The sequence below is a fragment of the Suncus etruscus genome, chromosome 4, assembly GCF_024139225.1.
Source record: "Suncus etruscus isolate mSunEtr1 chromosome 4, mSunEtr1.pri.cur, whole genome shotgun sequence".
NCBI classification, from domain to species: domain Eukaryota; kingdom Metazoa; phylum Chordata; class Mammalia; order Eulipotyphla; family Soricidae; genus Suncus; species Suncus etruscus.
In genome coordinates this window covers 42576038-42864395 of record NC_064851.1, presented here as the reverse complement: position 1 = coordinate 42864395, position 288358 = coordinate 42576038, and the positions used below count along the sequence as shown (strand labels likewise).

Here is a 288358-nt window from a genome sequence, read left to right as displayed (position 1 = left end):
CCTTTTAGATACTAGCTATGCTTTCTGAGAAGCCAGACAAGTTGAAAAGATTTATGGTGATCTTTTTATGATAATATTACCCATAGAATATATAATAGTTTATAAATCCCTTTCACGAATATGTTATTCTCTCTTAAGTCTCACCACAACCAGATGACATAGATTTTATGATCATGATCAAGACTGATGATAAAAGAAATAAGTATTGACTGTTTAAGTAAATCAAGCATGCAAAGGCATTGGGACTCAGTCTGAGTATAAGCCCCCCCAAAACTATGTGGTTCTCAAATAGTGGAGTGTGCCCCCAGGGAGGGTGCGAGGCTCCATAAAGAGGGGTGCATTTGACCTTGGCAAACACTGTCATAACAAACTAAGCCCCATGTTTATGTCTCTATGTCTCTGGAGCTGAGAATTGCTGTGTCCTGCTTCAAACCCCACTTCAAAAAGCTATGCATTGCAAAACTTGCTCGTTGTAGTCATTAATCCAGACATCACCTCTGATTAAAAAATCAGCTCAAATTATTTTATGTTTTTATTTTGCAGGTTAAAGCAATTTTTTTTTTTTTGGTTTTTGGGCCACACCCGGCATTGCTCAGGGGTTACTCCTGGCTGTCTGCTCAGAAATAGCTCCTGGCAGGCACGGGGGACCATATGGGACACCGGGATTCGAACCAACCACCTTTGGTCCTGGATCGGCTGCTTGCAAGGCAAACGCCACTGTGCTATCTCTCCGGGCCCGAAAGCAATTTTTTAAAATAAAAATACTATTTACAGTTGCGTGGGGTGCGGGGGCTGGGAAAATGTTTTCTTCTTCCTAGGGGGGCATGACAGAAAATAATTGAGAAGCACTGGTGTAATCAAACCTTTGTTTCTAATGTGAAGTGTTCAGGCCATATACCCCTTTGTAAGGAATGTTGTAGATTAATGTCTGTGCTTTAGAGACTACTGCACAGATGTGGGCACCGAGATTCAAGCAGCTTCGTCCATCAGCTGGCTCACAGCTCATGCAAATGCTATGGGTAAAGATCTTTACTCAAAGTGGGCAATGCCAAAGAGAAATGTCATTTTCACTAGTTCTCTCTGACCGTTAGATTCAGATACTAACCTGTTAATAAAATAATGAAAATTGATAAAATATACCACAGAAGGAAGGCAGGGAGATGGTAAAGACTATGAGACAGAGAGAGAAAGAGCCAGTCCTTTAGCTATTTCACCCCTGGTTTCATTTTGTAAATCCATGGTTGATCCTTTCTTTGGCTATAGTGTTTTTCTACTCCTTGAAAGCCAGGGAGTTTTTCCATACCAACTTCTTATCCCAAAGCAAAGGACCTTGGCCCCACATTGAAAGGCGATATGGTGCAAGGGCATCTCTTAGATGCTGTGGGAATTGGACTATCTTGGTTCAAGATTTTTATTGTTCTCTTTTTTCCCCTTCTCATAAAGTGGAGAATCTGGCCAAGCTATAAAGCTCCGTTCATTTCAGTCTCCTCAGTCCAAAGTCTTGAAGAACTTGCCATGTGACAATTCTGATTCTTTGATGACCAACGTTACAAACAAAAATGTCTCTGTAAGAGAAGGTAAACAGGAAGCTTTGGTTTACAACCTTTTCTTACAAACAAAAGGACACATCTTTTTCCCAGTAAGAAAACACTTTTGAAATTATACTGCAATGCAATGTGATTACCTTAAAAAAATCTCTTTGGAAAATACCTCTCTGTGACTAAAAGATATAATATTCAGAGGAAGAAAGACCTTAGGACTTGATATTTTACTCATCTAGATCTTCACAAAAGGGTGTGTACAGTCTGGCACAGCTTGAACACCCTTGTCTTTATTTTCTCTTCATGTTTTTTTTTCTTTCATTTTTCCCTTCAGCTATCATTTTTCAGAGTGATCAGTCTCATTTTCATTTTTATTGTGTTAGACATTTGGAGCAAGCAGCCACTCCCAGTTACTTCTTACCTGTTTTAACATGAAGTGCTAGAATACAAGAGCTCCTGGTGTTTTTTAATTCAGGCACTGCCAAGGGTATCGGTCTCTCCTACCCTGAGGACAATGGTTTAAGTAAATATGATTCAACTCGAGTTGGTGGTAACACCTCGAGCTTTTTAACCAAGGTACACTGAGGAATATTTAAAGTTCTACAGTCCTTCAACACTGAAATTATAATTGTCCAAATTCCTTGTTGTTGTCATGGTGATAGAGTAATGGAAGACTAAAATAAAAAGGTGTTCGATAGCAAATGAAAATAAGAGGGGAGAAACAGATTAGGAGATTCCTAGCCTTTCTGAAGAGTTAACTCAGGGCAGAAGCGGGCATATATGCGAAGGTAATCCAAACCTTTCCTGGGGATCAACACCTTTGAGAAGTGGCTATTTCCACCATGGGCTTCTGTCCTATTCCTAAGCTTAAATGCAAGGCAAGAAGGTGCAGGAGGGCATGAGGAAGGCAATGGAATGTGAGGGCCAGGTAAATCCGTCACTTTAAAATGAAGTCTTTCCTGAAAATGCAGCCAGTAGTATCTGCTTATTAGTAAATCTTAGTCACAGGATCAACTAACTATTATGCCAGCAAAGATATTTAGGTAAGTAAAGCCCCAAAGACTGTCAGAGAGATGAAGCGAGAAGAGGTAGTTTCCTAACAGCATTTACAGAGAATGGGGGCTCCATACCCCATCAAAGGCAAAGGTCCTATTCCAGAAGCAGCACTGAGAACTCTGGGTGGGCCGGAGTTTTCCCCTTAGCTACTTGCTATACTCAAGGAGACAGTAGCCTTTAGGGAGATTCCAGAGGGATGGTCACTGACTGAACTGGAGGGGGCCTATTGACTGTTAAACGCTCTGTTAAAAGTTCTGATTGCCTAACTACTCTCTGAATTTGCCACTTTCTAAGGGTGTAGCAACTCCTCCAAAAGGCCTGCCTTCTTCCCTTCCCATTTTGATGTTGTTGCTGTTGTTATCGTCATCATGATTACTAGGGGTTGCACATGTTTGGTTTCAGTACTTGCACATTTAATTGTGTACTGGACAGAAATCATGCACATTTTTCTGTAGAGCAAGGGATCACAAATGGAAGAGTCACAGGATTTTGACAAACACACGTGGGGAGGTGCTGGGCATCCAACTTGTGGCTTCAGCTTTGCCACTGAGCTATCTCCAGATGCACCACATTAATTTTCTATACTAGATGATTAAATATTCCCAGGACACCTTGAAGCTAATCTACTAGCTACTTTCTCACTTGGAAGCCTCAGTATCTTTTTTTCCCACTAGATAGGAAAATTCTATTTAGAGTCCCTATCTGTCATACTGATATTTTCCGAGCAGAAAGAATATCTAGCATATGTAGATGCTCAGTAACTTTTTACTGAAAGGCCTTAAAATCATAAACTTCTATAAATATGTTCTGTTATTTTATGTTTTATATTTATAATCATATAGTTATTTTTGTGATGTTTAAAATTTGTTTCACATAGATACACACACACTTCACTCTACAAGAGAAGAAAGTAATTAGTGTGAGTCACTGATGTTTCTCTAGTAATATTCATATTGCCTGCCACATGGGTAGGAATATATATGGTCCATATAGGTGGTTAATAATATATAAACTTTCATTACAGCACTACTTACAATAGTGCAAAGATGGGGTAAAACCAAGAGTAAATCTATAAACAAACCAAGTGTCCAAGAAGAGATGACAATAAATAAACTATGATATATAAATATGTATAACTACATAATTGAATGCTACTTGGCAACAAGAAAAAAATGAAAGTTCATGCAGTTCTGCTACATGAATGAATTTGGGGAGTATCATCCTAAATGAAGTTAGTCAGGAGACAGACAGACACAGAATGATCCCTCTTATTTATGACACATAAAGAGACAATACAGGAATAATAAATGCCCAAAGGTAGCAGAAACAGAGAAATTATCTTTAACAGGAAGTGTAGGGAGGGAGATGTGAGGAGAATAGAATGGGGGAGGACACTGGTATAATAATAGTAGAGGGAAGTAGAGCATAGAAGCTCTGGTAGAGGGTGTAGAAAAAGAATGATTTATAAATTTATAAAGAATGATTTATAAAAAAAAAAAACACCACCATCTAACAACAAAATCTACCACAGTGCCTAAAGAAAAAATGAGAATATCTTAACTTTGGTAAAGACAAAAACCTTGGTCATCTTTACTTTCTTAAACTGCATTAATTATCACCTAAATTAGCATGATGACTAAATGTGGTAAATGAGAAAAACACAATAAATAGTCATTCTCTTGCTCCTAGTCCTGAATTCATAGAATGAAGCACTGGGATTTGTCATAATGAAAAGAACAGATGATGGGCTTTGGCCCTAGGAGTTTTTGTCCACAAAATGTGTATAAGGAAAGGTCTTTTCTAGGATTGCCCCAAACAGCAGAAATTGACTTATCACATTTGGGGATATCATATCCAAGATTCAGGAATTAAGACTTGTGTTTTCTTCAGAGGCTTCTCTCCTCAGTTTGTATCTGTCCCCTTCCCAATCTCACCCTCCAGTCTTCTCTGGTCCTTCCTCCAAGCATGTATGTGTCCTAATCTTTTCCTGTAAGAATATAGACTAAGTCTTATCTGGTAAACTTTGTTTTACTTCTTTAGAGACTTTATTTCCCCAGAAAGTCACATTCTAAAACACTAGAAAGGCATTCAAGTTTCTACATTTTAGGAGGATGCCATTCAGCTCATAATGCAGATAGCATTGGAAAAAATCTGCTCCCATAATCTCTACAGCTAAAATATATATATATATATATATATATATATATATATATATATATACAATTCATTGGTGGAAGTTAATAAGTGTTAAAATGCAGACAGGCTGCTCCATGGGTAGTCTATTGGACACTCACACCTTAATATGAACTGCTTCTTGAGCAGGAGACTTCCTATTCCTCATTGGAAATCAATGACACTGGAGAGAAAAGAAAATTAAAAATAAGTCACTTGACTCAAAAGTTACTGCGGGAAAGGACAGAGACAGTATGGTCTATAAACTATAAATGAAATGCATTAAATGAGAAAGTTAACACACATTATGGTGACTATTGTTAATAAGACTGTATTTGAAAATTACTAAGAGTAGATCTTAAAAGTTCTTAATACAAAGCCTGGGAGATGGTTCTATGACAAAAAGCACCAGCCTTGCAAGCATGAGGTTGCAAGTTTGGGCAACACCTTACTTTTGTTCACCCTACAGCATGTTTTTTTGGTAGTTTTGTTATTTGAGATCCCTGAGGCTGCAAAAAAACAAAGCCAAAACCATGTGCAAGGGGGCCAAAGCAGTAGCACAAGCATTAGGGCCGTTTACCTTGCTTGCACTAACCTAGGACCTACCGCAATTTGATCCCCTGGTGTCCCATATGGTCCCCCAAGTAAGGAGCGATTTTGTTTTGTTTTGTTTGTTTTGTTTTTCGGCCACACCCTGTGATGCTCAGGGGTTACTCTTGGCTATGCACTCAGAAATAGCTCCTGGCTTGGGGGATCATATGGGACACTGGGGAATAGAACCGAGGTCCGTCCTAGGCTAGCATGCACAAAGCAGACACCTTACTGCCTGTGCCACTGCTCCGGTCTGTCCAGGAGCGATTTCTGAGCACATAGCCAGGAGTAACCCCTAAGCATCACCGGGTGTGGCCCAAAAACCAAAAACTAAAAATAAATAAATAAATAAATAAATAAAACATGTGCAAGGCTGGAGACATAGTAAAGGAGATAAGGCACTTGCCATGTATACAGCCAACCCTGCTTTGATCCCCAGCCCCTACAGCTAGTCCTTGGAGCACCACTAAGGAATCACTGCTGAATACAGAGAAGTAGGAATTTCCCTCAAGTTGTTGGGTATGACTACCAAACTAGCAAACAAATGGTGCTATCTCAGATCTACCCAGCAGGTATGTGCAAATTTTACAACTGAAGTATGTGTGCCAAAGGGTGGAAAAAATCACAGCCAAGAGTGCAAGCACCACGCAACCAGGTATTTGTGTGACATTCAGTCATCACAACAATGAGTAGAAGGGAAAGGTGTTGGTGACAATGTTTTCACCAGAGAAAAAAATTGTAGCTGGATGGTGATGGATGTTATCTAGACATGTGATCATTTTATGATATTCACAAAAGTCAAATAGGTAGGTATGTTGTATACACAAAAACAGCAAATAATGTCTATTATAGCACAATAGAAAAGGCTTGGACTTGTATTGAATGATATACTAAGAATAAGTCACAGCTGTGTCGCCACATATTCATTCTCTGATATAGATATAATACCCTCCTCATGTATAGTGAAGGAAAACATGGCACAGAATGGTTAAGCAGAGTATGAATCTGAGCCAAACCTGAATTCATCAATCTTCTGGACTCTTTGGAGACAATTTCTTTGTTTTTTTGTTTTTTGTTTTTGTTTTTGTTTTTGCGGGAGTGGGGGTTTGGTTTTTGGGTCACACCTGGCAGTGCTCAGAGGTTACTCCTGGCTCTATGTTCAGAAATCGCTCCTGGCAGACTCGGGGGACCATATGAGATGCCGGGATTCGAACCACCGTCCTTCTGTATGCGAGACAAATGTCTACCTCCATGCTATCTCTCTGGCCCCGACAATTTCTTGTTTTTGTATTGTCAGGGCTTTCTCCTGGTTCTGTAATCAGGGATCGCTCCTGGCAGGGCTTATGGGACCCCATGTAGTGCTGAGGAGCAAACTAGAGAATCTAAATGCCTTACCTGCTGTGCTGTCTCATGAGTCCTGGAGAAATTTTACAGAGGAAAGCCTGAGAAAAAAGTGACAAATGAAAGTGAAAAGGCACCCAAACCAACTTCTGATCTGCAGTTAGGGAAAAATAAAGAAGAAATCAAGCTTTAGATGTGGCTTGAGTGGATGAGCACAAGTATGGACTGTTCGATTTCCTGGTTTCTGTCTATGAACCCAAGTTCTCCCACTCTCCTTCCAACACTATCAGGAGTAGTTCCCACAATTATATATTTTTTAACAAAGAAAAGGAAAAAAAAAACAAATTTTTTTTTTTTTTTTGGTTTTTGGGCCACACCCAGTAACGCTCAGGGGTTACTCCTGGCTATGTGCTCAGAAGTTGCTCCTGGCTTGGGGGACCATATGGGACACCGGGGGATCGAACCGCGGTCCGTCCAAGGCTAGCGCAGGCAAGGCAGGCACCTTACCTTTAGCGCCACCGCCCGGCCCCCCAAAAAAAAAAATTTTAACAAAGAAAAAGAAAAAAAAAATCCCCAAATTAAAACAAATCTACTGGAGACTGCCAGTAGAGATGTCAAATGCCTAATGATTTACCTCTTGTTCCCCTCATTTTCCTCCTTTCACAATCCATCTCCCCTATGCAGAAACAGTTGTCTTAAGCCTAGGTATTTCCCAAAGGGGCACAGCTGGTAAAATGTTCCTTTTCCCAAACTACTGTGTGAGTCAGCATTTCTCTAGGAGAGTACTACTCCCCTATTAATGTTTTCTTCTTAGACAAGCATATATATTGGTTTTTGGGCCACATCCAGCGGTGCTCAGGGGTTACTCCTGGCTGTCTGCTCAGAAATAGCTCCTGGCAGGTACGGGGGACCATATGGGACACCGGGATTAGAACCAACCACCTTTGGTCCTGGATCGGCTGCTTGCAAGGCAACCGCTGCTGTGTTATCTCTCCGGGCCCTAGACAAGCATTTCATAAAACCTTCTTCATAATCATAGAATTCAATTCTTAGAAAATATAGCCTCTCCAGAGCTGGGCCTGGAGAAGCTGCACGCCAGTAGTTTGGTCCCTTGCACTGGCATGTGGTGAGCACTGGGCTGGACAGCTAGCCAAAAAACCCCCAGACTGCCAGTCAGTCCAGGGGCCCAGATTCCCCCACGCCAGAGGGGCTTTATGGCCTGATCTGATAACCTGGGCCTTGGGGGATGGGATGGGTGGAGCAAAACTCCGCCCCATCCATTCATTCGCAAGCAACAGAGGCAGAGCTGGACCTGGAGAAGCTGCACTCCAGGAGTTTGGTCCCTTGCACTGGCATGTGGTGAGCACTGGGCTGGACAGCTAGCCAAAGCAGATTTATCTCAACCTTTTTTAAAAGAGCGCGGGCGCAAATGCGCCCGCATGACATATACCCTTTTTAACATAGTCCAAAAATATTCTTATTCTTGACTTTTTTTTTTGGTTTTTGGGCCACACCCGGCTTTGCTCAGGGGTTACTCCTGGCTGTCTGCTCAGAAATAGCTCCTGGCAGGCACGGGGGACCATATGGGACACCGGGATTCGAACCAACCACCTTTGGTCCTGGATCAGCTGCTTGCAAGGCAAACGCCGCTGTGCTATCTCTCCGGGCCCTATTCTTGACTATTTGTAGGTAAGGAAATGGAATATACTATGTATGGAGAATAGCATTCAAATAGATTTCTGAAGTCAGTGTCTAAGTAAACATTACTTTCTATACAGTTGTCCTATCTGACTACAGAGCCTTAGCCTTAAACATTTTATGTATACAATGTATAAAGCCCTTCTTCTCTATTGCCTTACCACACCCAGAGACCTCTCTACCCCTCCCCCCCCCATATCCCAACCTGGATTTATTATCTCCTCCTTATTTAACCCGTTTACCCTCAGTTTTTAACTCGTTAGGCACCAAGACCGACCTCCTTCCCAACAGACCACCATCCAGCTCTTCAATGAAAGACACCCTCTTGATCCCTCATCTGTTGTCTCAGCAAGAAACCTAAACCAATAAGCCTCCTGTTTCAAGCTTGTGACCCCTCTCACCCTCTTCAAATCGTGGGTTGTTGCATGATACCGGATTCAGCTGCAGCAAAACCCTTAGCTCAAGGACTCTATAGGACTCTGAAATGCTGCAAATCATATATTAAACTCTAGACCAAAGTCTGTGATATGAAAAAGTACCTTGGCTTTCGCTCCCCACAAGAATATGTAAGAAGACCTAATTGGGAGGCTATATTGCCTATGTTAACTTAATACCTTTGTAAAAATGTATATTAAGATATGTATTCCTAAACATACAAATAGCCTCCCCAATCACTTTCTTCTTTCAAATACCTTTTCTCCCTTTTTCTTTCTCAATTTCCTTTTTTTATATATATATCAATTTTATCTTTATAATCTATTTTTATATATACATATTATCTCTACCCTCACCAATTTTGGTGCTGCTTGGTCAAAAACCAAGGAAACATCTGGCCTGGGATAAAAGCTCAGACCACACTACAGATACTGTACGTGTGGTCTGTCATCCTTACCTGGAATAGCACCAGCAATACAAAAGGACACCACACATTTTGTATAGGCACAGTAAATAAGGGGAAATCATGGACTCAGACACAATATCTTATCTTCTAGGATAAGAACTCACACTTTTTATACAAGGGTGCCTCCCATCCTGGACATATGTCATGTGGATACAACTCAGTCTCCATGAGATTGGACAGTGTTAGTTCATTCTCAAATCCCAGATCCCAGACGTAGAACTGAAACAAACTTATGCAACAACACCAGGAACTAAGCTGTGTTGGGAGATATACTTGTGCCAGTGTTAATATGACAACGAGGACAGCGAGGAAATGAAAACTTGACCTAAGACCAGGAGATCCTATCACATCACCTAACACTATGTGGAAATTAGAAGTATCGTCCTTTGAACTATGAAAAATAAGAGCACTAACTACAGAAACCTGACTTTGACAACTGTGACTGAACAGAACCTACCTAGAGACCATTAAGGAAAACCCTACCCTAGGCTATAGCCCAGGTCTTTTACAAAAATCAAGACTTCTTAGTACAGAGGCCAAATTCTGACAACAGAGACTGAGCAGAACCATTGGAACCATAATTTCCTAGACTTCAGCTTAGGGAACGAGCAAAAACATGGAGCACATGACACAGAAAACTAGACACACCAACAATGGTGGAACAGTACCTCTAGAACCTTAAAGACTCTATCCTAGGCCCTGTCCTAGGACCTGTGCAAATACCAAGATTGCTTGCTATAGTGGCCTTATTTTCTCATCCACAACAGAGAAGAAAGGTTCCTGACACCACAAAAACAAAAATCAACAACAAAGCAAACAAACAAACAAACAAAAAACAACCCTGGGATATGGCAATGAGAAAGTATGGAGCCAGTGGTTGTTCCCATGACAATATGCTTCAAAAGTGGAGAAACCCTGAATCTCTTAGGCCACAGGAATTTCCTTCCTTCCCCAATACTTGCTGTGCCTATACAAAAAAAAAAAAAAAAAGGTGGGGTAACACAAACCCTGCCACTGCAGCACCTTTTCTGGTGTTGTTTTGTTTTATTTTTTGTTTGTTTTTTGATATTATCTTCTTTTCCTTAACCTTTTAACCTCCAACAGAATAGCATAATTTGAATCATTCAGCCTCATAAATTGGGAGGGGGAATGATACCAGGACCAGTCATATGAACATGTAGTGTAAATAAAAAAATGACCAGAGTGGAACACCAAACAGAATAGATACCCAACCTATAACAAGCTGTAAGGCAGCAAACATTTGCAGTAGGATTCTGGGGGGTAAAGGAGTGAGATGTGGGAGACATGCTGGGAACAAGTGGAGGGAGGATAACATTGGTGGTGGGAATGCCCTTCATTCATTGTCACTATGTATCATAAATAATTCTATGTAAATGAACTTCAGTTACAATAAAAAATTGTCTATCAAAAAATAAATAATAAACAAACAAAAAAGAAAATATAGCCTCTCTGCACAGTTTTTAGAAGAGAAGTAACGACCTGGAGTGCCTAACAAGTCTTATTGTGCCATGGGACTCCTGGATTTTCTTGGACTTGGGGTTTTCAACATTAAAGCCTTCATCGTGATAGGTAGTAGAAGTAATAAAAAAAAAAGACAAGTAATGAAAAATAAACTAACATCAATTAGAATTATTTCTAATATATTGTGTTAGAAGACAGAATGAAGTATGTTTGCAATGACATATTAAGAAATAATAAGACTATCAGAACAAGAAACAAGAACAAGGAGGAGATATCCTAGAATAAAGTGTAGTGTTTAGAAAGTATTAACAGAGATGTAGCTCAACTGTGAAACACATACACTGCAGGTGTGAGGCTTCAAGTTTGGTCTCTTCCCACATGCTAAGTTCCCCAGTAGTCTATCAAAAAGTGTTTGGTCTTGTGGTGTTTGCTTTACAATTAGCCAACTCGGGATTGATATGCAATACCTCAAATGGTACCTCAAATCTGCCAGGAGTGATCCCTGAGTACAAACAGGATCCGCTGCTTGCAAGGCAAACGCCGCTCTGCTATCTCTCCGGACCCCACATTTTTATAAAGTTCTAAATTAACCAGGTTCTGATCTTTCTGTCTGTTTAGCTGGTGAAAATATTACTAAATGTTCTTCACCCCAAGCAATTCTTATTATTGAATTGAATTTTAAAATTCCAATCAGTAGGGTATCTTATGGTTTTAATTGGAGTGGCCACAGATCCCAACTTTAAGAATGCGATCCAGGACCAAAGGTGGTTGGTTTGAATCCCGGTGTCCCATATGGTCCCCCTTGCCTGCCAGGAGCTATTTCTGAGCAGATAGCCAGGAGGAACCCCTGAGCACCGCCGGGTGTGGCCCAAAAACCAAAAAAAAAAAAAAAAAAAAAAAAAGAATGCAAACCACAAACACCATGTACTTCAAGCTCTAACTACAAGTTCCCAGGTTACCCTTAACAGCCTTAACTGTAAATCAGAGGTTACCAGAATCTCTCTTTGGATATTAGTCCCACAGAATTCATAGAAACATTTACTTTTTTTTTTAATACAGTAGAGGTTACAATTATGTCACAGGTGAATAAGCAGATGGAAAGATATGTAGGAAGACACACAGTAGTACAAGGAATTCTCAGAGCATTCTACCATACCTTGCATTTCCCCAGATTCACCAGTCCTGAAGCTCTCCAACTTCTCAACATTGGGGACTTAGAAAAAGGCTTCATTATATAGACAAGATCAATCATTAACTCCATCTCCAGTCTCTCTTCTCTTCTTAGAGGTCGATCCTGGATGTAACTGAAAATGTCAAGATTTTAATTATGGTCTGGCGACCAGCTCCCATCTAGTGGTCAGTTCCCAAGAATCCACCAAAAATCACCTCGATATAATGACACTCTTCTTTAGAAAATACAGGGTCTCAGAAAATACTGATCAAATGAGTCAGCTGTTATGATTAATCAATAATGTAAATATGAACTCTATGCAGTTGAACTTCTAGAACTTGCTGCCTTCTTATAAGATCTTCCTATGTAGCCTCTGGTATCTCCTGTGTAAATCGTTGGTATCAGATAAGACAAGAAAAAGAGGGACTCATCATAGCATGGACAGATAAGACCAAACCACAGCAAATCCGCCCACAATCCTGCCAAGGTACTATTCACCTAATTAGACCTGAAGACTCATGATTAGTCTATCATTATTATTCTCGTTGATATCTGAGCACTAAATCATAAATGAAACAAAGAACTGAAGTCCAGGTCTATGAGCTCAGTACCTGATCGCCAGAAAGTTTTTGTGGGTGGGGAATGTTATTAAAATGTTGCCAGGGAAATGCAAAAATGCTCATTTACAGACCCTTTCTCAAACTGTTCTATTTGCCTTTGAGAAACTGTGTAGGACTCATTGGTGTACGGATGACTTTGATATCCTGATGAAATTTATGGATCAAAATATATTGGATTTGGGGCCGGAGCGGTGGTGCAGCAGTAGGGCTTTTTGCCTTGCATGCAGCTGACCTAGGACAGACACAATTTGATCCCCGGCATCCCATATGGTCCCCTAAGCCAGGAGCGATTTCTTTCTTTTTTCTTTTCTTTTCTTTTTTCCTTTCTTCTTTCTTTCTTTTTTCTTTCTTCTTTTTTCCTTTCTTCTTCCTTCCTTCTTTCTTTCTTTCCCTCTCCCTCCCCCTCCCCCTCACTCTCCTTTCTTTCTTTCTTTCTTTCTTTCTTTCTTTCTTTCTTTCTTTCTTTCTTTCTTTCTTTCTTTCTTTCTTTCTTTCTTTCTTTCTTTCTTTCTTTCTTTCTTTCTTTCTTTCTTTCTTTCTTTCTTTCTTTCTTTCTTTCTTTCTTTCTTTCTTTCTTTCTTTCTCTCTCTTTCGATTTTTGGGTCACACCCGGCAGCACTCAGGGGTTACTCCTGGCTCTACGCTCAGAAATTGCGCCTGGCAGGCTCGGGGAACCATATGGGATGCCAGGATTTGAACCACTGTCTTTCTGCATGCAAGGCAAATATCCTACCTCCATGCTATCTCTCCGGCCCCAATTTCTGAGCACATAGCCAGGAGTAACCCCTGAGTGTCACCGGGTGTGGCCCAAAAACCAAAACTAAAACAAAACAAAACATCCCATACTCGGCATGCTAGCAGAGGATGGAATCTAAGTGATCAGATACAGCTCATCTCACCGAAATTAGCCTGAGGACCATGGGTTCTTTGTTCATATAGTGCTTGGACTTCTTTTTTTTGGGGGGGGGGTTGGGTCACACCCAGCAGCACTCAGGGGTTACTCCTTGTTCTGCACTCAGATATCGCTTCTGACAGGCTGGGGAGACCATATGGGATGCCGGGAATCAAACCGAGGTCCATCCAGGGTTGGCCATGTGCAAGGCAAATGCCCTACTGCTGTGCTCTCAATCTGTCCCCTAGTGCTTGGACTTCTGAGACACAAGATCTTTGGAGATACCAAAGGCCAGTTCATGCAGGAAAATATTCAACCAAATAAGTTCAGGCTATATTGATCCTCTCCAACTTCATTTTATATTTGCCCTTTAAGAATTAATATTCGGGCCCAGAGAGATAGCACAGCGGCGATTGCCCTGCGGGCAGCCGATCCAGGACCAAAGGTGGTTGGTTCGAATCCCGGTGTCCCATATGGTCCCCCGTGCCTGCCAGGAGCTATTTCTGAGCAGGCGGTCAGGAGTAACCCCTGAACACTGCCGGGTGTGGCCCAAAAACCAAAAAAAAAAAAATTAATATTCAAGTAATCTCTTTGTGTAAAGGGGCACCAGAAAATGCAAGGAGTCTGGCATTAGCTGAATTGCGGCTTGAACTTCACCCACTTTTTTGTTCCCTAAGACCTACACAATTTACACAACCTGCCTGTGCTTTAGTTTCCACGTTTCAAATAGAAGCAGCGATATATCTGCTGCAGGATTCATATAAGGACTAAATCAAACTGCAATGTGTAGAGAAAGACTAGCATACCTTTCAGGGGCTGTATGCCAAGTATTTATTTCCTCAACATTATGTGGGAAGGTGACAATTACCTCTAAGTGGAGGAAGGAGGTGAGGGAAAGCTTCCCACAGCTCGAGTTCTTAGAGAAAAATAGAAAAAGCAGAGATGAAGAGGAGGATACAAGAGTGACTAATGCAGGACAAGGTCACAGCCGAGTTACCTATCAAGTAGGCTAAAATTACCTTAGTTCATTATCAGTAATAGGAGATCCCAGTAGAGCAGAGTGAATCTGCTTGAGTTTTGTATTCAGAAAAATTGGCTTCCTGTTCCAACTCTGCTACTCACCAGTAAGCAAGAGCAAGTCAGTTCAGTTCTCAGATTTGATATAGGCAGAAAGGGATTGAAAAATACCTGCCTTTCAAGTTTATTGTGAACATGTATTGAGATGTAGGATAGAAGTTTGCAGCAAGGCTATAATACGTTATAGGTCTTTTTTTTTTAACCAGCTGGAAGCTTCTAAGTTTGAGAGCTGTGAATTCAGCATTTGAAATGGCAGAACTGAAGGGCTTGTGCTTCCAATAAACAACTTATTAATATAATTATACATTCCCTAATAAAGGGGGATGTATGTGATAAACATAACAGTAGACAGCTTTATCCCTTTGCAAACCTTATAAAATGTAAACACACAGATGTAAATGGCAGATCCTACTGCACAATGATATTAAACTATGCAGCTTTCAGGCCACCCATAATATACAGGACTGTCACTGAGCAGAATTCTGTTCAGTGAAGCATGACTGTGTTTCAGCCAGCTGCTAGAGTAAGCGACTAGAAATGATAACATTTCAAGATGAATTTAAAGATTCATCTTGAATTTGGAGATTTCTTTCTTTGTTCACCCTACTCTACCATGGAAATGCTAGAAATTCTCTTATAACATCACTGTCATCCTCTCTTAAAACCCTCACTCAAAACCTTGGGCAAGAACACTGTTAGTTACCATGACTGGAAATAGATGAGCTGATGCTTCCTGACTGTTGGAGCTTCACATATCATTGGACAAAAGCAGTCACATGGGAATATCACACGTGGGAGGGAAAGCACAATCCACCATATGTCAAGAAAGAGAGGGAACAAGGGTATTTGTGAACAGTTCTAATGACTACCACAGTTAGGAAGCAAAGACTTCAGAAAGATTTAATTACCTCTTTTCCCAGAGAAAGACTTGCTAGGAGTCTGTGTGTTAAGAATTGGCACATTCCCAAGGATATGTTTTTCTTTTCATGATGAAAATAAATTATTAGCAAATAGTCTTGCTGAGTTGTTGTACTTTTTGCATACTTTCTGTTGCTAAGCACACTACTGAGAATTTTCTTGTCTGTTCTAGTTGGGAAATTGCCTCTTTCTCCCCTGCCAGGGATCAGTCCCTTACTCCCATGTAATCACAGTATCTTTGCTTTAGACTTCTGATGACCTTTGAGAAGTCCATGTTTCTAGCAGCACTATGCAACACTCTAGCATATGGGTCTGAAAAGCCACCAGCAATTCCTCACTTCACCAAAGACAGGACATGGGCAAGTGCCAAATAATATTCGTGAATCACATGGAGCACTGCATCTAGTGAGGTTGTGTGTGAGCACCACAACTACATGTACAGTACATGTACATGTACAGTCCTCAGTAAGCAAGATAACCAGAATGTGCCATTTAGTCATCTGTATTTCTCCTCTGAGGAAGTGTCTGTTTGTTTCTTCTCTCCATTTATTGATGAGTTAGATGTTCTTTTCTTGTTAAGTTCTGTCATTACCTTGTTTATCTTAGATATTAGTCCCTTATCTGATGGGTATTGGGTGAATAGTTTCTCCCATTTCGTGGGTGGCTTTGTATCCTAGTCATTGTTTCCTTTGAGGTACAGAAGCTTCTCAGTTTAAATAATCCCATTTGTTTATGTCTGCTTCCACTTACTTGGCCAATGGTGTTTCCTCTTTGAAGGTGCCTTTAGTCTCAATGTCATGGAGTGTTTTACCTAAGTGCTCTTCTATATACCATATGGTTCTGAGTCTGATATCAAGGTCTTAAAGCGATTTGATTTGACCTTAGTGCATGGTGTTAGATGGAGGTCTGAATTTGCTTTTTGCATGTGGCTGACCAGTGGTCCCAAAACCACTTGTTGTTGTTGTTGTTGCTGTTGTTGTTTGGCCCACACTAGGCAGTGCCAGGGGTTACTCCTGGCTTTGCACTCAGAAATCACTCCATGTGAGGTCCGCTCTCCCCACTGATGTATGTTAATATCACCTGGATGGTCAGACCCTCCCACACCTGGTAGGGGTCAGTAATTTAGAATAAAGAATATAAGGTGTTTCCGCGGGAGAAGGGAAGGCAGAAAAAAGAAGGCAGCAAGGAAGCATGAAGATCAGCAGGAAGAGAGAGACAGAGACAGAGACAGAGAGAGACAGAGAGAGTTCCTGAAAGAAAGAGATGAGTTAGGTAGAAATGACACAGAGTCTACACATGGTGGATAAGATTATGAAATAAATTGAGCTGACTCCGATGAAACTTTAACTGACTGCCTGTGAAATTATTTTGCCACTACTACCCTTCTCCAGACCAGCCGGTAGAAGGGGTGCTGTGATGAGAAAAAACTCACTCCAACATTAGGACTTTATATATATATATATATTAGTTTTTGGGCCACATCCGGGGTCATTCAGGGGTTACTCCTGGCTATGTGCTCAGAAATCGCTCCTGGCTTGGGGAACTATATGGAACGCTAGGGATCAAACCGAGGTCCGTCCTGGGTCAGCTGCGTGCAAGGCAAATGCCATACCACTGCATTGTTGCTTTGGCCCCTAGACTTTATATTTTATAATGAAAACAACAGCTCCAGGCTCAGGGGCCATATAGGATGCTGGAGATCAAACCCCAAGTACAACCAGGGTGGGTCACATGCAAGGCAAATATCTACCACTGTGCTATTGCTCCAGCTCATCCAACACCACTTGTTGAAGAGGCTTTCATTGCTCTAATTTGTGTTTCCTACCTCTTTATTAAAGATTAATTGACTGCATAACTGGGGAACATTCTCTAAATATTCAAGTCTATCCCATTGATCTGAGGGTCTGTCTTTATTCGAATACCATGCTCCACATCACTCATCATCAGGGAGATGCAAATCAAGACAACAATGAGATACCATCTCACACCACAGAAACTGGCACACATCTAAATAAAACCAAAACCAATAAATGCTGGAGGGGATATGAGGAGAATGGAACTTCATTCACTGATAGTGGGAATGCTGTCTAGTCTAGTCTTTCTGGAAAAAATATGGAGATTCTTCAAAAAATTGGAAATCGAGGGGCTGGCACGATAGCAAAGCGGTAAGGCATTTTCCTTGCACACGGCCAATACAGGATGGACCCAGGTTTGAATTCTGACATCCCATATGGTCCCCTGAGCCTGCCAGGAGTGACTTCTGAGCACTGCCGGTTGTGACCCCAAAACAAACAAAAACAGGCAAACAAACAAACAAACAAAAAAAACCCTGGAAATTGAGCTCCCATATAATCCAGCTAGGGATTTACCCTAGGAACACAAAAACACAATACAAAAATGCCTTCTGTATACCTATGTACATTGCAGTGCATTATAATAGCCAGAATCTGGAAACAATCCAGATACCCAATAACAGATGAGTGGCTAAAGAAACTGTGGTATGGGGCCGGGCGGTGGCGCTAAAGGTAAGGTGCCTGCCTTGCCTGCGCTAGCCTTGGACGGACTGCGGTTCGATCCCCCGGTGTCCCATATGGTCCCCCAAGCCAGGAGCAACTTCTGAGCACATAGCCAGGAGTAACCCCTGAGCATTACCGGGTGTGGCCCAAAAAACAAAAAAAAAACAAAAAAAAAAAAAAAAAGGAAAGAAGAAACTGTGGTACATAGGGGCCAGAGCAATAGCACAGTGGTAGGGCATTTACCTTGCATGTAGCTAACCTAGGATGAACCTGGGTTCGAGCCCCAGCATTCCATATGCCAACTATTGAGCCACGAGTGATTTCTGAGTGCATAGCCAGGAGTAACCCCTGAACTTCACCAGATGTGGCCCCAAAAATGGATAAAAAAAGAAAAAGGAAAAGAAACTATAGTACATACACACAATAGAATACTATGCAACTGTCAGGAAAAATAAAGTCATGAAATTTTTCTAAACAGGAAACTATTATGCTGAATAAAATGAGTCCAAGAGTGAGAGATAAACACAGAATAGTCTCTCTATTTGTGGGATTTAAGAAAAATAAAAGATAGTATGGTAATAATGCCTAGAGAAATAGAGATGAGGTTTGAAAGGACCAACTCATGATATGAAGCTTACCACAAAGATTGGTGAGTAGAGTTAGAGAAATAACTACACCAACAACTATTATGATAATGGTAGTGAGTGAGAAAAAATAGAATGCCTGTCTCAAAAACAGGCAGGGGGTTGGGGAGGAGAAAGAGGGGGGCAGTGGTGGTGGGAAGGTTGCACTGCTTGTGAAGGGAGGTTATAACTTTTAATGACTGAAACCCAATTACAAACATGTTTGTAATCATGGTGCTTAAATAAATATATTAATAAAAATTAAACAGGATGAATAGTAAAAAAATTTAAAGATAGCTAGAATGTGTTTGAGCACCACAGTTGATAGGTCCATGCAGATAGATGAGTGGTTCTTTTTTTTTTTTTTACCAACTTTATTACATACATGATTGTATTTGGGTTTCTGTCATGTAAAGAACACCACCCATCACCAGTGCAAGATGAGTGGTTCTTGACAGTCAACACATTCAAACATGAGTGTGACCTCCTCTACCCAGTCGTCTACCCAGCAACAACAATGAAAGGGAAGGGAAAGGTAGTTGGGACAAGATACTCTGTTTTTATTGGCTGAATTAATTTTTGGAACCAATTCGTTACAGGAATTCATAAAAGGACATACATTTTCATTTTCTTTCTTTCTTTTTTTGTTTTTTTTTTTGTTTGTTTGTTTGTTTGGGCCGCACCCATTTGATGCTCAGGGGTTATTCCTGGCTACGCGCTCAGAAATTGCCCCTGGCTTGGGGGGGACCATATGGGACGCCAGGGGATCGAACCATGGTCCTTTCCTTGGCTAGTGCTTGCAAGACAGACACCTTACCTCTAGCACCACCTCACCGGCCCCATACATTTTTATTTTCATGGTGTTTACGTAGAAGTAAATATGGCAACTGTATATTTACTCTTTTCAGAAACTGCCAAACTATTTTCAAAGTTTTTTTTTATATTTTATACACCATAAGCAATTGTTTTATTTTATGACCAATTTAGGGTGTCCCATATGGTCCTCCAAACCAGGAGCAATTTCTGAGGGTATAGCCAGAAATAACCCTTGAGCATCACCAGGTGTGGCCTAAAAAGCAAAGCAAAAAAAATTCCTCTTGATTATAGCCATCCTAGTGAGTGTAACATTTTTTTTTCTTTCTGTAAATATTATTTTATTGAAACCATTGTGATCTACAAAGCCCTTCATAGTTGAATTTTAGAGATACAGTGAGTTAGGTCGACCTCTCTTCACCAATTAACCTAGAGTGCATCCTATACCACCACCCTTTGCCCCCTGGCCTGCCAGTATAACAGGCCCATTTAAGTTTTTGTGTTCCTAGGGTACATCCCTAGGAGTGGTAGAGCTATATAATATGGGAGCTCAATTTCCAGGTTCTTTTTTTTTTTAAATATATTTTTTATTTAAGTAACATGATCATAGTTGGGTTACAGTCACAAACAGAACACCCCCTTCATCAGTGTAACATTCCTCCCTCCCCCTTCCCATTCCCTGCCAGTATTCAAGACAGGCATTTTACAATTATTTGTTTTTAAATTGTTTTCAGTAAATTGTATTTTTTTCCTTAAAGAATAAGAGTAAAAAAATATAGTAAAGGTGTGATAGTGGCAATCACCGTTGTTTGCATAGGTCCAGAAAAATGGGGAAAATGGAAAAAAATCCTTGACCTGATTACAAAAAGGCCTCACCCCAGAAGTTTATTGGCATAAGACCGACTCTGGGTTCCAGGCATACCAGTCTGTCCAACCCGAGTCATTCTCCGTGGTCCCGGTGAAACTTTTTCACACTTTATTGTTTCACACACTATTGTTGGTATCAGGTTCTTATATTTAAAGATTCTGGATTCTGTGCATTTCTTTCATCAATGTCAGGCTGATGTGGAGCAACTTCTAGTTTCAGCATACCATTAAATGCGGAGCGATCTGCCCTACAAGCAGGCTGTTGCTGAGTCGTCTGGGTGTTGAGAGCATTCTTTGGAGTAAGTCAGTACCAAAGCAGTCTTAGCCAGTTTTTTTTTTTTAAATAATCTCCATATTGTTTTCCAGAAAGGCTGAACTAGACAGCATTCCCACCAGCAGTGAATGTCCTCATATCTTTGACCCCATATCCCTGCCAGCACTGACTGTTCTTGTTCTTTGTGGTGAATATAAGAGGATTTTTTTGTTTCATTTTTGTTTATCTATGATGAGGCCATAGGTGACTGTGTCCAGGACTTACTCCTGGCTCTGTGCCCAGGAATCACTTCTGGGAGGATTTGGGGGACCACTAAACCTGGGTCACTGCATATAAGGCAAGTGCTCTACCCACTGTATTAGCTCTCTGGTCCTATTTATATAGCTTAGATAACAGCACTGATACATGGATTGCAAAAATGCCCTCTTAAGTAGCAAAAATTGAAGCAAAAATTTTAATAGTTATGATGTTCTGCTTACCTAATTTTTATTGTTGTTGGTTGTACATTTGGAGCTATACTCTTGTGCTGTTTTTGAAAGCTATTATTCCTCAAGCTTTCTCTTCAAGTTTAGGAAAACAATTTTGACATTTCCTGCCCCCAAATAACTTAGAATAGTAGAGGCTAATGTTGACTGAACACTCATTATGTGCTAGACTCTTGGGGAACAAGCCTAGTTCTCCAGGCTTGGAGAGACCCATCCAGCCTCCAAAAGGCTCTCACACACACCCAAATTACTGTCCAGATCCTGTGTCTTCCTCATCTCACTTTTGCAAGAGGCAGATGGTATCTGTGCTGTTGGTGTTGGCCACATTACTTTTCATGTTCTTTGTTGCCTTCCCTTCCCTTCCCTGAGGTGAGTCCTCTGCCCCACCCTCCTAGCACTGCCAGAACCTACAAAACCTCCAACACATTCAGGAATTCATCCAAAAGAGTCAAACAACACCCTCCTTCAGAACTCAGTATAAGACAGCCCCAGTACCATAACTATGCTCTCTCTGACCTGAGCCCCACCCTCAGTGGGCAGCGCTTTTGAGTCCGGTTGTGTCTGGTTGTCTTCTTAAGTTTGATATATGTGAGGATGGGCACGAAGGGGGTGACAAGCAATGCTCGAGATCCTGGGGATTTTAGTCAGTGATTCTGCTAGGAGTCAGCTAGAGCTAGAGCCAGCCCTGGCATGCCAGATTGGGGCTTTCTATAGTGTTGGGGATCTAATTCAGGTCCTATCTCAAGCAAAGCATGTGCTCCTGCCCCCTGAACTAGCACCCCAGCCTCATCAGAACAAACTTGGAAACTCCTTGTTAAAAGTGAATTGCACTCAGAAGTTTGCCTTGGAACCCACATGAAAAACTCCCAAGTTTAAAAGAGTTCAACTGCCAGTTCAAACAAGACAAGTCATGGGGCACAGGAAACGACAGAACCAAGGCAGAGCAGTTGCTTTCCTAATATTGATGGTCAAACTTCTGCTCCTATTATAAGATAAGTGAAGTCAGAAGGAACCCCAGAACTCTTTTCTCTTGTACTTCTTTCTCTGCTGGATCCAACTGCCACTCAAATCTGCTGGAAGCAATGTCAGATATATCACCTCAACCCAATTTGTCTCTCTTTATATCCTTCCCACCAATGAACTGATAAAACCAGTAGGACACAATTTGCAGTCCTGTTTTAATCTAATTGAACTGAAAGGAATAATCTCTTCATGGCTATCTTCCTTGGTTGACTTGGAGGACTTAGGTCAGAGAGCAAAAATAATTCATTTTCCTAGAAATCTGTACAGGGTTTGCCATATAAAGACATTTTGTTAGCATTTATTGAAGGAGCACTCAGAATCAGTACCCAATTATCTACAACTTCTTAAAAAATAATTTTGCAATTGCTTCTTGGCCTTTTGGCTAAGATCAGGTGTAAGAAATAATTTTGTAGAGTATGAGCAGCAATACAGTAAACAAGGTATTTGTATTTCATGTGGTTTCAACTTGGGCGACCTGAGTTTGATTTCCAACACCACATAGTTTCTGCCAGGTCTAAGACCTGAGCACTCTTTGGTGTGGTCCCAAAGCAAAAACAAAAAGGATTTTATAATAGTAATGAAAAAATGCCACATAAAGTTGGTGTGCTTAGTGCCTCTTCTGTACTGTTTTGTGCATGGACTTTGCTAGTTGTTGGGCCTGGAATAAAATGGAGTGAGGAATCAAGGCTGTTGGCCTATCATGATTGGGAGCCATCAACTGGCCTGGCCTGTGGACTTCATCTAGGAGTGTCTCACCTCTGTTGCTAAGACCATCCTGAAAATGAACAGGCATTAAAGACTTTATCTTCCTCATCACTTATACATGTCTTAAATTTATATCTCTTCCTTGCTCTATGCTCTCTTATTCTGTCCTGAGAAATGTTCTCATGCTCTGTGGAACCAAATCCAGCTCTGGATGGGGTTGGACTCTTGGGTTAATCAGGCAAAAGGACTCCTTTCTCTCTTGGAGAAAACTCAACAACAGACCCTATGGAAGTGCTGTAGGCAGCTTCTGTCCTACAGCCATTAGTGAGATTTCGGTGAATCCACTTTAGGGAGAGTGGGCTGCATGGATGGCAAAATATGAAATATAAAATAAAACCACACACAGAGATTGTGGGGTCAACAAGTTTCTGGCAGGAGTGTGACAAGTTTAATTTTTTGAGCAGGGAAATTTATAGGGGTAAAATTAGCCAGAGGTAAAGAATAATTATAATTACAAAACATAGTAAAACAGTAACAATACCTAAACTATGGGTGTGACTGTAAAAATTCTAGGCTACAAAGGAGAAGGTCACAACTCAAGGTAACTCTTTGCAAGTTTACTTAAATGCAAAATTAGGGTTAGGAGGGAGTAGAAAATATCTAGGAACTTCATCTTTACTAGACTGGATTCTATTGTTTTAGAGGTTAAGTGAAGGGAGGAGCCAAATCCCCAAAAATGAGTTTCCCTTTTTCTAAAGGAGGGTCAATAGTCAAGATCTGCATTCTGGTTACGCCCTTAATTACCAGAAACTGCAGCTGCAAAGAGAGAACAATTGTCTTTGCTTTTAGGGCTGGCTGTATCCAGAAAAAGGGTTCTCAAATAATCTTTGGTGCTGGAATTTCTGAGCCAAACTATTTGATAGAGGCCAATATTTTGCCTGATATATACAAAGGAGAGATAGTCAAATACTGACTGACAATGTACTGCCAGGCGTCTCTTAGGAAATTCTTCAACCATTCACGCAGGGGAAAAAGGCGTCCACAGCGGGCCTTTTGAGGAACCCCATGGGGGTTAAATTAGTTATACCCACCAGGAAAATCTGAGGATACATCTGGTGAGCTGAGTCCCCCTAAAAGCTTAGGTATGCTCTGGCATGGAAGGACTCTTTAGGGTTATGGAACAGCCCCTAAAAAAGGAAGATTGTCTAACAATGTCACAAAGAAGAGACTTCATCTCCAAGAAGCCATTAGTCATGGGTGCCAGCCTGAACATTCTTGAAACAGAGATCCCAGTTCTGCCCATGTCCTTAAACTTCTATTGTACTTCCCTAACCACCTTATAGAAACCCCAGGCTTGATCTCAGATGGGTTTTTGAAGTCATGAGTTTTCCTTCTTCTCAGGTTGCCAGCCCCTTTTTCCTCATCAATTTTTTAAGGTACTGTGACTTTATAAAGTTGTTCATGATAATAGAGTTTCAAATAAACAATATTCCAAAACTAATCACACAACTAGTATTAATTTCTTTCCACCAAAGTCTCTAGGTTCCCTCCTGCATCATCTCTGTCTCCTCAAAACTGGTCTACAAAGTAGTGAGTGGAGAGCACATGTTTTTTGGTTTGATAACCATCTGCCCCCTCAATAACATCAGTACTTCACCCTCACGTGAGAAGAAAGCTTGTTGCTTTTGCTAAACATACACATACTAGTTTGCAGGAGCCCAAATATATGCTAAAAAAAAGCTAGGTAAGCATGCAAAATCGAGTTCTAATAGTTGTAATTACATTCACTCTTAGGAGCCTGTTCTTTACCTTCACCTGGGAGAAGCCAGAGAGTGAGTAGACAGGACAAGGGAGCTCAGGAGCAACCTCAAATGGAGCCAATCTGCTCTGCAATCTATCTTTCCCATCCCATAGTTCTCATTTTATACTATCACACTAAGTCCTCTAAAATAGCAGTTGTCAACCTTGTTTCAGCAGTGGTCCTTTCGAACTATGTTACCTTCTGATGGTTCTCCTATCCTACCAGATGAGCCCCTAATCTAAGGCCTTTTCAGTGATGCATTTTCACCTGTGGCCCCTTGGGATATCCTGGGGGTTCTATGGGGCAGATGGCCCCTAACAGAGAAAAGCTGTACTAGATAATGTTGCACCTCTTTGCCCAAAAAATTCTCCACTTTACTTTTTCCCCATAGGAGAAAGTGATCCAAGTCATTGGGTCTCTTTATTAACTGCAGAAGTGTGTGCTTCAGGCTTTAGATGGATGTACAAGGTTTCAGCCTTGTACACAGCCCAGCCTGCAGTGAGGTCTGTGGTGGGATAAGTATGGGCTGATCCAGGAGAGAATATGCCATGTCTGTGAAGGCATTTTGCTCCCTGGAAGGGGAAGGGTTGTTTCTGAACAATCTAATAAGGACAAATGCTGCCCCCAGATCACTCATCTAGAGAAACAGCAGGTCAGTAATACAGGAGCAAAGGATCATCCAGCTATTAACTTTCATAATAATAACAGAAGTTAATAAACTTCTGGCCTTGTTAAGGGAGAGTAGTTTTGTTTCTTTCCAGAATCTTTTTCATTACAAAGGTCCCTGTCAGTGAAGTTTGGACCCGTGAGAAATCTTGGGTTCAATCATTGACACTCCACAGTCCCTTGAGCAGCAAGTGGAAACAAAAAGAAATTGGAGTGGGGGGGGGATTGGGGACACATCCCGTGGCACTCAGAAGTTACTTCTGGCTCTGCATTCAAAAGATTGCTCCTGGCAAGCTCGGAGGACCATATGGGATGCTGGAGATTAAACCTGGGTCTGTCCTGGGTCAGCTGCTTGCAAGGCTAATGCCCTACCACTGTGCTATCGCTCTGTTCCCCCCAAAACATTTTTTAAAATTAAATAAGAGGTCTGGCGTGATAGTAGAGAAGGTAGGCACTTATCTTACACATGCTGACCCAGGTTCAATCCTCAGTACTTCATAAGGAACCCTAGGCCCTGCCAGAAGCTATGTCTAAGTACAGAGCTAAGAGTAAACCCTGAGAACTGCTGAGTATAGACTCTAAACCAAATAAATAAATAAATGAATAAATAAATAAAGGAATATGTCTTGACTTTCTTTGGCTGGATTTCTGGGTATTGAGTCCCAAGACCCACTCCTGAATGTGTTTTGTCTGGCAACGTGAGCTTGATTAGTGCTCAGTGCCTGATGCTGTGCTGCTCAGATGGGTAGCACTTGGAGGACACCCAGTGTTACCCAGGCTGGGGCAGAGGGCCATGTGGTACCTAAGTTCAAACTTAGAGCCTCACACACACAACACAAATCCCTCATTCTTTTGAGGTAACCTCATTGGTCTCGATGACAGAAATTTGCTTCATTTTGTGAACCAGGGATCTTCAAAAAATGTCGCTTGGAAGACCAGAGGATCTTTCAGAGATTCCCAATCAACTGAGCCAGCAATTCATTGAGAGGACTGTGTATGCAATGCTGTTTGGACTGGGCAATGCCAAAGATCACTTGGTTACTCCAGCAGTGATCATCCGGGACCATCCTAGTGATTCTTGGGAGACAATGTGGGACTAGAAATTGAACCAAGGTCAGCTGCATACAAGGCAGACACCTAACCCTATATTATATCTCGCAGACTCCTAAGATAGTTTTTTGATCCCCAAATTTCTCCTCAGATGAAATAATGATAGAGAGGACCTTTGTTTCTTTTGCTGCAGCAGAAAACCAACAGTTCAAAAGAGTGACTAAGATAATTGCAAAGGGAATGTTGATGGAGTCAGGGCCTTAAACCAACAGTTTCAATTTCAAAAGAAATTCCTGACCAACATGCATCTTTTTTGCCTCAAAGCAAGGCTCTCAACTTCTCCCTTTCCCCTTCCTATTCAATTATCTGCTCAGATGAAAGGAAGCAATCTAAGATCTTGAGAAGATTCTTGGAACTCACTGAAATTCAATTAATGTCTACTAAGTATCTGCGATGTGCAGGATTGAGTGGTAAAATGCCATTTTGTCTCCTATAAAGAGAAAGTCCCATGGCTTTCTTGCCTTGAGGAATTGTACCAGAAGAAAGGTTAACACAACGTTCAATTTTTTTTTTCTCATGTGAACCTAACGGTAAAGGAAAAAAGTCCCAAAATGATTTATCCTAAAAACCCTGAGCTTTATTGGGGATTCTCAGGGGATGGTTCATTGGGGTTCAGGGTTTCTGAAAAGCATTCCAAATTCCTTCTGTTGTTTTCTCTAGTACTAGCTACACTTAACCTTTAGAATGGCAGAAGAGAATCTTTTCAAGAAAAAAAAACTTTTAGGAGAAAAAATAAGACTTGAACAATAATTCAATCTTAACCATCCTTTCAATTGAAATGCAAGTACTTTACTGGTATCAGAAAAATGTGAAAGGCTCAACTGGAAAAACAATTTTTAACTCTTTCTTAAACTCTTTCAAATGACAGAATAATGTATAGGAATCCAAAAGGAAATAATCTTGAAGACAGAATTGCTGTTATTTTATGGGTGTTATTTTAGGGCATCAGAAATACCCTAACTTTCCACTCATTCTTATTCAAAGAAATCATCTACTTCAGCAAAAAAAAATTCCAAACACAGGCAAAAGTTGAATTATAATATATAACATCTTTTGCCAAAGAACCTCCATTATTAAAAAGAGTAGTTGTGAAGGTCAGAGTGATAGTACAGCATGTAAGGTGCTTATATGTAGCCGACCTAGGTTCAATCTCCAGCATCTCATCTGGTCCCCCACAAAACTACCAAGAGTGATTCCTGAATACAGAGCCAAGAGTAAACACGAAAGAAAGAAAATAAAAGAGTAGCTGTTGTTTTAATTTTATTTGGGGTGGACACACCTGGTGATGCTCAAGTCTTACTCCTGACTGTGCTCAGGGATCTCTCCTGGGTGCCCAAGGGTCCATATGGGATGCTGGAGATCAAACCTAGGTCAACTGCTTACAAGGCAAGCAAGTGTCTTACTTGTTGTACTATATCTCTGACCACTAAAAGAGTAGCTATTTTTAATAATATATCATTTTATAATTCTAAATTTTTAGATACATCCTTTGTAATGCTTTCCTACCTTTACACTTATGTTTTACTGGTGAAGGGGGTGTTCTTTTCATGATTGAAACCCAACTACAAATATGTTTGTAATCATGGTGCTAATAAATAAAAATATTATTTTTAAAACGTTCATCAACACAGATGCAAACAGATTGTTTGAAAGATTTTCCATGATGATTTTCTCTTTCTGTCTACCAAAGAAAAACCCAAGTATTATATTTTTGATGTTTTTTATTTTGTCAGGAAACAGCAATTCTTGCTACTTACTGACCTAAATATAAAACCAAGCCAATTGTATGACAGCCTAGATAATGAAGGAAATTAAAAATTTATTCCCTACTTCCTCAATATATACTTTCCCTATATCCATTCTGCTCATTTTTCTTGTTAACTTTGCACTACATCCCAGTTCAAAACTTCTGATCTCTGTTTCCTTTCCTTTCCTATTCTGGATCAACTCAACAAAATCTCATTGTTCTATCCCTGGTATCACAGGTTCATCAAGAGCCATTAGTAGTAGACCCTGAACACAGACCTGTGAGTAGATTTAGCATCAGTAGAAGGGACCACAAAACACTTCAGGCATGAGGATGATCTGTAGAGCCTGAAAAACCTGTATGATGCAGAGTCCCAAGTCCAGAGCATGGCTGGATCTCAAGGAGAAGCACCAGGATGACTGGGCAGAGAAAGAACTTAAAAAGGTACCGCTGGAAGTTCACTGCTTTTTTCCATGAAAAAGCACAATTAATTCCCACTGTGTGAAGAGTTGCAGTCCAAGGCAACCACTGAAAATATTTTTATATAACTCCAGCCCAGAGTGATAGAGATCTTCTCTCCATCCTGGAGAATGGTCCTATCTCTGCCTTAATCTAACATGTACTTTGGACTTTCCATCTGAAGAAGCCTATGAGCTCTTGAGACTCTTTCTCTTTTTCTTCTCTTTCTCTCCCTCTCCCTCCCCACTCTCTTTCTCTCCCTCTCCTTCCCTCTTTCTTTCTTTCCCTCTCACTCCCTCCCTTCCCCTCTCACCATCATAATTCTCTAAGCAAATTTCTTTAAAGAAGGCTATTTTACTTTACTATTTTTTTCTGTTCCTGAAATTTTTTTCTCAGCAGCGTTTAGGACTGACTTTCCTTTACTTTTTAAAAAAAAATTTTAAATTGAAATCAGTGTGAATTAGAATTCTTTCACAGTTGTATTTCAGGCACATAGTGACAGTGAATTAGAGCCATTCCTACCACCAGTGTTGACATCCCTCCACCATAGTTCCCAAAATGCATCCTATATCTCCACCCTTAGTTTTCTGAATGGCTAGTGTAACAGGTCCATTTTGTGTATAGTTTGTTATAGTTTGGGTATCTTAATTCTATTGTTGTTAACTGTAGTTTAGGTATTTAGATTTGACCATTTTTTATTTACACTCAATGCTCCCACAACTGCTTGGCCACTGAGTCCCATCTACTTTTCTCAATTTGTAGGAGAACACAGAATTATGAGAGAGAACAAGACAAAACAAAATGGAATCCCTACCTAGAAGCTAGGTAATTTAAATACAATTAAAAGAAGAAAAATGAAGAGGAGACAGATGTGGTTTTGTTTTTGTTTGTTCTGTGTGTGTGTGTGTGTGTGTGTGTGTGTGTGTGTGTGTGTGTTTGCATAGGTGAACTAAATGTTGGGGAAATTAGAAAGGAAATTTCCTTGGCCTAAGAAATACAAGGAGTCTCTATCCTTGAAGCATACTGTCTTAAGACTGACTACAGATTTTTGCACAGATCTAAAGGTGAAGCCCAAGATAAAATCGTTCTTTATGGTCCTAGGAAAGTTCTGCTTAGACATGGTTGTTGTAGTCTTCTGTAATCAGAGATCTTGGTTTTTGCAAAATCCTAGGATGGAGCATCTTCTGATTTCATCTCACCATTAGATGATGAGGTAGGGCAACCTGCCCTTAGATCAAGTTGTTGCTGTTTCCCTGTTGTTAAGATGCTATATGAACCTACCCTAGAGCAAGTTGGTGCCAGAGCATTATTAGGGGCCCCCCCAGGGGGAGTTTGATTCCTGGTGCTGGTGCAGGGAACTGTGCCAGTTCTAAGGTTGGGATCCGAGATTTGGGGTTGGATGGTCGATATCTGATCAATTAAAGCCTATGACTTTCCTTTTTATCTGTTTTTTTTTTTGTTTGTTTGTTTGTTTTTGGGTCACACCGGCAATGCTCAGGGGTTACTCCTGGCTCTATGCTCAGAAATCGCTCCTGGCAGACTGAGGGGACTATATGGGATGCGGGGATTTGAACTACCATTCTTCTGCATGCAAGGCAAATGCCTTACCTCCATGCTATCTCTCCAGCCCCATGACTTTCCTTTTCTTGCAAAGAGAAAGTCCTTGTTCTTGAGTTCACAGCTCCGCTAACACTTGGATGTCGAGGATCAGTTTCTGCAACTAACTGGAATTCAGGTGTAGTATGACAGTTGCCTCATAGGGCTAGTGGATACAGACATCAATGTTAGGAGGTGCTTGTAGCCATCCATTTCACTGGATGGCTGAGGTGGGCCAAGCAGATAAGTAGGAACATTCTTCTCTCTCTCTCTCTCTCTCTCTCTCTCTCTCTCTCTCTCTCTCTCTCTCTCTCAGGCTATCTTCATTGTTACTTCACTCAAGTCAACTGCAAAATGGTGAGATTGACAGATTCAGTTGATCTATACCATTTTCTCCCTAGGAAATCCCCCTATGGAATTCACTTCTTTTGGTGAAAATCTCTTCTATCTGTAACAGTGTAATAGTTTCCACCAGTGATACTCCGGGGATATTCTGGGCTCTGTGCTTTGGTGTGATCCCTGGCAGTACAGGAGATAATATTTGGTATCAGGGAGTGAGCCAGGCAATTCCACAAACAAGGCAAGCTTTTATCCCCACACTATCTCTTTGACCCTGAAATATATTTTAAGTATATAGAGTCAAATACTCTTTCTGGTTTTAGTTTCCATTAGTGTTAATATTTTTAATTTGTTAGTCAAAGATAACAGTAATAAAAAATAGTAAGAATGGAGCTCCAGTTTAAAATAGGACATTGTGGTGGATTGTCACAATCAAGTTTCTGTCCTCTACCACATCTCTCACAATGGACACTGCTGATCTTCACTTGCTCATCAGGAGCCTGGAATATTCCATTCTGTTTTCTGGGAAACATTTATACTATTCTGAAAACCAAGAGTAGACTGCAGAGAAATTATTTTCCCATGGAGAGACATGTCTGACCTGTATCAAGGTCCTATCATGGGGATTAAGCAATTTTAAAATCCTGAATCTTGCTGACCTATGAGAAGACTGAGCTCATGAGTGACCATACTCACCTCAATGGGTCCACAGAATTAAAATAAACAATAATAATAATAATAATAAATGAATAGTTTTAAGTGGAGGCCAGAGAAAGTCTCTCAAAAAAGTGATACGAAAACAAGAACTTGAAGGAAGTTGCTGTAGACTGAATATTTCTCCATTCTCCAGATGCATATTAAGTTCTAATAATCCTCAATATGGTCTGTACTTGGAGAGAGGGCATCTGAGTAAATAACTGAGGTTAAGAAATAAAAGGCCATGTGATTAGTGCCACACAAACTCAAATATCTTGGAGTCAACTTGACTAAAGACTTGAAGGACCTATAAAAAAAAAACTATAAAACACTGCTTCAAGAAATAAGAGAGGACACTAGGAAATGGAAACACATACCATGTTCATGGATTGGCAGGATTAACATCATTAAAATGGCAATACACTCCAAAGCATTGTACAGATTTAATGCGATTCCTCTAACGATATTCATGACATTCTTCAAAGAAGTGGACCAAACACTTCTGAAATTAATTTGGAACAATAAACACCCACGAATAGCTTAAGCACTCCTTGGGAAAAGAAATATGGGAGGCATTACTTTCCCCAACTTTAAACTGTATTACAAAGCAATAGTTATCAAAACAGCATGGTATTGGAATAGAGACCCTCAGATCAGTGGAATAGGCTTGAGTACTCACAGAATGTTCCCCAGACATACTATCATCTATTTTTTTTTTATAAAAGATCAAGAAATCCTAAATGAAACAAGGAAAGCCTCTTCAACAGGTGGTGTTGGCAAAACTGCTTAGTCACTTGCAAAAAAGCAAACTCAGACCCCCCCAGCTAACACCATGTATGAAGGTAAAAACCAAATGGATTAAAGACCTTGATATCAGACCCAAAACCATAAGGTATATAGAACAACATGTAGGTAAAACACTCCATGACATTGAGACTAAAAATATTTAAGGAAGAAACAGCACTCTCCAAACAAGTGGAAGCGGAGATAAATATATGGGAATATATTAAACTAAGAAGATTCTGCACCTCAAAAGAAATTGTGCCCATGATACTAGAGCCACTGAGTGGGAGAAACTATTCTCCCAATACCCATCATATAAGGGGCTACTATCCAAAATATTCAAGGCACTGACAGAACTTTACAAGAAAAAAAAACAATTAATCCCATCAAAAATGGGGAGAAGAGGGCCCGGAGAGATAGCACAGCCCGGAGAGATAGCGTTTGCCTTGCAAGCAGCCGATCCAGGACCAAAGGTGGTTGGTTCGAATCCTGGTGTCCCATATGGTCCCCAGTGCCTGCCAGGAGCTGTTTCTGAGCAGACAGCCAGGAGTAACCCCTGAGCACCGCCGGGTGTGGCCCAAAAACCAAAAACCAAAAAAAAAAAAAAAAAAATGGGGAGAAGAAATGAACAGACACTTTGATAAAGAAGAAATACAAATGGCTAAAAGGCACATGAAAAAATGCTCCACATCACTAATCATCAGGGAGATGCATATCGAAACAACTATGAGATACCATCTCATGCCACAGAAATATGTGCACATCACAAAGAATGAGAAGAAGCCGTGCTGGTGGGGATGTGGAGAGAAAGGAACTCTTATTCACTGCTGGTAGGAATGCCATCTAGTCCAACCTTTATGGAAAGCAATATGGAGATTCCTCCAAACCTGGAAATTGAGCTCCCATATGATCCAGCTATACCACTCCTAGGGATATACCCTAGGTACACAAAAATACAATACAAAAATCCCTTCCTCACACCTATATTCATTGCCGTACTATTTACAATAGCCAGATTCTAGGAACAATCAAGATGCCCTTCAACAGATGAATGACTAAAGAAACTGTGTTACATATACACAGTGGAGTATTATGCAGCCGTCAGGAGAGAGAAGTCATGAAACTTTCCTATACATGGATGTACATGGAATCTATTATGCTGAGTGAAATAAGTCAGAGGGAGAGAGACAGACACAGAATACTCTCACTCATCTATGGGTTTTAAGAAAAATAAAAGACATTTTGCAATAATCCTCAGAGACAAAGAGAGGAGGACTGGAAGGTTCAGCTCACAACATGAAGTTCACCACAGAGTGGTGAGTGCAGTTAGAGAAATAACTACACTGAGAACTATCATAACCATGTGAATGAATTAGGGAAGTGGAAAACCTGTCTAGAGTACAGGTGGGGTGGAGTGGGGAGGAGGGATATTTGGGATTTTGGTGATGGGAATGTTGTACCAGTGAAGGGGGGGATGTTCTTTACATGACTGAAACACAACTATAATCATACTTGTAATCAGGGTGTTTAAATAAAGATATTAATAAAAAAAAAGAAAAGGCCAAGTGAGAGACAGAACAAGAAGGCAGGTAGAAATAAAATATATCAGAAATATATTTCTCACCAAAAATAAAATCAACCTGGAATCTTCATATTGCCCATCCATCCTCCACAATCATAAAATATAAACATTTGTTTAAGCCAGCCTATAGAAGGTATTTGGTTATGGCAGTGCAAGCTAAGAACTTGTACAGCTATCTGGGAAAAAGCACACCAGCAGAGGAGACAGCTGGTGTGAAGGTGCTGAAGTACAGCAAGCTGCAGTGTGATGCTAGAGAAGTGTGCGAGGGCAAAACTGGAGGCCACAGATCACAGAGGCCAAGGTTGTTCATTCAACCATCAGCTCCAGACCTGCTTTTTATTCTTAGTTTCAATGAAAATAGTTCACTGTCTTGAGGCATTGCGTTACAATGTTTTCAAAGGACATGCATTTCTGTAATACTTTTACCTAACCATGAACATGTGTTACTTTTGAAATGGGGGGGGGGGAGGACTTCAGAACATTTAGAAGACTACCTAAGAAGTGATTTAAAAGTACAAGCTGTACAATCTTTAATGCCAATGTGTGGGTACAGAGGATAAAGGGGAAATGGAGAGAGGAAAAATAAGGGGGAGATTGCAGCTGATTAGAAGTGTTGCAAGTCTCATCATGACAATACTCTGAAATGCTCTGTTATGTGTTTTTTGACCCCGTCCCCACTGGTAATCACACCTTTATAGTATGATGCTCTTTAAGGAATGAGGGAAGAGAGCAGAGAGTGGGGATAAGAACAGAAAACAAAGCATAGAAACATTCTTCCTTAATGGTGATCAAATAAATATACTTGACTTATGCCAATACTTAGCATGCTGTTTGACATATAAGAAGCAGAGATTTTTGTTTTTGCTTTTTTAAAGAAAAACTTGAGGGGCCAGAGAGATAGCATGGAGGTAAGGCATTTGCCTTGCATGCAGAAGGATGGTGGTTCAAATCCTGGCATCCCATATGGTCCCCTGAGTCTGCCAGGATCGATTTCTGAGCATAGATCCAGGAGTAGATCCTGAGCACTGCCGGTGTGACCCAAAAACAAAAACAAAACAAATCATGAATTAGACTAATATTCTTAAATTATTCTTCTACAGTAAACTCTTTTCATTTCTAAGGGGCTTCTTTGTTGGTACAATTTATTTCTAAAGAGGATATTTATTTAAAAAGAAAGAATGGGTGCATTGGATAGTTGATTTTTTGTTTTTTGTTTTTTTTTGTTTTTTTGTTTTTGGTTTTTGGATCACACCCGGCGGTTCTCAGGGGCTACTCCTGACTATCTGCTCAGAAATAGCTCCTGGCAGGAACGGGGGACCATATGGGACACCGGAATTTGAACCAACCACCTTAGGTTCTGGATTGGCTGCTTGCAAGGCAAATGCCTCTGTGCTATCTCTCCGGCCCTGGATAGTTGATTTTTGATGTTAAAACAGTTAATGTCCTTCCACTGTAACTTTACCTTGTCCTCTTTCTTTGCATCTTTGTTCTCATAATTAAAAATAAAAAAATTAAAATAAAAAACAAAAAAATAGTTAATGTCAGTTACATTCAAGCCCTGCATATCTCATGGTCGCTTCTAGGTATTTTGTTTTGGTTTTTGGGCCACACCCAGCAGTGCTTAGGGCTTACTTTTTTTTTTTTTTTTTTTTTACACTCCAACAGCCCAAACACTCAAGCTTTTTAATTTATTTTTAATTCAATTTAATTTTGGGCGGAAGGCACATTCAACTGTGGTCAGGAGTTAATCCTGGCTTTGTGCTCAGGAATCATTCCTGGCGGTACACCAAAAATCCTATGGGGTGCTGAGAATTGATCCCAGGAACCCAGGTCTGTGTGCAAGGGCAAATGACCAACAGATGTGTTGTTGCTTCGGGCCCTCAGGCTTTTTTATCCTCAGGTTTCTGGGTTTTCACTGTCAACAAACAAATACCTTTGGCCAACAGAAGTTCTGGCTGAAGAGCTCACCCCTCACAATCACCTTACTGGGAGAGCTCCATATCCCACACACCAGAATGACAAAGCAGGAACACAATGACCAAGGCAGTTAGAGTCCCATCTCCCACACACCAGAATGACAAAGCAGGAACACAATGACCAAGGCAGTTGTGCTGAGTCCCTGCATTAGACAGACACAGAACATGTTACTGAAGCTGGGCAGACAGGGTGCCTCAGGGGCTTCGTCTCAATGAAACTTTCAGCTCCACAGGACAGTCATCAAGAGCAGTTATCGTCCAACTCATCCCAGAGGCACAAGAGAGGATGTTCAGGGCCAAGGACACTAAGGGGCACGCTGGTCCGGCAGGCGACAGTCTCCAAAGCCCACCTCCTGAAGCTGCTCCTCGTTAGAGTCCAGGTCCAGAGAATGCACACATTGTGCCTTCTTGACCCCAAAGAGCCAGTAGCCGGTGCCTGCGCCTGCCACCACTGCTAGGCCCAGGTAGGCATTGTAGGTCATGGCCGTGAGCATCAGCAGGTAGCTCAGGAGCACCTGGAATATGTGCAGGGCTGTCTGCACCAGGAGACCACACCTGGGCAGCTGCTGGCAGGTTCCCGTAGGTTCTGGGACAGGTGTGTGCTCCTGGGTCATGTGCAGAAGCTCCTCGCGGGTTCTCTTGAGGCCTTCATAGCCCACCGAGAGAAGAAACACGGCCAGGGAAGCCCTGGCCTTGGATCCAGCCGAGTCGATCACCAGCAAACAGCACCTCCACGTTCTTGTAGCCACAGTAGGTCATGGGCATCATCATGGACGTTGTGCGCTGCTGCCGTGAGAGTGGCCCAAGGTGTGCAGGAGATGGTGATCAGGTGGAGGGGTGCTGCTGCGGTCCATGGCACTCATCCCTGCATCCTGGTACAAATGGGCCATTTTCTCTAAAAATAAACGATGTAGAAGGTTGTTGTAGAAGGTTCTGGAAGGAAGCAGGCGTCCTGCACTGTCTAGTCTTGTAGCCTCTAAAATCCTACTCTTGGCTCTGTAAGCTTGTGTTCCTCAGATGCAAGGCAAGCACCTTTCCAGCTGTACTATCTCTTCAGTCTCTCTCTCTCTCTTTTTTCTTTTTTGTCTGATTTTGGGCCACACCTGGCGGCACTCAGGTTATTCCTGGCTCTGTGGTCAGAAATTACTCCTGGCAGGCTTTGGAGACTATATGGGGTGCTGGGGATCAAACTTAGGTCTAGCATGTGGGAGGTAAACTTCCTACCCGCTGTGCTATCACTCAGGCCCTTATTTCTAATTTAAATATGTTAACTAAGGAGGTAAAAGTAATTGAGGGGGCTGGAGTGATAACACAATGAGTAGGGTGCTTGCTTTGCATTGTGGCTGACCTGGGTGCAATCCTTAGCATCCGATATCACCCCCCAAACACCACCAGGAGTAATTTCTGAGTGAAGAACCAGGAGTAACTCCTGAGCATCACAAGGTATGGCTCAACAGCAGCAGCAATAACAACGAACATAAATATTATTAAAGCTAGAGTGAGAGTTCTAAGGGGTAGAACCCATGTTTTGCATGTGAGATTTCCAGGTTTTTTTTTCTTTTTTGAGAACAATTGTTTATTTCTTTTATTTCTTTTTTTTAATATTTTTTATTTAAACACCTTGGTTACAAACATGATTGTGGTTGAGTTTCAGTCATATAAGATGACACACATCCCCCCCCCCCCCCCCATTATGGATATCCAGGTTTGATCTCTGGTGCTGATTGGTCCTTTAAGCACCACCAGAAACAAACCGAGCTCCACTGACTAAGCAAACCCTGAGCACTTCTGGGTGCGATTGCCCCAAAGAAAACAAATTAAAATTATAAGCTTTTGAGATAAAAATTGTATATAATTACTTCATTTAAGCACCATAGTTACAAAATTATTCATGGCTGAGTCTCAGTCATAGACATTCATGCAAAGATATACCACCCTTTACCAGTGCACATTTCCCACCACCAATGTCCCCAGTTTCTCTACTGCCCACTCTTTGCTATCTGCCTGCCTCTCTTTCATTTTTTCCTCTCTCTCTCTCTCCACTTTGCTTTGCACTGTTGCTAATGAAAGGTACTGTGCATATCACTTTATCCTCTTCCAGCACCCAGTTCTTGTGATCAGTGTAATCACAGTGATCAGTTTTAACAATCATCGTCACCGTTCACAACCCTAACTGCATTCACCACTCTTCATTGCAAGCTTTCTACCATGGACTGGTCCTCCTGATCTTCATGAGACAAATTTTTAAGTAGGTTGAGATATCGTAAGTCCACAGGAAACCCTTTATGTGTCATTTATACTTCATTTATATCTAAGTGTGGATTCATCTTGACAGAGTTAAAAGTGCAGTGAAGAAGCCTAGAGAAAGTACAATAGGTAAAGATCATACCTGGCATTTGATTCACTCAGGTTTGATCCCTGGTACCACAGCAGGTCTTCTGAGCACCATCAGGAGTGACCCCTGAGTTCAGAGTCCTGAGCACAGCTTGGTGAGTTCAAAAGAAAAATGTTTTAGAGAGCTTGTAAAAGCTGTGCTATCTAATGGAAAGTTTTATTTGCTGTTTCTCTTTGGTGGCAAAAGGATGGATGAACAGACAAATGATTGATTGATACAATCATTATATGGAGAATACTTTAAGGATGTCCTGTTTAAAGTGCTCTACTTTAACCAATCGATGGCAATCTACACATTGCATAGTGTATAAACTATTTTCTCTGAGTCACTTCATTGATGTTCAGGGCCTCCAGAGCTGCACCCAGTTATGCTCAAGTCAGAGTACCATGTGGTACCTTGGGGACAAGCTGAGCTAAGTTACATGCAAGGCTTGTGCCTTAACTCTATGCTATCTTTCCACACTTAAATGAATCATTTGAGAAATCAATGGTCAACTACTACATATCAGAGATAATTTATATCTTCAGTAGTTTAGAAAAGGTTGAACATGTCCATTCACCTTATCCAGTATTAGCACAAGTTTTAGGATGTATACAGCTCACCTGGGATCCTATTCTTTTCTTTTTTTGTTTGTTTTTGTTTTGGGGGCACACCCATTTTACGCTCAGGGGTTACTCCTGGCTGTACGCTCAGAAATCGCCCCTGGCTTGGGGAGACCATATGGGATGCCAGGGGATTGAACTGCAGTCCATCCTATGCTAGCGCTTGCAAGGCAGATACCTTACCTTTAGTCCCACCTTCCCAGCCCTGGGATCCTATTCTTAGATGAGGCACAAACTCTATATTTGCCAGGGGTCGCTGTGCTCACACATAGACTGAGGGTGTTTGTGCATCTTTTTAGTTGTGGTGCTTGCTCGGGTTCAGGGGGATGCTCTCCTTTTTCACAGTGTTTACACACCCTGGCTACCATGTAGACAGAAATATCTTTCAGTGTTGGATCATGCAGAGACACAGGGGCTTGAATTTAGGACATACCAGAATTTGGTTTCCTATTCTCTATATACCATGCTAACAGTAATACTATTGAGGACCCAATAAACTAGTCAATGAAAAATTCTTTGCAGTAATGCTTTGGAAATCTTGAAGTCTTTGGCCACCTCACCCACTGGGTCTGTTCAAATATAAATACTTAGAAACAGCCACAACTAACCAAAGTAGGTTCTTCATACTACAAAGTCTGGTTACTCTGATATGATAAACAAAATAAACAAATTGACAGTGATGGAAAACTGCTTCTAGGATACTCAGTAGCCAATGACTTGTCCTTTGAAAGGCACATTCCATCCTTCCTTGAGCAAATGACCCAATTGCTGCCAAATGCCTAGCAAGTGGCAGCTGCTGCCCTGATCCTCGGCTGGTTTTGAGACCAATTCTTCCCAGAAGCATCTTCAGAAGGTACATGATAGAAGGTGAGCTGGCACCATGCAAGAAGTGGGGAGCAAGAGGAGCCTGGCCACTCCACTTCGATCTGCGGTAGCGCACATCTCCTAGTCAATGACCCTAGCACAACACACAGAATACATCACACTACAGGTACGACGATGGGAAACAATGCTAGCCAACACTATGCATAGAGAATGAAGATGGAAGCTCTGATGACCCAAAAAGTGCCAACCATCTATTTATCCTCTCAGATAAGGAGTTTAGACAAGAAATATGGAGGATGTTTATAGAACTCAAAGAAAGCATAGCTTGAGCTGAACGGACCTTAAGCAATGACCACTGCTGCAGTTTGGTTTAATATTGCATCAGAATAAATGTCTCCCCCTTTTTTTTTTGGTTGACAGGCACAACTTTTAAGTATTTAAAAAACATGAATGGAAATAATCACTAAAATGTATTAAGCACTTAACAAGTAGGTATTGTCCTAATTGCTGTCTATACATTGATTCATGGAATGTACACAACTGTGCTGAATAAGCACTCTAATTAATCCCCTTTCTCAAAAGATAAAGCAAAAGTGCACCCCTGTTAAGTAACTTGCCCTGGAGACAGTTGCAAGAGCTGAACAGCCTATGGTCACCAGACTTTGCAGCTTCCCAGATGCAATGACAAAGAGCAGGTGGTTGAACTGTTGGAAGCTCCATATAAACACAGAAAATTATGCCAAAAGCAAAGAAAATGAACCTAACGTCACACAAGTAGGAGACCGTTAGTAACTAAGACGTTAAGTATGAGTATAGTTTATTACCTCTTGTAATCTTCCCTAAATAAACTGTACAAGGCCTCAATTCACTGAAATTGAGAAAACATCTCATTTGCTGTGACTGGTGGAAGAAGTGAGACCATCCTTAAAATGTGTCATCAGGCTAATTGTATACTGCAAGTAACAGAACAACTGTTTTAATATTTAAAAAATCCCCACTTCTTTCTAAGGCCTCTTTGAGTTTTTTTATTATTGCTCCATGAGCAGACTTTATTGGTCATTACTGCCTCTAAGTTTAGTCCCAGTGAGAAGATCCTTTGGTTTACACTGATTGCATTAGCTTGCAAAACTTTTATAAGGGAGTATAAGTTATAAAATATGCCTGAATGCTTTTCAAATGACAATTCATGATATGGTTAAAATGCACTACACAAACTGAAGTAAAGTTTCACACACATTACAGTAAGAGAGGAAGAAAGCCTCCACCCTTACCCCTCAAGATCTTAAAAAAAAAAAAAAAAAAAAAACCCAAACGAACAGAACACCAAACAACCTACAAAACCTTTGGAAGACTTTGAAGTGCAAATGTAAAGCAGAGGATTCAAAAGTAAGGGAAGGGATGTGGTATATTTTCACACAACTCCCTTCATTCTAAGCAACCTCTTCTGTGCAAAACTGTGTCTTCTCCCCACAAACCACAAATATCTGCTTCTTTTCCTAGCCCAGATGGTGGAGTACAGTGACCATCAACAGAAAAAGAAAGATGCAGAAAAAATAAAGGTCAGGAAGACGAAGGCCATCTGGGTTGGTAAGAACTGAAGAATCTGTGTGTGAAATGCTGTGCTGGAGAGAAAAGTCACGTCTGCCCAGAGGCCCTGCAATGTTCCGGTGCCTTCCTGCAACCACCTTTTCTGGAAGTAGGGAATGCCACTTTACCATGTTGACTGCATCAAATAGTAGAACCAGAACTTTCTCATTTTTGAGCAGATAACCATGAGCAAAGACGGTCAGCCTTGAAGGTTAGGGAGGGAAATCATGCCATTACCTTGGGTGAATTGCCCTTTTAGGACTGTGAGACAGAGGAACAGAGGAAACAAGTCCTAACTCTAAGGACAGATGCTGAAACACATCAAACACTTCACTAATTCTGAGGCATGAAGGAAAATCCTAGCTTGGGGCAAACTTATGTAACTGAATGTCAACACAGATTTTAAAGAATCCTTTTGAATTGCTGACAGAGCAGCAGACGGCTGCCAGGTAGTTGGGAGGGGGCAAGGGATGTGGGGGCAGTGATAGGCACCTCCAACATTAAAGGTCTCTGATACTTACACTGTGGACACAGATGCCAGCCAGTCTGAGTCCCAGTTTACTCACTGCCTTGAAAGGAATATTCCTTTCTCTTGCTGTTCTCATGATTCAACTGGATGTGTGCAGTGTATGATTTAGCGGTGCTCTGCTCCCCTGCTGGCTAGATCACCCTCTGCAAATTTCCTAACAGCTTCTCCATCTAAAAAATGGTGGGTCAGCTATGACAATGATTAGTGCAAATTGAGTGCTGTCTTTGGAGTCGGAATTTTCAGCATTGCAGCATCTATTGTCCAATTGATTTCCTAATGCTGTAGCCCTCCTTCAGAAATAGAAATCTGAAATGTATAACCTCCTAAAAGAGAAGTTTCTCAGACTCAGGAAAAGGAATACATTGGCTTGAATATTCATCAGTGACTTTTCAGGCAAGGAGAAAAATGCTATCTTCAATGGAATTTCCTGCCTACCATGATGATAAACTAATAGTAAACCATATTTATGCGCCATTATCTCCAGGGAGCTCTAGGCACCATGCTGACACAATCTTCTCAACATCCTGGGTAAGAAATGATGACTTATTTAATTAGCATCTTCAAGATGAAGGGTTATCATCTGGATGGTGACCAGCTGTTTTCACCATGACCAAAGCCAAAGAACCATTTGGCATAGGTTGTGGAAAGATTTGTGTAGCTCTGGAGATGGAAGTTTGAAGACATTTTTCATTTAGGTAGTACTCCATCTCAAGTGTGCATGGTGTGGCAGTAGCCACATTTATAGTTTCCTAGAGGTGAACTGAAACAGTTTATTTTCAATATCTTCACAGCTTGGGCTAATACCTGGGTGATTGTTTGGGGTTAGGTCTTTCCCTGAGATCATTCCAGCCAATATTTATGCATGGCCTTCTGGCAGTTTCCCAAGGACATAGCGAGAAAAAAAAAGCACATGTTAGCCCATGGTTGACTGAGCTCCAAGCAGTTCACCTAGAACTAGGCTGAAGGTTAAACAATGGAATGGGATTATTTTACTTCCTGGGCTTGTTTGAGTGTTCAGCAATTGAGCATGTGTGTACTCATCAGGGTACAAGAACTTAGAACCTTGTGCTCTTGGGGGAATGACGTACATTCTAGACACCTCTTCAAACAGTGGACAGTGGCAGTCTGTCATTCCCCCATTCCTATGGTTGCCATGTTGATATGACTGTCAACATAAACAGAGCAGAGTGAGAACATGGACACTAGTAAGAACTCTAAATCCATTACTTCCCAGCCAGAGGCCAGTAAGAGGCTTACAAGTAGTAGAAAAACAGGTCACCAGCAGCAGTCTCTTCCCAGCTCTTGATGAAACCGGCCACTTTCTGGCAGATGTATGAGCATGCCTGTTAGCCAATTGGTTATGATCTTGTGAAAGACATCTGGTAGATTAGAGATATAGTACAGGAATTAAAGGCAAATGCTTTGGATACACCTAACCTTTTCTGAATCTCCAGCACTACACAATCCTCTAAGCATTGCTAGGTGTCATCCTGGAAGGCCCTGAGCACTGAAAGGGTGGCCTGTGCAGTCCCCAGGCTTGCAAAGCTAAAACATCATCTCCCAGATCTTGCATTGAACTCCTGAACAAGCTGGCTGAGAGGAGTCTCTGGAAGTCTCTGACACAAAAAGGTTAAGAAATTTTGATTCAATAATTTAAGGAAGGGAGCTGAGATTCTGCACTTTTGGTTTTTCTGTGCCACACCTGGAAGTGCTTAAAGGTCACTTTTAGAAGTGGTTGAGGAATCTGGGGATGGAACGTGAGCATGCACTCTGTCCACTAAGCTCTCTTCTACCTTCATTTCCTATCATTCAGGATAGTTGGAGCGGCAAGATTTAGAGACCTGCTGCACATGTCAGACCTTACTCAAGAAAGATCCCTCCTCATTTATGTAACTCTGCTCCCTGAGGTTGTCAGGATTCTGGCTCCATTTCTTTGACGAGGCCTTCATCTGCACTCTGTAATGGCCACACTTCTGTATCTACTGTATTTAGCAACTGTGAGGAAGGAATCCCTTCCTTGGAGGAAGGTACTTTCCACTTCTCTTTCTACTCTCTTAGCTAGAATAAGTCGCATGGTCACATCTGGCTCCAAGTAAGATTGTAAATGTTTAATTTAATATGTTTTATTCTGGGTTACCAAGAATCATAATCAAGAATGAGTAATCTCTGCCACAGTGCCACTGTGGTGTTGGGAACCTTCTCCCAGCAAGGCAGAGGGTCTTAACCATAGCAGCTGACCCAACCCTAATAAGATATGCCTGGGTATATGGCAGTATTATTTCCATTGACAAACAGAGATTTAGAGATGGCAAATAGCCAAGGCAGAGGCAGGATTTAAATCCAAACTCTTACTACAGAACCTGGAGCATTAGGCCAGAGAAAAGGATGATCTACAGAAACAGCAGTCTTTTAGTTGTGGATAGTTGTAGCCAGAGGGTGGTGCTTACTGGGACTGAGTTTCAGATGGACGTGAAGCTAAACACCTTGCTAATTTCCAAGAAAGGCTTCCTTTCCTGGGACCATTTTACAGGGGAAGAAGAATGAAAATAGGCTATCTAAGAGCCTTGATTCTAGCCATGAAAAACCATTTCCTCAGATAACACTAAACCTGAATTATGAGGCACTTGTTACTTTTTCCTCTGTCCCCTCATCCACCCTGCATGACAACATGCTGAGGCACTTGTCCTGGAGAGCCAGAGCAGACCAGGGCCATAAGGGGCCACTTCTTTGTGCTCGGGTCACAAGTTAGAGGACATTTGCAAACTGTTTTCCAGGGGTATGTTCTTGCCCTCCCCCTTTTTGTCCTCAATGAAAGGGGCTTTGTGCTAGCACAGCCTTTGTTTAAGGATTCAGTTGATAAAGGAACCATTTTATTGAAATGAATTACAGAGGAGAGTGCTGCCAGAAATCTCAGCAAGAGGACAGCAGGCTGGCTTCGACTCAGCAAGGTGGATGGAAACAATTCTCAGGCACTGGTGTCAAGGACACGTTGGAGTTTGCTGCCATCAGCAACTAAGGAGAGAACAGGGTAGGCAACTGGTGAAAGTATCAGAAAATAACATTAATGCAATTTTTTCTGTTTTTGTATATGAAGTGTCAAGTCAGGAGTCTTCTAGAATAAATCCTCTTTACTTCTTAAATTGCTAGATTTCCTCCACTCAGAATGAGGTGCCTGCCACCATTTCAGGTTAGCTTATGAAACCTTGATAAAGTCAATGCTTTCTGTCAAAGCTACTTGAATACTGGTACAAAAAGCCAAACAGTCCAGAGTCATCCAGATTTTCTCTTTTGGGCTTTGTACTCACAGGGAAGGAACACTAAAGAAACAACAAAAACAACAGAGTAGTGAGTGCAGTTAGAATGACTGTCTCACATACAGGCAGGTGGTAGGGTAGGAGGGAGTTGGGGGGCATTGGTGATAGGAATGTTGCACTGGTGAAGGGATAGTCTTCTTTTTATGACTGAAACCCAACTACAATCATGATGCTTACAGACATTTTTTTTTAAATCATTTTATAGATGCCAGCCCCAACCTCATCAGAGCTTAAGGTCCATCCTTAAAAGTCCTTGGTGGAGCCTTGTAGTACTGGGGATCCAACTCCAGAACTCCAACTTGAGTTTTCTCCCTGTCACCATAAAGATACTTTAAACCTGTCAAGGGAGATAATATAGTAGTCAAGACACTTGCCTTTGCACACAGTAGACCCAGGTTTGATTCCCTGCACCACAAATGGTTCCCTGAATCATGCCAGAAGTGATCTCTGAGTACAGAGCTAGCAGTAAGCCCTCAACACTGCTGGATGTGACTCTTGACTTCCAAACCAAATCTAACCAAAACCGTTTAAACAATAATTTCCTTCCGATGAGTGCTCAAGGGGCTTTAGAAAGGGAAGTGAGGGGTTGGAATAATAGCACAGTGGGGAGGGCACTTGTCTTGCACAGGACCTACGCAGGTTCAATCCCCAGCATCCCGTATGGTCCCCTGAGTCTGCCAGGAGTGATTCCTAAACCCAGAGCCAGAAGTAATTCCTGAGCACTGCTGGGTATGGTCCCAAAACAAAACAAAGGAAAAAAAAAAGGTGGAAATATTCAGAAGCTAAAACTAATATATTCCACCTAGTCTTTTCTCCATGTCTTGGGTTTGTGATGCCAACATAAACTTGTGAAGACACATGGCCTGACAGTCTATCTGGGCCCGTAACTTTCACATCTGCTGTTTTGTTGAGACTCCAAGATGTCTATTTGAAGCCTGTTAAGTGAATCAGCATTTCTTAGGAAGTCTCGTTTTTAAAAACCTATTTGAAAACAGTGGCAAAGCAAACAGCACTTAAACCAATTGGCTGTGAACTCTTCAGAGTTCAAGGAAATCATTTAAGGTTGATAAAGTCAACTGAAATTTTGGTTGAAGAGGAAAAGTGTCCCTTGATATTGTTTGAAGGCATGCAATAACAGTTAGTTCCAAGTGACTGGATCCCAAGTATTGATTAAAAAACAGGTGCCTCTGGGCAGCTGCCAGTGGTCAAGCTTTGGGAGAGTCCCACAGGCTCCAGCTTCTGTAGATCTCTGAAAAGCAAGGTCAGCAGCTAGTGGCTCACCCTTTAAAAACAACACACTCTGTTTTTAGACGGGAAGGCATGTTTCACAAGCTGTAGTACTAGGATCCTAAAATCTGGTTACTTCATGCTACAAAGATGATAGCAAGGCACCCTGAAAGCACTGAACCAATTTCTGGTGGTGATGTTTTATCTACCTAGGAAGAACTATGAGCTGAAGGGTGGGAGAAGTGCAGGAGTGTTTATAGAAAGAGCTCATAAATTCAAAACCTCCGTGAAGCTCTTAAGTGTGTTCCAACCTAGAATCACATAGATTCTGTATTCTTTTTATGCTAGAATTATAATTCATTTTACAGAATAACAAAGGATGACACAATCAGTAACTCTCTTCTCTACCATGATTTAAAGTTCCATGTAGTCAATGGCTCTGACTTATTCTAACACCTAATCTCCAGTTCCTGGAACTGGCTGAGCACAAAGCAGGCACATAATCAATATGAGAGAACACACTGATGAAAGCTGAGAGAAATGCAGCATGACGAGGGGGGTTTGTTTATATTCCAGATTCCTCATTGTTGTTCCCCTGATTTTTCTAAACTTGGGATTTTCAAAACTAGTCTTTTTGTTTTTTGGGGGGAGGCATTTGGAGGTACTTGGGGGCCATTCTAGACAATATCCAGGGAGCCAAGAGTTAGTGGATATAGAATCCAGAGTTCCTGCATGCAAAGCTTGAACTCTAACCCTCTGAGCAAACTACCCAGCCTCAAAGCTAGTTCTTAGAAGGCTGCTGGAGCCAGAATCTTTTTCTAACTCAGCTCCAGTAATTGATGTTTGCAGCCCTTTCTATTAGTGTTTCTACTTCTAAATATTATTATAAGCATTACAGAAGAAAACACTTGCAATAGGGCAGTTATCTGCGACCCCCAGCCCCTGTTCAAGGTTGGGGAGCAAAAGCAAGGATATATCCATTCTCTACAGAATCCTTTAAGTCACACTATGGTGTGATAAGAGGCTGTCCAGTGTTTCATTAAATGTAACCAATTTTGTAAAGAGACAATACTGCTTTGTCATTCAATCTACCACATAGTTCTTTTCTCAAGGGAGGGGGAGACACATTAGGAGAAAGGCTTCTGAAATAAATACTTGCTCACAAAACCTAAAACAGGTGAAGAGAATTTTTCTGAGATGGACTGAGACATATAAGTTAAGGACGAAAAACCATCACCCAGAAAGTATATTCTGCCAGTAGTTTCCTGTACATGAGACACTCCTAGTTGCAAATCCTGCAAATATAGTGAGTCAAGAGGAAAATTAGTTTTTTTCCAACTTTCTTTTATTTTTATTTTTTTTGGGGGGGGACACACCTGTTTGACGCTCAGGTGTTACTCCTGGCTATGCGCTCAGAAATCGCTCCTGGCTTGAGGGTTCGAACTGTGGATCGTCCTAGGCTAGTGCTTGCAAGGTAGACGCCTTACCTCTAGTGCCACTGCTACAGCCCCTTTTCCAACTTTCAATGGACAAGAAATTATATATTTCTTTGATTTTGTGTTTTTCTCCAAAAGTTGCTGCTGGAACACTATTAATCATTAAATGATTAAAATGGTTACATTGATTGTAATAAAAATTTTTATTTTTTAAAAAACATTGTATCTATTGGTAATCCTGTGTTATTAGAAATAAACTATAGAGCAGAACTGCAGATTATGGAACAATGCTATCATTAAGGGGTGTGTGATTTTTTTCCTTATTTATTGTTAGACAAACCATATCCAACCCACAAGTTACACATCTTAACTGCATACATCTTTTAAACGTATTAAGATCTTTAAGATGGGATTCTCAGAAGCAATAGCACCAGCCATACATTTTAAGCACTGTTTGAAGTGCATTAAATGGAAACAGGAAAGAAACCAACACTTCAGTAGATCTAAATTCACAAGTTTGGGCCCTCTGTGTCTTCAGTGATTTGATTTAGAATATTGCCAACAATAAGCAAGGTAAATCAAGACACCTCATAAAAGGTGGTATAGTAAGAAAAATGTCAATTTAATTATTTACTTTAGCAGGCAAGCAATTTGTAAACATTCAGTAGCGGCAGCATCCAAGTTACAAACAATTTAAAAAGAAACTAAGATTAGTGATTATAACTTTTCCTTTCCTTTCCCCAAAAAGAAAAAAAGAAAAAAGATTTGGGAATGAATGACTTAAAAACACTACAGACATTGAACATTCAGCCACATCATCTATCAGCCTTCTAGGTCATCTTCTCTCTGTGTTTTATTTTTAAAGATGTGTCTACTCCTAAAATGCATTATCTTGCAATAACTTGTATGTAAGCATTTGCAATCTAGGAAGTTGTTCCTGCACACGGATGTGCACGGATGAGCTCAGTTAAATCCCATTCGCAAAGGGGACATTTATGTCTTGATTCAATGCTTCTTTGACTTCGAGTGGCAGGGTGTCAAAAAGGTGATCTTCCACAACAAGCCCGCTCTTCTTGAGCAGGCGACACAGGCCCAGCTGGGCTGGCAGGCGGTCCAAGCAATTCCCCTTCAGCTCCAGCTGCGTGAGCTGCGAGAGCTGGCTAATTTTTTCTGGGAGGGAGGTGATGCAGTTTTGCCCCAGATTCAAAGTCCTCAACTTGACGCATTTAAACAATTGTTTGGGCAGAAGGTCCACTTTGTTCCCAGTGATATGCAAATGCTGCAGGTTCTGAAGTAATCCTATTTCTATGGGAAGCATTGAAATGTTGTTGTAGCTTACGTCTAAGCATCTGAGTTTCTGTAAACTAAACACTGCCAGTGGTAAGGATTCGAGCTTGTTGTTAGAGAAATAAAGTGACTCCAGGTTTTTGACATGGGTGATGGAGGGAGGAATGGTAACGATTTTATTATGCCATAATTTTAGACAAGTCAGTCGTTTTAAGTGTTGGAAACTGATGATTTCCTCAATGGTGCGTATATTGTTCGATTTTAAATCCAGTTCCTGCAAATTCGAGAGACTGAAAATAGCGTGTGGAATCCTCTCGAGCTCACAGTTCTGGAGCTCAAGCTCAGCGACATTCATCATTTTCTTAAGGCTGTTCAATACCAAGAGTTTCGTGCCGTCATTATGAATGACTAACTTTGTAAGATGTGGGGCCACATCTGTAATGTTTGAGGGGACTTTGGTCAAATTGCTCTTCACGTGGAGAATCTTAAGGTGTCGCAACTCTCGGAGAGATTCAAGGCCTATCATCTTATTATTTTCTGAGTTCAAATTGCCTATCAAATACAACTCTCGGAGGTTCTTAAGCAAATACACCCAAGCAGGGATTTCAGCTACGTCAGTAAACTTCACGTGAAGGCATCTCAAATGATCCCGGAGAAAACTAAAAGCAGTCTGTTCCACTTTTGCAGGGCAGTGGCAGAGGTGAAGCTCTTGGAGATTTGTCATCTGAGAGATCTTAGCAGGGATTTTTGCTTCTGGAATCAGTTCAAGCTTGAGCACGTCCAGGTCTGTGAGGTCAAAGACAGCATCGGGCACACCAGACAGCATAAAGAGATGTAACTCCTGCTTGTCCTGGGCATTGCGTGACACATGTTGCCGGAGCTTTTCAAAAGTCCATTCGTGGTTCAAACTGATTTCCCTAAGTTTATTTTCACTGACTTCTGACAAGAAGACTCCAAAACGTTTGGAATAGAGCTGGTCGTACTGGTCTACCATGTGGAGGAGGAATGCAAAATCATTTTTGACATCTGGGATGTCACTGAAACTGCTCTCTTCTCTAACTTTTTCAAAAGAATATTCCTTCAACGGGATCCTGAATAACCAGAAGAGAGTGTAGAGGCAGATAAAACCATAAACGCAGATAATGGATATGTAACTGATCAGAAGCTTTTTCAGCATGTACGCCATATTGTGGGTGCACTCAAACACCTCGTAACCAGTTAAGTGCTCCACTTTGGGTTTGCAGACGTGCTCGAAGCTGATCGCATTGACAAAGTTTGCAGTATAGCAGAGAATGAAAATGAACTTGGCCGTCTTGACAACGGTCTGGACCACATAGAGTTTATAGATTAAGTCACTGTCTTCCACATGAGCTCGGAACTTCCTTACTTTCTCAAAGAGAGCTTTGGCCTGTTCCCCATCTTTCTTATCCAGGATGGTCATGCTAGGGACTTCGATCACAGGTTTCTCTGCTGAGAATTTGAAGCCAGTTTTGTTGATCATTGGGGTACTGGCACTAGGACTCCCTTCATCGCTGCTGGTAGACACATGCTTTGGTAAAGTCTGGGCACCAGTTATTCTCTGCTTGTTTTCCTCCGAGTCTTCGCATGCTGTCTCAGACAAAGCTTTTGTAGTCCAAGGAGATTCAAAGCACTTCCCTAATATTGAAACAAAATGTTCCACTTTTGAGCAGGTTTTGGGATATTTGAACCAAAAGTTGCTACTGACCATGAGAATTATAGTATGTATAAGTGCAAGGTATGGAAAGTACTTAGAATACCATGGAAGGGCCAGATGGTAACACATCTGATTAATAAATACATATTGCTGAAAATCCAAGTTTGTTTTTCGTCCTGTGGGATTTCTCTTCTCTTTCCTGGACTCTGGACTTGGAGCTGTGGAATCTGTGTGAGGATATGTGGCTCTGAGAGGTATGTCAGGTGTCACAGCAGATGTAACAAAGGAAATGTCATTTGTCGTCTGTCCCTCTTGGTCTTGGTCAGTGGCTGCTTCCATTTTCGAGATGGGGGTGGTCACGTCGGTATTTCCTGGTGTCGTGTGTGCCTTTGAATTTACAGGAGATGGCAATACTGGCAAGCAGACCACCTGATCTTTGGTAAGTTGCATGGTTCCTGCAAAGATGGCTACCATCAACATAACGACAGCCAGATAATCCATAAACACATCCCACCATGGTTTCAGGATTCGGTAAGTTGGCTGAATGTCATTGAGTGAAGCAACTTCCGCAAGGGTAAACATTCCTAGAAAACAAGCAAACAAAAGACATTATTATAAAAATGTAAGTAAAAATCTATGAGAAAAGCTCTGTACTAACTTCTAAAGTGTTCTTAGCCAGATCTTTTTTTTTTTTTTTTTTTGAGAGGAAGAATGCGAGTTCTTTGGGCCACACCCAAGAGTGGTTAGTGTTTACTCCTGGTTATGCACTCTGGGATTTCTTCAGGTGGGGCTTGGAGTGCTGAAGATTGAGCCTGAGTAAATTTGTGTGCAAGGCAAGTGACCTACCCGCTATTTTCCCAGTATTTTTTCCAGCTCCCAGGTTCTATCTTTGAATCTACAATAGGAATTGAAGGGACTAGTTGAGAAAGAACATATAGCAGGAAATGGCAATTTGTTCCAGTAGTCTTTCTCCCAAAGTCCAAAAGGCAAAAATGGGCAGGGAGTTCAGACTACATTCTAAAGAACAGTGACAGTTTGTAGAAAGGAGAAAGAGTTTGAGGATTATTTAAAGATGAATGAAAGACTCTTAAGTTACTAAACTTTAAGGGAACACATGAAAACCAAAATGGCATTTGCTTGTCTCAACTTATTTAAAGTGCAGATTGACCAAAAACAAACAAACAAACAAACAAAAAACAAAAGGAGGGGGCAGAGAGAAAGTATGGAGGTAGGGTGTTTGCCTTGCATGCAGAAGGACTGTGGTTTGAATCCCGGTATCCCGTATTGTCCCCCGAGCCTGCCAGGAGTGATTTCTGAGCATAGAGCTAGGAGTAACCCCTGAGCACTGCTGGGTGTGACCCAAAAACTAAAAACTAAAAACCAAAAAAAAAAAAAAAAGTGCAGTTTGAAAGTTTGGGGAGTGAAGTACTTTTACTTTGTATAAACCAAAATGAGAGGTTCTGGGCTTATTTATTAAATTCTGAGATAAATTCTTGTGTATCAGTCTCAGTAATGTTACTTAATAAAGCTGTGATTCTTCATTTCTTGTATTTCCTATTTGTATAATGGGGATGACAATTACTAAGGGTTATTGAAAAGCTTAAATTGAGTAATGATTATAAAGTTCTTGGCACACCCTCTAATTTAGACCATTACTGGATACCTGGAAATATGTAACTACCGTGATTTGTATTTATTGTTTTCCCCTCCTCTACACATACATGTCCATGGCAAAGTTCACTTTTAAATTAGGTATAATAGAAAGTTAACAAGAACTATTAATAATTGTTCTCGTCAAGAACAATGACTAACACTATAACAAAAGTCCTGCATATGTGATTTCCCTTGATTGTAAAATACCTTATTGTATGAACAACAGTCAATTACGGTTGACCATAGGTAACATGAACCATGAGAAGTGAAAATAACATATCTGAGGACCACTAGGTTTTTGGGATTTATTGACATATGCACCAGAAACTCTAGTGCTTATAAGTATAAACAGTAAGAATGAAGACACAACTAATATGAAATGATCAATGATTATGACATTGAATAAAGCAGGATCAGATCGAATTTGGTTTCTAATAAAGCAGGAGACCCATGTAGTGGTCTTCTGGCAAAGATCTCGGTATTGCCACACTCAATGACTGTGATTGAAGGACATTAGTATGTGCACTGGAAAAAAAGATTTTTTTTTTTCACATTAGAAGATGATATTTCTTTACTCTTCAAATAGCTGTTTTGGGCCCCAGAGTAGCAGCATGTTTGGTTAGAGGACTGAAGAAGAAATTGATTTTTGAGTCAAGACACTGAGAATGATGATCATTTGGCTTGTGACCCTTAATTATGACAATTAGTTTCTGGGACACCAGTCCTGGCTTCCTTGATTCCTTTGTCCATTCTGATGCTGTTATTTTATTAAAATTCTCCCTCTGGTCTTTCTGGTTTCCTGATTGCTAAGTGCTCCCAGTTTTTCCAACCAGCCATTCTCCCTAAGGTTCAGTTCCTACATTATTTGCTCTTTTTTTTTTTTTCTTAAATTTTTGGCCATATCTAATAGTGCTTAGGGGTTACTCTTGGTGCTGTGCTGAGAAATTACTTCTGGCAGGCTTGGGGGACCATATAGGATGCCAGGAATCGAACCTGGGTCAGCCATGTGCAAGGCAATACCATACCTACTGTGTACAATCACTCAGGCCCCTGCTCATCAGACTATTTTCTCCTCATATTCCTTCACGAAGCTATCAGTTTTCTGTTGTTCTTTTCATATGCTTTCCCTAACCCTTAGTCCTGGGGAGGTGGCTTCTTCAGCAAGCCTCTACACTCTCCTAATCATGGCTCTTATCACACTCAATACAACTGTTTACTGGACAGGGACCAAGTCATCGTCCATACTTCTATACTTCCATACTTCAATCAGGATACAACATTGCAGGTATATACAGACTGAAAGAATACATGAGATTTTCATCATTATCATCAACATTCCTTAAGAATGTTTAGAGACCTACACATGACACTAAGCTAAAGGACATTTAATAAAGTTAACTGCCATTAAAAATGTGCTTGGACTCACAAAGGAATAAAAATGCTATGTTCATTTTTTTGTCATAACAATGAACAGAGGAGCGTGGAACAAAGCAACTGTGGGATCCTTTTATCTTGTGTTATGTTGCAGTTATTCTGTACCTCTAACCCAGGCAACAATGGAGCCCAAACAGAGAAGGGGAGGTGGGTATGCACACCTTACCTTCTGTACAATGTTTTAGAAAACAATGTAAACTGCAGCATAAGCAGCTGCCTGTGGAACGTGCTGAAATACTGGAGTAAAGATCTGCCTCACACCCCACATCAAGGTACACCTTGATTGAGGTCATAGGACAGAGAAAGAGTCTGTCATAGACAAGAAGGTGCAAAAAAAAAAATGACTAAACAGTGTAAGAAAAAGTTTGGCTTCTAACAGTGGGACCAACACAGAAAGAATACAAGTGGAAGCTTGCCATCAAAATGTCAAAACACTTTTTAGTGCCAAGTATTATTTTCCTTCGACAGGTCAAAAAAATCAATTTATCACATTTATGTGTAAGCCAAATAATTACTGGTGGAGCATGGATTTAAAAATCTCATTTTAGGGGCCAGAGCAATAGGACAATTAGGCAGGGTGCTTGCCTTGCCCGTGCCAGACACAGTTCAATCTCTGGCAACCCATATGGTCCCCTGAGCCCACCAGGAATGCTCTTGAGCACAGAACCCCTAAGCGCTACTGGGTGTGCCCCCCCAATCTCATTTTAGGGATGGGGGACTGTGACTTCATGACATAGTGCATGCCTCACAAATGACGGACTCTGGGTTGGATCCTAGGCACTGTAAAAACAGAAATACAGTGGTGAATGGGTACAGAGGGTATGGTGATTGCCTGGCACATGGCTAACCAGGGAACAGTTCATATAATCCCCCAATCTGTGCCAGGAGTGATCCCTGAGTGCAAAGCCAGGAGTGAAACCTGAGAACTGCTAGGGGTATCCCCAAAACAAACAAGCACAACAAACAAACTAAAAAAAATTACGACTCAAAACCAAACCATCAAGCTCAGAAACACAGAAGCACACAAAATAAAACACAAAAAACTGAGTCATCTAAGGTCAAACCGCATGTTTTTTTCCACCAGATTACATGACCCCCCCTTCTAATTCTCATGTCAAAGTACTTTTTGGTTTTATAAACAACTTTTCTAGAAATGATGTAGACTAATTTTTACATTCAGTGAGTGACTTACATATTGCTGTTTCCCAACAGCAGTAGGAAACCTCAGTTAAGATGAGCTCACCTGACCTTTCAGGGATAATGAAGGGTGAGACTAATAGAACCTTTCCTCTCCCAATCTCTTTCTCTATCACATGGTTCTCTGGTGATTGCACTGTTGGCTAAGGGGTGGCTGTTGAAGGAGTGATCTTGTCATTGTTGTCCTTGATATTGAGGAGACAGAGTAATGAGATTAAACAATCACCACCTTCACTAAGGCAAGTTTTCAGGACATACGTTTGGAATTCAAGAAAACCAGGATCAGGTACCATGAATAGAGAAATACAGAAATGCTCACCTAGTCCTGGTCTTTATGCCATTATAACTCTAAGAAAATTATTCTAATCTTGACAATGCAAAGTACAAGAGTGGCACAAGGCAGTACAAGCCCATTTCTACATCGAATTATTGGGAAGGCTTTCACAGAGGACTGGATTCTACCCTGAAACCAGGAGGGGGACAGATCCTCAGCAGAAGGTGGGGCAATAGAAAAAAGTATGAGCCAAGGAAAAGAGACATGAGACAACTATCATGCATAATAGAAATTACAAATAATACTTTTATTGGCAGTGGTGAGGGACAGGTTGGCCATAACCATTTGTGCTCAGAGATTACTACTGGTTCTGTGATCACTCCTGGTATGGCTTGTGGGACCATATGCAGTGCTAGGGTCTGAACCCAGGTCAGTCACATGAACAGCAACTGCCTTAGCAGCAGTATCTCTCTGATCCCACAAATTATTCTTATGTTTTCCCATTACTAGCCTTTATGAACCTGTGCAGGTCTCATCATTAATATGGGGTTAGAATGTCATCCTAATTCATCCATCTAAAAATTGATAAAGACTTACTTCTCAGGGAGCGTTTCATCACTAACTGTAGCACAACTTTAAAAAGAGAAGATGTTTTTTCTATACTATGTATGTGCAGAACTATATTAATTACCTATCCTATAAGAAGCACATTCTTTTCTTCAAGAGACTTTCCATGTTAGAACCAAGGCAATGAGAAAGAGATTAGTATTTAGCTTTCTGAATTCCTTTTCCTGGGGTCTGATCTCAGTGAATCAGGATTTGAAATTTTGAGAGGCCTCTCAGTGTTTAGGGGACTTGGTAACTACTTCTGGTGATACTTCTGGTTGATTCAATGCCTGTGCTGCACAATATGATGTTGCTCAGGCTCAGGAATGCTGGAAGCACAAAGGCTGCACTCAGCAGTATTGATCAGGGAAGAGGAATGATGCACCCAGGATTAAACTGGCCTTTGACATTCATGATACATACCTCTGAAGGCTGAGCCAGCTCCCAGATCTGGATATTTGATTTTTTTAACCCAAGGAAGTCACCCTTAGTAACTTTTATTTGTAGACATTACTTATGCTAATCTTTTCAAAAACTTCTGTCACAAAGAACTTTAGAATTATGTTACAAAGAAGTAAACTTCCACACTCCAAGGTTTTTTCCCATTGGCACCTATAATTCAGCTTAACATTCCAATAGATCAATAATATTTCTTTTTTTTTTTTTTTGGTTTTTGGGCCACACCCGGCAGTGCTCAGGGGTTACTCCTGGCTGTCTGCTCAGAAATAGCTCCTGGCAGGCACGGGGGACCATATGGGACACCGGGATTCGAACCAACCACCTTTTGGTCCTGGATCGGCTGTTTGCAAGGCAAACGCCGCTGTGCTATCTCTCCGGGCCCCAATAATATTTCTTGAGGCTGGAGTGGTGGCGCAGTGGTAGGGCGTTAGCCTTGCATGTGCTGACCTAGGCTAGACCTTGGTTCAATTCCCTGGTGTCCCCAAGCCAGGATCGATTTCTGAGTGCATAGCTAGGAGTAACCCCTGAGCGTCACTGGGTGTGGCCCCAAAACAAAAACATAAAAACCCCAAAACAGTATTTCTTTTGGAAGTTGAAGGAATTTTGTTTTGTTTTGTTTTACTTTGTTTGGTTTTGTTTTTGGGTCACACATGTTATTCTCAGGGCTTATTCCTATTTCTGTGCTCAGGTATTATTCCTGGCAAGGCTCAGGAGATCATACATAGTGCCAGGATTGAACCTGGGTTTACTGTACGCAAGTGCACTACTGTGCTATTGCTCTAGCCCAGTTGAGAAAGCATTTTATACTAGAATGAAAGAAGGAAGTTATTGGACTTTGGTTGGACAAAGATAAATCATAAAATAACAGAAATGTAATCTGAAGTCTTTTGTGAGAAATGAACCTGAAAGTAAGGTTAGTAATAGTTGAATAAGCCAATAATCAGTAGCCAGCATCAAAAATAGAAATTAATGTTATAGTTTTGGGGATACGTAATCCATGAGGTCTATGTATGGTGCTTATAGGCTACTTCCAATTCCATGCTCAGTTACAACACCCTGCAGTGTTTGGGCATCAAACCTGGGCTTTCTGCAATGATTGTGCTTAGTTCACTGACTATCTCTTTGGTCCTGATCTGTATATTTTAAGAAGGTGGATCATATGACATTGAATTATATCTCAGTAAACCCATTAAAATATAAAGTTAGACTTCAATCTTTAATTATGTGAACTGTCTATTTCAATGGAAATACAACAGAAAAGTAGATATGGGATATTGTTGTGTCTTAAAATTCATGGTAGGCTAAATGATTGTCATGTTATTTTGATAATACTGAATTGGCTCTGGAGAAAACTCTTTAGCATCTTGCTTATTTCTTGTGAGCATATACACTTCACTTACAGAGTTGACAACAATACCGATAATATTAGCAGTGGTATGTATTAGAAACATCCAGTTTAGAACTGAGTATATAAGAAGAATCACTGAGATGATAAGCTGGCTCATTTTATTATACTTAAATTTATTTTGGGGGGGCTTCTGGGTTATACTTGTCAGGGTTTATTCGGGAACCCTATATGGTACCAGGGATTGAACTTTATCTACTGCAAACAAATGCCATAATACCTGTTGTACTATCTTTGTGGCCCAAATCAGCCCATTTTCATAAGATTTACTGAGAGAGAGAGAGAGAGAGAGAGAGAGAGAGAAAGAGAGAGAAAAAAAGAGAGAGGGGGGTGTATATGTATCTGTTTTTGGTCCATAACTAAACGTGCTTAAGGTTACGCCTGCTGGGGCAGTGAGGATCATATTGAATGCTGGGGATCAAATCTGGGCTGGACTGTGCCAGGAAAGTGTTGTACCCATTGTACTAGCTCTCCAACTCTGCACACTTAGCTGCAAAGTTTGTCTTCACTTTGTCCTGGTGGCAGGGATCACAAAAGGCAGTGTTTTTAGAATTGTAAATTGGCATGTGGGGTAGGTCCTGGGACTAAACTTGATATTTCATGATTGCAAGACAGATGGTCTATTTCCTAGCCACCCGTAGGCCCTGAGAAGTAGTAGTAGTAGTAGTAGTAGTAGTAGTAGTAGTAGTAGTAGTAGTAGTAATAATAATAATAGGGGCCGGGCGGTGGCGCTGGAGGTAAGGTGCCTGCCTTGCCTGCGCTAGCCTAGGATGGACCGCGGTTCGATCCCCCGGCGTCCCATATGGTCCCCCAAGAAACCAGGAGCAACTTCTGAGTGCATAGCCAGGAGTAACCCCTGAGCGTCACAGGGTGTGGCCCAAAAACAAAAAAAAAACACAACAAACAAATAATAATAATAATAATAATAATAATAATAATTCCAAAACTAGTTCTTGTTTATGACAGCTTTGGTTTAGGTGATGAAAAAAAGTAACACAAGATTTTCAAGGAATCCTTCACAGATTTTATAAAACACTTCACACAAACTCTATCAAAACCAGATTTCACAATGGGTAAAATTATTCATCATACCCATTTATTAATGGATAAAATCAATCTAGAAAAAGTACTAAGAGGGGCCAGAGTGGTGGCACAGCAGTAGGGCATTTGTCTTGCACGTGGCTGATCTAGGAAGGAGCATGGTTCGATCCCCCCACATCCCATATGGTCCCCCAAGCCAGGAGTGATTTCTGAGTGCATAGCCAGGAGTAACCCCTGAGCTTCATAAGGTGTGGTTCAAAAATTAAACAAAGCGGGGCCGGAGAGATAGCATGGAGGTAAGGCGTCTGCCTTTCATGCAGAAGGTCATCAGTTCGAATCCGGCTTCCCATATGGTCCCCCATGCATGCCAGGAGCAATTTCTGAGCATGGAGCCAGGAGTTTCCCCTGAGCACTGCCGGTGTGACCCAAAATCCACCAAAAAAAAAAAAAAATTAAACAAAGCAAAACAAAAAAAGTACTAAGAGCTATTTTTTTTTTTACAACACATTTAATACCTGACAGTAGAGGACTATAGGAGTTCATAAATGTATATTTTATAAGACTACTTCTTGTTTTGGAGCCATATCTGACAATTCTCAGGGCTTACTATTGGCTCTATACTCAGGGATCATTCCTGGTGGACTTGGGGACCAGGAATGCTGGGTATTGAACCTGGGTCATTTGACTGCAAAGCAAATGTCCTACTTACTGTGCTACTCTGGCCCCACAGAGTATATATTTTAGTATTTATGTTTTAGTACGTTAATATTTTAGCATCTTTCTAGAGCAGGGGTCTCAAACTCGTGGCCTGCGGACCACAAACAGCCCTCGGTACATTTTGTGGCCCTGCCCTAGAGAAATCTTTTTTTGTTTTGTTTTTGTTTTAGATGTTTGGGTCACACCTCTCAATGTTCAAGGCTTACTACTGACTTTGCACTCAAGGATCACCCCGACTTTGCCTCCTGCGGCCCCCAGGTAAATTGAGTTTGAGACCCCTGTTCTAGAGTATTCCTAGTTACAGATTATGTTACTTCAAAGTTGAGGATAATAAATAACACAAAGAACATTTTTTTTTTTTTTTGGTTTTTGGGCCACACCCGGTGACGCTCAGGGGTTACTCCTGGCTATATGCGCTCAGAAGTCGCTCCTGGCTTGGGGGACCATATGGGACGCCGGGGGATAGAACCGCGGTCCGTCTCCTAGGCTAGCGCAGGTAAGGCAGGCACCTTACCTCCAGCGCCACCGCCCGGCCCCACAAAGAACATTTTTAGTGAATGTAAAGTAGTAAGACAAACTATGAAGAATTAAGACAAGTGGGTTAATAAATAGTTATGAATTTCCTATAAAATTTTTTGTTTTGTTTAGTTTTTGGTACCATGGTTTAAAAATTAGTAGTAGGGAGCCGGAGAGATAGCATGGTGGTAGGGTGTTTGCCTTGCACAAAGTCAAACCAGGAGATGGTGGTTTGAATTCCCGGCATCCCATGTGGTCCCCCGACTGCCAGGGGCAATTTCTGCATGCAGAGCTAGAAGTAACCCCTGAGCGCTACAGGGTGTAACTTAAAAACAAAACAAAAAGGGGCCGAGGAGATAGCATGGAGGTAAGGCATTTGCCTTTCATGTAGAAGGTCATTGGTTCAAATCCCGGCATCCCATATGGTCCCCTGAGCCTGCCAGGAGCGATTTCTGAGGGTGGAGCCAGGAGTAACCCCTAAGCACTGCTGGGTGTGACCCCCCAAAAAAACAAAAATAAATAAATAAAAAATAAATAGTGATTAGTGATTGGGTTTCATGCATACAAAGTTCTCCCTCCACAATCTCCACTCATGTCCCCTCTCCCTCATCCCAAACGCAGCTCTGTAAACCATTCTTGGGTTGTTGCCTTTGGCCATTTATTTTTTCTTTACTACGTGAAAGAAAATTTTTTAATATAATTACTTTATTTAAGCACCATGGTTGCAAAATTGTTCATGGTTGTTTAAGTCTTAGAATGTACACCACACTTCACCAGTTTCCTTGATACCACCTTGATACCACCACTGTCCCCAATTTCCATGCCACCCACCCACTCTTTCCTGCCTCTGGGACAGATAATTTCTCTCTCTCTCTCTCTCTCTCTCTCTCTCTCTCTCTCTCTCTCTCTCTCTCTCTCTCTCTCTCTCTCCTTTCACCTCTCTCTCTCTTTCTCTCTCCCCTTTCTCTCCTTTTTTAACACTGTGGTTTGCACTACTGTTAATGAAGGTGACAAGCAGATCACTTTAACCCCTTTCAGCACCCAGTTTTGTCCAGTGATCAGTTGTAACTATCATTGTCACATAGTTCACTACTCTAGCTGCATACATCACGCTTTGTGGCAACCATGGATTGGTTCTCCTGATCCTCATCCAAGAGAGATAATTTGTTGTCCTTTTCCTCTGGCTGACTTAACTCAGCATAATACTCTCCACCAGATCATTCCATGTAGCAGCAAACTGCATGGTTTTGTCTTTTCTTATACCTAAGCAGTAACCTAGATTGTGTGTGTGTATGTATATTGTGTCTATACACACACACACACACACACACATATATATATATATATAAGATGTATACTGTATACACACACATACACACCATCTTTCTCTAAATTCTAAAAATCAAGGCCCATATTTGAGTTTTCAGACACTGGCTTCCACATTATAGCTCAAACACATCATAGTTATGATGATGTTTCTCATACAGTAATCATATACCTTCCCTTAACCATAAACTGAGACCAGCAGAATTTCACAAGTGCTTCAGTATATATACAAACCTACTTCTATAAGCCATTTACGAAAATAAAATCTCTTCACTTCATTCAACTTGGTTGCAGAATAGCCTCTTTGTGTGAAAACATAGGTTCTAGGATTGCAAAAGGGAATACTAATATCACAGAAATTTAACTACTAATAATAGACGTTACCTTTCTCTGAAAAGGCAGATTAAAGGAACAAAGAGCTGACAATTAAGGGAGCCTAAGTAAGGCCTCTGAATAAGCCGTCCCAAGCTCAGAGGAGCATTTGTTCAAACCAATTTTATTAACCCAATTTCACTTAGTTTATAAGGCAGCTGGTGAGACTTCCTAAAAGGAGTTTCATTTGTCTTCAGAAATTCTTATTTCTTTGTACCTGTTAAGACTGAAAAGCTTGAATGCAAATCAAGCATTTTTCTTCTATGTTTACTCACCCTCAATGGGGTTCTCTGGGTTTTGTATGCCTGGTTCCTGCTTGAATGTAGGTTCAGAAAAGTGAGCTAGGATAGTGCTACCAGATATCTTCATGGTCCAAGGTATTCTACCATATTATCTGCTAGTTGTCTTTGGGGCAGAAAGGCCCTCTGATCACAAAGTCATGGATGTGTGAGCTGGGAAGGGACGGCTGGGAGCCCATCCTAGTTTGGCTAAAAATTTCTAGAAAATATTAATAAGTACTTTGCCTTGGTACTCATTTAATCTTCAAAAAAATCTCAGAAAGAAAGGTACTCATATTAATATATTATTTTTGATGAGCAGTTCACTTACTTAAAAAGATTTCTTGGCAGATTAATAGAAAGCCCTGGCCATCTGATCCATAAAAGCAGAGTTAGACTGTAGTTGCTTTGACCCTTGTTCAACTGTGAGTTCCATCAGTCTATTAGTTAAGTTTCCATTTCTTACAATTCTTCTGTATGAAGGCACATAGATTACTTAGAACTGAATTTCAAACATATAATGTTCTAGCACCAATGCCATCAATGTTAACTACCCTCTATCAATGTCACCAGGATCTTCCCACCCCAACACTCTTGTTTCCTGGACATGCAAGAGAAGTTCCCCTTTCTTGATTGTAAAGTTTTGAATTTCTATCCTGAGGAAAGGAGAGTTTCTTTGATTTACTAGTCCACAGGGCATGCATGGGACAAGTACTTAATAAAGGCTGTTAACAATGAATCATGAAGACCTGTAAGGGCAAGGCGTGAGAGTTCCCAAGGCACTGAATCTGTGAGGCACATCCTGTCAATACTAATTTAATTGACACCTAAGGTTACTAATAATGGTGCCCAAGTCAAAAGAACCAACTCTGACAAACAAACTAATGTCACAATAGATAACAGGGTATAGCACTTTCTCATACTTGTCCTGATTAACCTCCTTCATGCACTTTGGCTTCTAACTAATAAGCTTTCTATGGGAGAATACAAAAATCAAAGGTAAGTTTTGTCAAAACCTCACTAAAAAACAAACAAGAATTGATTCCTGTAGAAAATCAGTGAGCCTGCAGGAGCTCCACAGAAGCCAAGGGTTTTTTCCTCTTCTCTAGAGAGACCAGAGAGGAAGGAATTCCCAGGAGGAGACATTTCCAGAGACAATGAAGAAGGTCTAGGCTTTTTTGCCCCATCACTACCTGGGGCTTCCTGTCCTTCTCAGTAGGCAATGAATGAAAAAGATCTTATCCAACTATGAGGTAAATATACAGGCACAATAAACATTTAATTCAGAATACGGTGCTGAAGTGATGAGTGCCCATGTAATAAGTGCTCAAAAGTAAGATTATTCATGGTTGAATAAGGTATTTGTTTATATAAACAATGCCCCCACATTTTTACCTTTTGTAATGGATCAGTACAAAGACCAGATGTTGCTTTGGTTTCTAAAAAAAATTTCTAAATTTTATATAGGCATTACAGGCATTATTCCATCTTCTAAGTCTTCATTTAATTATTTGCTTTAGCATTGATCCATCCACTCATGAAATGCATTCTGTATGCTCAAGTGCTTACATGAAGCAAATTCTTCACTCAGTCCTTTCTCATTATTCAGAGTGCCCAAATGGCCACATAGCTAAACACCACAGAAAATGGTTCACTGAGAAAATCTGAGGAAGAGAGGTGAATTTTCACACAGAGAAAGTCAAGTTTCCAGACATAAGAATAAGCTTTCCCATAATCAGACCCCAACTTTACTTTCCTACCTCCATGTTCTTTTACTGAAAGAGAGCTCCCCAAAATGCTCAAATCTCAGATTCCAGAAAACCCAGAACTTCTCCCAGCTGAAACTAGGTGAGAAACTGTCCTCCAGATTATAAAAACTTTAAGGAGTTTCCTAAGGAAATCATGACTAAAGTGAGGTGCTCAGAGTAGTGAGGGACAGGCTGGACAAAAATGGCCAAAGCACTTCTGAGGGACTGAGAGACGGTTAGTGGTCTAAGACATAGGGTTGAAGGGCACACATGATTACAAGATGACACAGGATCTTGTAAGATTCCTAAGAGTTTTGGATGACATCAAACTCTGGTCTGTGTGCAGCCACAGATGTGTTTTCAGCTAGATGTGAGGCAGGTGGGAATCCAACTTGTGTTTCTTAAAAGATCTTGGAATACCAAGTGGATCATAAGGAACATTAGTGAAAGAGGTAGTGAGCTTAGGTGGCAGCTAATGCATTTCCCAGGCAGAGAACAGGATGGGAGCAGGAAAGGGAGAGTAAAATGGAAGGATTTATAAGCTGAGAGATCAAAGAGCTAATGCAACTTAATGGAGTGCAGGGGGTGAGAGAAGGTGAAAAGGTGTTAAAAGATGACACCCATCTTTACATGACTGTAATCATACAACTATAATCATGTTTGTAATCATGGTGTTTAAATAAAGATAATTATAAAAAAAAAGATGACACCCAGCTTTCTTTTAAAATGTAACTTCGTTGTTCCACACTCTTGATCTTAAATATCCATTTATAAGACTTTGCTGTAACTGAATTCTTATTTTCATAAAACCTCAAATCCTGATCATCACAGTTATCTTACAGAATTCTCCCTCCCCCAAAGTTGGCAGACCTTATGTAATAAACAAAAAGAGAAATAAGCCCTTACTTGCCAGGACACAAACCTGCCATGTATCTATAATGTATCTTAGCTACAAAAACATTACTTAACAGCTATCAACATGCAAGTGATTGATAACTATATTTAAAAATATTTCTGGGATGAAGGACAATTTAAAAACCAAAAATAGTCTTGCTTTCATCTCTATATTTAGAGATCACACACATCATGTACTGTACTGCTCAACATTAAGTACAATATAATGAAAGAGCCAACTTCTAATACTCTAAAAACCTAATCGTCAAAGCCAATGATCATTTATACTAATAAGATCTAGTTTTGGAATAAACTAAAATAGAAAGTAAAATAATAATAAAAATTAACATCCCACACCCAAATCAACTTCACTGTATCATCTTTTTGGGCACAAGAAAGGGCAGCCAGCATCACTTATTACTCTATTTTCTTTAGACTGAAATTAGATAAATTGTAGCCAAACCATAAAATATCAGTGAAGGTGGGAAAAAAGATCTTGAGATAATAATGGTATAAGAAAAATACAAATACTTCAAACATCTACAGAGACAATCAAGAAATGGAACATTTATGTACAAAAAAGTATATTTTTATTATTATTACTAAAAGCCATTCTAAAAAGAGTAAGATAGCAGGCCTGGGGATACTCTCAGCCATGTGAGCCTCAAAGTTGGGTGACTGGGCAACAGGTGCTCAGGTGCTACCAGGGTCATACCCGGTGGTACCTTTTGGCATGAGGGATTGAACTAAAGGCCTTGTATATGCTAGATATGTGCTCTGCCACTTGAGCCATCACTCTAGCCTGTTCAGAGTCTCCTTATACTCTGCTATAAATTTCAATCTTTTTAATTTTTGTTTCTGAGTCAGTGCTTGGGTATGTTCCCAGTTCTGAAAGTGGGGGTAGCTCCAACATGCAAGGCAAGTACCTCAACCCCTATACTCTCTTCTTGACTCCTTAGAATTTCAATTTTTTTTTTTGTTTTTTGAGCCACACCCATTTGATGCTCAGGGGTTACTCCTGACTATGCGCTCAGAAATCACTCCTGGCTTGGGGGGACCATATGGGATGCCAGGGGATCGAACCGTGGTCCGTCCTATGCTAGCGCTTGCAAGGCAGACACCTTACCTCTAGCACCACCTCTCCGGCCCCAATTTTCAATTTATTTTGGTTTTTGGGCCACACTCAGTGATGCTCAGGGGTTACTCCTGGCTATGTCCTCAGAAGTCACTTTTGGCTTGGGGGACCATATGGGACGCTGGGGAAATCAAACCGCAGTCCGTCCTAGGCTAGCATGAGCAAGGATTACACCACCGCTCTGGCCCCAGAATTTCAATTCTTAACGAGTTGAAGGCATAATATATAGAAGTTATTTACAAAGTTAGCCCGCCTGTGTGGGTTTTTTTTTAAAATAATATCTTTATTTAAATACCGTGATTACAAACAAAAATGTAGTTGGGTTTCAGTCATAGAAAGAACACCCCCCTTCATCAGTACAATATTCCCACCACCAATGTCCACATCTCCCTGGGGAGTAGATAGCTTGCCTGCGTTTTTAATCTCATCTCCACCTCTTACCAAGTGATTGGTAAAATGGCAACACAAATACAAATATTAGCTCACATCACTAATTGTAAACTGTAAGATGCAATTCAAACACCAATAAAATAGAAAAAAAAGCACTGGACAAAATATACACATCGGCAGTATAATGTAGTGAATGAGGCAGCACACAATTTAGTGTCACTATCCATTTGTTAGTTTCTAGTTTTGGATCTAGAGACTAGAGAACATCAGAAAAGGTATAGGAGAACTTCCCAAACTCACCCAGGAACTGGACTGCAGTGGCAAGGAGCGAAAAATGTGCCAGAAAAGCTTTGAGGGGAAAAAATAATCAATAAAGGGAAATAAAGGAGTGCGGGATAGGGAAACAAAGAAACCTGATAAACAGAATTCAAGAGAAAAAAGGCAAAAATCAAGGACTTCAGAGATTAAGCATAAGCAGAACTCTTTTAAAAATCATTAATGGCACTCTTAGTGGTCATCAGGCTTCCCCCCTCCCTCCGTACTCCAGGGGGGAGGTGCATGGGGAGGAGGGCAGGCAGACATCTGGCCTCCGGTTTCCTCTTTGATTCTGGAGACCAGCTCTTGCCAGGTATGGGGTTTGGGGAGGCCCCATACTGGAGCCCTTCTCCCTGGCCTGGAGAGTGCTGAGAGGCTTGGCAGGCCCCCAGCCATCCTTGTCTTTTTCCCCTGACTCCAGACCTTCCCTGGGTGCCAGCTCAGATGGTCAGAAGTGGGTTCAGGTGGACTCTTAGTGGTCCTCAGGCTTCCCCCCTACCTCTCCCTAAACTAATGGAAATGCACTTTAGGAGGAAGGTGGGCCGTTTTAGTACTGGTTTATGTTGGGACAGTCACTGGAATTTTTTTCTCCTTGTTTTCCTATTGATAGTATTGTATGCATATATTTTATATATCCATAACATCCATTTTGTATTGTGACCTTGATACTGCCCTACAAATCTCATTTCTAATATTTTACTCCTCAGTCCCAACCCTTATTTTCCCCTATCTTCTCAGTAGGTGCAGCTCATGACATGAAACTCACCACATAGAGTGATGAGTGCAGTTAAGAGAAATAAATACACTGAAAACTATCATAACAACGTGAATGAATGAGGGAAAAAGAAAGCCTGTCTCGAGTACAGGTGTGGGTGGAGTGGGGACTAGATAGATCTGAGAAACTGGTGGTGGGAATCCTGCACTGGTGAAGGGCAGTGTTCTTTACATGACTGTAATCATACAACTAAAATTATATTTGTAATCACAGTGTTTAAATAAAGATAATTTATTAAAAAATCATTAATGGCAGGGCTGGTGAGGTGGCGCTAGAGGTAAGGTGTCTGCCTTGCAAGCGCTAGCCAAGGAAGGACCACGTTCAACCCCCCGGCATCCCATATGGTCCCCCCAAGCCAGGGGTGATTTCTGAGCGCTTAGCCAGGAGTAACTCCTGAGCATCAAATGGGTGTGGCCCCAAAAACAAAAAAAAAATCATTAATGGCTTGACAACACTATCTCCATTACAGTGGACTAATTATTGCCATTAGAAATAATATTCTGGGCCCGGAGAGATAGCACAGCGGCATTTGCCTTGCAAGCAGCCGATCCAGGACCAAAGGTGGTTGGTTCGAATCCCAGTGTCCCATATGGTCCCCCGTGCCTACCAGGAGCTATTTCTGAGCAGACAGCCAGGAGTAATCCCTGAGCACCGCTGGGTGTGGCCCAAAAACAAACAAACAAACAAAACAAAAACAAAAATAAATAATCTTCTAGTTAACTAAAAATTCCCCAAGGGATTCACTTTTAAATTTTATAGTCTCATTTTGAACTACTGGTGAATTAGCAAGGTTCACAGAATCACTTTTTTTCCTAATTCAAAAGATTTGATAAAACAAATGAATATTCATCTTCCATGATTTTCCTAGAACATGATGGAGCTTTAGCAAAAGCAGGGCTCAGGGCAATGGCAATGCCATGAGATCCTAAATAGAAGGGCCAAGAAAGATCCCCTGAAAAGTATGAAGAGATTCAAGGGGACACTGAGTTCTTGTTTCATTTTAGAAAGAATTCTACCCAGAATATATAAGTAGGACTGGATAGAGAAACAGGTGGATAGTAGGTAAATAAAAGGGAAAGTGAGGCCAGGCAAGATGGTTTCCAGGTTGACCCAGTGTTTGTTTCCACTTGCATATCTGGAAGCTGTTAATACCTTTAAGTTGAATGTCTAAGTAGTCAGTTCCCAGAATCTTGAGAGAAGGGTCTGGGATGGAATCATACTTTGGGGCACTAACAAGTATATGGCAGCAAAAGGGGTCAGGGGGACTGCACAGAGATTAAAAAGATCCTGGCATCCTGGCTCACTCACTCCAGGGTCAGGAAGAAGACAAGGGCTCCGCCAGAATGTAGGGTAAAAGGAAGAGAAAGAGAAGAGAATTCTGACCTCAGAACCCAGGGAGGCAGCACCTTAAAAGGAGAGTGGTTAAATGATATCACTGATCACACACTAGACCAAGTAGCTTAAGTAGACTTAAGACTTTGGTTCCAGCATTTGCAGAGAGGAAGCATGGCTGATGTGGACGAAGGATGAGTAGGGGGAGGGTATTTTTTTCATGTCCCAATTAGGAAAAATAACAAAGGCCAAGACATGGGGAATAAGGTTTGAATGAAAGGGTTATGTTTCTAGGATGGGGAAGGGGCAAAGAGGTAGTTGAGGATGATAGGGTCAGAAAGGACAGAGATCCTTAACCCACAGCTTGTTCTTATTTTAGGCATAAAACATAAAATCGAGTTGTGTTTAGTAAACATATTTCTACTGGAGTTTTTGCTCATAGGCAAGATGTTATGGCTGTGCAATGTGTTAGGACCTAATAAAAGGTACCAGATAAAAGAACTACAGGTTTTGTAGAAATTTCTTTCATGAGGGTTAGCTACACGCTGTTTGTTTCCTTCCATAAGTAAGTTGGTAAGCATTAATCTTGCTAACCACTAGAGTCTTACTAGTTGTAAAGAACTAGCCTTACTAGTCCTTTTGGGGTAACTGTAAATGGAGGGGGGAAAAAAGAGGATGTGTATATGTGTGTGAGTGTGTGTGTGTGTGTGTGTGTGTGTATGTGTGTGAGAGAGAGAGAGAGAGAAGAGCAAGAGAGCGAGCGAGCGAGAGAGAAGAGGAGAGAGTGAGAGGAGCGAAAGAGAGAGAGCGAGAGAAAGAGAATGAGAGAGAGAGAGAGAGAGAGAGAGAGAGAGAGAGAGAGAGAGAGAGAGAGAGAGAGAGAATTCCCCTTTCTCTTAACTCAGGCCTGCCTGCCTGCCTGCCCTGGACCCTGAAAGCAAACATCTGAATCTAATTGAATCTAATGCTGCTTCCTCCTTTGTGTCCCACTTCCCTGGCCTCAGAAAGGAGAGGAAGAACTGAAGGGAGGAAGGGAGGAGATGTACTGTGATGCCTGTATGAAACAATGTCAGGGGCATTCAATAGCTGAGCATGGACACTACCACGCACATGGGCAAGGGTTGGAAGAAAACATCCCCTGTTGAGCAACCACCTCCTTGAGCTCATTAAATGGCCATAGGCTCTCTGGATTGTTTGAGCTGTATGGAAAGAAAACTGAGCTTTCCAATTTTCAGAAAACTGTCCAAGATCATGTAGCAGGTAGGCCAGGAGTCAAACCACGATCTCACTGACCTTACTTAACCATGCCAGCTCCCTCTATCTGCTTTAAATAAGAATTGAGCTAATAACACTCAATCCCATTCCCCAATTTACAATTTGTTAAATAAAACATTGAGTAGAGGGAGATAAAAACCATGTATCCAAAACTGCATCAGGATAGGAGGAGCAAAGTCTAAAGAGTGAATCTGTAGTTTACAACCTGATTGCCATTTAATAAAACTGCCCAACATCTTTATCATTTGAGTCTTTAAAAGCACTTTCATTAGTTTCCACTAATCTGATCTACAAAAGAGTATCAACTCATTTTTTCTTTTTTTGGTTTTTGGGCCACACCCGGCATTGCTCAGGGGTTACTCCTGGCTGTCTGCTCAGAAATGTCTCCTGGTGGGCACGGGGGACCATATGGGACACCAGGATTCGAACCAACCACCTTTTGGTCCTGGATCGGCTGCTTGCGGCTGCTTGCAAGACAAACGCTGCTGTGCTATCTCTCTGGGCCCTCAACTCATTTTTTAAACCAAAACACTTTTGCAACAAGGAAATGGCTAACTAAGATTAGAGCCAGAGAGCTCTGAAAGGCACTGGAATAGGCGAATCTCTCTCTCTCTTTATTTTTTTCCCTCCCCCCCCCCCCCAGGCAAATCTCTTTTTTAAGTGAGGCAAAAAGGATTTCTACATTCATGGAATATCAACTATAACTAAAATCCCCACTCCTACAGAGTAAAGATCTCAATTTTGTGAGTTCAAAACTACAAAATATGTAGTGATTATGTAGCGTGAACAGCTTACCGCTATAGCTGTGATTTTAGATGAAACTGGGGGATTTTAGGGTGTGTGTGTGTCTATGTATGTATGTGTGTGCACATGCACACCATCAGTAAGGAGTTCAAACACTAAGATGCCCAGTAAAAATTGTTCTATTTACTATATTTTTATAGTTATACCCGTGAAATGCATTTCCTTCAATACATCTAAAAATTCACACCATCGGTGGCCTTTAAACTTATTCTCTTTCTCATAAATGAAGCAATGGAAAAAAAAAGAAATCAAAGGCATGCTAAGAAATATTTCTATTACTTTCATTTATAGTCATAGTTATACAACCAAATCTCCCAGTTGCAGTCTAGTAATCCATACCCGAGGCTACTTTTAATAAATGTGAGGAGGTAGCATGTTTCTTACATGGCTCAGGCTAATGATTCACTAATCACCTAATCACAGCAGAAGGAAAACCAGGCTCGCACAAGCATAGCCTGAGAGGCAGTTAAACGCCACTACTATAAATCACGGCCTTCTTCCTCTCCATCAGAGACTGTCATCTATCTCACATGGGAGCTTCCTGTCCAGTAAAATCTGCCTTAATCGGTTTTCTTTCTTTCGTTATAAAATCAAGAGCACTGCCGAACATAGGCAACATCATGAGAATTTTAGACACACACACACACACACACACACACACAGTCTAAGAGTCCATTTCATAATTTTTAAGGAAATACTAACAAGAAATAGGTTGAGGGTATTTTCCACTAGTTTAAAAATAAAGCAGTCTACCCTTTAAAAAAAAAATCTGAGAGTGATTGAAACCGGAAACAGCAGCTGGACTTATCATCCTTCATTTCCCTTGTGAGTCCTGGTAAGGAACTCCCTGACAGGACAAAGCAAAGGAGAGGCTGGTTGATGTGTGGCTGCCTGCTGGGACCCACACCCTCCACATGGCACAGCTCACTTATCTATTGATCTCTTGTTTACTAGTGAAACAATGGTGGGTCTCCACAATTACACTAGAGTTCCTGCATGCATGCACTACTGGGCTGGTCCTAGAAGTGAACCTTGACTCTGAGATGGAGTGGTTGCTAGGAAGAGAGCACATACTTGGGGATTCAGCTGGCTCCTTAAGGGGTGGAAGAGTATGGCTGATCTTCCTCAGGCATGTGCAGTTCAAAGCTCATCAGCTCTCTGCTTGGGCTCTCTCTATGGAATGACAGTGAGACCATTGGTCCAAAGATGTGATGACACTAAAGAGACGAACGCAGATAATGATGGACTGGGACCAAAGTCACAGACCTTCTATAAAAGGCATTTCAGTGGCTCTGAATCAGTCACAAACAGCGTTTCCCTTGAATCTTGAAATAATATACCAGCAATATACCTTTTCTTTTTGGAATCCTTTCACTCTTTGTGGAAATGAGCTCAGCTAAAAGAGGACAAAAGAACTGAGTTCAACTCCATAGTGGACTTCTACATCACGTGAAATTATTGGCAGCCTGAGTGATAAGCACTAGACAGGGGTTCTGACAGCTGTTCTCATTTTGGGGCTGCTGCTCTGAGCAAGTCCCTTAATCACTCCAAGCAACATGATTCATCAACTCATCACCAAGCTGGTGGGAAGAAAAACCGAATTAGACTGAATTCCAGTTCTTGAAGAACTCACTTGGAGGCAAGGGTGGGGGGATGGAAAGAAGTGACATATAAACAGATTAATTACAAAATGGTATTTACTTAAAATATGGTGCATGAACAAAGTGCTGTGGGATCACAAAGCAGGAAATGACTAACTTTGTCTTGAGGACTCATGGAAGAATTCCTCTAATCTGTAAACTGGGAAATGAAGGGAAGCCGACTACGTTATTTATCAACGACCCTTCTGGGGCAGAAACTCTGAGAAAATGAGGCTTAGATTGTCAGCAATATCATCACACAACTCAAAACCTCATGTGAACTGAAAGCCAAAGCATTATTTGAAAATAAGCAAGCTTATGTGCTAGGAAGCTCTGAAAAGTAAGATTTTCCAGACTATCAGGCAAACACAAATCATACGGGTAAGCCTGTGGAAGTCTGTGGAAACTGGGTAATTAATTAACCTTCAGTGACCAAACACCAGTGAGACCAAACACTACAGCCACAGTCTGGGTTTGACACTTACCTTTACTCATTACTTCCTTGTATTACTAGGCAAGTGACTTATACTGTGTGTTTTCCTTAAGTAGGACACAGTAGTGGAAGGGATAATGATGATAATAAATGTCATCTACCTTCTATAATCGATGGGAGGATGACCTGTCATAATATGTCCAAGCCTTAGAGCAGTTCATAACAAAATAAAGAAAGGTTATATGAGTTAGGGGCTGCTGTGATTTGTGTAAATATAATTTGGCATTTGGGTTTGCACTACAAAGACACGATCTGAAATCTTAAAGTTTCCACTGGAGCTGCAAAGATGGCTCAAAGGGCTGAAGCAAATGCTTTACAGTGAGCCCTAGATTCAATCATGGACTATATGGTCCCCTGATCTCTGCTGGGAGCACTCCCCACTTAAAAGGTTTCCAATTTGGTCTCAATTACACTGCTAATAGGGTATACTCCCAGTGAAGCTTGGGAGGCCTGGGTGTGCTGAGATCACCAGAGCAGTAGATGGAGGCTTCCAGGGATATATCCTGTGAGGTTTGAAAGTCATGAGAATATAACCTGTATTGGGTACATGTCTCCCATATGTGCCCTAACTCCTGCACCATGTCCTGGCTCCTAGTTTAATAATTAAAACAATACAGTTCTTTTGAGGTACAAGAACTCAAGGTAACATTAAAAATGCAAATTCAGTCACCTCCCAAAACATAAGCATGCTTATCAAGAAGTTACATTCATTTTTTTATAATTGAATTCACATTGAATTTTAAGGAATTATTTGGGCCATTAACAATGTTTTCTCATTATTATATAGTAACTATTAGGTGAAATGAACGATATCCAGAAAAAATTAAACTTCTGTAAATCAAACTGTATGCTTTAATTGGCTGTTAGTCATACCACACAAAAAGATTTTGCATTTAATATTTACTATATTGAACATCATTTATATACTGGCTCTAAACCAACACCAATACTTAGTGACTCTTGGGAATTGTGGTTTTTATCTTAGTCAATAATATTTAGGTTCAGGCCTCAGAATGAATCATTAAAAACTATTGTGGGAAAAACATGTTTACCAAAACCTCAGAAGAATAAAGAAAGACAGGAGGAAAAGCAATATTTATCATGCTCTAATGTTCTGGGAGAGGGGGAGATTTTTCTTAACACAAAACAGGTATGCTTTGTGAGTCTTCCTAATGCTTAAAAACATATTCTAGAAAATAAAGTAAAAATAATTCAAACTTTTATTTGTTGAAATTAAAGCATGTATGCCAAACACATTAGAAGACTATTTCATTCACTCATCTATGGGCTTTAAGAAAAATGAAAGACATTTTTAACAGTATCTCAGAGACAAGAGAGATGAGGGCTGGTAGGGGCAGCTCATGACATGAAGCTCATCACATAGAGTGATGTGTGCAGTTGGAGAGATGACTACACTGAAAACTATCATGACAATGTGAATGAATGAGGGAAGTAGAAAGCCTGTCTCAAGTACAGGTGTAGGAGGTGGGGAGGAGGGAGATCTGGGAAATTGGTGGTGGGAATGTTGCACTGGTGAAGGGGGGTGTTCTTTACATGACTGCAATCATACAACTATAATCATGTTTGTAATCACGGTGTTTAAATAAAGATAATTATAAAAAAAAAGAAGACTATTTATTTTAACTGATACAATTCTTTGTTTTGTTTTGTTTTGGGGGGGCCATACCCGGTGATGCTCAGGGGTTACTCTTGGGCTCTGTGCTCAGAAATCGCTCCTGGCTCAGGGGACCATATGGGACACTGGGGATCAAACCCAGGTTTGTCCTGGGCAGCCATGTGCAAGGCAAACGCCCTACCTATCACTCTGGTCCCTGGCACAACTCTTGAGGTATATTGCTTCCCCTTTTTTTACAGGTGAAAATAAAGGCTTATATATACTTTAGACTGTCTTTATAAATTCAGAACTAAAAATAGATAGACCAGGAAATAAAATGAAACACACACACACACATACACACACACACACACACAATTTGTAGATTGTCAATCATTTCAAAGAATTAGGAAGAAAGGTAAGCATTCAAGTTTTTATTATGAGTGTATTAAGTTAGTCTGATTAATTCTGTTACTCAAAAAATAGAGACAACAGGACAGTATAAACATGTCTTTTGTGAACAGATGATTTAAAAATTCAGGAATAAATATTCTGTGTCTATTTTTTGAGCATACCTGCTAATGTGTAGGGCTTATTCCTGGCTCTGTGCACAGGGATAACTCCTGGAAAGACTCAGGTAGCACCTGGATCCAACCTGGGTCAGTCACATGCCCTACCTCCAGCCCCTAAATTTTGTAAGAATAGAACCTTGACCTAGGTGGTCTCAAAAATCCCTTTCTACTCTCACTAATTAATCCTAATAATTAGAATCAGCTTAAAAGCATAATACTATTTTAAACTTTATAGAAAAAGATTTAATATAAAGTTCAACATTCAAATAATTTCATGACATTTATTAAATTTTTATTTTGTGCCAAGAGATATGTTCAAAAATAGATAAGATGATTTCAACCCTTCTTAACTGTTCAATTATATCATGTGACATTCTATGTCACTATATGATTGTGACATGCAATGATTTATAACAACTGTTGCTAGGGGTGGTGGCACAAATGACTCCATTTCCAGAGTAACTTGCATTTTTCTGCTTTTTTAATATAAAAATAATGCAGCTAGTCCAGGGGCCAGGAGTACTATTACTTTAGGCTCCTACAAATGAGAAATTACCAATTAATCAGAGGCAGTTTTATAATAGCCACGATTCTACAGAAACAGACTGTTCCAAGAAAAATCAAATTCATAACTGATCCCATCTGATAGCAATAATTTTTTGGGTACCTTAAGTTCTATTTCTAGAAGAAATGGCAAAATTCTAGTAGAACTCCAGTTCTGACATTGATTCTTCTGGGCTCAAAAATGACCATTAAGATAGATTTATTAGAGCATCTCTTTTTTCCTGATGTAAAATTCTATATTACTCTGACACCTAGAATTTTATTTTGTGCTTTAGAGATTTGCTTCCCATCCCTACACAAAAGTTGAAGTAGCTGCACAGAGTACTTGAGTTCCCACACTCCTTTACTCATAGTTCATTAGGGTACTCATTAGGAAAGAATCATTTGTTTACCCAAAAGACTGCAAATTATTCTAGGGAAGGGAATCTGTCTTATGGGGATCTTTACATATTTATCATGCACCAGATTCTAACTGCAAGTTATATAAAAGATACTTAACTAAAGTTTTTTGAATCAGTTCTTCAAAATGAATGTTCAAGAGTCTTCATTTGAAATGTCCTCTATGTGGGAGATTATATTAGGTCTGGAGATTTACTGAAGTTCACACCAATACAAAGATGCAATTTTAAAACAGGATAATCAGAGTGATGAAGAACAATAATGCATGCTTAACGCATGCTAAGTCATAAGTTTAAGTGAGTTCTACAAGGAAAAAAATGTGCTTTTAGATGAAGAACTTGAAGACATTTTTAGACCTGTCTCATAGAGTTTTCCCTCTCCTGCATACTATGGTCACGGGTCACTGCCATTTTTATTTTTAATGAGTCAAATGTGCAGGAAAAGTGGATGGATTCAGAGTTGGAAAAAACAAAAACACTCGAAGATGAGCAAAAATAAAAAGCCAAAAAAGTCTAGGGAAGGTTAACATAAAATTGTAGTGGTATAAAGAAAGTTAAGCATGAAGTTACATCAGGCTAGGGCAAGAGAAAAACAAGACGTAAAGATATACATATAGTTTTTGTTCTGAAAGAGTCTGGCTTCATATTCCACAACAAAATGTCATGTCAGTCCTTTGTCTTTCATTTTCTTGTTATGCACACCATGGCTGAGAAAAACAGAAAGGGGCTGGTAGTTATGCAAAAAGGCATTCTGGGAAACAGGGAGCCAGCACTCAAGAAACTTTTGGCGTCTGAAAGTGACAAATAACAGCAGGTTCTCTGCTTAAATAAATGATGGCAGGAATGGATTGAAGAGTTTAGGTTGTCTACTCTCGTGTTTCTTCCAAAATAACATCTGAATCAAGAGAAGATGAGGTACTTATTACAATTCAGATTCCTAGGTTTCACCCTGACCCATCTTTTTTCCCCCAGGAACCCCCCAGAGACCTCCAAAGAGGCCTCTGACAGGCTGGAAAGCAATTATCAGGAAAGCAAACGAATTGAGTTGAGATGACTCAGCAGGTCAGAGCTCTCACCTTTTCCCCCTTCAGGAGTCTTTACTCTGGTTCTCTGCCAGTGGCTACTACAAATGCAAACGCATGGATTGGTTTTAGTTCAGAGACTGTCTGGGAACACCACGGGGTGGCTAACACAACTGAACTCGATACAGGCAGGTTTTTCTAGTGAAGTCCAGCCCCAGGGCTTGGCGGACAAATAGTTCCCAAAAGTTTGTCTCAGAATACCAACAAGCAAAAATTCTTTTCTTTAGAAATGGGACTGAAGTTGGGGAAAGTAGAAAAGAGAATCCAGGTGGCAGGTAAAATTACATCACAAAGCAATGCTCAAAGCTATTAACTTAAGCATGGGAGATAATGATAGGATGACAGGGATGAGGATGATAGGGTTGATCTTCCTTCAATGATGGCAGTTCTATTTTCTTCCTTTCAGTAGCTGTCAAGCATTTACTTCTGTTGGAGCTCACTGTTGCCACACATATACTCTACCATCACATGTTTGCACGGCAATGCTGTTTGGTACTTAATGAATTTGTTTTTAGACAAGGTAAGAATGACATTTTTCCAGTCTAAAAATGGTGCTAGAAAGAAGCTTCAGATAGGGGGAAAAGAGGTAGCAGTGGGAAGGATCAGGGCCCAATTAAAACAGCAGGGAATCTGACTACCACCTAAACTCAGCTCACAATGCCACGCTAAAGCTTCAACTAAGGTTGCAAGGATGGGCAATCAGGGAAGCACTGAATGCTGTACAGACACTTTCTTTTCCTTCTTCCTTTAGTGAATGTCCTCAGTGGGGAAAGCAAGAACAAATCCATTGCTGAAAGCCCCTGTGCAGGTCCTATGAGGACATATATTTGCTCTCCTCAGGTTATTACCCACAGAGAATTCCCCATAAGAACCCATAACCTAGCTTCTTGCTCAACCACATTCCTAAATTCTACCTCTTTCCTCTTTGGGACTCTGCCTACCAGCAGAGATAGTGAATTCTGGACCTTTCTCCTGTTTAGTAGAAAGCTCTCCCCAGCTGGTTCTAGTCCTGTGATGATGAAGAAAAAGTGTGTTATGTCTAATTCAGGGATGAAGTTTCAGCCGGTCTGCTTGGCTGCAGTCATAAAATCCATTTTCAGTATAAAGATGGTATTTGGTTATCCATCAGCTTGACTCCTATATCACCATCAATTGCTTTTAAATTAAGTCATGGGGAAGTTATTTATGGGCCTCAAGCCTCAAATATACATAGGCTTCCTTGATCTGTATATCTAGAGTTTTTGGCAACTATCTGTTGACGTTGTATGCACAAAACTGTGATGAGAAGATAAAATAATGTGGTAAAATGTAGGTGAATAGACGAATTGGTGACTATATTCCATGTTACCAAATTATTGGGAAGGTCATCCAAAACACAATATTCAATCTCTGTGTAAATTCCTAAATATATTAAAAAGAGCAGAAGCACTCAACATGATTGATGACTGAGCACATAAAAATAGACTTTAAATTCAAAGAAGCGTTACCACCTAGACTTTTTCTTCCAAATATTTGACAAGCTAAATGACATGGATAAAAACATAAGCCTTAGGATGATTTATTTGTGAAATAACAAACCTGAAGTGCACCATGAGATTTCTTCAAAAGTTCTTCCCTGTTTTCACAACCAATGAGTTTAGTTTTTCCCAAAAAGCCCATGAAACCCTTTAAAATGGGGTGTTTTCATGAGAGAATTGATACAGCTAGTCATCTGTCTATTTGTCTACAACTGAAAAAGCCAACTATGGATAGAATCCTAATGCAAGGACTTCAGACAGCTAAATGAAAGACTGAAGCACCATCATCATTTGAATTCATTCTCAGAACCATCCTGTGGAACACATGTTAGTATCAACCTCAAATTAGAAAGAAAACCATGTTCACGAATCCTTGCTCAAGATCACACAGTTCATTAGAAGTGGTGGCAATGTGACTCAAACTCAGGCTTTCCAATAACAAAACTTAAGTGCTTTCTTTGAAGTCATGGGAAACTCTGAATCAGAGATGCTCTGGAGTTCCTATCTTTCTGTGCAACCTTGCAGGAACCAGGACCCACAGGTATGGCAGCAGAGTTCTAGGCTGAACTTGACAGCAAAACTCATGAAATAATGTAGTGTGGAAAGAAGTGCAGGCTAACTCACTAGTTACCCCACCCTTTTGTATTCCTAGAGTCCTTTTAAGGAAGAAAAGAAAGTGAACTATCATTTTATTTTCTTCCTTCCTTTCCCTGGGCTTGACCCATGAGACACAGCTTAGGAACAGCTGATAGCTCTAAAAACAGTTTCACATCTGTTAAATTATAACGATGCTCTATTAACTTGAAGAGAACCTGAATTCCTGAGTAGTCAGGTCAGATGGTCATTTACAGCTGCAATGAAAATGTCAACTGAATCTAGGGACTCTTGAAGAAGTCAAGTGCAGAGTGAAATGCATTTGGCTCTAACAAAAGTCTAGGGGAAGAATAAGAGAGATCCTTCCAGAGTGTTCTGTTCTGTAAGAAAGACATATTGGTGAGTTACAGGCCACTTCCTCATTTTTATTATGTAGGCCCTATTTTCTCTCGTTTGCCTGGGACAATGTAACAACAACAGGCTTGAATATCCTGTAAGGAATGGATGGTCTCAGGCTAAGCTGGGTGTTCTGTGATAAATTTTCTGAGAAGCAATACTAAAAGAAGTCACTGGGGTCATTAATGTGAATGTTAGACACCAGAGTTATTCAGAGAATATTAAATGTTTACTTAGGTTTTGGAAGAAAGCAGTTCATAACCTTCTATAGTATTTCTGGCCTAAAACTGAGATACCAAATCAATCTTTTTTTTTTTTTTTTTTTTTTTTTTTGGTTTTTGGGCCACACCCGGTGACGCTCAGGGGTTACTCCTGGCTATGCGCTCAGAAGTCGCTCCTGGCTTGGGGGACCATATGGGACGCCGGGGGATCGAACCGCGGTCCGTCTCCTAGGCTAGCGCAGGTAAGGCAGGCACCTTACCTCCAGCGCCACCGCCCGGCCCCCCAAATCAATCTTAAGAACTCTACTCCGAGGCCCAGAAATGTTCAGTGGTACAGTTCCTGCTTTACTTGGTCTGAGGCTCAGAGTTTGAACCCCACATTTCAGTGTGTGATTCTAGCCCTATTACAGGTGTGATCTCTGGCACATGACAACTAGGTCTGTACAGGAACTATAACTAAAGTCTCCACCCCACAGTTATTGCAACAATGAGAAAGGGAAAGGAAGAGAAGGCAGGATACCGAAGAACACCATTTAAGAAAGGCAGCGTATTAAATTATTCAGGAAATAAAAAAAAGTCCTCTTTTATAAATCACAGCTATAATCACAATTATGAATCCTGCAAATCAATGTGGTAAAGCAGAAAAGTAATGCTTATCTTTCTGAAAGGAAAAATCTCCTTTAAAAAAGCCACCATCTCAAGAGTCCTGAAAAGACAAACTTCAATGTGTGGACCTGTGCTTGCTTGTAGAATAAGAATGACACCTAACATCAGCCTCTCTGGCTAATCCTCTCAGCTCTCTTTTGGTAAGAAAACTGTGACACCTGAGTGGCAATTATACTTGGAGATACGATACTACATACCTCAGTACCTCACTCAAAAGGCATTCACATGCTTTTATTTTGATCAAATAGTGAGAAAACGGGGCCAGCGATGTGGCGCTAGAGGTAAGGTGTCTGCCTTGCAAGCGCTAGCCAAGGAAGAACTGCGGTTCGATCCCCCGGCGTCCCATATGGTCCCCCCAAGCCAGGGGCAATTTCTGAGCGCTTAGCCAGGAGTAACCCCTGAGCATCTAACGGGTGTGGACTGAACCCCCCCCCAAATAGTGAGAAAACAAAAGCTCAAAGAGCAGAACTGAATGATGGAGTCACAGAGAAAACAATTACCTATATACTTGGGAGGATGCACTTCCCAGTATTTCCCCTTATTAACAATTCTAACAACTTTCAACTTGGTGAAGATGCAAACACTGTTCTCTTCTTGTCACACATGCAGTACCAAATTCCCATGCTGTCCCTAGGCCATCTTCCTCTAGTCAGACTTGTGCTGCCAGAATGAAAATCTGGGCCCTGACACAAGAGCACTTTATTACATCTAGGAAGGTTATCTCACACCTTTCTCCCTCCTTTTCTTTCCATATTGTAATACAGAAAAAAATATCACTCATTTTAAGTGCTATGATGAGGACTTAATGAATCCACATATGTATTGTAATTAGCACCAGTGCCTGGCACCACCACCATCACCACCAGGCACTCATTATCCTCACTCAATGCATTCAATTTCAGTGTTGATGATGATGATGAAAAACATGACACAATGGGGCCGGGAAGTTGGCGCTGGAGGTAAGGTGTCTGCCTTGCAAGTGCTAGTCAAGGAAAGATCGAGATCACGGCTCGATCCCCTGGCATCCCATATGGTCCCCCGAGCCAGGGGCGATTTCTGAGCGCTTAGCCAGGAGTAGCCCCTGAGCATCAAACGGGTGTGGCCCAAAAAAACCAAAACCAAACCAAACCAAAACAAAACAAAACAAAAAAAATATGACACAAGTTGTCACCAAGATGAGGTGAAAAATTCAAAAAAATCACGACATAAAAGTCGAATGTTCCTCTAGCAACTGCAGAGTGCTTTATAAAACTTTCTTTATAAAGTTGTTACAAACTTTGTAACACTCTCTCTTATTCAGTGGACCCATGGGCTCAACTTGGTTATTTTTCTCAGTGGCTACAGTAGCTTATCAGAAATGATAGGCACAGAGGACAAAAAATAGGGCTCAGAGATAGAGAGGACAGAGACAGACAGCCTGATTCCAGAGGAAACTAGTTGGAGCAGCTCTAAGAATGAGTGGCAGCCAACAGTCCACAATCATAACCTTTAGAAGCTAGAAATACAGTATAGCAACAGGTCCTTTAGACAGACACCTTTCTTTCCTTTAGGGTCCCTTTGGCAGGGAGCTTCTTTCAGAGGCTCTGGACTTTGCTGCCTCTGGGCTTCTTTTGCAAGTATTTATGATCACTCTGCATTTGATCTTTTGGGAGAAGTTATGTTTCTTTGGATTAGATACTTTGGAAGGGGAGGAGAGAGTTTGATGCTCAAGTCATTCTTCCTAGTCTCTTTTCCAGGACCTAATTCACAGCATGGAAACAGTCAGATGCAAAAAGTACATTAAACAAGCTTTTGGGCAAGCAGAGACTATAGATCAGGGATTTCCCCTAATTATGGCCCACAGGCTACATGCAGCCCACAAAGGACATTTATCTAGCCTGCCAGGTATTTTTACCACCACTGCCTGTCCTGCTTAGCAGTTAACTTGTCCTGGGCACAGTGCATAGGTGTGTGAGTTCCTCATACTATGGTCCCACCAAAATATAGTTCCCACTAAAATTCTGGTAAGTTTGTTGATTTAACTTTACTTGTTCTTCATTTTATAATTTATTTGTTCTGTTTTGTTTTGTTTTTACTTCAAAAAATTTAAGTGTGGTATGCACAGGAAATTGTTCATAGTTTTTTTCTTAAATTATAGTCCGGCCCTCCAACTGTCTGTGGAACAGTGAATTGGCCTCCTGTTTAAAAAGTTTATATCCCTGCTATAGATATATGTGCCACTGCATTAAAGCGAACACACTCATGGCTGTAATAAAGAACAAGACACAGAGCAGAGACAGCACAGAACAAGAGAAAACAAGGCAGACTGCTGGCCCTGCCTCTGTGAGGTTTTAGTAAAAGATCGAGCCTAAGAAACTCTAGGGAAGATAAAGCCTTCAGTAGTCCTCAGTACTAAAAAGGCAATAGTGGCTTCTCCAAATACAAAGTAAGATGTATAACAGTAAAATAAAAAAATAAAATAAGGAAGGCATCAAAAAGTATGCTTTTCTCTATGACGATACTTTAAAAAAAAAGCATAAATATATTGGGGCCGAAGAGATAGCATCGGCATGCCATATGGTCCCTGTGCCTGTCAGGACTGATTTCTGAGCACAGAGCCAGGAGTAACCTGAGCGCCACCAGGTATGACCCAAAAACAAAACACAAAATAACAAAGCAAAACAAAAGGCATAAATATCAAATTCTTAAAAAAATATTTTCTGGGGCCAGAGCGATGTGTGTGAAGCTCTTGCCTTGTATGTTGTGACTTGTTTTTGAAACCCAGCACCCCATATGGTCTTGTGAGCTCCTATAGAAATGAACCCTGGGGGCTGGAGCAGTGGCACTAGAAGTAAGGTGTCTGCCTTGCAAGTGCTTAGCCTAGGATATACTGCGGTTCAATCCCCCGGTGTCCCATATGGTCCCCCAAAAAAACAAAAACAAAAAAAGTTTTGTGTAGGTGTTTTTAAAAGCCATCATATTTCATTTTGGGAACAACACTAATTACAAGAAAATGTGCTGGAATCCTTCATGTAGCTGTAAGTGAAACCTACAGATTTAGTTCAGATTCAAGCAGACCTGGGATTGAATCTGTCGGTGGCTAGAGAAGGTTCTCTAGTTTTAAAATCCACAGGAAGAATTTCCTAGATGAGGATTGGAAAACTCCTATGATCTGGAACACAATGAGATGTTCAGTGAACAGACTTTTCCCTACAAGACTGGAGTATAAAAAAATTCCCTAAGGTTCTCCTTCTGAAGGTTTTACCACGCACAAGCATTTAATGATTCCTCATCAAAGGTTTTTTTTCCCCCCCCTTTTTTTCCCATTAGAGTTTTCCTTTGATCTCCTTCAGATCTGACTCATCACTGTGGGGGCCTCACTTCCATAGCACCAGAGGACTCTGGAACAGTGACTGGCATACTACCACCTGTCTAATGGTTCTTATGAAATAATTTATAACTTTTATGAGTTCAAGACTTTCTCCAAACCAGGTGCATAGGGGCACTAAACCATATACAGAGGTTCAGTTACACTTCACAATGAACCATCTTTATGCAGTTCTTTAGAAGTAAGTTAGGGATTAATCAGGGATTTCTGTTTCCTGCTGCTCAGCAAAGGTGGCCTCAACCCACCAGGACAAAGCTATTCTTCCGCTGTGAGCCTCTAGCACCTGGCACAGACTACACTGTTACCTCACTTCATCTCTGACCTCTATCACTTCTTCCCAGGACATTTTTATCTGAGATTCTAGCTCGACAGCATCATACTGCATATATCAAAGAAAGCTGACCAAGTCAAATACTGGTGCTTCCTCAGTGAACCAAAGCTCTGTGATTCTGGCCCATCATTTAACTTTCTGAATATCAGCACATTCCTCTATGAAGATGGAACAAGAGGCTCCTTTCTATAAGGATTGCAAGGAAAATTAAATGCTGTTACCCCAAATGCACAGCCCAATGCTTAGTACATAAAAAGCAACCAGCTATTAGAAGATAATTATCATCCCTACAATAGTATGGCAATTTTTCATTGTTACTCTGATTTCTCCCCTGAACGCTAATCTATTTGGCATAGAGCCTGACCTTACTGTTTGCTACTGCCATCTCTGTCCCCAGGAAAGGTAAAACTTGATGCTCATACAAGAACCTTCTCCTTTTAATCCTACTCTCAGTTTCTTTCTTTTGAACCTCTGGGCTATGAAAATATCAAGGCAAACCAGTACCTGGCAATGAGCTAACAGTCAGGAAACCTGGATTGTCATAGGTCCTGCTAAGTCACTGATAATGGTCACCTGCACAAACTTTCCTGTTTCCTCTTCTTGAGGATGACATTAGACTACATGATTTCTAAGGTCTTTGGTGATTCCAAAGTTTTATGAAACTCCCTGCCCCCAGAAGCCCTGCCCTATAACATTTTCTTTTTTTCAGTAGGTGGGGTGGGTAACATTCAGGAATGCCCACCAGCTACTTCATGGCTCTGTTCTTGGAAGTCACTTCCAGTGGTGCTTAGGGGACTATGTGGTGCTGGATTGGAACGTAGCAATTCCCATACTCATGACTCAATCTCTGTAACCATCCTTTACCCAAGTCAGTTCACCTTTCTGTACTTTTACTTAGCAAAGGCCATTACACACTAATCCTCTCCTCATTCTCTGACCTTTGCTGAAGCCTTGGAAACACATCATCAATGGTCAAACATATAGAATAAATCACATAATAAATAATTTTCCTAGATTCTTTTTGAAAATTTAAATTTACTTGAAATTACATTCTTTGGGCCCAGAGAGAGCACAACGGCATTTGCCTTGCAAGCAACCGATCCAAGACCAAAGGTGGTTGATTTGAATCCCGGTGTCCCATATGGTCCCCCGTGCCTGCCAGTAGCTATTCTGAGCAGACAGCCAGGAGTAACCCCTGAGCAATGCCAGGTGTGGCCCAAAAACCAAAAAAAAAAAAAAAAAAAAAAAAAAAAAAAGAGATTACATCCTTTGTAGTTATTTTAAACATAAAGTAATTTTATAACTTTATAAGTCCAGGAGTATGAGACTGGATAACATGTTAACACAGTCTGTAGTAAGATTCCTTATTAAATAGCTTACGCAAAAAAGGTGTGTGAGATATTATCACTAATCAAATGATAAACAATAGCCTATGTTTAACAGCAAAAGGAGATAGAGATATAGTATAGCAGTACCTGCCTTGTATGTGACTCTCTCAGGTGTACTTGGTACCTCATACAGTCCCCTGAGCCCTGTCACGAATGATCCTTGAGAAGAGAGCCAGTGCCTTGAACACTGCTAGGTATGACCTCCAAAACAAAACCAACCAAATAAATAGCAAAAAGTACCCCATGAAGTTTTAGGGAATCTGAGTGCCAGACTAGACCACCACATCTACTATGAGTTCCACCAAATTATACAAATTAATAAAAGACCAGTAAACAACTTTCCCACATGAGGAACTTCACTGATGCCACCCATATTTCCCTCCCAAGATCAACTGTAATCAAATCAAATAAAAAATACTTGACTATTTCATAGTCTTCATAATAAAACATGAAGCTTAGAACTAGATTGTTTGGCCTTTTCTTTCTTCAGTTCCTCTCAGTTCCAAACACTTGCATTTCCTTAATGGCTAAAGTTCTCTTAGCATACCTGTAGTTGGGCTTCAAGCCTTACTAGGATTGTCTTTGTAGTTTTAGCCTTTTTCCAGAAAACTGGCTTAACCCAACCCCCAGAACCCTGCTGTTTCTAATCATGCTGCTGCTGCTCTCTGCCTGAACAGAGTCCTCCAGAATCCTTGCTCTTCTCTTCTTGTGTGACTCTGTGGAGCTGGCTGGTGTTTGTTCCATTTCTTACAAATTACTTACAAATTAAGCGTTTATGAACATTTATCATACTTGTGAAAGCAGTGTCCTCAAGGACAGATGGTGTGGACTTTTTGTGACTTAACAGACAAAACCCAACAAAACTAACTTTGAGACTTAGCCAACATAGATTATTACCAGAGGGACAGGGAAGAGATGGGTAGAGGGTCTATTTGGTGACAGGGCCATTAGAACATTTGGTGATAAGCAAAGTGAATTAAAGAGATATTTCATTATCCCTCCCTGAAATTCTAGGGATTGCAAAACTAACATACATCAATACAAAAAAAAAAAAAGTTAAGGCTATTTGGACACTAGTTTGGAAACCTAAATCTGATAACATCTATGAGAAAGAGTATCTGTAAACTACAGAGATTACTTCTATTCAAAATGTATGATAAAAAAATATATATGATGATTCCCTCAAATGCTTATTCAGAGAAAATATAATCTATGTGTAATGTATTATCTAAATGTAAGAAAAGCATTTTCTGGAATACCATTTTTGCTTTGGCATTTCCCAAGAAAATGCTGCCCCAACCAGTGCTAAGTCTAACACTCTGAAAATCTCTTATGGGCTTTACAGATTATAATATTCATATATGTAAACTTTTGAAAACAAAACCAAAAATCCCCTAAGAAAAAAATTACTAAAATAAGTAAAAACAATAGAAGCAAGCACCATTTTTTTTTTTTAAATCCTGGGGCTCAGACCCAAGATTTTGCTTATAAGATATTGCTCTACTGAAGAACTAAATCCACAGTTCTCTTCTAGGACATCTAAAAAGATGTTTACAAAAGTTTAGGGTCTCACAAATTCTTTAGAAAAGCATTTAACATATACAATAAAATGTCAGAAAATTAAAATTTATGCATATTAAGTACTTAAATATTGCTTTGAAAATTACATAGGTCAAAGGGTGAAGGTACAGTAACTGTATATGAAACTATAGAGGCCAGAGAGATAGCACAGCGGTAAGGCGTTTGCCTTGCATGCAGAAGGACGGTGGTTCGAATTCCGGCATCCCATATGTTCCCCCAAGCCTGCTGGGGGCGAATTCTGAGTGTAGAGCCAGGAGTAAGCCCTGTGCACAGCCAGGTTGGACCCAAAAATACAAAAAAAAAAACAAAAACAAAACTATAAACATGAACACTGCTTTAACCACGTTCCTTAAATTACAAATATAAAATAATAAACACATAAAATTACATAATCCCAAGTTGTTTTACAGAAAGTTGGAAACAAAACCTAAATAATGAAAGAGATCTCTACCTAAAAATTTTTAATTCACATGTAAGCTACTTAGAAGACAAGTATATTACAAGAAATTTATTAAATACATATTTATATACATTTTTCTAAGCTTTCTCTGGATTAACTCAACTTGCCTTTGAAAGTTGAGCAAATATTTGCCATAAAATAACCTAGCTCTGAAATTTTTAAGCTGTTTATTTACAATGATATTCTGAAGCAATGCCAAGTCTGCCATATTTTTAAATACAGAGATTTAAAATAGCTTTTGTCCAGAAAGAAAGTACTCTGTATGTGATTAATTGACTTTATGAGAAAATACTATGTCACTAACATACAAATTGCCTTAACATACATCACTTTTCATAATCCACCTTATTAACAAGCTCATAATATATATGAAATTTATCTTCTAAAGTTTCTCTGTTCTTTATTTCAGAGGAGGCTTTGGGCCACATCCAGCACTGTTCAGGGGTTACTCTTGGCTCAGGGCTCAGATATCACTTCTGGCAAGCTCAGAGGACTATATGGGATGCCAGAGATCAAAACCAGGTCAGTCCTGGGTTGGCCGAGTGCAAGGCAAATTCCCTACCCACTGTGCTATTACTCTGCACCCCCACATACTATTCTTATGTCAAGAATGCTGTGTTACGAAGTATAGAAAAATAAGGGAACAAAGGTATAGATAGAACCTACTTCTAGCATGCACTGCTCTCTCTGATGAGTCACAGGGAAGGTTACTAGCATGGTGGGGGAAGAGGTCTCCCTGCCCACTTGATCCTGGTTAATCAATCCTACATTACTATCTATCATTTTCTTTTTCTTTCTTTCTTTCTTTTTTTTTTTTTTTTTGGTTTTTGGGCCACACCCGGTGGTGCTCAGGGGTTACTCCTGGCTGTCTGCTCAGAAATAGCTCCTGGCAGGCACGGGGGACCATATGGGACACCGGGATTCGAACCAACCACCTTTTGGTCCTGGATTGGCTGCCTTGCAAGGCAAACGCTGCTGTGCTATCTCTCCGGGCCCACTATCTATCATTTTCAAGGACAACAATGTTTATCATACTGCACAAAGCTGAAAAGCTAGCAATTGGGTTGGATGACAGAATCATGTGTTAGTTGGTGGTGAGAATGTTGCACTGGTGACAGGGGGTATTCTTTTTATGACTAAAACCCAACTACAATCATGTTTGTAATCATGGTACTTAAATAAAAATATTAGTTAAAAAACCACAAATATTCCTATACATATAACTATGTGATTATTTCCTTAAAATAAAAAATTTAAAAATTAGTTTACTGTCAAAAAACTTATGTGCTAGTCAGAAAGATTTCTATTGGCTGAAATAGCACAATAAAACAAACAAGACAATATTTAATAAAGATTAGCCCAAAGTCTTAAAGAATTAGAGAAGATAGTTGTAGTTCAGGACACATGGCATAGTAGCAATAGCTCCTGAGAAAAAGGACCATGTTTATTATTTATTAACTGTGAGTTTTGAATGGGTAAAAACATAGCATGGTACCAAAAACTCACTGTAAGACTATGATACAGAACAAGGAAACATGGCCAGGGAGGATAAACTAGAGCTTTAAGGTCCTAAAAATGAATTATTTAATTTCAGTAAGTAATTTCTTATTTGTACTTAAGATCTGTGTACTTAAGGTCTGATAGGCATTATAGGCAGGAATGGAGATTCTAAGAACAAAACAAGATACCAGAGAATGGGAGGAAATGGGCATTTATAGAGGGCAGAGAGAATGATGGTTGAGAGGCAAACTGTAAACTACCGGACTAGATAGAATGTATATAATCTATACAGAAGGGGGAGAAGGGATCACCAGATGTTAACTCTTAAATGTAGACAGTTAACCTTATTCAGAGAATGTAAGTGAAATCATTCTTTGTGCTAAGCACAAAGAAATGCGTAAGACATGGGGCCGGAGCAATAGTAAAGCAGTAGGGTGTTTGCCTTGCACACGGCCAACCTCGGACAGACGCTTGTTCGATTTCCGGCATCTCATATTGTCCCTCGAACCTGTCAGGAGTGATTTCTGAGCTCAGAGCCTAGAGTAACTTGAGTGCCACCCGGTATGACCCATCCCCCCCAATTAAAAGAACAAAACAAAACAAAAAAAGAAATGCATAAGACAAAACTGAGTAACATTATTATCATTATTATAATCAATATTTAAGGGGGCACATGGGCAGTACTCTTGACTCTGTGCTCAAGGATCACTCCGGGCAATGCTTGGGGGACAATATATGGAGCCAAGAATTGAACAAAGGGCTGTCTTATGGAAAATAAGAGTCTTCATCTTTTTACTAACCCTCCAGAACATACAATTAGTCTTATTTTTATGATTACTAATAAAAAAGATGACCTTTCTAAGCTCCTCAGAGCAGAGAATCAATAAATAGATGTCGATCAAAGTCATGAAAATGTAAATCAAGAAAAATGTATATAAGTTTTCAGGCAAGAATGACTGATGATTGCTAAAATTAGTGGACAAATAGATGTAGAGAAATAGGATGTCTGTATATTCTCTTTTTTTTTTTTTTTTTTTTGTTTTTGGGCCACACCCGGTGACGCTCAAGGGTTACTCCTGGCTATATGCGCTCAGAAGTCGCTCCTGGCTTGGGGGACCATATGGGACGCCGGGGGATCGAACCGCGGTCCGTCTCCTAGGCTAGCGCAGGTAAGGCAGGCACCTTACCTCCAGCGCCACCGCCCGGCCCCGGATGTCTGTATATTCTCAAAGTGTGCTTATTACTAAAGAAAAGTAGTAACTTTGCAATAAACAAAGACAGCCAATAAGACAATATCCTAACCAAGAGAAAAAAGTTAATATCATCTTTATGAAGACATTATAACACCATGCACTTCTTAGTACCATGACTGGAAAGAGAGTCACTTCTTGAACATTCTTATTAAAAGTACATGATTCCTATCGAATAATAATAAAAAAATATCAGAGAACTCAACATGAAGGACAGTGCGCAAAATAAATGACCAATGAACCATTTTAAGACTGAGGGTGTCTAGGAGCTACAAGGGATTCAGGATTGGATTCTGAACCAGAAAAGAACATTAGTATTGTATTTTTTTAATTCTCTGGTTTCTGTAGTAACTGTGGTATGCAAGATGTTACAGATAGCTGGGTGAAAGGTACTTAAGAACTCTATTATTCTGTGACTTTTCTTTCCACCTAAAAATACTTAAAAATAAAAAATTTTTTTTTTTTTTTTGGTTTTTGGGCCACACCCAGTGGTGCTCAGGGGTTACTCCTGGCTATCTGCTCAGAAATAGCTCCTGGCAGGCATGGGGGACCATATGGGACGTCCGAATTCGAACCAACCTCCTTTGGTCCTGGATCGGCTGCTTGCAAGGCAAACACAGCTGTGCTATCTCTCCGGTCCCATAAAAAATATTTTTAAGGTAGACCTATCTAATCTACAGCTAGAGATTCCATCAGGTGATAGAGAGAATAAAAGGAAAGTGCCTCACTTTAGATACTGCCATTTATAGGCCTAACTCTGTAAGGAATGATAACAAATGATGTGCAGAACCTGTGGAAATAGTGAAATGTTGGCTCTAACTAGTTAAATGCAGCAAGAACTACTCTTAGCTGAAGTGGTATGCTGATGATTCAGCTTCAATATCAGAGAATCAATCAACACTGTGTTCTAGAACATAGAGGCTGCCCTGAGGCCCTAGGGTGTGGTATGCCACCAATGCTTTTTGGAGACTTCAAGCCTTTTTAATTTTTAATAAATCCTTTATGTCAAAATAGTTTCAGAGTTACAAAAAGCTGTTAAGCTACTGCCAAAAATTATAATGCATTGCACGTGGAGTTTCCCCAGAAATGCTGCATTTGTCACAATTAACAAAACATGAATAATGTTTTATTAATTCTCAATGGCCATGTTTTATGCAGAATATGCTTTCTGTCCTAGTTTTAGTCTTTAACCTAAATCTCCTTTTCCTTCTGTTAGACATTACATTTAGTTGTCCTTCTCTTTTAGGCTCCTTTTGGTTGTGCTAGTTCACAAAATTATAAAATTGCTAGTTTTTGATAACCTGAAGAGTTCTGAAGATTATTGGTTAGCTAATTTGTGGAATATATTTCAATTGAGAAGTTCTTGTTTCCCCCAACTGGAATGGAATTATGAACTCTGGAAACAAAAATTCTATGGGTAACCCGCCAAATCACTCTTGATGTTATTTATCTTTGATCATCACATGGAAGCAGCATTTGCAGGTTCCCAGCCTTCCTTTGCAAGTGTCCGCATTGGGGGAGAAATTACTATGCAGAGCTCACACGTCAGGAGTAGTTATGGAGTCTCTATTTAAATCCTTTGCAACTTTCCTATATAGATTTGTCCATTTTCCCTCATTTATTACTGAATCAAGAACAGTTATTTCATAACTGGATGGTAATTTACAATTATTCTATTTTGTTGCTCAACTTATTCCAGATTTGGGACCTTGAAAACTAGTTGAGTTTACACCTTTGGCAAACCTTATTGTATAGTTTTTTTTTTTTTTTTTTTTTTTTTTTTGGTTTTTGGGCCACACCCGTTTGACGCTCAGGGGTTACTCCTGGCTGTGCGCTCAGAAATCGCCCCTGGCTTGGGGGACCATATGGGACACCAGGGGATCGAACTGCGGTCCGTCCTACGCTAGCGCTTGTAAGGCAGACACCTTACCTTTAGCGCCACCTTCCCGGCCCCTATTGTATAGTTTTGAGCAGATCTAGGTTGTCAGAACTGTTGGATGCTCCAGTGTCATCTTGTTCCAGGTCCTATTCCTTGCCCTCAAGCCCTTATCTCAATCATTCTGCAAGGACTTCCTGATATTAAAGAATGATATTAGGAGCCAAGACCTATGTAACAGTTATGCATGTTGTTGATGGGGTAGTGTTGCTCGTAGATCCACTCAGCCTGCAGATTTGTAAACTATGTGTATGTATATTAAGTTGGGTTTACATGCTTATCTATAAATATTTCTGTATATTCATCTGTTTGAAGTGAAAGATACATTCAAACTTCTGATATCTCCAACTGTAACCTATTACCAAATGGTTCCATTCCTTTTCTTGTTTATCCTAATCTCCCATTTTGAAAGGAGAAAACTATCTTCTCCCAACCATTATCCACTTAGTAAATTCCAGTGTACATATGTAGTGATTTCAAAATCATTACCCCATCCCTGTGAAATTTATTTTAGCAAAGATAAAGTATTTTTATGCAGTCCGTTGACTTTTCAGTCTTAGTCTCTTAACTCACTTTGGTTACTTAAGTCAGCATTCCCTCCCATTCATTTATTCTATTTGTCACATGGTAATATTGTTTGTACATAGTCTGTGTACAGGCCCCTAAATGCCACAGTGCCTTTTTATATCTTTCTTTTTCCTTCTGATGCCTCAGATCGGCATCCCAGGCTGTGGCTATTCCACCCATCTTTGATAACTCTCTTATCTTCAACTTGTGAATCTTAGATAGTCACATGCTAATAATGTTAACAATAATTAAAAAAAAACACCAGGCTGTGATTAAAGATATGAAATGTTTTTAAATATAATCCGCAGAAAAGCCTAGAAAGCCTTTTCACAGGGCTCTGTGCCAGTTCCATTCCATGTTCCACAAGTTAAATTAATGACTGTCTCAGAAAGTTTTAATTACACAAAATATTCAGTGGATAGCAAATATGACAGGAAAAGAATCAGTAGTAATAAATAAAATAATAATAATAAACAGTAATAATAAAATGTCAGCAGACTGACACAAAAAATTCAGGATGAGACACAGGGTTGGCCACATGCAAGGTAAGCATCTTAACCCATTTACTATTTCTCTATGACCCCTTGATGTTATTGTTTTTTAATTTACCTTTTGTAAAAGTAACTTTTTGAAGTTCATTAACATTCAACAAAGAAAACCTGGAAAATATAGACACATAGTGATCATTAAAACAAAAAATAAATCTGGTCATTTTCAGGCCATTGACATTTGTAGTGCTCTCTTCTACTTCTCCCAATGGATTAATTTGTTATTTTTTTTCCTTTGACACTAAAGTTATCCTACTGTACATATTGTATTTGAACTAAATATAGGCTGATAAGCATTTACCCCTTTTACTTAGGGTTACTGCCAATTTACGTTCTCCTACTATCCCAGACATTTTGAGATTAAAAATGCAAAAAAATGTTACCTCATCCACTGACTTTAAAAATCACTTTTCAGGGACCGGAGAGATAGCACATCGGTGGGGCTTTACCTTGCATGTGGCCGATCCAGGAGGGACCCAGTTAGATTCCCAGCATCCCATATGGTCGCCCAGCCTGCCAGGGGTGATTTCTGAGCGTAGAGCCAGGAGTAACCCCTGAGCACCACTGAGTGTGGCCCAAAGAACCAATCAATCAATCAAATCAATGCCTTAAGATTTCTAAGAAGATGCCCTTGACCTTGAAAGGAATGCTAATAGAAAGAATTTACTTAATTGCTGTCATGAATTAATAGCACTTACTAAATTAAAGAGACATTTTACTGAGTGAGCTAGATGACAAGTGGTAGTAAATCACCCTTCCACTACACAATCTTCAAGTGAGAACTGAACTGGAAAAAAATTCTTGATGTGACTGCTTATCTTTAGTGAGCTACAAGATAGTGCCCTGTCTGGGCCTTCCTGTCTTCAGGTAGGTAAATTCTACCCCTTTTAGAGATTAAATGAATTGTCCAAAAAAGAAAAAGTGTAGCCTACTTAAGCTCCTACACTGTGCCAAACACAAGGCACCTTTTCACCTTCTAGAAAAGGAAAGAATTTCAGAGATGAAGAAAATCCAATATAAATGACAAGGAACTAAATCACTCATTAACACCCCCTTCCATTTCTCAGAGGTACATCAGGGGATTGAAGGAAAGATGGAAGCTAGTAAGTTGTTTCTCAACAAAGTAAAACATTTTAAGTTGTGAAAAACCACATAAAACAGCCTGAGAAGCATGTGTTATGCTTCAAGAAAACTGATGGGGAGTATATGTGAATGTTTTTGTGCCAGTTATGCTCCAGAGCCTGAGGTCCAAAGCAGAGATAGACAGACTGTTGGCGTTCTCCTATAGCATTCCTCACCAAGGGTTTCGAGAACACCTCAGCATGACGTATTTATACCAGCTAAGAAAGAAATTAAAGACAGAGAGTCAATATCACCGGTAGAAAAGTAAGCCGTACCAGTGGCATCTAGAAAAATGTTTCTTCATACACATCACTAGGGAACTTACCTTTTTGACCTTTCTAAATCCCTTAATTCAGGGGCTGGCACGGTGGAGCTAGAGGTAAGGTGCTTTGCCAGCGCCAGCCTAGGACGGACCGCAGTTGGATCCCCCTGTGTCCCATATGGTCCCCCAAGCCAGGAGTGACTTCTGAGCACATAGCCAGGAGTAACCCCTGAGTGTCACCGAGTGTGCCCCCCCTAAAAAAAAACTAAATCCCTTAATTCAAAAGCATTCTCCAGGAAGCTTAATACTCTATTACTATTCTCACCAGGAGGAGATACTGATGTCATTATGAAGGTAATATATCCCAACACTGTCAGAACATTATCAAGGCAGAAATTAAATGGACAGCAAATTATGCGTCAATATAGGAAGTTCCTTGCTACATTCTAGAAAGGTGTTTCTTGGCCTTTATGTTTCTAATGCTCAAGCAACATTGTTTGACGTTTGCAAAATATCATGACCGAATTCACAATAACATGAAACAACTCTTGAAAGCACAGTCATACCATGCCCCATCACAATGCACTGCAATGGTGGGAAGTCAAGGAAGGTTAGGGTAAGGTATGGGAGGAGGAGACTCTAGCTAGAGATGGACTCAGTTAGATGCGATAAATTAGTTGGAGGTCAGGCCAAGCATATTATCAATGGGACTGAGGCAAAGAACAATTGTAATGTTCTGAAAGAAAAAAGTGTCAGGGAAAACCATACTATCAGAATTTAGGAAACAAGGGTGAGGAGTGTTGAGTGAGGCCAAGATTGACCAGTGAGCCATGTAAAAACAGTGACACAAGTGACTGAGCTTAGGTTACTGTGAACCTCTCTGGCTCAGGTAAGATATGAGCCATTTCCTAAAACTAATTCCTTTCCAGGGTCACACCAACTTTGACCAGAGTAATCCTGGTTCTCAGAATGAAAGCTATGAATGGAGTCTGAAGTTTGCTGAAGGGCTGTTGGGATCAGATCCCATGATAACTCCATGGCTCTTATCTACTCCACTGTTCTCCATCGATCCACCCATGTGACAAAGTTGAGAGAACAGGACAGGACTACTCTTCATTACAATTCCTTGGTTCCTTCCTTCCTTCCTTCATTCTTTTAGTTTTACTTTTACTTACTTTTATTTTTTAATAATAATATCTTTATTTAAAGCAGTCTGGTACTAGAATAAAGACAGATTCTCAGATCAGTGGAACAGACTTGAGTATTCAGAGAATGTTTCCCAGATATACAATCAATTAACCTTTGATAAAGGGGCAAGAAACACAAAATGGAGCAAGGAAAGCCTCTTCAACAAGTGGTGTTGGGACAACTGGTCAGCCACATGCAAAAAAAGTGAACTCAAAGCTCTACCTAACACTATTCACAAAGGCCAAATCCAAATGAATTAAAGACCATGATATTGACCTGGAACTATAAGGTATAGAGAAGAACATGTAGGTAAAAGACTCCATGACATTGAGACTAAAGGCATCTTCGAGGAAAAACACCACTATTCAAACAAGTGGAGGCAGAGATAAACAAATGGGACTATATTAAACTGAGAAGCTTCTGAATCTCAAAGAAAATAGTGACTAGGACACAAAGACTACCCACAGAATAGGAAAAACTATTCACCCAATACCCATCAGGTAAAGGGCTAATATCTAAGATATATAAGGTACTGACAGAACTTAACAAGATCAAAACATCTAACCCCATCAAAAAGTGGGGAGAAGAAATGAACAGACTCTTCTTCAAAGAAGAAATACAAAAGGCCACCTTTTCATAAAAAAGTGCTCAACATCACTTATCATCAGGGAGATGCAAATCAAAACAATAATAAGGTATCATCTCATGACACAGAGACTGGCACACATCACAAAAAAACAAGAATAATCAGTGCTGGTGGGGATATGAGGAGAAAGAAATTCACATCCACTGTTAAAAAATAACAGGCACAGGCCAGAGAGATAGCATGGAGGTAAGGCGTTTGCCTTTCATGCAGAAGGTTGGTGGTTCAAATCCCGGCATCCCATATGGTCCCCTGTGCCTGGCATGGGCGATTTCTGAGCATAGAGCCAAGAGTAACCCCTGAGCGCTGCTGGTGTGACCCAAAAACCAAAAACCAAACAAACAAACAAATAAACAAAAAACCACCATCACCACCACCACCAATAAAAACAGGCACAATAAGACCTACTGGGAAGGAGAAAGATGGTGTGATATACCACATCCATGACAACTTTTATCATAGTTTATTTTCATGACTGTTCTGTTATTAGTTCTTGTATGCACTTTGAACTGTGTTGAAGTTATTATTAAACTTTTTTTTGTGTGTGTGGTTTTTGGGTCACACCCGGCAGTGCTCAGGGGTTATTCCTGGCTCCATGCTCAGAAATTGCTCCTGGCAGGCACAGGGACCACATGGGACGCCGGGATTTGAACTGATGACCTTCTGCATGAAAGGCAAACGCCTTACCTCCATGCTATCTCTCCGGCCCCATTTATTATTAAACTATATTATAGACTTTTACAGATTAAAAAAAAATTGTGCAGAGATGGCTTGGCATTCTTTGTATTCTCACATATCCCTATCCACAGGTATAACAGGTCTAGGACCAAAAATACCGGTAAGAGAAGACAACTATAACCATGGATAAAAATTCCCACTTCGTTAGTTCACCATATACCACTGCCTATATGATTTCTTGTGACTATATATGATATTGGGGAGCTCTAAAGTACACAACAGATGTTCGGTATTATTTTTATTATTAAGTGGGTGTTTTCTTTCAGTGAATAACGCCAGGAATAGAAGGGGCTCTGTTAATACAGTCTACCTCATCTCTAGCCCTCCCTCAAAGTGACCTTATTAAGGTTTCCTCTACCACTATTTTCCTTTCTGCCAAGATCTATGGAACAAACAAAGCTGAGGTGTTCACACCTTTGGGATGCTTGCACAAAGGCCTGCCTGCAATTTTGGGTACAGGCTGTGGCACGACCAGATGCTGTTCAAACAACTCGCCCTACTTTCCTCGGCACAACAAAGGAAGAAAAGGTTAATGTGAGTCAAACTCCAAAGGAGCTGGTCTGTTTTCCTATAAAATACTAGTGATGAGTCAGCAAGCAGTGGGTCAGAGTGCCCAGCTCAGCCCCACATGGCTGACTTCCCCAAGCCAGCTGTTGGCAGCGGCTGCAGTCCGGGTGCACACAAAGCACCTAGTTTTTCTACAGTCTCTTTTGTCTACACTGATGGTCATAAACTGCCCATGCTGAAGTGGAGACAGAAAGTGATTTTACAATGATGAAGAGACAGACTTTAGCTATCTGTATTCCTGTTATGCCACTGTAGAAGTCAAAAGCTGCTGAACATAGGAAGCACCCAGAGTTTGTCTCTGGGTATCTCCTTATCCTCGTCCTATAGGAACCTGAAACTTGCTTTTGCATTCTGGTCTTATAAGAATTAGAATCCACAGCAAGGGCAAGCTCCTCCCAGGGCATCTGCTCTCCAGTGAAAAAGCCTGTGCCAAGGAAGCTACATACGGTACCACTTGGCCTTCCAAAAGGTAAGCTAACCTCTCACTCTGTGCCTCTCCGAGAGACTCTTTTCCTTTCCCTGCTCATTTCCCGAGTCTTCTCCAGCCACACCTGGATCTCCCTCCATTTCAAAAACTAAAATCCGGGGTCACAAGAGAAAGTAAAGGAGATTAAGGCATTTGTCTTACATGCTGCCAACTCTGATTTGAATATCCAGAACCACAAATGGTCTCCCTGATCCTTGCCAGGAGTGATCCCTGAAAATAGAGTCAGGAGAAAGCCCTGAGCACTGCAGGTTATGTCCCGCCCTACACTGCTCAGTGCCCCTGCAATAAATAAATGAATGAATGATTAAATAAATAAATAAATCTGAAGCCAGGGAAACAGAAGTTTAGCAGTCATGAATTCCATCCTCGGCACCGCATGGTTCCCTAGAATATGGGATATGATGCTACTGGTAGGCCCTGAATATTGTACCAAATATCATGAAGAACAGCCCCAGGTCCCTGAACCCAAGTTGTAGCTCCTGTCAAAAAACCCCAAAATCCTCCTCAATAAAACCAATATCCTACTTGATCCTGTATCTCTTCTATTCACCACTCTGACATTGAGTTATTGCTGAGTACAATTCCTTAAAATTCTTTTACTCCCATGGGGCCCGGAGAGATAGCACAGCGGTGTTTGCCTTGCAAGCAGCCGATCCAGGACCAAAGGTGGTTGGTTTGAATCCCGGTGTCCCATATGGTCCCCCGTGCCTGCCAGGAGCTATTTCTGAGCAGACAGCCAAGAGTAACCCCTGAGCACCACCGGGTGTGGCCAAAAAAACAAACAAACAAAAAATTCTTTTACTCCCTAGAAAGTCTCAACTCCTTTGCCTGGTCATAGGACTCCTACTCCCCATTCTCTGCCCCTGCCCTTTCTCATCTCTCACAGTTCCCCACATGCTCTATGCTAATCCACAAACAGACTTCTGTGCTGTTCCCCAAGGCACTCCCACCAGCGTGCTAGGAATGCCATGGGCCAAGGTGCTCCTCTCAGGAAGCACCACCTCCAGTCCCTCAGCCTGGCTCAAAAGTCAACCCCCCTAAGGGACTCCCTCTGTGACAGGAGTCAGGAGACCTCTGGTAGGCAACAGTTTCTTTAACCAAACCAATATTCATTAAGCTCTTATGCAACAGTATGGAGACTTCAGAGACACCTGGAAAAAAACACTTAAAAAAAATGGGAGCCGTTAAATAGCACTACATGATTCTAGAGGCAGCCTGGTTGCTCTTCTTCCAGGGAGAAGTTCATTCTCTGAAGATGGAGAGTGAGTTCAGGGACAGGCAGTAAGTTGACCATAAGTACTTTACACCCTCTGCAGCATCACAGGATACTCAAACCTCTTCATCACAAAATAAGATAGCCTTGAGTAGAGTGATAGTCATTAGTTTGCTTTTTATACTCTCAACAGTCTGTCTAGAGCATGCATATCATCCTTCAGTCAATATGAGGGGCAAATGACTGGAAGGAAGTAATTGGCCAACTAGGATGGCAGCAAGCTCATCTGTGTTGTTCACCTTCATGTCCCTATGCTTGACACAAAATGAGAACTTAACAAATATTAAGCAAATAACCACAAACCACTGTTCCCAAGGAACATGCCGGCTTTTCCCAGACTCCTTTTCAAGGGCACGTCCATAGGAAGCACTGGCAAGACCAAATGGTCCAGATTCCAATTCTGATAGTCCTGAGGCCTGCCCTGCGCTTCACCCTCCCTGGCAGCTGCTCTGCTGGACAGGGCTTACACATTCCTGACCCTTCCCAGACATATCTACCTCTGTTGGGCAGGGGCATAGATGAACTGGTGCCAATCTGAGAGTGGTGAACAGTTGTGAGACTTAAAGTGACCAGTGCTGACTCCACCTCTCAATTCGTGGGCCAGGGTATACCCTCAAAGGGGCCTTTGTCCAATGTGGGTCAAGGTGTCTGGCCAATGACCATTTCTGTTATCAATTTGGAAATGGAAAGCAGATGCTAAAAATAAAGTTCAGTGAAACTGTTCAAGGTTAATGGGATGGAAACCACAAAGAATTCAGACCCGAGGGCAAGACCTGGTTCTGGGAGATAGCACATAATCAGCACCAGGCCAGCCAGCACTTTGTAAACTCTCCCTTGCCACTTCCCAGAACCACTCATATCTGTGGCTTTGGTGGAGAAACTCTGAAGAGACTCACTCAGTCCTCTGTATGTCTCCACCTTGCAGTGTTCCAAATTCTTCCTTGTATTGGCAGGGAACAGACACAGTATATTGACATACCTTATTTCCCTCTTCAAGAAAAGAATAGGCTCAAGAGATAGTGGTGGTCTGGGGTCTGCACTTGGCACTATGTTGAACAATATTTTTCTTTAGATCATTTTGTTTAGATATTTAGATATTTTCTTTAGATTTTTTGGGGGGTGTTTAAAGTAGTCAGTATTCGTAGATTGGGATTTGACACACTAACCTTTTATTTTTCACATTTTAATTAATTTGCTTTTCAATTTTTGGTTTAGTGGCTATAGCTGGCAGTTCTCAGGGCTTACACCTGGTTGTATTCAGGGTACACCTGGTGGGCTTCAGAGAGCGATGCTGGGAATCAGACCAGGGTTGGCTAACATTAAGGGTGGTGTCTTATCTAACACTCTGGATCTGAAGATCTCTTCAGACCCTCCAATTTTATTTTAAAAATACTTTATATTGGAGTCCAGAGTGATAGCACAGTGGTAAGGCATATGCCTTGCATGCGGCCAGTACAGAACGGAACCCGATTTGAATCTCAGCATCCCCCCATATGTCCCCTGAGCCTGCTAGGAGTGACTGCTGAACGCAGAGCCCAGAGTAACCACTGAGCGCCACCAGGTATGACCCAAACATTTTTTATATTGATCTATGATTGCTTTGTAACAATATGACTTTGGGAAGCTTAACCTCTGACCTCTCTATACTGGTAACTGTCATCCTCTCCTGCTCCCACAGTTCTGGTGTCATTATCCAGCCAAGACCCTTTTGTGCATTTCTCTCATTCCGCCCTTTTCTCTCCAATAACCACCAGCTGTATTTTTAACTGCATCTAGGATTTAGTTTTACTGTTTCTGCCTGTTCATTTGTCATTTTCTTTTAGTTATTTATATTGCACATATGCTGGTGCTACAGTCTTTTTATGAGATGGAGGATCAAACCTGGCACCTAGATACAATCCCTGGCAAACTCACCTAGAATTGTTCAGCCCCATTCAGAAGGGCCATGTGCTGCCTCAACCACAGCCACCATCTGCTCCTTCTTTTCAGATCCTCTACTCGGCCAGGCCTCTTGAAATTGGGCTTAGAAACTGTATTCTTCTAGTCAACCGGAAAGTCTCAAGCATGGCATCTCCCTCCCACTACTGTCCACACTTCATTAATTAGAAAGTTCTAGTCTTTTCAACATTTCTGAAATACTTCTTTGTCCCAAATCACCCCTCCTGGGATTCACACGAAGAATTTGTTAATCCCATTGGAGCTGAATTCCATGGATGTTCTTCTTTCTTCCCAGCACACAGCCCTCTTATCCACTCTGTCCACACACCTGCGATGATAAACCCTTCCACCTGCTCTCTTCAGCTCTCCCAGACTCTCTTTGCCTCGCAGCTTACTCGCAGCTTACTGGTACAGTAGAGGTCTGGTGCCATCCAAGTCTCTGCCCAGTTTGCCTTTGTGCCTGGGCTACTGAGCTTACTGGGAAAGTAGCACAAAATCATGCTAATAAGTTATGTATGTGCAAATAATTTTGCCTAACCATTCGTTCATTTGGTAATTCATTTATTTGCTTGGTGTCAGGGAATCAAACTCAGGCCCTCTGCATTCAAAGCATGTATGTACATCTCCAGCACACAGGCACATTCCTGACCTCAAGCTGTATTTTAAATCTCAGTTGGATCATTAGTTGAGGCCTGCAATCTGTCTGTGTTTTTTGCAGGCCAGCAGACTTCCCCTTTCTTGGGTCATGATTTTATATACTGTCCTGGCGTTAGAAATCTCCAAGCTCCACAGCCAAAATACTATGCTTTTAATTTCACTGAGAAAACAAAAGCAAAGGAGAATTTCCACTGCCCACACTATTTTTACTGATACTCTGTCTTTCCTTGTTTCTGGGTGGATAAACTATCTGCCCGTCTTAAATTTTAGTTCATATGAAAAGTAGGAAAAAAACAGTACAGGGGTTTAGGCAGATACCTTATATGTAGCCAACCTGGTTTGATGCTGGCACCACATACAGTCCCTGAGCAGTGCTAGGAATGCTCCCTGAGCAAAGAACCAGGAGAAAGTCCTAAGTAAAACTAGGTGTGGCCCCAAGCCCCCAGTGTCCAATTGAGTTAATTTTGAAAAATATACACAGAAAAATGTACGTGTTTCCTCTTTCAACAGAATGAATTACACAAAAATCCTACCAATATCAATATAAAGCAACCCCTATCTTTTGTAGATTCCATTTTTTTTTTTTGCCATCCACTCTTTATCAGATCCCAACATTCAAACTTCACCCATTTGCTCCATCTTCCATCTCACCTTGTTGTACTTTGCCCCTTGTACCTGGAACTAAATGTTCACTCTAATTTATCTTTTAACTCCACCTTCCACCCCCAAATCACCTGACAGGTTCTTTTTCATGTCTCCACTGGCTTTCTTTCTTTCTTTTTTTTTTTTTTGGTTTTTGGGCCACACCTGGGTTACTCCTGGCTGTCTGCTCAGAAATAGCTCCTGGCAGGCACGGGGGACCATATGGGACACGGGGATTCGAACCAACCACCTTTGGTCCTGGATCGGCTGCTTGCAAGGCAAACGCCGCTGTGCTATCTCTCCGGGCCCTCTACTGGCTTTCTAAGATAATTTCTCAGAAGAGATGTCTGCAATTGTGCCCTTTCTCTTTCAAAGCCTTCCAATTAGGAACCCATTCCTTCCACTTCACCAGAATATGTTAGCAATTACCCAGTCCCCACGCCAAAAACACACCAAAACACACCTTGTGAAAACGCACTAAACTTCCTTCAACTCAGAGTTCTAGCTGGAGCACTAGCTGACTTCTTGCCAGGCACACCAGATCAGAGACAGATGAATATGGGTCCAACTATGGCCGCCACCACACCTCTCTTACCTCCTCCCTCTCCCACATCTTCACACTGCTTGGTCCTTTTCTTCATTTCCTCTGAAACCCATATGCCACGTGCCATAGTCTAAATGTGCTGAGCAGTTGTTATTCATCCCTCCTTCTTCCCCTCTGACTGGCCTTCTTTAAAGTTATGAACATGGCTGTGCATTTCAATTCTTCAAAATAACTTCAAAAAAAACTTCCCTACAAATCACTTAAAACTGTGGTCAGGTGGGCCTGGAGAGATAACACAGCGGCGTTTGCCTTGCAAGCAGCCGATCCAGGACCAAAGGTGGTTGATTTGAATCCCGGTGTCCCATATGGTCCCCCGTGCCTGCCAGGAGCTATTTCTGAGCAGACAGCCAGGAGTAACCCCTGAGCATTGCCGGGTGTGGCCCAAAAACCAAAAACCAAAAACAAAATGAAAAAAAAAAAAAACTGTGGTCAGGTTAACAGTAGCAAACTACTGTTTGGTTAAAATCCTGCCATCACTTTGTCATAAATTGTTCAAGGAAACGAATAAGTATGTATTGCAATAGTTAGAAAAGAATCCCATCTAATGGTCCTTCTTTTATTTTTAACCTTAGGGAAAGAAAAGCTCTTCTGGAAACATCACCTTGGGAAACGGACCAAAACTTCAGAAAAGCAGAGGCCCATGATAATGACAGGAAAACACTGTAGCTTGATTTCCAACCACAGGAAATGGTAGTATGCTACTAAATGGAACATTATATAGTCATCCAGTAGTGACAAGTACACATTATAAGACTTATGGAAATGCATACTGTGCTAAGGAGGTAGTTGACAATTACATTTTCCTAATAAAAAAATCAAATATATCAAGTGACAGGAATATTATAGACAATCTTAACTGTCTTTTTCGAAACAGTAAGAAATGTGACTGAGATGATTATTAAGATTGTGTGAAGGATTTCCCACACACATCTAATGTACAACATATTTTTTTTTTTGTTTTTTGGGCCACACCTGGTGACACTCAGGGGTTACTCCTGACTATGCACTCAGAAATTGGTCCTGGCTTCGGGAACTGTATGGGATACCGAGGATGGAACTGAGGTCCGTCCTGGGTCAGCTGCATGCAAAGCAAACACCCTACTGCTGCACCATCACTCTGGCCCCCATAACAATTATTTTTATTTCATTTTACTAAAATATGTGTTGGGCCATACCATATGCATAGCTCTATGTTTATATCTCACTCCTGAAGGTGCTCTGGAGACCAAATCAGGATAGGTGTAGACAAAACAATAGCTTTAATTCCTTTAATGTTCCGTGCCCATTATGTTGGTTTTATGATTTAAAGTTGTGAGTGAGTCACCTAAAATCAGGAAGAGACAATCTTAACATACAAAACATATTAACACAAATAGTTTCATTGCAACAGAATTTTCTTATTTGCCCTATCTTGAGATATAAGTGCATATCCTATTTCAAAATTCCTGGTCACACCTAACTCTGAACTTTAAATAATTTCAGACAATCTAGATGGTAATTCTAATTAACAAGTACAACTGGCAAGTTACAAAACAACTTAAAAAGCATATACAGAAAGTCTACAGAAAGTAATTTGGTAACACCTTAAAATGTTAGCCTCTGGGGCCGGAGAGATAGCATGGAGGTAGGGCATTTGCCTCGCAAGCAGAAGGACAGCAGTTCAAATCCTGGCATCCTATATGGTCCCCCGAGCCTGCCAGGAGCGATTTCTGAGCATAGAGACATAAGTAACCCCTGAGCATTGCTGGGTTTGACCCAAAACCCAACCCCCCCCCCAAAAAAAAAAACAAACCAAAAAAAAATGTTAGCCTCTTTCAAGAAATGGAATTACATAATAGAAATACTTCTCATAACTTTTTGTGTGGAAAGTCTTAAGACTCACCACTTCCCTTACTCCTCATCATATTCCTGTAAAGGAACAAAGGCCAAGAAACAAAATAGCTCAGTGTCTTACTAATTCACAAACAACAGAGTCCTAGACAACAGCTCAGTGGGAAAAGCACCTGCCTTACAAGCATGTAACTTTGAGCACCATCCCGATTCCATCACATAAATAGACCATGGTATCCCTCTCTTCTTTCCTCTTCAAAAGACCCTGCTCTCTTCTCTAGAACTTCAACACTGAAGCAGAGTGCATGATCCCCAGGGTGCTGTGGTGAGAGTGTAACCCCTGCCCAGCATGTGTGCGACCACCACCACCACGAAACGTGTGTGCAACCTAATGACCACCATCATGGGAAGGAAAGAGAAGGGTGAGGAACTGTTAAATATTCCATAGACCAGAAAAAAAAATTCCATAGACCATCTAGATATATATGAGAAACTGGAATAATTTTATTTAAAAATAAACTGAACCATGGGGCTGAAGAGATAGCATGGAGATAGGGGGTTTGCCTTGCATGCAGAAGGACGGTGGTTTGAATCCCAGCATCCCATATCGTCCCCTGAGCCTGGCAGGAGCAATTTTTGAGCATAGAGCCAGGAGTAACCCCTGAGCGCTGCTGGGTGTGATCCAAAATAATAATAATAAATAATAATAATAAATAAGCTGGACCATTCAATAAATGCTTGATATTACTGTTATAAGTTGCTGAGAACCTATAAAAACAGAATTACACAGTTCCAGTCCTGAGGAAACTCATGGTCTGGCAGTAGTACCTTCAAGTTAAACAGGCGATTTTTTTTTTTTTTTTTTTTTTTTGGTTTTTGGGCCACACCCAGCGGTGCTCAGGGGTTACTCCTGGCTGTCTGCTCAGAAATAGCTCCTGGCAGGCACGGGGGACCATATGGGACACCGGGATTCGAACCAACCACCTTTGGTCCTGGATCGGCTGCTTGCAAGGTGAACGCCGCTGTGCTATCTCCCCGGGCCCTAACCAGGCGATTTCTATATGCTGTCACTCCACTTTATTTACCTCTGTGCCCCACTTGCTTGAATGTGGCGCTTAATAAATGTTGGCTGAATAGATGATCTCAAGAAAATGTCACAAGAGACATAAAGCACAGCTAGAGCCAATATAGAAGCAGCTGCTTTTCATTCTGTGGAAGTCAAAGCCCCACTAAAAACTTTAAATCAGGCAACACTGTGCTACCTGTCACAATAGAAAAGGCTGGTTTGCCATTCTATACTTGGAATAGAATGGAAGACTGGAAACTAGTTTGGGAGCTACTGCAATAGTCTAGACAAGGGAAGTTGAGGTACCAAAGCCAGGAATTTAAAATAGGAAAGAAAATATATCAGGTATTTAGCTGTCTGAAAAAAAAATGCTGCTTTAAATTTCATTTTGTATTTAGAGGAATGATATTTATTAAGTCCTTTATTTTTATATTCTATATATACACTACCAACTGGAATTCACATACATATATGAATTCACATTCATATACTCATGGAACAGTTATTGTTCATCCTGTTATGAATACATTAGGTCTTTGTCATATATTCAGAAAAAAAGTGATAAGATAGGAAAATAAAAGAAATCAAACCTGGAGCTATAAAGATAGCTCACTGACCTAAGCACAGGCTTTGCATGCTGGAGGCCTGAACTCGATTTCTGATACTGCATGGTCCCCCCAACACCACCAAGAGTGATACCAAGCACTGCTATGTGTGGTCCCCAAACAAAAATCAAACCCACGTTTGTATTACAGTCTAGGAATGAAATCTAAAGCTAACACTGTTATAGATAATCCCATGAAAGGACCATGGCAGATCAACTTTTTCATTTGGATTTAATCATTTCACCTCAATATACTTTGCCCCTCTCTTCTCCAGCTTCCTGTCCTATGTGTGTCCCACACAATGTTTCCTCTGACACATGCTCTGAGCCAAGTCTTTTCTTACCCCTAACCAATACACTCATCTGTAGAAAGAGAAGAACAGTGTGAATTCCTTTAGTAATGTGCAAAGCATATAGAAAAAAATGTCTCCATATGAATGAATGTGAATTACAAAACCTGCTCCTTCCCACCATATTTGTGTTTCAATATTTAGCCTCTATCAACTCCCTGGATTGCTCCAGGAAAAATTAATGGCTCCCACTTCTTCATTTTTTAGTAACGTGATTTCAATCATTTACATAGTCTCGTGTATGTTCTGGCTCAAAAGCATGGACTATTTCTCTAGTTAGAATGTAAAGTAGTATCGTATTTATACTTTTTTCCCTCCAGGAGGTGAGCAAAGTGGGATAGCTTTAACAGGTCCCAAATAAATAAGTGTTGGATTCATTCATGCATGCTAATTACTTAATTGCTACTTGATTTTAGAATGAATCTTCAGGGAAGATGATTTTACAATAATATCATTAGAACCAATGTACCTATTAAGAGTGTCACATTTAGTAAGTCAGTCTCATTTGCCTATGTATGACTGAGGGAGAAAATTCCTACAACACTATCACTCAGGTGACATCACAGAGTTAAAGGAAATGTGTTTAATTCTATTCCAGCATCTTGCAGTGTACAACATCACATCATATGCAGGGGTCTCAAACTCTCAGCCCACGGGCCGTTTGCGGCCCTCTGAACAACATTTTGTGGCCCTGCCCTAGAGGAATCTTTTTTGGTTTTGTTTTGTTTTAGTTGTTTGGTTCACACCCCCCAATGTTCAAGGCTTACTACTGACTTTGCACTCAAGGATCACCCCGACTGCCTCCTGCGGCCCCCAGGTAAATTGAGTTTGAGACCCCTGCATAGAATACCACTTTGTGGGACTCCTTATTCATCTCAACGTCCCTAATAGTATCATCTGACTGATACCCAGTCCTGATAATGGCAGACTTCTGGCCAGTTCTAGTACTTAACAAATATTTCTTTATTGCAAGCTTCAGCCAGTCTTCTCCCAAACTCTATTGCTTAGTTACCACCAAGAAAATTTATAATTGAAACCGCAGTCTTCTAAATGGCATTCCCTCCGCAGTTCCAACAAGCCAGGGGAAAAATATTGACTTTAAGATTTTATTGTCCTTTAGCAGAAATGATGCAAATGAATGTCAAGGGGCTGTAGATAAATGTGCTAGAAGAGTGATAGATAAGTCTCACAGGCAAATGCAGGGAGAAGATAGAGAACAAGGAGGCCCAGGGGGAGCAGGACAAACAGTGCCTGTGGTCAAACAGCTGTGCTTACCGCACAACTGACTCTCACACGGGCCACATCACATCAGAGACTTCAGCACTTCAGATCTTCCCTCCCAAAAAGGAACAAAATTTCAGGCTTTCATGGTATCTAGCTGGAGGAGAGTAAAAGCTTCCCACTCTCTCATTCTTTCTCTGTGTAAAATGAGCTCAGGAGGCAGCTTCAGTGCCTCTAGATACATTCAAACACAATGTAGAATTCGAAAACAAAATAAGCAAACAGAGACTGAAGGATGGAGTTGCTACTTGCCTATTAAACAGCCCCTGCCATCTGGACAAGGTTTTCTTCTTCCATTCTTTGCTTATCAATCAGTGTGGCAACAGGGTGTCACAGATAAAAATGGCAGTCTTGAGGAGCAATGCTGATCTTCTAGGATCTTGTGAAGAACAGATCTAAGAACTGAGAAGAGCTTTTACGCCATCCCTGTCTCAGAAAACCTAAAAGGACTATAGATTTTCATGAGGCTGAATTCCCTGGCTTCTGTGTGGAAAGTCTTTCAAAGTGATGGCCTTTAGCTGCAGCAAGGCACTGGATTATTAGTGGGTAAGTAACAAAGAAAATGAGCAAGTAAACATGCAAATGAACAACCCATTGTGCTCTCATTCTATTTTATTTCACTTCTGGATTTTTATTACTGTAATCATTTACATGAACAATTGCCACCTCCCATCTCCCAAAATGCTCCTGGCCCTATTCACATTTCTATAAAAGGGAAGACATCAAACTTACTCATGTCAGGAGATGCTGACACATCTCAAGATAAAAAGAAACACACTTCCTTTTAAATATTACTAGAATTTCTCCAGTGTAGGAAAAAGCACTAAGAAACAACTCTGCTTCTAATAACTGATGCCATGTTCATCTGTGGACTTTTTCTGCAAAATAATCTGCAGATTTCAGTGTTTGGTGACTATTACTTAAACCCAGGTGACATCCTGGAATGTTAAAATGAAGTAAAGTGAACTTCTGGAAGAGAATAAGAAACAGGTCTCCAAATTTAAAAAATTGACATTAGCAATGAGTTTGATATCTTAAATTCAGATTCCACTTTGCTTTAAATAAAAAAAAAAAAGAGGCAGAGATGGAGCAGAGCTATTGATAATATAGTGGGTAGGCACTAGCCTTGATCACGGCCAGCCTGGGTTTGATCTCTGGCATCTCTATGCATTGCCAGAAATGATCTCTGAGTACTGTTGGGTATTTCCTAAAAAGCCAAAAAAAAAAAAAATAATGTTTTTTGGAAAAAGAGTTACTTTCTGGCTCAAATATGTGTTGCCATCCCATGCATATGTCCACATCTTCCCTCTTGAGATGTGTACTTTCATCATTTCATACTTTCTTTTGTTTTGTTTTGTTTTTTTGTTTTTGTTTTTTCGGCCACACCCGTTTGATGCTCAGGAGTTACTCCTGGCTAAGTGCTCAGAAATTGCCCCTGGCTTGGGGGGACCATATGGGACACGGGGGGATCAAACCGCAGTCCTTCTTTGGCTAGCACTTGCAAGGCAGACGCCTTACCTCTAGCGCCACCTCACCGGCCCCTCATTTCATACTTTCATGCTGGACTACCTACTGGGACTCTCTCCACCTCTGGAGAAGCCCAGGATCTCTTTTGAACATATTATTCTATTTCTCTTCCTGTGCCCTCCTTTCTCAGAACTTCCAAAAATCTGATTTTTGTTTTGTTTTAGGGCCACACCTGGAGGTGCTCAGGGATTACTCCTGGCTCTGTGCTCGGGAAGTGCTTAGGGGACCATATTGGATGCAAGGAATCGAACCAGGATCAGCTCTGTGCAATGCAAACACCCTAACCACTGTACTATAAATTTGGTCCCCCAAATATGTTTTGACTAAAAATATTAATTTCATAAACTAGCTGCAAAATAATTTTAAGTAAGAGCAGGAAATACTTTTGGAGCAAGTGTATGGTACTGTTGTAGCACCAATAAACTTCCCAACAACCTTAGAAGCAGGTACATTTTATCCTTGGGTTACAAAAGAGGGAATGAAGATAGAAGCTATGTAAAAAAAAATCACAATGGAGGGAAATATGAGGCCCTGGTCGTCTCTCCTCATCAGCCTCATGTAAAACGCTTGCCAGTCCATATTTAACTGAGAATCCCTGGCCAACCACACTTGGCTACAGTCTTGCCTATTCTGATACAGAAAACACTAGCCAAGCAGGAAGACTTCAATTCAAGTGAATTAAAATCCACAAAGTCAAATAACAAGACTCTTAGCTACTGGCTCACAAGACGGAGCCCTCAAAAGTTGTGATATTTAAACCTCTAGGTCAGTGGTTGGCAACCTTTTTTTTTTTCAACTGAGCCAAATCTCGCCAAAACCACGATTGAAACTTATTTTGAGAGCCACACAGGGCGCGCAGTGACAGAGGCTAGCAGCAGAGTCCTGACTCCTGGAGCGGCCACCCAGCACACAGAAGAGCCAAATTAAAAAGTGTAAAGAGCCACATGTGGCTCGCGAGCCGCAGGTTGCCGACCACTGCTCTAGGTGAACAACAGCAAGCTTCTCAGGAAGCCTGTGAACAATTATCAACTCACATATATGCACACATTATTTATGTACTATGCAATACATACATATGACTGTACATAGATATGTTTTGGGATCACCCTTGAATTTCTGGAGACCATTTGGGGTGGCCACATGTAATACATGTTCCCTATCCTCTGTACATCTTTGTCCCCACTAATATTTTTAAAGAAATTCTACAGGTAAGTTCAGCTGTATGACAACCTGTTTTTAGAAAGAGACAAAATGCAAACATTTTAGACTGTCAGTTCTTATTAGCCTTGATCCACAGTGCTCAGGTCTTATTCTTGGCTTTCTGGTCAAGCCTCTATATCGATTATTCAATTCCATCATTGTAATGCAAAGCAGTCACAGGCAATATATAACCATAAAAATATGGAAGCAATCCAGAAATTCAGGCAGCTGTCAAATGTATCAGAGCTAAGTCCTTATGCCAGGATTTTTTGTTATGTTTTGTTTTGTTTTGGGGCCACACCTAGTGGCCCTCAGGTGTTACTCCTGGCTCTGTGCTCAGAAATCACTTCTGGCAGGCATGGGGGACCACATGGGATGCTGAGATTTGAACCATTGTTGGCTGCTTGCAAGGCACCCTACCACTGTGCTATCTCTCTGGCCCATGACTGGATTTTTTACTCCAACTCCCCCATTGCTCTTCAACTACTACCCAACTTCTTTTCCTTACCCAGCAGAAGAAAAACAAAACATGACAGTAGAACTTGTTTTAGTGTATCTTTCTGTTCTAAAGATTGTTCTAAAATTGTGTCCTACAATTCCCTTTTTTAAATTTTTTTTTTGAGGGGCCACACCCAGCAGTGATCAGGGGTTACTCCTGGCTTTGCTCTCAGAAATCGCACCTGGCTCAGGAGACCATATAGGATACCGGGGACTGAACCCGCATCTGTCCTGGGTCAGCCACATGCAAGGTAAATGCCCTATCGCTGTGCTACCACTCTGGCCCTACAATTCCCTTCTTATTTTGTCTCTTCTTCATCCTCTGAGTTTTTAATACAGATTTGGACTGCTATCTGCAGAGACTGCAGGACAGTCAATCTCCAAGCAGCTCCTAGACACCTTCATGTTAAATAAGCCTTGTTAGCCCTGCAGACTCATGATAAACATGTTGGCTTTATAGGGGAGAGAGGAGAACAGGCAGAGGGATACACGAGTATCCTGGAAGAAGGGGGATAAAGAGCTTGGCAGGGCTCAGGGGAACAGTAAAAACAGTTATGTGCAAGACTACCTCAAATCTGGTATTAGTTCTCAGTGTACATCCTTATATATCATTTTCCTTCAAAAATATATTCAGTCATTATTTGCTGTGACATTGTGACATTTAGGTTCTCTAAAACCTTAGTGACTCAGTTTTCCCCTAATATTAAAGTATACACATTTTCAGGAAATAAAATGATGTTTAACATTTAGTAAACACTTTCTATTATCAGGTACAGTGTTGGCAGTAAAGACATGAAAAATAAAGAGAACCACAAGAGATGGAAGTTCAAATGTTCCTGTCAATGCTGTGCACACAAAGAATAAGGGGTTGTAGGAACAGAAAGGGGGCATGTGAGCTAGGAATTTGTCACACTACACTGGGATACTACTGTGCTGCACACTTGTAAGTGGTTAAGATGAGGACTGAAACAATATTATAGCAGGTAGGGTTTTGCCCTGTACAAAGCTAATGCAGATTTGATCCATAGCACCACATAGTCCCTTGAGCCCATCAGGAATGCTTGTTGAGCATAAAGCCAGGAATAAACCCTCAGCAACGGGGGATGTGGCCCATAAATCAAACCAACCCAACCCAAACAAAGAAACAAAAAGGCCAAGATGCAAAATTTTAAGGTATTATATTGAGCCATAATAAGAAAAAATTAAAGATGACAAATTAAATAGGATGTGAGGAAAGGAGGAAAATTTGTCATGGGTAAGGGGTTGCAAAGAAGCATAGAGATACAGAAAGGATGGAATAAAAGCCTCTGTTTCTCAGAGGACTGGATTCCTCAAAGTTCTGAGAACAGAGCTTAGAGAGGTAAGTAACCCGAGAAAAGCAGAAGTTAGGCTAGTAAAATGCTCATTATTAAATCTCCAGCAGTTGCCTCTTCCCACCCTAACCCCGGTAAAAATAATCACTCAAACATTTATTTCTTAACAGCAGTTACTTTACTTTGATTTTGTGGCATCAATTAGAAAGTAGTGCATTTTTTTGTTTTATATTTGGATCTACCCTGCAAGGCTCAGGGGTTACTCCTGACTCTGTGTTCAAGTAATCACGCCTGGCAGACTCAGGGGACCATTTAGGATGGCAGAGATTGAACTCAGCTTCGTCCAGGGTTGGCTATGTGCAAGGCAAACACCCTACCAGTGTGCTATCACTCCAGCCCCAATAGTAGATTTTTTAAAGGGTGTTTCCCAAACAGTGGGCCCAAGGGCCACTCTCAGTGGAACTCAGACAGCTGATCTGAACAGTTCTGCAGTAGGGTCTAGCCATGAATACTGCTTAGGTCTAGGAGGGCTGAGTGAAGCTCCAGGCCCATGAGGTGCACAGAACCATTCTTGCAACTGAACCCAGGGCCTGGAATGGGTTGTTTTTTTTTTTTTTTTTTGTGGTTTTTGGGTCACACCCAGCAGTGCTCAGGGGATATTCCTGGCTCCAGGCTCAGAAATTGCTCCTGGCAGGCACGGGGGACCATATGGGACGCTGGGATTCAAACCGATGACCTCCTGCATGAAAGGCAAACGCCTTACCTCCATGCTATCTCTCCGGCCCCGGGTTGTTTTTGTTTTTAAAGGAACTTAATTCTCTGTTTCTCATCCTTCACATTATTTTTCTTCCAATGGTACAATAATTTCATGAAGATTTTTTTTGAAGCAAATAGTCTTTATTGAAACTTGTTTAGAAAGATGCGAGAAGAGATCAAGAGAGCACACAGGTTTCTTCAGGCTGGAAATGGGCAAACAAAGAAATGTAGAGACAAGCAAGCAATATATGTGTGTAAGGGAGAACATGTTTAAAGAGCAAACCTCATGAAGATTAATGATTTTCATCGTGCTGGCGTGCTTGTGATATGTGGCAGCCATCTTCCTAAATTAAGAATTTGAAATTGTACTGAAAAACAAAACTTTTACCATCATTCTAACAAACAAAAATGAAATAATTCCTAAATGAAGAGGACACATCATGGCCTAGGAACACCCTACCAATGTGTCGATCATTTTCATTTTCACTTCAGTGTCTTCTGTTTGTACCCATAATTTTCTCTGTCCAGCAGGGTGTCCTGCCTCAACTATAAGCTGCTACAAGCGCTTATGCTTCCTCTGCCCTCACATTCTTCTCATTTCCTATCCAGCTTGCATCTTCACTTTCTATTTTGACAAATCAAGGTAGTTAAAAAAAAATGTATTCTCTCATGTACGTATTTCAGAACTTGTGATTGAGTCCTTTCTTCCCTTCTTAAAAAAAATCAATATTTTACCATCACAAGGTCAAATATCTGTCAAGTTCTGGAGAGTCTACCTATATAAAATCTAGATAGGAAAGACATTTAAAATATGTATATTTTAGATAACATGGTTAAAGTAGTGTTAATGCTCAGGGGACTAAGTCATAATACTTTCAACATCAAAGTAGTCAGATTTCACCAGTCCCTTTGTTACCTCTAGTTCATTTCTTCAGTTCTACCCCCAACCATCCCTCACCCCATAACACACAGAATGCTTGGTAATCTGAGTTTTGTAATCCAAGGCTAAGATTTTTTCATTGTGCAATACTGTCTGTTTTCTTGTTGTCTGTCTATAACATAGATGAGTGAGATCATACACTATCTGTCTTTCTCCTGCAAACTTATTTCACACAATATTTGCCCCTCCTGTTCCATCCATGTTGCAGCAAACAGAAAGATTTCATCTTTTCTGGAACCAGAGCACAGTGGAAGTGTGTTTGCCTTGCATGCAGCCAATCGGGGATGGACCTGGGTTCAATCCCTGGCATCCCATATTGTCTCCCGAACCTGCAAGGAGCAATTTCTGAGCAGAGAGCCAGCAGTAACCCCTGAGCACCATTGGGTGTGGCCCAAAGACCAAAAATAAATAAATAAATAAATATTTCATCTTTTTGTACAGCTACTGGCAGTCCACTATGTATACATGGCATAGAATCTTTTTTGTTTTGTTTTGTTTGGGGGCTATACCCGGTGACACTCAGGGATTACTCCTGGCTAGGCGCTCAGAAATCACTCCTGGCTTAGGGCACCATATGGGGCACTGGGGTATCGATCCACGGTCCGTCCTAGGTTAGCATGTGCAAGGCAAGCTCCCTACCGTTTCTGCCACCGCTCCGGCCCCATGGCATAGTATCTTCATTTATCTGTCAAGCTGGAAATTTGGGTTGTTTCCATTTCCTTACTATTCTAGTAAGTACTGAAAGACACACAGCTACCTGGAGATACTTATATATCACTTTCTTATAGTTGCATTTGGGTCGTTTATCTTCATAATGTTTTGAAGGATAGATGGAATAGTTCTTCCCCACACTTAATGAGAAGAAACAGTCAAGAGAATTTGTCCTAAACACAAGCACTAAGATCAGTAACAAAGCTAAAATAGGGACAAATTTCCCCTCTCAAAAGTATTGCTAAGTCACCAAGACCAAATCATATCTTTACTAAAGAAACTACTGAAATGACAGCCTTTTTTGTTTGTTTTGGGGTCACACCCAGCGGCACTCAAGGGCTACACCTGGCTCTGTGCTCTATAATTGCTCCCGGCAGGCATGGGGGACCATATGAGATGCAGGGATTCTAACCACAGTCTGTCCTGGATCAGCTGCATGCAAGGCAAATGCCCTACTGCTGTGCTATCTCTCCAGTCAATGAAATGATAGCCTTGGCGAAATTTTAGAACTAAAATTAGATAGATATATGACTAAGCATTTCCAATACTAGTTCAGTCTATCTCTTTTACTTATATTTATTGCTTAGAACAGGAGCTATTAGCAATTATAATCTTTAAGCCATCTTTTGGCTCAAGTTAAACTAATATTGACAATTCAGATTATTGTATTCTTATTATTGTTTGATAACATTAATATACTACATCAAATCATACATAGAGAGGAAACCAAGAACCACAGAAAAATGACATGTCTACAATACTTACTGAACACATACATTTTGTGGGTTGAGTACATGAATGAGAGAATACACTATCTGTCCTTCTCCCTCTGACTTATTTCACGTAATATTCAGTGGAGCACAAGAATAATTCTCATTGCTTTTGGTTTAAACACCCAATAAACAAATTTAAAAAATAGTCTAATACTTTTGAGGAAAAAGGAATAAAAACAGATTGATCATCTAGTTGAAATTCATCTGGCTACAGATGAGATTAATACCCAAATATGAAATTGTCCAAAAGCCACTAAGTTTTTGGAAAAGTCAGAGTCTCCTGCCTTCCAATCTTGAGTTTTACCTCTACACACTTAAGGACTATATAAATTTGTTATTTTTCTTCCTTGTTTTACCCTTGAATCATATTTTCAGTTTTGTGTAGAGGAAAATTAGTCATTAAACAAGTACTTACAGACCTTTATTTGTACTCTCCATAAATATCTGAGTGAGCTGAACCAAATCTAGATATGACTTATCCCCATAGGAAGCAGAATGCTTATTACTTAAAACGATCTCATTTCTGATTTTTGGTTTCCACAGTGACAAATAACATTTACTGCTGCATGTTGCCTAGCTTACATCTATGAACAAGCATTTCCTGATGAATGGCAACTCCCACAAGATATAATTTCCCAAATATTTTTGACAGCTGACAAGGAAAATGCATTCCCCTAGAAAAAAATTAATAACTGATTAGGTCATTCAGCACTGAAAGGCATTTCAATGCCCTTATCATTCTTAATATTTAAAATTTTATAGACATCATTCTAACTTGCTACAACATAATGTCCTTTACATTAAATTTTCTCTCTCTCTTTTTTTTGGTGTCCTTTTCATTTGTTTTTAGAACATTTGATCTACATGAGAAAACCTGAAATATTTGATCTACATAAAAAATTTTAAAAGGATGGGGGGGTCAAAAAAAAAGGTAGGTTATAAAATTTAGGATTGTAAGAATGTCATAGATTTTATTCAATAGTTTAAATTAAGGTAGTTTTTAATCCTATACAATGTCACACGTACATTCCAAATGGTTTGTTTCACTTCTATAGGAGGAAGGTCCTAATTAATTTGAAAGAGTCACCCCCTCCTCTATTGTTTCCAGTAGACTTGCTGATCAATATTCAGTGACTAAGAAAATTTCTTGTCCTGAACCTGGGGTTATACCCAAAGAAACAGTCACAAAAATAAGTCCTAGATTTAGAAAACCACACCTGGTGACGCTTAGGGGTTACTCCTGGTTAAGAGCTCAGACATCATTACTGACTTGGGGGACCATATGAGACGCTGGGGATCGAACCAAGGTTCATCCTAGGTCAGCTGCGTGCAAGGCAAATGCCTTACCGCTGCACTAAGGCTCAGCCCCAATTCTTTGTTTCTTAATTGCCTTTGGAATTATGGTTAAATTCAGGACTTGATAAGTAAACTCCTAAAAAAAAAAAACAAAAACAAAAAAACACTAAGGGGAGTACAGAAGCTATTATATGTTCCAAACTATTTTCCCTCCCTGCATCCTCTCTCTAGCAAGCTATTACAAGGATACTAGTTTTGATTTATTTCCTATGTTCCAACTCTGTGTGGACAGCTTTGAGGGGTTGCGAGTTAGAGGAAAGGGATCAAATATTTTATGAAGAGGGCAGGTTGAGTTATATCTTGATGTTTCCTGGTACCCTATGATCTCTCACCATACTGTTACAGACTCTTGTACATACTGTTTCTAAGAACATTTCATAAAATTGTCTTTTTTGAGAACAAGACAACTGTTCACAGTCTGGACAGAAGTAAATCTTGTTCACTATTAATTAGCCTGTTAGCAATATGACTGAAAAATTCATTCTCAGGGCTGGAGAAAGAGCTCAACAAGTTGGAGCATATGCTTTACATGCAGGAGACTCCTATTGGATCTCTGGTATCACATAGTGCCCAATCACTGGTAGGAATGACCCTGAATGCTGAATGAGGAGCAAATCCTGAATACGGAAGGATGTGGTCCCAAATCAAGCAAAAAGTCATTTTTATTCTATCAGGTTACAAACTATTCCCAGCTGAAAGCCCAAGATGATTTCTCAATTTCAACTCCATATCCATCCTCTCCTAAAGTGTGTAAATTATTCAAAAAGATGTTAATAGTTAAATCATTTATAAGCCAAAGATACTGTACAGGAGTTAAGGTACTTTCCTTATCCTGGTATCACATATGATCCTCTGAGCCTGGGGTGATTCCTGAGCTTAGGGGACAGGAAAAAGCATTGAGCATAGCCTGGTGTGACCCAAAAGCAAAACAAAAAAAGGTCAAATCTCTAAATATTCATTCAGGCAGACTTGGGAGTTTTACAAGGCAGTTTTATAAGCTCTGGGACAAATAATTAAAAAAAATAAATAGGGAGGGACCAAGTTAGGGAAGATTATAGTGTTTGTTTTTTCCAAAGGACATAGAGAGATTCCCTTGATGTACACTGGATATTTCTTGCAATATGGTTAACCTGATGGAAATGCTCTTGAATTTGAATTTACAGAAAGAAGACCAATGTAGGGAAACATAACAGTCTGCTACAGCATTTGGTACAGAACATGATTATTTGGTTCAGTTTTTTCTCTTCTGTAGCACTAGAACAAGTCTAGGTCACCATAGAAGAACTAACCCCATAAAGAGTAAAGAAAACACCAATCACGGACTATCTCTATCCCCGATGTAGCTGGTAGCTTCAAACATCATGACCTGTCTATAAATGTTTGGGCCTGAACTGGAAATTCAGTGTATCTGCAAGCAGCTAGTGGGATATTCTATATTCTGTTTCCAAATAAAAGCTGTCTTCAAGCACCCAGAGTAACTTAATTCAAGAAGCACTTAATTGGGCCAGAGTGGTGATGCAGGTGGTAGGGCCCTGCACGCGTTAACTTACCACTGATCTCGGTTCGATCCTCCAGTGTCCCATATGGTCTCCCAAGCCAGGGGCAATTTCTGAGCACAGAGCCAGGAGTAACCCCTGAGTGTCACCGGATGTGCCCCCCCCCCCAAAGCACTTAATCATTAAAGCACCATGCAGCCAGCACCACCATACCTACTCTTAGTAGGAAATTTACATTAAAACTCTAATTCTTGTCCTCAAGGAGCTTGCATTTAAGTAGGAAATATAATTTAGTCTCAGGAAAGTGAAGATGCATAGACCTATGTCTAATTCCAAGGTATAAAACATAAGCTTGAATTTCTACAAGAGATTCCTAGGTCCTAAGGGAAAGATCATTCAAGGAACTAGGTCAACAGAAACAATGGTCCCAAATAAGGTAAATGCCATTGGTGCCCAAAAGCAAAATTGATAAATAGGAGAAACATCCAAAATAAATTAAAACAACAAAACATTATACCCCAAAATTAGTCCTATTGTTTTCAATGGGGTTTTATTCAGAATAGAGCTGCTGGCTCTATCAGCATTTAAGTAAAATAACCCACTATTTTCACCCAACCACAGGTAACCAGAGATTATGTTATCAAAATTTCCCAAAAGTAAATCACCAGTAAGTTTTATAATAGTTAATATTAGTTAATGCACAAATATTAGTTCTTGAAATAACAAGTAGCCTACGAATATTACTATACATAGCAAAGATAAACAGGAAATAAAAAAGAAACTTTTGTTATCAAAGAGATGCCCTATATAAATTAGTATAAATGTAAACAATTTAAATTCCATTTACAGAATTTGAACCCCAAAGACCATTATTTTTAAGCACTAGCAGAAAAGAACTTCTGTCTTTTTAATTAAACATTATTGAGGATTCAAATACAATTCAACCTGAGGTAATAATCTACTCTCTTTAGGAGAACAAAACAGGAGCTTTGTTATACTGTATTATACATAAGACTATGCCATTTAAACCTAAGATATACATAAGATAATTTGATTTTACAAACATAAGACATCTGCAAGAAGAGACCACAGATATTCATCATCATAAATGTCTTCAGTCTTTAAGGAGCACAACTGAACTTTACTAGTGTTTAATCTATAAACAATTTACATAACTTTGCAACCTTGAGGCATGAATAGAAGGACAGTATACAAAGTACTGGTAGGTATTTATCATTTATCACTTCAATGCCACAGTATTAAGTATCGCATGTCAGAAATAGGCTTCAACGCTGTTTCAACTATTTCAATGATAATGGTGTATCATATATAAACTATCTAAAGTTAATTCTTCCAAGAGGGGAAGGGTGAAAATATCACTACCCTACCTATAACCAAAGCAAACAAGCTGACTTGGGAAGATTGTTTAGTTCCAAGCTGTTGCTGATCACACAGTATTTGGTTTCCTAAAATTAAAGCCCAGTCTTAAGGAACCTTATAGCCAAGAGTGGGATGGAAGTAAAGACTTACAACTGGGACATCAGATTCATTTTTTCAGGGAGAAGCAAAGTGCAAAATGTCACTTACTTTCTCAGTGGCAAAATGTCTTTCTTGAGTTTCACTTTTAAATGTTCCTAGGTTAAAGAAAATTGTATAAAAGCAAAGGAAAAGAAAAAAACAAAAGCACTAATAATTTAACTAAACCTTTCACTAGCCTTATGCAAATTTCATACATTTTATAAAAGTACAAATAGTAAGCAAAGATAAAATGACTTCTTTTTACCTTCTATTTAACCTTGGATCAAGAGATCATAAAAGTTTTCAGATCATCAGAGCCTTGATGCTCTAGCTCTGTCTACAGTGGCACCCCACTTCCCCCTAATCTGACAACTATGGATCAATTTAGTACCTTTATCATAGCTCCCACGCTAGAATTCTTGAAATCCTCTTCAAATTCTTTATTTTTCAACTCTCATCCAGAAGGATACTAAGAGCTAATGGTTTTATCTCAGAAATATTTCACATTGGTTCTCTCCTTCCACATCCTATTGCTAGGCTTTAACCCACCTAAATCCCAACTCTGTCTATGCCAACTTTTCCCCTCAGTGCCACCAGTTTTATAGAAAAGGAACAAAGGAAACTAAATATATGAGTCTCCCCTAGTTAAAATCGTCTGCTTGTTACAGGACTAAAGCCCATTTTTTCAGATCTTCAATGACTTCTGTGGCCATGGCCACACATCCTGTCAGACTTCTGTCACCCTCAACTATCTGCTTTGAGAAGATCATGAGAAATAAAAAAAAATGACAGCAAAAGAATAGTTTTGGGATGAATAATGAGGGGAGCTGTTTTGTCTCAATACTGCAATCCTTAAAATCATAATAATGTAGGTTATAATTGGATTTTTCAAATATTACTTTGTAAATCATAAACTGTAATTCTAGAAAAAGTATGTTTTAAGAAAAATAACTGAAATGTCCTTTACTAAAAAAGATGTTCTACATCATTTTAGTCATTAGAGAAGTACAAATGAAAATCACATTCAGAGACTGGGGTTCATCCTTACTCAAAAAAAAAAAAAAAAAAAAGGCCATAACAAAAAAAAAAAAGAAAAAAAGAGGGAGACAAGAAACAAGACTGAAATTAAAAAAATGAAAACTTCTAGCTTGCTCTTCAACCAGTATTCACCCCTAAATCTGTACCTTGTTTGGTTGTTTGTTTCTTTGCTTACTTATTTCTACAAGGGAGTAGCTCATATCTCTCGTGAATACATATACATATTCCCTGTCTTTCTCTCTCCTCACATCTTTTTTTTTGGGGGGGAGGGGCACACCTGGTGATGCTCAGGGGTTACTCCTGGCTCTGCACTCAGAAATTGCTCCTGGCTTGGGGGACCATATGGAACACGGAGGGATCAAACTGTGATCTGTCCTAGGTCAGCCGCGTTTAAGGCAATCATCCTACCTCTGCGCCACCACTCCGGCCACATCTCCTCACATTCTTCTAAGTAGTTTTGTTAAATGAAAACTACCTTGCATCACTCACACACATTATTTTAATCCCTGATGTAATTAAAATAAGATAAAACCACTTTGGAAAAGTTTGGCAGTTCCCCAAAATATACTGACTTCCTTCTTTAGCATATATGAAGAAAAGGAAAAATATATGTCTATATAAAAATATGTCAAAGCAGGGGGAGGGAAGGAAAATATGTCAAAGCACAGTCACAAGTATATATAACAGTTAACAAGCATAAAATAGCCCCCAATGTTTATTAATCAACAATAAAGGAAAATAAAATTTGTATAACTACTTTCAGTTTTGTTAAGTACAAATAATTCTGAAGATCTGTTTTCTAACAATGTGAATAAGACTACTAAGCAGTATACCTTAAAAATTTCTCATCCTCCATACAATAAATATTATTTGACAATAAAGTGAATAAAATAACAAATGTCCCAACATGGTTAACTTTGAAAATATGATTCATGAAAGAAGTCAGCCACAATAAACATATGAATCTATTTATATTCAAGGTTCAGAACAGGCAAATCTACAGAGACAGAAAATATCTTAATAATTGTTCAGGGCTCAGGGGAGATCAGGGGGGAAAGTGAAGGACCTATAAATGAGTCCACTTTCTTTGGGGTGACGAAATAGTCTACAATTGATGAAGTGATATCTGTACAACTCTGGGAAGTACTAAATACACTGAACTGTACACTTTATCTTTTTGTTGTGGCTGGTTTTTAGGGGGCCATACATGGCTGTGTTCAGGCTTACTCCTATTATACTCACAGATCAGTACTGGTAGGGATCAGGGGACAATCAGGGATGGTATGAATTGAACCTGTGTCAGTTGCATGCACTGTAAATGCCTACACCCCTGTACATCTCTCCAACCTTTATTTTTTTATTTATTTTTTTTTTTTTGGTTTTTGGGCCACACCCGGTAACACTCAGGGGTTACTCCTGGTTATGTGCTCAGAAGTTGCTCCTGGCTTGGGGGACCATATGGGACACCGGGGGATCGAACCGCGGTCCGTCCAAGGCTAGCGCAGGCAAGGCAGGCACCTTACCTTTAGCGCCACCGCCCGGCCCCTCTCCAACCTTTAAATTGTACACTTTAAGTGGAACAAGAAGAAGGCTGAAAAGGTAGTACACGGGTAAGGCACTAGTCTTGCATGCAGTCCACCCTGGTTAAATCCCCACAAATACTAATAATACCCCAAGCATTACCAGGAGTGACCCCTGAATACAGAACCAGAAAACACAAGTACAGCTAGCTGCGGGGGCGAAGCCTGGTTTTGAAAAAAAGTAAACAAATCAACTGTATGGTACGTGAATGATATCTCATAAAGCTGTTAAAATATATTAGCCAAAATAATTAAATTCTAAGTGACTTGCTAGATCGTTGAGCTAAATTTGAAATGAAAACGGCATCTACTTCTGGGGTCTACATAAGCAAGGTTTAAACTTATTTTCTCCTGTCCCTTTACACTTCCCCCTCAATAGATATGGCATGATCCCAAGTGTCAGGGTTGCAGAATTAATAAATAACCTAAATAAATAACCTAAATAACTACCAACAGAGCCTAGATATAAATTAAGCCAGAAAAAGAATTTTCCTTTCCTCTCACCAAGAAGAGGCTTTGTAATATGAAGGATAAGCAAGAAGGCTAAGAGAGAAATATAAAAGCAAGAAGCTAACCCAGATAAACCAGAACACCTCTGGAAATACATGTATGGTCTATTTTGAGTGTGATAAACAAGTTTTATTAAATGGGTATCTAAGGATACTTAAAGACCAAGAAAACACATTTAAGAATGGAACTTCTCAAAAAATAAATCAAATTTTTGGGTGCTGGAGCAATAGCACAGTGGTAGGGCATTTGTCTTGCATACACAAACCCTGGACAAACTCCAGTTAGATTCCCAGCATCCCATATGGGCCCCCAAGTCTGCCAGGAGTGATTTCTGAGCACAGCAGGGAGTGATCCCCCCAAAAAATCCAATTTTTCATTTCCTATGTGGGGCACAAGCGCACGCGCACGCGCGCGCACACACACACACACACACACACACATATGAACAACCTACTTGATAATATAGTGTTGAAGCTGACATTTCTAACTACAGTAGAACCAAGTAATATATCAGTGGCTAAACTTATTATGTGCTGGAAAGCAGATATGGCAATGATAAGGTTAATTTAAGACACTGACTGAACTAGTCTTTGATTTCATGATACCATAAAATAACAGGCAGTTGAATACTATAGCTACAGGCTAACAGAAAAGGGCAGAGGCTACATCATACATAATTGATGCTGTCACATTAAGAGGAGGTCAAATGACATTGAGGCATTTATAATAATGCCTTTACAATGGCAGGACAAAGGCTGTGCTTTAGGTAGTCAAAAATCACAAAGAAGTAGCAATAAGAAGAAAAAGTTATATTCAAGTTATTTTCAAAAACATAAGATTGAGTCACATCTATGATCTATTGACTTTCTTAGCAGTCTGATGCTTTGCTCTACTCTGAAACTATAAAAGCTTTCCATGCTATAAGAACTAAAATTAACAAACACTGACCTGCTGTCCCTGATGTCAGCAATAGTTGAATTAAATATATGTATAGCGTTGATTTCAGCAACTCTGGAATGTTAACCTTGCCTCTGATTTTCAAACACAACAACACTTTCAAGAACATCAGAAATCGTTCAAGTCATTAAAACTACCACTCAGAGCTTACTCATTAGCAGACTTGTGGTTTAATGGTCCTAAATATCAAGCAAGGCCTGCAAATTCATAATGTCCTTCTGAATAATAGTTTTTTGAATTAATAAAAGCTTTGAAATATAACAAAAATTTTAAGAAATGCATATGTATATAAGTAACTGTTAGGACCCAAGACAAAAAAACGTTTTATTTAAATAAGAGAAGATTTTGTTTCTGCAATAGTAATTAAAATAATTATTTTAATTTAACTTCCATGGCTTGAAAATGTTTATTGAGTTTAACTGTGAATTTTCAAATGTCTTAAGTTAATTTTTGCTCTAACCATATGACGTTCAAAATTTAAACCTATAAGTATAAATAAAACATTTTCTTCTGTGTCTGTATATATTTAATCCAATTAAACAAAGAAAATAAAAGGAGTTTGAAAAAAAAAAAAACCAGAACAGGTTGTTTGGGTTTCTGGGATATACCTGAGCCAAATGCTCAGGAACTAATTCTTGGCTCTGTGCTCAGAGCTCACTCCAGGCTACACTCAAGGAATCTTATATGGCCAGAGATTGAACCAGAGACAAAATCAGAGATAGCTGTGTACAAGACAAGCACCTTAACCCCTGTCCTATCTCTCTAGTCTCTTAAAATCTTTTAAAAGGAAATTAATGCATGGATTGTGTTTGATAAGCACTCCGACAATTAGTTCTATGAAAGTATTCTGGAGTATGTTCACCCATTCAAGAAATGTCTGAAATCTTACTTGGTGCTACATTTTAGGATACAGAGGAAAACCAAGTCAGACATACATACACCCTCATGGAACTTGAGGATTTTTAGAGAAGGAAAGTAAATGTTATTACAATATTGGGAGAAGGACCATGTACTATAGAAACAAACAACAGGGAATCTAATTTAGTCTAGAGATTGAAGTATAGGACATTCAAGATAAGTTAAAGGCAGGAATAGTAGTTGCTGTACAGTAAGTGAAGCAGCTAAGGAGGAAATGTTCTAGGCGTCAGACACAGCCCAAGGGCTTGTCATTAAGAAGCTTGAACTGATTAGAGGAAGAGAAAGTTCTGTGAGGCAGTAAATGGAGGATGTGTGTGTGGTATGAGGCAGTACAGAGGCTGAATGTGTGTTTTGTGTAGGGGTGGGAGTAAGGTAGGGCAATAATTCTCAACTAGAGGACAAGGCAGGAACTTCTTATGCCTAGAAGAGCCTTCTTAAGGATTCTCTGCCTTGCAACTCCTGAAGTCAGTTCTATGAGCAAAAAGAAGTCACAGAAGGGGTTTAAACAACTGACTAACAAACTACCTTTTGGGGGTCAACTTCCTCAGTCTTTTGACAAAATGAAACAGCCTTACAGAAAACAGGTGGGACTTTAAAGAGTAGAAAATATTATATTGCAAATATCTGAGTGATCACAGGAAAAAGGCATCTTGTGTCTTTTACAAGACGGAGGTAGAACAGCAAACCATTGTTGAGTTGAGGACCACCTCTATTCAAAGACCTTTTTGTCTTGGTTGTTTGGGGGAAAAAAAGTGTTTTTGTTTCTCCTGCAATTTCATACTTCTGTCTCTATGACTAGTTCTTGAAAAAACAAAAACCAACAACATAAAAATACTACCGACCTGCATAATCACTCACACCCAGAGGCGGCAATATTCAAAACAAGTCTGTGTTCTTTTTTGGAAAGTCTTGGTTCAAAAACAAAAATCTAAGAACAGGCAAATCTTTTGATCCTTACTACTGACTTGGAACTTCAATGCAAACCCAAGCACCGCTTAAGAACTCTCTTTGATGGGACAATGAGCAACAACTCAAGCGCACCCTTAAGTTTAAGAAGTGCCCACTTTACTCTGAAATTTTTCCCAGAGAAATAAGGATTCAAATAGCAAAATAACTCAGAACTCGAGTTCAAGCCATCACTGTATACCTGGTATACAATTTTAACTCAGCAATTAAGTTTTTCAAGCAAACACAAAATAATTCTTTTTAGGAGGGCAGTTGAGGGGGTCATACTCAACAATGTTCAGGACTTACTCCTAGCTTTGCATTCAGGAATTTCTCCTTTGCACTCAGGAATCGTCCCATATGGTCTCTAGCAGTGCTTAGGGACCATGTGGGATATCAAGTACGGAACTTTGGGTTGGGCACATGAAAGCTAAGTGCTCTCGCTGCTAAACTCTCTCTCCAGTTCTCAAACACAAAACATTTCTAAGAACAAACAACCCCCACATCCCACCAACCTCATGAACATTTTTGGGGGCTTTTTTGGGTCACACCAGTGGCAGCTCTCAGGAGTTACTCCTGGCTCTGCACTCAGAAATTGTTCCTGGCAGGCTCAGGGGACCATATGGGATGCCAGGAATCAACCAGAGTCGTCTGGGGTTGGCTGTGTGCAAGGCAAATGCCCTACTGCTGTGCTATCGCTCTGGCTCCCCTTATGAACATTTTTTTTTTTTTTTTTTTTGGTTTTTCGGGTCACACCCGTTTGATGCTCAGGGGTTATTTCTGGCTACACGCTCAGAAATTGCCCCTGGCTTGGGCGGACCATATGGGACACCGGGGGATCGAACCGTGGTCCTTTCCTTGGCTAGCGCTTACAAGGCAGACACCTTGCCTCTAGCGCCACCTCGCCGGCCCCCCTTATGAACATTTTTAATATTTCAAAAATGCTTGAAAAAAAATAAAACAAAGCAATTTTTAAAAATCTCACAGTATCAGAGGAACTGAAATTACCACAAGAATGAATTATACATAGAAGACATCAACGTTGTAAAAACAGGATTTATAAACACAAGTTCTATAAACACAAGCACAAGAAAATAAAGGAAGAACCAGATTTCCAGAGACCACAGGAACTATCACAATAAAGGCAACTCAGAAAAGACTGGCTTATTAGCAGAATTGTAGCTCAAGTGACTGGGCTGCAAAGGAAAAGGGAAAGAAAAGGGGAGAGGAAGGAGGAGGGAAGGGAGAAAGATGGAGGGGAAGGAAGGGGAGGAAAAAAGAGCATCCTGGTCCCCAGTCCTGCTGCTGAATTCCTGCAGCTTGGTCACTTCTCTGCTAATGCACCTCTGCATACGGTGCTTCAGCAGAGAAGGGGCCTCTGACTCCTCCCATGAACAGCAGCTGCAGCCCCTCTGCATGGTGATCACCAACTCCATGTAATCCATATTTCTGTTGTGCTCACTAGGTCTGAGGCCCACTTCTAAATGCATCCAATTTTCACTATGACTCAGAGCTAGCACTGCCATTAATTCTATCTTCTGTAAGAACAGAAGAGGTAAGAACAGAATGGTAAGAGACATAGTACGGGGGTGGGCATGCATTAATGGGAAATAAACTCATACCTTTGAGAAAAGATGTATTACTAGGGCAATGAAATTCAGAGTTATCTGCCCCCAGTCCCTCTATCATATATTTTGAGTGTGTGTGTGGGCAAACGCGAGTTACTCCTAGTTACTCAGCAATCACTCCTGATAGCTCTTCGAGAACTATATAGGGTGATGGGGGTTGAACACAGGTTTGGCTGTGTGCCTTATCTGCTTTCACTCCCCAATCACATTTGTAAGTAATTTCTCTCTGTGAAGCAAGTGAGTTTTCAAGTAGTTCCAATGAATCAATTTTTCTTCTTTATTTTTTGTTTTGTTTTGTTTTGTTTTGTTTTGGGGCCACACTCAGCAGCCCTGCTGGCTCTGTGCTCAGAAACTATTCCTGGCAGACTTGGGGTGACCACATGGGATGCCAGGGATCAAATCCGGGTCAGCTATGTGCAAGGCAAAGCCTACCCCACTGTACGACTGTACTATCACTCTGGCCCTGAATGAGTTTCATTTATGTTGACCTTTTACTCTCCACAGCAATTCCCTAAAGTTACACTAAGTGTTTCTTTAAAAAGAAATGCTTCTTGCCCTTTTGGTCCTGATAGGATTTCCTCTTTCAACTACAACATTTGCAACTAAGAACCTGGCTCCAGCATGGAAATTTAAATAGTGGGAAAATTAAGTGCTAAGAAGACAGATTTTGACATTCAGGAGTCTTTGTACAAAAACATTTTTAAAAAACCTACCTACATCCACTCCCCACCTCGTGCTTTTATTACCATCAACTACGAAGCAGAAAGTGCTGCAGGTGCTCAGGGATCACTCCTGGCAATGCTTGGCAAATGATATTGAACACTGATGGCAATACTTGCATCAAAGACATTTAGGACAAAAGAAGCAAGTTATCTTGGGCACCACTGCTAGGTTCTAAAAGAGAAATAAAGAAGACAATAAAAGGAGAAAAGGTCATTGAAATCTCTCAAACTAAGAATGTGAGGGCAGATAGGAAAAGAATAATCACAGAGTGAAAAGTTACAGAATCAATGAATAACTATACCAAGGGCTATTCAACATTAAATTGTTGTGTATGTAAACATTTCAATGGGATTATTATGTTACTGACCCTACCCTAATCAGTGATTGTGCCCTACCCTAGGGTGTGACCTGGCATTCTGCTCCCACCCTAGGGTGGTACCTGATTCTGCTCCCACCATTGGGTGGTACCTGATTCTGGGGTACAAAAGCAAGGGTCTGTGGAAAGCGAGGGGCTTTTTGGCTGGAACTGATGCTGAGGCTTTGGGCTTTAGTCTTGTCCTCCAAATAAAGCTGATATTTTCACAAGCCTGACTGCCTGCTAGCCTTTTACCCACCACATTCACCTCAGAACTACTGGCTGAACAGGGTGGCAGATGCGTGCTCTGAGCTGGAGGGGAAAGGCCTCATCCTCCATCCCTCCATCAGTCAGCCTCTTCAAGGGCAGTATTGCAACATTAAATGTACCTGATAGGGCTTTGTCAATTTATTCTTAGTTTAAAGATGAGCAAACCAAGGCTTAGAGAAATTAGCTTACTTTTCCTTTGGTTGCACAGCAAGGACCTGGCAAGGTTAGTACTAGATTCAGAGAGGTTCTAGCGCAGATTGTGCCGAATGAGATAGATGAACTTTGTAACTCCAAGAACCTCTGGCTCATTGTCCCATGGAAGCTTCCATGTCTCCTTGATCCTTGCCAAGGATGGACAGCCTCAACTCTGCACCCTGAACAGCACTGTGCAACTCAATAAAGTATGATCTTAAAGATTAGCCTCTTGTAAGCCAACACCTAACTCCCTGCAGAATCTGAGCAGAGCTCAATGATAAAGCACCTGCCTTGCAAGTTTGATGCCTCCAGTCCTGTCTCACTCTACTCTACATGGATAGCACAAATCCAGCAGCTCTGCTTTTTGGATCCCCAGAACATAACTCAAGTGTGTGATCTCCCTCTGCAAGTATGTGTGAACCCTGGTCATTGCAACATCAACAACACAAAGAACAGGAAAAATATATTAAAGCATACACATACAAACAGCAAAAAAAAAATCTGTTTCCCTTTATCTTTCACTTCTGGGTCTCAGCAACTGACCAGTAGGCCTAGCATTGCCAAATCAGTAATGGCCGCCACTCCTGAGCATTCCTGCGAAGACTACCCCCTCACCAAGAAAGGAAATTTGATATAATTCTGCTTATATGTTCTTTCATGAATTGAAAAAGATTTGGTTACATTAGTTAAGAGATTTCTAGAGCTACAAGGCATCTTTGAGGCTACCCTTTCCAAACACGCTTTTGGGGGGAGGAGGTCACACCCAACAGCTTTCGGGAATTGCTCCTAGCTCTGTACTCAGATATCACTCCTGGCAGGCTTGGGAGAACATATGGGATGTTCGGAGTCCATCCAGGGTTGGCCTTGTGCAAGGCAAACAGCCTATCATTGTGCTATCACTCTGGCCCTTCCAATCATGCTTTTTAAGAACCAGAATGAGATCAGGAAGGGCCAGAGGAAATGAGTATTTCTATCAATGCCTGAATGGAAAAAAGTAGGAAAAAAATTCAAGGAAAATATTTTAAAACCCTATACTTAAATTCATAAGAGCAAAGAAACTAAGCCTTAATTCAATACAAAGCTGAAGGAGGATCTATCTTTGGCTAGGTTTTATTATTAGTTGTTATTATTATTATTATTATTATTATTATTACTATAGAGAATAACAAAATACATCTATTCAAAGGAAGAATGAAAGTAAGTTGCCTCAGGTTTCAGAATAAAATGTTACTTAAAGATATTGATGAGAGTGATCAAAGTACAGAGGTTTCTAGTTCTTTTAGAAAAGTTTAAGTTGCAGGTGCCAGAGAGAAAGCACAGCGGTAGGGCGTATGCCGTGCAAGGGGCCAACCCAGGACCGATGGTGATTGGAATCCCGGCATCCCATATGGTCCCCCGTGCCTGCCAGGAGGAGTGATTTCTGAGCACAGAGCCAGGAGTAACCCGAGCATTGCCGGATGTGATCCAAAAATCAAAGAGAAAAAAAAAAAAGTTTAAGTTGTAATTTCCTTTATCAAACTAAGAGCTTGCCTAAAGTAGTTATGTAAACTATCTGACATTGACATAAAGCTTAACTTAGGAATAAAAAAGTTATTTAATATGTGACCTTCAAATTTAACTTCAATTTTACCTTTTTTTCAGATACATATGTAAGGTGGGGAAAATACTGGGTAAATTGTTTAAGATTATTGCAAAATAGTGCCTTATAGTCTTACTGTTACTACTTCCTAAGATACAGTAAATATTCATCAAGAATGATGATGAATCTAAAAAAAGCTATACCAAAAAAAAGCAATTTACTTGTCCAAACATAAAATATTCCACAAACAACTTTTTACATAACATTTACTTGTAAGATGTATGTCAACTTGGAAATTATCTATTGTTATAATGTTCACTGTTTTTACTGAGAAGTGCCAAAATCATTTTTGTAATATGTAAGTTTTTTACTTCACTGCTCACATTTTCCTGAAGGCACAAAATGGGAGTGAGCTTCTTTGTCGAAGCACTGTTCTACTATCTAGATCTCACACTGAGTATTTGTGGCTGTGCTGATCAAAAACTCACATTTCTTTCAAAGAGCAAATAATTAGAAACACAAAAGAGAATAAGGAAATAAATGGACAAAAGGACTGACAGAAATTAGAGCCCACCAATCTTTTACTAAAAGAAACTACTAAAACATTATGGCTTATACTAATAAAGGGAAATAATGATTTTACTGTTAGCACTTTGGGGGCAAAAGCTTAGGGGTGCAGGTAATCTTATTTTGTCTGTACTTAAAATAATTAAGGGATTATTTCTCTCTTTGATTCACACATCTTACCTACCATCCAAAACCCCATTTCCCACTAAGTAATTTTCACAGCTGTATCTGAGGAACAAAAAGCAGACAAGATTGCTATGCAGAAGAAACAAGCCAAAACCAGAATAGAGTACTGATGGCAGCATAACCAAGACACCAAGGCCAACCCAGGTAATGCTTATCTAAATGGACAAAGTACCACCACTGAGTATGAATCATTGTTTTCTAACAATGACTTTACAAAGCTGATCTTGGATTCAAAGACCAGAAAGAGTCCAACTGCTTACCCATATTCTTTCCAGACTTAATGAAGTACCGAATAACATGCTTATTCGATAACACTGAGATTCTATTAATGTATATTAATTCTATTAACATATATCCTATATATTTCTGAGCACAGAGTCAGGAGTAATCTGAGTACCTCCAGGTGTGGCCCTCTGGAAAAAAAAAAAATCCTAGCAGCCTGACTACTGACTGTCCTTCTTGTAAAATAGTTTAACATCAAAATATTATAAAGAAAACTTACTAAATTTTACTCCTGTCCTTTAATGAAACCTGGTAATGGTTTTTATTCTCTTAAAAGAAAGTAAAAAATCATCTATAATCATATCACCCAGAGTTTACAACTATTAACATATTAGTATATATTTATCGAATATTTTTCTTGCTGGCCACAAAGACAGTACAGTGGGTAAGACATTTGCCTTGAACCTGACTGACATGGATTCTATTCCCTGCACTTCATATGGTCTTCTGATACCATTAGGAGTGATCCCTGAGCACAGAGGCAGGAGTAAGTTCTGAGCACTGTTGGGTTTAGCCCAATGACCTAAAGAGAGAGAGGAAGTCTGAGAAAAAAAAGAGATCACAAACTATACTCTGCTTCAAAATGTTTTTCTGGGGTCTGAGCAATGACACAGCAGTAGAGCAAGCATGCATTGCCTTGCATGTGCTAACCTAGGACTGCAGTTTGATCCCCCAGCGTCCCATATGGGTACCTCAAACCAGGAGCAATTTCTGAATGCATAGCCAGGAGTAACCCCTGAGTGTCAGCAGGTGTGGCCCAAAATTTAAAAGAAAAAGGTTTTCTACTTTTCTTGAAAGACAAATATTAAAAATAAATTCCGCTTTCTGGAGAAATTCCCTAAATCTCAATGTATATTAATTTTCATATATGTAAACACAGTCCAATATTTCTAAATGATGGCTTATTTTATACTTCTGTGAGCTACAGACTGCATATTATTTGAGCATAAAATTAATGATAGATGAACATTTTTTCCTAATCTTCACATCTCACAAACAAAAATCTGCCAAACATAGAAAAATGATTTTCCATCTTAAATGGGTTCTCACAATGTTCACAAATTTTCTTTTATCAAAGTATTTTTGGATGACATTATCATTTAAATGTAACAAGCAATAAAAAAATAAATTATTTTTTACCTATCAAGAGGGCAGGAAGATTTAGGAATAGGTGGAAAACTGGCAACAATGGTAGAGGAATGCTTCACTGGTGGTGAGATTGATGCTGGACTATTGAATGGCAGAAACAACTATATTGTGAACTCTGTAAATCATAGCGTTTAAAAAAAATTAAAAAAAATTTTTTTCACAAAGTGGTGTTGGGACAACTGATCAGCTACATGCAAAAAAGCAAACTCGAACCTCCATCTAACACCATGCAAATGGTGTTTAATTCAAATAGATTAAAGGCCTTGATGTCACACCCAGAACTACAAGGTATATAAAAGAACACATAGGCAAAACTCTCCATGACATTGAAAATAAAGGCATCTTCAAGGAGGAAACACAACTGGCCAAATAAGTGGAAGCAGAGATAAACAAAATGGCACTATATAAGCTGAGAAGCTTCTGACACTCAAAGAAAACACAGACTAGGATACAAAGCCCACCCAAGGAATGGAAGAAACTATTCACCTAATATCCATCAGATACAAAGCTAAGATCTAATATACAAGGCACTGACAGAACTTAACAACAAAAAAATCTAACCCCACCAAACTATGGGGAGAAGAAATGAACAGGCACTTCCTCAAAGAAAAAATACAAATGGCCAAAAGACACATGAAAAAATGTTCCACAACACTGATTATCAGGAAGATGCAAAATGAAAAGAAAAAAACAATGAAGGACTATTTCATGCCACAGAGACTGGCACACATCACAAAAAACCAGGAACAATCAGTGCTGCCTGGGATGTGGAGAGAAAGGAAGTCTTATTCACTGATGGTGGGAATGCTGTCTAGTCCAGCCTTTATGGAAAACAATATGGAGATTCCTAAAAAAAAAAAAAAAAAACAAAACCTGGAAATTGAACTCCCATATGAACCAGCTATACACTCTTAGGAATATAACCTAAAAACACAAAGAAACAATACAAAAATGCCCTCCACATGCCTATGTTCATTGCAGCTCTATTAAATAGAATAAAGCCAGAAATTGGAAACAACCCAGATACAACAGATGAGTGGCTAAAGAAACTGTGGTACATATACACAATGGAATACTAAGCAACTGCTAGGAAAGATGAAGTCATCAAATTTTCCTATATATGGATGGACATGGAAACTATTATGCTGAGTGAAATGAGTCAGAGGGAGACAGATAAACACAGAATAGTCTCTCATCTGTGGGATTTAAGAATAATAAAAGACAGTATGTTAATAATACCCAGAGACAACAGAGATAAGAGCTGGAAAGACCAGCCCATGATATGAAGCTTATCACAAAGAAAGTAAGTGCAATTAGAGAAATAACTATAGTAACAATTATCATGACAATGGTAGTGAGTGAGAGAAATGGAATGCCTATCTTGAATATAGACAGGGGGTAAGGAGGAGAGAGATGGGGGCATTGTTGGTGGGAAGGTTGTATTGGAGATGGGGGTGGGGGTGTACTCTTTATGACTGAAACCCAACTACAAACATATTTGTAACCATGGTGCTTAAAGATATTATTAAAAAAATAAAAGATTTATTTATTTATTCATTTATTTATTTATTTTGCTTTTTGAGACACACCCAGTGACACTGCTCGGGGGTTACTCCTGGTTATGCACTTAGAAATCGTTCCTCGCTTGGGGGACCATATGGGACTCCAGGGGATCAAACCTCGGTCCGTCCTAGGTTAGGGTGTGCAAGGCAGACACCCTACTGCTTGCTCCACCACTCCGGTCCCCAAATTAAAGATTTTTTTAATGGGTTCTGGCTTCTTGTTTTTGAAATTTAGAAAAATAGCAAATATCCTTATTCCTGTCTAAGAATTTCTATTTGTTACTACAGTGGATTGCTACTTCAGTGTAGATCAATAGTCAGCAAGACATACTAACTTTATCCTAGTGTAAAGCTATGGAATGACTTGCCGACCTAGCAAGTTTTAAGTCCAAGTTTAGATGCTATAATGGTTATGGAAAACCAGATCATTTTTTTCCCCTCTACTCCTCTATTTTTACTAAATATACTGTTTAAGAACATTTTTCATTGTGGTATATGTAGCAACCTAACAGTGATCAGACTTAACTTAGAAACAGATTCCCTTTAGACAATATTTATATAGTTAACATGTAGGCTGTCAGAGTCAAAGGTATTTCTCTACACTGAACATAGTCTAGTTGCTCATATTAAAACAAACAAAATTCAGACTTAATTTTTCTGAAGCTGAATAAAAATGACTGAAAATTTCCCACTGTGTAAGGATGATGGAATCTTTGATCTTCACTCCCCAGAGTTCACAGTCAGGCTACTTCGTTTATTTTGAGAAAGCAAATCCTTCCTGTTGGTTCTCAGGAAATTGAAGAACGCATTTGTAGAAGCTTAAACTTCAATTTTAAGTAATTTTAACTTTAAACTATATTTCCCTTTGAAGAATATTTCGTTAGGTAGAAAAATTAGGACTTTTAGAAATAAAGTGGAGAGAAAGTAGTATTCTGAGATTAAGCTAGAAGGATGAATTAAAAAAAAAAAAACTGTCTCACATAAACTGTTACACCCTGTTTCTTCCTGTGAAGAATTTTCCAAGGATTAAATTGAGTAACAACTTAATGAGGGCAAAAGAAAAAAAGGGAAGTTCCCAAGTTTCTCTTAAATATGTAACTGTATAGAGGAAAGATGAGAAGATAAAATTGAAAAGAGTGCCCTATCACTTGTTTAGGCTTGTTAAATTATTACAATAATCTCCAGAATCACTCAGTCCAGACCCATTTGTATCATTAGCCACACCAAAAAGGTTTTCCTTTTCCCATGTCATTCCTTCCCTTTATAGAAGGCAGAGACAAACAGCTTTGTACAGTAAGCCTTCCGGGGTAACAACACCCCCAACTGACAAGAGTGACGAAATATTTCAAATGATTTCTTATTTCTCAACATACAGATAAAAGTCAGGAAATAGTGAAGGATTATAAAAAGGGTTTTCATGGCAAGATGCAGGGAACAGTCTTTGATTCTCTAGAGGCTGAATTCTCTTCTACAATACCACATGAATAACTAAGTGTGAAAAATAAACCACACACACACACACACACACACACACACACACACACACAAACTACCGTTCAGAGAAAGAAAAAATAATGAACATAAAGACCACTACTTAATGAAGTGACCCATGATATCTCTGGAGCATGGGTCAAGCAAACCCATGCTCTCTAGCCCTGCAGGACCCACATCCATGACAGACTACCTCTCTCCTTTCATCTCCCAGTGTACATCTTTCCCATTAGCAAACACAGGGATATGGTTACCTGATACCTGCACTAGCCTTGTTTTGTCAACCTCCCAAAGGTGTTCTCAGAAGAACTCACAATGATAGGGACAAGAATTTAGCTACTTTTCTTATACACATTCATTTTTGTTTCATAAAATACAAAATACAAGAGTAAAAGAAGAATTTGGAGAACAATGGTGCAAGCTCCTCCACTAAAGGGAGGTAAACTGAGGCTCAGACATCTGAACTGACTTCCTAAGGCATTCCTCTATTGATAAAAGAACTAAGCTGGAAGTCCAGTTTCCTAATTCTCAATCTATTGCCCCTCTCATTCGTCCTTCTCCTCCTCCCTTTCATCAACAGCCCAAGTTTCCTTACATCACCTTCTAAATGTAAGATTCCAAGAAAGGCTGTGTGTTTTATTTTAAAAGGTCATCTGAGATATTAAACTCACTTTATCAACCAGATCAATTATCAGTACCAAACACCCAACTAGGTCCCTGGTGATACAATACTGTCACTCATTCTTCAGTCAGTGAGTTCCTTTTTCCAAAGTTAACCCTTACAAACTCTCAACTGTCCCTTAGCAGCTGATTTCTAATCCTACTTTTCTGAGTAAACCAAAGCCATTAGGAATGAGCTTTTCTAACATCTTTCCCTCTACCTGCGAAATTCTTTAAAGCCATCTATCTATTTTTCTCCTCTTTCCTATCCCAAAGAATTCTATGTCCCTACTCTCTCCAGGACAACCCTCCTCAGCAGGCTTATCCCACAGACCTCAAATGCCTGTTTACTGGAGCCTTATTCCATTAATTATTCTCTTTTCTAACTTTAGACACAACTATTTCCACTACTCTCCACTATTCCTTCCCCCAAATAGAAGTTCAGTCTCTCTCTCTCTCTCTCTCTCTCTCTCTCTCTCTCTCTCTCTCTCTCTCTCTCTCTCTCTCTCTCTCTCTCTCTCTCTCTCTCTTCCTTCAGGACAAATGGTCATGCATGAGTAGGAGAGTACACCCACACATAATACATACATAGTGCACTGCTGCCTCACTTCTCAACTTCTGCTTCCTTTTCCTATGATAACCTAGATTTAGATTTTAGACCTCTTCTAACTGCCAACCTAACTCAATCTCACAGTTCTAATCTTCAACCTACTGGACTTTCCTGTGCCTGCTAACAGCTTTTCCCTACATACTACTTGAACAACTGGTAGCTGCTCACATGTGCTTTAGAAGAGGAACTGTAAAAGGCAATAATCATAATGATTTCAGAAGGTACACTTGAAAGAATCTCATGACAATATATAGAACCAAAGCAATCACTGCTGCCACCACCAGCAAAAGAACTGTCCCTGATGCTTAGTGTTGCTATCATCTTTGTGGAGTTTCTCCATTCTCTTTTTCTTGTCTTCTGTCTGCCTTATGTCTCTAATCCATGCCACTCCTGGGGGAATTTGAACTGCATTCCAGGCTACAACCAGGTGCTCCAGAAATTTCTCAGGATCCTAAATTCAGAAGAAATCTCTCTAGGGTCCTTATTTTTATTTTAGAAACAAACTTAAGGTTTTCTTTCCAAATCTGCTTCTTGACACCGTCAATGAATCTCCCAAGCTTCTTTCTTGTTCTTCCAGTCCATTCCCCACCATTTGCTGTTATGTTAAGAACTGCTTCTTCCTCTAAAATGTTACAGCTATCTTTCTTTTTTCCTTTCCTAGAGCACCCTAATTCCAGTTCTAATAATCTTGTCTAGATTATTATTGTACCTTTTCCTTGCTTCTTTTATAAGTATCGTGTTTTGTTTGTTCATACTAGTTTTGGGGTCCAACTGGGCTATACTCAGAGCTTACTCTGGCTCTATTAGGTATTTACTCCTAGTGGGGCTCAAGGAGATCATTATGTGGCACCAAGGATCAAACCTGGATTGTCTGTGTGCAAAACCAGTGCTCTAATCCACATATTATCTATCTGAATCATCTTTTATACATATCGCAAGACAATGCTTTGATCATTATTTCACTTTTGATGATTTCAGTGTCATCTGGATAAAGTTCACACTTCAAATGATCCATAAAAAAACAGCCAGACCAAAATACAAGATACATCATCAGTTTCCTCTCTTCTGCCCATAGTCCTGCTATTCAAGATACTTATACTCTGTAAACTTTAAACCTGAGTTCCTTCCTTTTTATCTCCTACCTTCCTTTCCTCCCTCCTTTACCCTCCTTCACTCATTCACCCTTTCTTTTTTCTTTCCTTTCCTCCTTATTCCCTCCCTTCTTTCCTTCCTTCCTCTCATTTTCAGCCTGGAATATAATCCTGTATTTCCAATATTCAGCACCTAAATCACCTCCTCTGTGAACTCTTTTCTTGTGAACATGGAATACATCACTCCCTCTTTTGTGTCATACTCATTTTTTAATTATCTTAAACTTATTGCTGTAAAGTACCACATATTCTAAGTCCCAGATAATGAATGTGCCCATCTTCTGAGGTCAGACACTTATACTCACAACACATTTTCAGAACTTAGTCACAGACCAGTTCACAGTAGGTAGAAAGAAGAGAAATAAGGAAACCAGAAGTTCAGTTGAGTCTGTTGAATGAAGTGGCAAGGCTGTCAATTATTTGATAATAATTAAATGAGAGGATGCTGTAAGACTGATGGATGGGACAGCTGATGAAGTGAACATAGAGGAACCTGAGTAAGAAACAGGAAATACCTGTACTGACAAGGTTATCTCATGAGTAGAAAGTTCAATCAGGTCAATGGCTGGGGCCACTTAGGAGTAGAGCCCATTTGAAGCACTAGAGCAGAAAAATTTCAACAGCCCAAGGACACTGATTTATTGGTCTAAACAGGTTTCAAACTCTAGAATACTCTGCCTTATCATTGTACCACAACTTGTGAAAGCTCAATATAGTTACAGTGTTCTCACCTACCCTCAACTACTATAGACAACAGAAAATTTAGATACAGACTATCACCCACTATTTAGTTTTAAGATGGCTTAACACTTCAGCCTAAAGGATGCATGTCATTCATATCTATTTTGAGGTTTGAGACCTCACAATAACTTATCATTTATTTTAAATAATAAGTCATATTAGTATAGACAATATGGTACTAGCTCATCTTATTATTTTTTTTACTAGCTCATTTTATAAACACAAAAATGAACCTGTTTTCTATACATAGGTATGAGCCTGCCTACTGTAGAAAGTGGCCTAATGTGCAGTGTAACACCAACTAGAAGAAGGAGGCAGAAGATACAGGGAACTGGAAACAGAGAGGAGCACGGTGAATGTGGAGAAAACCAGACCAAAGCTGGCCATGTTCCCGATAGTAAAGAGACAGCTATAATTAACAGGCTTTCAAGTGTATTCGGCCATGTATTACGGCATCACACCTCATAAAACATTCATTCAAAAGCTATAGCAGGAATAACTGCCCAACTCTGCAAGCACATGCAGAGCACTGAAGAAGAAAAGCCTTTGAAGTGATATGCCCACTACTCTCAGAGAGGACCAAGTGTGAAAAGGAGTCACAAAAGCTGTGGGCTGAGGATAAGTGTGAAGTTTAGGACTTATAATTGGCTTTTTTTTTTGTATATCTTTATTTAAACAGCTAGATTACAAATATGATTGTAGTTGGGTTTCAGTCATGCAAAGAACACCCCCCTTCCCCAGTGCAACATTCCCATCACCAATGTCCCAGATCTCCCTCCTCCTCACCCCACCATCGCCTGTACTCTAGACAGGCTTCTACTTCCCTCGTTCATTCACATTGTTATGATAGTTCTCAATGTAGTTATTTCTCTAACAACGCTCATCACTCTTTGTGGTAAGCTTCATGTAAGGCACTCTGCCTTGCAATGCAGCCAAACCCGATTTAATCCCCTAAAACCTAGTCAGGAGTAAATCCTATGTACTACTGGGTGTGACCCAATACCAAAATAAATAAAGAAGAAAATATAATGTAAGTATGTTAATATGACTAACGAGTGTTCCCAGAAAAGTAAATATAACTCTAGGAAATAAGTTTGCAAGCTATAAAAAATGAACATACATAAAGTCTACTAAAAACAGTCTAAAATAATATTACTTATAAGTATATACTAGTGTTAATAAGATAAAATATTATAAATGTACAAATTAACAAGATTAAAACATATTTCAAAAGAACCATAAAGTGGACCAGTGACGCAGAACACAAATATGAGCCAACTGAACATAGAGATCTCAGAAAGAGACCTACATAAACACTATCCTGCTAGTGGTAGAATAAGAAAGATCTGTTCAGAGGCCAGAAAGATAGTAGAGGAGTAAGGTTCTTGCTTTGCATGCAGCTAACCCTACTTTCATCTCTAGCATCTCAAATGGCTCTCCAAGTACTGCTGGAGTCACTCCTGAGCATATTGCCAGTAGTAGCCCCCACCCCCAGCACCTTTGAGGGTAGCCCAAAACCCCTGCCAAAAAAGTTTGTAGAGACTTGAGTTGATTATTTGGTAAATAGTGTTGGATAAACTGATCTATAAAATATAATTTTTTTTCTTTTTTGGTTTTTGGGTCACATCCAAGAGCACTCAGGGGTTACTCCTGGCTCTGCACTCAGAAGTCACTCCTGGTAGACTCTGGGGACCATATAGGATGCAGGCATTTGAACCACCGTCTGTCCTGATTGAAAGCGTGCAAGGCAAACATCCTACCGCTGTGCTCTCTCTCCGACTATATGATGTGTTTTTTAAAATAAGTTTTAGTTTCATATGCTAAATTCTAAATAGTTTTAAAACCCAAATAAAGCTAACAAAGTGAATGAGAGACTGTATTGTAAGCCCAGAGAAGGAGAATTTCTAAAATGACTCACAAAACACCACAATACTAAAAACTGAAGGGTCTATATAGATTGAAGTGAAAATATTTTTGTTGCTTTTAATAAAAGGCAGTCATAGATGGTTCAGCAGGCAGGCATAGTAAGCAAAAGTAGTCACACTATCTAAAGCTTAGAGATGAATTTGTAGATACACAAGAAATTGCACAAGAATTCTTTGAAGACAAGAGACCCAATCTACAGAATAAAAGGAAATTAAGTAAACTAAGAGATACTCAACCTTGTTTGTAATCCAAAAAAGGGGGCCAATTTAAACTAAGAGGTATAATTAACAGTCTTATCAGATTGGCAAAATTAGTATATTTGTTATGCTGTACAGCACTGATGGTGACAGGAGTCTGACAATAATCCACAAGGCTTTTAGTAAAATTAACCTTATCCAGAATTACTGCTTGTGGGCAAACTGCTTCTTGAAACTCTCACCAGGACTGGGGAAATGCCTCAGAGGAAAAACTGCAATTCATGGATGCAGAAAGCCCACGAATGGTACCCTGGACTGCAAGGCCCCTGCGCATCACCCCAGGAGTGATCACCAAGTACTGAGCTGGCAGTGTTCCCCAAAATAAATGAAAAGTAAAAATAGTCAACACACCTAGGAAAAACTGAGTACAAGCTGCACAAAAAAACCAAAATATCCATAAAAATGTTGATTATACCCATTTTCTGTGATTCTAGCATAGCCATCACTGTAAAGGTAGTTAAGACTAAACAAATGTTATCCTTTCTCTTTTTAGGTCAAGTGAAAGAAAGAGAAAAAGGCAGATGTACACAGGGGCATATTCCAGTGTGAAGACAAACAGTCCCAGATTTGAATTCAGGCTTTAGCTAGTCTGTGTGTTTTGATTAAGATGCCGTCTGTGCCTCACTCATTTTCTTTACCTATGAAACAAGCACACTACCTCTCAGGCCCAATGCCAGGGACATTAGAGAGACTTTTGCCAAGTGTCTAGAACCTATGAGGTGATTTTGCTTTGACTAGAAAAATAACATCCTGTGCTAACCATAATAGATTTTGGTGTCCTGCCTAGCCAGCTTTCAGCAAAACATCCAAGTTATAGCACCAGGCATGGGAACAAAAGAAAATGACTGAAAATGAATTGGTCTACCAGTTTTTTCTTCCTCAAGATGGAGAGGAAGATTGCCTTCCCTTCTATAAACCACCCCCAAAGCTATGGTGATGGCCAGGAAGCCTCTCTCAGTTTCTGGGAAATGAAAGTGGCACAAGTTATGACAGTGGTGTCTGCACCTGAGGACTGAGTCCTGACTCCACAAACATAAGTGAAAGTCACAGGTGAGGAAAAGGAACTCTGAAGAGAGATACAGTTATTTACAACTGAGGAAGACATCAAAAACTAACCATAAGCAACAATAACTGGAAAACAAGATTAGATCTAAAGTCAGGACTTTTTGCATTATCTTTTTTTTTTTTTTTTTGGGGGGTTTTTTTTTTGGGCCACACCCTGTGACGCTCAGGGGTTACTCCTGGCTATGCGCTCAGAAGTTGCTCCTGGCTTCTTGGGGGACTTATCTATTTAAACGTACAGCAGAGAAAACGATTCAGCCAAGAATTTTTATAGCCTTTTGTACATTTTACATCACAGCATATGTATTTTCAGCCTGCAGCAGTTGGTTAATTTTGCCTCTGATTTCCAACTTGTGAACTTTAGAGGTTAGCAGAGGTCTATATACTGAATTTCAATCTGTCTCCATCTCTTTCTCTCACACACACAAGCACATATAATATAAACACACGTGTGTTACTACTTTACAAAGAAAGACCATACTATGTTTATTATTTATAATATATGCTCAGTTGAGTGATATTAAATGGTACTTTTGTCACTGAATATTTGGTCATCAGAAATAAGCAAAACTTCAAAACAAGATAAAATATCTTTTCATATTAAATAAAAGCATGCTGATTTTATAAAGGCCAAAAACACTACTCTGATTAAAGTTTTTATTAGAGGCAACTTTTATATAACATGGAGGGAGAGAGGGAGGGAGAGAAGGTAGGTAGGTGGAAGGAAGGAAGGAAGGAAGGAAGGAAGGAAGGAAGGAAGGAAGGAAGGAAGGAAGGAAGGAAGGAAGGAAGGAAGGGAAGAAGGAAGGAAGGGAAGAAGGGAGAAAAGAAAGGAGGAAAGAAGGAAGGGAGGAAGGAAAGGAGGGAGGAAGGAAGGAAGGGAGGGAGGGAGAGAAAGAAGGAATGAAGGGATAAACCTAATTCATGTTCAACTCCATTCCCAATCTTCTCTTTTCCATTACTAATTTATTTATTTTTCTCTTTATGTCAAAGCGGGTTACCCTTTCATTCTTAGCCTTTCTGTTGAAAGAGATACATGGTTAGTTCAACAAGCCACTCACCTACAATCACAGATAAAAATGGCAGAGCAATGTGCTTTAAGAAAGTACACATGCTTCACTTCATTTCTCTCTTAAAAAGAAAGATCACTTACTTTATCTCCCCTCCCTCCTTTGCCCTCTTCTCTTCATGTTAATACATCTATAGAAGGGAAGTTACTGATTACAATACATCCGCTAACTGTCAAAAATAAAAGAAATATTTTGCCCAACATTTCCTAAGGAAAAATACACTCCAAACTTTAATTTACAATCTTGTAGAAGAAATGAAAAACTCTACCTAAAATGAATCTCATTTGATAAAGGAATAATATCTAAGATACATAAGGCACTGGTAGAGCTTAACAAGAAAAAAATAGCTAACTCTACCTATCAAAAAAAAAATAATACGGCAGCAGAAGAGACGAACAAAGATTTTCTCAAAGAAAAATATGCATGGCCAAAAGGTACATGAAAATTATTCCACATCACTAATCACCAGGAAGATGAAATCAAGACAACAATTCGTCTCCCATCATAGAAACTGGCACAAAGAACAAGAACAATCAGTGCTGGCATGGATGCAGGAAGAAAGGAACTCTCTTTCACTGCTGGTGGAATTGTCAACTGACTCAATCTTTTTGGAAAACAAAATGGATATTCCTCAAAACACTAGAAATTGAACTTCCATATGAACCAGCAATACCACTTCTGGGAATATTCTTTATAGGCCCCAAAATCACAAAGCAGAAAAGGTATCTGCACATGTACTGCAGTACTATTCACAATAGCTAGAATCTGGAAACCACCCAAATACTGGAGAAAAAAATCCTATGGTACATCTACACAATGGAATATTATGCAGCTCTTAGAAAAAAATAAAGTCATGGGCCGGAGAGATAGCATGGAGGCAAGGCATTTGCCTTGTATGCAGAAGGACGGTGGTTCAAATCCCAACATGCCATATGGTCCCCTGAGGCTGCCGGGGGCGTTTTTTAAGCATAGAGCCAGGAGTGGCCCCTGAGCACTGCCAGGTATGACCCAAAAAAAATAAAAAATAAAAAATAAAGTCATGAAATTTATTTACACAGGGGCAGACAATGCAGACTATTATACTAGGTGAAATAATTTAGAGGGAGAGGGAAAGACATAGAATAATTACATTAATGTGTGGGATATTAAAAAAATTAAATAGTAGGTAATAATACACAAAGACAACAGAGACAAGGGCCAGGAGGACCAGGTCCATGGTAGGAAGAAGTACAGTTAGTGCAGAGAAGAGAAGACTATAATGATAATAGTTGGAAATGAACACTCTGGACGAGAACTGGGTACTGAAAAGAAGTAAAAGGATATGCATGATACTCTTTCAGTACCAACAATGCAAACCACAATGTCTAAAAGGAAAACGGGGAGGGGGTCTGTCATAGAGGCAAGCAGCAGGGGAGTAGGGGAGAGAGTAGGAAGGAAACTGGGAACATCGATGACAGAAAATGTGCACTGGTGAAGGGATAGGTGTTGGACTTTGTATGACTGAAACTCAATCAAGAACAACTTTGTAACTGTGTATCTCAGGGTGATTCATATTAAAAAATTAAATTAAATTTTTTTGTTTGCTTTTTTGGGGGGTCACACCCAGCAGCACTCAGGGGTTACTCTTGGCTCTGCACTTAGAATTTGCTCCTGCCAGGTTTAGGGGGCCATATGGGATGCTTGGATTTAAACTGGTGTCAATCCTGTGTTGGCCACGTGCAAGGCAAATGCCTTACCGCTTTGCTATTGCTCTGGCCCCTAATTTAAAAATTTTTAAATGAATCTTAACTTCTAATATTCTAAAGAAAATCTTATTCATTTGGGAGTTAATAAGTAACTGAATATATGTAAGTACAGGTTGTCCCAGTTTTTGTGTTATATGAGCTTTTTGGGGGGCAGGCTTCTCTGATCAGAGAAGGGCATATATGGTAGAGATAAAGTGCATTTAAGAATGCAGAGTGAGGGCCCAGAGAGATAGCACAGCGGCGTTTGCCTTGCAAGCAGCCAATCCAGGACCAAAGGTGGTTGGTTCAAATCCCAGTGTCCCATATGGTCCCCCGTGCCTGCCAGGAGCTATATCTGAGCAGACAGCCAGGAGAAACCCCTGAGCACCGCCAGGTGTGGCCCAAAAAAACAAAACAAAAAGCAAAAAAAAAAAAAAAAAAGAATGCAGGGTGAGGGCCCGGAGAGATAGCACAGCGGTGTTTGCCTTGCAAGCAGCCGATCCAGGACCTAAGGTGGTTTGTTCGAATCCCAGTGTCCCATATGGTCCCACGTGCCTGCCCGGAGCTATTTCTGAGCAGACAGCCAGGAGTAGCCCAAAAACCAAAAACCAAAAAAAAAAAAGAATGCGAGATGAGAGAATCAGGGACATCATTCATTCATTAATTTTAAGCTTTCATAGAAGGAGTCAGAGAGAGTAGAGTGCTTGCCTTGTAAGCAACCATTCTGTGTTTGACACCCCGCTTCTCACATGGCCCTTGCCAAAAGTAACCTCTGAGCACCACTGGGTGTAGCCCAATAGCCAAAAGTAATACACAAATCAAAAGTACATAAACAATCCTAGAATAAACCTGTTATATTTTTCTTCTAACGTTTACATATGCTAATCTGGCCCTATGAAAGATATTTTTTGCTAAAGTCTGATATGCAATGTTTTAAAATTAAAATATAAAAGTTTTGCCAAAGAGTTGGTATAATGGTGAAGGCACATGCTGGTCATGAGGCAAACACAGGCTGACTCCCAGGCACCACATGGTTCTTTAAGCATTATAAGATGCAGTTCTCTAGGCTTCTGAGCACAGTTAAATGTGCTCCTAGAGGGCCACCTGCAAACAAACTCTTCCAGAAATGGCCCAGGTAATTATCTTCAATATTTCAGACCCTTATAGCACCACGTCTTTGAGCCATGACATTGTACTACTGTCCAGAATTGGTTCAGAATTACTGGGAGGACCCTCAGACTTCCAATGAACACTTGGGAGTTCTCTCCTTCTTATGCTCCCCCAAACCCAAAATAAAGAATTTTGGTCCCAGAGAATAAATCACACAGCTAAATCTAGTCAGACATTCCCAGTGGAAGTATAAACCTCAATCAAGGAAAAAATAAAACCATCCCTGTTCCTCCCTGCAAAGTTCTGGATGATGAGAGGACTAGGGAAAGATCTGGATTCTTCAACCAGGATAATCTTCAATGTTTATTAGTTTTCTGGAAATGGCTAAGGAGCACTGGGCCCATATATTGCCTTCTCTTCTCTAGGCAGCAACTGCTCATGTTACAAATGAGCTATAACAAAATGAAGACTCTTGTTCAAGCCCCAACAAGATTTAACCTCTGACAAATCATATTTATCAGCCTCAGTTTCCTCTCTCCATAAAGTGGAGCAAATAAAGCCTATTTTACCAGGTATTAAAAGGAAGAACAAATTATCAATGATATATAGTCAGGAAAATGAGGATGTAAAGTCAGTCATTACTATTCCTGGGTTTAAATTCCTCTAGAGTGGGAGTAAATCCTGTTCCTAAATCGGACACATGTTTGGAAGGGCACAAGGCCAACTATTTTATCTTGAAGTGACAGATGCTAAAGAATGCTCTCAAAGATACTGATGAGCCAGATAACCAGGATAATGAATTATATAAATATAGGCAAAATACTTTGCTATAAAGGTCTTTCAATGATCTTTTATAATGACTCCCACACACTTTTTTGTTGGTTTTTGAGCCAAACTGGCAGCATTCAGGGCTTACTCCTGACTTTGCTCATTCTTGTCAGAGCTTGACTACCAATGGCATAATGGGAATTGAACCCAGGTTGGCCAAGTGCAAAGCTCACTGCTTTGGTCTACTCACTGCTTTGGTCCCTTGTTTTCTCTTTTAATCTCAAGAAATATTTGACAAGAGAAGAGTCATAAACAGACATTTCACAATTAAATTCAAATCTAAGAGCTCCATGTCTGCTTCAAAAATAAATCGCTCAGTTTTCAAAGTACATCTTACTGGTTGCTAATACAATAATGCCAATACTTTTATTATCACAATGATGAGTCACCACATTTTAAAAAGATGTAAGTTCCAAAGAATTATTGAAATATAATATTATAATTCAAACTACTACTAATGTTGGGGTGAACAGAAAGAGGGTAGTATAAATGAATTGGTCTTTGATTATAAAAGATTTTCCTTACAAGGCAAAATTATGTAGTGTGTAGCATTAGAAAATTTTCAGAATTAGAGAGGCAGTTAGTATAGGACACCATGATTTTAAATTCTATAACTCACCCTGCTTCCTAAGGAAGCCTGGCTTCCCAACAAGATGAAGGAGTTTGAGATGAGAACTTTGAGTTTTGTTTAGCACCTGTTACTCTGAATCTCTAGCCTTGTGACTCCATACTGCCCTTCCTGCTACAGGAATCTGTCGAATCTCACTTTCCTTCTCTCTGGGCTTTTACTCATGTAAGAAGATGAAAATGACTTTCATATTGTTCAAATGTCATATCCATCTTAGCTGAGGTTATACAGATATAAGGTCCCATTAGACTGATTATTCTCAGTATCCACCACCTCCTTTAAGATGTATTATTCAAAATGGAGTTTCAGCAGGTAAGTATTTAGAGGGAGAAGGGAATGGGGATAAGTCAAAGGAACCAAGAAGAGAAATGGAGCTGTCAGCAAAGCAAAGAGCAAGAAACCAAAAGCTAATCTCCCTAAGGTTTCCTTTTCTATTGTGGAACCTAAGCTAAAACAAGACATAAAGGGTAAATGAATATTCAACTTGTGTCTCTGCAGAGAGCCCTACTCAGTTTTAATTCTGAAGAAAAGTATAATTTCACAAATACCAGAGAGGCTAGCTCCTACCTCTGAAAAGTGCTTTCTGTCTGCCTCAATGGACCAGCTTAGCTAAAAAGCCAGGAGGAATATGAACAAGATCAGCCAGCAGTCATCACCTCCCTCCCATCTGGCTGTCCCCAACTCTTTGCTACCTTTGAGGGAATGTATGCACTTCATGAATCCCCCTCCAAATAAGAAACAGCAGGGTTCCAGTGTCAGAGCCTTGCAGAGATGGGGGCTGAAACCTAGACATTCCCCTACACCTTAACTTCACCTACATACAACTCATCCTCTTTCTCACCTTAGCTCACCTCTTCCCACTCGCTCTACACTCATCTTAAGCCTCAAAGAACACACACACACACACACACACACACACACACACACACACACACACACACAGAGTAAGGAACAAAGAGCTGCTGCTTCAGACAGCAGGAGGAGAGAAGGAGGAAGAAGCAAAGCTGGAGAGGGCAGCTGAGGACTCAGAGGCCCTGCGCCACTGGAAAGCACCGCCCAGGGGGAAGGAAGCACAGGCAGGTCGGGGAGGCACCGGGTCTCCCGGTATTGGCTTCACGGCTGCGCCCCACGCTGGGTAGCGGCGCCCAGAGAAGAGTGAGTAGCTTAGGATCCATAGGGGGGAAGCAAACAGCCAGGGGGCGCAAGCCTAGCCACGCTTGTGCTTCTGCTTCTGCTTCTGCAGAGATCTGGGGGAGCCCCGCTGCGCAGGGTGGCGCCGGTGAGAGTCCAGTGCCCGGGTCCCCTGCCCTGCCCCGCCACGCCACGCTACCGCACGCACCTGGACCAGGCTGTCACCCTGCTCCTTCAGGGCGCTCTCCGGGGAGGGGGACTTGGCTTCGCTCGGGCTCCGAGGGCTGGAACCGGGGGACGGACGTCGTCACTCCTCCATCCCCGGGAGGCAGCAGCACGTTCCAGACAGCTGTGCACTTCCTGTTTGCAAACGGAGGAGACAAGCGACAGACTGAGTGTCAGCCCCGGCTGGAGGGACGCGAGGGGGGCTGCGATGTGCACGATTTGCACCACCCGCCTCGCACGCAACGCTTCGCACCCGGGGACCCCGGGGACCCGGCAGCCCTGGAGCCCCGGAGCCCATGCAAGGCGGAGCCGCCTTAGCCCTGGCAGGGCCTCCCCCTGCCGGTACCTCGGCGCCCTGGCGGCTCACAGCCCTGCGGCTCTCAACAGCCCCTTTTCGGTTTCCAGTCCTCGCTCACCCCACATGCACCTAAGACAGAGGGTTTCCTCTTTGCAGAGATCTGAGTCGCGGGCCTTCTTTTTCTGCTCCTTTCTGGCCTTCCTAGAGCCGGCCCCTAACCCTGGGGCGGGGGAGGGGGGGTGTAGGGGGGGAATCACACCCCCACCCCCAGGGAAGGTGTTCAAGACCAGACCGTGTCTCTCCAGGGAGTGGAGGCCGGATTTATGCAAAACTGTAAAGTTAATAGCCACATCCCAGCCTAACCACAGGACAGCTATGTTTTCAGGATGGGAAATGACTTGTCTTGTTCCTGGCTGACTCAGTAGAGAAAATGAACACAGCGGCCATGGAGTGTGGGGGTGGAAAGGGGGAGGGTTTCCAAGTTCCCGGGTAAGGGGGGGGGTGGTCTCTGCTAAAATCAATCTCATTCTTGGCGCCTTCTTATATTTACATATCCCCGACACAACAGGAAAGACCATCATAGAGTGCATTTTACCAGAAAACTATGTTTCCAGCATGGTTCCAAAGTTCTAGGCTTCCAGTTCATCTTATAAGCCTCTGACTTTGGTGAACGTTCAGGACGGTTCTTTCAGAAACAGTAAACAGACGGCTTAAGAATCTGCCATATGCAGAGTGCTCCTGCTTGGGAGATTTTGCATATGTGCTCAGGCCTGGTTTCTGGGCTCCCAGGTGTGTCTAGTTCCGCCTAGTAAACTGCAAGCTCTTGCATACACATCCATGCAGTTTAAGGCATTCCTGGACTCTGATAAAACAGGTCCTTTTACTGTGGAGTGGATGACTTTCGTGAAAGTTATTTCTGCCTCAAAACTCAAAATGGTCGACCATGCTACACAAAAAAACTAAATTTAAAGACGCCTGCAAATTGGGGTAGTTAAGGATAGACAGGACTTCATTTTAATCTCTTAGTCTCCACATCTCTTAGTAGCTGCACAAATCCTACTCTCATCTCCCTAGCTGAGCAAACAGGGTGGGCGGAGACAAGGAACTGTCCCCAGGTCTGAGCCAGAAAGCAGTCAAATGCAAAGTCTAAAGCACAAAATTTGGGTTACTTTCTCTACACAGACAAGTTTGAAAAAGTAGCAAATGGTGGAAGAAGTTCAGTGCAGCCACCACCCGCATCCATCCCTTCATTCACTAACTTTCCAACAATTTACAAGCTCTCTGTGCAGCATTTACAAGCTCTGACTGCAATCAACAGGGCTGGTACCTTCTAACTCACGTGTACCTGGACGACTCTGGCACAGGACATGGTGCTCCTGTCCGTTATTACCCCTGGCCCTATCAGCCTTTCCAAAATTGCTTGGTGGAAGAAGTTTCAAAGGTTCGAGGATAGCCACTCATAGGCCAAGGTACAAAGTCTGTCCAGTTCAGAATCTAATCAGCTGACTAATATTTGTTCCCTAAGTTTTCTTTTTAAAGCCCGCAAACCGGGGCTTTTTAATAAGGAGGCAAAACAAACAACAAACAAAACCTGTGTGACTTCAATGCACAGGCAAACTGTTGACACACTCCTCTGTTTCCTTCTGCTCACACTTCCTTAGCTAACATTCACCTATCAGGAGCATGCTGCTATCAGGCTCCTGGCACAAGCCAGACAGGAGAGCACATACACAAAGGTCACATACACAAAAAGCCATGAAACCCCAGACACATTTGGAGAAAGTGAAATGTTAACAAGGTAAGTGCTCCTGCTTCACCCTCCCCACTTTTCACCCTCGATGAACCCTGAGACTGTAGGGTGACAGTATGCAGGTAAGTGCATGGGCAGCCCAAATGTGAAGACAAGGCTCTCAAAAGGAACTGAGGCTGGAGTGACAGCACAAGTAGTAGAGTGTTTGCCTTGCACATGGCCAACCAGACCAACCCAGATTCAATCCCCAGCATCCCATAAGGTCCTCTGAGCCCACCAGGAGAGATTTCTAAGCACAGAGCTAGGAGTAACACCTGATCTGACCACCACTGGGTGGACCCAAAACAAAACAAAACAAAACAAAACAAAAGAGGAACAGTAGAGCAGAGATTCACTCCCATACCTCAGGCAATGCAATCTAATGAGGGTTCTTAGGGAAAACTTTTAAAGGGATTCTGACTTCCTTTAAGGATTCAGATCTGCCTCTACCAAGCCTTCACTTTCCTTCTCTCAGCCATTCACTTTGCTCTAGGCCTATCAGATCTTTATCTCTCTCTCTTTTTTTTTTGGGGGGGGGGGGCCACACCCGGCGGTGCTCAGGGGTTACTCCTGGCTGTCTGCTCAGAAATAGCTACTGGCAGGCACGGGGGACCATATGGGACACCGGGATTCGAACCAACCACCTTTGGTCCTGGGTCAGCTGCTTGAAAGGCAAATGCCACTGTGCTATCTCTCTGGGCCCAGATCTTTATCTCTTTACCAAAACTTATTACTTCTTCCCAATACACTGACATTTCTTTTCCCCCAAAGAACCAGATGGAGGTAGGGGTAGTGGGGGTGGAAGCAGGAAGGAAAGAATTTAGCAGAAAACTTTTCTTGTTTAAAATACCTATCAGGGGCCAGAGTGGTAGCACAGTGGTAGGGCATTTACTTTGCAAGTGGCTGACACAGGACAGATGCCGGTTCCATTCCTGGCATCCCATATGTGCCCCCAGCCAGGAGCGATTTCTGAGTGCAGAGTGCCAGGAATAATCCAATCCCTCCCTAAGCACTGCCACTTATGTCCTAAAGATAAAAAACAAAAATAGAATAAATAAAATAAAATACTTATCAGGCCCAGAGATATAACAGTGGTAAGGTGCTTGACTTGCAAGCAGAGGTTCAATCTCTAGCATCCCATATGGTCCCCCAACACTGCCAGAAGTAATTTCTGAGTGCAAAGACAGGAGTAACCCTTGAGCATCACTGGGTGTGGCCCTAAAACTAAAATACATAAAATACAGAGCCAGCGAAATGGTATAGTAGGCACAGTGTTTGCAGCTGACTCAGGTTTAATTCTCAATGCCACTTGGAGAACCCTAAGTACCTCCAGGAATGACCCTGAGCACAGAGCTAGGAGAACTCCCTGAGCATTGCCTAGCATGGCCCTCCAAAGACCACAAATAATGTGAAGAAAATATAGGTAAATAAAAAGATTACTTATGGTCAAAACAGCTGTTATTCACCTCATATTTGAAGATGAGAAAACAAAATAGTTTAAGTGATAGTTTATGGGAATAGAATTATTTTAAATCATTCAGTGTCAGGTGCCTTATCAAAAAATAATTTAAAATATGAAAGAAAATCAGGGCTTGGTATATGGCTGTGAGATAAATCATGTGCCTTGCATATATAAGGCCCTCTGGGTTTGAGTACAGCACAGCAAAACATTAAATCTATCAATGATTATATTATTTCGGAGGTGGTATTGGGTCATATCCCATGGTGTTCAGAGGACATCCCTTATGTAGTGGTAGGGATCCAATTTGACCACATGCTAGGCAAGCCCTGAACGATCCCTCTGGCCCCTTACTATGTTATTTAGCATACAATTCTATTTTAAATACTGGTTGGTATCCCTGTCTTCATGTCTGTTCCTCATTATAACTTCAAAAGCCTAGAATGAAAATCTCTAAAGAAAAAAAATTTTTTTTCTTGAAAAAATAAAAGCAAAGGAAACATGTTTAAATTTCTGTCTGGGAACACAAAACAAGAAACTATTAAACTCCTAAAAATCTTCCTTAACTACGAAAAGTTCCAAGTCATAAATATGAAAATAGTCCACAGTAAACTCTTCCTATTTTGCTTCCAGACTGCACCGAGTGGTACTCTGCAACGTATGGTAAAGTGTGTTCTATTTCACAGGAACAAATATAGGCAAGTATTCAGGGGAGTCTAGAGACTGGCCCTCTCATCATTCACAGGCGCTGCTGTATCCACACCCACATTCATCAATTCTCCAGAGCAGCCATCAGATCCAGGGGTATAAACAATCACAGTTCTTCCTTAGGCTCTCCATAACTAAAACCCTCTTCGTGCAAATATATCTATTAACATCCACTCCATGAATGGACCCCAAAGTTTACAGTTCAAATAATACATACTCCTGAGAGAGCATCATCCCTACCATGTTTTCTATCAACCAAAGACCTAGCACCACATCATTCTTTCCAAGGATTGATTGCTCTCTAGCCCTTCTGAGTTTCATGGAGAAGTATTTCACCCTTCCCTTCTCCATGGCGGAGTAGGGACAATAAAATCACAACCTCATAGAATGAGAAAAATCACGCTCCAAGAAAGTACAAAGGATATCATCACCAAAAAAAAACTTAAGAGGGAATTTGGGGGATTCACTTTAATTTTGGTTTCTTGAGCTATACCCTGTAGAATGCAAGGCTACTCCTGTGTCTGTGCTCAGGAGACTATACGCAGTGTCAGCGACTGAAATCAGATTATCCACAGGTAAGGCAAGTGCCTTATCTACTGTTGTATATCTCCAGTTTGGGGGTTCACTTTAAAAGTCTTCACTCCTGGGGCTGGAGAGATAGCACTGCGGTGTTTGCCTTGCAAGCAGCCGATCCAGGACCTAAGGTGGTTGGTTCGAATCCTGGTATCCCATATGGTCCCCCATGCCTGCCAGGAGCTATTTCTGAGCAGTTAGCCAGGAAGTAACCCCTGAGCACCACCGGGTGTGGCCCAAAAACAAAAAAACAACAACAAAACAAAAAAGAAAACCTAAAAGTCTTCACTCCTAAAAGAAATAAAATGCCTGTCTCGAATACAGGGAGGGGATGACATGGGAGGAAGGACATGGGAGGCACTGGTGGTGGGAAGGTTGCACTGGTGAAGGGGGTATTCTTTTTTATAACTGAAACCCAACTACAAACATGTTTGTAACCATGGTGCTTAAGATATTATTTTAAAAAATAAATAAATAAGGGCCCGGAGAGATAGCACAGCGGCATTTGCCTTGCAAGCAGCCGATCCAGGACCAAAGGTGGTTGGTTCGAATCCCGGTGTCCGATATGGTCCCCCGTGCCTGCCAGGAGCTATTTCTGAGCAGACAGCCAGGAGTAACCCCTGAGCATCACCGGGTGTGGCCCAAAAAACCAAAATAAATAAATAAATAAATAGATAAATAAATAAATAAATAAATAAATAAATGAAAGGCTTCACTCCCTATATACCTCAGTCCATAGAGGAATACAGTGAGATTGTAAACGTCATTTTAGAAAGGTTCCAAGTTAAGAGACAAGAGATGACTTTTCTAAAAAATGAGTGTGAAAGAGGAAATGATAAACTCATACCCAAAACACTGCTGTTTATCTTTCTTCATTCTAGAGGGAAAAAATTTACTTTGGTGGTTAAAAATGTGTGACACAAGAATTTGCTACAAGAATATTTGTTTTTTTGGTGATCTGTTACTCCATTTGCAATTCATTACTTCACCATTCATAACTGCACTGTAAACATGAAAAAAAGAAACGATAATCTTTCTGGTTACCTATAAGATTGCTGTTCTGTGGGGCCAGAGAGATAGCATGGAGGTAAGGCCTTTCATGCAGGAGGTCATTGGTTCGAATCCCGGCGTCCCATATGGTCCCCCGTGCCTGCCAGGAGCAATTTCTGAGCCTGGAGCCAGGAATAACCCCTGAGCACTGCCGGGTGTGACCCAAACCCCCCCCCACCAAAAAAAAAAGATTGCTGTTCTGTACCAGAGACATGTTTATAGCACAGTCACTTTTGTCTTTACATCTAGGGTGGCACTCTGGGCTCTTGCCCTCACTTTCAGGATACAGTAAAAAACTTAAGCCCTGGATTTCAAAAAAGACCTCCTTGGTGCCAACTACCAGCTTGAATGTACTCAGCTACAGATGTTTATGAGCCATTTTCAAGAAGCCTGTCATTTTCAAAGTAAAAAAATCAAATATAGCACCTGACAACATTAATAGTCAGTCCTCCAATGTTACATAAAGCCCTCCATTCATATAACACAGAAACAATCTTGGCCAATGTTGAACAAATATTTGAGAAACCACTTTTGTTATACATCATTATGCCTTAAGTTACATTTTTGAGAACCTGTGGATGAAGTTGAGAAAGGACTTACTATGATTGGATGCCCAGATACATGTAAAAGACAAGCCTGAGTGGCAAAAGGCCTGAGCGGCTGTCCCTCAGCTCAGTGCCCCATAGATCCTCTGCTTCTGAACACATATTTCATGACCTCAAGCATCTTGCACAAGAATAGTCAAAAACCCCCGTGTCACTGCCTTCTTGAAACTGCCTTTGTATTAAAGTATTAAATTGTATTAAAATCAATACTTCTCCATGAAACTCATCACCACTGTGTAGGACATAACAGAGCTCAGAAATATTCTGTCCTCATCTCAAAGTGGTAGGTAATGGAGCTAAAACTCCCTCTGGGCATGTTCTTCCTCAGTTTAATTGAAGAGAAAGTGAACAGGTGCATTTTGGCTATCAATGTAAAATTCTGTGCTACATAGCTTTAAGTCAGAAGGCTCTTGGTTTTCAAACCCAACTTGCAATGACTATGCCATGCTACTTCATCGCCTTGTTGAATTTGTGTTAAATTTATACTATAAACACGTATTTGAAAGAGATCAACTGATTTGAAGCCTTAGTGATAGAAGTCAATATAAATTAGGTCAAATATATACAAAGGTTGCAGCTGAGTATTTGTAAAATAGTAAACAGATCCACTGCTCAATTAAATTTCATAGGCAAATCCTATGATTTTTTTTCTTCAAAACTACCTCTCTCATTATATTTTTCTTTTTCCAATTATCTGGACTAATACCAGACCTCATACAAGAGAGGCATATGCCCTTTCCATGCCACATCTTGACCTTAGTACAGTCTCATTCTTAAGACTTTGAAAGTAGGTCATAGTGATTGAATACTGCTTCAATGAGCCTAAATGTGAAATTAAAAAAAAAAAACACAAAAGTTTGACTAAATGCAAATATCTGTACACGACTGAAGAATATTCACATTGATCTTGGCACAGATATTGGTAAGGAACAGCTGTGGGTTATTTACTGAATATAGATTGTTATGTGCATTGTGTAGACAAAACACTATCCTATAAGACATTTGGAACACATGTTCTGTCTAAGTTATCTTTTGTAATGAATATTTTTGTTTTCTTTTATTACTTTAAAATTTTACTCTTTGGTTTGGGGGCCTCATGCAGCAGTGTTTAAGGGTTATTCCTATCTATCTGCTCAGGACTGACCTGTGGCACTGTGCTACGTAATCTGAAGAATGAAGTGGAGCTGGTCACATGTAAGGCAAGAGTCTTAACGCCCATATCGCTGGCCCTGTTTCTATACTTTAAAAATGTATTATCACTGCTTCAAGAAATAAAAAAGAGAGGGGCTAGAGAGATAGCATGGAGGTAAGGTGTTTGCCTTTCATGCAGAGGGACGGTGGTTCGAATCCCAGCATCCCATATCGTTCCCCGTGCCTGCCAGGGGCGATTTCTGAGCATAGAGCCAGGAGTGACCCCTGAGCGCTGCCAGGTGTGACCCAAAAACCAATAAATAAATAAATAAATAAATAAATAAATAAATAAATAAATAAATAAATAAATAAATAAATAAATAAAAGAGTACATGAGAAAATGGAAATATATACGCTGCACATGGATTAGGAGGATTAACATCATTAAAAGGTCAATACTTCCCAAAGCTTTGTACAAATTCAATGACATTTTTCAAAGAAATGTATCAGACATTCCTGAAATTCATATGAAGCTATAAGCATCCATGAATAGCTAAAGCAATCCTTGGCAAAAAGAAGATGGGAGAAATCACTTTCCGCAATTTTAAACTGTACTATCAAAAGGTAGTCATTAAAACAGCATGGTATTAGAATAAAGACAGACCTTCAGATCAATGGAATCGACTTGTATATTTAGAGATGGACAAACAGGTTTATGATCAATTAAGTTTTGATAAAGGGTCAAGAAATACAAAATGGAGCAAGTAAAGCCTTTTCTTTTCTCCCTTCCCTCCCTCCCTACCTCCCTCTCACTGTCACTCCCTCCCTTTCTTTCTGGTTTGGGGCCAAACCTGGTGGTACTCAGAGGATACGCCTGGCTCTGTGCTCTGTAATCACTCCTGCGGGCTCAGGGGATCATATGGAATGCCACAATTCAAAGCTGGGTCATCCACATGCAAAGCAAGTGCTCTTTACCCATTGTGCTATGGCTCCAGTCCCAAGGAAAGCCTTTTCAATAAGTGGTGCTGAGAAAACTGGTCAACTACATTCCAAAAAAGTGAATTTTTTAAAGCAATTAACACCATGCACAAGGTCAAATCAAAATGGATTAAATAATATATCAGACCTGAAACAATAAGGTACATAGAAGAAAACGTAGATAGAACACTCCTTGACACTGAAGCTAAAGGCATCTTCAAGGATAAAACACCACTGTCCAAGCAAGTGGAAGCAAATGGAACTACATCAAATTAAGAAGCTTTTGCATTTCACAGGAAATACTGACTAGGATACAAAGGCTACCCATGGAATGGGAGAAACTAGCTAGGATACAAAGGCTACCCATGGAATGGGAGAAACTATTCACCCAATACCCATCAGATATGGGGTTAATATCTAAGATATACAAGGCACTGATAGAACTTTGCGAGGAAAAAAAAAAAACATCTAACCCCATCCAAAAATGAGAAGAAACAGACATTTCTTCAAACATGAAATACATATGGCCAAAAGGCACATAAAAAATACTCCTCATAACTAAGCATCAGGGAGATGCAAATCAAAACAACAATGAGATATCATCTCACACCACAGAGACTGTGGCACACATCGCAAAGAACAAGAACAACCAGTGCCGGTGTGGATGGGAAGAGAAAGGGACTCATTCAAAAACTGGAAATTGAGCTCCCATATGATCCAGCAATACTACTCCTAGGGTTATACCCTTGGAACACAAAAGCACAATACAAAAATGCCTTCTCGTGCCTATGTTCATCACAGCACTATTTACAATAGCCAGAATCTGAAAACAATCCAGGTGTCCCACAACAGATGAATGGCTAAAGAAACTGTCATAATGGTATTCTATGCAGCTATTAGAAAAAATGAAATAATAAAATTTGCTTATACATTATGGATATGGAGATTATTATGCTGAATAAAATGAGTCAGAGGGAAAGGGATAGACAGAATAATCTCACTCATTTGTGAGATATAAGAAAAACAAAAGAGGGGCCGGAGAGATAGCATGGAGGTAAGGCGTTTGCCTCTCATGCAGGAGGTCATCGGTTCGAATCCCGGCGTCCCATATATGGTCCTCCCGTGCCTGCCAGGAGCAATTTCTGAGCCTGGAGCCAGGAATAACCCCTGAGCACTGCCGGGTGTGACCCAAAAACCACAAAAAAAAAAAAAAAAAAAAAAAGAAAAACAAAAGAGTATGGTAATAATAATATCCAGAGACAATAGAGATAAGTGTCAGGAGGTCCAGCACATAGTAGAAAGCTTTGCCACAAAGAACAGTGAATGCAGTGAGAGTAGAAAAGGATCTACCATATTTTCCGGCGTATAAGACGACTTTTGAAACAAAAAAAAAGTCAACCAAAAACCGGGGGTCGTCTTATACGCCGAGTATATCCCGAAAAATATTTCAATATGCCGCTAAATGAAAATTGTCTGAATACTGCCACAAAACAAATTTTCCAACTCGATCCTGTACCAATCACTGCCAGACTGCTCGGACCGCCTCTCTAACTCAGCCAATCCAAGCAGGCTTTTTATGCATGCAAATTATACAGTGTTCTGTACCCGAATCTACACTGTAAAAAGCCTGCTCAGATTGGCCAGAGTCAGAGAGGACATCTATTACAGTATAACCTTTGGACCTTTGCTTGTTGTGATTGGCTCACTGTGGAAGATACAGTTGCAGCACAGGAACATTCTTATACAGCAAATATAGGCCTAAACCTATGTTTTAACTGTAAAATTAGGGGGGTCGTCTTATACGCCTGGTCATCTTATATGCCAGAAAATACGGTACTATGACAATGATAGTTGAACTGATCACTCTGGACAAGAACTCAGTGCTGAAAGGGAAGAAAGAGACATGCATGGCATCACTATTAACAACAGTGCAAACCACATAGAAGAGGGAGAGAGAGAGACAGAGACAGAGACAGAGAGATAGAGAGAGAAGCAAAAATCCCTGCCCCAGAGACAGGCAGGATGGGGAGTGGGGAGGGAGAGAAGCAGGGGACATCCATGGTGGAATGGGTACAACACTGCTGAAGAGTCGTGTACACTTTTCTATGAAACCCAACTATGAACAATTTTATAACTACGGAGCTTTAATAAAACAAAATAGAATGTGTATTATACAAAAAAAAAAAAACATGAGTTGATTGGTAATGTCACACAACATCTTGTGAAAAATCAAGTCTCAATGATCTATTTTAATGGTGCCTAAAAGAAGAAAAGCAGCTTATAAATAATTTACAGTGGCAAAATCAGATTGTTTGATTTTCATTTGCTTTGCCTGCAAATGAAAATCATTTTCATTTGCTTTTACAATGGATGGATAAATCAATAGCATGGAAGAGAAACAAAATTACCTACAAGACATAGAAAAGTTGTTATAAAGGCTAGAAAGATTAGTCAACTACTAAAAAATGTTTTTGGGCTGAAGCAATAGCACATAGCATACAGTATTTGCCTGGCATGCTGCAGACGTGGGTTTATATCCTGGCATCTCATATGGTTCTCCCAAGCCTGCCAGGAATGATTTCTGAATGTAGCTCCAGGATTCACCCCTGAGCAACTTTGGTTGTGGCCCTGAAACAACATCAAAACTAAAAAATATTTTGGTCCTATCCAGCGGTGCTCAAGGGCTTATTCCTGGCTCTGCACTCAGAGATCACTCCAAGCAGTGCTCAGGGGAGATGTCAGTTCCTGTAGAAAGATGCTGGAGATCAAGCATGACTTGGATGCATGCAAAGCAAATGCCCTACCCTCTGTAGTATCACTCCAGCTCCCATCCAACCACTTTAAAACTAACCCTAACTTAAACTCTAAGCACTTTACACGCGTTCACTAAGTTATTCCTAACAACAACCCTATGAGATAAGAATTAGCACTTACTCCATGTTATAGATTAGGAAAGAGATATTAATGATTTGTCCAAAGTACCACCACAAGCAAATAGCAGAACATGCACAGTCTAGCTGGCCAGTGTTTACCTTTAACCCACATTTAAACGGGGCACAACTAGATTGGTTTTGCTTTTACCAAAATGGAACCCACAGATACAACTAACTGCCAGGGAAGTGTGGAAGGTCTCAGGTTTTCCTTCCTGCAGGAAGAAACTGCTATAGGAGAAAGTAGGGATATAATGTGCTGTGTTAAAGTGCTGAATAAGTAAAAGGGAAAGAAAGGGAAATAATTTGCTTCTTTTTTATTTCTTTTTCCTTATATTCCTAAATTCTTTGTTTTCTTTTAATTTTTTTTAACTTAAACACCATGGTTACGAGGTTGTTCATGCTAGGTTTTTTTCCCCCCCACAGATAAAGTTATTCATGATTGAGTAGCAATGTACAACCTTCACAAATGTGCACTTCTCTCCAACGCCAAAGTTTCCCTCTTACCCTCCACTTCTGCCTCTGATGCAGCATCTGTCTGTCTGTCTCTCTCTATCTATCTCCCCTCTTCCTCACTCCCTCCCTCCCCTCTACCTCACTCACTCCCTCCCTCCCCTTTTTTTGACATGGTGGTTTGCTACTTCTTTTTTTTTTTTTTTTTTTTTTTTAAGTTTTTGGGTCACACCCGGCAGTGCTCTGGGGTTACTCCTGGCTGTCTGCTCAGAAATAGCTCCTGGCAGGCACGGGGGACCATATGGGACACTGTGATTCGAACCAACCACCTTTGGTCCTGGATCGGCTGCTTGCAAGGCAAACGCGGCTGTGCTATCTCTCTGGCCTGTTTGCTACATCTAATGAAGGGTGGCTGCCATGAATGTATCTTTCATTTTAGACCCTCTCTACTCTAACTGCACTCTGCTCCTTGTGGCAAGCTTCCTACCAAGGATATCCTCATCCCTATTGTCTGTGGATCATTCCAACACTGTCTTTTATTTTCCTTATATCCCACAGATGAATGAGATTATTCTATGGTTTATCTATCCCTCTCTCTCTCTGACTCATTTCACTCTTACTTTCGCACTTTGATCAGAACCTTAGACTTCAAGGCTTTCCAAGACTGCTTTCTTAGCTGCAGCAGAACTGAATTAACAAGAGAAGTGAACGCGGAGAACCTTTAGTGCTTTGATCCGGGAGAAGAATTTGACACAGTATCCCCTGAATCAAGGTCTCTAAGTCAACTGAAACTTAAGTGGCTACAAGAACCACAGAGGAGACTAAGCAGAAAACAAAAACAAAAACACTGGATCTATCCTAGAGTAAAATTAAGAAAAGAACCACCAGGAACAGAATACAATCTGGACTCAAAATAACTAAGAAATTATTCACACACTGTTATAAGCAAATTTGCACATAACATTAATTTGGGAAGTGTGAAAGGTTAAAAGAGGGCAGCCAACTGACTTAAATTAACAGGGAGGTGAAAAGGCACAAACAAGGAATCCACTTTCACTTCTGTGTTTCCTTTAATTTTCAGGGAGAGGCTGCTGATGCCTAGTGGGTAGCAATCACCTCTAGACATGAAATGCCAAAGCAGAAGTCAGTTATAGCAAACCAGAGATATTAAAATTTAAGGAGCTCAAGTCTAAACTTCATAGTGCATGATCTTACCCGTTGTTTGTAAAGTTCCATGGGAAATAATATTCTTTTCAAGACGGGGACGGTTTTAGCAAAAGGCAAAGAACTGAAGGGGCTCAAAGGCTGAAATTCAGAGGTCAGATGAAGAAGTCAGTGGTTTATGTATAATCTGGCCCTACTACAAATATGCCGTCCAGCAGAAGGTCATGAGAATTGTTTGCAAACATAAGGGAGGATAAAGAATAGTGGAGAAGAGGAAAAGGAGAGTTAAAACTTGGAATCCACATTATTTTTTTAAGCATAAATTATAATTTCTCATTTCTTGAATGTTGGGTTGCTTCTCCCTCTCTCTTTCTCTCTCTCTCTCACTGTTTGCCTTCCCAGAAAAAATATTATTTTAAAGTCAGTAGCTGATTTAAAACTCTAAAGAGAGGCATAAGAGGACTCTATTGCATTAGAAAATAATGTAATAAGCTCAGACTAGGTCCCAGAAAATTGTCAAGTGAGAATTTCTTCATTCAAATCCCAGGGAATTGAAAAAGCGAACTGTTTGCTTGTGGCCTACATGCCCTAAGTAGAAGATTCCTGATCTGAGGTTCTAAGAGAGAAACCCAGCGATGAGACCGATATCCATGAATTCCCACCTATTCTTTCACTTCTAAATGAACAGAAGAGAAAATCAATATACAGGCTGAAAATCAGAGCCATAGTATACTGAGATAAGACTGAAGAATTTCTGAGATTGTTATTTGATACTTATTTTAAAAGCAATCCATAAAACAAATAGACAGATGAACGCCATGGTTTGGCTGTTGGCACATTCCTAGGATATAAAAATGACACAAGGACAAATTCACAAGTGACTTAAGCCATATCCCTTCTCCTGAAAGTCTCAGTGCCACAGGAACTATCCCCACAACTTCCTGCACTCACTATCTTTTAACTACAGTTCCTAGGTCCAACCCCCAATCAACTATGACATATCACTAAGGAGTGTGTGCCCAGAATATGGACATCTTTTTGTTTATTTGTTTGTTTTGAGCCACACCTGGTGACACTCAGGGGTTACTCCTGGCTATGCGTTTCGAGATCACTCCTGGCATGGGGACCATATGGGATGCCGAGGGATCGAACCACGGTCTGTCCTAGGTTAGCACATGCAAGGCAAAGGCCCTACCACTTGTGCTACTGATCTGGTCCCAAGAATATGGGCATTTTTAACTCTCAGCTCATTCTCAGATGCAGCCCAGGGGGTTCACACTACAACACTCTTCTCCACCTTCTCCCCAGAACCAGGACCATTCAGTCAGAGACATGAAACTTATTTCTCAAGAGCCTTTCGCAAAATAATTCTCAAAGGCAAAAGAATGAACCTCAGCCCACCCCCGACCCCCAGGGGGACAATGCATGCCTGCATTCCTCTCAAACTACTTTAGTGCCTCCTTTCCTCCCAAATCTCTAACTTGGCCACAGATGGTTCCCCAAATCCATTACTCCTTCAATGTCTTCATGTTTCTCTCCCAAGGCTGCTGTGTCTTGGCACATCGGTCCCTTACCCTTATCACCTTCCTCTCCCTTTGAAGCCCTTCTCAAGTCATTTCTCTTCTGGAATCTTTTCTAGTCACCACACCCTCTTCTGAGCAAATGTCCAAATAGTTTTTAGCTGTGCAGGCATTGATGTAACTAACAAGTTTCTTCCTAGCACTTAGGCCCATGAAAGGTAATTTAAACAGACTAGGTCTCAATTTTATCATCTTTGAAATGGGACTGAGTTGTGGGGTTCTTTGTTTGTTTTTTGGTTTGCTTTGGGGCCATATTCAGATGCTCTAAAGAATCACTCCTGGCTCTGAGCAGAGGGATCACTCCTGGCATTGTTCAAGGGACTATATGTGCTGCCAGGGACATACATGATCTGGGGCTGGACACCAGCAAGGCAAAAAGTCTTACCTCTCGGACCTTGAAATGGGAATCTAAAAGCAATGCCTAACTTTCCTGTGGTAATAAAAAGCAGTAAACATCAGGTTCAGGGGCCGGAGCAATGGCGCAGCAGTAGAGCAATTGCCTTGCATGTGGCTGACCCAGGACAGTCCGTGGTTCAATCCCCTGGCGTCCCATATGGTCCCCAAAGCCAGGAGTGATTTCTGAGTACATAGCCAGCAGTAACCCCTGAGTGTCACCAGATATGGCCCAATATCCCAAAAAATAAAATAAAATAAAATAAGGCTCAACACAAACCACCTCATATAATAGAGCTGTTGATATTATTATTTATTCACTATTAACTTTTGTTTCCTACTATTGTGTTCTGTAGCCAAGAATAAATACTCAAAAGCATTTGCTTACAAAGTGATTTTTTTAGTGATTTCTCCTTACCCAATCCTGTTCTATCACGCAGGGTGTTTTTATATTGCTATTGAGAAGTCATTCTTACTCCCCTTCCTTCCCTTCAAAAACCAAGCTCAACATTCTAAGGAACAAGCCCTGTCAGTGTCTTCCTGACTCCAGCATGGCTCTCTGCTTTGAACTGCAGCAACTGCCTGCAGCCACTGTGTCGCTGCCCAGAGAACTGCCTGCTTCACCCTTATAACAAACAGCACTTTGTAGGCAAGCTGGAGGCCAGCCCAAAGCAAGAGTAGGGCGGGAACCAAGGAAGAAGAGTCTGAGCCAGAAATGGAATCAACACCCAGTGTTGTCTACAGCGCTATATAGGTAAGGAGAGAGCAGGGAAGGAAAGGTACAAGCTAGAATCAACTTGAATCTCCCAAATGCTCCATCTTATCACCCACGCCTAGCAAATGACTCACAAGCATAGGCTAGACCCCTCAGGGCCTTACATACACATCAACACTCATTACTAAAAAATTGTCCTATGAAATGGCTTCTTATCCTCACCAAATCAACTATGTTACCCTTTGCTCCATACTCTCCTCCAAGTATGGGGTATGGAGCACAGGGCTTGAGAAATGCAAGGTCACATGAGTCCGTGGAAGAGTCCCAGCGCTGGCACTCAAGTCCTCTGTGCCACAAATTCTGGGATCTTATTTCCTGTCCTTTATTATAATTGTGAAAGCAACTGCAAAAAACAAGTTCTCCTGGGGCTGGAGCAGTAGCTCAGGACGTAAGGTGTCTGCCTTATACGGGCTAGCCTAGGACAAACCGAGGTTCTATCCCCCGGTGTCCCATATGGTCCCCTGAGCAGGAACGATTTCTGAGTGCATAGCCAGGAGTAATCCCAGAGTGTTACTTGGTGTGGCCCAAAAACAAACAAAAAAGAACAAACAAAAAAAAAAGTCCTCCTGGGGCCAGAGAGATAGCACAGAGGTAGGGCATTTGCCTTGCATACAACTGACCCAGAACGAACCTGGGTTCGATTCCTGGCATCCCATATGGTCCCGAGCCTGCCAGGAGCGATTTCTGAGCGCAGAGCCAGGAATAACCCCAGAGCACCACTGGGTGTGACCCCCCAAAAAAGTCCTCCAAATTTCAGCATGTACACTAGTCCTCAAAGTAAAGTCATTTTTGTACTTAAAAAAAATTCAAGGGTCAATGGTGTCAGCTGAACAGGTTTTCAAATCAGCCCTTAAAACCCAACTAGTTCAATAGGGGAGGGCAATTTTCCAGGCAGATCCTCTAGCTTTTCTTTTCCTAGTTCTAAGCTAGAAGACTTCATAACCACTTGATCACTTCACTTCATCAGGTAGGAAAGGCAGTAATATCAAAGGAGAACAATATTGTCTTGGGGAGGGCACAGCTGGCAGTGCTTAGGGGTTACTCCTGATTCTGCACTCAGGAATCTCTCCTGATGGGTTCAGGAGATCAAATGAGATGCCAGGATCAAACCCGGGTTAGCCATATGCAAGTAGTGCCCTACCCACTGTGCTATAGCTCTGACCCCATATTCTGCATATTCTGTATTTTTTGTTTGTTTTTTGAGCTACACCCAGTGACACTCAGTGTTTATTCCTGGCTATACGCTCAGAAATCACTCCTGGCTTGGGGACCATAAGGGATGCCGGTGATGGAACTGCAGCTGCAGTCCATCCTAGGTCAGCCACATGCAAGGCAAAGGCCCTACTGCTGCGCCACCGCCCCGGCCCCTCTATTCTGTCATTTTTTAAACCAAGTCTATTCTGTCACTTTTTAAACCAAGTCTGAGGTGCTGTAGAAGGCAAAAGGAGTTTCTAAAAGCAACCTGTGGTCCTTGCTGTGCTGAGAGCACCAGAGGCAAGAAATACTACTACCTCAGAAGTATAGATCCAAACTTGCCTAGGTTCAAACACAGCCCAGCCACTGGCTTGCTCTATGGCCTTGAACTCTTTGACTGCTCAGGGTGATAAGGTGGTGGAGTGAAACTGGGTAACAGGGTGCTCCACTAGCATTTAGGCTACTAAGGAGTAATGGAACTAATATATGTAAATGACTCCAAATATGTGGACTTACATAAGTGTCTCCTACTACTATTTCCAGAACAAAAATCACGCTCCCTGATTGTGTTGTTTAAGTGCATTCTATAAAGTTAAAGAAAAACTTGTACAATTTGCTAATCCATAATGCCCCAAACCTGCACTGAGATTAATTCTGAATTTCACTTCCTGATAGAATCTTCCAGGATTTTCATCTGTGGACTAGAGTCCCTGGAAGAACAAAGGGAGGAATCTTAAGAATTTTCCTTCTTTCCAATACCACTGCAAGGAAATCTGCACCCATGCTCTCAATTTCACAAATCTACATCCATTGGGAGAGGGAAAACAAAGATCCTTACTGCATTTAGGTAAATGTCTAAGTTATGCAGGACACTTGTGTAAAGTGCAGTTTTTACTTTAAAAACATTACTCCTTAGATATGCTAAACACTTGACAAGCATCCCCACTAAGAAAGAAAAGTTTCAGGTCACATAGTGGGGGCAGACCTAAGGCCTGGACTCAAACCTGCAGATTGAATCAAAAGGTCTTTTGTTCCTGGAAAATGCTGAATTTCCTGAAACAATTTCCATACTTGGGGTGATTAAGAGGGAAAGAAAGAACAGCTTTTTAAGTCCCTTCTCCAACTAAAGAGCTAGACCCAAGGGGTAGAGAGAACTGACAAACACAACCCCCTTTCTCCTTCAAAGAGAAGGCGTGTACAAAATCATCCTTAGCTATGAAGAGGATTTTTTCATCCAGAAAAACAAAGTCAATGGCAGGTGAGCATCAGGATCACAATGCAGGTCTGAGGTCTAGAAAGCTCTGGGAAAGTGGCTAACATTCAGCTTCTACCATCCCATCAACTTTGGACTTCATGCTAAGGACCCATGCATTGAAAATGAAGTCAGGGATGCAGAGCAACCCAGGTTTCCATCACAGAACCAGTCGGGTCCAGACCCATGATTGAGCCAGAAGTGACTAAACACATCCCTTCCCTCCCTACCCCATCAGTCAGTGCTGGGGAGTGAAGAGAATGTGTGTTGGATAATCCTCAACACACACACACACACACACACACACACACACACACACACACAAAATTCTCATTTAGTTCATGAATCCTTCCTTTTTTTTTTTTTTTTTTTGGTTTTTGGGTCACATCCGGCAGCGCTCAGGAGTTACTCCTGGCTCTATGCTCAGAAATTGCTCCTGGCAGGCTCAGGGGACCATATGGGATGCCAGGATTCGAGCCACCGACCTTCTGTTTGTAAGGCAAACACCTTACCTCCATGCTATCTCTCTGGCCCCCTCCCCTTTCCTTTTTCTGTTTTGATGTATAAGCCACAGCAAAGTGGGAACTAGGGGATTCTCCTGGCAGTGCTCAGGGGAACCATGCAGTGCTGAGGAGCAAAACTGTGCCTCCTTAATGACTCTCCCAATCACATAAATTCTGATTGCTTTTGAAATATTTACGTAATTTTATACTTCTCATGTAAGGATTTATCTTCTTCACCTCCCTAACTTCCCAGCATATAGGAGTTTTGGCTTGTTCTGCTTCTTTGGTTAAGAAAGGGGTTGCAGAAGGGCAAGGAAGGCAAAAAACAATGGATCAAATTTTATTTATTTATTTATTTATTTCAACTTACACTGATTTTTAAAGTGTATTTGATGGGGCTGGAGTGATAGCACACTGATATGGTGTTTGCCTTGCACACAGATGACCCGGTTCAATCCCCAGAATTACATATGGTCCCCCGAGCATACCAGGAGCAATTTATGAGCACAGAGCTAGTAACCCCTGAGCGCCACCAGATATGGTCCAAAAAAACAAAAACAAAAAAAAAGTGTATTTCAGTGTCAGGGATTAGTACATGGGTTAAGCATTTCCCTTACACCTGGCTAATCAGTTTCAGCCCTGGCACCCACATACAGTTTCTGAGACTCACCAAGAGTAATCCCAAAGCACAGAGCCAAGAGTATGTCCTATGCACCACTGGATCTGCCTTCCTCTCCCCCCAAATATATTTTGCTTTTATTCAACTCCACTGCTCCTTTTTTTTTCTGGCCATTACCATGATATTTCAAAGAGCCTAACTCAAAGGCTGTATCCAGCTCACAAAACTGGATCATTTGGTCTGCAGGAAGTTCATATTTAAAATGTTGAGTTTGTCAATCTTAAAATCAGGAGATTTTTACATAATAATCCAGATTTCTGGTTTACAGTGAAAAATCAGAAGATCTAGCAAGCCTGGCCCACATTCCCATATGGCAACAATTGGAAGCTGAATAGGTCTGCTAAACAGATTCCTCAGACATGACCCACAACTCCTAGTTGAACCCGGGTCCAGTCAACATTCTCTCCTGTATACCCTACCCTGATGGCAGTGCCAGCTGCCATAAATTATCTCATGGTGGACCTACATGGTGTAGTGTGGTAGCTGCCTGATGCCCTGAAAGATCCAACTCTACCCATCTCTTTTTCTCCATTTGGGGTACAAAATGCAGGTGTAATTGTTACGTTTTTGCTTGGTGCAGAATTTCCAGGTATAAATAATTTACATGGGGAAAAATTAACAAAGAAAAATGACCCATAATAGGTATTTGAAGGAGAAAAATGTTTGTGTATAGGAGGGTGATGGGTATATTATTTGTGGAAGCCATGTAATACTGCAGAACACTCCATGCTTTCTACTTTATTCCTGGATAAATGTTAATATGAAAAATAAAACTATTAACATCAAAACATTATGAATTCACTCCACTTAGGTGGGTATAGACAAGTACCCTACACCTATAAATCAAACAAACTATAAATATGTTCTATAGATATAGGGGCAGGAATTCCTTCTCCCCAGAGGGGGCATGGTGATTAAGTTTTTAATTACTGCTTGTTTTATTATTTTATATAGTCAGTAAATGAAACACTTTAGCAGATACTAGCTGTCTCCATATCATGTATGTATTATAGTGCTTAGCAGGTCAGAACAATCTAATGAAGAGGGTACTTCATGCATACTATTCTAAGTGGAATTCCATCATCAGTATTGCTGATAAAAGTGAATAGGAGGGCCCGGAGAGATAGCACAGCGGTGTTTGCCTTGCAAGCAGCTGATCCAGGACCAAAGGTAGTTGGTTCAAATCCCGGTGTCCCATATGGTCCCCCGTGCCTGCCAGGAGCTATTTCTGAGCAGACAGCCAGGAGTAACCCCTGAGCATCGCCGGGTGTGGCCCAAAAGCCAAAAAAAAAAAGTGAATAGGAGGGTTGGGGAGATACTACAGGCTCTGAACACAGCATGTTATGGCCCAAAAATGAAAGAAAAAAAAGAGAAAGACTAGAACTAGAGAAGCACCAAACAATTACATGATCTTAAATCACCCTTTCTGTTCTAGGATAAACATTCTTTCAAGTGGATATTTTCTAGAACTGCCATGTGCTGAAAACCATGTCTGCATGTGTGAAAACCTGAGTCATACTCCATCTCTTCTCTGTACTGCTCTGTGCGACTTTTCAGATCTGATCCGTAATTAAGGAGCACAGACGAGACAAGGTGAAAGGCTCTTTCCCATCTCAAAATTTCTTTCTCATTTATAAGACAAAGAAACCTCACCAGAGAAATGAGAAGAGTACAGAAATGAGCAGAGTCTGAAATAAACACTAGTTTCAAATTCAACTTTTGCATTTCTAAGATTTTCTTTCGTAAATCACGTAACTTTTAAGCCTTAAGTTATTGCTTCTGTGAAGTGGGAATAAACCTGCCTCCACTCAGGATTATAGACTGCATGAGAAAGCATGAAAATTTCAAGGCATAGGGGCCGGGCGGTGGCGCTAAAGGCAAGGTGTCTGCCTTGCCAGCGCTAGCCTAGGACGGACCGCGGTTCGATCCCCAGGTGTCCCATATGGTCCCCCAAAGCCAGGAGCGACTTCTGAGCGCATAGCCAGGAGTAACCCCTGAGCGTCACTGGGTGTGGCCCAAAAACCAAAAAAAAAAAAAAAAAAAAGAAAATTTCAAGGCATAGATAGTCAGTAGTGGGGAATCTTTTTTTTTTTTTTTTTTTTGACAACGGCCATTTAGCTATTCAGAACATCATTTGGGGGGGGGGGGGGTTTGGGAGGGGCCACACCCGTTTGATGCCCAGGGGTTACTCCTGGCTAAGGGCTCAGAAATTGCTCCTGGCTTGGGGGGACCATTTGGGATACTGGGGGATCAAACCGCTTGCAAGGTAGACACCTTACCTCTAGCGCCACCTCACCGACCCCTCAGAACATCATTTTCAGGCTTCCCACTAAAGGCAGATGAGCTGTGCCAGGTGATGGGAAGTACCCGGTCTTTCCTGCATGTGCCAGGGATAGACTCTAAGATATTGTGGGTCTTATATGTCCCATGGACCAGACAATCCCTACCTCTGGAACTTCAGATCATTAGTAAATAATGAAAAGGTCATTATTACTTATTCTTTTTGTTTTGTTTTGTTTTTGTTTTTGGTTTTTGGGTCACACCTGGCAGGGATTACTCCTGGCTCTATGCTCAGAAATCGCTCAGGGGACCATATGGGATGCCGGGATTTGAACCACCGACCTTCTGCATGCAAGGCAAATGCCTTACCTCCATGCTATCTCTCCAGCCCCCGACTTTTTCTTTTATAGATTACACAATTGCTTTATCTGCCATGCTCCTTTATCATGTTTATTTAGTAGGATATCATTACAAACATCATGGGAGTCAATTTCCCAAAAATTTTTATTCTCAAATTTTTCTATTTGAAGGTTATATTCATGGTACAGAGGGACAAATCCCAGAGGTTTAGGAACCTTCAAATATTTTTCAGAACTGAAAACAATCAATAAAAATAATAGATGGCATTTTATACCCAAGAGTAATAGGCAATAATCCATTCAGTTACCACTGGATGAGGTCCAGGGAATTTTCTAGAGGGCAACACCCTTTGAAAAAGTTCCTAACCCTCACATCCCTTCTCCCTACTTGGTATCTTGAAAAAGTTCCTAGCCCTCACATCCCTTCTCCCTACTTGGTATCTCCATTGCAGTTGATGAGCTGCTACTTACTCCTTACTTCAACACAGGGACTGATGCCAGTGAAATCTTCACTTGCAACATTCAGAAGTGCAACCAACAAGCAAAAGAAGAAAAGATAAAGATTTATTTTATGAAATGTTTATGACGGAACTGATCTTCAGTACTTGTGAGTCTTGCTCAATAGCCAATCTAAAGAGGAAGACAGAGATTGTGTGAAAATCAGTGCAGTAGTCATTCCCACACATTTGATTTCACAGACTAGTAAAAGGTCAAAAAGAAGACTTACAAAATTGCCAGGCTTTAGGTAGGCAAGAAATGGCACCAAAAGGCAATTATAATCCTATCATAAAATGGAAAACATAAACCCCTCTTTTCTTTTTCTTTTTATTTATTTATTTATTTATTTTGGTCAAAAAGACTTACAAAATTGCCAGGCTTTAAGTAGGCAAAAAATGGCACCAAAAGGCAATTATAATCCTATCATAAAATGGAAAACATGAACCCCTCTTTTCTTTTCTTTTTTCTTTGGTTTTTCAAGCCACACCCATTTGATGCTCAGAGGTTACTCCTGGCTAATTGCTGAGAAATTGCCCCTGACTTGGGGGGACCATATGGGATGCCAGGGGATCGAACCGCGGTCCTTCCTTGGCTAGCGCTTGCAAGGCAGATACCTTACCTCTAGCGCCACCTCGTTGTCCCCGGTTTTTACTTTTCTTAAGACAATATCCACAGAATTAATTTAATACTCCAAAGAGGGATACTGTTGCATTTCTGCCCCTGGTTTATCAAACACTAGTGCAAAGGTGACATGGACACCCCCCGCGCCCCCCCCCCCCGGGAATGTTGGCCTATGAAGACAAGAAAATGAAATACTGAAAGATCAGATTCATGTAGCTGCAGTTCAGTGCACAATGCACATAGCCACTCATGAATGGTAAGTCCTAGCATCTGCCTCCTGGTAGCATCAAAAATCATGTTGGGGCTGGAGAGATAGCATGGAGGTAAGGCATTTGCTTTGCATGCAGAAGGATGATGGTTCGAATCCCGGCATCCCATATAGTCCCCCAAGCCTGCCAGGAGCGATTTCTGAGTGGAGAGTCAGGAGTAACCCCTGAGCACTGCCGGGTGTGACCCAAAAACAAAAATTTAAAAAAAAAAAGTCATGTTCGGGGAATCCATGACATGGGTCATCATCTTCCAATGTTACTTATATCCTCAAAATTCCTTGTTTATCTTAATGACCAATTACAGGCCCTCAATCATAATGTGTCAGTCTTTTTGTTTTGTTTTGTTTTGAAGACATACTCAGCAGTGCTCAGTACTTACAAGTTGGTGCTCAAAAATTGTTGTATGTGGGGACCAGTGCAAAAGTACAGCAGGTAAGGTGTTTTCTCTGCACAAAGCTGTCCAGGTTCAACCTTCAACATCCCATATGATCCCCCAAATGTGTTTGCCAAGAGTAACTCCTGAGCATCACCAGCTGTGGCTCCTTACACATATACACCACACACACACACACACACACACACACACACACACACACACACACACACACGCACGTTGTAACAAGTTTTTTGAATCTCTATGCTCAAAAGTTTTATCCATGTGGTGCTAGGGTCTGCAAGCATATGGTCAGCCCAATCAAACATCTTTCTAGCCCCTAATAACCTTCTTGACGGTGTTTGCAGTGGGTTCCCTGTCCTTATGACATGGTGGATTACGTGTTAACTGCACAATGTAATCACTTGAGAAAGAAAAGAATCTTCTCAAAAGCAAACTTCCTTTCTCAGAAATTCTAAACTAAGCAGTATGAGAAAGTGTCCAGGTTCTCATAACTACAAAATATTCCACAGACTGATTCTGGTCCCAATCAAAGAAAAACTGCTACCATGCTTTACTTTTTGGTATGAATGTATGTCTTATAAAAGTCACACTGGACCTCTCATTTCTTCAGGTGACGAATGGCAAATATGTGTGTGGCAAAGACCAAGAGTGTGCCTGCCTTCACCACATAGACAGTTTTGTTGGCCTATGAAGACAAGAAATTGAAAAACTGAAATATCAGATTCATGTAGCTACAGTTCAGTGCACAATGCAGATTTCAACTTGTCCCTATGCTAGAAGGTTTCATTCACTGGCTCCAATTAACAACTCCCACCTGTCATCTTTCTGGTCACCAGAAATCTAAAATTTTCTTCATTTAAAAAGAGACTGATGGGGCTGGAGAGATAGCATGGAGGTAAGGCGTTTGCCTTTCATGCAAGAGGTCATCGGTTCGAATCCCAGCGTCCCATATGGTCCCCCGTGCCTGCTAGGAGCAATTTCTGAGCATGGAGCCAGGAGTAACCCCTGAGCACTGCCGGGTGTGACCCAAAAACCACAAAAAAAAAAAAAAAGAGACTGATGATGTTTGAATTGGACCAGCACCATAGACTCATTTTTTCCTCAAATGAGATGTAAACTGAGCTGTGAAAGACCATGGATACAAAGACCCACACAGCCATCTGGCCATCTTGGGAGGAAAGGGCAGGCCAAGCCTCAGCCCTACCTAAGTCATGCCTGCTGTCTCTATCACCCAGAATAACCATTTCCAGATAGTTCCACCTCACCACCTACCTACGATTCCCTTCTGGGTCACCAATCTGACCAAACTTCAGTTATATGGTTTGGGGGCTGATATCACCAGGACTTTTTGGAACAAGTATGGGCCACCTTCCCTAATATCTTCCTTCTTCCAGGAGGTCTGGCAGCTGAGTATACACCCTGAAAAGTTGCAGTATCAGTAGTAATGTTCAGAATTTCTTGACAACTTCATTTGTTTAATGCTGTCATCCCTATGGGAATACACCAGTTTAACAGAATGGACAGCTAACAAAAGGTTACTAAACCTTCTGTCATTGTATTGACTTCTCTGGAGATACAAGAGTTTTTACAAATGTGCTTGCTGCTGTATTTTTTTCTTTCTTCTCTTTCTTTTAATCTTTTATTATTTTTTTATGGTTTTTCAGTAACTTTTCTCTCATTTATCTGGAAACAAATGTATTATGGTTAATGAATAAGAGTAAAAATGTTATTTATAAAATTAATTAAAAATATTGATAAAACCATTGTGTTCATGGATCTCTTCCCTTCTAGCCTGAATCTCTACCCTTTCCAAGGACTATCACATGGCTTTGGGATACTGCTTATCATTTCTTATCCCATTTTCATCTGCAACAACAAGTGAAAACAAAATTCTGAATGTATTTTCAAAGCTTTTGGGGGGGGGTGGTCCATACTACCCTGTGACAGTTCCATCATTCCATTATCCCAGATCAGCCCACAAAGAAATTCATCTGCAAATCTTCTGATTATTAACATAAGTATGGTTTCCATAGAGTAAATCCCACTGGTTAGATATTTCATAATTCAGAAGAGCTTACAGCCATCTGTATGCCTAGAAATTCCACTGTGTGCTCCTTCTATTGGATCAATTATGTAAAGAAGGCCTGAGGGAACCCACTGCTGACATACCTCTAAGTAGGGAAGCCTTTAGCCATAGCTGTTATTTGTGGTCTTCAAGGCAGATAAAATAAATCCAGTTGGTCTCTCCATACATGCAAAATTCAACTATTTCAGCTCCCTGTGATTCCATTCACTCATATATGTAAAATTCAAGGATTTACCCCTTTCATCTAGAAATTTCTATCTCTCATTCAAAGTGACATTTTGTGTCTTTACTTCCACGGTGAATTCAACTATGACACTTCTAAAAGTATAAAAGGATTTGACTTAGGAACTTTTCATCATTTCCCCCTTCAATAAATTTCATACATTCACAAAACATCCCTTCCTCTCGCAGGTATATTGTTCTTCTCCTGGGGATAGACAAGTTTTCCATGTGGACCATTTCAGAAGAGAGAGCCAGACAACTCTATCACCTGGAGACACAACATACCAGTAAGGGAGTCATAACAAAAAAGTTGTATGTATATGTTGGTTTAAAAGACCCAGAATTCTGTCTGAATACTCTTACCACTGTTGTAGGGCTAACACCCAAACCAAGTAATTTTTTTAATTTAATTTACTGGTTACATCTGTAACACTGGAGAATCTGGCACTAGTTTGCCTGTGATTCTAACATGTCTGCTTCCAAACACATCTCAGAATGCTCATTTTCTAATTCTTATCAGTGAAGACCTGGTAAGTACAAAGTTTTATCAGTGAAAAGCTAACGTCCAGTTCTGGGGAAAAGGCTTGTTTCTAAACCTCAAACCTCTCTCCTTCCCCCAAAATAAAATGGTCACTAAATATCCATTTGGAGTATAATAACAGAAAGAAATAAAAAACGTTAGCCTATTAACCAAGTTCCTATGTGCTTTTAGCCATCCCCAGTCACCCCAGTTACCTCTTCACAAATTTCTAAAGCTAATATGATCTGGCAAGCTTCAGACTTGAACAGAACATTAGAAATTCTCTTCCAGATGTCTAAACAGAATTATGAAGACCCCAGAGAATGAAACGCAGATTTCAGAAGCTTGCAACAGACTCAAATAATTTGAAAGGGCACCTCAGATGCAAACATTAGCAAGAGCTAAATGCAATACATAATGTAGTTTGGCTAGGAACACTAATTTCTCAGTGCCTCTCAAACTATAGTCTTATCAGCCTCTGGAACACCAGCATTCAGCACCCAAGATCTTACTAATAGTGCTGAACCACAGGCTTGCATGTTATTTTATTTTTTTGTTTTGTTTTGTTTGATTTTGTTTTTTTGTGTTTGTTTGTTTGTTTTTTGTCTCATACCTGGCAGTGTTCAAGGATTATTTCTGGCTCTTCACTCAGTAATTACCCCTGGTGGGCTCAAGGGACCATATGTGATGCTGAATTCTGAACCCAGGTAAGCCACGTGCAAGATAAAAACCCTAACTGCTGTACCATTGCTTTGGCCCAGGATGTATGCCATTTTAAAAATACACAACTACATAGCATATGGCAGTATCAGTCACTGTTTCTCTTTCATATGATTAAAAGGCAAAAAGCTAGCCTCTAAAATTTTAAAGTAAAATGAACAACAACAAAAAAGGATGGCATTACAGAGAAGCATAAACAAACAAAAACTTACTTCCTACTTTCGAGGCCGGAGCAGTGGCACAGTGGTAGGGTGTTTGCCTTGCACACAGCTAACCTAGGACGGACCACAGTTCAATCCCCCAGCATCCCATATGGTCCCCCAAGCCAGGAGCAATTTCTGAGTGCATAGCCAGGAGTAAGCCCTGAGCATCACCAGGTGTGGCCCGAACACTAAAAAAAAAAATTTACTTCCACTCAACCTCACCAAAGAACAAAAGAAAACAAACAAACAAACAAAAAGCTCAATAAATACAAGATACAACAGTTCATACAATAATATGTTTGGACTGCTTGATGCTCTCTGCATATATATATATGTATATGTATATGTATATATACATACATACATGAGTCTCTGCTAGGCCGGGCTCAAAAAAATAAATAAATAAAAAGCAGCTTTATTATCTCTATGAAGCTGTTCCCTGGGGCATCTGTCTTCAACCAGATCACATCTCAATGCCCATACTCAGTTCCAGACTATGACTTTCTTTGAGAGATGCAAGCACACTGAGAAGACATCTAGAAACTATGTCCCATACAGGGCTTTGTAAAGAACTGGGACTATTCTGTATTGAGAAGAGAAGGCAAGAATACGCTATTTTGTACATTCCAAGAGCTTCCCTTGTGGCAATGGGTCATAGCATTGGGTATGGGACAAATTTTCATGGAAGTAGTCTTTAGCTCAAACAATATTCATGCGAACAGTGAAAAACAGAAACATAGAATTGAGTCTTTGAAGTGAAGATTCTCTTTCCTGGGGGTGTTTAAACAAAGGCTACTTAGCAAGCATAAGAACTTAGGAAAGTAGTGTCCAGGATGTGCCTAAGGGGTGTACAGCATGTTTTGTATGTATGTGACCCTGAGTTCAACCCTCAGCACCACACATATAAAAATGTTAGAGCAGAACCATCTTAAAATTCCATTTCTGAGCTTCTAGCTCCTCTTAGCTCTCATTTATTGTCCTGCTAGTTCATTAGCCCCACCCCCCACCTCATTGTCTCATATATGTCATGAGAATTTGCCCAGCTCCCAAGCATTTCAGGCCTACATCTAGCAGAAGTCTCCTATATTGGCTTCCCCCAAGCCCCTATCCTTTCTCACATCTCCTTCAAGGTCTCTTCCCAGTAGAACCTCACCCCACCAAGGCCTTTCCTCTCTGCTCTAGAGAATAGGCTTTCTCAATCTCCTACTACTGACACTAGACAAAAATATACTCTGTTCATTGTATGTATGAAACCCAACTATGAGGGCCTTTGTAAATCACAATGGTTCCAATAAAATAAAATTTAAAATATATAAAAAAAAATATATACTCTGTTAGTGGGGCTGCTCTATGCAATGCAGAATGTTTCATAGAATCCCAGTTCTCTACAAGCTCTTAGATGTCAGGAATCCCTCTCCTGCTTCGAAGCTACCAGCAATGTCTCCAAGACAGCCAAATTCCTGCAAGAAGACCACATCATCACCCCCTAGTGAGATATGTGCTTCTCGAGGCAAATGATTAACACCCCTAGTTTAAGTTTTTCAAAAAAAAAACAAAAAAAAAAAAAAAACGAGATCTCCTCTGCCTTCCTTCATCAATCATGTTCTCTGTTTCAGTCAGGCAAATATATTTACTATTTTTGACCAATAAATACAACTCAAAGCTTTCCCAATATAGGCTCTTTCTCCCTTCCATCATACATGCAAACCAGGAAGCAAATGCCCTGCCCATTTCAGTACTTCTTGACTTCCAATGCAACATGAGCTTCTGCTCCTGTTTTGACATGTACAGGTGGACTTTCTTTCTTACTTCCACATTCCCTTCCTTTCCCTTGTTGTTGTTGCAATGTCCAGAGGTCACACACAATTGTGGTGCCTGCCTACCAGCACACCTGGGGCTTGCATTCTTCAGTTGTGGTGCTCATGCACATTCTGGCTGCTATGCTTAGTGGGAGTGCTCAGATGTATGAGGTGACAGGGATTCACGTCCACTGCAGTCACCCCAGACTGTATGTTAGGCACTTTAGCAATGAAGCTATCTCCAAACCCAACAGGTACCTATCTTTTCTGCTGCCTATTCGTAGAAGCCTTTCCTTCCTTGTTAAGCACCCACTCTGATTTCCTGTTTACTTACTGCTTGTACTCAATAAAATTGACCGTGTTTCTCAGAATGTCAAACAACAGCTCCAAATATAACTCCATGAGCTCCCATACCAACTATCCAAGAACATCATAGTTTTGACAAAATTTGAATATTTCCCCTGCTAGTGTCAATGTATCTATACTACTAAAATCAGAATCATATCTCAATTTCATAATCTAGTTTCCCAAACAATTTAAGACTTGGAGTATGATAAAACCATAAAAAAATTTACAATGGGTAAAAGAAAGAAAAAAAAACAACCAATCAAAATCCACCTCCACATAGCTTAAAAATTAAGAAAAATAAACTAAGTTTTGACTAAGTTTTTCAACTCTGAGAAACAGACCAGAGAATAACGATGAATATGGCTCAATACTGGAACTGTTGCATCATACAGGATTCAACGTGGTTATGGCAGAGACAGGGAAACAGGGTCAAGTAAGGACCTTCCTCTCCAACCTTTGGTTCTGTTAAAATGTAATCAGAAAACACACACGCTCCATAAAATGAAGACAAATTGAACATAAAGTGTTCAAATATGTACATACTGTCAATTCAAGATCTGTGTTTTTCTCCTTTTAGTGACATGGATTACATGGGAGAACCCCAAATAACAGGAAGACCAATCATTGAATCACCTTTGCCAGCCAATTTCAATCTCAGGAGCTCCTTATTTTTCTCTTGCTAAAATTTTAACAGGCTCTCAAGTCCACTGATGTCCAAGACAAGTGAGACAGTCCTCTCCTTAACCAACCTAGCTGCAGTTAGTGTTTCTTAGTATTTCTTGACCCTAAGAATCAGTGTAGAATGAAGATCCCATAAACTGGATATGGTGGAGGATTCTTCCCCCACGCCTGTCAGAAACAGAGGAGCAGCTATCAAGTGTCCGGAAGGGTCTGAATCAGTGACCAAGTGACATTCTTACATATGCTAGGACCTCTGGATTGTTTAGGGATAAACAACCTTTTCCTGATACAGCAGATGGGAATTCCCTGCAGCCCCAGAAGCTTCCTAGGACCAGCTTAGAACACTGCGTAGGTACTCAATAAACGCTGCCTAGAGGGAAATTGTATGATTAAAGCTAAGCGAAGTTTCCAGAAGTCAACTGATGATTCCTTGTATCTCTTTCAAAATAAATCCTCATAGCATTCTTTGCCCAACAAGAGTGTTTCTCAAACGTTGAGGAGAGAGGGAGGCGGAGGAAGAAAGGAGGAAACATGTGTGAGACTAAGGAGCTCAAGCTGGACCCCACCATCTGCCAGGGCTCCCCAATACCAATTTCCCATCTCTCTACCTACCACCTGCGTGTGTGTGTCCTCCCCTTTAGCTCTGGACTTTGTTTCCCCAAATCCTTCCCTCACCTGCACGTGAACGAACAGACAGACAGACACACAAACACACAGACACACACAGAGACACACACATACGCCTTCTCCATTGGGGACCTACCTCTCCTCCCCTCGACCCGTATGAAGCAGCTCTTCTTCACTGCAGCAGCCTCTTTCAAACCACCAAAAACAAAGCTTTTCTTGATCCCTTATGGGGTATAACCCCCCCCCAATAAAGGCCCTATCACCACCCTCAGGCGAGTGCAGGTGATGAATTCTCTTCGGCGGGTCACCCCAAACCTTTCTCCTTTCCAAGCCCCAGGCTAGAATGCAAGCTCCAGTCCCGCTTCCCAAGTGCCCACGCTCCAAAACAAGCTAGAAGCGGATTATACCGGCCGGTACCCAACCCGGAGATGGCCCGCGGCAGGGTTGGGTGCACCTGCGGGGCCCCCAAGTTCCCGCCCCCCGAGCGCGCGCAGGGGGCGGGCCGCGGCCCTCCTCCCTTCCCTTCCCCGCCCAGTCCACTTGACGCGGGAAGGCGTCGCTGCACAAGTTAAAGGGCTCACCTTCGTGGGGGGCCCTGGGCCCAGCGAGGCCAAGAACCCCAAGACCCACCTTTTGGGTGGGGAAAAGGGGGACTCCAAGGGGCTGCTCCCAGGGCCTCTCTCCCTTCCGATCGCAATGGGGGAGCGGAGAGGAGAGTCAGAAAGCAACGGGGGTGGAACGGGCAGCGCGCAACCGCTCCTGCTGGGCCGACAGCAGGGACTCCCGGTCTTCAGGGCCACGGGTTCGAGGCCCGTCTCCACCTACCCGGGCATCACCCCTTGGCCTTCCAACCCCAGAGATGCATGCACCCACCTGCGCGGGGGCAGCTACTCAGCGGCCGCCCAGGCCCGGTTTAGGCGGAGGCGGAGGCGGAGACGCGCGGCGGCGGCGGCGGCGGCATCCCCTGCGGCGGGCGGCGGCGGCTGCAGCGGGACGCGCCGGGAAGGCGAAGGCGGAGGCGCGCGGCGCCTGGACCCTGGACCCTGCTCGCGAGGCCCCGTCCGCGGCTGCCAGCTGGAATCGCGGCCGACGAGCCGGGGCAGCACCGGCAGAGGCAGCGGCAGCGGCGGCGGCACATGACTCTGGAACGAGGGGGAATTAGACAAAGCGTAACATGGACTCCGGGCCCTCCCGAGCCGGCGCTGGAGCTCCGGGACCAACCGCAGCCGCCGAGCGCCGCCACTGGCTCGGACACAGCCAATGGGGCGGGCGGCCCGGGGCCTCATGTGATTGCGAGCACTTGCCTGGCTCGCTCGCTGGTGTCGGCCCCACCGTGCCCGCCGAGGGGTCCCGGGAAGCGACACCCCGGGGACGCCTGGGCTCGCCAAACGTTGCCCACCTTCGTTCGGCCGGGCGCGCTGCCAGGCCCAGCCGGGAACCTTGGCCTTCTTTTTTGTTTTGCTCTTCGGGCCACACCCGGTGACGCTCAGGGGTTCGTCCTAGCTATATGCGCTCAGAAATCGCTCCTGGCTTGGGGGTCCCCGATGGGACTCCGGGGGGATCGAACCCAGGTCCGTCCTAGGCTGGCGCGCACAAGGCAGACAGATGCCTTACCGCTTGCGCCACTGTTCCGGCCCTCCCCTCGCAGTGTTTTCTTGTTTGCCTTACAAAGCAGCTCTAGGTGACTGTGGGGTGGGGTGGGGGGATACCGGTAAGTCTTGGCGAGGAGATTGCATAAAAAATCGTCCTGGAGGTTTTCCAGCTTGCGAGGGATTTAGGGGGTACGCATGCATAACTTTTGTCTTGGCACGGTTTGCTGCCCAGCTAGTTTGCTCTTTAAGGGCTCGGAAGAGTAGGTTCTTGTTTCACCCGAGTTTCAGTTTGCTCTTTCACCCTTTTTGCCACAAGTGTCTTGTCTCTGAAGCGGGCAGATAGATGAAAGATTTTTCTCTGCCAAAGGGCAGATAGATGAAAGGTTTTTCTCCACCCTAGAGTTTCGGCCTCCTGATTAAGACCAAAAGTGTCATTTGCAAGTTCTCCCTCTCTGCCCCTGGTGGATGGGGAGACAACGGGGTAGTGGGTTAAGTAATAAAGTCAGAAGGGTTGTTTGGAAGATTTAAATAAAGTGTTCTAATGCCTTCATTCTGTATTTATGGAGTCCCTTGGTTTCTGAAAACCATGGGGGTCTCATCTTGGAGATCTCACCAGTTATCTCCCTGTCAGTGGTAGGTCAGTTACAGGTGCTCAGGAAGGGGTTTCAGAGAAAAGGTGACCCCGGATGGTGAACCCAGGTGGTCCTGGGACACTGGAATGAAAGAAGAGCAGCCCAGGGTGGAGGAGACAAGGACATTGGTGAGGCACTAGCCTTACATGCAGCTAACTCTGCTTCAGTCCCCACAACAGCATAGTATCTGGAGCCTGGAGTCAAGAATACGCCCTGAGTACAGCTGGGTGTGTGGCCCCTCAGCAAGTAAACAAACAAGCAAGTAGTAAATTAACCCTGAGAAGAGCAAAGATGAGCAGAAGGGTCAGGGCAATTGTGCAGGGAACTGCCCAAGCAAGACTCAAGATTTCTGACTCCTTACAAGATAGCATGAGATTGCCATCCTGCCCTTGGCTTGCTTTCTCTTTCCTAGCCCTCTCATGCCAACAGTCTGTCCTAGTTCACCTGCCCAGCCCAGACAGAAGGAGGAGGTTGTGGGCTGGGATTGCCTGGCAAGTGATCTAATCATAGTGCTAGGTCTCCTGATCTTCGAGGTCAGAGCAGTTTGTGTAATTGTTACCAACTAATGGTGTATTCTTTTGAATAAAAAAAAAGTTTAATGTGGAATGTTTTTGTTTAAAATTATTTATATTTTATTTTTTAGAGAGATTTATTCATTTATTTATTAGGCACTTGTGCCACACCCGGCGGCACTCGGATTACTCCTGGCTCTGCGCTCAGTAATCGCTCCTGGCAGACTCGGGGACCATAGGGGATGCTGGGAATCGAACCTGAGTCCATCCCAGGTTGGCAGCATGCAAGGCAAACACCCTATCGCTGTGCTATCTCACTCCAGTTGATTTTTAAAGATGTTTAAAATCACTCTATTGTGGGGCCAGAGCGGTAGGGCATTTGCATTGCACACAAACAGATCCAGGACTGACGGTGGTTTGAATCTCATATGATCCCCAAGCCTGCCAGGAGTAACCCCTGAGTGTCACCAGGTGTGACCCAAAAACAAAAACAAAAAATCACTCTTGTACTTTGTTCCAGGGAAGTAATGGATGGCGGGGGGGTGGGGGGGAACCACAATTCTTTGTTCCAGGGAAGTAATGGATGGCGGGGGGACCACAATTCTTTGTTCCAGGGAAGTAATGGATCGAGGGGGGACCACAATTCAGGGGCTTCAGTTATACTGGTGATAATGGGAAAGTGGTATAGTTATCTATCCAAAGCACAGACTTGGCAAGACTGTAAACGTCTAAGCGGCACCTACCAAACTTGTAATATGCTTGTCAAGGTAGCAGATCAGGGATTCAGGGATAGAATATAGGAACTCTGGTGGAGGGAAATGGACACTGTTGGTGAAATTGATATTGAAAACTCAACTATCAATAACTTTGTAAATTATGCTTCCTTTTCATTTTATGGGCCACACCCGGTGACCCTGAGGAGTTATTCCTGGCTATGCGCTCAGAAATCGCTCCTGGCTTGGGGGACCATATGGGACACCGGGGGATTAAACCAAGGTCTTTCCTAGGTCAGGTGCATGCAAGGCAAATGCCCTACTGCTGCACCACCACCTCTCTGGCCCTTAAATCATGCTTCTTTAAATAAAAGTTATTTTTTTAAAGTAAATATTTCCTGGGATTTAAATTTTTCTTTTATTTATTTTATGTTTTTGTGTGTGTGTGTGTGTGTGTGTGTGTGTGTGATTTTTTTGGGCCACACCCGGTGACGCTCAGGGGTTACTCCTGGCTATGCACTCCAAAATCACTTCTGGTCCTTCCCAGGCTAGCACAAGCAAGGCAGATGCCTGACCGCTTGCGCCACCGCTTTGGCCCCTTAAATTGTCCTTTTAGAAGAGAAAAATATGAGGTCACAATTGAGGTAAGTGGAGAAAGGAAAGAGTATTATTCATGAAAGAGACAAATGTGGGGAAAGTCATGCTCCTGTGAAATAAATGTTAGTGGGTCAAAGGGATTAATCACATTGGGGGAAAGGGCAGTTTCTAAAATGAACAACTGTTGGGCCTGAGAGAATATGGGGATGAAGGCATTTGCTGTGTACATTTGCTTTTGCACCCTGGTCACTGTATACAGATCCTGAGCACAGACACAGGAGTGATCCTGTAGAGCAGATATATATGCTGGTGTAAATGTCTAGTAAGATTCCAATAGGAAACTGATCAAGCACATTATGCTATATTTATTGAAGTAACTCGTTTAAAAAATAAGCTCATGGGGCCAGAGAGATAGCATGGAGGTAAGGCCTTTGCCTTGCATGCAGAAGGATGGTGGTTCAAATCCCGGCATTGGGCCCGGAGAGGTAGCACAGCAGTGTTTGCCTTGCAAGCAGCCGATCCAGGACCAAAGGTGGTTGGTTCGAATCCCGGTGTCCCATATGGTCCCCCGTGCCTGCCAGGAGCTATTTCTGAGCAGATAGCCAGGAGTAACCCCTGAGCACCGCCAGGTGTGGCCCAAAAACCAAAAAAAAAAAAAAAAATCAAATCCCGGCATCCCATATGGTCCCCCGAGCCTGCTAGGAGCGGTTTTTGAGCTTAGAGCCAGGAGTAACCCCTGAGCGCTGCTGGGTGTGACCCCAAAACCAAAAAAAAAAAAAAAAAAAACAGTTTGAGGACCAGAGAAATAGTACAGTGGGTAGGGAAGCTGCCTTGGGTATGGCCAACCAGGTTTGATATCTTTCATCCATTTGATTCCCAAATGCAGAGCCTGAGCAATGCCAGGGGTGTCCCAAAATCAAGCAAACAAAAAAAAAAAATACCAAAATGGTCGAATGCCAAAAGTGAAAAAATCATGTTGCAGAGCAATATAAAGATATCAATACAAATGTATTTATGTTCTCAAATTCATGCTTCAATGAAATCTGGAAGCATATTTCAGTGGTTATGACCATGAAAATTACCATGGCCATTAAATTTCTAGAATTTACTAGATTCAGTGTGTCTGCAGTATTTTGATACCAAGCACATATAAATTTGTAATAAATCATTTAAAGTTTAAGAAATAAAAAATTGGGGCCGGGCGGTGGCGCTGGAGGTAAGGTGCCTGCCTTACCTGCGCTAGCCTAGGACGGACCGCGGTTCGATCCCCCGGCGTCCCATATGGTCCCCCAAGAAGCCAGGAGCAACTTCTGAGCGTATAGCCAGGAGTAACCCCTGAGCGTCACAGGGTGTGGCCCAAAAACCAAAAAAAAAAAAAAAAAAAAAAAAAAAAGAAAGAAAAAATTAAGTAGGGCCGGAGAGATAGCATGGAGGTAAGGCGTTTGCCTTTCATGCAGGAGGTCATCGGTTCGAATCCCGGCGCCCCATATGGTCCCCTGTGCCTGCCAGGAGCAATTTCTGAGCCTGGAGCCAGGAATAACCCCAGAGCACTGCCAGGTGTGACCCAAAAACCAAAAAAAAAAAAAAAAAAAAAAAGAAAAAATTAAGTAGTAATAATCCATTTTATATAAAAATATTCACTACTCCTTTTTACTAAGGAAAACAAACTAAAGTGAAAGTAAATGACAAATGGTTTTTCTTTGGTGCAAAAATAATATCTGACTCATAAAGCATTCAAAATTAAGAAATATGATAGAAGGTGCTGGAGAGATAACACAGCACGTAGGGTCCTTGTCTTGCACATGGCCGACCTGATTTTAATTCCTGGCTCTGCTTATGATCTTCTGAGCCCTGCCAATAGTAATTTCTGAATGCAGAGCCAAGTGTGGCCCAAGAACCAAAAAAATACAATTGAAAAGCAAAAATATACAATAATAATAATAAAGGTGAGAGGAGGGCCAGATAGCACAGCAGGCAGGGTGTTTGCTTTGCATGCGACCCATCTAGGTTTGATCCCTGACATCCCTGAAATAACTTCTGAGTGCCGCTGGGTGTGGCAAAAAAAAAAAAAAAAAAAGTACGAGGGATATTCTAGACATTCCTCCAAGAATTAAGTTATGGAAGGAAACAAGGCTTAAGGACATTCTATGCAACAAAAATTTAGGAAGCCTGCACTGCTCTTTGCTGAGTTATTGGAGCCAGGATTTGACAACTGTTATGCACAGGTAAATATGTGTCACAGTATAATCAGAATTCCAGTTGATGTGCTTTTGATGGGCAAGGCCCCATTCAGAGTACTTTGCATATATCCCCCTTTAGTCCTCAGCTCTATAAGATAGTTACTATGACTGTACTTATTTTTCAAATAGCAAATGAAGGCCTGGAGCTATTATAGGAGTAAGTTGAGATCATATGGCCTTTAAGTGGCAGTGCTAGATTTTCAAATTAGACTGTGACTTTCAAGATTGGCTCGAGAAGTATACACACTTATTCACAAAACTGTCTAAGAGAATAATGTGAGACAAGAACCATTCAATGTGCACCTTCTTTCTTTTAAACTATTTCCCCTAGTTCTTATTTCCATTTTCTGTTTGAGTATGTGGAAGAATGGTTCAAGAGCTCTCGGTGCCTGTTCCTCCCTGTTCAGTGGCTTGAGCGGTGGAAGCTGCACACTTTCTGTGGTGGCGCTGAGAGCTTGGTATCATGGGGGAGGAAGGACCGATGAGCAAGCACAGAACACTGTTGTCAGCCTGCAACCCCAGGAGAAGCGGTTCGTTCACCCAGAAATTCCTCTTCAGTCTACTGCACTCTTTAAATATAAGAATTAAAATGATTATTTTTATTTGGGGGCCACACAGAGAAATGTTCAGGGGTTGTTCCTACTGTACTTAGGAGACATGGACCATGTGCTCCTGAGGATTGAACCTAGGGCTCCCACATATTAAATATATGCATCAGCCCTTTTAGCCACCCTTCCACCTATATCATAATTCTAAATTGGTTCATTCTTACCTAAACTATACCACTCAGCATGCCCTAAGGCCCTCAATAAATTTTTCTTGAATGAAGAGTGAGTAAATAAATGAATGAGTAATCTTCCTCCAAGAGTTCCCTGGAGGAGAAACTTTTCATTGTTATCCGTTTCATTACTTGGAAGTGTTCCCATATCTGCTAAGCAATGTGAATTTTAAAAAATGTTTTATTATAACACTATATGTATATTTACAAAATGTACATAATACAGTTACTTCGGGCATTAAATGTTCAAACACCAATCCCACCACCAGTGTGAAGTTCTCTTCACCAGTGTCCCTAAATTCCCATCTCTCACCCTAGCCTGTCCCCTTGCAGGTAGAAATTTACTTCATATTATTTATTATAATACAAAGGAAAATGAATGATCAAAACGTAGATCAAAAAGGGTCTATTGAAATAATTGTATGTCTTAATGGTGTTATAAAGGCAGTGCTTACAGATTTGCTGGGGTGTGGTAGATGCTAATTGATCCTTCTCTATTACTGTCTATATTCACTGATTATGGTAGATTTCTATATAACTTTCCCATCAGGTTACCTGTGATACTACTGGGCTGAAATTTTGAGGTGTCATATGGTCACTTGTGGATCTGTAGATCTGAAATTTGGTAAAGTATCAGTTTGATAAGGTTAAGTTGTGAGACAGCCATTTCTGTGAGAGGGTACTGTGTGAGGCTGCTGCTTATTAAGGCAGAAAGGGAAATCTGGGGCCAGAGAGATAGCATGGAGGTAAGGCGTTTACCTTTCATGCAGAAGGTTATAGGTTCGAATCCCGGAGTCCCATATGGTCCCCTGTGTCTGCCAGAAGCGATTTCTGAACACGGAGCCAGGAAAAACCCCTGAGCACTGCCGGGTGTGACCCAAAAATCACACACAAAAAAAAAAAAAAAAAAAAAAGGGAAATCTGCCCCAGCTATTCTGAGAAGGCCCCAGAGGTATCAGCTCAGACCAGACCACCTGGAAAGATTCTGCATCCATCATTTTAGCAATATAAATTTTAATAATACATAAGTATGTTTTAAAAATTATGCATAAATAAAAATATCATGAAAATAATTTCAAATACAATAGGGTGGTTTTCGAACACTATCAATTAAGATTCCTTATAAGGGCCGGAGAGATAGCGTGGAGATAAGGCTTTTGCCTTGCATGCAGAAGGTCAGTGGTTGAATCCCGGCATCTCATATGGTCGCCCGAGCCTGGCAAGAGCAATTTCTACAACTGTAGAACTATACACAACTAAATAATTTATTCTTTACTTAGAAAGTAACAGTAATATCACGGAGCTGGAAAGACAAAGGATTTCAAATCACTTAAGTTTTTCTCTCTTGGTTTCTGAAGTAGGGATAATAATTCATAGCTCAAGCTAAAATGAGGTCAAAGGTAAAGTGGCACATAAAATGGGCTTAGTTAACTCTCTAGAACATAGGTACTGCTGAATAAAGGTTACCTATTAACCTTGTCTGAGTCACCACTTTCTTCTCTCTCTCCCCCCCCCCATTTCCTCCTTACCCTTCCTTTGCTGATATTGCTATGGTGACAGGTAATCAAATACAGGCATCATTTGCACATTTCAGTGGTGCCTGATGGAGACCACACTCTTTGGTGATGATATTTGATCACATTTTGGTTATAGTGTTCATCCACATCCTTGGGGAGGGTTAAGCTATTGGCTGTAGCTTTCACACATCTGTCTTCAGTCGTGTGCTCACCAGGAATCGTAATCTTTACTTGTGATGCTTGCATACACCTAAGATGCAGTGTAACTGAAAATTGCCTCATCACCAGGAATCTCAGAGAGCAGAAATTCCAGGCATAAATAGCAGCTTGAAGCAACACCAGGGATCAACCTCATAACCTCCTGCTAATTACAAGTGAAGACAGGGCCCCTTTTCTCAGTTACCTCTTACCTCCTGTGACCAGATATCTTCATTGATTAGGTTTCTAAATGAAATGTAATACCTAAAAGCTCACACATAGTTAACATTTCTAAATTACATAATTGGGATTCAGCCTAGGCAAACAGTGAAGCAGCAGTAGTCTTCTCAATTTTCTATCTTTTGGTTTTCGGGCACAACAACTCAGGGGCCTCTCCTATGTTAACTCTTTCCTTCCTTCCTTCCTTCCTTCCTTCCTTCCTTCCTTCCTTCCTTCCTTCCTTCCTTCCTTCCTTCCTTCCTTCCTCCCATAGACAATTCTCTGGGATCATGTAGTCCTGAAGATCTGAACTCAGGACCCTGCATATGCTAGGTATGTGTTCTGCCATCTGATCTATCCCCTGGCCCCTTTACTTTAGATTAATTAAAACCATTTCACTTCTTAGATATATTCAAACTCTCAGTCTTGAATATAGGAAACAAATAGTCACTTCTCAGATAAAGAAACTGAAGTGCTAGAAACTAGAAATGAGAAGACCTAGAGAGGAGTTGTTCACAGAAACGGAACTGGGCAGATTAGATGGGGTAACTTTTAGTGAGTAGGAACACAGTATAAGGTCCAAAGAGGAAGGGAAATTGCCAGACTGCTATAGTTAGAAATAATATGATGAAATTGAAACTAGAAAAACTAAGGGTACATTTCTTAATCTACCAATCTACCATAGGGAGAGGTCAAAAGTGAACCTTTTATTTCTTCTAATCTAAATTCAGGGCTTAGAGAGGTAGCTTAAAGGGCTGGAGCATGAGTTTTGCAAATACAATATCTGAGTTTGATTCCTAGTACTAGAGGGTCCCCTAACTACCACCAGAAACTACTCCAAGTTTTTACTACTATTACTACAGAAATTATGACAATGACAACAACAGTAAAAATAAAATTAATTTATAGAGTGAGCAGAGAGATAACTCAAAGGGCTGAAGCAATATGCTTCACATGTATGAGCTCAAATTTGATCTCCTATAGTATAGGGGCATTGGTATATAGTATTGGGTATATAGTAACTATACCCAAACTTGCCTAGAGAACTACAGAGAGTGACTCCTGAGCACTACACTGAGAGTAGCACTACTGGAAACAACAAAAGGGAGTTTTTTTTTTCCTAAAGAAGAGAGCACTTGGGGCCGGGCGGTGGCGCTAGAGGTAAGGTGCCTGCCTTGCCTGCGCTAGCCTAGGACGGACCGCGGTTCGATCCCCCGGCGTCCCATATGGTCCCCTAAGAAGCCAGGAGCAACTTCTGAGCGCATAGCCAGGAGTAACCCCTGAGCGTCACAGGGTGTGGCCCAAAAACCAAAAAAAAAAAAAAAAAAAAGAAGAGAGCACTTGGGGCAGGAGCAATAGCACAGTGGTAGGGCATTTGTCTTGCACGTGGCCAACTGAGGATGGTCCCTTTTTCAAATCCCCACATACCATATGGTCCCCCGAGCCTGCACGGGCCATTTCTGAGTATGGAGTCAGGGGTAACCCCTCAGCACTGCTGGATGTGACCCAAAAACCAAGAAGAAGAAGAAGAAGAAGAAGAAGAAGAAGAAGAAGAAGAAGAAGAAGAAGAAGAAGAAGAAGAAGAAGAAGAAGAAGAAGAAGAAGAAGAAGAAGAAGAAGAAGAAGAAGAGGAGGAGGAGGAGGAGGAGGAGGAGGAGGAGGAGGAGGAGGAGGAGGAGGAGGAGGAGGAGGAGGAGGAGGAAGAGGAGGAGGAGGAGGAGGAAGAGGAGGAGAAAGAAGAAGAAGATGAAGAAGAAGAAGAAGAAGAAGAAGAAGAAGAAGAAGAAGAAGAAGAAGAAGAAGAAGAAGAAGAAGAAGAAGAAGAAGAAGAAGAAAACACTTAGTGTAGGTTTGCCAGTGAAGAACTGCTATCTAAATAGGGAACCTAATTTCATCACTGTACATTCTATTTTATTATTTTTGTTTTGGGGTTATACCGAACTGTGTTCAGAGACTATTCCCAGTACCAGGCTCGGGGGGTTGTTCTCAGCATTACTGAGGGACTATGTAGTGCTGAAGATTGAACTTGGGGCTCCCGTACATGCTTGAGTTATTTGAGTTATCTCCCTATCCCTTTGTCACCATTTTTTTTCTGTTACCATTTTAAATGATGTTATTTCTCCTTGAAGAATAAAATTTCTAGACACTGCCTCCCAATTCTGCTTCTGTCTCTCTTTTAAAATAGAAACATTTCAGACTAATTGTTTGTGCTCATTGTCTCCAGTTCCTTTCTTCTCATTTTCTCTTAACCTCACATAAACTCACTCTAATCAGGGTTTTTTTTTTTTTTTTTTTTTTTTTTTTTTTTTTTTTTTTTTTTTTTGTGGTTTTTGGGTCACACCCGGCAGTGCTCAGGGGTTACTCCTGGCTCCATGCTCAGAAATTGCTCCTGGCAGGCACGGGGGACCATATGGGACGCTGGGATTCGAACCGATGACCTCTTGCATGAAAGGCAAACGCCTTACCTCCATGCTATCTCTCCAGCCCCTCTAATCAGGGTTTTATTCCTAATAAATACATCACCAATTTGCTAAATACAGCAATCAATTCTTGTCATCTCAGTAGCCCAGGGCACCATGGACTATTCTCTCTACTTTGGGAAGCTGCCATCTTCTCTGATTTTCTAGGATACTGCAATGCGTTCACTCCCTTCAGTAAGTTCTTCTATATTGTTTGCCAGCACTGAGTTCCCTCTTCACAGCAACAACATAACATTTGTATCTCAAGCATTGTGTTCTTCTTCCTCTCAACTTGTTTTTTGTTTTTGTTTTTGTTTTTTCTCTGTTTTGTTTGTTTTTGTCACAGGGGTTACTCCTGGCTTTGTAGTCAGAAATCACTCCTGGTAGCTCAGGGAACTATATGGGATGTCGTCGGGGACTGAACCTGACTGGACTGCTTGCAAGGCAAAGGCCCTACCCACTGTGCTATCGCTGCGGCCCCCAGCTTACATTTTTACTGATTACTTGTTTTTTCCATTTAGACATCTAATCCAGGGTTTCTCAAATGTTTTTTACTTACATTTCCTTTTCACCTGTAAACCCTCTCTAGATTTATACCTATATAACATAAATATACAAATAAAAAATTTACTGATAATAAATTATACGATTTATTGTAAGAGAAAAGGAAATGTTGAAGTCAAATACCCCATGATTTAAAAATATAGGCTCTGATAGGCTTTTCAAACTTTCAGGTGCCAGAGACATAGTATAACAGGAAGAGTTATTGCCTTCCATGCAGTCAACTGGACCTCCCATATGGTCTCTTGATTTTTGCCAAAAGTGATCTCTGAGGGGCTGGAGAGATAGCATGGAGGTAAGGTATTTGCCTTGCATGCAGAAGGACGGTGGTTCAAATCTTGGCATCCCATATGGTCCCCCGAGCCTGCCAGGAGCGATTTTTGAGCATAGAGTCAGGAGTAACCCATCAGCGCAGCCCAGTGTGACCCAAAAACAAAACAAAACAAAAAAAGAAGTGATCTCAGTGCAGAGCGAAGAACAAGCTTTGAACACAGTTATATGTGACTCCAAAACAAAACATAAAGATAGTGTGGTGGTGCAAGCGGCAGGGCATTTGCCTTGCACGTGCTAAACTAGGATGGACCGCAGTTCGATCACCCGTAGTCCCATATGATTCCCCAAGCCAGGAGCAATTTCTGAGTGCATAGCCAGGAGTAACCCCTGAACATCACCGGGTGTGGTCCAAAACCCCCAAAATAAATAAATAAAAAGATAGTGGGTGGGAATTTGGAGACACTGGTGAAGGGAAGTTCACACTGGTGGGGAAAGGAAATGGGAAACATTGGTGGAAAGATTGCACTGGTAGAGGGTGGTGCACATTCTATGACTGAAACCCAAGTATGAACATTTTTGTTACCACGGTGTTTAAGTAAAGAAACTAAATAAAATTAAAAACCATAAACAAACAAAAAGGACAAAAATAAAAACCCAATCAAACAACATTTTCCCCAAGAAGCTGTGCTCACAGAATTGTTATTAGTAATTTTGTTCTTTCTATTGCTTGCTCTGCAAGTCCTAAGGTAGCTCTAGATTTTTCTCTTACCTCTGCAGTTCACATGGATACTAGGAAATCCTGTTTGTTAAAATATCCACTGGAAGAACTGTGGTTGCATCCAACATCACCTAACCTAGATTGACTTATTAGTTACTCTCTAACCTCTATGCCTCCACTCCTGCCCCATCCCTTCCCATTGTCTAGTTTCATTTGCAACCAAAGTAATTTCTTTCATGTATTAAAATTAATCAGTTCATTTTTTTTTTTTTTGCCCAACTCTCTACAATTGTTTCTCATTTCACTCAGAGCAAGACCCAGGTTCTGCCACTGGTTTCCAAGGCTGTCCTAGGACCAGTACTCCTCCCTTCTCCGATGTCACTCTCAGGGAAGATATTTGACCGCCAGATCTGAAGTTGGCATTCCATTCCTGCCCTCCTTTATACTTACCTTGTTTTAACAATCCCTTTCAGGACTTAATCACTGTGTATAATTTGTTTATTATTTCTCCTTGGTAGAAAGATAAGCCCTTTGAAGACAGGAAATCGCATCTGTTTTGCTCACTGTTATATATATATTCCTTAGATTAGAATAATATCAGGCACAGAGTAGGCATTTGTAATTATGTTTAAATGAACTGGATGAATGCATTTCAGGTTTCTCATCAATATACACTCAGAAAGCTTTTCACTGAGAACTTTGCCCCTACCATGGTATTCTTTAGGGATTTTGTAACATAGTTACATGGAAGTTATTTTCTTCACTGTTGTTGACAGCTGTTGCTATTGTGATGACTGAGGGTGACACATATGCTTGACTGTGATGGTGACAGGGGTCACACATCAGGTTTTGCCACACACAGACAATGGACCAAGGTGCAAGGTTCACACTCTTTTGACTTCAAGACCTGCACATGAGCTTGCCAGGGCCCCTCTCAGTGAAGACATTTTTAAGTTATGGCTGCAATGCTTGTCATAGGTTGCTGCAATACTCACATACATACTCACTAAGGGTCGCACTTTCTGGCAATGGCATTCACATATCTCTTCCTTCGTAGTGCTCATTAGGGGTTACAACCCTTTATGCAGTGTTCACATACCCCTCACTGTGGTGCATCAATAAATCGCTTGTAACTCCAGGAATCACGGACAGATAATTTGCTAGGTTCCGGTTTGGCATCTGTGGGACATCAGGGATTTGAACTCTTGACCAAGCATTTGTGCTCTACACTGCACTGCTCCTCCAGGGTCCCTCTAAGCATTTACTATCAGAAAAAAGGCATTCAATCTTAAATGCATAACTTTTCTTGAACTAGCACCTGCTAGTAGTTTATATGACTACAGAAGGAACTTAGAGAAAAATAAGGGTTTGTTTTTTTTTCAATCTTCTGGAAACAGAAAAAAAGAAAACAATCAGACCTGAATTAACAAACACAATTGCAAAATAATAATTCCCAAGTCCTAAATTATAGTCCTACTAAGGAAAAAATAAGCAAAAGAAATACAATCATGAAAAGAGTAAGCTAAGACAGCTTAAACATTCATTTCCCTGTATCAATTCCTTTAAAACTGTATGTCTGTGAAGTAATGTTCACGATGTATTTGTATCTGGCTAAAATAAAAGATTTAAGTGAAATGAAAGAACAAGCATAGCATAAAATTGCAACTGGGAATCTTAATTATAATTTTGCCAGTTGAAGGTTCAAGTGATATAAAACATCTTGATAAAAAGCACCATTAAAAGGAATTGGGCAAAAGAAAGCAAAATTAACAGCCTCCAACATAAACTATGTTGTTTTATCACTCAAAAAGAGGAAGGAAGAGGTATTACTCTTTCCAAATAAAGGAGTTAAATGTTTTAAAAATCCACGGGGAGCTCACTCTTCTAGCATGTGTCCGAGAGCCTGGGTTTGTGGGAAGAGCCAAGATCCTGAAATGTCAAGAAGAAGCTGAGCCAGGCTTGAACTGCAGAGGAATGTGGAGCACAGGAAGAGTGCAGTGGCCCATAGGGCATTCTTACTCATGGGTGAAATTCTAATCTTCTGGGTTTGAATAATGGTAATGACTGAGCATTGTCTAAAATGCCTATGATAGCTTTTGAATATGATATGAGCTGGGGATGATTTGAAAATAAAGTCTAGTCTGAGAAGTTGCTGCCTTGGAGCTAGAAGACAGCATGGTATGAGCATGACGGGCCATGTAGCCCCTCGTATGGAGCAGCATGGGATTTTTGGTTCTGATCATTTATGAAGTCTGTGTGTTGTCTCAGCCCCTTCAGGGCACCAGAGCCAAAGGGGAGTAGGACTTATTTAGGTCTCAAGGAGATCATTGGCATTTTTTTTATTTTGAATTTTTGTTACTGCCCTTGGAAGTTTATCTCAGGACACAGATAAGTCATTTCTCTTGCCACTTCCCTCATCAGTGTTTGCCTCTCTCCCTAAACCTTCAAACTTCTGTTGGAGTAAGAATTTGATGGATTATCTTTGTTAATTTCATTTCTCTTTTTGTGTGATGTCAGCATGACGGGGGGGGGTGGTCACTAAGGTTAGAGATATGTGCAGTTTTAAAAAATTAGTTTCCCAGCCTTCCCTTTTTGTTGCTATTGTGATGATTTACATACTCTGTCGTGCTGCAGGGGATCGTTAGCAGTGGTGACATCAGAATTGTACTCAGCATCAAACTCTGTGTGTCCCGTGTCTGCAAGGAAGGAGCTTACTTAGACCAGAAAGAAAAAAAATAAAATGCTTGGCAGGCTAATCAAACATGTGATTATATAGTTATCACATGTAGGTTACATGTGATTACATATCTCTTTAGGATTTCACATGTGATTTTACAGCTACCCAGAATTGCACATGCCATTTCATAGCTATTCAAAATTGTACAAGTGATCATATAGCTATTTAGGATTGCATATGAAGTGTGAGAATCAATTTCTTTTTTTGAAATGTAAAAATCAAGTGACAAGTGATTTGCACATAGTTGATGTTTTCAAGGAAGGCTAGAGCTTTAGCTGCTCAGGGGCTACACTTTTGGCAGCAACCTTGAACTTTGTGGTACCTTCCATTTGGAGAGGTACATCGGTGCTGATGGAAGAGCCAGCCCCAGGTGAAAACCTCGGAAAATTGATCAGAATCATCTCCTAGTCAACTTTTGTTTGTTTGTTTGTTTGTTTTTTGGGTCACATCCGGCAGCACTCAGGGGTCACTCCTGGCTCCAGGTTAGAAATCGCTCCTGGCAGGCTTGGGAGACCATATGGGATGCAGGGATTCGAACCACCGACCTTCTGCACGTAAGGCAAACACCTTATGTCCATGCTATCTCTCTGGCCCTTCCTAGTGAACTTTTGAATTCAAAAATTACACCTTTTGAGTAGTTTCCACAACTTGCCAGCCTTTCCTACTCACCCTCTGAATCTGACCCAGTCTTGAAAACAACCTTCTATCCTGACACCTTCTGCATTCCAGGATATTATGTGAATGGATGATGGTGGGAAAGTACCATTTAGATAACTATCTCAAGAATTTTCTAGCACTAGGCTGCACCCATGAAGAAAAGGGAACCTCAGAAGTTTCAGAAGCCAGAGGAAATGAAATTGAGCATTAGAAAGTCAATCCTGGCATAAACTGTGAATTGCCACCTGGAAAAGGAAAACAGGGTGGTGAGAGCAAGCTCCAAGGGAGTGAGGGTTAGCGATTAAGACACAAGCCTGGGGGCCGGTGAGGTGGCGCTAGAGGTAAGGTGTCTGCCTTGCAAGCGCCTGCCAAGGAAGGACCACGGTTCGATCTCCCGGCGTCCCATATGGTCTTCCCAAGCCAGGGGCAATTTCTGAGCGCTTAGCCAGGAGTAACCCCTGAGCATCAAATAGGTGTGGCCCCGGGGCCGGGCGGTGGCGCTAAAGGTAAGGTGCCTGCCTTGCCTGCGCTAGCCTTGGACGGACCGCGGTTCGATCCTCCGGTGTCCCATATGGTCCCCCAAGCCAGGAGCAACTTCTGAGCACATAGCCAGGAGTAACCCCTGAGCGTTACCGGGTGTGGCCCAAAAACCAAAAAAAAAAAAAAAAAAATTAGGTGTGGCCCCAAAAGCCCCCCCCCCCCAAAAAAAAAGACACAAACCTGGGGGCCGGAGCGGTAGGGCATTTGCACTTGCTTTTGCCTGGCTGACCCACGGTGGATCTAGGTTTGATCCTAGGCATTCCATATGGTCCCCCAAGCCAGGAGCGATTTCTGAGCACAGAGCCAGGATTAACCCCTGAGCGTCACCGGGTGTGGACAAAAACCAAACACTCCCACCCCCCCACCAAAGACACAAACCTGAGCTTCATTGAAGCTAAACATTCCTTTGTGAAAGCTTTAGCACATGCAAGGGGTGGCAACTTCTCCAAGGATCTTTCCTAACTACTTTGCTTCTTACAGAAATCTTTCCAGTGCAGGGGAAAGGATGCGAATCAGACCATTGAGCTAATCTTCCAGAACTAACCTACTTCATGAATAAGGGCTCTGATGTCAAGCAGGGTGGGCACACAATGGGTTTCAGTGTGAAGAAGGGTAACCAGGACAGAGGAAAAAGGCCACAGGTTAGGAGCGGTCAGGATGGCTTCAGTTGGGAAACCAGAAAATCTAAAGGCAGTAGTAGGAAGCAGTATGGATATTGGGGTGATGTTTAAAGAAGGGGCAAACTAGAATAAGGTGTGTACAGAACAAAGCACCAGGGCAGAGAGCTAGCAGAGGCAATTAGGCACTTGCCTGGAACATACTGACTCCATTTTGATCATGGTACTAAATATGGTCCCCAGAGTCACTCCAAGAGTGACTTTTATGCACAGAACCAGGAGTAAGTTCTGAGTACTATGAGGTGTAGCCTTAACTATCACTCCCCCAAAAATTCCCCCAGAAAAAGTGATTCTGACAACCTCTTGACTTTAAAACTTTGGGATAGGGCAATTCTCTTTTAATTTTTTAATTTTTATTGGGGGCGGGTATTCTCTTGAGGTTGAGATGGGGCAGAGAATTTAAAATACCAGGCTCCTGCTCCTTTGCATCATGAACTAGCTCATGAACAAGCACACACTTTTTTGTTTTTCCCCACTAGGACCTAGACTCCATATTAAATTTCTTCAGTTTCTGCCATCATCTTGTGCAATGATGAGCTGTTGGCTATTCACTTGTGAATTAATCACACCATGAATCCTTTCAGTTTTTTTTCCATTGTCATTGCCACACATGCCTGCACTCAACACAATTTTCTTTTCATATATTGTAAGTAATATTTATTGAGTACTTGTTAACTATGAGTCAAGCATTGTTTTTCTGGGGGTGTTTTTTTTGGGGGGGGTCACACCTGGCAGCGCTCAGGGGTTACTCCTGGCTCTATGCTCAGAAATCGCTCCTGGCAGGCTCAGGAGACCATATGGGATGCCAGGATTTGAACCACCATCCTTCTGCGTCTAAGGCAAATGACTTACCGCTGTTCTATCTCTCTGACCCCAAGTTAAGCATTGTTTTTGGTGCTAACTTATATAATAATAAAGCAGACCTTTACTGGGAAGAGGCCCTTGCCCTGGAAGAACTCATAGCCTTGGTGGGGAATGTCAGAATACAACAAAATTGTGCTTTGACTGGGACATCTTCAGAGGAGAGTAGGTCACTTTGCCAGGTCTCAAAGGATAAATGAATCATTGAGTGGATAAAAAAGGAACAATGAAATGAGCTCTTCACTTTCATTCCATTTTGTAGCCATAGGGCAGTAAGTCCTTCACTAGAGATAGAGACAGAATATCTATGTATACTGTGCATAAAGTGAAAGAAAGTCTATAATTTTATTCTGTCACTTTAGCAAACATGTAGGACTTCAGTTAACTGCTTTTTTAATATGGCTTTGCTGAGTTTTCAAGCTGTCATCAAAACCCTAGATTATTTATCTTTTTCATTCTAAACTCTATACTTGAGTAGAGACTTAAAAAGACAAATCTTGTTTGCCTCTGATAAATAAAGTATACAGTCGACAGTATGAATGCATATTTTTCATACACGTTGACCACAAATAATTTTTTCTTTGCAATATTTTAAGATATACATCTAAACTAAATATAAAATAAAAATCTAAACTAATTTATTCTCTATTCCCCAGCATCTGAAAGCTCATTTAACTCAAGATGATCCAACAGCATTTTATTCAGCTCTGAGTGACTATTTTTATCTCCTGAAATATATTGGAATCCTCAAAATAACATGAATTCTAAATAATAGCATATTATGAAACCAACATGGATCAGAGAGAGTGGCCTTATCCTCAGATGCCTCTGAATTGGGGACCCACCATTTTTCCCCTTAGTTTTGGAGCCATCCTGAGATGGTCAGGGCCTACATTTGACACTGCACTCAGGGTAGATTATTTCTGGTAGGACTAAGGAACATGTATAAGCCAGGAATCAAACTTTGGCTGTGTGCAAGGCAAGCACACTACCTGCTGTGCTATTGTTCCAATCTGATCTCTCTTTTTTATTATTTATTTTTATTTTTTACTTAAGCACCATGATTACAAACATGATTACATTTGATTTACAGTCACAAACAGAACATCCCCCTTCACCAGAGTAACATTCTCCTCTCCCAATGGCCCTCTCCCCTCTTCCCATCCTCTGCCTGTATTCGAGACAGTTATTTATTTTTAAGTTCAGTAAACTTTTTTTTTCTTAAAGGATAAGGTTAAAGAAAAAATACAATAGTAAAGGTGTGACAGTGGCAATCGCCATTGTTTGCATAGGCCCAGAAAAATATGGGGAAAACAGAAAAAAATCCTTGGCCTGATTACAAGAAGGCCTCACCCAGATCGGAATACATTAAACTGAGAAACTTCTGCACCTCAAAAGAAATAGTGCCCAGGATACAAGAGTCACTCACTGAGTGGGAGAAACTATTCACCCAACACCCATCAAATAAGGGACTAATATCCAAAATATACAGGGCACTGACAGAACTTTACAAGAAAAAAACATCTAATCCCATCAAAAAATGTGGAGAAGAAATGAACAGACGCTTTGATAAAAAAGAAATACAAAATGCCAAAAGGCACATGAAAAAATGCTCCTCGTGGGCCTGGAGAGATAGCACAGCGGCGTTTGCCTTGCAAGCAGCCGATCCAGGACCAAAGGTGGTTGGTTTGAGCCCCGGTGTCCCATAGCGTCCCCCGTGCCTGCCAGGAGCTACTTCTGAGCAGACAGCCAGGAGTAACCCCTGAGCACTGCCGGGTGTGGTCCCAAAAAACAAACAAACAAACAAAATGCTCCTCACACTCATTAGGGAGATGCAAATCAAAACAACGATGAGATACCACCTCACACCAAAGAGATTGGCGCACATCACAAAGAATGAGAACAATCAATGCTGGCGGGGATGTGGAGAGAAAGGAACTCTTATCCACTGCTGGTGGGAATGTCATCTAGTCCAACCTCTATGGAAAGTGATATGGAGATTCCTCCAAAATCTGGAAATTGAGCTCCCATTCGACCCAGCTATTCCACTCCTAGGGATATACCCTAAGAACACAAGAACACAATACAAAAAAACCCCTTCCTCACACCTATATTTATTGCAGCATTATTCACAATAGCCAGGCTCTGGAAACAACCAAGATGCCCTTCAACAGACAAATGGCTAAAGAAACTATGGTACATATACACAATGGAATATTATGCAGCCGTCAGGAAAGATGAAGTCATGAAATGTTTCTATACATGGATGTACATGGAATCTATCATGCTGAGTGAAATAAGTCAGAGGGAGAGAGAGAGAGACGCAGAATAGTCTTACTCATCTATAAATTTTTTTTTGTCCCCCAATTCACAATACATACCCGGCAAGGGGCCTGTGTTGAGGTTCTCATCTATAAATTTTAAGAAAATTAAAAGTCATTTTTGCAACAATCCTCAGAGACAATGAGAGGAGGGCTGTAACTTCCAGCTCACTTCATGAAGCTCACCACAAAGAGTGGTGAGTGCAGTTATAGAAATAACTACACAGAGAACTACCATAATCATGTGAATGAATGAGGGAACTGGAAAGCCTGTCTAGAGTATAGGTGGGTGTGGGGTGGGATGGAGGGAGATTTGTGACATTGGTGGGAATGTTGCACTGGTGAAGGGGGGTGTTCTTTACATGACTGAAACCTAATCACAATCATATATGTAATCAAGATGTTTAAATAAAGAAAAAAAGTAAAAAAAGAAAAAGAAAAAAGAAATAGTCGAGGGGGAGGGTGTTGTTTCCTGGACACCACTTTGGTATGAGATTTGGCCATCTAGAGTCTGTAAACAACTCACAGCACCTCATATCAGGAAATGCCTTTGACTGGAGGCATCTTAGAAACTGGTTATGGTAGCAAGTACAGGTACCCAGTGAAAGGGATCTCCCTTTCTTACCTTAAGATCTTCAACACGCCAGTAGCAGTTAGAGACTATTCATGTGCCTTTCACGGATGCAGAAACTTAGCCCAGAGAGCATTTATTTCAAATCCATTAGTTAAAGACAGGGCCAAGCCTCAATTACAAATGCAAGTGCCATGACTGGGAAGGTAATCAGCAGACTTTGGAACAGCCACAGAGCTGGGTGTGAGCACCCTGGAGCCAGGACTATGCTTTCATGCCTGAAGGACTTCCTGGATCCAAGCATTTACAAGAGAAGGGAACAAACGGCCATGTGCTGACAGCTCTTACTCGGCTGGAGGCCACGCTGTGATTTGTGATCTGGTCTTGCTGCCACATACAACAGCTGAGAACCTTGTCTTGGAATTAACTTTGGTCCCAAGACAGTGGAAGGGCTGAGATGATTATTGTCATCATTCTCACAATCTGGAAAGAATACTAGCGGTCTTTTATTCCCTGTTTGATCCTTTTGTTGTTGTTGTGTTATTACTGTTGTGCATGTGTGTATGAACATGCTATGTGTGCTGTATATGTGTTTTACATGCTGACAAAAATCTGAAACCTCACTTTTTCTCCTGTTGGCTTAAAAACTTTGGGTTAGTTAGAAGACTCATACAGATAGGAAGTGCCGTAATCAGCTGAAAGCAAGTTTTTCTTTTTCTTGTTTAAATTTTTAATAAGTTGCTTTCAGAAATTAATTATATATTTCTTTTTTTTCTTTATTTAAACATCTTGATTACAAAAATGATTGTGATTAGGTTTCAGTCATGTAAAGAACACCCCCCTTCACCAGTGCAACATTCCCACCACCAATGTCCCAAATCTCCTTCCATCCCACCCCACACCCACCTGTACTCTAGACAGGCTTTTCAGTTCCCTCATTCATTCACATGATTATGGTAGTTCTCAGTGTAGAGTGGTGAGTGCAGCTGAAAGTAAGTTTAGTAGCTTTTCATCCCATAGGCCTCTCCTCTCCTTTCTTATCCCTCCAGACAGTAAGAATTTATCTTGTGATCCTCTTCCCTAAAACTCCACCTTCTCTGAAGTTTGCAGTGAACTCCAGGCATCCCCTCATGTGGTGCGTTGGTAAGGTGGGGGAGTTGCTGCCTGCAAATAACCCATTGTATTGAGAGAGGGAAAAACTGTCTTTAAGAGGCAAACCAGCTTGACTGGCCTTCAGAAGCACTTGCTCATTCGTGTCTACAAATTTTCTTTTTCTACAAAAAGCTAAATGGGGCTCATTAAGTTCCTCTGGTGTAATTTTTTATTTTAAAAGAAAGGACAAGTTAAAAATAGCCCAAGCACAAGTCTTGCAGGCAATAAAAGCATTGGTTGTTAAGAACTGGGATAAGGACTGGAGAGAGGTTTTCACAGTTACAATGGGAAGCACTGCAGGAACTGGCAAAGCTCAGGGAAGGAAGAGTAAAAGGGGAGTCCTGGGGGTGCAGTGAGGCTGCCTGAACAGCCTCTCAGGGCTGCACTAGAACTTGGGTTTGATCTTCTCTGAACCCAGAAACTATCATAGGGTCAGGATGAGCTTGCCTTGGATGAGAGGATATGGCAAAATTTCATCACGCAGTTAAGACCAGGAAATCCAGAACCCAGATGAAGGCCCCAGCTCTTGGAAAAGGAGAGTTGTTCTTCTTCACCCAAAGACAAAACGGCCTGCCTTCCTGGCCCAGGGCAAAGACAAGATGGGGCACTCAGGATCCCATGGAGAGATGCATTGAGAAATGGAATACCATTCCAGTGCTCATATTCTGTGTCCAGAGCTCAACTGGAAGGACTCAATTCAGACACCTCCCTCTGCTTTCATACTGGGGACAGAAAGGGCAGGAAAGCCTTGGGGATGAAATTAGTCATCACTGAACAAGCACTCTGTTGCCAGAAAGCTTTATGGGCCTGTGCCAGCTTCGGAGCAGCTTCTGGATGGGCAGCAGGCAGGACTGGCCCTCAAAAGGCTGAGCTCAGAGCCAACGCTCCGTGACAACCGCCTCTGGCTCCCAGCGTGGTGCCAGTCGCAGCAGCTGAGCCAGGTTCTCTTACCCTCAGCCAGATTCTGAAACAGAGGCACCTTCCCCTGGAGTCCAAAACAGAGCCACCCTTCCTCAACTCCTGGAGGGACCAGTTTTAAGAAGGGATGGGAGAAGCTCATCCAGCAGGAGGGAGCAAGAACACCACCAGCCTCTCCCAAGGCTGCCAGACAACACTCCAGGAAAGCTGCGTGTGGAACATGTGGTGGGTTCTAAACCTTCTAAGTGTGGACCAATGATGCTGATTTCTTCTTCATCTTTAGGAGTAAGTGCTCCTAAAGGCCATTCAAGACGGTCTGCCTCTTAAAGCCATGAACAAGGACTCATGCTTCTATTGATTTTGTTGCTCAAGAGCAGAGAAGAGACAACTGGCAGATTCTGGGTTTAACTGAATAGGAATGAACTGAAAGGCAGTCACTTACCAGGGGTGTGTGTGGATGCCTGCATAGGGTTGGAGTTCTGACTGAGCAGCATGTGAAGCCTCTGTAACCTATAGATCCTATTAGTACCTCAGGAAATGGTCTGGGAAGATGAGAACTGCTAAGCACAGGAAGATCCACGTACCATGATGGACATGTGCATGTCCTTCCTGCCTCCAACTTGTGCTCAGAAACCCCTCCCTCCTCTGTCAAACTGCCCTCATAGTCAATCCCCCTAAGGTGATCGCACTCAACTTCTTAAGTGCAATAAGGATATTAGAAACCTTTTATCAAAGACTCATTATCTGCCTGGCAGCCAGCCAGCCTCATATCTATATCACCTATGTACTTATTAGCTAGTCCCAGGTTCAAATCCTGACTGTGCCATTTTGTTATGGGGTCACTTCAGGCAAATGCATTACCTTGCATGAGGCAATTTTATCAACAGTGAAATGTGACAGTAAAAGCACTTATGTATTAGATATCTGAGCATGGGTTAAACAAAATAATGCATGGAAAGTGCTTAGCCAAGTACCTGGCACCAGGCTCTATAATGTAACCATTGCTCCAGGTGCCAACACTGCTATTATGATCAGGTCTATTTTATACAAACAACTAAGGCTACAGGGAGCATCAACACCCCAAACTGGGCTCATAGGACTTGAAATCTGGCTTCATTCCATTATGCCTGTTCGTTGCCTTTTATGTTACATTAGGTGGCAATAGACTCAGTGTCATCTGACCTCCCCTGAGAGTGGAGGAGCGTTAGCTCGTTTCCTATGAATAGTTAAACACACCAGCATAGAGATCGCCAAATGGTTTCGCTTTAAATGTCACACTCTCAAGTTCAGACGAGCCTTACACACTTTTGCCTTCTCAGTGTCTAACAGAGGGTGTGTCCCATCAGAGAGGGAGCTCATGATTGTACCTAGAATGGAAATGGATCCTCAGAAAACCTGAAACTGGTGAAAGACTCCCATTAGCCACTCCCTGGGAACTCCATTTTGCTTAAAGGTCATTGTCTTCATACTTTACAGCCTGTAATGAATTCATGTTTCTCCACCCAGACTTCTCGTAGTCTTCTCCATGTTTTTATTCACTATACAAATGACCAATGTGCGCCTAGTCCTTCTAAGATTAGGTGCTGCAGTGCAGTCCTCACCAAGAAAGCCAAATTCCCTGCCCTCTCAAACAGATAACTATGTGACCAGCAAATGAGGCTGGAATAAAATCACTAAGGAAACAAAATAATGGACTGTGCATGTGCTGTGAGAATTCACAACAGGAGCACCTCACCTATAACCAGGGACAAGGTCACTGGGATTACCTGACAAGAAATCATGAGTAAGAGTTCACAGGTGAGTACATGGAGAATATGTTTCAGGCAACAGAAAGTCCAGGGCAACTGCAAACACAACTAGGATCAAATGAGTTTAAAGGGGATGTGTACAGAGAGTCCTTGTTGAAAATCACATACAGTGATTCTCAATTTTGCTAGTGCAAAAGAAAATATTGAGAATCGATATCAAAGATTCTTGTTGTTCCTGAGAAATAGCGTGTATACAAATGAGGCAACTTAATCAAAATATCTAAGAGGGGCTGGAGTGATAGTTCAGAGAGTGAGGTGCTTGCCTTGCAAATAATCAACTTGGGATTGATCCCCAGCATCCCTTCTAGTTTCCCAAACCCTGGAGTGAATCTTGAGTGTAAAGTCAGGAGTAATCTCATTGTGGCCTAAACCCAAAAAGTAAAAAAGAAGTCTAAGTAACAACACCACCACTAGAGAGTTAATTCAGGTCCAAGGTGCTTGCCTTCTTCATTTTATTTTAATTTATTTTATTTGGTTTTTGGGCAACACCAGGTGACGCTCAGGGGTTAGTCCTAGCTATGCGTTCATAAATCGCTCTTGGCATGGGATGCCTGGGGATCGAACGGTCCTTGGTCAGCTGCATGCAAGGCAAATGCCCTACCACTGTGCTACCAGATCTGGCCCCAGCCTTCTTCATTTTAAATATTGCATTTTTTTTCCCATTTTGTTTTTAACTTCAAAGTGTTCATAGTTATTTTTTTTCATAGTTATTTTTTAAACTATAGTCCAGCCCTCCAATGGCCTGAGGGACAGTGAACTGGTCCCCCCCCCGTTTAAAAAGTTTGAGGACATTTGGTCTCTAGATCTTAGGAATCATCATCATTGGAGAGGAGTTGGACTTCCATAGTTCAACATGCTTCCTGGGCGATTCAGAAGCCTCCTGAGGCTTGAGAACCACTGTGACCCTTTATTTATTGAGTCCTTCTCATAGCGCCACAAGTGCCTGAGTAGATCATGGAGAAGGCAAAGACTCAAGGAAATAGAAATGAAAACATGGGGAGACATGGAAGCATGCATGTGGAACAGTAAAAATATTATACTGGCTGGAGCAAAACAATGTTGTAATATAATAAAAGAGAATTTTGTGGATTTTTTGGGTTTTCTTTTTTTGGGGAGGTACCTAATCATGCTATATTATTGCTTCAGTCCCTAAAAACATAATTTGGGGGGGGGGTTGGGTCACACCCGGCAGTGCTCAGGAGTTACTCCTGGCTCTACGCTCAGAAATCACTCCTGGCAGGCTCGGGGGACAATATGGGATGCTGGGATTCGAACCATCTTCCTTCTGCATGCAAGGCAAATGCCTTACTTCCATGCTATCTCTCCGGCCCCCTAAAACAGAATTTTAACTAGAGATTTTTGCCTGTGAAAAACATTAAGTAGTAATAATAATGTAGGCAACAGAAAAAAACCATGTGGTCACCAACAGAAATAGTCCTGGCGCACTGTGAAGATGTTATTGGAAGGAAAACTATGGGTAAAATAATTTTTCCATGTACGACTTTGGAATCCACACTTAATTTCACCTAGTCTAGGTTCCTAAATCTATCTAATGGAGATGACCATTAACCTGTTATGCTGTTCAAGGATAGAAAGATTTAGTGTGTATTTGTGAAAAATCAGTGCTATAAAGGACTAAGACAATATCGAAAGAATAGCAAAAATTAAACACACACAATACACCCACCCCTAACTTTTCGTCACCCATCATGTGGCTTGTGATATCTGGCTCCATGACAGTTACTGTACCTGTCTGCTATGTTGCCTTTGTTCTTTCGATCACCGGGCTCCATGGCTTCCCTGGAGTCTGCATAACCAGCTTCTCATAGAGCGCCCTCTACTGCTAGATATAGAAATAGTCATCCAGTCCACTACCGGTAACATTTTCCAATCTTTCAGACAATTCCTCAAACCTAAAGTAGCCTAAGTGAAAAAATATCTTTAATCTAAAGTCATACATTTATATCAAAGGTAAATTTCTTTATACATTTATAATCACTATGTTAATGACCAATTAATGTTCTTCTTGAAAAATATCTCTTTGAAAAAATGATGAAGATAGAAGCAATATATTTTTATCTTAAAATATTTGTTTTATTGATTATTTTGGTTATAAGTTTATTTTATGAGTGAAAATATTACTAAGATCAGCAGTCTGAATTCTGCTACTGGCTAACTGGCCACTTTGGGTAGAAAACTCTCAAATTTTGCAGTTTTATTTTATTTATTTATTTATTTATTTATTTTTATATTGGGAGATTATATCTGAAAGTGACCAAGAATTTCTTCCAAAAGTGCTTGAGGAATCATGTTGCTATGGATATTGGTCCAGGGTTCACCACATGCAAGGCAATTGACTTAACCCCTGTACTCTCTCTGGTCCCTGGCTATTACAGTTTTATGATAAAATAGGAGATGCAATTTCCACAACCTTTCAGCTTTCTTTTAGCATGATTCTTTGTCTAATTAGAGAGGCAGAGTGAGGCGAAGCTATCATGCAAAAGATACACATTCTCTTCTCTATTTTAGCCTTTACCAGTTCTAGGGCCTTGACAAAAAAAATTGAGCTGTCTGGATCTTAGTTTTCTCACATATAAAATGTAAATGAGATCTGGTCTAACGTATTTACAAAGTTATGATGAAATTTTAAAAAAAGATGCTCACAAAATATTTTGAACACTCTAACTGCAATTGGAAATGAAATAGAAAATGAGAAATTCTAAACATAAGGTTCTCTTTGTGATCGTTTCTGTGTAAAGAATGACAGTTAGGGGGCTGGAGAGATAGCATGGAGGTAAGGTGTTTGCCTTTCATACAGAAGGTCGGTAGTTTGAATCCCGGCATCCCATATGGTCCCCCGTGCCTGCCAGGGGCGATTTTTGAGTGCAGAGCCAGGAGGAATCCCTGAGTGAAGCCGGATGAGACCCCCCCCCCTCAAAATGACAGTTAAAGACTTTAAAGATAAGCACATCTGAATTTTGATCCTAAACTTATTAATTAGTAACTCCTGTAAAACTAAGCAAATCTAAGGCTCAATTATATTAACTAAGAAGAAAGAGATCAATATTGTTATGATGATTAAATGAAATGTACAGGAAAGTGCTTAATACAATTCTGTCACTTTCAGACATAAATAAAAGAAATTTTTATTTTGCTTAAGCCAATTTCATGATACCATTGAAAGGATAAAAAAGTTAAGAAAGACAAATATAGAATGACTTTTCAGAAGTCATCCAAGTCTTTTTTTCTTGGGCTTTGAATAGAATTTTTCTAAGACTTGCTGCAAATAAGTCCAAGAATCTATCCACAGAAAGAGCATTAGGATATTGTATAAGATGTGCAGTTTAGAGGTTTTTTGAGGAACTCTGACGAAAGAGCCAGTGTAGGAATTCAGTACCTGAAGTAGCTGTAGGAGGCCAGTGGGGTGCACGTAGGGCAATGATGTAAGTTTTCAATCGCTGCTTCTCTGGGCTATGGATTCTTTTCCCTGCTGACCTGTGATGCTGCCAGAACTGGCACCAGCTTTCTCAGCATGGACTGCTTATTTTGTTTGCAAAAGGCAAAACAGAATCCTTCATCCAGACTCTAGCCATCTAGCCATCTAGCCATCATGTAGGGTCTGTAGGAAACAGGATCAAAGACAACACTAGAATCCCAGAGAAAAATTAGAGACTTCATCTCAGGGTAAGAAGTCATGGTACTCTAGTGTACAGGGGTGTGTTTAAATAGACTTCTTTCATCTCTCCAAATATCTTTCACCTTGAGTAATGGAAGTTTGCATAAATAACTAAGGAGAGCGGCCTAGCTGTGTGAGTGGAACTATTGACCTCATGGGTCAAAAAAAATTCTGAAGGACAGGATTTTCTAAATTTACAGAGACAGCTCCACCTCAACAGCTTTTCCTGGGATTTTTACTTCTATTTCAGTCTGTGTACCTGGAAGAGCCTACTTCGATGGTAAAAACAATACTGATAAAAGATACAACAAACCTCCCTTCATTGCCTTCTAAGGGGTTGGCCATCTCATTGACTACAAGAGCAGTTCTAGGAGGAGGAGGAAGAGTGAGAGGAGGAAGGCAGAGGGAGAAGGAGGGTGAAGAAGGATCTAAAAGAACAGATAGTTCCAAAAGTTGAAAGTGGGACTTTCTCTCATATTCTTGATTTAAAAATTGAGACTCCTGGGCTGGAGAGAGAGCACAGGGGTTAAGGTGCCACCTTGTACTTGTTATCCCAGATTTTATCTTTGGCACCAAAAATGGCTCCCTGAGCCTCACCAGAAATGAACATGAGCAGAGACAGGAGTAAGCAAGATATGGCCCCCCAAATTAAAAATAAATAAATAAGTAAATAAAATGAAGACTTGACAGTAGTGTATCTATATCACGGTTTGCATTTATGTCAGGATTAGAGCAACCAGACAGTGAGTGGAGTTTGACAACCTTGAAGTAGATGGGCACCCGAGGGCCAGAAAGCAGAGAAGCAGGAATCAAAGCTTCTTTGTTCTTTTGTCCAGATACTCCACTGGGAAAACCTGTCTAATTTGCAAGGCACTTCTCTTTATGTATTACCTCAGGAGATGAGAGGGAGCAGGTGGGCAAAGGAGGGCCCAATACAATAGGAAAGAGCCCTCATTCTGCAATTTAAATTCCCTTACTCATAAAATGAGAAAATGAAACACTTGACAGCAATTCAAGGCCCACCAAACTCTTAAGTTTATAAAGTCAATCATGTCCCTCAGAAAATAGCTCTTTTCTACAGAGATCAACTGAAGCCAGAAAGTTTATTTAAAATCCCAACTCAGGTATTAGCTGTGTGATTTGGGGCAACACTTTAAAGGCTGTAAGCAGAGAAAGTCAAACTAGCCTTTCCTGCTTACTTCCAAGGGTGGTTATTGTAGGTAAATACACAGATCCTATAGAGCACACATCCAGTTTTTCTCCCTATACAAAGCATACATCCTGTTTTTCTCCCTAATAGAGCATATGTCCTGTTTTCCCCTTATACAGAGCTTTTTATCTGTTTTCTTTTTCTTTTTATCTTGTTTTCTCCTTTTCCTGTTTTCCTCCAAACCTGATTGGCTGACACACATTATAAATAACTCATCCCCACCACTAAGAAGAAAGGGTGGTTGTCGGGGCCGGGAAGGTGGCGCTAGAGGTAAGGTGTCTGCCTTGTAAGCGCTAGCCAAGGATCAGGACCGCGGTTCGATCCCCCGGCGTCCCATATGGTCCCCCCCAAGCCAGGGGCGATTTCTCAGCGCATAGACAGGAGTAACCCCTGAGCATCACATGGGTGTGGCCCAAAAACCAAAAAAAAAAAAAAAAAAAAAAGAAAGGGTGGTTGTCAGTTATTCCTCCTGCAAAGTATTGTGGATGATTTTTGGAATTCTTTTTTGTTTGTTTGTTTGTTGTTTTTGGACCACACCTGATAACGCTCAGAGGTTACTCCTGGCTATGCACTCAGAAATACTCCTGGCTTCGGGGACCATATGGGACAACAGATCTGTCCTAAGCTAGCTTGGGTAAGGCAGATGCCTTACCACTTGCACCAACGCTCTGGCCCTTGGTTTTTGAATCTTTAAGCTTTCTACTTGTCTGGGATCCAACTTCGCCAGCCTCACTTACAGTTATGAGACTAAAAATTGAAACAAGATCAATTTATATCAAGACTGAAAACTGGCGAGTGATCCCTAGTGCAGAACCAGGAGCTGGTGTGATCCCTCTCCCCCAATCAAAACCAAAACAACCTACTGGAAACAAAGGGAAACAAGTTACTGTAATATGCAAGGGAACCTACCTAGCTCCTGGTTTATGCCTAGCTGTGGAAGGGAAGAGGAGGGAAGTCAAATACGGCAAGTACTTATGGGCTCTGCTTTGCTGACTCTTCCCCCTAGGACTCTGATGATACATAAAATCAACTTGAACTTTCCTCACAGCACTATCCCTATTAGTATTGTCCACACAGAGCTACTGTAGACATCCTTCTGCCAAAACTGCAGTTAGCCCCACAAGTCACCAACCACAAGCCCAAAGCCTATTGTAAGGCTTCTTCCCTTTTATTGTTGTTGCTGTGATGGTTGTGATACTCCCCTAAAGCTTGGCTTTCTCCTGTCTTTTCTGTCCCAAACCCTTTGAGGAAGCTATCTGGAATTCTCTTCTCAATCCATCTCACTTTTTTTTTTTTGCCTTGCTCCCCCATCTCACTTTTTGAAAGTTCATGAAAACTTTCTGCTCTGTTCTTCCTTAGTTGTTGGTGACTAAGGCCACTTCCCTGTCCCAGTTCAGCTTGAGGAGTGTCTGTTTACATTTCCTGGGTGATTTGGATCCTGGAAGTCACCTAATAATGCTGTTTCCACCTAGATTTTAGACCTAGTCCCTCTTCACTACTGCTATGCACTTCCTCCCAGACCTGACCCAATACGGGAGTTATCTGCACAGAGCAAAGAACAGGGGACCTTGTACCACAGCAAGATAGTCCTTTTATTTTCTCACAGCCCAAGGGCAGCGGTAATTTAGGTATTCAGATTTAGATAACAAGATGAGAGGATGAGATATGTTCCTTAGATTTTCAGGAGTATTAAGTCTCTTAACAGTTTACTTTCTTGTTTCTGTGGCTGAGCACATGATGTCATTTTAGTTGGATTTACATTCAATTTCCACAACAAAAAAATTCTAAAGTATAGAGCTGGATAAAAAGTATAACCTAAAAAAAAAGTATAACCTAATATAGTACCTATATATAACATCTATATAATAAATATATACAATAAATATATAAAATATACAATATTATTATAACATTGGCATAACAATATATAATATATATGCAATATATAACATCAATGTAATATAATGACATCTATAAGATAAAAGATGTAATAGCATAGCATAATATAATATTATAATGTAATATAATACATTGTAATATAATGTATCATAATATACAAGAGAAATCTTTCAGGTGCCAACCCAGGGGGACCGGAACAGTAGGATTTCTCTTTGAGGGCCTCCAATATGCAGTTTCCTATATATGTGGTTGTCCCTAGGGAAGTAGACAAGACCTGCACAGTCAAAATGAACTCACAAAAGACAGTCTGGGAAAAGCTAAAGCTTTCCTTGTAAGGGGGAAATGGCACACACTGGTCCTTGAACCACTGCTTACAACCCTTGGGTCAAAGTCACAAGGATGCCTGCAAGAGGCTATAAAGGTATCATCAACTGGCTGCCCATATCCCCAGCTCTAATTCCTAAGACAGAAGGAGGGAATGAATCATGGGTGCCACAGTGTTTTCCATCCTGTAAGGGAAGAAATAGTAAAGCTGTGTGACATAGAAGCAAGGACTTTACTTTACTACTACTAATTTACTACTAGCTAGTAGGAAAGGTAGAAGCTAGAAACAAGTCTTTATCCTTAAGCTTTCATTATGTATAAAAGAGGAATTTTAGACTGACTAATGTCTAAAATTAGACTAGTGTCAACTGACTGGTTAGAATTTTAGATTTTCTAATTTGAGTCTAGATTAGTGATTTCCAACTTAGACTGTAGGCTTGGAGAATACTGTGATACGATATGTTAGGAATTTTAGGAAATGTTTGTGAATCAAGTGTTTTCTGTCAAAGGAATTAGGTAATTCATACAATATGAATACTACCATTTTAATCAAATGTGAGTGCTATCATAATGATTACAATGTGACACTTTAATTTTTTATTATTTCTAATATCTTTATCATGATTACAAATATGTTCGTAGTTGGGTTTCAGTCATAAAATATACACACACCCCCATCACCAGTGAAACCTTCCCACCACCAATGTTCTCCATCCCCTGCCTGACTTTGAGACAGGCATTCTATTTCTTCCACTCATTATCATTGTTTATGATAGTTGTTAATGTAGTTATTTCTCTAACTGCACTCACCTCTCTTTGTGGTAAGCTTCATATCATGGGATGGTCCTTCCTGATCCCATCTCTATTGTCTCTGGGTATTCATACTGCTTTTTTTGTTTGTTTGTTTTTTGGGCTATAACAGGTGACACTCAGGCTTTACTCCTGGCTATGCGCTCAGAAATCTTGGGGGACCATATGGGACATTGGGGATCCAACCGAGGTCTGGCCTGGGTCAGCTGCGTGCAAGGCAAATCCCTTACTGCTGTGCTATCACTCCCACCACTCATACTGCCTTTTATTTTTCTGAAATCCCACAGATGAGTGAGACTATTCTGTGTCTATCTCTCTCTCTCTGTCTTATTTCATTCAGCATAATAGGTTTCATGTCCATCCATGTGTAGACAAATTCCATATTTCCTAACAGCTACATAGTATTTCATTGTGTAGCTGTACCACAGTTTCTTTAGCCACTCATCCTTTGTCAGGCACCTGGTTTACTTTCAGATTATGGCTATTGCAAATAGTGCTGCAATGAACATAGGCATACAGAGGACATTTTTGTATTGTTTTTTGAGTCCTAGGGTATATCCCTAGGAGTGGTATGGCTGATCATATGGGAGCTCAATTTTCAGTCTTTTGAGGAATCTTCATATTGTTTTCCAGAAAGGCTAGACTAGCCCACATATTTACTAGCAGTGAATGAGAGTTCATTTCTCCCCATATCCCCTCCAGCACTGATTGTTCTTGTTCTTTGTGATGTGTGTCAGTCTCTGTGGCATGAGATGGTACCTCATTGTTGTTTTGATTTGCATCTCCCTGATGATTAGTGATGTGGAGCATTTTTTTTATGAGACTTTGGACTACATTTTCATTCTTTCACCCCATTTTTTGATGAGGTTATATGTTTTTTCTTCTTAAGTTCTGTGGATACCTTGTATATCTTAGTTACTAGCCCCTATTAGGTATTGGGTAAAATTTAAAGTTTTATTTAAAATGTAAGAATACCATTATGTATGTTTCTTTGTTAAAGTTTAGAATCACAATAACTTTCATGTGGTAGGATGTGACATTTTTTTTACTATTATAAATTTGTACTTGAGTTACAGGCATATAATAGATGTTCATCAGATATTTGCTGACTAGATTGAATAAAGTGTAGGGAATCATTTAAGATGATTATTCTGGTCTCTGCCAACTCTAAAATCTTATAAATTCTTCAACTCTGAAGCAATTTTCCAGTTTGGATTTTACTGTAGCTAATCACTTCTACATAATTAAAACCAGCTCTGGTCTTCTGCACCAGTGCCCAAATACTGGGAGACATTTCTGTTTCACATACATTGCTCTACTTTGCTCTACTCAGTTAGTATTCATGTCTTTAAAATCCCTTCCTGGAAATTATCTTCCCTTGTAAAAATGAAGAGGCTGGAACTCACGCCACACTCTGCATTATAACTTTATTAAGAAATATGGGCTCTGCCTGCCCGTAAGGGGGAAAATTGGGAAACAATGTGGCAGGGTAATGGGAGAATTTCCCAGGATTTTTACGTAACTGCACATCACTTAATTTTAATGCTTTTTTTTTTTTTTTTTTTGGTTTTTGGGCCACACCCTGTGACGCTCAGGGGTTACTCCTGGCTATGCGCTCAGAAGTTGCTCCTGGCTTCTTGGGGGACCATATGGGACGCCGGGGGATCGAACCGCGGTCCGTCCTAGGCTAGCGCAGGCAAGGCAGGCACCTTACCTCCAGCGCCACCGCCCGGCCCCAATTTTAATGCTTTATAACATAATTAATTCCTAAAATTTTTACAACAAGAATGTAAAATAAATTACACTGTAGATTTTGAAAGGACTTTGCTCATCCCATCTGCTAAGAAGTTTCTCTCTTTTTTTCTTTTTTCTAAGGGGAGAGCGCAAACGTAGTCCCCCACTACCACAAATTATGCAGTCGAGTTTCCCACATTTGGGGAAATCGCAGGGGACAGCACATCCGGAGTGCAATGGATAAACCTCGTCCTGGGGAAACCACCTTCGTAATCATGGTATGCTGAGAAGTTTCTAAGGTTTGTTGCTCATATATAATTTGATACCCAGAAATATTTTTGGGCCATTTACAATATGAGATATTGGGGGGGGTGATACTTAATATGTATTTGGAAGTGACTTCTCTCTCAGAGAGAAGAAAGAAGTCCTCTCTACTTTGTTTCATTCTCTCAGTAGTTCATGCTCACCCTTCTTCATTTTTTCTGGGTAAATTAGAAAGACAGTAATGAGCTAACACAGGTCTGAGCTGGCTGCCTAGGAGCACTGTGCCTTGGGCATTGGTACACATGTGGACTTGTGTATTTTGGGGGCCCTCCTTCATAAAATTTGTTACTCAGCAGTGCATGAGTCATTCTATGCATCTATTAATAGATGTTCTCATAATTCTTAAAAATGCATCTAAGGACTAGACTTTTTTTCTTTTAATTCTAATTCATACATGAGAAGACTAGTATTTGATTCAAGGTATGCATAGTTAGAAGTGATTTTTCACAGGAATGCGTAGTTAGAAGCATACTTTGTACCATCAGTGATACAAAGCTGACATCTAAATCTGGCTGGTCTGGCCTCTGAGCCTGAACTTTGCACAACTGACCAGATTCCAAACTGATATTTCTGCATGATTCTGAAATGTCTTCACCAATCAGCTCCTACCTATCCTTTTAGTTCATGAAGAGGCAATAACTTAACCAATTATATATCATTTGTGGTCATATTTTAAACATAAATGGCAGCCAAATAGTTATTAGACAGATACTTACATTGTGTTTACTAGTCTGTTTAATAAATACCTGGTTGCTGATAATTGAGGCAGTTAGTCATGGAACATTTACAATATGCTCGGCACTCATTCCTGGCCTTAGAGACATTGAATGTTTACCCTTTATCTGCACATAATTTGAAATAATATAGAGTTGCATGGAGAAGGGTAGAGTTCCAAAAGGTTGGTATAGACCAGAGGTCTCAAACTCGCGGCCCACGGGCCGTTTGTGGCCCTCCGTACAACATTTTGTGGCCCGCGGCCGGCCTTCAAATATCGCAGTATTCGCGATTATTGACTTACCAAATAATCGCAATAAAAATCGCATTAGTAAGAAAAAGATCGCATTAAACATTCGCATACCCCAGGCAGTTCCGTTCGGGGTATGCAAATGTTTAATGCGATTGTTTGTGATTTTTTATTGCAAATATTCTGTAAGCGAAATCCCTTATGCGGCCCTGCCTCACCCCGACTTTGCCTCCTGCGGCCCCCAGGTAAATTGAGACCCCTGGTATAGACTCTGTAAAAGATACTGTCTCATCTCATCTCCAGCTTCTTCTTTTATTTGTTTTTGGGTCACACCTGGCAGTGCTCAGGGGTTACTCCTGGCTCTACGCTCAGAAATCGCTCCTGGCAGGCTCAGGGGACCATATGGGATGCCGGGATTCGAACCACCGTCCTTATGCATACAAGGCAAACACCCTACTCCATGCTATCTCTCCGGTCCTCCAACTTCTTCTTTGTCTATTATAAGCAAAGACCAGTTTGGGCTCAGGAGAGCAATGTGCCTCTCATGTGCCTCTCAAAGTGCTGCTTATGTAATCATATGTTGTACAACAAAATGACAGAGGAAGCCTGCTTCTGAAAAGATATGATTTTCCTATTACAAAGTCACAGATTCAATTAGCATGCACTTTTGACCCATGGCTTTGCTCTTTCTTCATTTCTAAGGACTCAGAAACATTACCTGGAGTGGAACAGCCCTTTATAACTCGAGGACTGACACCAGATGCTTGGAAGGGAGTCAGATGCTGCCTGGTCCTCAGTGACTTCACCAAGCAGCAGTAACAACATGAACTGTATCTTCATATTTATTCTTTGATAAGAGAAAATGTAAAGACAGATTGATTAATAGCATATATCTCTGCTGAGTGTACCCATGCCAAGCTTGGCTGAACCTATATGGTTTCAGATGTCATCTTTAAATTGTTGAGCTGATGCACAAGATTTTGAGAAAAAAAGAGAAGGCCATTCTCTTAGAAAGTTTACCAAAAAAGGGAAAAGTATAGTAAAAACGATTTGGTCAAAGAAGTGTAACCAAATTTCTTCCATAATCAATTTAAAATATTCTAAATTGTACAGATGCTGTCATCGAAGAGTTTCATCAATGTTTGGAAGATCAGGGTACTCAGCTAGGTTTTAAGCAAGGAAAAGAGAAGTTGTTTAAGGTGTGAAGTGGGAAGTGTAGTGGGTTGTGGTGAGGTGAAGGCTAGAAAACCAAGGTTTACATAGAGCTATATAGTATCCAAAGAACAACAACAACAACAACAACAACAAGCAGGAAATTCCATTTCTAGCACCCCTGAAGCATTAGGAAATGTTGGGTAGGAGCATATTTCCTTGATCCTGAATTCTACTCATGCTCTCATGTACCTCATCCAGCATGTCAGCTCTTTTGGGGTGCAGGTACCTCAGCAGAGTTGGATCTAAAAAGCATCTCAAGGTTGAATCAAGCTGATTTGTCAGGTCTGCATAAATAGGCCAAGTGCCAATGGGAGTCTCCACTTCCAGGCCATGTGTGCACTATTTGGGAGCTTTGCACCCACAAAAACAAATCAAAATTCTCAGTGTAGGGGCCGGAAAGATGGCATGGAGGTAAGGCATTTGTCTTACATGCAGAAGGATGGTGGTTCGAATCTCTTATGGTTCCCTGAGCCTGCCAGAAGTGATTTCTGAGCATAGAGCCAGGAGTAGCCCCTGAGCACTCCGGGTGTGACCCAACCCCCTCCAAATTTCTCAGTGTAGAACAGGAAAGATAGCTCAAATCGAGAGAGGGCATGTTTTGCCTTCACTAAGGATTCTAGTTTGAACCCTTTTTCCCCAGCAGAAATTCAGGCTGCAAATTGAGGAGAGGCCCTCAATGTTTATGAACCATTGAAATACCTCACCCCCAAATCCCATGATATGCTTTTTCCAGGTGTCATCTCTTCTGATATCCATCTTTTCTGTTTTTCACTATTTTCCAGGTACTATCCCAAGCTCTGGATATAGCAACAGAAAATTATTTTATTCATAGCACAGTCTAGTGGAAGGACCAAAACAATAAACTATAGCTTAGTCCTATACTAAGTTTCTCCCCAGTTGGAGAGTTTTCTTCCCTTTCCTTTCTACTGTCCAATAAACTTCTATATTTAAATTATAATAATACAAATAATTACTGAATGGTATATTAGAGACTCTAGGGCCAGAGGGAAATACTAAAAATAAAAAGGGGGAGAGTCTATTAGTTCTTAGCTAAGCAGAAGTAGACCTCTTTTTCTGGCGGCTAAGAAATTTTGGGCTGCCTAAACATGAAGCTGAACATTTCCTTTATCTCTCTCCTTTTGTTTTTGTTTTTATGTTTGGGTAACACGCGGCAGCGCTCAGGAGTTACTCCTGGCTCTATACTCAGGAATCGCTCCTGGCAGGCTTGGGGGACCATATGGGATGCCGGGATTCGAACCACCATCCTTCTGCATGCAAGCAAGGCAAATGCCCTACCTCCATGCTATCTCTCCAGCCCCCTAAACATCTCTTATATCTCTTATCCAGCCACTGGCTGCCAGAAACTCTTGAAGTGGACGATAAACTTTGTAACGTTTATGAAAAGTGGTTGGCAACCGGAGTCGCTGCTGATGCTCTGGAAGAAGAATGGAAGGGTTACATGGTCCAGATCATTGACAAGCATGATAAGCAAGCTTTTCCCCTGAAGCAGGGGATCTTGACTACAGGGGATCTCTGACTACAGCTGAGTAAGGGACATTCCTGTTATAGAACAAGAAGGACTAATGAAAGTTCAAATCTGTTCGTGGTTTCATTGTTGATGCCCAGTTGAGGTTTCATTGTTGATGCCCAGTTGAGTGTTCTCGACTTGGTCATTGAAAAGAGAGGGAGAAGGATATTCCTAGATTCACTGACAATACTGTGCCTCAGTGTCTAGGACCCCAAACAACTAGCAGAATCCTCACTTTTTAATCTCTCTGAAAAAGAGGATGTCTGCCAGTACTTTGTAAAGACCATAAATAAAGAAGGTAAAACTAATAAAGGGGGGCCAGAGTGATAGCACAGTGGTAGGTTGTTTGCCTACACTCAGCCAACCCGGGACAGACTTGGGTTTGATCTCCAGCATTCCATATGTTGCCTGAGCTTGCCAGGGAGCAATTTCTGAATGCAGAGCCAGGAGTAACTCCTGAGTGTGACCAAATGTGGCCTAACCTCCCCCAAAAGAATAATAGAAGTAAGAAACTTAGTACCAACTCATCTAAGATTTAGATTCCATGTGTTCTGCAACACAAACTCAGCGTATTGCAGTGAAGAAACAGCATACCATAAAAAGCAAGGAAGAGGCTGCAGAGAATGCTAACTGTTGGTTAAGAGAATGAAGGAGGTAAAAGAAATGCCAGGAGCAGATTTTCAAGAGACGGGGGCTGTCTGCTTTGAGAGCTTCTGAATCCAGTCAAAAATGAGTTTTCGGACATCTCTTTTAAGCAATAAATAGAATAGTGGGCTGGAGTGATAGTACAGTGGGTAGGACGTTTGTTTGCCTTGCATGTGGCTGACCTGGGTTCTATCCCCGGTATCCCATATGGTCCCCTAAGTCTGCAGGAACGATTTCTGAGTGCAGAGCCAGGAGTAACCCCTGAGGGCCACCGAGTATGGCCCTCCCCCCCAAATAATACAGGTAATAGAGATAAAGAGTGCCAATGTACACTGGAGACAATTGTTGAAGAACATGCTAAAAATTCTATCTCACACACCATTCGTGGTCCATTCTTTTTTTTTTTTTTTTTTTTCATGGTCCATTCTTTAAGAGTGTGCTGTGAGCCTTTTGTTCCTCCAAAGTTCCTTCTTCTCTTCGTTAAGCATGGCAAAGAGTCTAAGAAATAAACTTTGGAGTGGGAAAGAGGAGAATATATGCCTTTATAGATGTGTAAGATATCTTGACTCCTAGAGAAAGACAATGATATTAAAAACCAGTCTATTCTGATATAGAGATTTGTCTTTAAACCTTAGGAGAACATAATCAATTCTGCCATCTGTTGGTTGTGTGAGCACATTGAAGCAACTCTTGCATGCAAGGTAAAGTCATGTAGTCTTTAAACTCCTTAAACTCCAAAAATATTTAATATCTAAACCATCAGGGATAGGAAGGACTTGATCCTTTTTAAAACTCTTTTGAGGGATATGCTGTAAACTTTGCTGTTGATTTCATATTAAATTATATAACACATTGAATTTTTTTTGTCTTAATAGCATTTAGTTATTTTCTGTTCTTTCTCCTATTGATGTAAGCACTGAGTCTAATAAACCTAGGCATCATGCATTTCAAGGCAATATAACTGCCTTTTCACTGTGATTATTAATATTTTATTTTATTTTATTTTTGGTTTTTTGGTCACACCCAGCAGTGCTCAGGTGTTACTCCTGGCTCTATGCTCAGAAATCGCTCCAGGCAGGCTCGGGGGACCATATGGGATGCCAGGATTCAAACCATTGTCTTTCTGCATGCAAGACAAACACCCTACCTCCATGATATCTCCCAAGCCCTTTTTATTTTATTTTAATTCAGTTTTTAAAGTCATACCCAGGGTGTGCTCAGATTTTACTCCTGCCTCTGAACACAGGGATCACTCCTGGCATGTAGAAGATGCCAGGGTTGTCATCCTAGGCAAGATCACAACAAGGCCCAGGAAGGAGGTCTTAGTGTGCAGTGGACAGCAGAGCATGAGCAAGTAGAGATTCAAACGATCTGGGAGCAACTTTAGAGAGATTACTTGTTTATTTTAGGTGAGAATATGGGATACTTATAATGTGCTTCAGCCGATCAAGTTAGAGGAAAGCAGGGTGTGAACTCTGTGTGTTTAGGGGAATTCTATCTATTGAGAACAAAGCAGGTATTGTGCTCTGGGTGTTTAGCTATACTGGCAGTTTCGGGAACATACCTGTGCCAGGGGTCAAACCTGGGTTAGCCTCATACAAAGTAATCACAGTATTAGCTGGACTAGCTCTCTCTTACCTCCTGTGATTATTTTAAAAATGAATATAAATGATTCATTAATAGTTTCTTGTAAGGTTAAAATGTAGACAGGTTCCTAAATTTTTTAAGTGTCCAAATTACTACACTGTGAGTTTCTATGACTTTCACCCATGACTTGCTTAATTAAGCTGCATTCCTAATTGCTTTAAAAATTGACCTGCTTGCCAGCGAGATAGCATGGAGGTAAGGCATTTGCCTCACATCCAGAAGGATGGTGGTTTGAATCCCGGCATCCCATATGATCCCCCGTGCCTGCCACGGGCGATTTCTAAGTGTAGAGCCAGGAGTAACCCCTGAGCACTGCCGGCTGTGATCCAAAAACCAAAAATGAATAAATAAATAAATAAATAAATATAAATAAATAAAATAATAATTGACCTGCTTTGAGAAAAAATTATTTCTACTCACCAAGTGAAATTATTTTAGACAGTAGTATGCAGTAAAATACTCCTTTAAGCTCTTCATAAATATAGATCTTTCTTTGTTTCTTAGTTATTTGTTTCATTGTGTTAAAACATTTTAAACTGGAAGCATGCATCTTTTAGTGGAAAGCCTGAGTTTTTTCCTTTGGATTTATTTTCTCTGTATTTCCTTACTTAAGATGAAGGGACCCCAGTATGAAACCACTTACTTCCATCCTCACTGTCTGTTCCATCATGGTTTGGATGGATCATTTTAGAAATCTAATTTTTATTTAAAATTTTTCTGTCTTTATTTAAACACCATGATTACAATTATGATTGTAGTTGTATGATTTTAGTCTTGTAGAGAACATCCCCCTTCACCGGTGCAACATTCCCACCACCAATGTCCCAAATTTTTCTCTTCCCCACCCCATCCCCACCTATACTTGAGACAGGCTTTCTACTTCCCTCATACATTCACATTGTTAGGATAGTTCTAAATGTAGTTATTTCTCTAACAGCACTCATCACTCTTTGTGGTGAGCTTCATGTCATAAGCTGCACCTTCCAGCTCTCATATCTTTTGTCTCTGAGAATTATTGCAAAAATTTCTTTTATTTTTCTTAAAACTCATAGATGAGTGAGATTATTCTGCGTCTATCTCTCTTCCTCTGACTTATTTCACTCAACATAATAGATTTCATGGTCATCCATGTATTGGAAAATTTCATTACTTCATTTCTCCTGACAGCTGCATAATATTCCATTGTGTATATGTACCACAGTTAGAAATCTAATTTTTAACGAAAGACTCAGCATGCTCTGGCACTATCGACAAGGAATAATGATGTTCTTTCTAACCACACAGGCCCCCATTAAATTATTTTGAAGACTAAATTTCATTAAAGTATCTCATATTATAGGCTGTTGCCACATTTTCAGACACTTAAAGGAAAAAATTGCATCCAAAGTTTTCTTCTCATGCTCTTCATGCTTCCCCAGTTCCATATCTTTGTCTGTAACACATGAATGTCTGAATGTTTTTTTTTTTGCGTTTTAAAATAATTTTGCTTTGCTTCTCAGTATTTTAAAATTTGGTTTTTGATATCTATGTTATCTTAGCAACATTACTGAATAATAGGCTCAATGATTTTGAGCCTTGTTTCCAGATATTACACCATTCTAAGCCTCAGACTTGGTTGATTGCTGATATTTTGCAGGTAGTCAACTTTTATGTTAGTGTTATAACAGGAATCTAGAAGTCTATCATTCATTGTTGTTGTCAGCCTAGAGGAATAGTGCTGGGGACTTAGTGTATCTGCCTTGCAGGCATATGGTCATAAAGCTCAGATCTCTGTATTCCCTATCAGATCTCTGTATTCCCTACTCTTTGCATGTCACTTTGAACTCTGCTGCCTAAGGCTGGCAGCTCTGTTGTCTGGTCTTCCCTACCTCTGCAAGTTATTTCTGGATGTACCAAGCATAGCCAGGTGTGTGTGAACCACAAAAAGATATGCAAAATCCAGAAAGGACAGAAGACAAAGGAGGAGAAAGAGGAGGAAGAATAAGAGGAAAATGAAGAAGAGGAAGAAAAAAAGGAGGAAGAAGAAGAGGAGGAAGGAGGAAGTGGAGGAAACTGAAATTAAAGGGGTACAAACCTGGTAGAACAAGTACAAGCATGTAACCTAGGGAGCCACCAAACCCCCCTTTCACCCAGAAGAGACGATAGTTACTGAGGTGCACACTGTGTGTGCAACTCCAGTCATTGCAACAGCAACAACACAAAGAAGTAAATACAAATAGTCCGTTATTAACCCTTTAACAGTTAAAGTTTAACTAGTTCTCAAAGTAGTGCTGACTGCCACAAGCACATTTCCTAGACTGATAATCTTAAGGAACTTCTGCTTGTTGCTGAAATTTCATCAAGCTCTAACCTTCAAATCTCCTAAAGAAGGTAAAGTAGTTTGGAAATTTAGTTCAGATTGTATTTTGATGGGAAAAACACAAACACTAATTCTCTGTCTCTCACTGTAAGTCAGGGTTTCAAATAGTTTTAAATCAGCATAACATATAGACCATAAAGCATACAAATATTGCATAAGTTCAGTGAACTAGCTGTAATATGTCCTTGTAAATACTGTTATACCAAGACATAATTATATCCAAATGTTTCAGAAATTTTCATTGAGTCTCTTTTTAGTTAATTTCCTATTCCAAGAAAATATGCATCTATTTTTTTCTACACATAACTTCAGTCCCTAATTTCATGATAAATGGAATCATATATATGTATAATTTAGGCTCAAATCTATGAGACTCATTTATATATATGTAGTAGGGCTACATCATTATTCCACTCTTACCACTCTTCTCTAGTTTACTATTCTATTACTGATGGATTAGTAAGTTGTTTTCAGGTTTTAAGTATTGTAGATAAAGCTCCTAAGTACGATTTTATCTGTAAGTTGAGCCCTTAGGTGGCCCCTAAGAAGGAAGTAGTACAGGGGTTATGAAGTTTGTTTTGCATGATTCTGTTTTCATCTATAACAATACCTGGTCCTTTGAGCACTGACAGATCAAGAAACCCAGTTTGCTTTTTACAAGACATCCAGATAAAATACATGTGTCATGTAAACAAAGGTAAAATTTAGGGACACGGGCAATAATAACAATAAAACAAGTAGAACGCAGTTGCAGTGACTGTACCTGGTCAGCTCCATAGACTCACTCTGTTCTCAAATAAGATGTAAAGCAAGTCATGAAAAATCATAGGTACAACAGCTATGTTGCTAAAAGCTAGCAATTTCAGGAGGAGAGAAGAGGTCAAGTCCCTATCCTGCTGAATCCATATCTGCTCCATCCATCAGCTACAATCTTCACTTTGCCTATGGTCCTGCTTCACCACTCTACAATATCCTGAAGAAACCAATCAGACCAAAACTTCAGGTCTTTGGATGATTTCACCACAATCTGGAGTGAGTGCAAGCACCCCCCACTCCCTTCTTGTACTTTTGGAAGACTTGGCAGCCAAAAACACACTCTACAAAAGCTGCAGTATCCACAATAGTGCTTGAACTTTTGGGACAACTTCATTTTTGTTTAATACTGTCATCCCCATAGGAACACACCAGTTTAGATGCCAATGTGTAGTCAACTAATGTTGACTACAAATGAAGTAACAGAATGGTCAGCTAGCAAAAACAGTTTACTAAACCTAAAAATGACAATGACCTCATTGGAGATAAAATAATTTTCGCAATTTTGCATATCATTGTACTTCTTTTCTCCCCTTTTTCCTTCTTTTTTCTTTCATTTTTAAAAACCTAATTTCTCTTAATTATCTAGAAACAAATGTATTACCATTAGCTATGTCAAATGTGATGCATACTCTTTAAATAAAGTAAATAAAACAAGTAGAACTTCATGAACTTTTGTGCATCAAAGTATACCACCAAGAAAGAAAAAAATACAACCTACCAAATGAAAGAACATATTTGCAAATGATTTCTTTGATAAGGGATGGGTATCTGCAATATAAAAAATTCACTAAAATTTAAGAGCAAGAGCAAATATCTCCAAACATAAACAAAAACTATTGCATACTTAAAAAGTACTATTTGAACAAAACTTTAATGTTCTTAACAACTACAACAACAAAATTGTAATTATGAGAGGTAAAGAATGCGGGAGCAGACTTATATGTAGTACAGTGGGTAGAGCATTTGTTCTTATCCTCATCTGACCTAGGTTCAATCCTTACTCTTATATGAACCTTGAGCACCACCAGGAGTAATTTCTGAGTGCAGAGCTAAGAATAACTCCTGAGCAACATTGGGTGTTCCAAAACAAAACAAAACTAGCACAAAAAAGTGTTACCTCACATGATTGTGGTAAACATTTCAAAATATGTATTAATACCAAGTTATCACATTGTGCATCATAAACTTAGATGTTACATATTTATTAGAGCACAATAAAGCTGAAATAATAACACAGGTAAACCCAAATATTACACAAACTTCAAAAAATATATTAGTGGGTCTGAGATAGTACTTGTCATGCAAGTGGCTAACTTTGATTCTATCCCTAGCATTATGATATCCCAAACATCACTGGGAAGATACTCTGACCACAAAGATTGGATTATCCCTTGAGAACTACGAAGTGTGGCCTATACCCATCTACGGACTAAGATTTGAATAGACATTCCCCCAGAGAAGATACTTAAGTCATCATTGTTTGGGCACATGGAAAAAAATGCTTAACATTATTAGCCATCAGCAGAATGCCAATCAAAACTACAAGAGGACATCACTTTCTATTTACTAGGATGACTATTTCTTTAAAAGAAAACAAAAATTAAAAGACAAATATTGACAAGCACATTAGGAACTTTGAGCATTGCAATTGGAATGTGAATGGTGCTGCTCCTCTGGTAAATACTTGGGCAGTATCTCAAAAGGCTGAATGTAGGATAACTGCATAGCCCTGCAGTTTTATTCCTGTACTCCAAAGAATTAAAAACGAGAACTGGAAAAGGCATTTATACTCTAATGCTTATTCTTGACAAAAGCCCCCAAATGAAACTACCCACATGTCCATTAATGGATGAAAAGTATGTTAAATACAAAAGAAAAGTTTTACTTGGTCATATGTAGAAATAAAAATTTAGTATTCAGGTCAAACCTTAAATGCTTAGAAAAATAAATTGGACACAGAGGAATATGTATTGGATGATTCTACTTAGAGATAACTAAAATAGATAAATTCATAGAGATAGTTTAATAGAGGTTAGCAGAAGTTGAACTTAAGAAGAAAAGAAAGGGGCCAGAGCCATAGCAGAGTGGTAGGATGCTTGCCTTGCACACGGCTAACCCCAGACAAACTCTGGTTCGATTTCCGGCATCCCATATAGTCCCCCAAGCCTGCCAGCAGCAACTTCTTTTTATTTTATTTAATTAATTAATGTATTTATTTATTTTTGGGTCACACCCTGCAGCACTCAAGGGTTACTCCTGGTTCTACACTCAGAAATCGCTCCTGGCAGGCTCGGAGGACTATATGGGATGCTGAGTTTCGAACTAGCACCCTTCTGAAAGCAAGGCAAACGCCTTACCTCCAGGCTATCTCTCCGGCCCCTGGGAGCAACTTCTGAGCACAGAGCCAGGAATAACTCCTGAGTGCCGCCAGTGTGATCCCCAAACCAAAAGAAACAAAAAGAAAAAAGAGTTATTAAGTAGGGTTTTTTTGTTTGTTTTGTTTTGTTTTGTTTTGTTTTTTTGGTTTTTGGGCCACACCTGGCAGTGCTCAGGGGTTACTCCTGGCTATCTACTCAGAAAAATAGCCCCTGGCATGCACGGTGGGGGGGGGGTTGCATATGGGATGCAGGGTTTGAACCAATGACCTTCTGCATGAAAGGCAAACGCCTTACCTCCATGCTATCTCTCCGGCCTCAGAATTTTTTTAATTTAAAACTTTTAGGTGTAGATAGTGTTGGTGGTTATACAATATTGAAATTTAATTTGTTTTTGGTTTTTTTTGGCCACACCTGGCAGTGCTCTGGGGTTTCTCCTGGCTATCTGCTCAGAAATAGCCCCTGGCAGGTACAGGGGACCATATGGGACCCCGGGATTTGAACCAACCACCTTAGGTCCTGGGTCGGCTGCTTGCAAGGCAAACACCGCTGTGCTATCTCTCCAGCCCCGAAATTTAATTTGTTAATACTTAATTATACTCAACATGCTTAAGTACAGTAACCAGAAAGGAAAAAAAAAAAACAGAAAGGAAAAAGAATCAACTATTGGCATAAACCAGTCATTGTTTGCTTGTTTGTTTGTTTGGGGGGCACACCTGGTAGTGCTCAGGGGTTATTCCTGGCTATGAGCTCAGAAATCGCTCCTGGCACAGGGAAACGAACATATGGAACACCAAGGGATTAAGCCAAAGTCCGTCTTAGATAGGCCATGCTAGGCAAACGCCCAACCGCTGCGCCATCACTCCAGCCCAAACCAGTCATTCTTTTGTTTTCACTCATTCCATGCTTGTTAAATACTTGTAGAAAGCAAGGAGGTAGAAAGGCCTTTATAGAAAGAAAGATGAAGGGCCTGAGCAGTGGTGCAAGCGGTAAGGTGTCTGCCTTGCCGGTGCTCGCCTAAGACAGACCGCTGTTTGATTCCCCAGCATCCCATATGGTCCCCCAAGCCAGGAGCGATTTCTGAGCACATAGCCAGAAGTAACCCCTGATTTGGTCACTGGATGTGCCCCCCCCCAAAAAAAAAAAGATGAATCAAATATACTGGTTTGTGATTGCTATAATACCAACAATTACAGGGGTTTAAAGCAATATAGATAGGATATGTGATAGTTCTTTAGGACAGAAATTGAAAATTAACTTCTTGATTCTGGGCTAGAATCACGAAATGTAAGAGCTCCATTGCTTGGAAAGTTTTAGGGAGAATCTATTTCCTTGCCTTTCCAGTTTTGAAGGGCTTTCCCTTTTTCTTGACTCATGAGTTCTTTCTTGAAAGAGAAGCATTTGCAACCCTTTTATCCTCCAACCTTTATATCCTGGCAGCTCCTCTCCTGCTCCCACTCATTTCTTTCTTTTTTTTTTTTTTTTGTGGTTTTTGGGTCACACCCGGCAGTGCTCAGGGGTTATTCCTGGCTCCAGGCTCAGAAATTGCTCCTGGCAGGCACGGGGGACCATATGGGGCGCCGGGATTCGAACCGATGACCTCCTGCATGAAAGGCAAACACCTTACCTCCATGCTATCTCTCCGGCCCCGCTCCCACTCATTTCTAAAGAATTTTGTTATTCCAATGATTATTCAGGTCTACTTGGATAATCCACAATAATCTCTATAGTTAATGGCTCACCCTAATTCTACATGTAGCTTCATCTTCCTTACTCTTTCCACCCACCTATCATACTCATAGATTCCAGGGGATGGGACCTAGTTATCTTTGGGGTCTTATTATTCCTCTTGCCACACATATATTTCTGCTTCAAAGATTTGTAGAAAAGGTTTTTTTTTTGTTTTTTTTTTTTGTTTGTTTGTTTTTTTTTTCCCTTAAGACATGAGGAGGCACCAAAGTGCTTTGAGAGTTCAGGATGGGGAAGATTTTTGTAGCTGAGAAAAATCAAAAAACTTTTTGGAGACCATATAGGAACTGTTCAAGAAATAGAGGCAAGAGCATGTCTATAATATTAAATATTTGGAGATTCTCCGTGCTTCCTGGCACTCCAGAGCTACATTCCACATTCCCTAGCCAGGATCCTAAGTAAGAAAGCAGCTGATCAGGCAGACCTCACAGTGATCAACAGTGACTGTGAGGGCCTGATTCCAGAAGGTCAGCTGGGGACATCTGTGCTGCTACTGTGCAACAAGGAAGGTCCTTACCATTCTGATCCTAGAGGGTGCACAGAACAGCCTGGCTTGAGGTACTTGGTGATCCCTTTGGGCATTAGGGAAAAATGTGAGTTCTGTGTCACAAGAAGAGGCTGTCTCAGAGGGAACAGAGGGAGCTTGAGACAATTATGGAGGAATAGTAACTGGTGGGGGTGGTGCAGCAACATTGTAAACATAAAACAATATTGGTACTATCATGAACCATGATAATGCAGCAAAAGCAAATGAAAGAATAGAGGCACAGATACAGCACTGGAGAGAGATTCGAGTACCTATTAGTTTGGGGTTAGAAACATCTCTAGAAGGGGTTACAGCTGGTTCCTGTTATCTGTAGATTTCCCTCTTCCCCTGATTCCTACTCTTCACCCTCTTTTCTCTTTCTCCTTCCCTGTCACTAACTGAATTAAAGATCTCATCAGAATCAAGTAAGTTACAAGATAATTTTGTTCTAGTTTTTTTAGGAAGGGTCACAGCTGGCGATTATCAAGCTTACTTCTGGATCTGCACTTAAGGATCACTTCTGGAAATTCTCAAGTGAACCACATGGGATACTGGGGATCAAACCCTGGTTGGTCTTGTACAAAAGCAAGTCCCTGGTCCACTGTACTATCTTTCCACCCATGAGAATTTTTTTGGGGGGCCACACCCGGCGATGCTCAGGGGTTACTCCTGGCTGTCTGCTCAGAAATAGCTTCTGACAGGACGGGGGACCATATGGGACACCGGGATTCTTTTTTTTTGGGGGGGAGCCCACACCTGGCAATGCTCTGGGTTTACTCCTGGCTGTCTGCTCAGAAATAGCTCCTGTCAGGCACGGGGGGACCATATGGGACACCGGGATTCGAACCAACCACCTTTGGTCCTGGATCGGCTGCTTGCAAGGCAAACACCGATGTGCTATCTCTCTGGGCCCATGTGTGTGTTTTTTTAATTTAACCACTGCATGCGAATATTTGGAAGGAAGAGTGAAATAATAAAGTACAAGAAAATTTTTTCTAAGGCATCAAAAATGTAAAAACAAAAATGGGTATGAGAGACTCAGAAAGGTGCCTGACCCCGCAGTTCTCTGTACACAGTGGCCACCTGCCACTATCTGTGCCTGCATCTGGCATCAGCCAGTATGCTCAGAAAAATGCTGAAGGTAAAAGCAGCAAGAATAGCTGCTCTATCTGTCCATGAAGTAGACTTGGTTCTTCTCAGTAAGTTCTAAAAACACTTTTATCCCACAGAGTGTGGGTTGGGAAATGATGCTTTGCAGGGGCCAGAGTAAAGCCTCCCTAACCCCCCGTAGCACTCCAGAACAACACTAAGTGTCCAGGATACCCGGAATAGCCCACTACCCAATCCTTCCCAAACCAGAGCAGTTTGAATGTCTTAACCCACTGAAATAGAACTTAATCAATGATTAATAATCCCATGAATGAGGGATACAAATGTCATCAGATCTTTAAAATTCTTATTATTTTGGAGCGTTTGACTCCCAAGCAGTCTTCTCTCTACCTGGGGAAAGAAGGTGAGACACCTGGGGGGCACATCTGCTAAATCTTGATGTCCGAACCTGGCAGCTTGGCTGTCTGAGATTCCTGGTGTCACAACAATGTGGCAACATAGCAGGGATTTATGAGCACCATAAAAAGGGCTGTATCCTATAGTACCATCAAGAAAAATTATATATAAATGCTAGGATCAGGAGATCAGGGCCAACACTCAAACACCTCCAGCAAGTTCCATAACCTTAACTTGCATGCTTTGTCTTAGAGCCACCCTGGAGAGAGAGTATGAGTATTAGCACCACAGCTAAGGGAGAGCAACCTGTGGCAAGCACTACAAGGAAGTGTGTGATGTATGTAATGTGCACTGACTCCCAGTCTTCCAGAGCCCTACAGCACCATTATCAGGTATGAGTGCAGGCCCCTCACCACAATAGTAAGTAACACTGACAGCATCAAAGGCAAGGAAGAGAAGGCAATGAAGACTTACTAGTGAATGAATTTTTAAAATGTTACCTAAACATCTAATCCTCTCCTAAATGGAATCACATAAGGAAAAATAGGATGCTTAGCATATGAAGATAATATTTCTAACACCTCTCCTCTTATTTCTCATGTTATTTACACACACACACACACACACACACACACACCCATATATATATATATATATATTTGGTTTTTGGGTCACACCCAGCAGCGCTCAGGAGTTACTCCTGGCTCTACTTTCAGAAATCACCCCTGGCAGGCACAGGGGACGATGCCGGGATTTGAACCACCGTCCTTCTGCATGAAAGGCAAACACCTGACCTCCATACTATCTCTCCGGCCCCAACTTTTATATATTTCTTTTTTGTTTGTTTTGTTTTGTTTTGTTTGGTCACACCTGGCGGCGCTCAGGGGTTACTCCTGGCTCTATGCTCAAAAATCGCTCCTGGCAGGCTCGGGGGACCATGTGGGATGCCAGGATTCGAACCACTGTCCTTCTGCATGAAGCAAATGCCTTACCTCCATGCTATCTCTCTGGCCCCTATATTTCTTAACTCAATCCTCTATTTATATATTCATCCAAAGTACTGAGTACTTTGGAGTTGGAGTGATAGCTCAGTGAGTGGGGGTTTGCCTTGCATGATGCTGATCTGAATTTTATTCCTGGCACTCTTATGGTCTCCCAAGCCTGCCAGAAGTGATTGCTGAGTAGAGTTTGGAGTAATCTCTGAGCACTAATGGGTGTGACCTCAAAACAACAACAAAATAATTGAGCATTTCAATGTGATGAAGAACTGAAGATTGCACTAAGAATAAGACTAAGGGATCCTTGATCTCAGGGTTTACCTACTAGACTGAACAGAAGAAAGATAATGGAGGCCAGAGTGATAGCACAGTGGTAGGACATTTAAACCTTGCATGCTGCCAACCTGGAAGGGACCCTGTTTGATCTCCGGCATCCCAGATGGTCCCCTAAGCCTGCCATGAGCAATTTATGAGCACAGAGCCAGGAATAACCCCCTGAGCGCAGCCGAGTGTGACCCAAAAAATGAAGAACGATAACGAACAAAGAAAACATGAATTAAATGTCTTTAGTTTTAGGTATCAGACAGCCAGTGAGCTGGGTCATGGGATAGAAAATAAGAATAGGGAAAGCGGGTCACTTTTTACACAGTGAAACACATTAACTAGACAACTGTCTACAGGTATGAATGACCCCAAGCTAGTCTCTGGGGGACAGCTTTTGTTTTTGTTTTTGGTTTTGGTTTTTGGGCCACACCCGGTAACGCTCAGGGGTTACTCCTGGCTATGTGCTCAGAAGTTGCTCCTGGCTTGGGGGACCATATGGGACACCGGGGGATCGAACCGCGGTCCGTCCAAGGCTAGCGCAGGCAAGGCAGGCACCTTACCTTTAGCGCCACCGCCCGGCCCCTGGGGGACAGCTTTTAAAGGAGAAAATTTGGGTCTGTCTTTCTGAAAAGGTGGGAAAAGAAAACCTGGAATATAAGTAACATTTTGTGAGGAACTCTACCTTCCTCTCCACGGCTACCCAGGGCTGTGCTCAAGAACAGAAAATACTCTCACATGGAAAAACCCATTGGTTCTGCACATCAGAGCTGCCATTATTTTATCCATGAGGAAGGAATTAAGCTGCCTTGAGCCATAACCAGAGAGGTCTAGCCTGGCACTCTGACATCTCCAGCTGGGATGTTCAGCACTTAGTTGGGAGTGGGACGGAGCTCAGGGTTCTCAAAAGATCTTTCTTCATAGTCTCATATACTGGAGGTTAAGCCGCAGGAGGACATCCTGGAAAATACCAAAACATTGAGACTGGCTGATGCGATGTTTGGAAAAGATTTTTTCTTAGAGCCAGACTGCTATTTACCAGAAGAAAATGAGCACTGCTTGTCCACTGCTGGCAAGGCTCATTAAAAATACATAATCCCTGCTTGAAGCATTGACCAGTAGTAACTTGTGCACCCGTTCATTTCTTACTCCTACAGACTACAAGCTTCACTGTGGCAGTCTTCACTTCCTGGTGGGAAGAAGGAATTAAGGTTTGTCTTCAGATTATTGCATAATAACTCATGTTTCATGAAATTATAGGGTTTAAAGTAATAAAAATAGCATCGTCACTTGCTTTTTCCTTTGTTTTGGGGCCTCACCTGACAATGTTTCTGGCTCTGTATTCATGAATCATTCTTGGCTCAGAGGACCATATGGCTTATCGGGGATTAAACTTGTGTCACTATATGTAAGGCAAGGGTCCTACCTGCTGTACTACCACTTCAGTCCCACATAGTCAATTTTTTATCAGGTACTATCAGAAGTGAGCCCTTAGTATACAATCACTTAAACCCCAGAGTACTGCCATGTGTACCCTGAAACCAATAAATAAAAGGATAGAGTATACTGGTAAGTATTAATCTTATACATTAATATTTTACTCATTGGAAATTACATTTTCAATGTAATTTTAATATACATATTTGTTGAAAAATGAAAAAAAATTGGTTTTTGGGTCACACTTGACAGTGCTCAGGAGTTACTCCTGGCTCCACACTCAAAAGTTGTTCCTGGCAGGCTTCTCCTCCTCCTCCTCCTCCTCTTCCTCCTCCTCTTCCTCCTCCTCCTTCTCCTCCTCCTCCTCCTCCTCCTTCTTCTTTTTGGTTTTTGGGCCACACCCAGTGACGCTCAGGGATTACTCTTGGCTTTATGCTCAGAAATAGCTCCTGGCTTGGGGAACCATATGGGAAGCCAGGGATCGAACCCAGGTCTGTCCTGGGTCAGCTGCATGCAAGACAAAGGCCCAACCACTGTGCTATTGCTCTGGCCCCAATTTAGAGTCTTCTTAAAGTGATTTGCTTCTTATACTTGGGTATTTGAAGGCTAGAATATCAGTTTTTTTTTTGTTTTTTCTTTTTTGAGAAATGAAAGCAAGAGAATTTACTGAAATAAGATGACATTCACTTAAATTCTTTGTAGGTCATTCTATGAAGCAATTTAAGTTTCCACAATTATTAGTCATTTTTCCCCCAAAAAATGTGATGCTAGAGACCTTTCAAAGTAACCAGACTATCTGGCAATGATATTAGCAGTCTTTACTGCTTATAAATGTTGTCTGACTAGAAGAGGCAGCTTTAAATTATAGAGGGTTATGGATTAAGAAAAAAGAATGCAAAGTTTGGAATAAAAGATGTGCATGAGGGGCTGAAGCAATATAGTACAGTGGCTAGGAAATTTGCCTTGCATGGGGCCAACTTGGGTTCAATTCCTGACACACCATATAGTTTCCTGAATCCCTCCAGAAGTTATCTCTGAGCACAGAGTTAGGATTAAGCCTGAGCTCTACTGGAATACTTTAGGCAAACCCTAAACAAACAAACATATGTATAAATAATACAATTATGATGAAAAATATTACAACCAATTCACAACTTTTTGATTGGGAGGAGGGACACATTTAAGCAGAGGTTAGAAACTATTTCTGGTTCTGGGTCCAGGGGTATCCTCTAGCAATGGTTGAGGGTTATCTATGGGTAGCTGCATATAAGAAGAGGCTTTATCTCCTCCACTGTATCTTTGACCTTCAAATTCAAAATGTTGGCTAATACCAGGAATATAAAAAAATGAAGTTTTGACATTTTTATGAATGAGTTACTTTGTATTCAGATGTTTAGTCATTTGAAGTTTGATATAATTAACTATTCTGAATAAATACTGAAAAATATTTTAAATTAAGGCACAAGGAGTAACTAAAATGTACTGAAAATACATTGTATTAATAAGCATCTTTAATATTAATTATTTAACTTATTTTTGGTTTGGGGCCACAATAGTGGTGTTCAGAGGTTACTCCTATGCTGGGAATCAAATCAGTCCTCCCACATGCAAAGCTTGCCCCTCCAGCATATTGAACTCTTTCCAGGCCAAGCATTCTTTGATTATATAGTTACATTATTCTTATACCCACTGTGTGATGGCTCCAGTCTTTGAAGGGAAGCACTTGGTTTGATAATTCTGTTACTTGAGAACTCTGTATTCTTGTTTCTATGATCACATGGTCAAAGAATTGTCTCCAAATGCAGGCTTATTTGTCCAAAGGTAAAAAACAGGGGCCAGGTGGTGACTGTCTCCTCTTAGCAAGGAGAAGACTATCTAGTTTATCTGAATGACTCTATATCTCAGTAGACAAATAGACCTAGATCAATTGGACACACAGGCATCCTTAGGTACATGAGCATAGGGGCCTTGGAAAGCCAAGTGTCTTGCTTGAAGTGTGCATTTAGCAAACAGCATGGGAATGCTGAGATTTGTCTACTCCTGCTTATCTTTCCAGACTAGTGATATGGTTTCCTTGAATGAGAATATGGATTTTACTAGTAAGAAAGAAATGAAGGATGGTTTCTGGGAGGCAACCAATGGTTTCTCCAACTGGAATTTTTGGTTCTGATGTAAATATATTTATGCTTGACTGCTCAATTATTAAGATAACATGACTTGAAAACTTGTAAGAAGGTACACTATCATTTACTTAGCAAATTATTTAATAAATTATTGTTCTAATAACGTATTTACTAAATAATAATAAACTATGCCATTTAGTATCAAATTATTAAGATAACATGACTGAAAACATGCAAGAAAGTAAACTATCATTTATATAACAAATAATTCTATGCCAAGGAACTGGAGCTAGATATTCGATATATATTATCTGTAATAAAGCCAGCCCAGCAAGATTGATTTATGATTATTATTTTGACAGATATTAGATGACCTACCCATCAGGAAGCATATCATTTTGATTTATATTCTAATTTATATTATTAAAATCTGTGTCTTTATTTCTCTTCAAATAAATCACATCAATGTTATCTTTTGTATCTGACTTCTTTGGGTCAGCATCATGTCTAGGATTTGTAAATGGTGTCCTTTATTCATTTTTTTATTGTTGTGTTTTATTTTATTAAGGACATTATATTTTTATTTGATTTCTGGTAAATTGATAGTTGGGTGATTGCCAATTTGGAGATTTGAATTAAGCTACTAGACTTCTTAATATATGTATTTATTGTTTAGAGTTTGGAGACCACACCTAGTAGTATTCAAGGATCTACTCCTGACACTTTTGGTAAGACTGGGGTTGAGGGAAAGTAACTTTGGTCCTGGGGATTGAACTGGGAGCAGATCCCATGTGAGACAAGTACCTCTGTCCTACCTTTTCCAATGTATAATATTCAGTAGAAAGAAGCTATCCTTTTGGTTTGGTTTATATGCAATTTAGAATAAGCTATTTTTAAACTTTAGTAGACAGTCTTAAAACTTTTAAATACTTTTAATGGCTTTATACAGTTTAAAATATTTTTAAATTATTCAAGTTATACTCTCATTTATGAGAGAACTTATTTACCAATGTTTGCATTTGTTCATAAGAAATAGAAAGCAAAAAAAAAAAGTTTGTTAAAACAAAAGGGTTGTTAGGGCTAGTGAAATAAGAACAAAGTTAAACTTTAAATGTGGTGGGCCAGGATATGTCTATTGTATGTGAAGGATCTTGCCTTACATCCTTAGGAGGGATGTGTTTTCTGGGAATGATTCCTGAGCACAGAGCCAAGAATAGCTCTCAGCACTGCTGGGTGTGATTCCCAGTCCAAAACTAACTAAATAAGCTTTATTTATGAACTGGATAGACTTCTATTTTTTGAGTGGTGTCATCCAAGGCAATTTATAAATGAGGGAAGAGACTGAGCAGGCTACTAGGAAAGAGTTACTAGGCAAAGGGGAGAGCCAGAGCAAAGGCTGCAAATGAGTGTCTGGGATTTAACCCAGAAATATGTTCAGGAGAGAAGCTATAGAAGTCAATGTGAGAGGCAAATAGAGACAGACCATATAGAGGCTTTTATCAGAAGTTTTCAAATACTGGCCCACAAATGGGTGCCAGTATGCTGACGCACTAAGGTTGAAAATCACAGATCTCCTAGCATTGTTCTTTTTTTTTTTTGGGGGGGGGTCACACCTGGCAGCACTCAGGGGTTACTCCTAGCTCTATGCTCAGAAATCGCTGGGACCATATGGAATGCCAGGATTCAAACCACCATCGTTCCGCATGAAAGGCAAAAACGCCTTATCTCCATGTCATCTCTCCCGCCCCACCACCATTGTTCTTAACTGACCATCCAAGGACTGGTTCTCACACCAGTGCTGTTTTTTTGGGGTGTGTGTGGGGTGAAAGTGGAAAAGCACTCTTTTGTTATTTTTTATTTTAAATAATTGTGATTTATAAATTTATTCATAATTAAGTTTTAGATATACAATGTTTCAGTACCAATTGTATCAATTTGTCTACATTAATGTCGCTAGAGTACATCCCGTACCTCCACTTTACCCCATCGTGCCATCATAACATGCATCTTTTTAAGTTGTTTTTTTAACATATAATATAATTGATATAATAATACATGTAAGTCAAAGAAAGTTTCTGATTAAAAACATATTTTTTTCCATAATGGCTTACATATCTTTCACAGTAGTGTTTTAGGTACATATTAACATTGAATCAGGGGAATACCCATCACTAACTATGTCCTCCCCCCATTTCAGTTCCTTTTCTACAACCCATATAACCCACCATCACCCCCCCCCCCCCCGGGCTGCTAGAGTAGATGGACCCCTTTTTGTCTGGCTTACTACTAGTGATCTCATATCTGTTTGCTCCTGGAACCCTCGTTTTCCCTTCTATTTAAGAGGCAGAGCTAGAAAAATCAAGGTATGTGGTTTTGTTTGAAGGCAAGAAAAGCAATAGAATGGGGTACAAAATAAGAGGGTTAAGTTGTTTGTTTTTGTTTTTATTTTTGGGTCACACCTGGCAGACCTCAGGGGTTACTCCTGGCTCTATGCTCAGAAATCATTCCTGGCAGGCTCGGGGGACCATATGGGATGCTGGGATTTGAACTACTGTCCTACATGCAAGGCAAATGCCTTACCTTCATGCTATCTCTCCAGCCCCTTAAGTTGGTTGTTTAAGTTTGAGTCTCATTATTTTATTGTTGTAGTGGTTTGGATATTTATTTCTTTTTGTTTTTATTTTTGTTTTTGGGTCACACCTGGCAGCGCTCAGGGGTTACTCCTAGCTCCAAGCTCAGAAATCGTTCCTGGCAGTCTTGAGTTACCATATGGGATGCCAGGATTTGAACCAATGACCTTCTGCATGAAAGGCAAACACCTTACCTCCATGCTATCTCTCCGGCCCCTGAATATTTATTTCTATTATTCTTTAATACCACCAATGAACCCAAGTCCCCTTGACTACTTTCCCCCATTATTTCACATCATCTCTTTACTAATTTAAGTAATCTATCTCATTGTCATCTTGATTTGGATTTCCCTAATGATAAGTGATAATGTTGGCTATCTGTTGTTCATCCTTAAAGAGGTTTCTGTTCATTTCCTCTCCCTAGTTTCTATATTTTGGGGAGTTAATCTTTGTAAATATTTTGTATATCCTAGATATCAACCCTTTATTTGATGTGCTGGGTGCAAATGTTTTCTCCCTTTCAGTTAGCCATGTTTTGGTTTTAGCCAGTGTTTCTTTTGCCAATCAGAAACTTTTTAGTTTGAGATAGTCCCATTTGTTCAGAATGGATTCTGTAGTTTGCCATTGGCATCATATCATTAATGACTCCTTTGATGTCTAGGTCTTGGAGTATTCTGCCTTTGTTCTTCAATATATTTTATAGGTCCATGTCTGACCTCAAGGTCTTGGGTTTAACTTTTGTGTAATGTGTGAGATATGGGTCCTACTTTAATTTTTTACACATTGTAATACAATTGTCCCAACACAATTTGTTGAAGAGCCTTTATTCCATTTTATGTTTTCAGCCTTTGTCAAAACACAGTTGACATATACTTGAGGTTTCTTCATTGCATATTCTATTGTGATCCACTGGTCTGAAAGCCTGTCTTTGTTCCAATACTGTGCTATGTTGATCACTATGGTTTTGTAATACAGCTTATAGTTAGATAATGAGATGACTCTCAGTTTCTTGGTTTTGTTTGTTTGTTTTTTTCATAAGTTTTTGGCTATGCAGGGTCTTTTATGATTTCACACAAACTTTATTTATTTATCTTTTACTCCAAAGGGTTTATTGAGACAGGGTTCACGGACAATGGGGGGGGGCTTATAAATAGAAACCAGGATGGGGCCCGAGGCACAGGGTGGGTCCCCAGAAGAGTGAAATAAATAGAAGCAAAGTATTGGGGATGGGGGGCAGACTATCACACAGTGATAACATGGGGGACTCCATTAAAATCCCGTTTATTTATACAGATATACAGGGAGTGGGGGGGGACCTCACTCCACTCACCGTGAGTGAGGGGTGGTGGGGGGACCCCCCAAGGGCAGTGTCACACAAACTTTATAATGGACTGTTCTAAGACCTTGAAGAATGTCTTAATTTGGATAGGGGTTGCATTGAATCTAGTAGTTTAGGTAAGATGGCCATTTTGATAATATTGATTCTTCCAATGAATGAATAGGGAATGTTTTGTTATTTACTTAGGTCTTCTTCAGTTTATTTCTTGAGTAATTTTGATTTTTTTTGTGTGAAAACCACTCTTTTAGGATGTGATGAGAACTTTGATAATTACTTTAAGCTGAGCCTTTTACTTGAACTTTTCTACTAAGTGAGATGGGGAACCACAGAAGAGATTTGAGCCAATGAGTGATAGGATTGATGGGCTAGAAGAGAGGCTAGCGGGAAGCAGGGTGAAGAGTTAGTAAATGATTGCAGGAGATGACAGGGTAGTGCAGAGGGGTGCTGAGACTGGTTGAATTCTGAATATATTTTGAAAATAGAGTCTACAGTATTATTGGCGACATCAGCTTTATCATTAGTGGTGTTATTATAAGATTTCCAACTTCTTTGTCCATACTCTTTTTTACTATTCAGATAACTAAAGTTTTAAAAGAGTAAACAGCATCCCTCAACACTAGCGGCAGAGCAGTTCAGTCTTAGCTCTAGATTTCAAAGCTAAGGACTCTAAAAGTACTGTCTACCAGATGCTATTGGCTCCCCCCCCCCTTTTTTTTTTGCTTAATCTATGACCTTGCACATTACAGGTTGACTATTGTCTATATAGAGTTAAGGTCTTTATATGGAACACCGTTTCTTGACTTGTTGAAATCAAAATGTATGTGCTTCTGGGTTTTCAATGTGGTTTGCCTTTATATTTTTATGTAATACACTTTACATTTTTGGAAGAGTTCTGAATTTTATACATGTGTGTGTTTGGTAACCTCAACCACAATCAGGATATCGAGCATTCCATTACTTTCCAACTTGATAATGCAATGCTTTTTCATAGTGAAAGCCTCTCCCAGCTCCTAGCAACTACTTATTTGTTCTCCCAGTAGGGAAGCTTGAAATTTTCAACAAATAATGTAGATTACCAGTGACTGTCTTGTAGATAAATTTGACAGGAAGGTACAGAGCAGATTAGATACGGAAGTCAGTGCTAGAGACCCAGGAGACAAACTATTGCACCTAACTATGATATTGCATGCATGATAAGACCAGAATAGGGCAAAGGCACTGGAATAAGCCTTTGGTTTTTTATTTGTTTGTTTTGTTTTTGGGCCACACCCAGCTGCCCATAGAGGTTACTCCTGGCTCTCCCTCCACTCAGAACTCACTCCTGGCAGGCTAGGGGACTATATGGGATGTCAGGAATCGAACCCGGTCTGTCCCGGGTCAGCCACATGCAATGCAAACGCCTTACCGCTGTGCTATCATTCGTGGAGCGAGCCTTTGAGAAAGGAATTTTGGAAGTGATGAAACAGGGTTTTTTTTTTCCCCCCCCCTTGGTCTCTGTGAATTCTGCAAAGCCAGATGTCATGTCAGGTACAGCCACCAGAGGGCTTCCCTGCCTTATTTAGAGCCAAGGCGACTTCGCTCCGGGCTAGGGTTGCACCGCTACTTAAAATGCAAAGTCAGGCGAGCCTCTTGGCGCGCTTCCAGGGGGGCTTAGGTTTAGAACAGTCGATTTCCATTGAGATAGAAACTTGGAAGTTCTCCTCGCTCGACTGACTACGGCTGGAAACAAGGTCTTCGATGTAGTGGTGAATACCCGCGTGCCCGTGATGTCTGGTCGGCCTGAGGACAAGCAGGAGACAGCTGCGGGCAAAACGCCCAGAGCAGCTCTGGGCTGATGCTGGGTCCCTTGGGGGACGGAAGTTGTAGAGATTCCAACATCATGTTCCTGCTTAAGCAGTTACTCCACTGGACCGGCTGTTGTCCACACTTTCTTCTCTGGCTGGGATTGTAAAGAGGCATTCACCATCCTCGAAGTCACAGAGTGGGCGTCAGTGCATGCAAGTTAATGTGGAATTTTGCCTGTGCACATGCAGGTGTCCTGTGTATACCAGGGAGTTGGGAAGTGTGCTTTTACCTAGACACCTCTGTGTGCAAGCGTGGGAGTGGGAAGTGCCCGAGTCGACACACATGGTCGCATGTGCAGGAGTCTGCGTTCCATGTATGCACATGAGTGTGTGGATGGAGTGCATGCAAGCATGCTTCCAGGGCAGATCCCTGGTCTTCAGTGGAAGGTACATGCATGGTTACTGCTCCATTTTTGACAAAGGACACACGAGATTGACACTAAGGAACCTAGAAGGGGAAAACGTGTGTGTGTGTGTGTGTGTGTGTGTGTGTGTGTGTGTGTGTGTGTGTGTGTAAGAGGGTGAGGGTTGCAGAAAACACATATGCAAAGCCCAGGTATCTGACAATTATAGCCTCAAATTGCCTTGGGCAGTTGATGGTGCCTTTGGGTGACTAGCTTTTACCCAAGCTCCTCAGAGATGTCATGGTGCTCTTTCTCAGTAGCCAGAGGTCTGGCTTCCATCAGCACTCAGTGCTCTTGTCAGGCCCTCACACACTCTCTTTGGAGTGGGAAAGAGGAGGTTGAATCACTTTCACTGGTGCTAAGGGGCTAGTCTTGGCACAGTGTTCTGAGGACCATATGAGGAGCCATATATTGAATTAAGTCACAGCTGCATGCAGTGAAAGTGCCTTAAACCTATACCATCTCTGCACAAGATTTGGAAGCACAACGAATGTAGTGACGCAGATCATTTGGTGGATTCATGAAGAGCACTTGACCTCCAGAACTGCCCACGTGTTTATGTAGAAGGGGACAGTGAGGTGGTAAGAAGTGACCCTGGGGGCCGAAGTGGTGGCGCAAGTGGTAAGGTGTTTGCTTTGCATGGGGCTAACCTAGGCCGAACTGCTTTTCAATCTCCCAGCATCACATGTGGTCCCCAAGCCAGGAGCAATTTCTTTTTTGGTTTTTGGGTCACACCCGGCAGTGCTCAGGGGTTACTCCTGGCTATCTGCTCAGAAATAGTTCCTGGCAGGCACGGGGGACCATATGGGATGCCAGAATTCGAACCAACCACCTTAGGTCCTGGATCGGCAGCTTGCAAGGCAAATACCTCTGTGCTGTCTCTCCGGCCCCATCAGGAGTAATTTCTGAGCACATAGCCAGTAACCCCTGAGCGTCACAGGGTGTGGCCTAGAACCAAAATAAATAAATAAATAAATAAATAAATAAATAAATAAATGACACTGGAGACCAGAGAAAGTTGTTATCCTGCATCAGTGGCGGATTCCTCTGATTTCCCACAGCTCTGCTTCCAGGCACGCCAGACACTGGTTTATGTGGGATGAGTGTTCTCCAAATTATCAAAGTACATGGTCTGCCCTCACAACACTTATCTCTGGGCTCTCATAACCCCTGTGAACACAACCCCAGTATGACCACAAGGACTCTAAAATTAAAAAAAAAAACCATAAACAAACTCACTTCATACTCAGCAAAATTTTCTCAGGGGTGTGTGTGTGTGTGTGTGTGTGTGTGTGTGTGTGTGTGTGTGTGTGTGTGTGTGAAGAAGGCTGAGGGGAGTGTTTTCACATTTTTTACAACCTAATAATTCTAGAGAGTGGTTAATTTTTCAGGGAAATTGTTGGGAAATTGTTCTCCATAACACTTTTGGTTTCTTTCTGAAGAGCTTTCTGTTTTTTATTGGTCCCTCTCAAGCGCAGTCCTGAGCTTTGTATTTCTTCCTAGTATCAGGGATTCAACTCAGGGACTTGCCTGGGGAAAGCATGGGCTTTAATTTTGAGCTACATTTGGGACCTCCTGTTTTTGTTCTGTTTTTCTTCCTCAATCTTCCTTTCAAGTCTGCTAGATTGAATAGCAGCAATGGTTACTAGAGACTTTGAGGAATCAATCTCCCAGAGAGCATATTTTAAATAAAGATGTCTTAGGCCCCACTCAATTTATAGAATCAAAACTTCTGAAGATAGGTACAAAAACAGATTTGCATTTTATTAAGTTGCCCCAGCTCTCTCACCCCACCCCCACTCTTGGGTGGTCCTCCAAACATGCAGTAAAACATGGTACAGAGGAAAACCTAGGATCATTTAAAGCAAAGCATAACAAAAACAAAACAAAACAAAAACATTGAGCTTTGTCACTTTGTGATGTTTAGGGCTTATTCCTGACTCTGTGCTCAGGGATTGCTGCTGGCAGTGCTTGGGAAATGGAACCAGGATCAATCACATGCAGTATAAGCACTTTAAGCCTTATAATATCTCTCTAGGCTCCAAGTTCTGAGAGTTCTTTAGATATGCCAACCACAAGGATTTTGTTGGTTTTGTGACTTATAAATATTTCCTCCCAATGTATATTTTTTTCCATATTTACAGGATCTTTCACAGAGCAAAATTTTAAAAAAAATTGATGAAATCCAATTAGCAAATTTTCCCCATTATGAACCTTGGTTTTGTTTTAGAGTTAATTTTTATAAGAAGCTAAGGTTCCGTTGTACCTCTAGGATTTATTTAAAGGATGGAGAGATAGTACAGGAGGTAAGGCACTTGCTTTTTATCCTTTTGATTCTGTTTTGATCCCTGGCACCTGAAATAGGTCTTGAGCAGTGCCAAGAGTGATGCCTGAGCATCTATGCCTAAACATAGAGCCAAGAGTAAGCCCAGATCACCTCTGAGTGTGACACCCTCACCCAAAGTAAAAGAACAGGAAAAGAAAAGAAAAAGAGAAAAAAAGAAAATGTGACTCTCACAAACACTTTCCGGAAAGATTCTGAGAACAGAGCAAGGTTGGTGGTTTGTGGTGGCCTTTAAAGGAGCCCTCCTTGCTCTGCCGTTCCCCCTGGTTTCTCTCAGGAACTGGCTCTCAATAGTAGCTCCTCCTGTCTCACATTCACTTTAAGGAGTGTTTTTACTTCCTTCAAGTCACACCCTTTAGTTCTTTAAACGGCTGTCTTATTTTTAGTCAAACGACCCGGATTTGTGGCCTGGTAGCTTCATTTCAGTTAGCACCAGAGGAAGTGAACCACTCTCCTCTATCCTTCTGTCCTGATCCAAAATTGGCAGCAAACCATTAAGACAAAACAAAGCAAAACAAAAACTCTGAGGGTTGAAGAGAAAGTATAGAAATTAAGGCATTTATCTTCTACTTGGCCAATTCTGGTTTTGATCCCTATCATTATATATGGTCTCTTGAGTACCTCCAGATGTGATCCCTGAGTGCAGAACCAGGAGTAAGCCCTGAGTATATCTAGGTGTGGCCCTCAAACAAAACTAAAACAATTTCCTTAGCCAATCTGAGTGTACTATGTTAGTGGTCCCATTTTTATTGGTTTTTGTGATACCATCAGATTGTTCCCAGAGAGAGTTGCTAGCATTGCAAAGGAAACACTTGGTGAGGGCTTCATACCTGGAACTTGCCCTCAGAACACAAGAATATTGACTGCTGCTGACTGCAATTCCCATATTTTAATGAGGTTGTGTTGTATATGAAAACATTTCCATAAGATTATTCTTTGCCTGCTGTCCACATTGACCTTCCAGGTGGGGGCGCTGTGGAAAGCCAAATAAATAGTTGAGCGAGGTGTTCAGGGGCTTTTGGAAGAGTTTACTGGCTGGCTCCAGGTGTTTTTTGGAGCTGGTAGTAGGCTGATAAAAGACTCTCTGCACCAAACCTTTTTACCCCTTTACCCTCCTGTCTTTGGGGATTATTTGCTGCGGATAAATGTTACCAAGATCTCCCCCCACCTCATTCTGGGAGTTCTTTGAGGATACACAAATAACCAATAAAGGAGTAAACGGGACCCAACAGGGTTGTTCAAGTTTTAATTTTATATAGGGAATTGAAAGTCTTTTTTTGACAAAGACTGTCTTCAGAGATGGAAGGACAATTGTATTCTGCTAACTAGTTAACTCTGTGAATTGACAGTTAAATGTGTTGTCAACACAAGAAGGTTCAAATGCATCCATGTTTTGTCATGAAAATATCTCCACATGAAGGACTAGCAAGACCCATAATCAGATTTGGATAAAGAAATTACTTTACCCAAGTTCACAGAAGACCTCTTTCTCACCTCCTTCTCACCATTATCATTTTCATGCTACTTCCCTTTGTTGCTTCAACGTCCAGGGTCATACACACACTTGTTGTGGTAGTCACATATAACACTGGTGCTTGCTGGGGGTCACACACTTTTTCAGTTGTGGTATTTGACTGGTTGTAATGTTTTCTTTGTGGAGTCTCTGTGGCTCTGCATACTTGCTGGTGGGGGCACTTCTGACTAGGCTACTCTACTTTAGATTTAGTGCTGGTAGTGTCTGGAATGTAGTGTCTGGGAATTCAGACAGTGGAACCTATCCTCCACAAATATTAGAGTCTCTGAGGATGCAACTCCTGAATTTTGACTTGCAGGACAGGCATTCTTTTATTGTGCCACCATCTCCAACCCCCTCCCTTCATTATCCTTGTTCTCTATCATTTTTACATTTGCATATATGTCTTTTCCATATTATATGTCCAGTTCCCTTTAGATATAAAGTGTTACTCGTATGGTTAGTTGGTTCTTCATCATCATAAAGTTCTCTTCTAGGTACATGGAGCATCCCAGAGTTGAACCAAATGGAACACAAGAGTAGTGTGATGCCAAGCTAACCTAGCAGCAATGTAGATTCTCTGTGGGCAATGAGAATACAGTGTTGCCCTGCCTGAGGATTATAGAAAATTGTAGGACCTTGGGGACAAAAGTAGCCATGCAACTTAGGCCTCTACTGTCTAAGTTCTTTCTTATCACCAAAGCAAAAGTCACAGTCATTCTGTCCCTCCTCAATCAACTCCTCTTTTTTTTTTTTTTGTCATTTCACAGGTTTACTTTTTTTTTTTATTTTTACTGTGGCCAAAGAGAGTTACAATTTTTTCATAGTATATATTTTTGGGGTGCTTGGGGGATCACACCCGGCTGTGCTTAGGGTTTACTCCTGGCTCTGTGCTCAGAAATCACTCCTGGCAGGCTCAGGGGACCATATGGGATGCCGGGATTCGAACCACCGTCCTTCTGTATACAAGGCAAACACCCTACCTCTATGCTATCTCTCCGGCCCCTCACAGTAATATTTAAGATACATCGTGACAACAAATAAGGGGAATTCCCATCATCAGTGTTGTCCTCCTCCACCCCTTTTTCCCAGCACACATCTCAATTCTCCCTTCTTTAACCCCCAGGATGCTAGCATAACTGGTTCCCACTTGTACAGCTTGTTGTAGATTGAGTGTCGATTCTGTTGTCATTGACTTTGGTTTGGTGTTCAAGTCTGATCATTTTTTATTTCCACTAAATGTTCATATGACAGTCTGGTCCTAATACCATCCATTTCCCCCCCCCCCAAAAATTATGAGGCTGAGCAAGATGATTCCAGTAATGTGGTTCTGTTGGAGGTATAAGGAATGAAAAGGGAAAAGAAAGAAAAACTACGCGCGCGCGCACACACACACACACACACACACACACACACACACACACACACACACACGGAAGAATCATCTAGGTGTTATAAATATCAATTTAGTAGAATAAAGGGGAAAAAGAGAAAAAGGTAAATAAATAACACTAAAGAAGAAAAAAACAACAAAAAAACAAGGGGCTGGAGAAATAGCATAGAGGTAGGGCATTTGCTTTACATGCAGAAGGATGGTGGTTCGAATCCCAGCATCCCATATGGTCCCCTGAACCCGCCAGAAGCGATTTCTGAGCCAGGAGTAATCCCTGAGCACTGCAGCGTGTGACCCAAAAACCAACAAAAAACAAAACCCAACAAAGCCATAACAAAAATATAGCAAGGAAAGAACAAACAAAATCCAAAACAGCAACTATGAAAGACAAGTAAAAAAACCAAAAGAACAAAAAAACAAAAACACCCACACATACAAACAAATATAAAAAACAAAAGCAAAAACAAACAAAAAAACAGGCAAAAAGCCCCAAACCAGCAACTACTTAAAAAGATTTGTGTTTCTCCTCCTTCTCCTTCGCCCCCTTCCTTTCCCCCTCCTTCTCCATAGGCACAGTAAGTATCGAGGAAATTAGAAAATTCCCTTGGCTTAAGAGATACAGGGTTTTTCTGCCGTTGAAGCATACTGCCATGTAAACTACTACAGGCTCCATACACGCTCATTTTCACACCAAAACGTCTTTTTATGGTGCCAGGAAACTTTCTACTCAGTTGTGGATGATAACATCAGGCCTCACTGTAGCTGGAGATCTTGGTATTTGTGTAGGTCATAGGACTAAGGCAAGGTGAGAGATTTTCTTTACAGTTCTAGAAGTTTTGTTCCATTGTTGTAATCAGTCTTCTGTAATTAGTGGTCTTGCTTTTTTCCTCTTTTTAAAAACATCTTTTTTAATTTATTGATTGATTGGTTTTTGAATCCCACCCAGCACCGTTCAGGGGTTACACCTGGCTCTGCATTCAGAAATAGCTCCTAGCAGGCTGGGGGACAATAAAGGATGCTGAGAATCTAACCAAGTCCCTCCCTGGGTCAGCTGCATTCAAGGCAAAAACCCTATCTATGTACTATCTCTCCAGCCTGTCAATCAGTGATTGACAACCAACACTCCTATTTGCAAGAGGAAGAAGGGATCTCTTTTGATCCACACAGAGTTCTTCATTTTCTTGTTATGGTACTTTAATATCTTTTGTTCCAAATTTCATCTGCTAGTTACAGAAACTTCTCTGTTCATGGGCCTGACTTCCTTCAGTCTTCTGCAAGGACTGGCTCAACTATAGTGTGTGGGCAACATCTTTGTCTGAGATGGACCATAGACTCTATCTTCAAGGTTATAGAGAAAATGTTTTTGTTTTTAAAAATCTGTCACTTAAATAGAGGAAGCAAAATGCTTCTAGATAGAATATAATCCAAAACAGGTCCGTCCTCCTCACAGAACTGAAACCATCGATACTTCCTGTGTTGTCATAACAGACACCCCTCCTAGTAGCTGCCTGATCTGGGCCTGGCCTTTTAACTCCTGCAGGCTGGTGGGGAGGTGGCCTGCTAGAGTATGAAGGGGCTGCCCTTTCACGCAGTGCCCAGGACTAGTCTTTCTGCAAAGCCTTTCCTGCAGGTCTACTCTGGGCAGCACAGAGCCGCCACTGTGCCTCCCTGCAGAACCCTCTCTGTGCTCGGCACCTTCTGTGCCCTCTCTGACTTCTCTCTCTTTTACTGAATTCAACTGCCTTTTGGGCAATCTCTCTCCTTGTATTTACAGCTGTCTAATCAGCTGGTAATTTTCTTTCATCAGTGCCAGATTGTGCTCTCAGATGCCCATCTCCTCTCTTCTAAGGAGGAAATGATTGTGGCTCCCTTTTCCCATCGTTCCTACTTTACAAGCTGCCTATTGTGCTGATTAATTGTCCCTGTAATAAGAGGCTTTCAGAACCAAAGACCTCAACAGACTGAGCAACTGCTTCAGATGCAGGAGACCTAGGGTTCTATCTCCGGGATCAGTCAATCCTTTGAGCACTTCTGGAAGTCACTCTCAAACTCCAAACCAGGAGTGAGTCCTGAGGATACTGAGCACTGAGCTGAGAGTAGTGTCCTGAGTGTCTGAGAGAGTGCAGAAGTCACTGAACCTGGAGAGCACCACAGGGTGTGATCCCAGAAGCCCTAACAAATGGTGTGATCCAAAAGTCAAAAAAAAAAAAAAAAAAAAGGTTTAAGCCTGATTAGGTGAGAGTTACTCCAGAGGCAATCCAAGTAGCTGGGACTGCCCAGTCTGATTCCAAATATTCAAGCTTCCTCAATGTCAAATCTGTGTCAAATCTGAATTTTTGCTGGTTTGTTTGGTCCATAGTGCAGAGTAAACAAATGATTTATTTGTGTCTTACAAAGAGATATAAAGAACATGCCCAGGGTTGCAGGTGAGAACCTGAAGGATGTGATGGATCAGAACCTGGTCTCCAGCCTGTAAAATGTGTTCTAGCTACCTCTAGGCCCATGTCTCTATTTGAAAGAGCTGTTTTCTAGGATGTCCCACTTTGTTTTCCTGTAGCTCTATTCTCACAGATGCCTATGTCCAGGATCTTTTTAGGCATCTCTTTTAGATTACAAGTCTAGCAGGAAAATGGGGTGGAAGCAGTGGTGTTGGGTCAGGGTCATAACCAGAACACAGCATTCTCTGCTTCTCTGAGATCCCAGCCCTATAGAACACCAGACTACATGCATTATCCCCCCATTCCCAATACATTTGCTATATTCAAAACCAAAACCAAAACAAAACAAAAACCATCAGGGCAGAGAGATGGCACAATACGTAGGGCACTTGCCTTGCTGACCTGAATTCAATCTCTGGCATCTCCTGAGCACTGATTGGAGTAATCCTTGAGTGTAGAACTAACAGAGATCAGAAGCAAGCACTAAACACCCTCATATGTGGCCCCAAGACTTAAAAATAACCAAATAAGGAAAGGGAAGGGAAGGGGAGAGTAGAGGGAGACAAAAAGACGCTGCATGTAAAAAGATACATTATATATGTCAGCAAATAATACTAAGAAAACAAATGTCTTTCTTATTCTGAATTCCTTATTAGAAAGAACAAATTTCTAATTTAAAAGGCAGTTTAATGATGTGTAATAGAGAAAAGAAGTCAAATATAAATAAGATGGCAGAAAGAATTCACCTGATTATTCTAAGTGATTTCATAAAGGGGAAGAGTTTTGGGATTTTGAATCATATAGTTGACTTCATTGAAACTAATCAAATCTGCTTTTGTACTGTGAAGCTGGCAGGGATTGATAGTTTATTTATTTATTTACTTTTAGTTTGGGGACCACACACAGTGGTACTCAGGGGTTACTTTTGGCTCTGTGCTCAGAAATCAATTCTGGCAGGCTCAGGGACTATATGGAATGCTGGGAATCGAACCCAGGTCAACCTTGTGCAAGGAAAATGCCCTACCCACTGTGCTGTCCCGTCACCACAGAGGTAATTTAAACATAAATGCTGTCACTGTGTTCTTATAAAATTTTATTTATAACTTTAAAAAGAGAGTACATTTAATGAGTATTGAATGAGTTTTAAAAATATTTATAAAAGCAGGGAGCTCAGCAGCTTAGACTGAGATGTACTTTGTAGATTCCAGCAGTAAAGCAACGGGGAAGCCCAGAAAACAGAAAGAACTTGCTATTTGTTGGAACATGCAATCACTGTAGGTCATCTCTGAGGAAATGCGTAGCAGAAAGAGGCACTTAAAATCTTGAATAGGGCAGAGAGAAGAAAGGGAGATTCTAAAACCTGCCATGTCCATAAGTTCACATCTTTAGAACAAATAATTTGGTTCAACAACTATAGGAAAACCTACTTACCACTATAATAACTGGTTGAGCATATCTGCCAGGAGATTCAACTTCAGGCGCTACATTTTGTGAGTTTATGTGGTTTTTCAATTTCTCTGTGTGTTTGTGTGTGTGTGTGTGTGTGTGTATGTGTGTGTGTGTGTGGGGGGGAGAGATTCAGCTGTGCTCAAGTTATTACACCTTGCTTTGTGCTCAGGGATCACCCTCAGAGAGATTTGCGGAGACCATATGGGGTGCCAGGGATCAAACCCAGGTCAATGATGTGCCAAGCAAGAACCTTATCACTGTACTGCCTCTCTGACTGGGAAACTTGAATTTCTGAAGCCCTTTTCAAAATCCAAATTTGAAATTTTAATTAATTCGTATTTTTGGCAGTTTCAGGGATTAAAGCCACATGTGGGGAAAGTACTCTACTGCTGAGCCAAATACCCAGCCACAAAATGTCTGAAAATTACAGCATTTGAGAACAGTTGAAAGAATCTGAGGCCAGAGCAAAAATTTTTGAATGGTGACATGAGAGCTGTTTTTAATCATTTGAATGATTGCCATGAGAAAAATGAATACAGTGTCTACTGTATATCATGAGAAAATAAACCCAGGGGCAGAGGGAAGAGGCTTCAAAGAATACTCTGATTGTTAGCACCTTTTTTTTTAATTGTGGTCGAAGTGAATTACAGTCTCTTAAAGTAATATGTGAGGCACATAGTGACAATAAGTAAGGCCCATTCCCACCACCAGTGTTGTCCTCCCTCCACCTCTGTTCTCAGCATGCTTCCCACAACTCCCTCCTTTACTCCCCTAATGCTAGTGTTAGCACTTTTTTCTTTTGATTTTTTGGGTCATACCAGCAGCTCTTAGGGGTTACTCCTGGCTCTATGTCAGAAATCGCTCCTGTCAGGCTCAAGGGACCATATAGAATGCCAGGATTTGAACCACTGTCCTTTTGTGTCTAAGGCAAATGCCCTACCACTGTGCTATCTCTCTGGCCCCAATTGTTGGCACTTTTTAATGATAAAACATATAATGTAACTATATTAAAATTATAATTTTATGTGAGGCAATATCATTTAAATTTAAATATAACAACATTGGTTTCTTTCTTTTCTTTTTTTTTCTTTTTTTTTTTTTGGTTTTTGGGTCACACCTGCAGTGCTCAGGGCCTACTCGTGGTTCTACACTCAGAAATCGCTCCTGGACATTTGATGATATGCTGAAACTAGAGGATGCTCCACATCAGCCTGACATCAATGAAAGAAATGCACAGAATCCAGAGTCTTTAAATATAAAAGTCTGATACTAACTATAGATAAAGTGTGAAAAAGTTTGACCGGGACCTTGAGAATGACTGGAGTTGGATAGACTGGTATGCCTGGAACCCAAAGTCTGTCTTATGCCAATAAACTTCTGGAGTGAGACCTTTTTGTAATCAGGCCAAGGATTTTTTTTCCATTTTCTCCATTTTTCTGGACCTATGCAAAGATTGGCGATTGCCACTATCACACCTTTACTATATTGTTTTACTCTTATCCTTTAAGGAAAAAAATACAACTTACTGAACTTAAAAACAAATTACTGTAGTAGAATGCCTGTCTCGAAAACAGGCAGGGGATGGGAAGGAGGGAGGGGGTAATGTTGCACTGGTGAAGGGGGGTGTTCTGGTTATGACTGTAACCCAAATATGATCATGTTACTTAAATAAAATATATTTAGGGCCGGAGAGATAGCATGGAGGTAAGGCATTTGCCTTTCATGCAGAAGGTCATCGGTTTGAATCCCGGCGTCCCATATGGTCCCCCGTGCCTGCCAGGAGCAATTTCTGAGCATGGAGCCAGGAGTAACCCCTGAGCACTGCCGGGTGTGACCCAAAAACCACAAAAAAAATATATTTAATAAAAAAACAGAAAAAAATTTAGAATAATTTTTAATCTTTGGTTTTATAACTTACACTGAAAATATAAAATTAATATTATTTGTATAATAATAAAATGTGAATAAACCATTAGTTTTACATTAGAAAAAAAGAAACCGCTCCTGGCAGGCTTGGGGGACCATATGGGATGCCTGGATTCAAACCATCATCCTTCTGCATGCAAGGCAAATGCCTTACCTCCATGCTATCTCTCCAGCCTCATAATATAACTTTAATGTGAGGCAATGTTCATTGAAAAAAACAAGGATTGAATACCTTTCTATGCTCTCCAAAATTTTTGGAAGCATTTGCAACTTTTCTGGGGAATTGTATTGAAAAATTTCACTCTGAGTACTTGAGATAACTCAATGGTTAAAGCACTGGCCTTGCAAAGTTGAGGTTGGTGAGTTAGTATCATCATAGGCACTGGCACATGCTCCAGTGACGGTCCAGTGACAATGGGATCCTCAGTACTAGCAAAGAGTGAGCACTGCAACCCAAATGTAGGGGACCACCATAACTAAAGAGAGGAACCACCAACAAACACATGAACAAGCACCATACTTAGGTGAACAACCTCTGGGGGAGCACCCCAGTCAGGTATATGTGAACCCCTAGTCACTGAAAACACAACAACAAAGAGAAAGGAAAACTTAAATTTCTATTATGAGACTCTTAGGAGTTAGTTCACATCTGAACACCTCCAGTTTACCTGTTTTATATTCCTGATTCAGGCACATCCTGGATATCTTTCTTGTTGGACTCAGTATCTTTTACGCTCTTGCCTTTGATATTGGCAAACTGGTGTGATGTCCTCTAAAAGCAGGTGGTAATGGGCTCCTCTAAAATGACCCTTAACCTATCTTCCCATTTGATTAAATTGTCACTCAATTGACCCGTAGAAAAGATGGTGGAACAACAGAGGGTTTCCTGGCTCCTACATCAGTAGGAAAGCTGGATTTGATTAACACAAATGCTGATCTAGTTTTAGACTCTATTACTTCATCTTTCCTATTTGCCACTGTTCATAGGGTCAATAAAATGATGTCAACGATTTCTTAACAATGCTACAAGTCTTCCAAGAATGCCACCATTTAATAAAGTCATATATGTGTATAGTCTTTTTTTTTTTTTTTTTTTTTTTTTGCTCCTTCTGCCTGCCATGAACTGCCTTCATCAGAGCATAGGCTGCATTTGGAGCCATGGAATTAAATGCTTCTTCACTTACCTTCTGTTGCCCTCTGTTCTATAGAACTAAATGAAGCCTGTGAATCACAGCTGGCTAGTGGGGAAGAGGGGAGCAGCTATCATCATGGTGCAGGGCAATGCTGGCAACTCATGGAGTCAAACCACAACTTTACCTGTCATGAGCTTTTGGGTTAACTAATATTTGGTACTATTTAAGGCCTCCAAGAAGGAGAATATAGTCACAGCTTAGCTGACCCCAGAAGGAGTCAATCCTAGAGTCAAAAGATAGTATAGGAGGTAATGCCTTATACATAGTCAATCCCAGTTCAATCTCCAGTACCATATTTGGTTTACTTAGCACAGTCAGGAGTGATCCTTGAGCACAAAGTAAAAATGAACCCTGAGCATTGACTAGTGTGCCACAATTAAAAAGAATAATGAACAAATAAACTAAAGCAGAATGATTCTAGTGAGAAAATATCAGAAGGCTAGAAATCAGGCCCAATAATATTCGGTGTAGTTATTCTTTTGTAATAATCTTACAACAAAACAAATCTGAACTAGAGATAGGGCTTAAAGAGTCGAACCCATGCTCAGCATGTGTGAGGCCATGAGCTTGATTCTTAACATAGTATGAACTACCAAGTACCACTGGGTTTAGCTATGGTGAGTCCCAAGTACTGCCAAAGTGACCCTCATGATCCCTAACACCTCAAGGCCCCAAGCATATGCTTGGCTTTAAATCTTTTGGCTTGTACCAATAGATCAGATATTACCCAGAATGGCCCCTGTACCTTTGCACTGTTGGGTGTGCAAAATGACAGTCTCTTGGTGGATTTGGAACACTGTATGCCTAAAATTGTTATCAACAGCTTGATGAATTATGGTGAATAATTATCAGAACCTTTAATATGATCAAATCACTCCACCAATATCCTACAACTTACATAGGGTACGTACTAAGGATTGCTAGATGATACATTCTGAAAACTAAATTGTTAGGTGCCTTCACCATTGTGTAAATATCATAGTGTTATTTGTTCTCCAAACAATCCAAAGGACCACTTCTCCATTGCCAACACAGCAGTTCAGGAGAGCATCTTAGAAGAGGAACCTGGTCATTCATTCCATATTCCAATAGTGTAGTGGCAGTGTCTACTACAGCATTACTAGGATGTAATAGGATCTGGTACAAGTGGTTTTGTTTTTAAATTAAAATTTTTTTAAATTAAATATTTATTTAAACATTATGGTTACAAACATGTTTATAGTTGGGTTTCAGTCATAAAAATGAACACCTATCTTCATCAGTGCAACCTTCCCACCACCAATGCCCCCATCTCCCTCCTCTCCCACACCCTGCTTGTATTTAAGACAGGTATTCTGTTTCTCTCACTACCATCATCATGCTAGTTGTTAGAGTAGTTATTTCTCTAATTGTGCTCACCAATCTTTGTGGTAAGCTTCATATCATGGGCTGATTCTTCTGGATCTTATTTCCATACTGTCTTTTATTTTTCTTAAATCCCACAGATGAGTATGACTATCTTTCTCTCTGACTCATCTCACTGAGCATAATAATTTCCATGTTCATCCGTGTATAGGGAAATTTTATGACTTAATTTTTCCTGATAACTGCATAGTATTCCATTGTGTATATGTAACATAGTTTCTTTAATAGTTTCATCTGTTGAAGGACATCTGGGTTGTTTCCAGATTCTGGCTATTGTAAATAGTGCTGCAATGAATATAGGTGTGCAGAGGCATTTTTGTATTGTACTTTTGTGTTTCTAGGGTATATCTCTAGGAGTGGTATAGGTGGATCATATGGAAGCACAATTTCCAGTTTTTTGAGGAATCTCCATATTGTTTTCCATATAGGCTGGGTTAGATTGCATCCCCACCACCATTGAATAAGAGTTCCGTTCTTCCCACAGTCCCTTCAGCACTGATTGTAATTGTTCTCTGTGATGTGTGCTAGTCTCTGTGGTGTGAGATGGTACCTCATTGTTGTTTTGATTTGAATCTCCCTGATGATTTGCACCTCCCTGATTGATATTGTTGTCAATTCATTGTTGAAAGCATTCTAAGTCAAGGCATGACTACAATCACCAAACTCCATATCATGACCTACAAAATCTGATTCTGACTTTTCCTCCAGTCCTACATATGATTTTTAATATTTACTTCCTGAAGACAGAAGCCTTGTCTTATGTTTTGATAGATCTGCATTATTGAGAATAAAAGTTGGTGTGTACTATAATCACTATTTGTTGAATAAATAAATTTAGGCATGATATTCAAAGAACTTTGCTAAATTCATACAATGGAAACTTTTATCACTAAATACTTAATCCCCTTTTAAAAAATCCCTTCCCATCATCCCATTGTTCTCTGGGGACAAAAAGCATTGGTTTGATTAATAAGAGGATAGCTGAAGCAGTGAATGCCCACTTAAAACTCCCCAGGGGGAAAATTTGGTTGTGAGAATGGAATTACCCCAATTGGCTCTGCCAGGCATGCCAGGCTCTTGGGCAAGAGTACATTAGAAAAATGAATTTTGGCAGCTGACAAAATAATCTATTTATGTGGAAGAAAGTGACCTTGGATTTAGTTTCTTTTAAAGGCTGGCTTTCTCTGATGATACTTTGAAGAATTCAGGGTTTTGCAGTGCCAGCAGTAGTACCAGGAAGTGTGTGGGTGGCTGTAGAATGTCCCTTTCTCAATATCCACTAGATTGTGATGGACCCAATTTGCCTTTTGTTTTGTCAATCTTTGATTTCTTTTTTTTTTTTTTTTTTTTGGAGAAGGGCCCATGCTTGTAGTCATCTGAATTCCAAGATATGTGCATCCTAGGACTTGAACTATAAATGTATGGGAAAAATGAAAACAAACCACTTGTTTATTCCTTTCTTTATCTTCTTCTCCTCCCTTATTTCATTGTCCAAGTGTCAGCAAATGAGTCAAATACTAGATATTTTTTCCCTACGTAAGGCTGACTTTGTAAAAACCAGTGCAGTTCATCATACTGCTTCTCAGATAGTTCAACATGACATTTTGGTATTTGGAAAAGGCAGCTTTACCATGTCAAACTGTCCTAGGGTGACTTCTACTCCTTTGTTTTTAGCAGGATAAAGGGAAGGCAGGGTAATACTATACAGAATAAAAAAGGAAAAGTTGGTATGAGCAGGGAAGGGAAGGCCTGATGGGAAAATGCAGGAGGCAGAGAAAGGCTTCCTTGTCTGAACAGCCCATTTTCCAGACAGTCCCTAAAACTGGAAAGGAATTTTGGGGCCAGAAGATGGTTCAAAGGCCTGGAGCACAGACTTTTACATCAGGTACTCCAGGTCCAATTCCAGTACTACACAATCCCCAAGAATTACTTAATTAATTATGGATGGGACCCAAATGTAAAAATAGAATTAAAATAGTTTTTAACAGTGAAACCTTTTTTGAAACTGTTATATATCTATTAATAAAGTAATAAATAATCAACTTTTTTTTAGGAATTCCATTAGAGGATACATTCTTCTCAAATGCCATCTGGTTTGGTGACTACAAACTTTCCTTACACCCTTTTCTTTGGGTAATACTGCAGGCTCAAAACCCTGAGAAAATACTGATATTTCACTGGGGCAGAGAGGGGGTGAAGAGGGAGGTCAGAATCAGAATTGGTCCATTAGCTGTTAGTGAAGAATGTAAGAGTTTTCAGCTGAGAGGGGTGAGAAGAGGCCAGAGTAGCATTTTCTCTTGAGATGGAAAGCTCTGGGGAGATAAGAGAAAAGCAAAGCCAGAGAATATATGCTGAGCCAGTAGATTAGTGACTGCTTGTGAGCTACAAGGTAGTTATTTGTTTCCTTTCTGTCCTTCAAATATTATGAAGAATATTTCTTAAGGCCTTTCCAATGAAGCAGAGAGATATATTCTGGAAAACACAGCTTAAACCTCACTAAGTTAATTTTTTTTTTTACCAAGTCTTTATATGAAGTATGCTGCTTTCATATCCACACTATCACAGTGCTCCTAAATTACTTGTGACAGTTTTATTTTTGTTTTTAAAACTTTTTGAACTCACCTAGCTGGGCTCAGGCTTAATCCTGGCTCTATGCTCAAGGTCTTACCTTTAGCAGGGGTCAGCGAGGGATCAAACCAGAGGGGTTCAAGAACAATGCCATTATTTCTATACTATATTTCTAACTCATTAAGCAATCTTTAAACCCATGAAAGGAGTTTTCCTTCTTCAGCCTAGCTTAAGTAGGGATACCAACAGTCTGGAGCAGGGTTCATGCATTTATTATTTTATTTTGGTGCGGGTATCCCAAAGATGTGTTCAAGGGAGCCACAGGGCCACTTCCTGTGATACTCAGGTAACTGTGCCTTCAGTTTATTGCAGGGCCAGTGTATGTAGAATTGTCTGGGGCATGTTATAGGAGATCATCAGTAGCACTTGGGGGGGTCTACAGATTTCCAGATAGCAATATTCAGAAAGTCACATGGTGGGGGATAAAAACCAGGGATCATATGTGTTGCATGCCCTCTAAATTCTGTATAATCTCTCCAGCCGCATATTTTGTCTTTCATATTTGTCTCAACCTCCAAATCCATCTCACACTCCCAGTCACCCCAGGGACACTTGTACAGTTTCTGTCCAAGTTTCTGTCCTGTGTAAAAATGTTTGACCAAGGAGCAGAGGATGAGAATGAACTAAAAATCTGTTGCTCTTGCCAGGCTTTCTGATGCTTCATCCTTGAGGAATGAATACTTTTTCCAAAGCATGAACCTGCAGGGGGCATCTTTCACTAAGTGTCACAAGCTCTTTAATACAACCTGCCTATGGATGTTTTTCTTTTGGGTTTTGGGCCACATTCGGAGGTGCTCAGGGTTACTCCTGGCTCAGTGTTCAGAAATCGCTCCTGGCAGGCTTGGGGGATGCTAATGTTTGAAGGCAGGGTTGGCTGCATGCAAGGCAAACTCCCTATCTCTGTGCTATCACTCCTTTATTTTGGGAAAATCAAAATCAGGGCAATTCCTTGGAATTCCCAAATTGCCCTCAGACTAACTCAATCAATTTTTTCCTATCTGGAGCCTGACTTTTCCTTTGTGCGGTGAGATCAGGAGCTGAAATTAAAAATCAGACAAAGGGAGCTGGATTGACAGTCCAGCAGGTAGGGTGTTTGCCTTACAGACGGCCAACCCAAGTTTGAGCCCAGATATCTGTCTGCTGAGGACTGCGAGGAGTGACTCCTGAGTCTGGGGCCAGGAGAAACCACTGAGCATCACTAAGTGCAAAAATAAAACAAAAAAAATAAAATAAAAACAAACAACATCCAAAGAAATTGTACATGCATTGCATGTGGTCAATTATGTTTATCCTTGGCACCTCCAGTAGTGAACCTGAGCACAGAACCAAGAGGGCCTAGACCCCTTCCATCCAAAGATAAAACAAAATAAAGGAACAAAAAAAAAAAAAAAAAAAAAAAAACCAGACAAATTATTTCCCATTGGTCCTCAAAGCATCGGGATGGATGTTAATGCCTTCATTGTGACTTTGGAATGTCTCATTTCTCTTTTAGGGTCAGCAGAACATTTGACTGAGCCAAGTTGACTAAATAGGAAGAAATTGTTTTTACCTCCTCAGACCATCAGAGCAAACCTACAGCAGAAGCTGGATTAATTTATCCAGAAATCAATATGAAAACAGGGCAAACAAAGCTGTGCAGCAAGGAACAGGAGAGCACTAACACTAATTAGATAGAGCTGCCTTTGCCAAGAAGAAAACCCTCAGGCCAACAAGCTTCAATCAGGAAGAGATTTATTTCTTTAATTCTTTTCTGGGGTGGGAGGCAGGGAAGGGTACTGTGGTGCTACCAGTAGCTACATTCCTTTGATTTCTTTTAAATAATATATTTAAGCATCATGATTACAAATATATTTGGGTTTCAGTTATAAAAAAGAACACCCCCTTCACCAGTGTAACCTTTCCACCACCAATGCCCCCCCACTTTCTTCTCCCCCACCCCTGCCTGTATTCAAAATTTTTATTTTATTAAATATAAATAAATACATTTTATTAAATATTTCAATCTTATAAAATTAAATATTATTAAATATTTCATTCATTCTTTTAAATAAATATGAATTACAAACGTACAAAGTTATTCATGATTGTGTTTCAGTTCTTTTTTTTTTTTTTTTTTTTTTTTTAAATTTTTATTTTGATCATAATGGTTTACATAGTGTTGACAATAATATTTTAGGTACATATTTACATAAAATCAGGGGGGATTCCCATCACCAAATTGTCCTCCCTACACCTCCATTTCTGTCCTACCTCCCATTTCCTCTTCCCTCATCCCAGGTCGGCTTGAATATGTGGTCCCCTCTTTATCTAACCCACAACTTAGTAGTCTTGCACCTGTTTGGTCTTGATGCCTCCCTTAGTTCCCCCTCTAACTGGAGGCAGGACTAGCTAGTTCAAGTTGCGTGGTTTTGTTTGAAAAAGAGAAAAGTAATAAACTGGGGTAAGGATCTAATACCCCGAAACTGGGCGGAATCCTTCTAGAGGCTCTCATCATCGTTTTGAGAGATGGAGAAAAAGAAGGTGAAACACTCCACCAGTACCAAAAGAAGTGTCAAATATCTAGTGAGGGCTTGAGCTGTATCGATAAGCACCACACAAAAAAAAAAAAACAGGCAAACAAACAAACAACAAAAAGCAAAACAAGCAAAAACAAACAAACAAAAAAAAACACACCATGGTCTTGAAATGAGAAACATGGCATAGCACATAACGAAAGAAAAGAAAGGAAGAGAAAATATAAGTATGGTTGGGGACAGTTTCAATAATCACTCCCAAACAGAGAAATCGACCAAAATAGATAGGTGAATAAAAATAATAACAACAATAATAAATGGAGGTAAAAAATATATAGATAATAACCAAGGTTTTGTGCTTTTTGTATTTTTATTTTTTCCCTCCTGCCCTGGCACAGTAAATATTGGGGTCATTCGAAAAGGAATTCACTTGGCCTAAGAGATATGGGGTTTCTCCGTCCTTGGAGCATACTGTCATGGGATCAACACTAGACTTTGCTCAGGAGCCTTTACTCTCCCGGTGGTGGTTTTTTTTTTTTTTTTTTTGGTGTGTGGAAGACTTCTGTTCTGTGTTTAGAGGTCTCAGTATCTGCACAGCTCCTGAGGTGGGACTTATGATGAAGTCAGTCTTTGTGGTTCTAGAGGTTCTGTTACCTCCGTATCATTTTAAACCATCTTCTGTGGTTGGTGATCTTGGTCTTTGCCCTGATCCTAGGGTGGCACCTAGGATAGCATCTTTCTTTGTGCTTCCAAAAGCCCTGTTCCGTTACAATTTTCTCTGCCGGACCTTTGGGACTGGGGATCCTGGTTATTGTGCAGGTCATAGTTCAAACCCTAAACTAGGGCTTTTTTTTTTTTTTTTTGGTCCCAAGATGTATACCGTCTGGTCGTAGTTCTAGCAGCCAGTCAACTATAAATCACGATCTTGGCTTTTGGACCTACCAAAGGGTGCCGAGACTTCTGGTTGTGTCTTGTCGTTAGCTGGTAAGGTAGGTTAATCTGCTCTGAGGTCAGGATGTTCAGATTTTCCTCATTGTCAGGAAATCATGTTAGAGTTGGCCCTTGTTGTTGACCCCGCAGTATTAAGGCAGTCCCGGCTGGGATTTGTTTCTTGCCACTGTTGTGAGGAACTGTGCCGTTTCTATGTCTGGGATCCAGGGTTCAAGGCTGGATGAATGGTATCTGATCACCTGAGGTCTAAGTTGATTCCACATGACATATTTTCAAGGTAGGAGATATCCCTGTTTTGTAAACAACTATGAGTTCCCATCTCTAGTAGACAAGAGCTCTTTTTTTTTTTATATGTAAGATTTCCCCTTTATTTGGTGTGCCTTTGCAGGGGGAAGTGGTGCTACATTATAATGTCTGTGTATTTGTGGGTGGACAGAGGGGATAACAGAAACAGGTCACATACCCAAAAGCGAGGAAAAGAAAAAAAAAGAGGAAATAAAAATGTATGCGCTCACAAATGTATATGTAGGACAAACATTTAAAAAATAAATTAATTAATTAAAAAAAAATAAAAAAATTAAAAAAAAATTTAAGGTGAGTTAGTGAGGTTTTTTAAGGGACCAAAGTGGTGCAAAAGACTACCTTACATTTGGGGGAGAGTAGGTAAAGAGGTGGTGTATTACCAGTCTTATGCCTATGTTGGAGGTACAGTTTTTCCCATTGTCTTTTGGGTGTTTCCTGTGGTGTGTGGGTTCCCAGGCATCTTCCTATCCCACCCCCTGACCTTCTTCAGATTGGTAAAAATTTGTGGCAGGGAGGTCTTGGAAGAGTTCTTGCGTTGGGGATACTTTTGGACCTAGATCCGGTTTCAAGAAACAGTCCACGTTAGGGGGAGTTGGTAGGGAAGGCCGCACAGCATGAGTCCGCAGGGAGTTGGCTGTCTTTTCTTGCAGGAGACGAGGTGTGGGTTTGACTGGGTGTCCCCTCGCCTGGGTGCTGGGTACTGTTTCGTTGGGTAGGAGGTCGGCCTTGATGCCTAATAGATTAAGGATTGAGGGTGAAGAGTTTTAATATGGTGGGAGATCTGGATGGAATTGAGGGGTGAAGGGATAGTTGGATTTCCAGAGGGGAGACAGGGGAAGGTATATGGGAGGGGTATGCAGTGAGAGGAAAGAGAAAATACCTTAGAAAGAAAAGGAGAAGAGAAAGGGGAAAAAGTAAAGAGAGGAATAGAATTTAAAAAAAAAAAAAGTAGTGAGAAGTGAGGGGAGAATAGCAAGGGAATGCTGGTTAGGTTGAATGTGTTCGAAGAATAGAGCCTGTAGTTTAAGTCTGTACATCACAGGCACTGCTTCGGTGGTCTGACTGGTCACTTGCTTCAATTCCTAAAAGAAGGAATAACCTAGAGATAAAGTATATGTTAGAGAGTTTTCTCGTGGCCCTCTCGTAGTGCATGCTATGTATGGTATCTCGTGTGGTATCCCGAGTTGCCATCTTAGTTTGTCCGCCCTTTGTATCCAAGGGCGCCTGTGGACAGAAAAGCTGAGAGGTTATTTAAAATATAGTAAGATAAAGGCATTAAAACATAGTGCTATGGTATGCTGCCATTGCAGTCGTGATTTCCCTTGGTGTTCTATACTTGTGTTCCTGTATACGAACTCTAAGGGATTATTGTGGGCCTTTGTTTTGGAAGTCTGATTACTTACCTGTTCTCTTAATGCTGTTGTTTCTGTTGTTGCTGCTTTCTTTGTGGTATAATGTGTTGTCAAGTGTTTGTGTTGCTCCTTTTTCATGAATTTTGGACACTGCTCCCACGTATATGTTGAGTATTACAGTGTTCGAAGTTTCTACCCTGTTAAACCCTGTTATTTGATTGTTAGGTATTAGTTGTGTTTAAACTATATGTTCTAGGTGTTTCAGAATAGTGCCACCATTCTGTGTTTATCTTTTGTCTTCTGACTTACTTCGTTTAACATAACATGATCTAAGTCCATCCATGTTGCTGCAAAGTCTGTGATTGTATCGTTTCTGACTGCCATGTAATATTCCATTGTGTATATGTACCACATCTTAATGATCCATTCATCTGTTGTTGGACATCGAGGTTGGTTCCACGATTTGGCTATTATACTGAGTGCTGCAATAAATAGTGGGGTGCATACGTATTTTGGAATGAATGCCCTTCCATCTTGGGGGTATATGCCTAGGAGAGCAATTGCTGGGTCAAATGGCAGCTCAATTCTGAGTTCTTTGAGCACTCTCCAGACTTTTCTCCATAGATGTTGGACTAGGGGGCATTCCCACCAGCAGTGAATGAGAGTTCCTTTCATACCGCATCCCCGCCAACAAAGGTTGTTTCCATTATTTTTGATGTGAGCCATCCTCACTGGTGTAAGGTGGTATCTCATTGTTGTCTTGATTTGGATCTCCCTGATGATGAGTGAAGGTGAGCATGTTTTCATGTGTTTGTTGGCCATCCTTCTGTCTTCCTCAGAGAAGTGTCTATTCATTTCATCTCCCCATTTTTTTATGGCTTTATTTGGTTTTGAGGGTCTCAGCTTTCTGAGTGCTTTGTATGTTCTAGATATCAGGCCTTTATCTGATATGTCGAGTGAAAAGATTTTTTCCCATTCTGTTAGCTGTCTTCTTGCGTTAAGTAGGGTTTGTTTTGCCATGCAGAAGCTTTTTAGTTTGATGTAGTCCCATTTGTTTATATTACATGCTAAAGTTCTTGCCATTGGTGCTCCATTCTCAAAGACCTTTTTGATATATAGGTCTTCGAGTGTTCTGCCTATTTTATTCTCGATAAACTTTATAGATTCGGGTCTGATTTCAAGGTCTTTGATCCATTTTGAGTTGACTTTTGTATAAGGGGTGAGATATGGGTCGATTTTCACTTTCTTACATGTGGTTTTCCAGTTGTACCAACACCATTTGTTGAATAGGCTTTCTTTGTTCCATTTCAGATTCTTGCCTCTTTTATCAAATATTAGTTGGCTGTATATCTGGGGGTTTATGTCAGGGAATTCTGTTCTGACCCACTGGTCTGAGGTCCTGTCTCTGTTCCAGTACCATGCTGTTTTAATTACTATGGCTTTATAGTATAGTTTCAAGTTAGGTAAGGAGATGCCTCCCAGCTTCTTGTTTTTCAATATGTGTTTGGCTATCCTGGGTCTTTTGTGGTTCCAGATGAATTTTGTGATTGATTGTTCTATTTCTTTAAAGAATTGTGTCTGGATTTGGATAGGGATTGCATTAAATCTATATAAAAGTTTGGGTAAGATAGTCATTTTGACTATGTTAATTCTACCTATCCATGAGCATGGGATGTTCTTCCATTTCTTTAGATCGTCTTCAATTTCTTTCTGAAGTGTTTTGAAGTTTTCCTGGTATAGGTCTTTCACTTCTCTTGTAAGGTTGATTCCTAGATACTTGATATTTTTTGATACTATCTTGAATGGAATTGTATTTTTAATCTCTCTCTCCTCAACTTCATTGTTTGTATATAGAAACGCTACTGTCTTTTGTGTATTTACTTTGTATCCAGCCACTTTGCTGTATTGGTTGATTGTTTCTAGGAGTTTTACTGTGGACTCTTTAGGGTTTTTGATGTAGATCATCATATCGTCGGCAAATAGAGATAGCTTGTGTTCCTCTTTCCCTACTTGAATTCCTTTGATTCCCTTCTCTTGTCGGATTGCTATTGCTAGGACTTCTAAAGTTATATTGAATAAGAGTGGAGAGAGTGGACAGCCTTGTCTAGTTCCTGACCTTAGTGGGAATGCTTCTAGTTTCTCGCCGTTAAGTATAATGTTGGCTATAGGCTTTTCATATATAGCTGTAACTATCTTGAGGAAGGTTCCTTCTAATCCTATTTTGCTGAGTGTCTTTAGCATGAAAGGATGTTGGATTTTGTCAAACGCCTTCTCTGCGTCAATTGATATGATCATGTGGTTTTGGTCTTTCATGTTGTTGATGTGATGTATCATATTGATTGATTTGCGTATGTTGAACCAACCTTGCATTCCTGGTATGAATCCCACTTGGTCGTGATGAATGATCTTTTTGATGAAGTGTTGGATTCGGTTTGCTAAGATTTTGTTGAGAATTTTTGCATCTATGTTCATTAGTGAGATTGGTCTGTAGTTTTCTTTCTTAGTGGTGTCTTTGCCTTCTTTGGGAATGAGTGTGATATTAGCCTCATAAAAGGAGTTGGGGAGGATTCCTGTTTTTTCTATGGTTTGGAAAAGCCTATGGAAAAGTGGTAGTAAGTCTTCTTGAAATGTTTGATAGAATTCACCTGTAAATCCATCTGGGCCTGGGCTTTTGTTCTTAGGGAGTTTTTTAATTACATCTTCAATTTCCTCTGAGGTGATTGGACTGTTTAGACTTTCTAGATCTTCCTTTTCCAGCTTTGGAAGAGGGTGTTTGTCCAAGAATCTGTCGATTTCTACTGGGTTCTCTAGCCTAGTTGAGTATAGTTGTTCATAATATGATCTCATGATATGTTGTATTTCATGGGGTTCTGTTGTAATCTCACCCCTTTCATTTGTGATCCTACTGATTTGGGTGTTTTCCCTCTTTTTTTTGGTGAGTTTTGCCAATGGTTTGTCTATCTTGTTTATTTTTTCGAAAAACCAACTCCTGGTCTCATTGATTTTTTGTATTGTTTTCTTAGTTTCGATGTTGTTTATTTCTGCTCTGGTTTTTATTATTTCTTGCCTTCTGGTTGTGGTTGGATTTCTCTGTTGCTGTTGCTCCAATTCTTTGAGGTGATCTTTTAAACAGTTGGTTTTGTTATTTTCCTGTTTCTTGACATAGGCCTGTATTGCTATGAGTTTCCCCCTAATTACTGCTTTTGCTGTGTCCCATAAATTTTGACATGTTGTCTCTTCATTGTCATTTGTCTCAAGGAATCTTTTTATTTCTTCCTTGAGTTGCTCTTTGATCCAGGTGTTGTTGAGCAGCATGTTATTTAATCTCCAGGTATTAGTTTTTCTCCATTGCTTCTTCTTGATATCAATTTTAACCTCTGTTGCATAGTGATCTGAAAGGGTACTTCTAATGATCCTTACCTTTGTGGTCTTATATAGGTTGGCTTTGTATCCCAAGACATGGTCTATTCTGGAGAAGGTTCCATGTGGGCTTGAGAAGAATGTGTATTCTGCTTTCTGGGGATGGAGGGCTCTATATAAGTCTATCAGCCCTAAATCTTCTAATTTTTCATTTAGAGCTCTTATTTCTTTGCTATTTTTCTGTTTGGTGGATCTGTCCAGTGGTGATAGTGGAGTATTCAGGTCCCCTACTATTATCACATTTCCCTTCATGTGTTTCTCCAGGTTTGCCAGTAGTTGCCTCACATATTTTGCTGACTCTAGATTAGGTGCGTATATATTGACCAGGGTTAGTGTTTCTTGATCTAATGTTCCCCTGATCAGTAAGTAGTGACCCTCTTTGTCTCTGATCACTTTCTTGAGGTTGAATACAATTTGATCTGATATAAGAATTGCTGTCCCTGCTCTTTTTTGTTTTCCATTGGCCTGGATGATTACTTTCCATCCTTTTATTCTAAGCCTGTGCTTATCCTGTAACTGTAGGTGTGTTTCTTGTAGACAGCAGAAGTCCGGTTTATTTTTCCTAACCCAGTTCTCTACTATGTGTCTTTTGATTGGAGAGTTTAGTCCGTTTACATTTAGGGAAATTATTGATAGAGAGGACTGTTGTGCAGTTGTATTGTGTGGGGTGGTTGTTGTTACAATCGGGGGTTTGGATTGTGTAATTCGTCTCTGAGTAAATCGCTTAGTATCGGCTTAGTTTGCACAAATAGTTCAAGTTCGTTCATATTTGAGAATGTTTTTAGTCTGCCCTCCCATATGAATGATAGTTTTGCTGGGTATTGGACCCTGGGTTGGAAATTTCTTTCATTCAGTCGTTTAAATATGTCATTCCACTGTCTTCTTGCTTGAATTATTTCAAATGGGAGATCTGGTTTGATTCTTATGTCTTTTCCTTTGTACTTGAGGTTTTTTTTCTCCCTTATTGCTTTCAGGAGTTCCTCTTTCTCTTTGTTTTTTGCCATTTGGATTATTATGTGTCTTGGTGTGGGTTTATTAGGGTCTATTTTATTAGGGACTCTCTTGACTTCCTGGATTTGTCCTGAATTGTCTTTCCAGAGGGTGGGAAAGTTCTCTGTTATTATCTCCCTGACTACCTGTTCTTCCCCCTTCCCTATTTCCTCCCCTTCTGGTATACCTACAATTCTTAGATTGTTTCTTTTGTCTTTATTCATTAGATATTGGACTTTTCCTTCCAGTGCTTTGCCTTTTATTTCTTTGTTGGTTTCTTGATCATTTTTTGATTGCAGTTTTCCTTCGAGTTCTTCGATGTGCTTCTCCAACTCTGTGTTTCTGCTTGTAAGGCTTGTTACTTTGTCTTTTAAATCCTTCACTTCTTTTTGTATGGAATCTCTCATGTTCTTTGACATTTCTTCTTTAATTTGGCTGATTCTTTCATCCATGGCTTTCTTATACTCGGTTGCTAGGGTTTCTTTCATCTGTTTTAGTAATTCTTGCATTTCCTTCCTCATGACCGCTTTTAGGTCTTCTTCCCATGGATCTGTGTGTTTTGGTGGACTTGGAAATTTAATAGGGTTTGTCATGTTGTCTCCAGATATTAGGGATTTCCTTGATTTACGCATAATTCTTTGTATTTAATGGTGTGTTTTGGAGTGCTGTGGCTTCTAATTTCGGCCTGCTTTGGTCCCCTTCCTGAAGGTGATTCTAGAGGATGCTGTTGGGTGGGCTTGTTGAACCTGGCTCTTTCTCCTCCCCTTTGCTACCTAGAGTTCGGCCCTCCTGCAGTGGGTATTATTGCTTTTCTACTCCCTATTTCTGTCGGCGGTGCAGTTCCACTCCTGGCCACACTGGTTGCTGGCGCTATTGAGCCTAGCTCCCAACCCCCCCTCCTTTCTCTGGGAGTCAATGGAGCTCTGCCCCCTCCAAGTTTCCCTTGAAGGAGTTCCCTCAGTCCGACCCTTCAGGCTCTGCCCTCGCCCTTGGGGAGTCCCTGGTCCACTCCAGGGTCCAGGGGGGTGGACTGCTCTAGGTCACCTGCGAGTCCAGAAGGGTGGCCCTATCTCCCCCCGTCTATTTGGGTTGCTCAAGTTGCCGTTCCAGGTGCCCACCTGGGGGAAGGGACTTGCCCAAATCACTCTCGCAGGCGCTCGTGGTCCCTGGGATGTGCTGGGCTAGGCTCCCGCGTGAGGCAGCAGGGACTCACCCAGGCCTCCCAGGCTGGCGTCTGGGGTCTCCGGGGGATGTGGTGGGCTAGGCGCCCGCGTGAAGGAGCAGGGACCCGCACAGGCCTCCCGGGCCGGCGTCTGGGGTCTCCGGGGGATGTGGCGGGCTAGGCGCCCGTGTGAAAGGGCAAGGACCCGCGCAGGCCTCCCGGGCCGGCGTCTGGAGTCTCCGCGGGATGTGGCGGGCTAGGCGCCCTTGTAAAGGAGCAGGGACCCGCGCAGGCCTCCCGGGCCGGCGTCTGGGGTCTCCGGGGGATGTGGCGGGCTAGGCGCCCGTGTAAAGGAGCAGGGACCCGCGCAGGCCTCCCGGGCCGGCGTCTGGGGTCTCCGGGGGATGTGCCCAGCTAGGCTCCCGCGTGAGGCAGGAGGGACTCACCCAGGCCTCCCGGGCCGGCGTCTGGGGTCTCCGGGGGATGTGGCGGGCTAGGCGCCCGTGTGAGAGGGCAAGGACCCGCGCAGGCCTCTCGGGCCGGCGTCTGGGGTCTCCACGGGATGTGGCGGGCTAGGCGCCCGTGTGAAAGGGCAAGGACCCGCGCAGGCCTCTCGGGCCGGCGTCTGGGGTCTCCACGGGATGTGGCGGGCTAGGCGCCCGTGTGAAAGGGCAAGGACTCGCGCAGGCCTCCCGGGCCGGCGTCTCAGTTCTTTTTTTTTTAAACAACTTTATTACATACATGATTGTGTTTGGGTTTCAGTCATGTAAAGAACACCACCCATCACCAGTGCAACATTCCCATCACCAATGTCCCAAATCTCCCTCCTCCCCACCCTACCCCCGCCTGTACTCTAGACAGGCTTTCTATTTCCCTCGTACATTCTCACTATTAGGATAGTTCAAAACGTAGTTATTTCTCTAACTAAGCTCATACCTGTTTGTGGTGAGCTTCATGAGGTGAGCTGTGTTTCAGTTCTACAATGTTCAAGCACCAGTCCCTTCACTAGTGTCTCCTTCCCTCCACCAATGATCCCAGTTCCCCACCCACCCACCCCTCCAGCCTGCTTCATTGTAGGCACTTTTTCTTTTTTTTTTTTTTTTTTGGGAGGGCACACCCAGTGACGCTCAGGGGTTACTCCTGGCTTTGCACTTAGAAATCACTCCTGGGGGCCGGTGAGGTGGCGCTAGAGGTAAGGTGTCTGCCTTGCAAGTGCTAGCCAAGGAAAGACCGCGACTGTGGTTCGATCCCCTGGCGTTCCATATGGTCCCCCCCAAGCCAGGGGCAATTTCTGAGCGAGTAGCCAGGAGTAACCCCTGAACATCAAGTGGGTGTGGCCCAAAAAACCAAAACCAAAACCAAAAAAAAAAAAATCACTCCTGGCAGGCACAGGGGGTCATATGAGACGCTGGGAATTGAACTAGGTCTATCCTGGATCTGCTGTGTGCAAGGCAAATGCCCTACTGCTATGATATCTCTCCGGCCCACTTTTTTCTTTTCTTTTTAACTTTTAGACACTGTGGTTTGCAATGCTGTTACTGAAAGGGTATCATGCTTATCACTTTATTTCCTTTCGGCACCCAATTCTCATCCAGAGTGACCACTTTACCCTATTATTGTCATAGCGATCTCTTTTCTGACCACTATGGCCAGCTTTCTACTAAGGAGTGATCTGCTCTTTATTTTTGTTGCCTTTGTGCATTTCATATTCCTCTAGGACGCTTCCTTGTATCCTACAGAGAAAAAAAAATCCCTCTCTTCATTGAATTTATATTACAAAGGGAGGCACAAAGGGTTGTCAAAGGAAACCAGATGGGGCCAGGAAGAAATCTCAGAGATCTAGAGGGAATACACTGCAAAAGGAATCCTGGGGCTACCCTTACCTTTGTATTATCATCTGAGAGTGAACCCAAAAAACCCCACAAAAAGTAGTCCTGGTGTGACCCTCAACTTCCCAAGTATGTAAACTATCTGATCAAGAGATGATGATGATGATGATAAATCAGTTTGTTATAGACTTGGAGTGAGGAAGGTGCTAGGGTGATTAATATCTCTGGATTACTTAAATCAAGTGGAAAAAAACTAAGGCGTCCAGTATAAACACATTTTTTCAGAAATAGATCAGTTATCAGCTGTTTCTCTGCTGATGCTTATCTCTTCCAGAAGTATTGGCTATAACTTTTCCCTAACTGAGGAATGCAAAGCAGCTGTACCCCATCAAAGAGTTGAAGCAATAAGACATGTGCCTTAGTCAATGGGAAAGGTCAGAGGGCAGGTGGAACTGGCAGTCAGGATGCACTGACTGGAGAGTTGGAGAGACAGTACAGTGGATAGGGAGTTTTGCTTTGCATGCAGCATCCAACTCAGGTTTGATCCCTAGAACCTCATATGGTTCCCCCTAAGCACAACCAGGAGTAATTCCTGAGTGCAGAGCCAGTAGTAACTCCCAAACAGACAAACAAACATAAAACCAGGATGCACAGAGGGCAGCCTACCTGGAGTTTGAACTAGAAAAATCCTCTGAGTGAGGTAAGAAAGAGACTGTGGCCATACAGAAGATTTTTAAAAACTCTTCTGCTGCGTGGGCTGGAGAAATAGAGGAGATTAGGTGCTGGTCTTTATGCAGCTGCCCAGGGCTCTATTCCTGGGCCCCTGAGCATTGCTAACTGTAGCCTCCAAAAAATAAACCACAACTAATGGACTGGAGAAATAGTACAGGGGTTAAGGCTCTTGCCTTATATATGGACGAACCCAAGTTTGATCCCTAAACTGTATGGTCCCCAAGCACCGCCAAAAGTAATTTCTCAGCACAGAAGCAGGAGGATATTCTGAACACCATTGAGTGTAGCCTATTTCTTTAATGATATTACAAATGAGTGAAGTTAAGAACCAGAACTTGTTAAGCAAAGAAGTCAGAAGAAAAACAAATACCAGGGACTGGAGTGCTAGCACAGTAGTAGGGTATTTGCCTTGCACCTGATCAACCAGGGTTCGATCTCTGGCATCCCACATGGTCCCCCGAACTTGTCAGGAGTGATTTCTGAGTGTAGAGTCAGGAGTAACTCCTGACTGCAAGTGGATGTGGTCCTCCAAAAAACTCAACCCCTCCAAAAAGAGAAAAACAGGGAATTCAAAGTGGGGATCCCTAGATTAATCTTGTTCCTACATTATAAAGACAGCATGGAGGTAAGGCATTTGCCTTGCATGCAGAAGGACAATGGTTTGAATTCTGGCATCCCATATGGTCCCTCGAGCCTGACAGGAGCGATTTCTGAGCATAGAGCCAAGAGTATCTATCCCCTGAGCCCTGCCGGGTGTGACCCCTAAAAACCAAAAAAAAAAAAAAAAAAGAACCAAAAACCAAAAAACAAACAAAACAAAAAAACTGAGACCAGGGAAGGAAATAAACAGAGAAAAGAAGAGGACAATGAAGATATAAGGGCAGGGGCCTTGAATACATTGGCTGTGTGGAGTTGTATTATATCTATCTATATATACAGATATATATATATATATATATATATATATGTGTGTGTGTGTGTGTGTGATTCATGGAACCAACAACAATGAAAGCGTTTTACAACAATTAAACTTAAATAACCAATCAACAACAACCAAACGTAAATGTATGACTGCAAATGAGGCAGACTGACTACTAGGAGGGGAACAGAATGCTTGTGGAAGGAAGTTTATTCTGGTGAGAGGATTGGTGGTGGAACATAGTATGCATGAAACTCAAATATGAGTAACTGTAAATCATGGTGCTTCAGGAAAAACATTTTTTTTTTGGTTTTTGGGCCCACCCGTTTGACACTCAGGGGTTACTCCTGGCTATGCGCTCAGAAATCACCCCTGGCTTGGGGGGACCATATGGGACGCCGGGGGATCGAACCGCGGTCCATCCTACGCTAGTGCTTGCAAGGCAGACACCTTACCTCTAGCGCCACCTTCCCGGCCCGGAAAAACATTTTTAATTAAAAATCTCAATCACTTTATTAATAGCTTTATTTTTTAGAGAAATTTTAGATTTGTACCAATTTGAGTGGCACATATTGAGTTCTCAGCTATGTCCTGCCCCCATGCTTTGCACAGCCTCCCACACTGTTGACATTCCAAGAAACTTTTCATTTACCAGGTGAACATCTCTTCATCCAAGTTTCTTTTAAAAATTTGTTTTAAAAATAGTATCTTCGGGGCCCGGAGAGATAGCACAGTGGTGTTTGCCTTGCAAGCAGCCGATCCAGGACCAAAGGTGGTTGGTTCGAATCCCGGTGTCCCATATGGTCCCCCGTGCCTGCCAGGAGCTATTTCTGAGCAGACAGCCAGGAGTAACCCCTGAGCACCGCCGGGTGTGGCCCAAAAACAAACTAAAAATAAATAAAAATAGTAAAATAGTATCTTTATTTAAGCACCATGATTACAAACATGTTTGTAGTTGGGTTTCAGTTATAATAAGAACACCCTGCTTCACCAGTGCAACCTTTTCACCACCAATGTCCCTCATCTCTCTCCTTTCCCACCCCCTGCCAGTCTTCAAGACAGTCAATCTATTTCTCTGACTCACTGCTATTATCATGATAGTTGTTGGTGTAGTCATTTCTCTAACTGCACTCACCAATCTTTGTGGTAAGCTTCATATCATGAGCTGGTCCTTCCAGCTCTCATCTCTATTGTCTCTGCATATTATTACCATTCTGTCCTTATTTGTTTTAAATCCTACAGATGAGTGAGACTATTCTGTGTCTATCTTTCTCTATGACTTATTTCACTCAGCATAATAGTTTCCATGCTCATCCATGTATAGAAAATTTTCATGACTTCATTTTTTTTCTGACAGCTGCATAGCATTCCATTGTGTATATGTACCACAGTTTCTTTAGCCACTTATCTGTTGTCAGGCATCTGGGTTGTTTCCAGATTATGGCTATTGTAAATAGTGCTGCAATGAATATAAGTGTGCAGAAGGCATTGTTATATTGTGCTTTGTGTGCCTAGGACATATCCCTAGGAGTGGTATAGGTGGATCATATGGGAGCTCAATTTCATTTTTTGAGGAATCTCCATATTGTTTTTTGTAAAGGATGAACTAGATGACATTTCCACCAGCAGTAATAAGAGCTCTTTTCTCCCTATATCCTCACCAGCACTGATTGTTCTTGTGTGTGTGTGTGTGTGTGTGTGTGTGTGTGTGTGTGTGTGTGATGTGTGCCAATCTCTGTGGTGTGAGATGGCACTTCATTGTCCCTGATGATTAGTAAGTGGAGCACTTTTTCATGTGCCTTTTGAGCATTTGTATTTCTTCTTTGAGGAAGTGTCTTTTCATTTATTCCCTTTTTTGATGGCGTTAGATGTTTTTTCTTGTTCTGTCAGTACCTTGTATATTTTAGATATTAGCCTCTTATCTGAGGGGTATCTGATGAATAATTTCCCCCATTCTGTGGGCTGCCTTTGTATCCTAGTCATTATTTCCTTTGATGTGCAGAAGCTTCTCAGCTTAATATAATCCCATCTGTTGATCTCTGTTTCCACTTGTTTGGACAGTGCTGTTTCCTCCTTGAAGATGCCTTTGGTCTTACTGTCATGAAGTGTTTCACCTACATGTTCTTCTATATACCTTATGGTTGTGGGTCTGATATCAAGGTCTATAATCCATTTGAATTTGACCTGTGTGCATGATGTTGACTCCAAGGTATTTGAGTTTGTGTGGCACTAATGTGAATGGAATTGTTTTTTAATGTCCATTTGTTCTCTATCATTATACATGTATAAGAAGGCCATTGATTTTTTGCATATTAATTTAGTTGCCTGCCACTTTTCTATATGAACCTGTTGTTTCTAGAAGCTTTTTGGTAGAGTCTTTAGGATCCATCCAGTTTCTTTCTCACACATCAAATGAAGCATCTGGCCTGTCTCCCAGACAGCACAGAGACAGCAGATAGGATCAGAAGGACAGGCAGGAAGCAGGGACATGCATGTGGCTTAGTTCTGGATCCAAAGTGTTTTTGAGCTGCCTACTGCTGTGGGACCATACTTACTGGTACCTGGTTATCCTCCTTACCCTATTTAATGTTCCAGTTAAGAAACCTTCTCCTCTGCCCACATGTGCCAGTTTTGTTCTAGGAATGTCGCAACCCTGGGCTTCCCCTTTGCTTTTTAGTTTCTCATTCTCAGTTGGCTCAGCTTGCTTTCCAGACTTGTCTAAAAATTCCCCGTTCAATGTTGAGCCTTGGCCAAGCCCAGGTCTGCCCTGTGCTGAGTCATTGTTTATGTGGGCCCTTGTCCCCTCCTTCCATCTTTTTCTAAAGGCAGCCCCACTACTCAGAGGAAGAAGCAGAGGAAGTGAAGACCAGCCGGACACCCACACCTTTGGGCAGAGCCATTTCTGAGAAGTAGTCAGGATGGGAATGAGTCACCAGTGGGGTGATCCTGTGGGAACAAGCTCAAGGATGAGGGTGATATCATTCTAGATCTTCCCAGCTGGAGAAGAGGTTGTGCTTGAACTCGTCTTTTGAGGGAAAAGAAGGTAAAGTCATGGGTTAACTCTCCTTGAGAGTCAGAAGGTGAGATCACACTTGAACCTGTCTGATATGAGGGAGAGTAAATGGCCCAGGAGTGAAGGGAGCAGCTAGTGAAGGGAGCAGGGAGACACCCTGTCTCTAAATTTACGTTTAGAGTCTGGGGAGGATGGGGAAATGGCTCAGAGGGCGTCGACCATGCTATGATTGCAGGTGGCTTGGGTTTAAGTCCCAACACTACATGTTCCCCAAGCACTGCCAGGAGTGACCTCCAAGCATACTATCTCTGAGCACTGCTGAGTGTGCTCTCCAAATCAGTAAAAAACAAAAGAACACTGAAGAGGTTAGGCAGTCTTCCTGTCTCTAAAATAGGGCCATTTCCTCTGCAAATGTACCTGAAAGGCGTGACTCTTATTATAGGTTATTATAGTGTTCATTTTGTTCTACTCAAGCCTCCAGCACCTCAAGACCTCACTCTGACTTTTAGTGGCCCCTTCACTATTAGGTTTTGTGTGTGAATAATATAAACATATAAATATAACATTTACCAAGCCCTATGTTTTTCTCTATTGCATTACATAAAACTTCTATTTTAGGTGCTGGGGAGAAAGCTCGAAGGGCTGGAATGCAAGCTTTGCTTGGTTCTGTCCTCTGTACCATTGTCCCTTGAGTTCCTCTGGGTGTCATTTCTCCAAGTTATATTTTTTGATTGTGTTAGCACAGAGATAAATATAATTCAGTTTGAATTCATTACTGGACAAGTAAACTACCTTTACTTTTCCTCTGATTCTAAAAAGAATTAAAATGAAAACATTTTGAGGGAATGTTTAGACCCTTTCTGCCTAATGAGAAAGTTGGCTTTAAGAGACAATTAAAGGACAAGACTTTTTTTTTTTTGTTTGTTTGTTTTTTGGGCCACACCTGTGATGCTCAGGGGTTACTCCTGGCATGCACTCAGAAATTGCTCCTGGCTTGGGGAACCATATGGGATGCTAGGGGATCAAACTGTGATTTGTCCTAGGCTAGCATTTGCAAGGCAGACACCTTACCTCTAGCACCACCGCTCCAGCCCTGAGAACAAGACTTTTTTTTTTTTTTATCATACTCTGGAAAAAAAATCCGAATCTGGATGAGAGCACATAGGAAAGTCACCACATTCTTTCAGTTCCCTTGATCCTATTTTGTCTGTCTACTCAGAGATGGCCGAGAGAGAGAGAGAGAGAGAGAGAGAGAGAGAGAGAGAGAGAGAGAGAGAGAGAGAGAGAGAGAGAGAGAGAGAGAGAGAGAGAACTTAGCTAAGTTGCACTAATTGTCTTGTGCAGACAGAGATTGCTATACAGAAAAGGTGTCTATAAGGTTAAAGAATTCATCCATGAGCAGGTACTACTCATTTTTTCAAATGCCCAGGGCTAGAGAAAACGAACTAAGTGTCATAGATGACCAATCGGTGTTAAGGAAACAAAGTAAAAGGGATTATGTGAATTATTCACATTCAAGGCATTAGTAATAGATTACTTTCCCTTCTTCTTCCTTCAAGGCCTCTGCCAGAACTAGACATTATACAACTGGGTGAAAAACTATATGCAGAATTGCTCATAGTTCATCAGTGAATGCCAAGGGAAATTCAGAAGCTGAAACATCTCCTACTGTTTCCTATACTCCTACACTAGGAGGATAAGGATTTAGTAGGAAGGAGTAATGGGAAAGCCAGGAGAGGCCTCTGGTCCAGTGAGAAGAGAGAATGTGTGAGAAATAGCAGGATTCCCAGGATTCCAGAGGAAATACAGGACAGAGTTTGGTGCTGGACATTTGTCAAAACTTCATTGTTTTATCACTCTTTGGAAGTCAGATCACTGATACTGACCATTTTGTTCTTTCCTCCCTCCCTCTTTTTTCTCCCTCCTTCCTTCTTTCCCCTTCCCTCCCTCACTTCTTCCATTCCTTATTTCCTCTCTCTCCCTCTTACGTTCTTTCCTTCTATCCCTTTCTTCTTCCCTCCTTTCTTTCTCTCCTCCCTCCTTTTATCTTCCTTCCTCCTTCCCTCTTTCATTTCCTCCTTTCTTCCTTTCCTTATTCCCTTCCTCCCTCTTTCTCTCCCTTTTCTCCTTCCTTCTTTCCCCTTCTCTCCCTTACTTATTCCCTCACTCCTTCTATTCTTTTTTGCCTCCCTCTCTCCCTCCTTCTTACCTAATTTACTTTTATCCCTTCCTCCTTCTCTCTTGCCTTCCTTTCTTCCTTCCTCTTTCCCTCCTTCTTTCTTTCCTTCTTCCCTACCTCCTTCCTTTCCTTCCTTCTTTAACTCCTCCCCTTCTTCCCTTTACTTCCCTCCCTCCCTCCCTCTCTCCATCATAGTGAGTATACAGAATATAAACTGTTTTAATTGATAATAAAATCTTCAATGTATACTCACCATTAGAAATTAACTTCCCTAGAATAATCATAATTTATTTAAAAAACAAAAATAAAATTACATAATTTTCAATAAAAAGATATTGAAAATAATCTGAAAAAGAAAAAGATTAAGGACAGAGCTTTAGATACAGTATTTGCTTTGTACATGGCTTACTCTGTTTGATCACTGGCATTCCACATGGTCCCCAACCTTGCCAAGAATAATCCCTGAGTGCAGAACCAGAAGTAAGTCTTGAGCACCATTGCATGTGCTTCCTAAAACAAAACAAAAATATCGAATAAAAAAAAATCTTGTCAAGGGGCCAGAGCGATAGTACTGTGGCAAGGCATTTGCCTTGCATGTAGCCAATACAGGACGGACTCAGGTTTGAATCCAGGCATCCCATATGGTCCCCTGAATCTGCCAGGAGCGATTTCTGAGTGCAGAGCCAGAAATAACCCCTGAGCACCACTGGGTGTGACCCCAAAATAAAAAATAAAATAAAATAAAATAAAATAAATCTTGGTGAGATTGGTGAAACCTTGAGAAAAGAAAGTAATGCTCAATTTAGAGTTATTGTCTTGAGATCTCTGTTTTTATCCTAAAAGTCAAAGGCAGAAAAATGTCAAACTAATTCAATTTCTACATATTTAGTCTCTCATTAAACCTCTCTCTCTCTCTCTCTCTCTCTCTCTTGGATTTTGGGTTACACCAGGTTTAGGGGCTATTCCTGGCTATGCACTCAGAAATCGCTCCTGGCTTAGGGGATCATATGGGACACCGGGAATAGAACTCAGGTCCATCCTGGGTCAGCCTCAAGTAAGGCAAACATCCTACAGCTGTGCTATCGCTCTGGCCTCTCATTAAACCTTTTTTAAGGTTAACTTCATGCTACTCACCTCTTCTTGCCCAGACATTTCCGTGCCAGAATGTTAGAAAGGACTTACAGGTGATTAAAAGTACTTCTATTTATATAAACCATCCACATATTTCACTGCAGGATCATCTTCATATACATAATGATCTCTGGTTGAAAACATATATCTTGATTAATTAAAGCACTTCTGCTGCTACCAATCACAGGAAAGAGCTGCTTAAAAATGACTCCAAAGTTACCTGGCCTCTTAAAAATTCTTCTGTCTTATAAGTCTAGTCGCACTAAAGTCTGCTGTCACTATAATTAGCATAGCAGAAGTGGGTAATTTTAAGTTTCCAATTACCACTGTTACAACTGAACAGTATCAACACAATCTCAAATTTTAAATGATTTTAAAAATGTTATGGATTTTCATAGGGAATTTATACCAAAAACATTATAAATAAGGTAATTTATTTTTAAATGATAAATAGCATTAACAAATTGGGAAAAATCCTCTTTTCTTTTGGTAGAGATAGCTCAATAGGCTCTGTATATAGGAGGCCCAGATTTGATCTCTCCTACTGCCTGGTCCCCAGAGCATAGACAGGAAATACCCCTGAGCTTAGAGTTAGAAATTACTCTGAGCATCACTGGTTGTGTCTCCAAAAAACAAAAACAAAAAATACTCACTTAAAAATTGCATACACTGGGCCCAGGGAGATAGCACAGCGGTGTTTGCCTTGCAAGCAGCCGATCCAGGACCCAAGGTGGTTGGTTCGAATCCCAGTGTCCCATATGGTCCCCCGTGCCTGCCAGGAGCTATTTCTGAGCAGACAGCCAGGAGTATCCCCTGAGCAACACTGGGTGTGGCCCAAAAACCAAAAAAAAAAAAATTGCATACACTTATTGTATTTTCAATCAAAAGTCTACATTCTAATAGGGATTTTAGTTATTTGCAATAAAAATGGATCACACCTATCTTCCCTATGTAGTCAAGTATATAGAATCAGCAGAATAGTTAATGACTGTTGGTGTTGCATAAATATCATAATTTATTGGATAAATCTCATGTTGAGAACCTCTATTAGGCTGTTGTCATTTTCCCACTCTGTTGTATGTAATACATCCATGGACATACTAGTGAGTTAATCTTTGCAAGAGTCCCTAATTATTTCCTTATGGCAAATCCCTAGAAATGGATTAGCCATCTGATAGGGCTTAAACATTTTTAAGTCTTCTGTTATAATACAGCCAAACTGGCATGCAACGTAGATGTATCAGTTTGTTCTGTTACAGATGTTTAAGAGAGCAGCTGTCTACTTAGATACTTAGCAATACGCTCTCTTTAAAATAAGTGTTTCTAATTTGATTATTGAAAATGGGAATAATTTTCACTGACTTTCATTTAAAAAATACTAATGATGTTGAATGCTGCTTTTGGCTTTCAAACGGCCATTTGTAAATTGACCATATAATGATCCACTTCTGCCCTCTACATCATTCCAGTTGTGTTCTTCTCTTTTATTTATTGGCTCGTAGGAGAGCTAATTGTTTGGTGGTTTCTACTGCAGATCATTTCAAAGATGAATTTTATGGTAATGTTTAATTTTTATGTTTCTTATGCACGAAACTATCATCAATAGTATTATAAATCACAATGCCTTCATAAAAACTGGGTAAAAATGATCAAGAACTTTACTGAGATCTATAGATACAGAGGTCTTATTTCATCACCCAGGACGGAGCAGAAGTTTTCCAAACACCACGAAAGCACCACCGGTAGAGTAAATGAACCTGAACGAAGTCTATAGTTAATCCCATGACAATATACCCCAAGGGTGGAGAAACCCCATAGCGCTAAGGCCAAGTGAATTCCTTTTCGAATGACCCCAATATTTACTGTGCCAGTGCAGGAGGGAAAAAGAAGGCAAAAAGCACAAAACCTTTTTATCTTTTATATATTATTTTTCTTCATTTATTATTATTGTTATTTTTATTTTTATTTACCGATCTACTTTTTGTTGTTTTCTTTGTTTTGGTGTGGTTATTGAAGTTGTTGTCCCCATTTATATATATATATATTTTTTTTTTCTTCTTCTTCTTTTCTTTTCTTTTCTTTTCTTTCTTTAGGTGCTCTGCCATGTTTTTTAACTCAAGACCATGGCTTTTTTTTTTGTGGTGCCTATCCTTATCACTGGAGTGCTCACTGGATATTTGACTCTTCTTTTTGTATTGTTGGGGTGTTTCACCTTCTTTTCCTCCTTCATCTCTCAAACCGACGATGAGAGCCTCTAGAAGGATTCCCCCCATTTTTGGTATATTAGACTTTTACCCCAGTTTATTACTTTTCTCTTCTTAAAATAAAACCACATAACTTGAACTATGTAGTCCTTCCTCTCAGTTAGAGGGGGAAATAAGGGAGGCACCAAGACAAAGACTTCTAAGTAGTAAGCTAGGTACAGAGGGGATCACAATTTCTCGAAGCCCTGGGGGTGAGCGAGGAGGATATGGGAGGTAGGATGAACACGGAGGTGTAGGGAGGACAAATCGGTGATGGGAACCCTCTGATTTTATGTAAATGCGAACCTGTAATATTATTGTCAACAATATGTAAACCACTACAATCAAAATAAAAATTATATTAAAAATTATCAAGAACTTAAAAGGATACCAAATAAATATTCATATTTTATATACATATGCCTATTAATAATACAGTAAATATGACAAAGTAAAACTCTGAGGCATGCTTGACAAGCTGCCTCACAGTCTTAGTTACAACAGTAATTCAATCTTTTTCTTATTAGAGATCTACACTTACTTCACCTAATACATATCACTGGAACAATCACGGATCCTAATCTCTTATAATTCTCACTAGAAATGAAAGTTCATGAAAAAACATATCTGTTATCCTTGGTCTTGTAGAATTTATTTAGGAATATCTCTCCATTTCCTTTTTCTTCTAAAGCATATTGAGGCAGAACCTATAATGAATTTCAGCCCAGGGAGACCTTTACCCTTAAAAAAATCACAATGAAGTCCACTGGTGAACTTGCTGCATCAAGAGACATTGCACCCCAGAGCTCTGGTTCAATAAACCCGCTTTGCCATTTACACATGTAAATGACACTGGTGAAGTCAGATCCCAAGAGATAGAAGTCACTGATGAGGTAAGAGGAAGTTCATTTCAAGAAGACACATATTTGACATGGAATTGGAAAAGAATAACAGGAAGAATTTCGTTTTAATCCAGAGACTACTCAAAAATCCAGAGCATTTTCAGAATAGCTCTCATTGAGAGAAATTTTAAGAGTACAATAACACACAGGCAGGTCCTCTGTCCTAGCCACTTGCAAAAAATTGAATGTAGACCCCCAGCTAACATCATGTACTAAAGTAAAATCCAAATGGATTAAAGACCTTGATATCAGACCTGATGCCATAAGGTATATAGAACAACATGTAGGTAAAACACTACATGACATTGAAACTAAAGGCATCTTCAAGGAGGAAACTGCACTCTCCAAGCAAGTGAAAGCAGAGATTAACAGATAGGAATATATTAAGCTGAGAAGCTTCTGCACCTCAAAAGAAATAGTGCCCAGGATACAAGAGCCACCCACTGAGTGGGAGAAACTATTCACCCATTACCCATCAGATAAGGGACTAATATCCAAAATATACAAGGCACTGACAGAACTTTACAATATAAAAACATCCAATCCCATCAAAAAATGGGGAGAAGAAATGGACAATTTGACAAAAAAAGAAATACAAATGGCCAAAAGACACATGAAAAAATACTCCACATCACTAATCAGGGAGATGCAAATCAAAACAACTATGAGGTACCACCTTACACCACAGAGATTGGCACATATCACAAAGAATGAGGGTAAGCAGTGTTGGCTGGGATGTGGAGAGAAAGGAACTCTTTTTTTTGTTTGCTTGTTTTCGGGCCACACCCGTTTGATGCTCAGGGGTTACTCCTGGCTAACCGCTCAGAAATCACCCCTGGCTTGGGGGGACCATATGGGACGCCGGGGATTGAACTGCGGTCCTTCCTTGGCTAGCGCTTGCAAGGCAGACACCTTACCTCTAGCACCACCTCGCCGGCCCCAAGAGAAAGGAACTCTTATCCACTGCTGGTGGGACTGCCATCTAGTCCAACTTTTATGGAAAGTGATATGGAGATTCCTCCAGAAACTGAAAATTAGAGTGACTTTGGTGAGATGGGTAGAGCGCCTGTCTAGTACTCGACTGATCCAAAAACTGAAAATTGAGCTCCCATATGATCCAGGTATACCACTCCTAGGGATATACCCTAGGAACACAAAGATACAATACAAAAATTTCTTCCGTACATCTATATTCATTGCAGCACTATTTACCATTGTAAGACCCTGGAAACAATCAAGATGCCCTTCAACAGATGAATGGCTAAAGAAACTGTGGTACATATACACAATGGAATATTATGCAGCTGTCAGGAGAGATGAAGTCATGAAATTTTCCCATACATGGATGTACACTGAATCTATTATGCTGAGTGAAATAAGTCAGAGGGAGAAAGATGCAGAATAGTCTCACTCGTCTATGGGTTTTAAGAAAAATGAATTTATGGGTATTTTCTTTAAATGATTTAACTTTCTATATATTTTTCTACCATGATGTTTCTATCCACTTTTCATCTTGTCTTTTCTTTGTAAGCTGTATAGTAAGGATTGTTGTTGGAACTGTCCCTCAGTTTGATGCCTATGATTGAACTATGTCATGGAAATTGCTGGTCTTGTTCCTATTGCCTCCAGATGCACCAATAACGCTTCATGGCATTGATCCTTGTTTGTATAGACACATTAAAATGGGAAAACACCATACATACAGATAAGTTCTTATCTAATAAATCTCAGTACAATGTACCTTACACCCTGAACATTGATATAATGACCTGGCACAGGCCTCAGAAGAATGGGCATCCTCCATTCACGCCGGAACCAGGCAAGCTATCTACGAAACATCCAAGGTCTTTTATAGCAACAGCTGGAAGCAGTCCTCTACCAGGAAAGACACTACCAAGGGTCTGACATCGACCCCCTAAAAAGAGACTTCCGTTTACACTGAGAAGACTTGACAAAATCAATGACCTGCTCTACAGGACATGGTTCTCTCTAGTGCCCCTTAAGTGTGAGGTGAAACGAGAGCATGCTCTGCACCATCCTGACTGCAATATGGGATATGCAGACTCCAGGATCTATAATACAGAAGCATGATACCAACAACAGAGACTATGTGAGGAATGGAGGTGTATTGCTACTACAGACGATGACTCGAATTGGACAAACTAGTTTGCCTGGAGCCTAGAGTCAGTCCTGTGCCAGGAAACTTCAGGGGTAGGGTCTCCTTGTATTTAGACCATAATTTGTCTTTCCAAGTCCCTTATATTTTGGTGGGCCTATGCAAACAAATGCCACTTTAATACCGTTTTTTACTAAGTTCCCTTGACGCTAATCCTTAAGAAAAATAACCCACTAAAACTTTTGAGGTTAACTTAAACTAGTAAGCATGTGCATGGAACTAGAGAAATGTACTTTGCCCTCAATGTTTAAGGAGTTACATAAGTCTAATGTCTTTAGATTATATTGTGTGCTGCTAAGAAATAGTATGTACTACAACTGGGGATTTGAGGGACAAAGTAATTGTATTGTACATGGGTTTAGTTTTATTTTTCTTAATGTTCTTTGGCTGAAAGTTCAAGGCTGGGATATCATCGATGGGAATACCGTGAATTTTGTTTATGGGTGATTGGGCTTCCACTGTAACTTTACCCTGTCCTCTTTCTTTGCATCTTTGTTGTCATAATTAAAATAAAAATAATAATTAAAAAAAAACAACAAAAAAAAGAAAAATGAAAGACATTCTTGCAATAATTTTCAGAGACAAAAGAGAGAAGGACTGGAAGTTCCAGCTCATTTCATGAAGCTCACCACAAAGAGTGATGAGTGTAGTTAGAGGAATAACTACATTGAGAATTATCCTAACAATGAGAATGAAGGAAGGAAGTAGAAAGCCTCTCTAGAGTACAGGTGGGGGTGGGGTGGAGAAGAGGGAGTTTTGGAACATTGGTGATGGGAATGTTGCACTGGTGAAGGGAGGGGGTGTTCTTTACATGACTGAAACCCAACCATAATCATGTTTGTAATCAATGTGTTTAAATAAAGATATTTAAAAAAAAGAGTACAATAACACAGAGGCAATAAGGAGAGGAAAATTGGGTCAAAGATAATTGATGAAAAGAATCAGAACCTAGCAGATGTACTTATGAGCATGTTCCCTTCTCTAAGAGGAAATTTGTGCATCATCATCAACTCACGCTGGAACTGCCTTCTTTAAATTGCCTTGTTTTAATTCCTTGCGACACAAAGGGGTGGTCTTACTGTTACTCCCCTCCCCCAAATCCTGTTTTGCTCATCTTGAGAGGCAGACCTGCCCACAACTGGGAGGGGTCTTTGGCTTCCCTTTTTGCTCACCAGGAGGATAGCCTGGGAGATTCAGTGGGAGTATTGAGAGAGGATTCAGCAAGAGAGGTGACTGGGAGAGACAGGTTTGAATGCAGGGCTACTTATGGAGCAGGCTTCAAAGGTTAAAAGCTTAGGAGCTACACATGGTGCTTAAGGCCTTAATAAAGTTGATGTCTCCTGAAAATAATGGAAAAAAAAAAGAAAAGAAAGAAAAGAAAAAGAGGGGCCGGTGAGGTGGCGCTAGAGGTAAGGTGTCTGCCTTGCAAGCGCTAGCCAAGGAAGGACCACGGTTCGATCCCCCCTTGTCCCATATGGTCCCCCCCAGGCCAGGGGCGATTTCTGAGTGCTTAGCCAGGAGTAACCCCTGAGCATCAAAACGGGTGTGGCCCGAAAAAAATAAATAAAAAAGAAAAGAAAAGATAAAAACCCCACAATGAACATATATTTCTTAGAGAAAAAATATATCCAAATTACTGGTACAAAGAGTAAATAAAGATTTATTTATACTCAACACCAAATGACAACCTCTGCATTGGGTATACATCATATCCACTTTTCTTACGTGAATATTAACATATTTTCAAAAATGCATCATGAATAATTTTGTACAGCAGCATGTATACATTAGTTCAAATGTCTACAGATACTGAAAAAAGTGTCATTTAAAAAAGTCACCTTTGGGGCCCGGAGAGATAGCACAGCGGCGTTTGCCTTGCAAGCAGCCGATCCAGGACCAAAGGTGATTGGTTCGAATCCCGGTGTCCCATATGGTCCCCCGTGCTTGCCAGGAGCTATTTCTGAGCAGACAGCCAGGAGTAACCCCTGAGCACCGCCGGGTGTGGCCCAAAAACAAAAACAAAAACAAAAAGTCACCTTCTTGGGCATGTGGATGGCTCAATTATTAAGCCTTGCCTCTTAAGCTTGAGGCTGAGAGTTAGATTCCCAGGCTTACTGATATATGTGTTGAGTGTGGTGCTTGTGACTCTGCTGTCCTGGACAGTGCAAGAAAATGTGCTGTCTCTGGTGCTCTATCAGGTCTATACATACCTGTGCTGAACGCCACAGCACCTCTAGAAAGCACTACAACCAGGATGTAGGAGAACTGATCTGCATCTAAGTTGCTCACAGTGCAACGACCCCTGTGAGCGTGAGTGAGAGCACCACCACTTAAGTGTGTGGCCCGTGACAACCACTCCAACCAAGTCTGTGTACTACTGCAGGTCACCAAAATAAAATCAGGGCGAGAGGTGGTGATGGGCTTTTCTAGCACAATGCAGGAACCACCGAACAACGAATGTTTTCTAAGTAGTATTGTGCAGTCAGTGGGGCAGTTTTAGTGTGCGGCACAGCTTAGCTACTGTGGCTTCTTTGGAGAGTACAGCAAAGAGGCTGTAAACACAAAGAAGAGATCAGAAAGCCAGCACTGGCAAATGGGCTCCTCACAGATTCAAAGAAAGTGGAGTTAGTTCCATGGTGGCTGTGGGTAGAGCACACACAAGATTTGCAAGTCCAGGAGTGATCAAAGTGGAGGGACAGTGTGGTACTCTACTGCGTCTTTATTCCATTGGTCTGGTGGGTGGAGATTTACCTCTTTAAGTGTCAGTTCCCCTTCTCCCAGGCTACATCACTGGGGCCTGCCTCTGGGTGCAACCTAATCCTTGAGGGGTTTATATTTTCTCTGTCTGAAATGTGGAAAGATGTGAGAAGTACGAGGGTCACCCTGGGTCAGGGTAGGGATTCTTTCACTAGAATAGGCCCCCTTAGATTCTGGAGGAGGGGTAGGAAGGGACTGCAGAATTAAGAGTGAGGTTGGTGTCAGCTCTTTAACCAGGGGCCTTCTCAGTGAAATCATCCAGGTTTCAAGAACAGAAGGTCTCTGCAGAATCCTGTCCACACTGAGCACCAGGTCTCACAGTCCCTCGAAGGAGGAGTCTGGAATGCAGCGTGGCAAAGAACAGGAAAAGGAAATTAAGTTCTGCAAGCAGGAAAGCTCCACCTTTCCTTTAGGGACAGAAAGAGAGCAAGCGGTCAGAGAAGGACACTTGGCGGAGCTGTGTCACGTACATCACCTCTCATCTGGCCGATTCAGCCCATTGGATGCTAGCCTGGGACTCACCTGAGAGTGAGGTTCAGAGCTCAGACATGTACAGGTACAGAACAGACACATCTTCGTGTGATCTGAGGTCAGTGTGTCTCCTCAGGACTCAGCACGCAATGTGACAAGGGGCCTGAGTAGTGGAGTTTCGCCCTGAGAATGACAAGAGTCCACACATTAATTGAGTTTCCTGGATAACTTCCCAGACTCCAAATGAGGCAAATTTCCTGTAATCAGCTGGACTATTTAAAAAGCACAGCAATAAAGCAAAGGAAGAAATCAGGGTGTGAAAGGAGAGGAAGGGACAGGGACAAAAGCGAATAAGTCCACTTTAAGCTTTCCCTGAGGTGTAATAAAGACAAAGACATGTGTAGTTGAGTTTATGAGTTTCATTAAAAGGTTGCTCTGTGTCTCTTTTGCCAGTCTGTTGACTCTACAACCAGTCTTCCTTCTATAACCTTTAGTTTTTCAAGACCAGGATGGCATTTTTTTGGACAAAGACTTGAAAACAAGATCCTATAGGAGCATCCAGACTTCACATGCATGAGTAGGTTGAAATTGCTTTCCATTTCCTGAAGGATAAACTCAAGAATTATGGGCATGGGTGCAATAGAAGGCATCCTCAAACAAGCCTGTGCCACTTTCAAGCTTCTTCTTTGCTCATTCTAATGGCTCCTGGATCTCTCTTGCCCCCAAGCCCTCCCATAACATAATAGACTCGTTAGGCCTCTCTCCTCACTTGAAAAGTTCTTTCCCCAAACCCTATCATTT

At 40.9% G+C, this 288358-nt stretch overlaps 1 protein-coding gene, 1 non-coding gene and 2 pseudogenes across 4 annotated transcripts; 1 reads left to right on the top strand and 3 right to left on the bottom strand.

Annotated features, from left to right (window-relative positions):
• Positions 1 to 35826: 35826 nt before the first annotated feature.
• LOC126007043 (high affinity copper uptake protein 1-like) lies at positions 35827 to 36411 on the bottom strand (annotated as a pseudogene).
• Positions 36412 to 48037: 11626 nt separating this feature from the next.
• LRRC8D (leucine rich repeat containing 8 VRAC subunit D) lies at positions 48038 to 219500 on the bottom strand. Of its 3 annotated transcripts, none has more exons than XM_049772192.1 (3): positions 219489 to 219500; positions 149412 to 149455; positions 48038 to 50982 (listed from the first exon to the last, which is right to left on the bottom strand). In XM_049772192.1, the coding sequence occupies exon 3, from the start codon at positions 50978 to 50980 to the stop codon at positions 48404 to 48406; it is 2577 nt and encodes an 858-aa protein (XP_049628149.1). In that variant the 5' UTR covers positions 50981 to 50982; positions 149412 to 149455; positions 219489 to 219500; the 3' UTR covers positions 48038 to 48403. The 3 variants fall into 3 exon arrangements, with proteins under 3 accessions (XP_049628149.1, XP_049628148.1, XP_049628147.1); XM_049772191.1 differs by lacking the exon at positions 219489 to 219500 and adding an exon at positions 181972 to 182060 and having other exon boundaries at positions 149412 to 149563; XM_049772190.1 differs by lacking the exon at positions 219489 to 219500 and adding an exon at positions 180709 to 180757 and having other exon boundaries at positions 149412 to 149563.
• Positions 198106 to 220240, top strand: LOC126007042 (40S ribosomal protein S6-like; annotated as a pseudogene).
• Positions 215615 to 215770, bottom strand: LOC126008090 (U1 spliceosomal RNA). Its single transcript, XR_007495500.1, has one exon. It is a non-coding gene; the product is annotated as a U1 spliceosomal RNA (small nuclear RNA).
• Positions 220241 to 288358: the final 68118 nt, after the last annotated feature.

What these genes read in the sequence shown, in the direction of transcription:
- LRRC8D (XM_049772192.1), bottom strand. Translation starts at nt 50,980, where the DNA reads ATGTTTACCCTTGCGGAAGTTGCTTCACTCAATGACATTCAGCCAACT.